The sequence below is a fragment of the Barbus barbus genome, assembly GCF_936440315.1.
Source record: "Barbus barbus genome assembly, chromosome: 47".
Taxonomy (NCBI): Eukaryota; Metazoa; Chordata; class Actinopteri; order Cypriniformes; family Cyprinidae; genus Barbus; species Barbus barbus.
In genome coordinates, this window is record NC_136725.1 from 20865423 (window position 1) to 21153780 (window position 288358).

General features: G+C 36.2%; 13 protein-coding genes and 1 pseudogene across 26 annotated transcripts in view; 8 read left to right on the forward strand and 6 right to left on the reverse strand.

Annotated features, from left to right (window-relative positions):
- Window positions 1–607, forward strand: part of LOC306866254 (interleukin-1 beta-like) — a gene marked incomplete at its 3' end in the record, with an annotated part of 1868 nt that extends 1261 nt beyond the window's left edge. Inside the window, exons 2-4 of the mRNA XM_079411349.1 lie at window positions 1–56; window positions 149–285; window positions 374–607. The exon at window positions 1–56 is cut by the window's left edge and continues 118 nt beyond it. Of these exons, the coding sequence (XP_079267475.1) occupies window positions 1–56; window positions 149–285; window positions 374–607 (427 nt within the window). The remainder of the gene's footprint in view (window positions 57–148; window positions 286–373) is intronic.
- Window positions 608–20700: 20093 nt separating this feature from the next.
- On the forward strand, window positions 20701–22635 carry LOC306866255 (interleukin-1 beta-like; the record flags this gene model as incomplete). The annotated part of the gene is made up of 4 exons (XM_079411350.1): window positions 20701–20866; window positions 21910–22083; window positions 22176–22312; window positions 22402–22635. 4 exons carry the CDS (start codon window positions 20701–20703, stop codon window positions 22633–22635), a joined length of 711 nt encoding a protein of 236 aa, XP_079267476.1.
- A 6266-nt stretch (window positions 22636–28901) lies between these two features.
- LOC306866200 (transcriptional regulator protein Pur-beta) lies at window positions 28902–33153 on the reverse strand. Its single transcript, XM_079411291.1, has 2 exons — window positions 30685–33153; window positions 28902–30501 (listed from the first exon to the last, which is right to left on the reverse strand). The coding sequence occupies exon 1, from the start codon at window positions 33006–33008 to the stop codon at window positions 32124–32126; it is 885 nt and encodes a 294-aa protein (XP_079267417.1). The 5' UTR covers window positions 33009–33153; the 3' UTR covers window positions 28902–30501; window positions 30685–32123.
- Window positions 33154–35242: 2089 nt separating this feature from the next.
- LOC306866201 (histone H2A.Z) lies at window positions 35243–37194 on the forward strand. The gene is made up of 5 exons (XM_079411292.1): window positions 35243–35459; window positions 36017–36094; window positions 36191–36304; window positions 36421–36550; window positions 36628–37194. The coding sequence occupies exons 1-5, from the start codon at window positions 35457–35459 to the stop codon at window positions 36687–36689; spliced, it is 387 nt and encodes a 128-aa protein (XP_079267418.1). The 5' UTR covers window positions 35243–35456; the 3' UTR covers window positions 36690–37194.
- A 945-nt stretch (window positions 37195–38139) lies between these two features.
- LOC306865367 (uncharacterized protein) lies at window positions 38140–41276 on the reverse strand. Its single transcript, XM_079409927.1, has 3 exons — window positions 40854–41276; window positions 39674–39930; window positions 38140–38898 (listed from the first exon to the last, which is right to left on the reverse strand). The coding sequence occupies exons 1-3, from the start codon at window positions 41131–41133 to the stop codon at window positions 38551–38553; spliced, it is 885 nt and encodes a 294-aa protein (XP_079266053.1). The 5' UTR covers window positions 41134–41276; the 3' UTR covers window positions 38140–38550.
- A 7781-nt stretch (window positions 41277–49057) lies between these two features.
- Window positions 49058–55136, reverse strand: LOC306865922 (DNA-directed DNA/RNA polymerase mu-like). Of its 4 annotated transcripts, none has more exons than XM_079410778.1 (11): window positions 54361–55136; window positions 54089–54266; window positions 53919–54017; window positions 53674–53844; window positions 53524–53595; window positions 53275–53395; window positions 52141–52273; window positions 51545–51647; window positions 51119–51424; window positions 49610–49693; window positions 49058–49423 (listed from the first exon to the last, which is right to left on the reverse strand). In XM_079410778.1, exons 1-11 carry the CDS (start codon window positions 54531–54533, stop codon window positions 49337–49339), a joined length of 1527 nt encoding a protein of 508 aa, XP_079266904.1. In that variant the 5' UTR covers window positions 54534–55136; the 3' UTR covers window positions 49058–49336. The 4 variants fall into 4 exon arrangements, with proteins under 4 accessions (XP_079266904.1, XP_079266902.1, XP_079266903.1 ...); XM_079410776.1 differs by having other exon boundaries at window positions 49610–49783; XM_079410777.1 differs by having other exon boundaries at window positions 49068–49423; window positions 51500–51647.
- Window positions 55137–55245: 109 nt separating this feature from the next.
- On the forward strand, window positions 55246–65388 carry LOC306865665 (N-acetylglucosamine-6-sulfatase-like). Of its 2 annotated transcripts, XM_079410408.1 has the most exons (14): window positions 55246–55457; window positions 56233–56392; window positions 57609–57668; window positions 57754–57957; window positions 58932–58997; window positions 59301–59399; window positions 60765–60932; window positions 61876–61958; window positions 62036–62154; window positions 62229–62332; window positions 62417–62518; window positions 63587–63697; window positions 63955–64062; window positions 64136–65388. In XM_079410408.1, exons 2-14 carry the CDS (start codon window positions 56261–56263, stop codon window positions 64283–64285), a joined length of 1506 nt encoding a protein of 501 aa, XP_079266534.1. In that variant the 5' UTR covers window positions 55246–55457; window positions 56233–56260; the 3' UTR covers window positions 64286–65388. The 2 variants fall into 2 exon arrangements, with proteins under 2 accessions (XP_079266534.1, XP_079266533.1); XM_079410407.1 differs by lacking the exon at window positions 55246–55457 and having other exon boundaries at window positions 56172–56392.
- A 2808-nt stretch (window positions 65389–68196) lies between these two features.
- LOC306865573 (small ribosomal subunit protein uS3m-like) lies at window positions 68197–69951 on the reverse strand. The gene is made up of 4 exons (XM_079410270.1): window positions 69692–69951; window positions 69423–69491; window positions 68670–68781; window positions 68197–68533 (listed from the first exon to the last, which is right to left on the reverse strand). The coding sequence occupies exons 1-4, from the start codon at window positions 69728–69730 to the stop codon at window positions 68250–68252; spliced, it is 504 nt and encodes a 167-aa protein (XP_079266396.1). The 5' UTR covers window positions 69731–69951; the 3' UTR covers window positions 68197–68249.
- Window positions 69932–77535, forward strand: LOC306865572 (nudC domain-containing protein 3-like). Its single transcript, XM_079410269.1, has 6 exons — window positions 69932–70296; window positions 72320–72618; window positions 73177–73309; window positions 73461–73604; window positions 75786–75974; window positions 76912–77535. Exons 1-6 carry the CDS (start codon window positions 70099–70101, stop codon window positions 77020–77022), a joined length of 1074 nt encoding a protein of 357 aa, XP_079266395.1. The 5' UTR covers window positions 69932–70098; the 3' UTR covers window positions 77023–77535.
- Window positions 77536–79969: 2434 nt separating this feature from the next.
- Window positions 79970–152965, forward strand: LOC306865757 (calcium/calmodulin-dependent protein kinase type II subunit beta-like). Of its 4 annotated transcripts, XM_079410531.1 has the most exons (20): window positions 79970–80250; window positions 84832–84926; window positions 91812–91871; window positions 92105–92159; window positions 93442–93507; window positions 109761–109833; window positions 113305–113407; window positions 113577–113660; window positions 115142–115236; window positions 115320–115442; window positions 117440–117523; window positions 117635–117677; window positions 128430–128467; window positions 132798–132830; window positions 134759–134827; window positions 138667–138715; window positions 147469–147544; window positions 147779–147873; window positions 147989–148223; window positions 149375–152965. In XM_079410531.1, exons 1-19 carry the CDS (start codon window positions 80189–80191, stop codon window positions 148219–148221), a joined length of 1536 nt encoding a protein of 511 aa, XP_079266657.1. In that variant the 5' UTR covers window positions 79970–80188; the 3' UTR covers window positions 148222–148223; window positions 149375–152965. The 4 variants fall into 4 exon arrangements, with proteins under 4 accessions (XP_079266657.1, XP_079266659.1, XP_079266658.1 ...); XM_079410533.1 differs by lacking the exon at window positions 134759–134827; XM_079410532.1 differs by lacking the exon at window positions 132798–132830.
- Window positions 142562–146278, forward strand: LOC306865792 (annotated as a pseudogene). Its single transcript has 4 exons — window positions 142562–142730; window positions 142995–143114; window positions 144355–144496; window positions 146124–146278. The product of its transcript is annotated as an uncharacterized misc_RNA (transcript).
- A 1354-nt stretch (window positions 152966–154319) lies between the features above and the next one.
- Window positions 154320–181774, forward strand: LOC306865805 (2-oxoglutarate dehydrogenase complex component E1-like). 6 transcript variants are annotated; one of them, XR_013783899.1, is made up of 24 exons: window positions 154325–154475; window positions 155347–155733; window positions 157577–157765; window positions 159238–159340; window positions 162694–162809; window positions 162903–163057; window positions 163306–163452; window positions 164144–164234; window positions 167147–167326; window positions 168561–168689; window positions 170368–170547; window positions 170641–170793; window positions 171259–171396; window positions 172617–172719; window positions 172851–172979; window positions 173270–173420; window positions 173502–173629; window positions 173750–173928; window positions 174016–174087; window positions 174177–174302; window positions 174661–174733; window positions 174826–174989; window positions 175188–175342; window positions 180833–181774. XR_013783899.1 is itself a non-coding variant. In XM_079410611.1 (24 exons), the coding sequence occupies exons 4-24, from the start codon at window positions 158973–158975 to the stop codon at window positions 180951–180953; spliced, it is 2688 nt and encodes an 895-aa protein (XP_079266737.1). In that variant the 5' UTR covers window positions 154360–154475; window positions 155347–155733; window positions 157577–157765; window positions 158912–158972; the 3' UTR covers window positions 180954–181774. The 6 variants fall into 6 exon arrangements, 5 of the variants coding, with proteins under 5 accessions (XP_079266735.1, XP_079266734.1, XP_079266736.1 ...); XM_079410611.1 differs by lacking the exon at window positions 171259–171396 and adding an exon at window positions 158912–159005 and having other exon boundaries at window positions 154360–154475; XM_079410609.1 differs by lacking the exons at window positions 159238–159340; window positions 171259–171396 and adding an exon at window positions 158912–159005 and having other exon boundaries at window positions 154320–154475.
- On the reverse strand, window positions 181593–188651 carry LOC306865806 (poly(ADP-ribose) glycohydrolase-like). The gene is made up of 16 exons (XM_079410613.1): window positions 188399–188651; window positions 187322–187831; window positions 187128–187214; window positions 186933–187043; window positions 186786–186857; window positions 186616–186702; window positions 185916–186076; window positions 185708–185820; window positions 184849–184918; window positions 184698–184773; window positions 184475–184622; window positions 184022–184100; window positions 183445–183553; window positions 183260–183350; window positions 183016–183144; window positions 181593–182272 (listed from the first exon to the last, which is right to left on the reverse strand). The coding sequence occupies exons 1-16, from the start codon at window positions 188567–188569 to the stop codon at window positions 182154–182156; spliced, it is 2133 nt and encodes a 710-aa protein (XP_079266739.1). The 5' UTR covers window positions 188570–188651; the 3' UTR covers window positions 181593–182153.
- Window positions 188652–191557: 2906 nt separating this feature from the next.
- LOC306865807 (poly(ADP-ribose) glycohydrolase-like) lies at window positions 191558–198393 on the reverse strand. Its single transcript, XM_079410614.1, has 15 exons — window positions 198200–198393; window positions 198009–198095; window positions 197802–197912; window positions 197645–197716; window positions 197470–197556; window positions 196556–196716; window positions 194889–195001; window positions 194743–194812; window positions 194592–194667; window positions 194376–194523; window positions 194057–194135; window positions 193865–193973; window positions 193698–193788; window positions 193158–193286; window positions 191558–192648 (listed from the first exon to the last, which is right to left on the reverse strand). The coding sequence occupies exons 1-15, from the start codon at window positions 198263–198265 to the stop codon at window positions 192539–192541; spliced, it is 1509 nt and encodes a 502-aa protein (XP_079266740.1). The 5' UTR covers window positions 198266–198393; the 3' UTR covers window positions 191558–192538.
- Between the last annotated feature and the right edge of the window lie 89965 nt (window positions 198394–288358).

Genomic DNA, 288358 nt, shown 5'->3' on the forward strand with positions numbered 1-288358 from the left:
TGAGGATCTTCATTTGAAGGCTGTGACTCTGAGTGCAGGAACCATTCAATACAAAGGTAAATCTTCAACACAAGCTTTCACATGCAAATGCATGACTTCAGAAATGTCCTTTTGACGTTACCCCCTACACATTTTCTGTTTCTTTCAGTTCGATTCAGTATGTCAACGTACGTAACGAGTGTCCCACAAAATAACGGCCAGCCTGTGTGCCTGGGAATTTCCAACAGCAACCTCTACATTGCTTGCTCTCAGTCTGGTGGTCCTTCCCCCGTCCTGCTCTTGAAGGTTCGTGCACCACAAACACATTAAATTTCCCAAAAAATGTTTTCCACATTATAAAACGAGGATTCAAAGCCCTTTTTAATTGTTTTAGGAGGTCAATGGCCCCCTGGACACCATTAGAGCCAATGACCCGAACGAGTACGACAGCCTCCTCTTCTTCAGAAAAGAGACTGGCACGGCTTACAGCACTTTTGAATCTGTTAAATTTCCTGGATGGTTCATTACCACAGCTTTTGATGACTGGAAGAGGGTGGAAATGAACCAGGTGCCAACGGACCAAACCACAAACTTCACACTTGAGGATCAACAAGTAATCCTGAGCTAAGAATCAGATTTGATCCATAAACACATTTCCAGAGAGTATGTACCATGTACAGTTTATAATCTGGATTTATTCAAACATGTTACAAACCTGAATGAGTTTATGTATATGTCTGTTTTTTTTTTTTTTGTCTCGAATATATGTGTAAGGTTTGTGTTGGGAATGGTAAATTCATGTTGAATTCCTTAAGTATGAACATTATGTGCTTTTAATTTAATTTTTTAATTAAGTTTAATATTTATTTTAAATTATTTTTTAAATCAAAATTATTTTACACTGTACTTCTTTTGTATCTTATATTAAAATAAACCAAAGATATGGATTTAACTTGGTGTTGTGTTGTTGATTAACTACAGGATGATTATTATTATAAGATTATCATATAAAGTGACAACCGAGTACCAAAGTGCACTAACAAATAAGTCACCGCACAAAAAGAACAAGCATAAAAGAACTGCATTAACACAACTTAAGGCACTAAATGGAGACACCAAAATAACACTAACGAATTGATACAGGTAATAATCGTTTACATTCATCTTACCCATAAATGCAGTTAACTTATGCTGTAAGCATTGATGTTGCTTTTTTTTTTTTTTTTTTTTTTGTGTAGTCACTTTTTTTTGTGCACTTTGATGTTATGTTGCCACTTTATTGATAAATCAATACATTTTTAAATCATGTTTTATTAGCTGAATCTATGCACCCCAAATATACTTATGTATAAATTGGCACAGAACTTTAAATAATTTGACAATGAGACATTTTCAACATAAAATTACATTGTATGGGTCAAAATTATCCATTTTTCTTTTATGCCACAAATCATTAGGATATTAAGTAAAGATCATGTTCCATGAAGATATTTTGTAAATGTCCTACTGTAAATATATTAAAACTTCATTTTTGATTAGTAATATGCATTGCTAAGAACTTCATTTGGACAACTTTAAAGGCGATTTTCTCAATATTTAGATTTTTTGTGCACCCTCAGATTCCAGATTTTCAAATAGTTGTATCTCAGCCAAATATTACCAAACCATACATCAATGGAAAGCTTATTTATTCAGCTTTCAGATGATGTATAAATCTCAATTTGAAATATTGACACTTATGACTAGTTTTGTGGTCCAGGGTCACATATTGTCTTCAAATAGTAAATATGCATATGAGCTGTTTTATGTGTTCTCCTGACAAAAAGTGGCAGTGCAGCCGCGGTTAACATTTTATACCAGCATTTTGCAGAAGCTAAATGTGGAAGTTTCATAAACACAGAAATTCTGGACATTCTAGCCCCAATATTTGTTGAAGCGAGTGAATGGGGATTGCCTAACTAGACAAAACACCAAAAAACCTCTCTGTTGAGGAATTTACTTTCATAACCCAATTGTGGACATTCTTCCTTAAACTGGAGTAGGTCATTAATTCATCCAGAACTTTTTATGCATGACCTCAGTACAAATTTAAGTTAATAAGATTAAGTCTGAAACAGTGAAGTAATTAAGCACTTAAGCTACAATAATATCTCTTCTTCATGGTTTCATTTAAACAGGCAGTTATTTAGGCAGTGCTTAAATAAATAAAAAAGCTGTTTTGTATTTTTGTGACTTTACAAAATATCATTTTAAAGGTGCTGTATGTTCCCTTCCAGGAACTTCGAGCTGCATCGAAACGCATATGGGAACGCCTTCAGCGTGACCAGGCTCTGAATATGATGTGTAATCAGTCAAACAAGGGCGAGGCGTCACGGGCGGGGTGACGTCACGACCAGGAAGCATATAAGCACGTGCGGCGGAGCCGGCTTCAGCTTTTTGTCATTCAGCGAAGCGCTCTGTGTGTGTCAGTCTTATTTACTGTTGTTTGTCCTAGTTTTAAGTATCATGCCAAAGCCAAGGGCAAGCTCAGGGGTGAAGCTTTCAGACCACGTTTTGAGTCGTGTGTGCATCCTTGCCCTCGCTATATCACGAGCGAGAACACACACGATTTGTGCGTGGTCTGCCTGGGTGCGGAGCACGCAGAATCGGTCTCCGCACCCGGAGGGCTCTCTTCGAGAAGGGAGCCTTCGCGAGCTTCCTACGCGGTGCCGGTCCCGCTGCTGCCGAGGCAGAGCGGCGGCTGCACTCGTGGGGCTCGCAGGCTGATCTGGCTGGCGAGTGTGAGACGGGCATGTCCTTATCTCCTCCCGTATCCGCCAGATCTGGCGCCCCGTCTCTCGGTGTGGAAGCTGTCTCTTCCCCCGAGACGAGGGCTCAATGCTTCGTCTCTCTTCCTCTGAGGAGGTTGATGTGACGAGCGTTCACGAGGTTTCGCCGCCTCTGTCACCCCAATATGATATAACTATGAGCTTTGTAAGCTGCAGTGTTTGCACAAGCATAAAATGAATAAAGGCGGTCCCGCTTCTGCCTTTAAATCAGAGAGAAAAAAAAGGCAGAGCGGCGTCTGCGCTCGCGGGGCTTGCAGAGAGAAAAAAAAATAAAAGAAAAAGGCTGATCTGGCTGGCGAGAGTCAGACGGGCATGTCCCTATCTCCTCCCGCGCCTGATCTGGCGCCCCGTCTCTCGGTTCGGAAGCTGTCTCTTCCCCCGAGACGAGGGCTCAATGCTTCGTCTCTCTTCCTCCGAGGAGGTTGATGTGACGAGCGTTGACGAGGTTTCGCCGCCTCTCTCGCCCCAGAGAGCTACTTCTACACAGGAGCCTTCCGTTTTCCCCGATCTCCTCACCGAGGTGTCGAGATCGCGGGTGAAATCTTTTCGTCCCGGCCATTCGTTCCCGCGGGAACTGAATGAGCGCGGGTATGCGGCGATGCCGCGGGTTGAACAGACGCTTGCGAGCTATCTGTCTCCCTCTACTGCAGGGGTGTCAAACTCAAATTCACAGTGGGCCAAAATTAAAAATTAGGACAAGGTCGCGGGCCAAACTCAATATTTATTGAAAAATTGCAATGCAATTCTGCATGTTTTGTTTTCTTTTGAGATATGTAATGTTAAACTTACTTTACTTACTTACTTACTTTTTAATTTTGTCATTTAGCAGACGCTTTTGTCCAAAGCGACTTACAAATAAGAAAAAGTAACTAAAACTAAAAGTTACTAGAGTGTAAAGTTTTTAGAGTGTAAAGACCATCGATTCTACCGTGCGACTCCACCGGGCAGGGACACCGGCAAGGGATAGTAGTATCGCTTTTTATTTAAAATTTTCATTTATATGTTTATTATTGAAATGTTGTTATATGCATGTCAATTTTATTTAATTTCTTTATTTTCTTAAATATGTAGGTATATAGTATTTATAGAGTTGTAACTTTTAGTTTTAGTTACTTTTTCTTATTTGTAAGTCGCTTTGGACAAAAGCGTCTGCTAAATGACAAAAGTAAGTAAGTAAAAATAAAGAAATTAAAAAAAATTGACATGCATATAACAACATAAAACAACAATATAAAAACCTTTTCATATGAAAATAGATTTTAGTTTTGCTCAAACATTGAATCCAGAACAAGCATAAACAAATAGAAATAGCATTTAAAATAAATAATACTGTCTCTATAGATTTCAAGCTCCTTTGTTACAATCCAACAGCCAAAAGCAACAATTTCTTTCAATGAAAATCCAATATTTTAACTTTGAGTCATTAAGAAAACATTCATCCAAGCTCAGTTTTTGCTATACTGTGATTTAGCCTACTCTGCTCCACATGGGTCCAAGCCCGATACTTGGCATCTCTTCTTAGAGGCAAGTTCATCAAAGTCTGAGGTCAAGCTCTGAGCTGAGGAAATTCTCAGGACTGAATGAAGGTGTTCGTCAGTGAGACGACTCCTGTGTGGTGTTTTGCTCATCTTCATCAAAGAGAAGAGTTGTTCACATAAATATGTGCTGCCGAACATAGAGAGCATTTGACCATCTTGGGCTCGGAGTTGGGGCAGAGTGTCGGGGAGGAAGCGTGGGAACTGCGCAGCACCGACGGAGTCGTACTTTGACTTGAGCGCGTCACTACACTGGAGCTCAATCAGCTCCATTTGGAGATTGCGGTGCGCTCTTCACGTCAACCGCAAACGGTTAAATAAATTTGAGTGAGGTGACTCGTAGCTTTGCTAATGCGTTGTAACACAGAGGAGGAGGTGTGCGGTCTAGAGACTGACGGGCCGGCGGCAACGCGTTAGCAAAGCATTCTGGGATTCGTAGTCTAAAGGCCCTTTCACACGGGACGGGACACGGCAAGCGGTGGAATCGCCCCGTGGCTGCCGCTTAGCGGTGCATGCGCTATATACTGGCGCGGCGGGCCAGCTCTAATACATTATTGGATATGATCTCGCGGGCCAAATAAAATTAGATTGCCTGAAATTGGGCCTGAGTTTGACATGTATGCTCTACGGCATCGCCTTTGAAGGCTCCTGCTCTTACAACATCTTTGGTGGGCAGAGGGTATGCGCGCTCTCTAAACTCAGGTGGCTGCTGGGCGGGCGCAGCCTCCTCCGCATACCAGCTCCTCGCGCAAAAGGTCCTGACGGGCGAGCCCCAGGACCGCGGAGGGCGACCCCTACTGGGGTGAAGTGGCTTGCACCGCGGCACTCGGTGACCACTTCACCTCGGTGCCCTCCAGGGACTTGTCTGCTGAGCCTGCCGCTGTTCCAGGGCACAGCCGGTCCCAGCGAGTATATTTCTCAGGTTTGTCCGCCCGGCAGCGCGGAGCCAAGAAACTCGCCTCAGCTGCCAGATTACGCGTCTCATTCCGGTGCGCCGCATCGAGACAGCGGTCTGGCCGCTTCTCTGAACCCAGAGGTCAGTCTCGAGAGACTGATTCCCTTAGAAGATCATTGGGCAGCGAGCTGCCGAATGTGTCTCTTTGGGTCCTGCCTTGCAGGGTCTGGTTCGTTCAGAGGTCCTGACAGGTGAGCCCCAGGACTACGGAGGACGACCCCTACTGGGGTGGAGCGGCTTACACCGCTGCACACGGTGACCGTCTCCCCTCGGTGCCCTCCGGGGATTTGTCTGTCAACCCTGCAGTTCCAGGGCACAGCAGGTCCCAGCGAGTATTACTCTCAGGTTCTTCCGCCTGTGATTTCAGCGGGCCTGAGAAACTCGCCTTGGCCGCCAGATTACGCGTCTCCTGCCGGTGCGCCGCAGCGAGGCAGCGGTCTGGCCGCTTCTCTAACACCAGAGGTCAGTCTCGAGAGACTGATTCCCTTAGTAGATCGTTTGGCAGCCTGGCAGCGACTGCCAAATGTGTCTCTTTGCGTCCTGCGGACGGTAGAGGCTGGCTATTCCATCCAGTTCGATGGGCCACCTCCGCTGTTCAAAGGGGTCTGTGTGACTACGGTCCGCCCCGAGCAGGCTCTGGTCTTGGAACAGGAAGTCGATACTTTGCTGAGGAAGGAAGCCATCGAGTTGGTTCCTCCTCACGAAGTCCACGCCGGCTGCTACAGCCTGTACTTCATTGTTCCAAAGAAGGATGTGGGGCTGAGGCCCATACTGGATTTGAGTCTTCTGAACCGCTCAGCCAGAAAGCTGAAGTTCAAGATGTTCACTGTCAGGCAGATCGTGTCTCAAATCAGGTCCGAGGAATGATTTGTCACGACAGACCTCAAAGATGTCTATTTCCATGTACCCATCCTTCCCTCTCACAGGGAGTTCCTGAGGTTCGCTTTCGGGGGCAAAGCGTATCAGTATCGGTTTCTTCCCCTCGGCCTAGCACTCTCACCCCGCACTTTCACCAAGTGTGTGGATGCGGCACTGGTCCCGTTGCGACTGCAGGGCATCCGCATACTCAATTATATCGACGATTGGTCGATCCTCGCTCAATTAGAGCGGGCGGCGATTCGGCATCGAGGTGTCGTTCTCGCCCACATGAAAGATTTGGGGGGTTAAGACTAAACGCCAAGGAAAGTGTGCTTTCTCCAGCTCAGAGAACCACTTATCCAGGTGTAGTGTGGGATTCGACCACGATGCAGGCTCGTTTGACCCCTGCTCGGATCGAGTCGATCCTCACGGCAGTCGAGAGAGTGTGAGAAGGCCAGCCATTCACTGTCAAGCAGTTTCAGAGACTGCTTGGGCTCATGGCAGCTGCGTCCAGCGTGATTCCTTCTGGCCTGCTGTACATGAGGCCCCTACAGTGGTGGCTCAAGACCAAGGGGGTCTCCCTGAGGGGAGACTCGCTCCGCGCTGTCAAAGTGTCACGCCGCTGTCCGTGCCTTAGACATGTGGAGGAATCCTTGGTTCTTGTCCCGGGGCCCGGTGCTGGGAGCTCCTTGTCGCCGCGTCTCGCTAGCGACGGACGCTTCCCTCACCGGTTGGGGTGCGGTCATGAGTGGCCACCCTGCCCGCGGTCTGTGGAGTAGTCGCCACCTGACGTGGCATATCAACCAGCTAGAGATCATAGCTGTGTTCCGTGCGCTCAAGCACTAAGAGATCACCACGTGCTGGTGCGCACCGACAGCACGGCAGTGGTCTCTTACATCAACCACCAAGGAGGTCTGCGGTCGCGCCCCTTGTATAAGCTGGCACACCAGATCCTTGTGTGGTCCCAGGGCAAGCTCCTATCACTGAGAGCTGTGCACATTCCTGGGCATCTTTATGTGGGAGCAGGCGTCCTGTCGAGACAGGGGCCGAGGCCCGGGGTATGGATGCTTCACCCCGAGGGGTGAAGCAGATGTGGAAGGTTTTGGCCAGGCACAGGTGGACCTCTTCGCCACTCGAGAGTCAGCGCAATGTCCCCTCTGGTTCCTCCAGCTCCTCCGGGACTGGACGCTATGGTATAGACGTGGCCGAGGCTCCGTCTGTACGCCTTCCCCCCGATCGCTCTGCTCCCTGGAGTTCTGGCGAGAGTGCGCCGGGACGAGGTCAGTCTACTGTTAGTAGCACCGTTCTGGCCGGGCAGAGTATGGTTCTCGGACCTGATATCTCTCCTCTCACAGGAGGAGACCTGATATCAGGAGGGACCTCCTCTCACAGGTCGGGGGCACCGAGGTGCACCCTCGCCCGGAGTTATGGAAGCTGTGGGTGTGGCCCCTGAGGGGGCACAGCTCATAGCTTCCGGTCTGTCAACCGAGGTTGTCGAGACCATTCTCCAATCCAGAGCTCCCTCTACGAGGAAACTGTACGCCTTGAAGTGGAGGCTCTTCACTTCTTGGTGCGGGGACCGCCAGCTCGACCCAGTCAACTGCCCCGTTGGTGCAGTACTGGAGTTCCTGCAGGCCCGTTTCTCCGCAGGGGTAACCCATTCCACTGTTAAGGTCTACGTGGCAGCTATTTCGTCATACCACGCCCTTATTGGTGGCCAGTCAGTGGGTAGACACCCCCTAGTTACACGTTTCCTCCGCGGTGCGCTGAGGCTGAGGCCTCCGGTACGATCTCGTCCCTACGTGGGATCTGGCTATGGTTCTGGAGGCTCTGTGCAATGCACCTTTCGAGCCCATTCAGGAGATAACTGAGAGACTCCTTACTATCAAGACCGTCTTCCTATTGGCTATCACCTCTCTGAGGAGGGTGGGTGACCTTCAGGCCCTGACAACGGCCTCTATTCACTTTGCGCCCGGTTCGGCAAAAGTATTCCTCTACCCCTGCGTGGGGTATGTTCCGAAGGTCCCATCGGTCGTTCCACAGCCGGTCGTACTGCAGGGCTTCTGTCCTCCTCCCTTCGGGGAGCCAGACCAGGAGAAGCACAACCGTATGTGTCCAGTGCGAGCACTGGACGCATACATCCACAGGTCCTCCCTGTGGAGAAAGTCGGACCAGCTGCCCGTGTGCTATGGTCCGCCTAGGAGGGGTCTTCCTGCTACGAAGCCCTCTCTTAGTAGGTGGATTGTGGGTGCCATGGCTTTGGCATACGAGGCCTCTGAGTTCCCCCCGCCGGTGGGAGTCAGAGCGCACTCAACCCGAGGTGTGGCGGCCTCCAAGGCCTTCTGGGCAGGTGTTCCATGCAGGACATCTGCAACGCAGCTGGGTGGTCCACGCCCCTGACTTTCGTTAGGTTCTATGACCTCGACATCCGAGCCACTCCCGGCTCCTCTGTCCTTTTGTCCTGACACCAGGCAGGGACTTGTCAGTCTGGCGGCGTTGGTATCTCGTTCCCATATGCGTTTCGACGCAGCTCGAAGTTCCTGGAAGGGAACGTCTCAGGTTACGTATGTAACCATGGTTCCCTGAAGGGAACGAGACGCTGCGTCGCGTTACCACACTTCCGGCATCCCTGCCAGCGCTTGCTTCATGGCTTGAAGCTGAAGCCGGCTCCGCCGCACGTGCTTATATGCTTCCTGGTCGTGACGTCACCCCGCCCGTGACGCCTCGCCCTTGTTTGACTGATTACACATCATATTCAGAGCCTGGTCATGCTGAAGGCGTTCCCATATGCGTTTCGACGCAGCGTCTCGTTCCCTTCAGGACTCAGAGACTATGCTGCAGGCGGCGCTTGATGACGTCGACTGGGACATGTTCCGGGCGAGTTCTTCTGACGTCAGCGAGTTCACGGATGTAGCATTAAGCTTCGTAAACACGCTAACCGAGCAAGCTACAGAAACAATAACGATAAGGACATTCTCCAATCAGAAACCGTGGGTGGACAGAACAATCCGTGCCGCGGTTAACACACGCACCGCCGCTTACAATGAGGCTCTTCTGTCTGGGAATACGAGCGAGTACAAAGCATCGTGCTATGCTCTCCGACGCGCAGTAAGAGCCGCCAAACACAGATACAGAGAGAGAATTGAGTCTCATTTCCAGCTCAACGACTCTCGACGGATGTGGCAGGGACTGAGGACCATCTGTGACTTCGGAAACAAATCCTCCGCGGAGGTGAGAGCAGATCCGTTGCTGGCCGACGAGTTAAACATCTTCTACGGCCGCTTCGATGGCAACGGCGGTGGCGCGTTTCTGCCGACCAGCGCGTCTGGAAGCAGCAGGCAGAGCAGCGATGATCCTGTAATCACCGTGTCGGAGGATGAGGTTCGGAGGGCGCTAAAGAGAGTGAACGTCAGGTAAGCAGCCGGACCTGATGGGATAACCGGCCGTGTTCTGAGGTCCTGCGTCGATCAGCTCGCTGGTTTGTTCACTTCTATCTTTAATGAGTCCCTTGCTACCGCCGTGGTTCCCACCTCATTCAAAAAATCCATCATTATCCCTGTGCCAAAGAACAATAAACCCTCTTGCCTGAATGACTATCGCCCAGTTGCCCTCACATCTATAGTCATGAAGGTTTTTGAGAGACTTGTAAAGAGCCACATTTGCTCCTCCATCCCTGATACTCTGGACCCTCTTCAGTTTGCCTATCGCCCAAACAGATCCACGGACGATGCCATTTCTCACGTTCTCCACTCTTCCCTCACACACTTGGATAGCAACAATGGAAATTATGTAAGGCTGCTATTCATTGACTATAGCTCAGCTTTCAACACTATAGTCCCCATAAAACTGGCATCTAAACTCACAGACCTCAGCCTAAACTCCTCACTCTGTGACTGGATTCAAGACTTCCTCACCGGCAGACCTCAAGTGGTGAAAGTTGGCCAGTTCACCTCAAACTCCATCACTCTGAACATAGGAGCCCCACAGGGCTGTGTCCTGAGTCCCCTGCTCTACTCTCTCTACACGCATGACTGCGTGTCCTCTCACAGCTCCACATCTATTATCAAATTCGCTGATGATACTGTGGTTCTGGGCCTCATCTCCAACAACGATGAGACCGCATACTTGGACGAGGTAGAGAGACTCACATCATGGTGCCAGGACAACTGTCTCTCTCTGAATGTGAGCAAAACTAAAGAGCTGATCATGGACTTCAGGAAGAGACAGCAGCAGCCCTACACACCTCTTATGATCAGTGGGACCCCTGTGGAGAGGGTGAGTAGCTTCAAGTACCTCGGTGTAAACATCTCCGAGAACCTGACTTGGACTACACACATCCAATCACAGGTAAAGAAAGCCAGGCAAAGACTGTACCATCTGCGACAGCTGAGGAAATTCAGGGTCTCACCAGCAATCCTGAAAACTTTCTATTCAGGGACCATAGAAAGTGTATTGACTCAGTGCATCTCAGTGTGGTATGGAAACAGCTCCAATCAGGACTGCAAAGCACTACAGAGAGTTGTGCGCTTAGCTGAGCGCATCTCAGGGTCTGCTCTCCCCTCGTAATACCTAGATCTAACTTATAAAAAGTGAGGCAAGTGGCTGCATTGGATGTTTTAAGTTGAGTCAACTTGCAGCCTTTTTTAAGTATCATAAACACTGCAATATTACTTAATACAAACGCAACAAAATCAAGTTGAGTTAACTAATAGTACTAGTATTACTCAGTTAGATAAACCTACTTTTCTTGGTACAGGTAACTTATTTATGGGTTGCTACAAGTAACCTATACTCATTTTAATTAGGTTTTATGAACTTTATGTTCTTAGTAAAATTAACCTAATCATATGAATAAACATTTTAATTGAGTCCTGGCTATAACCTCAGAAAAGAAATCTAAATATATATATATTCTAAGCACTACAGTAATTAACTTTACATAAACACTTTGTCAATAACAATTACAAATTCCTTTGAAGAAGAAAAAGATGGGAAGATAGATTGAAGACAATAACATTTATTCAATGTCAACCAGCGTCACTTTTAACAGTGACAACGAAACATGTACACAATAATATAAAACAAACACTGTATAAGTGTATTTTCAACCTGTTCAGAACAGTAAAGTGAAATATTTAAACTGTCCAATCTGCAATGTTTAGATAAAGGTAAATGTGAGCCATAATATCACATTGTATCACAGTGGAACTGCAATGTCAAAAATTATTGTTTCCAAATTTTGAACAACTGTTATTTTTAAGAACTCCCAAATTGTGCACACAACACTGTTGAGTATATACCTCATGAGGTAAGGATCGGCACAGAACACAGTCCAAAGTCCACATTAATTAAGGCACTGAACAATGAACACAAAAGGAAAATGCCATGGAAATTATATTACCTGAGCAACTTGTACCTGTCTTAAGGTCCAAAAAAAAAAAATAAATAAATAAAAATAAATAAAAAATCTGTAAGACCAATTATTTTAAATCAAAATACTGGTAAAATTCCGAGACAAATATTTATATCACCCTGAAGATTGTCAAATTATCTGATTATGTTACAGTATGTTTAAGTTTGTATTTGGTAAACTCGCCTACCAAAGATTGCATTTTTTCAAATGATGGCAAACAATGCCAGATGCCATTGAGAAATCATCTAAGACAACTTGGTGAGGAGATTTGCATACTTGGATGATGGTTTAGGACACATGGGGTCCAATCCCACAAAGAGCCTCTGATATATCTCAAAAGTATACACCAGTTTGGAGGGATACTTGAGGTCGAGGGCATAGGTAAGTCCAAACAGGAGGCAGCATGCTTTCGACAGGTTTGGGAGACCTCTGACCACGGGCTGTCCTTCTATGATAATCCCAATCGTGTTGGGCTGATGGCACATGTAAATTTTCAGTGGGCAACTGCCAAGCTCAGCGTGCACCTCTGTTTCACGACTCTATTGGTGGAGACAAAAAAGAAAAAAGTGTCCTTGCCTGTACCTGATTGGTCATCACATTATTGTTTATTAAGCTACAGTGTTTAAATATTTTTCAAGAGCAAATGTAATTATCCCATATCATCACAATATTAATACATACAGACAGAAAAATAGACAAGTAGCTTTAAGCCCAATACATACGTGGTGGACACTGATGAGGTCTTCCTGTCTCTCCCCCATGTACTCAATTAGGCATCTCAGGACCACTTCTCTCCTTTTGTCCACAGAGGCAGATGGATCCTGTCAAAAAGTAAAATCTGATCAAAATTCACAGCCTGATGACAGTAGCACAAACCACAGAACCTCTTTATTTCAACCATTCAATTGCTGTAAAAGGTCCTACTATACATACACCACTGTACTACAAGATCTCATAATATCACCAGCATCCCAGCATGTTGTTTACACAAAAAAGTTAAGGGGGACAGTTCACAAAATTGAGATTTAACTGTCCAAGTAGGCTGTGTTCATCAGTATGAATCAAGCTTCTATTAGTACACTGTCTATTTCTCACCTCAAATACTTTCTTACACATGTTTTAGTGGACCTTTTATGTGTAAAGAGACTGCTTAAGAGCAAGGCACACTCTTGGAAAACGGTGATGAGGGAATTGCATCACTTATACACTTACATACATATGCAGCCAACATTTCTATTAACAAAAAGAACAGTCTTGGAGTACACAGAAGAAGTGTAACTTCACTGAATGTTCGGGCATACATTTTCACACTAGATCATAAAAATAGCAATGTCATGTTAACGCACTGTCGCTAACTTTGGGGCTAACTATCCCTTTAAACTACGCTACTCTTAGAACAGTGCCTTACATGTAGTTTTCCTTTAAAGAATGAGGGTGGTGGGGGGTTCTGACAATGTAGGGTGTTATGATCAGTCTCTGGGTAGTATGAATGTGCTCACTATGTGTCATAACAACTGGCTCAGTAGATTTCAACATATGCTGCAGATACACCATCCTTCCCATTAGGAACACGGTGAAATATTGATATGATCGTATTGATATCAGAACATTATAGAGAATACATTTTGGATGGAAAATGCTTTACATAAGACCATTTTTTCCTCTTACCTGGATGAGTATCATCATTTGGGACTTGATTCTTTGACCGACGGCTCCTCCTTTTGCGTTGAAAAGTGACAACAGCTTTGGAGTGTGCCTGTCCAACCGAGACATAAATGTCGACTCAAGTGATATGCCACTGATTCTCAGGAACTCTTCACAGATCTGTAAAGAGAAGTATACCATCTTAGTTACATACCAGAAGTGATATGTTTGTTTTTTCTGTGAATTAAACCACATGAGAGTTTTGGATACAAATTAGTTTTCAATCAAATGAAAATCATGGACAGTGTCAATGATTTTGTGAATTATAATTTGAAAAAGACACTGTTGACAGTACTGTTGCATACTGCACTGTATTTTTTAGCCATACCAGTAGATGACAAAGAATTGGATTTTAGCTAGTCAACTTTGCTGAGTTTACCTTACCTGTGATGGTTCAAAGAGGGCAGGCCATCTCTCTAGAAGATCTGCAACACTTGGGGCTTGACCTACTATCTCCTGTCTTCTCAAACTGAAGGTTCTTGACATCATCTCATTTATAACTCTGCCATTATTCTTTTTCTTTGTCTCAAAAATTAACTCCAGCCTGTTACTCTCAAGCGAATCTTCTGTTTCCCCGGCTGGATGAGGGGGCAGGTAGTTAACCTCAGCTTTCCGTGGTTTTTTTATATTCTTTGCTGGTTGCTTGTCTTCAGAAGATTTGCGTTTTAAAGAGTTCACCAAGACTTCTGGAATCCCATGCATCCGAAGTTTGCTTCGGTAGTTTCCTACTTTATACTTCAGGCTCTGCTGCCATCCATAGAGACCATTGAAGGAGCCTGGCTCCTTCAAACATGGGTTCTTTTTTATGAGAGCCTCTGCGACCGCACATCGATGTGCATCACTTGGGTAGGGAGTGTAAGAAAAGATGAGCTCAGCTAAACACTCCAGAATGTTGGACTTAACACCAGGGTAAAACTTCTCTTTGCACAAAAGGGAACCATCTCTGAGGTAGTTTTCATTGCCTTTTTGAAGCAGTAGTTCAGTGTTATATGAAAACTTTGGAATAGGAAACTCAGTTGGCCATGGCTTGTGCATTCCAGGGCTACGGGGACTGAGTATTATAGTGTCATCAGATTTCGCAGAGATGGAACCACTTGATGTTGATGGTTGAGACACAGAGTAATTTTCTGACACTGATCCGGAGACAGAGCAATCTTCTGTTGGGAGCTCAGGAATGTCAACATTTGTAAATAAAATGACAGGTGGAACATACACTACCTTCAGTGTGTCCCTATCGTTCAGGTCATCAATTGAACTTAAAGTAACAAAGTCATCAAAATCCTGGTCTTTGCGCTGAAGGCTTATGTCCATTGAGATACCAAATGTTTGTTTTATTGTTGTTTCCAACTCTTTAACTGTATGTGGCATTCCAGGAAGACAAAGTTTCTTTATGTCATGGTCAAGGATGACTCTAAATTTTACAGCTGCCTCCATTTTGATGATGTAGCCTTAAAAAGATGACAAAACAACATATTATTTTTACAAGATTATTACCCCACAGAAATAATTTAAAGCAATATGTGACTTTTTGTATTAAACGTATATTTAACTAGATTAAGGATTTTAGTCATCACAGGTCAGGATCTTAAATTATCACAGAAAAAGTTGAATAAATGTTAGTGGCAACTGACAGCTTTCCAAACTGCCTCAGAGAAAGACTGACTGATAATAAGTAACTGCTCTAATTGGTTGATTATTACTGTTTGTTGTGGGGAGGAGACAGAAAGGTGATCATATCTGCCGTCTATTGGTGGTTGGTACATAAAAACATCTTCAGAAATGTAATTGTATGGAGCCCACGCTATTGTTTGCAATTTTACCTATGTTTTACTTACCTGGGAATAGTTATAGCTGTAATTGTATCTATTCTGAAGTTTTTTCTTACCTGGATGTGAAGCTTAAGACCCCGGGAAACAAAAGCGCTTGGGTATCTAAAGATCAGGAAAATGCATGTTAGAATAAGGTTAAAAATCAATGGTAAATGTAACTTATTTAAGTAATAGGTTAGAAATAGTTTTAGGGTTTTTTCAACCCAAAATCTGTCATCAATTGACTATGCAGTATTAAAAAACTATAAAATTTCTAAAATCAGACAGACTACTAAGCATACATCTCTACATTCAAATATGTGCATCTGCTTTAGTAATGCTAAAGTATACTAATTATTATTTATTTTTTATCTGTTAGGTGTGCAGATACCTTAACACTGTGCAGCCAACTTAGCTTGCCATGTGTGCAGGATAGCTAGCTATACAGTACAATTTGCAAACCTAACCTCAGCTCCTTAGTGGAGTAAGCGATTTCGCGTGACTTTACATCACCAATAATTCGGCTAAATTTGCTCAACTTACCGTGTTAATCAGTCACTGAAATTCAGATCCGCTGGAACGAACAAACAGTTGAAGTGCCGAGGAAGATGCTGCATCTGCCCGGGAAAGTCCCCACCAGTGAAAAAGGGATAATGCCAACTTAAATATTTTAAAATATTTACGTTTGATGAACACACCTGCCACATCTACAGCTACTCTAATAAATTGTGTATGTGTCAACTCACTTTTATAACATTTCTTGGACACAACATCCACATACAAATAAACTACCCAAATAAATTGCAATAGTTTTATTTAAAATATATTGTTATATAAAAACTGACATATTTTAAGTAAAGAGGAAGTATATTGATACTTTTTAGTATAAAACAAATAAAATAGACTAGATTACAACTATTTAAAGTATATAAAACCTACTCTGTGGCTGTAGCACTTTTTACAGTGCAGGACATCTACCTCAAACGCTGCAAAAATAGAGCTGTCAAAATAATCAAGGACTCAAATCACCCTGGTAACCAGCTATTCACTTTGCTTCCTTCTGGTAAGCGCTTCCGTAGCCTGATGGCAAAAACTGAGAGACTTAGGAGGAGCTTCTTCCCCCAGGCCATCAGGCTCCTAAACTCTAACTCTGTGTCATAACATCACTTGACTCCATGTAAATATCACCATATCAATAAGCTATTCATAATTTTTCTCTACCTCATATTGCTGCTATTATATACCCTGTACAACTTTTTTGCACATTATTTTGCACATTCCTCTTAGTACTATTTAAGTCAACAACATACTGACCTGCACATTTATATTTATATTTTTTATCTATCTTTTTATTTTATTCTTTTTATTTTATTTTATTTTTTTCTACTTTTCTTTTTCTTAATATTTGTATACTTTATAATTGCACTGTCCTTGGAGCGGACCTGACCTACATTTCACTGCTGGTTATACTCTGTATAATTGTGTATGTGACGAATAAAACTCTTGAATCTTGAATCTCTTGAATCTACATACGTAACCTGAGATGTTATATTTTTAAAGCATAAAATATGTTTGCAGATATTTAGGAAACATGCTAAGCTCACATATACAAAGTTTCTGAAAAACGATGCTACAGCCTACAGCTATTTAAACCTAAAAATAAATAAATCGCTGTAGGATTTAGAAAATTTGTAAATAAAGACTATTTTCTCATTTTTAGTGACATCAGATATTTATAACATTGGCCATGTGGCCGAGAGAGCTCAACACGCTGCAAATTAAGAAAACAACTTCATCAATTTAACAACACGCGCTACAAATGCTCACAAAACAATCAAACAAAGAAACGCGCTGCAAATAAAATTCTTTATTTGTTTGTGTTGCACCTCTGTCAAATTGATGACAATGTTTTCTTGATTTGCTGGTGCTTTTCCTGTTTGCATGTGTTTTCTGAAGTTGCAGCGTGTTGAGCTCTCTCGGCCACCGTATACATGTATAAAGAGACAGATTTTTGTGTAAATGTAAACTTTTCACCCGAATTGTTACGCAAATGATATAATTTGCAATTGTATTGAATTTGAAGCATGCACAGTTTTGTACCCCAAACACAATTCCAGACTCATTTCTTTAATAACTGTCATATTTCTCTGTCTCATGTGGACACTTCTTGCAGTCCCTGCGGTTTTACCTCTCTGACCCCTGAATGTAATAGGGTGGGCTGTTATCTGGTTCTTGCAGTGGGGCTGGAGTGAGTCACTGCCTTTACAGGGATCATGTCTCAAGATCAGTCTGCAGTGAGTGGCCCTTTTAGCATACGCAGACGACTGCTCCTCACAGCACAAACAGTATTTAGAAACTGCACGAGGAGATATTGGAAAGGTATGAACAGTGATTTAGAGCAAGTTATGAGAAGTGGAAGTCTCTTATTAATGTTGGCTGAATTCTCCTCTAATGATTTCTTACAAGATGTTATGACGAGTATCCTGCTGATTCTCCCTCCAGAGGTCTTAGAACAATTGGTAGCGTCCAGCTGGCTCACAGGACCAAACTTCTTGTGGCAGAAGGATGGGAGGAAGTTAAGGTGGGAGATGTAACCATGAGCAATGATCCAGAGCCTCGTAAGGGTCAAGTTCTTAGTACCTACACAAGAGAAGGAAAATCATTGTTGAAACGACTTCTTAAGTTCTCTGATTGGACCAAAATGGTGAAGGCCATTGCCAGACTTAAACGGTGTGTGAAAGAAGCCAAAGGTCTTGAATCCAGATCTTCTGAAACTACGTCTAGAGGAAAGGAGAGAGGCAGAACTCTTTATTATTCGACTGGTTCAAGAAGCAGCCTTTTACAATGAAATACTGGGTCTCAAGAAACAGAAAGCATCCAGTACTCAAACTGCATGGAGACTTAACAACGCTGTAAGTAAGAAATTGTCTTAAACTTCTTTCAAGTACAAGTAAATCTCAAAGATGAGTGTATAAGCTGTGTGTATACATTTAGCCACAGATTGGTGCCAGTGGAGAATGGGGCTAGTTGTCACATGGGTTATATTTTCGTAAAATTAATGTTTCAGTTTCAAAAACATCTTAGTCTCACATGTAGTTCAAAAGTGTTGCAAATTCGGATACTTTTTGTGAATTCCTTCCTACAAACTAAAACTTAAGTTGCATCATAGTATTGCAAAAGCAGACGGAAACCACAAAAATGACCACAAAAAAACCAACTACGTAGCTACACAACAATTGGTTTATATTTTAGCTTTGTTGTTTTGATTGTTTTGTAATGCATTTCCGGAAAACCTGTAATAAGCTGTTTATTTAATAATTTTGACAAAACTATTGTTATGTTACTGGATGCCTCATGCAAAAATACTAATACAAATAAGTAATAAGTATATACTAATTATTACTATTATATACTAATAGAATATATAGGCCTATATTCTATTAGTTATAAAAAAAGCTTTTTATGGTTTTCTTGTAGCTTGCACAAACAAATGCCTTTTTTTAACTTACAAAAAACTAATGCTTCTCTGCTTTTTTTTTCTTTTTTTAAGAATTAATAATAAAATACAATGCCAAACTTCTCATGCCAATATTTTTTCAAGCATTTTAACATTTAATGACTTTTTTCCTTTTGTGATACTTTAGGACAGCCAAAACATTTCAACCTGATTTGTAATTAAGTGAATGCCGAGTCATCATCATCATCATCAGAGCTGTGTTTCACAGACTTACACAAATTATAGGATACTGTGATTTTAAACCAGTAGTGCAGGCTATTGAAACTTTTAGTAGTTTTGAATGAAGGAGTTTATTTTTTATTAGTTTGCTTCGTTTTGGAAATAGAAGTCTACTAATTACAATTTAGTTTGTTCTTTATGACAAAATGGGTTTTATTGTCTTGTTTTTTGTTTGTTTTTTCATAACAGTCTTATAGTTATAGTTAATCAAATATTATTTTTCGTTCTCACTCTCTGTGCTATAGTATAAAAGTTATAGGCCTACTAAAATATGCAGATATCTTTTTTTATATCGTATAAAATCAAGTCAATCCTATGTCCTACAAATAAATACACACGCGGTCAGAGACAAGGTAACAAGGATTACAATTTCTATTATTTGTGTGTTATTCATATGCAATTTAAACCCCTGGAGACAGATCTAATGGCTAAAGACACCATCCATTACTAGAGCTCTCTCTCTCTCTCTGTGTGTTTTTGAGTGTTTTGTATCAGACCATGTGTGAAAAGCAACTAATAAAACATGTATGTTACCTGACTGAGGAGTTATTAGCGAGGTAATATCTTGTTATAAATTTAATGGGTTTTAAAAAAAAATATTATTAGCCTATTGAAAATGTTTGTAATAGCTATATAAACAAAATGGATCGGCATTAATTTAATATCCCCTATGAGATTTAAATAAACATGACGGGTACAATCAAAAAGGCATTTAAGATAATTAAATGTCTTTATAATTAGCTATTATTTACAGTGCAACATCTGCATATGACGAGTTCATTATTATGTTTTTAACAATCCTCAGAAATAATTTTTTTCATTGTGCATTCCAGTTAATCTCAATCAAACTGCAGTTGGGTTATTTTGACTAGGAAAACAGCTAATTAACACAATAAAAACATAATAACAAAATTTGAGGTATCATGTTACAGGATACAGCAGTTTCCTTTCAGTTCTGTTTTGCCCTTATTTGGTAGTTCCTGTCCTTGTTTAGTTAATGATTCATGCTAATTATCTCGTTTACTCCTTTGTTCCTGTTTTTGGGTTTTGTTCTAGCCTCACACTAAAGTTATGTTAATGCTGATAGACATTAAAGTTTTAACATTGTAATGTAGCTCAAAAACCCTTAATTGCTACATGTACTGCGTTAGACTTCACTTAGACTAAGTCGCTTCGGATAAAAGCTTCTTCAAAATGATTAAATGTAAATATAAATATGAATTTATTCGAGACCTATACAGCGCATGCGCATAAAACATCCACTACGTATTGGATCTGAGCTATTACGTCATGGTGCTACAGGCTGCAGCAAGAACCTCTTTTGGGAAAATCCCCGCTGTAGATGTACAAAAGCCACTGGCTACTTGTCCACAAACACATTCAACAGAGGACTCTCAGAAGAGAAACAACGGTTTAACCAACCCAGTAACTACTATCTACTTTCACCTGAGCCGTGATTGAAAGTCATTTTCTCACCGTTTAGTTTTATGCTTTATTTTAGTACGATGGCATGTCAAGGACACCGTTTTTTTCCTTCAAAGTAAGTATGGCTTGTTTTTTTTTAATATATATATTACATTAATCAATGCATTATCAAATAGCCTAGCTCTCGTCTAGATGATGCATTTAACATAAAGTCTGTAATGATGCTATGTCCTTAATTAGCTTTGGATTAGTTTGCCTAAAACTCCTTTAATGATACATTTTGTTCATTTCTTAAACAGTGCGCTCAAGACAGACATGATGTATCCTGACATTTCTGGCTTTGATGAACGGGACTGCCCAGATCTAGCCATGGTGAGCTGCTGTTAAATATGCTCGTGCATATGTTCTGATTACTATGAAGTCTTCTAAAACATAGTTTATTTTCTCCAGATTTGCGACATGAATCAAGACATCAAGCTGGAGCTGTCTCCGCATCCTCACAGCATGAGGCGGGTGGTGAACATCATCATTGCTGTGGAAAGGTTGAAGCACATCAAAGAAATGTCTTCTGGCAAGTTTTGTGAAGATGCGCTGCTCAACTTCTTCTTGGAGAACGTGATCGAAGGTACCTTTAGCAAACTTTTAAGCAGCTAAAAGCTGGTTTGATAGTTGGTCAAGATGGTTAGAGCAGGAAGCACCAGCAATGAACCATACTGACCACCTTAACCATTATATTATGCTGGTCAGCTTGACCCAGATTCTTGAGTTGGCGGAAATACTGGTTAACCTAGATTTTTCTTCATATTATATTTTAATATATAAATATGTGTCCCTGGACCACAAAACCAATCACAAGGGTCAAATTTTCAAAATTGAGATTTATACATCATCTGAAAGCTGAATAAATAAGCTTTCCATTGATTTGTTAGAATAGGACAATATTTGTCTGAGATACAACTATTTGAAAATCTGGAATCTGAGGGTGCAAAAAAATGCCTTTAAAGTTGTTCAAATGAAGTTCTTAGCAATGCATATTACTAATCAAAAATGAAGTGTTTATATATTTACAGTAGTAAATAAAATATCTTCATGGAACATGATGTTTACTTAATATCCTAATGATTTTTGGCATAGAAGAAAAACCTATAATTTTGACTCATATAATGTATTTTTGGTTATTGCTACAAATATACCCCAGCGACTTCAGACTGCTTTTGTGCTCCAGGGTCATATATATATATATATATTTTGATGCATCTTCAAAGAAGGGTGTTTAGTTACATTTATCATATCTACAGAAATTGAAAGAAAACAAACTTTTGAATCCAAGATTTTGATAATAATATAGCATGAGCAGGTTGGTATTTTTTGATGGGGAACATCAAATTAGGTCAAGGATTCTCTGCACAGCACAAGGGTTTAAATGTACTAATATTACCTGATTTGTGATGTGTTCTAATTGGGTCAATCTAATTTGGGTCAATTTGACACAAGATTTTAAACATAATACAAAGGTGTCTAGCTGGTTTGTCAAATCGCTATAATATTAACATGAATCTGCAATATTAAACCAAGTATATTAATTGACTTAAAAGGAAATTTGACTGCCACAATGTTTAGACGTTTGTTCTCTTTTGATTGATGTTCACTGTCTTTTTATTTCCACAGAGCGTCTAGTGAAGCCGCTTAATGTGACACCGATTTACTGTAAGACCAGCCGGACCCTGCAGTGCACCGTTTATGATAAGTACAAAAAGACTCTGGTGCAGAGCAACAAACTAACCAATGAGGATCTTCATTTGAAGGCTGTGACTCTGAGTGCAGGAACCATTCAATACAAAGGTAAATCTTCAACACAAGCTTTCACATGCAAATGCATGACTTCAGAAATGTCCTTTTGACGTTACCCCCTACACGTTTTCTGTTTCTTTCAGTTCGATTCAGTATGTCAACGTACGTAACGAGTGTCCCACAAAATAACGGCCAGCCTGTGTGCCTGGGAATTTCCAACAGCAACCTCTACATTGCTTGCTCTCAGTCTGGTGGTCCTTCCCCCGTCCTGCTCTTGAAGGTTCGTGCACCACAAACACATTAAATTTCCCCAAAAAATGTTTTCCACATTATAAAACGAGGATTCAAAGCCCTTTTTAATTGTTTTAGGAGGTCAATGGCCCCCTGGACACCATTAGAGCCAATGACCCGAACGAGTACGACAGCCTCCTCTTCTTCAGAAAAGAGACTGGCACGGCTTACAGCACTTTTGAATCTGTTAAATTTCCTGGATGGTTCATTACCACAGCTTTTGATGACTGGAAGAGGGTGGAAATGAACCAGGTGCCAACGGACCAAACCACAAACTTCACACTTGAGGATCAACAAGTAATCCTGAGCTAAGAATCAGATTTGATCCATAAACACATTTCCAGAGAGTATGTACCATGTACAGTTTATAATCTGGATCTATTCAAACATGTTACAAACCTGAATGAGTTTATGTATATGTCTTTTTTTTTTTTTTTCCTCGAATATATGTGTAAGGTTTGTGTTGGGAATGGTAAATTCATGTTGAATTCCTTAAGTATGAACATTATGTGCTTTTAATTTAATTTTTTAATTAAGTTTAATATTTATTTTAAATTATTTTTTAAATCAAAATTATTTTACACTGTACTTCTTTTGTATCTTATATTAAAATAAACCAAAGATATGGATTTAACTTGGTGTTGTGTTGTTGATTAACTACAGGATGATTATTATTATAAGATTATCATATAAAGTGACAACCGAGTACCAAAGTGCACTAACAAATAAGTCACCGCACAAAAAGAACAAGCATAAAAGAACTGCATTAACACAACTTAAGGCACTAAATGGAGACACCAAAATAACACTAATGAATTGATACAGGTAATAATCGTGTACATTCATCTCAATGCAGTTAACTTATGCTGTAAGCATTGATGTTGCTTTTTTTTGTGCACTTTGATGTTATGTGATAAATCAATAAATTTTTAAATCATGTTTTATTAGCTGAATCCATGCACCCCAAATATACTTATGTATAAATTGGCACAGAACTTTAAATCATTTGACAATGAGACATTTTGAACATTAAACAAGATAAAATCAACTTTGACAATTTACTCTGAAACATGGAGGGGAAAAAAACTTTTCAAAAAATAAATAAGCTATGTGATAATTTTTGCAGGTTTTAGCAGGTCACAGCTCCCTCTGCTGTACTTTCTCTGGTCTTGATCAAAATAAGACATGAGCGTCTCCATGTGGTAGAACATTTCACTGCATACAGATAGTTGATTGTATTACATCAGAAACATAAGCGTCCTCAATGTTGGATATTTATGTCGTCTCTTTCAGTTTTCCTCTTGGTTCATAATGTGACCAAAATCTCAATGATCTTTAAACTCTTGACATCAGATAAATTAAAGCAAACCATGATGTGACCGGTTTAAAAGTATTACCATATTGTTGGGGGTGATTTTAGACTGTACTATGATATACCATCTTGGAGGAAAACCTTGGAGTGGATGTAAATGAATACAAATATGGAGCACAATATTACATGAACACATACAATCCCTGTACTATATATCAGCTACTGCTCTTTGTATGGGGAGCCACCAGATGGCATTTGCTGGGTTCTTTCTTTGCAGCAGTGGTTTTTCCCAGTTGTTTGTGCATGTCCCTGAATAGATACATGATTGTATGATTTAAAATCAAAGCTATGAATGACAGATACGAGTGCTACAGATTTTTCACGTGGGCTGTTTTATATGTGAGATTCATTACATTTTGATTAAAAGGAATAGTTCACCCAAAAATGAAAATTAGCTGAAAATCTCCTTCAGGTCACCCATGTAGATGAGTTTGTTTCTTCATCTTAACAGATTTGGAGAATGTAGCATTATATCATTTGCTCACCAAAGGATGCTCTGCAGTGAATGGGTGCCGTCAGATAATGAGAGTCCAAACAGCTGATAAAAACATCACAATAATCCACACCACTCCAGTCCATCGGTTATCTTGTGAAAAGCGAAAAGCTTTTAAGCATTATTAATTTTAAAACATTGCTTTTGGCCAAAAAAACAACTATAATCCAAATGAATGCTTCCTTCAGTGAAAAGTCCATCATGTGTTGTCCTCTCACATCAAAATCCACCCTTATATTTGTTTAGAACTGTTTTGGACTTTTTTCACTTGTAAACAGTGTTTGATCTGTGCATATTTCTCTCCTGAATCAGACAACATTTTCACTGCAGAAAGCAATATTATACATAGAGAACTCTTATTTTAGCTGGAACAACATTTCAAGTTAAAATGCATTAATGATGGATTTGTTTCTTACAAAAGCACAGCTTTTTACTCCCCAAAACATTAACTGATGGACTGGAGTGGTGTGGATTATTATGATGTTTTTATCAGCTGTTTGATTTCTCATTCTGACGGCACCCATTCACTGCAGAGCATCCATTGCTGAGCAAATGATATAATGCTACATTTCTCTAAACCTGTTCTGATGGAGAAACAAACTCATCTACATCTTGGATGGCTTAAGTAAATTTTCAGCAAATGCTCATTTTTGGGTGCCTTTCCTTTAAAGACAATCGAATTACAAATTAAAAATGTCAACTAGTCAACTGGTTTTTACAGCTCAGATGACAGCATCTGTGGTTTCATGAGCAAAGATTTAAATCACATGCCAATCGGGGTGTTTATCCTAAATGTAAAAGGATTCCTCCCACAAACCGCCCCCCATTGTAAGTATCTGGAGAAATACTGCATCTCTCTATTACAGGTCCCACTGCAGCAACCCAATTCCTATTTCACACAGAAGCTGCATTGAATTGCACGAAGCCGAACACATGCATACAAAAGACAGAGTGTCATAAAAGATGTTTCGTGCTCCCTGAGCTGCATAAATAAGAGTGCATACATGCATTTTTTTTGTTTGTTTTTGCATTATTATTTTCAAAGGATTGACATACATAATATCTCTCCTTCCATCTCAGAGGCGTTTATTTAACATTATGTGAGAAGTGTGTAATATTTGTGCACGCGCCCTCCTCCTCCCCCAGGCCGTTTGCACGCTCACATGCGCACGCTGCAGAATGTATGTGTCACATTCTGGGCACATGGCAACACCAGCTAAATATAGCCTGCCAGCCCAGCAGTACGCTGGGATCAGGGTATCTTCCTGTGAACGCAGAATCCCCATCACGTAACGCCCCCTCCCTCCTCCTCTTTACGCTGTCCTCTCATCTGCTCGTGCGTTCACTTCTCACCTGGGAACTCGAGCTGGTTGCCAAAGGCAGCAGTTTATTTACGGAGTCAAGCGATGTGTGCTGCTCTCCGAGGACTTCACCTCACAACAATGTCAAAAGCACTGTGTGCAGCAGGTTTACTGTCATTACTGTCAACTAAAAGAAAAAAAAAATCATTACTTAATAAAATAAATATTAACTGAAATAACATATATAAATATAGATTATTACAGAATATGAATTGAATACATATATGTTTTATATATATGTTTTATATATTCATTCTGTCTTAATGTCGACAGCCAGCTGAAATAATATATATATCTATATATATTAATATATAACTACCAAGTATTTAAAAAATGAATAATTACTTTAACTAAACACTAGCTGAAATTAACATAAACAAAAAAAATATATTATTTTTAGCTAGTTGCCATCAACTAAAACCATAAATTTTCATAACTTGAAATATTGAATAAAATTAAGTACACTAAAAAAATTAATTGAATTTACAAATTATTTTTAAGGTAAGTGGTTGCAATCTGTTTATTTTAGCTACATTTAAATAAACAAATTTAGTTGACTAACCAACAAAATTTGTTTATTTAAATGTAGCTAAAATAAATTGATTGCAATCACTTACCTTAAAAAAATTTAGTAGCATTTTTTCAGTGTATGAACAAAAAACTCGTTTATTTTAGTTGCCATCATTAACTAAAAATAAAAAAATAAACAAATAAAACGAATAATTTCTTTAAATAAACTTTAAATTATTACATTTACTTGAAATAAAATAAACATTTATTGAAATAATTATATTTCAGCTAGTTGCCTAGGCAACATTTCTTACATTTCTAAAGTAACTAAAACGAAAGAATCCAACAACTAAAACTTAATAAAATACTGTATAGACATAAGCTAATAACAGAAGATATCAAATTAAATAAAAAAATGAAAAAATAAATCGTATATCAATGACACTAAAATAACACTTAATAATAAACTCATAATTAATTCACCTAAAGTTTGTTCTGCTTGTTTTCCTGTGAACTGCACCATCAAATTAACTTGGATAAACGTGTCTGTTAAATGAATAACTGCATTTGAATCATAAACGCAATCATAACTCAAAAGCAAAAGCATTATTAATCTTGAACAGGACAAAGTAGTTTAACTTAGAAAAAAATTACGCACCACCATAGTCTTACCAACAAGACATATTTGCATTTTATTCATTCAGAGAAAAACCTAAACCTGAACATTTGAGTATTATGGCTTTTTGCTCTCATGTCGTCATATGACCCCACCCACCCTGACCTAAATCAGGATAATGACGGACCGTCCAGTTGCGTGTCTAAATTTGGTCCAGATTTAATGCTTAGAGACAGGGCCGACTCTTCGTGACCAATGAATGCTCGTGTGATCACAGCAGGAGCTCAAATAATCCGGGCCTGATCTGGCAGAGACCTCAGCGTGGCATTGCGTCCCGGTCTGCAGTGCCACCCTGTCTGTCTAATTCCACGGGTGCGGCGGGGTCACTTTCTAAGTGTCAGCCAGGATCCGGAGCGTATTCGTACCTGGCATCCCCTGTAGTCTTTATAGAGGGTGACTTACATTCCCGTGGGCTCCCGTGAGAATGACTGTCACGCCAGTGTATGGGCCAACAGGCATCTGTGCGGCTGGAGATGCTGCAATGTAGGTAAATTACATATTGTCACACTGCAATTTTTGCGTCACCGTTACAACATGCCTTACCATGCACTGACTCACTTTTTAGGTTACGCAAGTCACACACTAAAGTTTTACTTTTACTTAATGTTCAAAAGTTTGGGGTTAGTAAGATGTTTTTTATATTGGATACTTTTATTCAGCAAGGATATTTAAATTGAGCAAAAGTGAGAATATGACAGTGTTACAGAAGATATCGGTTTCATTTAGATGCTATTCTTTTGAAAAATCCTGAACAAAAATGCATCAGTTTCCGCATAATATGAAGCAGCACAACTGTTTTCAACACTGATAATAATAAGAAATATTTCTCCAGCATCAAATCAGCATATTAGCATGATTTCTAAAGGATCATGTGACACTGAAGACTGGAGTAATGATGCTGAAAATTCAGCTTTGCATCACAGGAATAAATTACATTTTAAAATCTATTAAAATAGAAAGCAATTATTTTAAATGGTAATAATATTCCACAATATTACTGTTTTTGCTGTATTTTTTGAGAAGAGACTTACCAAATGTTTGAATAGTATATTACGCGACATATTAACAATAAAAAAAGATATTTCACTAAAAATAAATAATGTAGAGTGGAATGGCTTTAGTGGCTGAAGGTCTTTCACCTTCAAAACAAGAATGTAACCCAAAATCTACAGTTATTTGCTTTTATTGCAGTAACTAACTTTTATTTTCACATTAGCTGACATTAAATTGCAATGAATTACTGCATTAACTATTGGCAAGATTTTAGACAAACACTTGCTGAAAACAATGACTAAACAGTTATAGTTAATATTAATCTGTTAATATTCACCCAAAGTCTGTGTGGAATCAAGGAATGTTATTTCAGAAGTAAAGCTTTTGTCTTTAATTAAAAAAAAGACATGAATTGCCTATAAGCACAAACTTGTACCAAGAAAGGAAAAAGGTTTGATTTTAGATTAAAGTGTATTTTACTCCCTTATATATAATCCATTTCAGAATTCAACCAGATTTTAACCATCAGCAGCTGAGTGAATCATGAAAAGTGGGCCTCACATACCAGAATGGAGATGATTGGAGCAGAGCAGCTGAAAAATAATAGGGATTCATGAAGTCATCCAAAAAGGACAGTCATTTCAGAGGCGGGACTCCGAAATAAAAGCCATTACATTTTGATTAAAGATTCTCATTAGAAGACAAATGGTTTTATAGTTTACTTTAAGAAAATAAATAGTTTTGATTATTATGTTGACTATAGGGTTATTACTGTTAACCAGATATTCTTGATTTAAATAAAATATAGATATTAGATGTAACACCAAAATGAAACAAAAATGACAAATGTTGCCTGGGCAACACTAAAATAAATAAATAAATAAAAATAAACTTGAGTAATATTTAAAAACAATTACAAAATAAATACAAACTAAAATAAATTAAACCTAAATTGTAATATTTAACAAAAAAAAATAAAAAATTTAATAACAAAATTACTACATATATATATATATATATATATATATATATATATATATATATATATATATATATATATATCAAAATAAAAGCTACTTGAAAATATGAATAAAAACTGTAAATACTACAAAAATAACACTTCAGCTGGTGAACACCATGCACATGAACAAAACAACGCCAGTCCAGTAGTTTGCTTTCCATCACTTATAATTTCCTTTATTCTGTTACAAACATACATAGCATTTTCTAAATATAGACTTGTAAATCTCCGAAAGAAAAAAAGGTTTAGCCATGGGAAAAATGGAAGGCTGCCCGTTCTGATAGAGGCAGTCTAGTGTGGGGGGCGGGGCTTGATGGGATGGGTGGAGATACTTTGAGTATCTAAGACCTGAGCTCTTGACAGTGTCCTGCAGTAGCCATGAACTCGCTCCGTAACCAGTATCAAGTAACAGATAGAAAATGAATCGAGCAAGTATATAAACGGAGAATGCCAAGAACCTGAGTTTAGACCAGACGAGGGCATTCCGATGTTAAAATCTCTGCTGAACACATGAGATATTGGAAAAATAGCTACCTTTCGATAAAGATTGTTCTATGAATTGCTGCTCTTGTGCGTATGATCAGGAAAATGTAGTTGACACGTGGATGCTGTTAAGAGCTCGGGTGAGTCACCTGGAATAACAGAACATTCTTTCAGAAGTTTTCCAATCTTTCGTACAGTGGTACAGAGGTATTGTTCGAAACGTATGCGGACACCCCACACAACTTTGCACAAATCCCAACCTCAGGAAACAGGAAGACAAATCGGCCAACTGTGAGAGTCGGCGAAGAGCCTGACAGGAAATGAACTCATAATCCCATCCCTCTGGATGAGTATTGCTTCCTGTCCCTTTTTTTCTTTTTTTTTGTTTAGTGACAATAAGGCGGAAACAAAACACAAACTTTTACAGCACATATTCTCACATATATATTTATATATAATACATCTGAAATAAAAACAGCCAAGTTCAGTCGAAAGAAAGTCCATTTCTGGTGTTCTGCAAGAGATTTGTGCCCGATATTTTAAACGAATTAAAAAAGTGCTGCGATATTCAACTCACTTTGAAGTTTAGCAGCCTAGAGGGTTTTAATGCAGCAATGTCCCTCAAAGTGAAGAAAAAATGTTTTCAAATGGCTTTTTGTTGAAACAATTAGTCTCAGTTTTTCCACGTGACACATTCACTTCACTATGATGGGTCATACAATTAAAATGAATGCTCAAACGCTGCTGATTTAGACATAGCGTAACCACAAAGTGCTAAAAACATGGCAAATCTCCTTCCTAAAGCGAGCAGCGAGTCGTGTTGTAAAGCCAACTCAGCCCCCCTCGAGTCCCGAATGGTGCCTCCCGTCTACAAATGCTCAGTTTAGCGGAGCAACCCGAACAGCAGCTGAGGAGGGGGGCAGGGGGGGACGCAAGAATGTCCTGCCAACAGCTGCTGTGTCACGCTTTCTATTGCCGTTTAGGCTTGGCTGCCAATCGGGGCCTGTTTTTTAAGGTTACACAGAAAACACTCGATGCAGTATGTTGCGACGTCAAACGACAGGTTTTTCTCCACTATCACGTGCAGCGAATGCAGTCTGCTGATGTAATAACATTTGCAGTGGCGTGCAAACGACTCAACAATCGGGCCCTTGTGCCTTGCCGCACTACAGAGCAAACGGCCGCCAGGGCAGGAATCCTCACCCTGTTCATGCTTCTCGCATTAAAATAGCCGGCCTGCTAAGTCAGCGCGCTGTTGAGGAGAAACAGCTGCTGCAATCGTGGAAGTACAGAGAACGAGGGCAGAGATTGGCATCCGTTAACAATTCTGCGGCCAGCAGATAAGAGTGTGTGAAAATATTTCATAACATGGGATGCAATTCGTCCGTCTTGCGTTTTAGGAAGGATCACAGCAGTACACACGACTTCAACAGCTGCCATTTAACACGAAACAGGTTAAAGGAGGATTTACAAATCAGCACAGAACACTGTTGCTCCCAAACAATAATAATAATAATAAAAAAGGTTGTTCAAATCTTCGCCGTGGATGCAAGCATATCGCATTTTGTGTTTTTGCTAAAGTGCATGGATGAAATGTGTGTAACATCGTTAACAATCTTTCTCCATCATAACCCACTGGTCTACTTGGTTACTTTTATCATATTTTTGGTAAAAGAATCTCGCATTAATATAGCTGCAGATACTATGCAAGAGAAAGCAATAAATTAAATAAAAAGGCAAACGCGGGACGGGCATGCACAGAAATGGACGCACAAGACCACCGGAAAGATGTTTGATATTAATCGCGTAGAAAGAAAACGTTTCGCAGGGCTAATCTAGTCTTCCACAAAACAAATACACTGGACAGTCTTACAATTCCAGCTTATTTCTCTTTTTTACAAAATTAGCTTCTCGAGCTTTAATAATTCTGTAGTTTATTTAGAATTTTTACTTTGTGTATTCAAAAATATGCTGGTTTGTTTTCGTATTCTCTGATAAAGAACAATCTCACATTAAAAAAAAAACGTAGCTCTGTCCTTTATATTAACTAATAGCACGTGTGTATTGACTTTAAGCAATCTGTCCTTAAATATTCAGAGGGGACTTGGACCCAAGTCTGAAAAAGACAAAGCTTTTTTGTATGTTGACCCCAAAACCAAAATGAATCACCGTCAATTTATAGCACCGGTGGAAGGATGTGCACAAAGCAACCATTTTCAGCAATAATGCCTGTAATAAAGTCAGATTATGACTTTAAAATGTCTCGCCACGAACTGACGAGACACACAAACTCAAAACCAGGGGGTCAAAATGCTCCAAATCTGAATTTAAAACATTTCTATGCTCAATCAAATTGGCCAAACCATAAAAGTCATGTTGATGCGAGAACAAAAAAAACTAAAATACTAATTTAGTGAACATCTGTCTATAAAAGGGAAAAAATTATCTGGGAATGAAACTTCTGATATACGTTTAGAAAGTCCCATGCTGCCTTGGTAGGAAACACACCATGAAGACCAGTGACGCTATATATATATACTGTATATACTAAACTTCTCCCCTCTAAAAACATGTTTGCACCCTTATAGCCTGGTTTTATCATACGTGCCGCTTTTGAAATTCAGCAGCCTTAGCGTTTGATGTAACAAAGGTTTAATTGTGAGCTAAGACAATTAAACTTGCTGGTTTCACAGGACAGGGCAGCATCAGGAATAAATCAAACCCCACGAGACATCCTTCGCCCCATGGCTTCAAACTTAGACGACCCCCCCCCCCCCCAAAAAACCCTCACCACACAGAAACTTCACAGATCTTTTTTTCTGTCCGATGAATATTTTAGTAGGCTATTTGAGTTCAGTTCATGCACTTCTTGTTTCACACATCTCCTGGGGTTAGTCGTCGTCCACATCCTCGCCCTCGGACTCCTCTCTCCTCTCGTACATCTTATCCCGGTGTCTCTCCTGGATCTCCTTCATCTCCTCGGCGTAGCGGCAGAAGGCTCCTCCGAACTTCCCCCAGGCCTTGAAGGGGATGGTGATGGAGTTCCTGTAACTGGGCTTGACCTCGCTGACCCTCAGGAACACGCCGTACTTGTTGGAGCCCACGTCGAAGAAGAACCTCTTGGAGTCCACCATGATGGAGGTGCCCTCAGGGAGCTCGCCGTAGCCACCCGCGGCCCCGGGCCCCCCGCTAAGCTCCTCGTCCTCCCCGCCGTAGTCGTCGATGAGCTTGGCGAGCGCGTCTCGGAACTCGATCAAGCCCTGCGCCGGCAGCGCGATGGTTTGGCCGGTCTGCACGCCGCCGCCGGGACCGGCCCCTCCTCCGCCGACACTGAAGCCGGGACCTCGGTTGACGGTCTGGCGGATGCGCAGGAACCTCCCGCGCTGGTTCTCCTTCAGGTCGAGGTAGTATTTGCGGTTCTCGCGTACCAAGAACTCGCTCTTCAGCGCCCGCCGCGGGCCTCCGTCATCGCCGGCGGACGACTGCGCGATCTGCTCCGGGCTGCTCGGCCCCAGCTGGGCGTAATGCTCGATGAAATCCCCGAGGTAGTCGCGGAACTCGGCCGCCACGGACATGGAAAGAGTCAGGCGGCTCTTGGAGCCCCCGGCGCCCACCTCCGCTATCTTAATGAAGCGGCCCTTCGCGTTCTGCTTGACATCCAGGTAGAAGCGCTTGTTCTGGATGTCCAGGCGCTTGGACGCCAGCTCCTGGGTCTCCTGCTCCCGCTGGAAGTGCTGGAGGCCCCCGCGCTCGCTCCCGCTGTCTCCATCCGCCATCTTCAGCACCTCCAGCCAACCTCTCCCTCAGACAAACGCTCCTCTCTGCCCTGCTCCAGCCTGAACGGCTCTCAGCGCCGCAGCATTGGCTTCACATCTGCCAATAACAGGCGAGGCGCTCTCGCAGGGTCACCAATAGGTCTGCGCGCTTGTCATTCGGAGCGCGAGGGAGGTGCGCTCTGGCTTCATTGGTTAGAGACGTTTCCTCCTCCTGTGCAGGCATTTCCTGTCCTTCTGGAGCTCAGCTCAGGCTTTGAAGGAGAACTAAAAAACATTATCATTAAAAAATAAAATAAAAACAGAAGTCAGAAAGAGCTTTATTGCCATGCTTGCGCATAGGAGGAATTTGACAATAACAACACAAGAGACAATAAAAAATAAAATGAGAATACAAATACACGTATGTAAACATAAACAAACAAAAATAGAAAAATAAATAGAAAAATAATCATTTATATATCAAAGTAGGCTACTTGATTGTTTTGTATTGCCAGTGCAATTATGCAATAAAAGTAACAGAAAATAAAACAGATACAAATGCGACGTGCATTTGATGTTAATATCAAAACAATATCAAATATATTGCACATTTATATGCACACATTTATGCGTGTTTTATTTTAGCCTATCTTCCCCAAGCTACATAAAACCTCATGTTCACTGCTTTTGTTTGCACATCTGTGTACCAAAGTCACTGCAAAACTACTCTTGAATCTTAATAAATGCAGTCCAATGGTCTGATAAAACGCTAATATCAAATTACAAATTATATTTTATAAAGTGAAAAGTTTAGGTAGTGAAATATACAGCAGATTTTTATATTTTATCAAAAAAAATTTATCAAAATCCTACAAATTTCTCCACCCTTCTGGGAAATGTCTTTTATGTTTCATACAGACTCAGACAATTTCTAATAAAAAAGAAAAAAGAACAAATCCAAAGAATGCATAGTCTACTTGTTAACTATTTTTGGGAAACCTTAATTTAAACATATAAATTAATATACATAATTAAAAAAAAATCATATAAATAAAAATTGATAGGCATCATAATTCAAACACAAAACAATGCAGAAACTGTTTACTTATGTGTATCTCTGAATTTATGACTGAATCCCTTTATTTCAATGAAATAAGTTTATTAATATACAGCTAGTCTACTGTAAGTGCACCACACTGTGAAATAATAATAAATCAAGACGGAAAACAATAAATGTGGACTATTACGCTCTCCACTGTCAACAAATATAAAGAAAAGAGAGATAGCCCAGATATAAAGACCAGCACAACCAACACTTTATTACTCCAAGATTAACATGTTCATTGCTTTATTTATTATTTTTTTAATTATTATCAACAATTTTTCAAAGGGTAAATAAATAGGTAGTACTTCAGCCCAAAATAAAAAGATAGCCTACTAAATAAGAGAGTATAGCCTCAAATCTAACCTGCCGGCAGCCTAGTAAAATCTCACAGACTGGCCAAAAAACAGAGAAAATAGGAAACATTTGCCAAAATGAGCTACTTTTAACCTGATACAGCTACAGAATTAAGCCAATTAGTTTGGATATTGTTGCTTTTGGGTGGTATATTCATAACAACAGTCATATTTTAATTGAGGAATTATTTAATCATATGGTAATCAGGTTTTAATTCTTTGCACTATTATTATCTTTATTCATTCATTTACAGGTCAATCTTCAGAAGCCAAAAGGGTAATATAGTTAAGGAGTCAAATTATTATTTATAAGGTGGCCAGGTGAAATAAACTCACTTTTGAGCATTTATCAGTTTTTAAGACAAACAAATCCCCAAAATATAAAACACACCATCCTGTGAGGGAAAGATGACTTGATGAAGAAGAGGAGATATACACATTAAATGCAGGAATTAAAAAAAATAAATTAAAATTGTGCATGCTCAGTTTAGTTCAAAATCCTGTTTATGTAGCTGTTTTAAGATAAAGTAATCTCAAATTCATCAACAGAGATAAGCATGCGAAATGAAAGGGACCCACAAAAACACTTTTAGTTTTAAAGGTGTTGAAAAGAGGAAGCTGAACAGAAAGAGACGTGCTCAGTGACACATTTGATTTATGCATTAACATCAGAATACACTATAACATTATTCTATCGATTTTATTGTGATCGAAACATTCCCACTCGCATCACAATAAAAAATAATACTTCATTTTTTTGTAATGAATGATGACTGCGGCACGCATGCGCACAAGACCAGCGCGCTGGTGGTCCGAAAGAAAAAAAAGAGAACTAAAAAAGTCCACGCACATACAGAGAAGCTCTGTGATTGGACGAAACCGACGTTTCAAACCAAGACGCAGCTCGCTCATTGGTTAAAACGCTGGAACGTACCGCGCTAGACGCTGAAGCGGGCATCATTGTGTTTTCCCTCCGTTTCGTGCGAAAAGAGAAGAAGCTCGTCTGAAGATATGGTAAGCAAGTTTTTAATTGTCTAATTTCTCAAATAAAGCCTAGCTCGGATGGCTATGTTTTGTGTAAATTGTAACGGTACCGTGCATTAATTCCGTGCACGTGGTGGCTTTTAATAAGCTCGCGGTGTTTGTGGATTAAAGTGAATTTGGTGCATTATTTAGCAAAACGAATCAAATAGCCTGAAAATGCATGCGTGTATTTAATAGGATTGCTGTGATTATGGCGATAATAGGAATTAAGAGCCAAACTCATCGAAGCAATTTGCTTGTTGTTTGGACACGCTGGAAAATAACAAAAAATAGCTAAATTTAGAATTTACTTTGGTTTGTTTGTACTTTAGTTTAAATACTAAGTCATTTTTGGGCGTTTTTTTTAATTGCGTAATTATTCAATTTTTTACAAAAATAAAAAAACAAAGGTGTAACGTTAATTTAAAAAATAGGACCGATATTTCTTTGAAATTAACTAAGAGTAAACCTTGTTCCACTGCTATTTCCTTTTTTCCCTGCCCTTCAATGAGACTTAAATAATAAGCCTTATTCTTGTGCTTCTGCAGGCTGGAGGAAAAGCTGGAAAGGACAGTGGAAAAGCCAAGACGAAAGCAGTCTCCAGATCACAAAGAGCTGGTCTGCAGGTACATATCCCTCTGGGTCTTCCAGATGAGAAGAAATGACCTGCTGTTGCCTGTAACCCAGTCCTATTGAGTGTTTGATTGGTTTTTATGTTTCAGTTCCCTGTAGGTCGTATCCACAGGCACCTGAAGACCAGAACCACCAGCCATGGTCGTGTCGGAGCTACAGCAGCGGTGTACAGCGCCGCTATCTTGGAGTACCTGACCGCTGAGGTCATGATTTTATTTTGGCACGGTTTGTTAAACAAGCCTGTTGGATGTCACAGTGGCTGGCTGGGATTTGTCTTACCGTGAATCATCTGTAAAGCAAATGCTCCTCTTATTCGCAGGTTTTGGAGTTGGCTGGTAATGCCTCCAAGGATCTGAAGGTGAAGCGTATTACTCCAAGGCATTTACAGTTGGCCATCCGTGGTGATGAGGAGTTGGACTCGCTTATCAAAGCTACTATTGCTGGCGGAGGTGTGTATTGCATTAAATATGCTGCTTTTTAGGGCTGATGTTGTTTTAATGGCATTTCTTTGTGTCTTTCCCTACAGGTGTGATCCCACACATCCACAAGTCACTGATTGGAAAGAAGGGCCAGCAGAAAACTGTATAAGATGCATTGATGTTCGCTTCTGTCTTTGTATAGAAAACGGCAGTCAGCATTGAGAGAGCAGTTGCTTTTATGTTTCCCCATTTGTTTGGTTATAGCGTAGTTTAACATGGCAATGTTTAGAGTTTGATGTACTGTATTCATGGTAATTAATGGGGGAGGGGGGTGTTACGTGTTGGGTAAAGAAATGAAATCATGGTTTTTGTGTTTAGTTGGGTTAAGGAATAGGTTATGTGAGGTTTTGATTTAATTATTGGCTTTTTAAAATCTGTTTTATACATTAAAAGTTTTTTTTTCTAAGTGTTTTTGCCTTTTTGTGACTTTCATTTGCTTTGAAACCCTTCGTATTAACTTTATGCTCTGCTAAATGCTGCAGGAAATCTATTGAAATTAATTCTTGGATCAGCCATAAGACATGTGAATAAAATGTGTATATAAACATTTTCTTAGCTACACTGCCATTGTATATATCTACTGAAATAAACAAGCGTTAAAAGAAATTATACTTGAAGATGTGTCAAGATATTAGTCAAAATATGTAGTTATAAACACTTGGGAGAAAGTATTAAAGCAATTTTTTTTTTCTACATTAGCTTTATCAGCGGCTGATTTTTATAGTTGTTTTACATTTGATTATAGCTAATAATTAACTGAACATTTATCAAAAGAGCTGTGGCCAAATGGGTTTATTTGCCCTTCCATAAATTAAAACGATGCTCAGATTTTTTTTGTCTGTGTGTAGCCTATCTTTAAAACTAAATACATTTACTTTAAATATGAAGTCTTGTTTCCTGAGGAATTAAAAATAATTGAGCTTAATGCTTCTTATCAAAAACTCCCTTCATTTGGATCAGTTTCTTAGAAAACGGGGCTTATGTCGTTTTGCATCAGTTAAGAAACATGTTTGCAATGTGATCAGAAGTTGCAGTAAAATACATTTCTGTATTCAAGTGGCTGCGAGCTGAGGTATTTGAGTCATAAGCTATTTATTTCTGTAATTTGATTAAGTGGAGGATTTAGAGAGCACGTTGTGTTCCCTTCAATTTATTCCTTTCCTTGATCTTAAAAAGCAATTTACCTTCATAAAACCTGCAGAAACCCTGTAACTGAATGTTTCTTTAATAACAACAGATAGTAGCGTGCTGAAAAGGTAAGATTAAAAGTGTTAAGGTAAGTATATTTGTTACAAAATCCCCAAAAATGATACTTAAGTACAGTATTGTTTATCTGTTTTGGCTCCATATACAGTTTGAGGTCAGTAAGACTTTTTAATGTTTTTGAAAATGTAAATAGCTGCATCTATTTGATCAAAAATACCGTAAAATAGTAATAATGTGAAATATTATTGCGGCTATTTGAATATAATTTATTCCTGTAATGCAAAACTTAATTTTAAGCATCATTACTCCAGTCACATGATCCTTCAGAAAGCATTTTAATATGCTGATTTGTTGCTTTAAGAAATATTTATTATTACTATTATCTTCTTATGTTGAAAACGGTTTGATAAATAGACGTTTCAAATAAACAGCAATAATTTAGAAATCTACAGCATCTTTACTGTAATTTTTGATCAATTTAATCCATTATAAAATTATTAATTTTAATTACAGCAGTGATAAAGCACCTAACACTTCGGTGTAATCAAATAGAAAATGATTTATTTATACACTCCTCTTGAACACACAGACATGAACGAAATAGAACTTTCTTAAGATTTACAAACATATTTAAATAATTCATCAAAGCGATAAAAAAGATCACATTTGTTATTGCACTTCACCCTGTATTCACAAAAGCAAAGATGTAAACAAAGCCTAGGCTTAACAGGCAGAAATGAATGTTTTGTTGTCGGTCTCTCCTCTCACTGTGTGTTGTAGTACTGTGAGTGATAGGCCTGGTATGGGCTCATCATGGAAGGGTTGCTGGGATGGACGGGAAGGCTCTGTAGGGTGCTGTACTGATACAGGGTCTCCACAGGCAGGGTCGGCAGGCCTCCGGCTGGAGCAGGACTGTAGTGAAACCCCGGGCCGTAAGGTGCTGGGGTCTCTTGGACCACCGGATAGTAGCTGGGATACGGAGCGGCATGGAAACTGTGCAGATCGGAGTAATGCATCATGTGTGAGACCACCTTGGCCTGGCAGGCGTGAGCCAGACTGTCCTGAACGGTCCGTTTCAGCTTCATGCGTCGGTTCTGGAACCAGTTTCTGATCTAATGGAACGAAACATGGGATAAATTCACATTGAATACAGAAACAAAAGTTAAATCACTATTTTTGGCAACTTTGGAGCCCCCTATGCTTAAAAGAGTGGAATTAGGCCTACAGTAGACAGCTGTCCTCGCACATTTGTTGTGGTTTTCAATTCGAGTCCCCGGGGCCCCGTGCTCTGTACATTGTGCATGTCTCCCTTATTTAACACACCTGACTGAGAGCATCAGATTGTTAGTTCAGTTTATAAGTTTCTCTCCTAACGAGCTGATGATCTCAGTCAGGTGTGTTAAATAAGAGAGACGTGCAAAATGTACAGAGCAGGGGGCCCCGGGGACTGGAATTAAGCATTCTGACCTTTTCACGAAATTTCATCCCTAGCAAAACATACTCCAAGAACAGACGTTTGGGAAAGAAAGATAAGCCATTCGCCTTCTTAGAAGTCAGTGTACTATCTTGAAGCTGATATTTAAAGCGATGGGAGAAACGAACATATTCGAATCTTTGAATCAATTGCTTTGCAAAAAGATTCACTGCTTTGTTAGTGACGCCTGCGGGTCAAAACTGTGCAAATGTGAAAAAACTCGGCTAAAAACATGCGTAAGTACAATATATGAAATGCAATTAACAAATCATTGAATACCATTAAATATGCCGTGTCTGTTTAAATATGTGTATATATATATATTTATATATATATATATATATATATATATGTACATTATTAAACCCATTTAAAATAATAGTAATAATAAATACAATAAATCGACCTCATACCTGTTTATCAGACAGATTCAGTCTTTTGCAGAGCTCAGCTTTGTCCTGGGCTCCGAGATAAGCGTTTCTCTTGAAGGCCCTCTCCAGACTGTTGATCTGCTCAGCGGTGAACGCAGTTCGGGGTCTGCGGCCGGTAGAGGGAGACACTGACGGAGCCGGGTCTTTAGGGGCCCCAGGTGAGAGAGAGGGGCCGCCCTCGCTCTCGTACCCTGACGTCTCCTCCTCCTCCGTGCTGCTGCTGAAGCCTGGCTCTGATGCTATCAGAAAACAAAGACAATTCAATTCAATTATGAAGTCAGGTAACAAAACAACAGCTACATTAGAGAGAAGGAGGAAATATATTGTCAATTTGCATTTAAATGGGTATTGCTCAACTGAAAAATAAACAAATAAATAAAAATAATATGACATAAACGTGAAATAGGATAGATATGCAACTTGTATTAGGCTACTTTTAAAAATATTTGCTGTAAGCATTACTTTTAAAAATAAGATAAAACTACTTGAAATGGATTTATACTTAATAATGAATTAATTTGTTTAATAGCCTACAAATAAGTATTTAAAATTATTTTATTATTTATCAGCATTTTACAAGTACTTTTAACTATTATGTCAAAGAATTTCATTTTTATTAATTGAATCTATTTTTACTATTAATCTATTTATTTTAATCAATAAATATAAAACACCAATAATATTTTAGATGAGTATTTCACATTAAATAATTATTTAAAATTTAAAATAACCCTTCTATTTTAAAAATATTTAAATGTAATTTATTGCTGTGTTGGCAAAACATTTTATGCTTCACTTTTAACCATGTTAATGTTTTTTTATATACTATTTTACTGTTAAACAAATTGAAAAAAAGTATTTTAGACCACTATTTTACATGAAATCATTATTTAAAAAATGCATATATATGCATATATATATATACATAATAATTCTTTACATTTATATAACGCTATTCTAGGCATACAAAGTGCTTTACATAGCAATGGGGGTATCTCTTCATCTATATATATATATATATATATAAGATGTTAAAAAATTTATACTATTTCACTGATAATTAACTTAAGAACAAAATAAAATAACCGTATTTTTAGATCACTGTTTTACTTTAAATCATTCTTCAACAATGTAAACATGGATTATTGGAACAGTTTCTTACCGTGAGTGTGTTGCTGGATGATATTGTTGTCACTGGACTCTGTATCTTGTGTAGATGTACACAACAAACTATTTCCCGGCTGTGCTGGCTCCATATGTTTCTCCTGATCCTCCATGTTTTCCGGTCTCCATCTGCTGTAGAAGCCAGGAAGGCTCTCAGAGGCAGTGCCAGAGGTGCTCGGGACGTCCCGGCCGGGAGAGACCCAGGAGTTTGAGGGAAGCGTGGATGCTGAGGCCTGGCTGCTTTGAGAAAGCCACTCGATGGAAAAATGCCCCTTCATCTCTGAGAACCAGCTGTGTCCAAATCCAGTAAAGAAAGACAGATATCCAGTATAACACCGAGCAGTTGCGCAGATCTTCTTCTTTAGGGTGAGTTTCCAGCTGAAGTCCTGTGTCTGAGTGAGTCACATGTGTGTTTGTGTTCTGATAAGCATGGCTTTGGGTTCACTGATCAACACCTCCAGTATGGGGCTCAAGTATTTATAGGACTAATCCCAGCTCATTTACAATTCACTTCGCCCTGGATCAAAGGAAACATCCTGATCTCCACCCCTTCAGTTTTCACAAGTGTGGTAATGAAGACGTCTCAATCGGCCTTGAGTGAACCCATTAACTCCTGGCACCAGCAAGTCTGGAGATGTAATCCCCTCCCTAAACCATCTCTGATCCTGTCTCCTCTCTGAGGTGTGCATGTGTGCGTGTGTGATTTCATATGTTCACGCTGGAACAGTGTGATGGAAGAAGTTCAAGGTTAAAACAGAGGCTTGGAATTCATAATCGAGAGCAATGTTTGCTAATCCCAAAAGTTCAATAGTTTATTTGACTAAAATGTTGCAAAAGCATCATCGCATAATGTCACAGAGCTAAATCCACTTTAAAACTTTTTGCAGAAAAAATTACTTTTTATAGTCATTTTATCATAAAATATCTTTAGAACAGAAATGCTAATAGAAAACTACCAAACTGAAAAAATACATCCTTCGTTTATTTATTTATTTATTTATTTACACATGCATGCAAAAAAATTAAAGTCTCTTATCAGAAGAACAGAAATGGTCATGTAAACCAGCTATACTTGAAAAAATGATTTGTTTGTTTGTTTGTTCATTCATACATTTAGTGTAAAACGAGAAAAGGATTTACTGATTGATTAATTGATTGATTGATTGATTGATTGTTCCAGCACTACAAAATGAAGCTCAAACATTAGTAAAATGAGAATTTTTTCATCATTTATTTATTTCAGCAGAATAAAATAATAAAAGCCGTTTATTATAATCTCTTTAGAACAGACATGTGAACAACTTGCAAAAGGACATTTAAATAATTAAAAAAAATCTTTTTATTTATCTTTTTACACAACAAAATGAAGCTCAAACATTTCATGGTTTCAAATGAGAAAATCATTTCCTATTTATTTATTGATTTATTCATTCAGAGTTGATTTGACTGATTCCAATACAGAAAATATAACATAAATGTTTCATGGTCTTTTTTCATAGGGTCTTTAGACTAAAAATGATTGTTAAACTATTTTTATTTATGAAAAACCAGTTTGTTTGTTTATTGTTTGTTTGCTAGTCAGTTTCTCTGATTCCAATAGAGCAAAACTGCAGTTGTGTCCTTTGGTGAAAATGTCTCTCTCATAGACACTTAATGTTCCTGTGAGTGGCTCAAACGTGGGTAATTCAGCTCTTGTTTATGCCCTTTTCAGCGGGTATTGGTATCAAAGCAGGCGGCTCTTTTGAAGTGGCAGGTAGAGGTTAATGGGCTGTTTTAGAAACACTACACGAGTATGGAGACAGTAGTCTGCAGAGACCCAACTACTGACGGAGATAACTGCTGGCCCTTGGATCTGTTGGCCCCCCAAACGGGATCATTACACATAGCTGATCTGGTTTATCAGCGGCTTGCTTGAGATTAACTTGATCAGGTCCACTATTGAAGAATACGTGATTTCAAAGCTTGCCAGACACTTTTGATTATCAGATGAGCAAATAAAACAGTCTCAGATTGTCCCATTATTGTTTCTAAAGGATCTGAAGGGTTTGATCCTGTTTGGGTGCATTGAAGAAAAAAAATAATAGAAAGACGGCGCCAAGGAAGGAGATTTCTGCATACAGAGGTTCACTAGAAGATTTATCAACTGTAAACTAGATCCTGGAAAATGTGTTAAAGTCTTTCATTTATGTTCGTTGTTTTGGATAGTTTCATGCTTGCTTGATTTGTTTGGTTCTTGGGTTGTTTGCTTGTTTCTTTTTTGTTTGTTTATACATTTATTTTAAAAAAACATGTTTTTCACTCTTATTTATTTATTCATTTACTCAGTTTGTTTGGTTATTGAGTTGGTTGCTTATTTATTTCTTTGTTTTTATGCACTTATTTTGAAAATGACAATATAAAAAAAATATTCAAATTTTGTTATATACTTGTTTGTATGTTTGTTTTTTAAAAATGGGTACGTATAATGGTAAGCACATTACCATAAAATATGAAAAATATCATGAAAAATGTCAAAATGATGCCTTGTATATATCTATATCTATGTGTGTGTGTGTGTGTGTGTGTGTGTGTGAGTGTGTGTGTTCTTGCTTGAAAATATGAATTTTAGTATTTAGAAGTATTTTATGCTGTAATAGTAACATCACATTATTTGTATTAAAAATATGAATAGTTAAAATTATGGAAGTGGTTCCTTTTCAATAACTTGCAAAGATTTAATAATGTAAAAAAATTGAGGAATGATATAATTTGTTCATTCATCTTCTTAAACGACCAAGTAATGAGAGTAAAATCATTCAGAGAGTTGAGTCTGTATATATTCTTCCCTCTTCGGCCCATTTAAAGGTTCAAAGAGCAGGTAATTTGTTTACACTCTCTCATCATATCTTCATTTCTATCTGTCTCTCTCTTTCAGCGAGAGGCCAAACAAACAGGCTGATCTCATTCCTCTCTTATCTGTCACTGATCTGTCTGTAATTGCATTGTAGGTTTCTATATTCCAGTAAGGCTCAGTGTTAAGGGACTGTCCCCGTCTCGTTTCCGCTGTCCCCGGGCCCTGATATGTGATAAAGCGGGGCCTGACTTTGATATGCGTGTCAGCGGAGAGGACTCAGGCTGCAGTACAGACAGGAGCCTGGTTTTATGGATGACAGACGGGAGGGGTTGGAGACGGCAGGTCCACTTCTCATCTCACTAACACTATCATTAAAGCACAGATTACAGTGAGACTCTTCTGTAATAATGATCCTGAGCTGATATCCTGAGCTGATACACGGACTTATAGACGCTTTGTTTTTTTAGAAAATCATCAATATAACTAGTTATAAAGAACCCAGAATCCAAAACACTCATCTGAGGAACATATAATATAACAGCAGGAGCTATACGGTAGCGGAAGAACCTTTTACAGCCAAAAACAGTTCTTTTACACTTTCTTTTAAGAGTGTATGAGTTGCTTGATGCTTAAGTATTTATTTATTTTTAGGTTATATGTCATATGGTGGCATTTATTTATTTAAAAAATAGCAATATAGATTATTTCAGCAGTCCATCCTCTCTTATTATCATTTCTTTAAATCTAATGCAAAACTAACTAAATTCTTTTTTATTAACAATAATTATTTTTTAGAGGCTTTTAATTATTTAAAAACAGCAACATTTTAGCAGTCTACTCCCCCCATAAACATTTACATTTCTTTAAAACGAATCACATAAAACCATAAATTACTTATTTAACTATAATTTATTAATGTAAACTTTATTTATTTATTTAGAGGGTTTTAATGGTTCAAAAACAGGAATATTGATGATTTCAGAGGTCTATCCTCCCTTAGTAAAATATATATAAAAACAATTATTTAAAACGAATGCAAAACCAGTCATATTTCTTGACTGTAATTTATTTATTTATGAGTTTTTTAATTAATAAAAAATATAAATATAATTTACATTTCTTTAAAACAACTGCAAAAGAAATTAAATATAAATAAAAGTTTTATTGATTTATTTGCATTTTATTTATATTTATCTGATTTATTTTTAATATTTAGCATCGCAGATGATTTCCTCTCATAATAAAACATTTAAATTTCTTTAAACTAATGCAAAACTATCAGATATAAAATAAAGCATTTTATGTATTTATTTGTATCAGTCTGATTTGGGATGCAGATACAGAGTTTATATGTATTGATTAAGAACAGATGCTCAGCTCAAACTTTAAAGTATTTAGTTCTCTTTGTATTTGTGATGACGGCTGCAGTTAAGCAAATCTGTCTCCATTAGTGTGATCGGGGCTCAGTGAGTGGATCCTGAAGCGCCGCTACAGACGGCAGTCTCTCAGAGTAATGGCCCCCAGCGGTGACGGCCTTTGATTGTCCTCATTGAGCCCCTTTCATCTCTAATAGGGCTGTTTGCTGCTCTGTAATGACTGCTCATGTATTGTCTCTCTCTCAGTGCTGCAGGGGCCGGAGGCAGAACACACAGCCAGCATCACACCACCACAAAATCAGCATTTCTAGATGGGTTTAACCTTACATTGAGTCCCTACAACATGCAACATGCTGATATTGAAGTACACATTTATGTATATTTATATTGCTTATATGATGAATATTTTGGATTAGTTTTTGTTTGTATATTTTTACCATTTTTATCTTAATTTTAGTGATTTTGTTGTTTTTAGCATATTTTTTTATTTAGTGGTAGTTATTTTCAAGTTAACTTAAAACAACAAATCTACTTTTTATATTTTATTATAAGTAAATTTTTACTTTATTTCAAACAACTATGAGTTCTGTAAATACACAGTATATATATATATATACACACACACACACAGTGTATATATGTATATATATATATATTTTTTTAATTGTCTTCTTATTATATATCTAAATTCTTATTATATATTCTATAAAATATAACTAATTAAAATGTAACATTAAAATTGTTTTCATTTTAATAGTTTTTTCAGTTTTTTTTATTAATACATCAAGTTACTAAAATAAAATGTTTACGTATTTTTATTTTATTTTTTATTTCAAGCAATGAAAACATTTCTTATGGTTTTAGTTTTACAACGATATGCTGGTATATATCAATATGCTGGCAAAATAAAATGAAATAAATATTCATTTAAACATTCTCCTTTTAAATCAAAATTATTTTATCACCTAAAATACAAAATATTATTATATGTTTAAAAATAAAATAAATCCTTAAATAACATTAAAATTGCATATTTTAGGCCAAAATTACCTGCGACTCATTATATATTATTCAATAAAAATGTGCTAAATTTCATAATTAAAAAATTACAGAAATTCTAATCTGTAAATTTGTTGAGAATATTTGTTAATCGTAAGTACCTTGCTATTGTTTTTGTGCGCACAGATCGTGTTTATTTCTACATTTCTGCAGTACTGTTCTGTAGGTGTCAATTGTCACATCAGCACTTGAATTATGAATGTGCGTGTCAGTTTAATCACTTTAATACGGCCTCTCCTGTCTTTTGTTTGTTATGAAAGTCACTAATCCGGTTAATCCCATCAGTTTGAATGCAGCACATCCAGTAATCCCTCATTGACTCCAATCAGAGGAATCAACCTCAAAGAACGACCCGAGGAACCGGCCTGGACAGAAAAGCCGGTCTGAGATCCCGGCGGGAACTCAGACCCTCCATCAGAGCCCCAAAGCCCCGTCTCCACAGCTGGGGCCAGAGGTGTCCCGGGACGCTTCAGAGCACTTTTGTTTCACACCTGGAACCTGGGAGGGGAAGTGTGAAGGAGGCATTAAGCCCTATTGAGCATAACTGCCAATACCCACCCACCCCGTCTCTTACGACACTCATCATTGAGGAGCCGGGGCCAGATCAGCATGTTTGTGAATGCTCTCAGATCATGGACACTCGACTGAAAGGAGCGTCCTCGCAGAGAAAGACGAGGGAGGAGGGAACGCTGCATTTGGGCCTTTCCTTTTCCTGTTAAGAGTGTAATGTAAAGGCTGACGCGAGGTGTGAACGTAGACGGGCTCTTTGAAGTTAAAATGACATTTAGAGGTCAATTATGTTGTTAGCAGAAGGTGTCTGCCTATTTCAAACTGCCATAAAATACAACTTAAAGGTGGATAAAATGAGACGTGGCGGTTTATGTCCTGTCAAACCTGAAGACCGCCACTTAAAGAGACTGAAACTGGAGATAAAACAATATAATGTTTCACGCCATCCATTAGTGTATTATAGACTTCTGTGACAGAATATCAAAGCAAAATATCATGAAAAGACTATGAGAGGAGACCTTAAATACTGTTTAATACTATCACCACTTACTGTGGATCGTGATGGTTTCAGATAGTAATGCACCTGAATGATTGTCATATTCATGAACCGTAATATTTGCACATACACTCTAGGCTTTTACAAAGAATATATATATTTTAAAACATTTATGTGATTATTAGTGTGGTTTAAAAGAAAATATTTTTAATTCAAACTTTCAGGCTTAATTCATTATGTTTTTATTTTACTGTGACATTACCATAGTACCTCGTCTAAAAAAAAAATTATAATTTAAAAAAAGGTAACGTTTCATATTTTGGGAAAAAAGTGGTAACAGCTGGGAGTTTTCATTTTAGTCAAAGTTTCAGAAATTGTGTTGCGCTTTTGTCATTTCTATTCTGCATCATTGTTATTTTCTATTATCTATAGTTTTTTAATATTTCAGCTTTAGTTTTAGTTATTTTAGTGCATCAAGTTAAACTTATAAAATGATAAATGTTTCTTTGGCAACATGCTAAAATAAGTTATAAGTTAATGTATGTATAACAATTTTTTTATGTTTTAGTTAATAATAAGTGATATTGAAGACCTGTATATACAGTCCACCGAATATAAATGTATTTAATGTTACATATATAAATATATATGCTTGTATAAAATTAAATACATCACACAGAATAAAGGTTTAAGAAAAGGTTTAAAATTTTACCTTTTTGGGTACAACAGCTTGTCGCTGGAGCAGTACCCTTAAAATAATATGTACCTACACCTTGGACAAAAAATGATAGCAGCAGGAAAATTGTGTTGGGAAAGAATAAAATACAGGTCAGAAGGGTCAACTTCAATAGGGTTTCCACACCAGTTGCATTAAAAACAATAAACCATGTAATATGTGGTTATTTGTTGTTTGCAAATGAGCAAATGATTGATTTTTTTTATTCTATAAACTTTTTCTTATTTACCTTTTTTTCTGTACCCATGTGCATTTCTCCATAGTATATAAATGCATGCAATCATGGCACAGCTGCTTCTTTTGTAAAGGCTAAATAAACAGTGCTGCTGTTAACACTGAAAGAAAGGAGACACACAGAGCTGAGATCATACCTGAAAGATCTCCTGCAGAGACAGAGACGTCTGTTTACATACTGGAGACAGGCTCCCAACTATACCGCCATTAGCTGTAAAACAGCTACATTTCCTCTCTCAGTTTCAATCAGTATAGAAATATACAGATACACTGCTGTCCTATAGTTTAGGGATGGTGAGATTTTTAAATGTTTCTAAAAGAGGTCTCCTATATAACTTTTAAACCGTAATAAAACATGTATTTTTTTTTTATATAAACATTTCTACTACGTACTGAGAGAAGGAAGAGATTAATTTTTAAAAGAGGTGTAGTTATTAAGGTTTCACATATATAACTATATGTAATAGTTCTTAACATCATAAAGAAATTCTGTATGTGTTCCTATGTTAAGTAGGCTCTAAGTAGATTGCAATTCTAGATAAAAATGTCCATGTGATTATTTTCTTCAGTTATGTGGTCTTCCTCATGCAGCACTCAAGAAGAAAGCATTTATAATATACAGTGAGCATGTATAGATGTTAGGATGTTGGGAAAAGTGGGTCAAAATGAAACAGGTGCACAAAAAGGACGTTAGAATAATGTCAAGCATCATCTAACCACAAATACATCCTGCATATATGCAATAACGTCTACATATGCATCAAATACGCTCTCGAGCCTCCATAAGAAATAAGGCATCTCTACAAATATCAGTAGAACATTTATCTGTTGAATAACTGAGACAAGCGCTTCAGTGGATAAGATCATTAAATCAAGTCAAAACCAGTACGTGCCATTGCAGTATATCACATAAAAACCACCTATGGTCAATTATCCAAAGACAAAGATGATCAAAAGAGACATTTTTTGAGTTTTAATTAAATAATCTTTAATTACAAAGTATAAAATAAGACAATGTTCAAACAATATCTTATGAACATATACTACACATTATTTACAAAGAACCACATGTTATGCATATGGTGAAAAACACCATATTGATTAAATTATTAGATGTTTGCTAAACATTTGCAGTCATTTTCCATCATAAACCTTCACATATGAAATGTGATCTGATCATAACTGGGAGCTAAAATATAAGGCTCGGCGATGGAAGCACTGGCACATTAGTAGTGATTCAGGCATTTCGCTCAGATGGAGGAATAAACTCCAGACCGAGGTAGGCAAAAATCTCCTCTTCCGTCTTTGCTCTGAGATACAGATTCTGTACAGTTTCACACAGAGAGAGAGAGAGAGATGTAAATGTAGCTATTCTAGCAGGATTTTACAATTAAACGTTTAATAACGACATATAAAACCTATATATTATATTATATATAGGCCAAATGGTGTTTTATAGATCCTATTACACAAATACGGTAAGGTATGATGTATTTTTAGTGCGGTTCACCTGTTTTCTGTCGTAGAGGGCGTGACTGCTCAAGGACATGTGCTTCTCTTGCCCCGCCCACCGTCTCAACTCCCTCTCAAACAGCTGCAGAACAAACAGCACATCACCAGTGAACGGAACTGACCTCAAAACACTGCCGCCGCATGCAGTCAGGTGTGACTTCAGACGATCACACTGATGCAGGAAACAATCAACTCAAATTTGAACAACAACAACACACAGTAAAATTAAAACTACACTTTCAGAAAATATAGTATATGAAAATATAAAAAAAGAAATATATGTATATTAAAATACAAATCATTACAAACATATATAAATAAATCAAAATTTGTTTCATGAAAACATTTTTCTAATTATTGGGGGGGGAAAAAATATTTTTTACTATTTTTGTCCATAAAAATATTTCAATCAAATCAATTACTCACAACTGACTCAAAATCTATTATATCAAAAGATGATAAAAATTGTTATAAATTTATGAAACACACACAAAGTATAAAAAATAAATTTTCATAAAATCTTTAAAAATCATCATTAATAACCAGTGATCTGACTAAAAGTACTTGACAAGAAAATAAATGAAAAAAAAAATATTAAAGAAACAAAAACTAATAAATAAATATATATATATATATATATATATATATATATATATATATATATATATATATATATATATATATATACACACACATATATATATATATATATATATATATATATATATATATATACACACACACACATATATACATGCATACACACACACATATATACACACACACATATGCTGGGCAACAATTAATCTCAATTAATCGCATCCAAAATAAAAGTTTTTGTGTACATAATTGTGTGCGTGTACGGTGCACATTATGTAATATATTTTTTTTTAAATATTAAAATTTAAAAGTATTATGTCATTTATATAAAGAAGACACACACATACAGTATACATTTAGAAAATATTTACATGTATATAATAATATTCATATAATTTATATATAAATATATTTTATATATAAACATATCCTATTTGTCTTAAGCATATACATGCATGTGGGTGTATGTATATATACATAATAAATATACACAGTACACACACATATATTATGTACATAAAAACTTTTTTGGATGCGATTAATCATTGCCCAGCACTATATATATATAGTAAGTTTTTTCATTAAAATATTTCTGAATTTATGAAAACATTTATAATATTTATTAATCAATAGAAAAATATTTATCAAATCAAACACCAATTAAATTAATCAAAGGTTAAGAATCAGACATTAATAAATTATTTACAACAAAATTGGTAGAAAATAAAAATATTTTTTCTCGTTATTTTTCAACCAATTATCTGTGATCTGACTACTACGAAAATGACTGAATGAAGTACTTAAAAATTACTTCTAAAAGTGTTCATTTAAATCAAAACCCCCAAAAAATTAAACTAAAACCAAAAATAGAAATAAAAAGCAGTGCCGTTTGGATGATTTGACACACCTTTGACCCGGTCCATCCGAGAGTGGCGAAGGCAAACTGACAGTATGGACTGACCACCAGATCGACCCGTACAGCTCTCCAGCCTGACGCTTCTGCATGATGCTCACCGGGTCTTTCACTTTCACGTCCTGTACCGACATCCTCAGCAGAAGCAGTGGAATTTGATTTGGAGCTCACAGCAGATTTCTGAAGTTTAAATATGGAAAAGCATCTCTCAAAGCGATCCATGTTACTAGACGCCCGAGCTGGACCGTCCATTTTTTCCAGATAAGAGTTTCTGGTCGTCTTCTGATACAGCAGCAAACCCTGATGAAGAATACATGCCACTTTGTCATTCAACATAAAAACTCACTTTAAAATGTCATCAGCAAACAGCCATACTGGGTGGATTTGATCATGCAAGTATTCACAGAACTTCACGAACACCTGCTCTTCCAGCCAGTTTGTGATTTTAGGCATCAGTCTTTCCTCTTTTCCTTCCTCTGGGTGCGTTATGAGAAAGTCCACATCATGACCGACTTCCTTCCCCCTAAAATATATATAGCAAATAAAGATATTCAAATACATACATATTCAACTTCACTCACATGCATACAATGTATTCAATATATACAGTATAGCAAATCATGAGTGTTTGATTGTTTATACAGTTGCAAAATGTAAATCGTATTATTGTACGGCTCTATTTATAAAGTTGGAAATATATCCAACCTTATTTGCATACATGCAGTATACTAACGATAAGCAATCTAAAGCAATTCTCACATTTTTGATTGTTTATATCAAACACAGAATGTAAACTGTATTATTATCCAGTTCTAAATGCTACAATAAGACATGAAAATATTAAAAAATTTGAAACATCAACATCAGTATTTTCTGTAAAGATGCTGTTAATCAATACGTATAGTGAAAAGCACTATACAAACGAATCTGATTTGACCTAAAATGCACATGAATGCTCAAAACTGCTTTGAAGCTACAGTATTAAAGTAAGAGCCGCGCATCATTAGCACACAGACCTCCTGAAGCCTCCCATGAGCTGGATCTCTGCTCCCGGCAGCACAGCGTGCACAGCTTTCTCAACAATATCACTGATGACATCAGCCTCCACCTTAGTGATGGGTTTCTGGAGGTCATCGTAATACTGGACTCCTGAGGTCAGAGGTCATATATATATACACACACACACATGACCTTGGACCACAAAACCAGTCTTAAGTGTCAGTTTTTCGAAATTGATATTTATACAGCACCCGAAAGCTGAATAAATAATCTTTCCATTGATGTATAGTTTGTTAGGATCGGACAATATTTGGCCGAGATACAACTATTTGAAAATCAGGAATCTGAGGATGCAAAAAAAAATCTAATTTTGAGAAAATTGCCTTTAAAGTTCTTAGCAATGCATATTACTAATCAAAATTGAAGTTTTGATATATTTACGGTAAGAAATTTACAAAATATCTTCATGGATCATGATCTTTACTTAATATACTAATTATTTTTGGCATAAAAGAAAAATCAATAATTTTTTGGGCCATACAATGTATTGTTGGCTATTGCTACAAATATACCCCAGCGACTTCAGACTGCTTTTTTGCTCCAGGGTCACATACATATATATATATATATATATATTACTGCTGTCAAATGATTAATCGCGATTAATCGCATCCAAAAATAAAAGTTTTTGTTTACATAATATATGTATGTGTACTGTGTATATTTATTGTGTGTGTGTGTGTGTGTGTGTATGTATATATATATATATATATATATATATATATATATATAAATAAATAAATAAATACACGCATGCATGTATATATTTCAGAAAAACATTTTATTGTTATATATTAAATATATTTATAATATAAATTATATAAATATAAATATAGACATGTAAACATGTAAATATTTTCTAAATGTATACTGTATGTGTGTATTTATATATACATAATAAATATACACAGAACACACACATATTATTCAAACAAACTTTTATTTTGGATCATGATTAATTGTTTGACAGCACTAAAATATATATATATATATACATATATATCTACATTCAATGATGAATCAAATTTTTTTCATTTATGAATATAATTATAAATAACTAAATAATAATGTTCAACAGTGCAATGCAGTACCTGCTTGCTGTGCACGGTTCAACTGTTGTCCTGTGCGAATCAAATCGTCTGGAGATCGCAAACCCTCTCTAAACCAGCGATCTGCCGTCCGCACACCCACCCCGAAAATACCAGTTAGTGCCTGCAGAAAGCGAAGATATGACTTCATAATTCACACACTAAAGCTGACCAATCAGGCATATCATTTACACTGCATTCACAGTTCTTTCTGCAAAAACAGAATATAGTATGACTACTACCCATCTTTACCTTCATGGCCTGATATTGCTCTGATTGTCTTGTTGACTCTACTTCTCTTGATGATCCATCTTCTAAAATCTCCTAAAAAGGTGAAACAGCCTTATTAACAGATGTATCTAGATAATATGGATTTTTGAGACGATAAGGGAGCTTGATTACTTTTATAACTCTCTGTGAATGGTCACCCAGGCAGGGCAAACACCTCAGATCCTCCATGCTCCTCACACGACAGGGAAGCGCCTTTAGGACTGATGCTGCCCGTCTGAACGCCACGCTCCGTCCTTCATTATCATTATATTCGGCATTCTGAGCCAAGATTTCAAGAGCCTCCTGCAGGACAGAGCGTCAAACTGTTCAGCAAACTCTTCAGACACATTATTAGAAAGAGACAATAAATAACTCACTGTAAGAAATGAATTGTGGTGTTTTAAAGGCGTTCGTCTTTGACAGGCATAACTTTTCATCAGCATTGCTGTGGGGTCTCCGTTGGGTTTCGGGCTGACCTGCAACACATCTGCATACTTAGTTAAATGGCTCTTTTAAAAGTAATGTGTCCATAAATGTGTCCTTATACCTGTAATATGTGTCTGTCCTGAACTATAACAGGATGTCCAGCCTCCATGCTCTCCGTAAACCACCTGATGTCCAACAAATGGCCAGAACTGGAGGTGTCTCGTCCAGTTTGGTTGTCCAGCCAAGCCTGGACTTCATCTCCACTGTTGTTTTCTGACACAACATGTGTGATGGAGGAACTGTAAGAGTAAAACAAACAGGAATAGTCCAAAAGTTGCACCCCTACAAAACAATACTGTGGTAATATCATAGTAAAGTGCTGAGGGTTCGTACCTGTAGCTTTCTTTAATAAGAAAGCCTTTGCTCCGTCCTAGTCGTGTAAGAAATGCTCTTCTAGATGTTCCCATCTTCCTCTCCAAGATGAATATAGAAACATGGGGAAATGTACAGCTGTCATTCTGTTGGTTTACAGCTAGAGAGACTTTCCTGCGTTTTAATGGGATCATAATCTAGAGCAAACACTAAAATCATAACCTTCATCGCCTCATCTAGCACCACAGAGCAGATGAGATCAGACCCTCTGTGTTTATATCTGCTCTTCCACCAGACTGAGCGAAAACACGGAAATAAAACATTAAATAGAACAGAAGTTGTCGTGAAACAAGCGCGCGCATCTAATTGGTCGCAGTGGGTATATAAAATAATTATTCTGTTTCAGCTCTCCGCTGGTTGTTTTTAAATGAAACAGCTATAAAGAAATTAATCTCATGAGTATAATAATTAAATTAAAAGTTGTCCTGATCAAGTAGCGGTGTTATAACGTGTTACTTTTCTCAGCGCTGGTGAAGATAGACCAATCACAGCTGTGTATATATCTAACGGACCAATCACAGCCGTATATATATCTGACGGACCAATCATAGCCGTTTGTGAAAAACAGGAAATGAATTCTAAAATCACTTATAAAATTGTTCTGGAAGATTCGAATTATATAGCAAGGGATCAAGGATATTGATTAATATATTGTAACTATAATAGCGCTGTAATAACACGTAAAGCATCTTCACATTTGAATGTGAATCAAACGCGAGTTTATGGGCCACAGGCGCCACCTCTCGGAAGCCGGACCTCATGTCTCATAGAATTGTATCCAGGGGGATCTATTTTGGGTGATGCACACGTTGAGAAAGTGCACCCATAAAATGTTCCGACTGGGTGCATATGACTTACATCTGTTGCCACAATAACATAACTCACTGTAGTTATATAATAAAAAATAAAATTATACGAAAGGGCAGATTTTCTTGATCTTCAAATGCATTTATATTAACAATAACATATAATCACGTGAAAGGGAGGGGATGTGACCTTGCAGTGAAACGCACGTGGTTTGATAAACCTTTATTTTGTTAATCTGGCAGTAATCTGAGGTGTCTATATTTCTCTTTATTAATTTATGCATACGTGAATAAACGAAAATTATAGAAATATATAATTTTCGTCTGACATGTAACTTAAATTTGCCATTTTTAAATTAAATATAGATGTCGGCCCATTGTGGAAGATTTTTGCTGTCAGTGCGATAAATAATAATTAAAATGTTTTGCTGATTCACTGTGCAATTTAAAAAGAAACAAAAAAGCAGTTAAAACATACCAGATTTTAAATAAGATTATTGATCAGAAAGTAAACAAATAGTTTTTTTTTTATTTGCTATTATTATCTATGTATTTCATTATTTAGATTTTATATATTTGTTATTGTTCTTTATCTTCATTTATTTTATCTTGTTGGTTTATATATCTTATGTTTGTTTGATACTTTCAATCCCTCGCAATAGGTTGCTTGTTAAACACATCGTTAAAATCCAAATATATTTGTACCTTAAAGTATGTTTTCAAACTAAAAATGTTACTTGCAAAATATTAATAAAAATAAAATAATAATTAATGAAACAGTTATTTAAAACATTGAAAAAACGGCCCAGAACATGGTTTAACAGATGCAACCTTTGTGGAGGGAGAAAACAGCATTTATTATGTTGTTGCTTCATTATGAACTGTGCATGCATCAGCTGTTAGATCAGGTTGTAGTCATATGACCCACTGAGTGTCTCACTTCCTCAAACTTTCTCAGTTCATCCCACTGTGTGTGTGCTGCTGTTCGCCACTCATAACCCTCGTCTGCTTCACACCGGTTCTCCAGGTTGCGGGTTTGGTCTGGTTTTGGCCTCATGGCGAGCGCGCGCGTCCTGTTCACTTGTGTGTTTGTCCTCACCTGCACGCTCAGGTGTTCACAATGCGCCAAACTGAGCAACATCATCCTCATTCTCACCGACGACCAGGATGTGGAGATGGGGGGAATGGTAAGTGAACAAAATTAGACTTCAAATGCTTTTTTTAATTGTCGTGCACCATGACAGTATCACTTCTTCACAACTGACTTGCTGGTAACTGTGGTTTTAGATGGTAACACGATGGCACTGAAATTTATGCACCATAATACATAGTACTTCAGTGAACTTACAAAAACACCATGGTACTACCTTGGTAAACATAAAAAAAAAATAAAATAAAAAAAAAAATAGGTGGTTAGTAAGCTGTTTTTCCTTAATGAATTAGTGTCATATTGTTCATGAAAGCAATTTTCAGCTTATTTTGCGCTGATTGTTTCATATATAAATAATTTTAAAACAATATAACTTTTTATTAAGACAATACTCAAATGAACTTGGTACCAGCTTGGTGTATGTACAAAAAACAAACAAACAAAAAACATTAGTACTCTGTATGTGTGTGTGTGTATATATATATATATATATATATATATATATATATATATATATATATATATATATATATATATATATAATATCACCTCAGATGCAAACGGAACAAAATTAAGACATATTTTATTGATGAATATTATAGGATTTTTTTCTTTAAATTGTGACATTTTGTGTACATTTTATTTCCCAATTCTCATTCTGATACTGCAAAAATTTATTAAATTATTTTAGATATATGTTTAGTTAAATGCAACAGTATTTATACATTATAGCATAGGCAATTTTGCATTGATTTTTCTGCATATATATTAGTTAGCACTCTGTTCATAGAAATGTTGTGCAAATATGTAGCATGTGTGTAGACGCCTCATTCACTTCAAACAGAACAAAATTAAGAAATTGTTTTTTTTTTGTTGCTGTTTTAAGATTTTACATTTTAAATTTATTCACAAAAATTAAGCATATAATGCAAAAAATATTAATTTGTTAAATATATTAAAATGCATTATTTTAATTTAAAAGTATTTATAAATCGCAGCATTGATTGTACTAGAGCTGACTGAAATAAAAATGTACTTAAGCATCATGAAAATAATGTTGTGATGATAGGTTAAACCAGTCCCATGTTAAAGTCATATTGAAGCTGCTGTTGTTTTAAGAATCAAATCCAGGAACAAGTCATTCGGCTAAAGTTAGTGTGTGAAATCATACATCCTGTTGACACTTTTGGTGTTACAGGTGATGCATCATATTGACACTATAGCCATCTCATAGAATCTTTTTTTATTCACAGACGCCCATGAAGAAGACCAAAGCACTGATCGGTGATGCTGGTGTGACTTTCTCCAATGCTGTGAGTGCTCAGTCATGATCCAAAGACTTTTTTTTTAATGGATATGATCAAATATCACAAGTTTCTCCTCTCCTGTTGTGTTTAGTTCACTGCCACCCCTCTGTGCTGTCCCAGCCGCAGCAGCATCCTCACTGGTAAATATCCACACAATCATTTGGTCCGAAATAACTCCATCTCTGGCAACTGCAGCAGCACGACGTGGCAGAAGGAGGCCGAGCCCTTCGCCTTTCCGCTTTACCTCAATAAGATGCGCTACCAGACCTTCTACGGCGGGAAATACCTGAATCAGGTCTGCTTTTGACCCGTTTGGTGCTCTATACACTATCACTGGCCTATTTACATGGTGCTCGTTCTTTGAAATTTGCCTGCAATGATATCAGAAGCTCTGCACAACGTGCTTAAATATTTGCAATCTTTTAAATATTAAAAGTGTTCTAAGCCAACAACATTCTTATGGGTTTGAGAAGTTTGAAATACTGCTAATGTTTATGTTCGTTTTCAGTTATTTCCCTGGTTGCCTCAAATTCAAGAAAACTAAATAAAAAAATATATTATTTAAAGTATTTATATTACTTAAATATTTTTAAGGTTGCATATTTGTGTGAATTATACAATATTTTTTTTTATTATAATATTTTTGCATTATAGTAATGACAACAGCTGAAGAAGATGATGTACTTAATTGTAATAAAAAAAATAATGTTGCAATGCACAAAATCTTCAGTTGTACGCTAAAACATGTCCAGGTCATATTTCACCCCAAAAGTGTATTTCAAAAAAACACAAAGAAAACTTTGCCTCTTTTTAGCATTAAGTTTGATTTTTGTAATGTGACTTTATTTTCATGATTATTAAGCTCAAACTCACATTATGATTATTATTAAATAAATAGTAAAATACAATTTATTTCAGTCAGCAGTAGTACAACAAATGCTATCACATGTAGATACTTTGCAATTAAAAAATAAAATAAATCTGTTTGTGTATATATATATATATATATATATATATATATATATAATATAATTAACATATTAAATATAATTTTTGCATTATTGTTGGAATTAAATGTACTTCATTTTCATTTAAACATTTCACAATGCACCCCCCCCCCCCATAAAATAGCCTTCATTTCGTCATTTTTTTTTAATTTTCTAAACTCTAAAAAATATCTATATTATTAGAGATGAAATATGACTCTTGTTCTTGACTGGTTTCATGAGATTCTTCCAGTTCTACATGAATCCCTCTCTGTGTCCTCAGTATGGAAGTAAGGATGCAGGCGGTGTGGGTCATGTGCCTCCTGGCTGGGACCAATGGCACGCACTGGTAAGTCATGAACGGACGGATCATTCCAAGACTACTTCCCTTTAGCATTCAGATCAGCGGGGAAAATGCTGTGTGTGCTGCAATATGTTCTATACTTCCCCTATCCGACAGTGTCAGTCACCTATAGACAAGCATTCATGCACAATGCATGGTTTAATATGGTCATGTGATGCGATCTCATTACAGCTTGCACTGCAAAAGCAGATCTGGTTTTTAACCATTTAATTTCCCTTTTACTGATAGTTTTAAAGCAAATATTTCATTTTGTTGTATGATCTTTTGGTTTTATTTGTGTCTCCACAGGTGGGAAACTCTAAATATTACAATTACACACTGTCTGTGAATGGAAAAGAGGAAAAACATGGAGACAGCTATGAGAAGGACTATCTCACAGACCTGGTTGTAAGTGTTTAATGCTTTTAAGTGTAGAGTCAACATTAAAACAGGATTTTGAATAAGTTTCCCTGATAAATAGTTCACAATAAGACTAGGAATGTGTATTAGAAACATAAATAGAGTCATTTGACTTCCAGTTGGAGCATGTCATGTCATATTAAATCAAATATTAATTTTTAGAGGCGTAAACAGTCGCTATTTACTTCCTGCTAAATGTGACAGCCTATGAATTGCTTCATCACTTGCTAAACTTGTTTGACATTGAAAATGTGTCAGTTAACACAAAGTAGTTACCAAGTAATACTGCCATTGTCTGTTTTAGAACAAGACACAAGCTGTTTGCCTCATGACTGACTCAGAAGCCACATAGTTTCATTCTGTGTGACTCTGAATGCGCCTGTCTACGCTGCAGTGAGTCATGTGACTTCTGTGAGACGCATGACTGGACTGCTTGATACGGCCTGCAACATTGTTTTATTGCTTATCTGACACTAAAACCTGGGCTGGAATCTTGCCGTCACTGACCGTTGCTCTGTTCTTATTTAACTAAGGGCAGGTGTCCCAGAAACAGATGAACTCTAGTCCTAAATTAAACTCCTCTCACAACAGTGGTTTTCCACAGTCTGGGCCGTGTGTAGCACTGTTATTTTAGTATCATTGAGATACTATTATAGATTTTTATTTATTTATTTATTTATTTTTTGGACCATTTTAATTTTTTTAGATAATTCATTTTTAGTTTTTAATTTTTTTAAAATTAATTTACTTTATATTTTTATTTATTGCATTTTATATTAGTTTAGTATAAATTAGTATATTAATTTAATAAAAAAATTAAATATTAAGTTTTGTGATTGTATTGCATGTTTTTGTCATTTATTCGTTTTTTAATATGTTAAAAAAATTATATTATGTAGACTATATGTATGTATAGTTTTTATTAATTTTATTTCAATTTTGTTGTTTTAGTATATCAAGTTACACTAGATGAAAATTAATTTTAAAAGACATTCTTGTTTGGCAACTAATTGAAATAAAAAAGTTCAAGATTTTTAGTTTTTATGTTTACTCTAAGAAAAGGGTCGCTGAAACAGTGCATCTGGAGCATGCAAATATTTATATTTTTTACTGAAAAATATGAATGTCATTGCATTAAATAAAATTTAAACCAAGTGGCATCTTACGGCCAGCAAAAGAAAAATCTATTTATTTGAGCCATGTTTTTCAATTCTTACAGTCTATATGGTATTAAAATGTGATCCTGCATGACACACCAGACAATCCAGTTTGTTTGCGTGAAGTTTTTAAAAATATACCTTGCATGAAAAACTGGTGGTTAAAATCTGAAATCAAATATTTGTTGATTTCTAGTTGAACCGCTCGCTACATTTCCTGGAGGAGCGGAGCCCCAGTCACCCGTTCTTCATGATGTTGTGTCCGCCATCTCCTCATTCGCCATGGACGGCTGCCCCTCAGTATCAGCAGTCCTTCAGCGACATCAAAGCACCACGAAACGGCAGCTTCAACGTGCCTGGAAAGGTTCAGCTTTCAGTTTCATCCGTAATGACATCTGACACATTGAGGAAGTACTGCAGCTGTAACCGATGAATTTGGTTGGATTTAACAAGATTGGCTTTACTCAACATTTTACACTTCAAGAAACCAAATCTAATGTAATGTCCAAAAAAAGTATATAAAATAATTTTTGAATAATATTTATGGAAATGTTATTAATAATTTTTATATAATTTAATATAGATCTGTGCAATGTTATATAAGCATCAGTTAGCATCTATCAGCAGACTTTTTTCTCACAATATCTCAGAACAGATAAAGACCTTTAATTTAAAATTTTGTATCTTAAAATATCATTGATGGTGATTGTTGTATCTTATTTTATTTGTAAAATAGATCAAAAAGCATGTTTTTTTTAACTCATGTTTTGTAAAAATATGTTCTTAGATTTACCAGTCAGTGAGTGTTAAGGAATTGCAAAAAAAAAAAAAAATATATATATATATATATATATATATATATATATATATATATATATATATATATATATATACACTCTCACACACACACACACACACATATATATATATATATATACATACTATATATATATATATGTGTGTATATATATATATATATGTGTGTATATGTGTGCATTTGTTGCTCTATATCTGTTCTTAAATTTTGCCAAAATACCAGCCATTGAGTGTTAATAAATGTAAACGATGAACACCATATTAATAATTAAAATTATTATTTTAAATTTTAGTTTCATAATATTATGCATTAATAATATATTTAAAAATGTATAATATTATGCATTAAATACAATTTGATAATGAATGTTATTTTCACCAAAATGTTTAATTTTTTGTCTGCATGTTCATATTGCTAAATTATATTTTGATGCAATTAAAGTATTTTCTGAACTCAGCATGACCATAATATGCTGTTTCTCTGATTTTAGGACAAACATTGGTTACTCCGGCAGCCTGCGAATCCAATGCCAAACAGCTCCATTGAGTACCTCGACAAGGCTTACCGCAGCAGGTACGCAAATATAGATTCATACAACATTCTATCAACTATATCACTCTATTGAGATGTGTATGTAATATCTCTGATAGGTGGCAGACGCTTCTGTCAGTGGACGATATGGTGGAGCAGCTGATTAAGAAACTGGATTCAATAAAGGAGTTGAGCAACACATACATCTTCTACACGTCTGATCACGGCTATCACACCGGTGCGTCCTCAGTCTCCACAGTTTTATTGACCTGTTGTCCTCTTGACTTTGACATATTTTTAAATCAATTTCAGGCCAGTTCTCATTGCCCATTGACAAGAGACAGCTGTACGAGTTTGATATTCGCATCCCTCTCTTAGTTCGGGGTCCAGGAATCAAACCTAAACAAACACTTCAGGTTAGATAAAAGAATTACAGATTTATTGAACAGTGTCTATAAATATATTATTATATGTAAAAATTCTGTTTAACTGTCCGCTAGTCTCCAGTGCTGAATATAGATCTGTCTATGACTATCCTGGACATCGCAGGAGTAAATCTCTCCACCGTCAACATGGACGGACAGTCTTTCCTGCCACAGATGGTGAGTGTTTCACTTCCTGTTTCAGTACACGTGTATTTATATTCTTATTTGTTTATATTTTTCTACTGTCAATTTATATGCCATTTCAACTGTTTTTATGCATTTTTCACTAAAATATGCATCTCAATGTAGCATTATATCATACACACTTTTGAAAATTATCTAAAAAAATGTATTTTTTTTTTTTGGTGAAAGAAATTAATACTTTTATTAATCAAGGATGCATTAAATTGATCAAAAGTCAAAGTAAAGACATGTATAATGTAAACAGAAGATCTCCGTTTCAAATAAATGCTGTTCTTTCTGCTCATTGAAAAATGTATTGTTGTTTCCACAAAAATATTAGGCATCTCATGTGTTTTTAACACTGATAAGAATAATCAGAAATGTTTCTTGAGCAGCACATCAGTATATTAGAAGGATTTCTGAAGGATCATGTGACACTGAAGACTGGAGTAATGATGCTGAAAATTCAGCTTTACATCACAGAAATCAATTATATTTTATGATATATTACAATAGAAACCAGTTATATTAAATTGTAATAATATTTCACAATATTACTGTTTTTACGGTATTTCTGATTAAATAAATGCAGCCTTGGTGCTCACCTCCAGAGCATAAGAGAAAAAACATTAAAAAAAATCTGACCAACCCCTTAAACAGTAGTGTATGTTTCTCACAAAACCTGTCAGAAGCATGTCCACGTCATATTTCCAGGCCAAATCAACAGAGCAAAAAGATATTTTCTAAAAAGGAAAAAAATAAAGCATGTTTAGGACCATTAAGCTTTTTATGCATTGCGAAAATTAAGCACTTTACAATATATGCAACTATACATACTATAATAATATAGAGTAATATTTTCTGCGTCTAGTTTTTATGCTAATTTGTTTTTCAAGAAAAATTGTATCCGAGCAATACCATTTTCATAGGTTTTTTTGCATTACATTAATGAGAATAATTAAAGTTCCATGAACGAATATTCTCACAATGATGATTGTCTAATAATGTCATAATGAAAGAGAGTCTTCTCAGTGTTTTATCTCTTCGACTGTTCTCATGTAGGCACCATCGTTGCGTAACGGCACCGAACGGCCCTTCTTCTTGGTTGAGTACACCGGTGAGGGACATGACTCTGAAGATCCCAGCTGCCCTAAACTCGGCCCTGGACTAGCTGTAAGTGCTTCAGGAATCACGTACTACACTCCTCAAAACAAAGCTGCTTTATTGCCATTATTCCATGAACAACCTTTAAAATCAACAGAACTTTTCCATTGCATAGTGGAAAAATGTTCTTCACACTAAAAACTAATTGTTCTTTTAAGAAAGGTTCCTTGTAGAAGCAAAAATGCTTATTCTATGGCATGATGCATTTTCCCATCAACCTCTCCTGATTTCTTGTAATACCAAGTGACGTTTTCTCTTACTTCTAGGAATGCTTCCCAGACTGTGTATGTGAAGACGCCTTCAACAACACGTACGCCTGCGTCAGAACTCTGAAGGATGCAAACCTGCAGTACTGCGAGTTCGCAGACAACGAGGTGAGCATGTCAGTCAGGTGGGCCGTTGTGGTTAAGCTGAACCTCAGTGAATTTCCCCTGTTATCTCCTGCAGTCGTTCGTAGAGGTGTACAACCTGACGTCAGATCCCCATCAGCTGGAGAACATCGTGAAGAAGGTCGATCCTTCGCTTCTGCAGATCATGAACCAACGGCTGATCAAGCTGCAGTCCTGCACGGGTGACAGCTGTCGAAACATCAAATAAAACTGTGCCCGTGGGCGGGCCGGACCCCAGCCCTGCTCTAGCAGCGAACGCCAAGTTGGGTAATGTGAAGTCGTATCAGGGCGTTCACCTGCACAGATCTCTCCTGAAATTCTTTAAGAGACAGTTCATGTCCTGGCAGTATTTACTCAACCCTTACTTTCTTCTTTTTACCGTACAATGAAAGTGGATGGATTTGCATTTTGGTGCAAGAGAGAAAGTCCTACAGGTTTGGATGAGTAAGTATTTACAGAAATGTAATATTTGGCATGACGTCTCCCTTTAATTCTGATCTGGGAAGTCACATGCACTTCCCTCCTTTAAATGTGAATGTATCTACAGCGTGATTCTAGTTCAAATGCTGTCATACAGCTACATGAACACCGTTTCTAAGGGCTTGAACCAGTTCACCTGGAGGATTACTCGTCGTCAGGCTTGCCTTACTTTCCTACAGCAAAGATTTCTTCAGCACTTTTAGGATAAATGAATGTTTAAACCAAATCTTGTCTTGTTTGGCTAAATATACTACCATCAAAACATTCATCTTTTGCATTTTAAGAGGTTTTTTTTTTTCTGTTTGACCTTTATGCATGGGTGTTTTATTTTGATTTATTGATACTGTGAATTAAACCTTATCTATATACCTGTATCCATAATTGAAAATGCTCATGTGCCACCGTGGAAATCCTGTTCTGATGTTATTTTAACACGATAAAGGGAAAGGTCTGATATTTAAGGGAATTTTGCCAACTTTGATTTTAACCTAAAATATGATTGTGCCTTTTTGCAATAAAGCAGTGTTTGTGCCTTTTGTATGATACAAATTTTGAATAATCAATAAATTTATGAAAGAATTAAACTTACTTTGCAGCATCCACTTGATACAAATAGTTTTCTTTCTAAATGTTTTTAATATTTATTTTAATGAATGATTCTGATTGAAAGTCATCTAGAAACTGAGCATGATGAACTTTATGGAATATGCATAATATTCTTAATATAAAGTAATATTTACTGGTGACTAAATTAAAGAATCAAAGTGATTTTAATCCTTGTCAAGTCAATTTATAAAATACACAAGTTGAAAATAAAAATGCTAAATACATAATTCGCTGCTTCTTGAGTGATGAAAAAAAAAAAACTGCAGGTCATTCATTTATTTTTCCATTAAGGAGCAATATTTTCCCCCTGGGATTTATTTCCAGGGCATTTTTTTAACTTTTTGTAAATGGAATTATATGTATTTGTGTTTGTCGCTTATGTTAAATACTTAATTGAATCAATCAGGCATTTTCTTCGTTACTGGTAACTACAGGTACATCTCCAAAAATTCGAATATCGTGAAAAAATTTCATATTTTACATAACGTAAGACATTTCAAAAGTTTTTTTGTTTTAATTTTGATGATTAGAGCTTACAGCTGATGGAAGTCAAAATTCAGTATCTCAATATATTCTAATATTTATATTTGAGTTTCATTAAATGACCATCCCTACAGTATAAATTCCAGGTATCTCTTATTCTTTGAAACCACAATAATGGGGAAGACTGCTGACTTTGCAATGGTCCAGAAGACGAACACTGACGCCCTCCACAAAGAGGGTAAGTCACAGAGGGTCATTACTGAAAGGGGTGGCTGTTCACAGAGTGCTGTATCAAAGCATATTAAATGCAAAGTTGACTGGAAGGAAGAAAGTGGGTAGGAAAAGGTGCACAAGCAACAGGGATGACCGCAAGCTTGAGAATACTGTCAAGCAAAGCTGATTCAAACACTTGGGAGAGCTTCACAAGGAGTGGACTGAAGCTGGAGTCAGTGCATCAAGAGTCACCACGTCTTCAGGAAAAGGGCTCCCAAGCCACTTCTGACCCAGAGACAACGTCAGAACCTGGGCTAAGTAGAAAAAGAACTGGACTGTTGCTCGGTGGTCCAAAGTCCTCTTTTCAAATTTTGCTTTTCATTTGGAAATCAAGGTCTGGAGTCTGGAGGAAGACATTTATCTATGGCAAGTTACTCCAGGCGATGACTGGTGCTGTTTGCAATGCTAAATCTAAATGGGAAAAAGACCTGGAGTATTTATTTACTGATGATGAGTGGGAAATGATATAGGCGAAAGCTCAGACTTTGTCTTTTAATAGCTGTCATAAACTAATTAAATTTAATGTAATACAGAGTTTATACACCAATCAGATTAAATACCTTTAAAAGTACATGCTCTGAGCTTTGTCCTAGATGTGAAGTGGACAGAGGGACTCTCTTACATGCTGTGGTCTTGCCCTGATCTAGAGGACTACTGGAAAGGGCTCTTGGAGATCATTGCTATAGTTGTTGGTACTAATGTACCCAGGGAACCCAGACTTATCTTACTTGGGGACACTTCACTACTTGAAGAACAAAAGGGGGTTAATCTGAAGTTTGTAAGAATAGCTCTTCTAGCAGCCATAAAATGTATAATGTTGAGGTGGAAGGATTTGGAAACTCCTTTGACTTCTGTGCGGATTAAGGAAATATCATCTTATGTGCCTCTTGAAAAAATAACATTTCGCTTGAAGAAACATCAATATCTGTTTGTAAAACACAGGGGCAGCTTCCTCTCTTATTTGGGTATAACAACAGGAAAGAATACAGTGGGGAAAAATTTATTTGATCCCCTGCCAATTTTGTACGTTTGCCCACTGACAAAGAAATGATCAGTCTATAATTTTAATGGTAGGTTTATTTGAACAGTGAGAGACAGAATAACAACAAAAAAATCCAGAAAAATTTATTTGCATTTTAATGAGTGAAATAAGCATTTGACCCCTTCGCAAAACATGACTTAGTACTTGGTGGCAAAACCCTTGTTGGCAATCACAGAGGTCAGATGTTTCTTGTAGTTGGCCACCAGGTTTGCACACATCTCAGGAGGGATTTTGTCCCACTCCTCTTTGCAGATCCTCTCCAAGTCATTAAGGTACTTATTAAGGTAAGTCATCTTGCACTTATTTGAACAATGACTGAGACTTGGTGTTACGAGCACTTCCTCTGTCTGATTGCCTCTTCAAGATGAATCGCTTTTTGTATTCCCCAATTGTAAATCGCTTTGGATAAAAGCGTCTGCCAAATGACTAAATGTAAATGTAAGGTTTCGAGGCTGACGTTTGGCAACTCGAGCCTTCAGCTCCCTCCACAGATTTTCTATGGGATTAATGTCTGGAGACTGGCTAGACCACTCCAGGACCTTAATGTGCTTCTTCTTCAGCCACTCCTTTGTTGCCTTGGCCGTGTGTTTTGGGTCATTGTCATGCTGGAATACCCATCCACGACTCATTTTCAATGCCCTGGCCCTGACGGTACATGGCCCTGTCCATCGTCCCTTTGATGCGGTGCAGTTGTCCTGTCCCCTTAGCAGAAAAACACCCCCAAAGCATAATGTTTCCACCTCCATGTTTGACGGTGAGGATGGTGTTCTTGGGGTCATAGGCAGCATTCCTCCTCCTCCAAACATAGCGAGTTGAGTTGATGCCAAAGAGCTGGATTTTGGTTTCATCTGACCACAACACTTTCACCCAGTTCTCCTCTGAATCATTGGCAGACTTCAGACGGGCTGTACATGTGCTTTCTTGAGCAGGGGTATTTAGGGTTATGGGGGAAGATGCATTTTGTACTGTATATTTTATTGTAAAAACTGACTGTTCAAACCATTTTAAAATGTGGAGTTTTAGTTAGTATAACTATGCAGTTTTTGTGGAATTTTTTTGCTAATTTTGTGGCCATTTTTGCACGAAAGCTTTATTAATTTCCAACCCTGGCATGAAATAATAAAGAAATATTTCGATCTTTACAAATAACCATAGTGTAAGACGTTACTACTATCATGAGAATATTTTTACTAATGATTTTCCAAATAAATAACAGTGTAAAACATACAGAGAAATTTCTTAAGCTTTTTCTTTTAATAACAATTTTCTAAACCAACAACACATGGCCTTAGAGATATTTGTAGACTACTTTTTCTTCTACTGTCTGCATCTCGATTTTAACTGGGCATTTGTAGAAATGGGAGAGCAGTTCCTCTGTGTAACCGATGAGAAAGTAGAATTTCGATGGTAAGAGTTTCTGTATCATCACAGCACAGATGACCAGGAGGTTTCCTCTGCGTTTGATCACCACCTCATCCGCTAAACAGCCGTGAAACGTGCCGTACATGAAGCGTCTGATGAAGACGTCCTCCACAACACGCTCCGCCGCTCCATCTTCACCCTGAAGATTACCTGCGGGATGTAGAAAAGAGTCTTATTTATGATACTACAGCTAAACGAGCCAACAAGGTCTTTATTACCATCCCACATAGCTTCAGTAATGCTGGGAATCCAGCATTACTGGTTAAAGAGTGGGGATGTGACTTACTGGTGTGTTGTGAGAGCCAGCCCTTTCTGTGGCCGATGTGATGAGGATGATACGCCTGCTCATACGTCACAGACTTGTCTCCTTTACCCACTCGAATACGAGCTGCACGGTTCTGTTCGAGAGAAGACAGATCCTCTGGGTTAAAAATACTGATTCTAGTCTCTGTCCTTCCCTCGTTTAATATTCAGTGTGTCCAGGCTTTGATTTTGTCTACTACTATGACATTTTTAAACGACTGTTAATGGTCCAATGTGGAATAAAACTTGACAGCTACTTTATAAATACTAAATCACAAATAAAATTTCTCGTAAACTCTTCAAACACATACATTTTACTGTTGCAATCTTATAGATTTCACTAATATCAATGTAGATATTTATTGTACATTTTGTGCTTTATATGTAGAAATGTTCTTTCACTTATTCTGGAGTTTTAAAATTGTTTTATGCATTTTTTCGCTTATGACATGCCTTATAAGGAAAATTATTGAATTAGTCTGCTACTTCTATTTGCTAATTTTAGTATATATAAATGTAAATATGGGACAAATAAGGCTTTGTTTAATTTTAAAGGCAGAAGTTCAATAGTACAAAAATAGTAAGTAAATAAATAATTAAATATGTTAATATTTTCGTACTTTTTAAAATTGTTTAACCATATGTTTCCCACTTAACTATATTTAGAACAAAATAGAAGATATTAAATGTGCTTAGATACACAAACTGACTGAAACACTGGAGTTTGATCACATACCTTCAAACAAGCTGCAGTACAGTGAATGTTCCTGAAACATGCCGCAGAATTGAACTGGCTGGTCACAATCTACGAAAACACAATATTTGAGAAATTATATTTAATACTTATTCAGTCGAAATCGTGCTTTCCTTCCCACACTACATTCAGTGCCAGTATCTAACAGTTATATATCTATCAGACCGCCTCTACGTCAGTTATATAAGATATGGAAGATGCTCCTAACGTGTTATTAGTTAGAATATCAAAAAAGTCTAATTAAATCTTACCGAGAACAATTTTGTCTGTCTGCCCAAGGACGCCGCCATGTTTTTTCTTGCACTCAAGAGCGCATTACTGCCACCTGCCGCACTGGAATTACATTTTATGCCGTGTAATATGTGTCAAATATTTTCATATAAATTATTATAATATAAATAATATAATATAAATGTAACTGTGTATATGTAATCAACGTAATAAACTAAAAAAATGTTCAAGTGATGTATTTTTGTCCAGACTTTTATTTTGTACTGAGTGAACAGGAAGTGCCGTAGCAGCTGCTCAGTCTCGAAAGATCTGTTGTTGTTGCAGTGCTGTTGCCCGAGTTTTCTGTTGCTTTGCGTTTGTTTTCCATCAATAAGTATCTAAATTAAACAGCTTTCGGTCAGATTTGACCCCGCTGAGCTGCTCAGCCATGTCTTCTCCAGTGGAAATGACTGAGCTGTACGATAACGCGCTGTTAGGGATCCTGCAGCACGTTGGAAACGTTCAGAATTTTCTGCAGGTTTATTTTGGGTTCCTCTACAGAAAGACGGACTTCTACCGCCTCCTCAGCGGCCCGCAGGACCGCATGGGCTTCCCACCCGGAGTAGCTGAAAACATGGTGTTCAAGGTACTGACTGACTTTTGTTTTGATCCATAAACTGACCGGATAATGTAGAAATAAATATAAATGTGTCAGTACCATGATGGCATCAGCTGAGAATACCATGGTACTGAATGATTATTATTATTATTATTAGGGTTGTCAGTTTAACCCGTTAACTTAATTAGTTATGAAAAATAACATTTTAACGCAGTTAATAACTCACTGGACCCGCCCCCGAACCTTACATTTCATACAGTTGACAAATATGATGCATTAAATATGATCCATAAATGCAGTTATGCCCTAAAATTCTGGATATTGGGCCAAATAATGCCCCTTTTTGAGTTTTTGTCTCATATTTATATCCCTGATAGCACACGTACATCTTGGAGACATCTATTTGACGTCTGCATTTACATCTGCAAGACATATTTTTTAGGGTGTTTGCTCATCTGCAAGACGTCTATAGGACGTTTCCTTTTAGATGTCAAATAGATGTCTATTAGATGTCTTTAAGATGTTTATGATTTAGACTGTATGTAAAACTGACATCTGAAAGACGTTTGTAGACAGCAGATGCTTTCCAGATCAAGAGATCTTTAACAGATATCTTGCAGACGTATGTGTGCTATCTGGGGCTGCATCCGAAAACTGAAAAATGCTGCCTGCAAAGTCATTGCCTCATAAGGCAGCAAGTCAGCTGCCCAAGATTTCAGATGCAGCCTTAAAGAGAGCCACTTACTTCATTCCTGGATGAACCATCACTTTAAACCATTGAATGAATGAATGAATGACTCAAAGGCCGTTTTAGTTTCTTCTGTAGAGCATCACAAAAACATTAAATGGATAGTTCACCAAAATAAAAGGATTCTGTCATCATTTACTCACCCTCATGTCGTTTCAAACATGAATGACTTGCTTTCATAAAATAAGGTATTTTGAAGAGTGATGGCAGCAAAGCTGTTTTGATTACTAGTGAAAACATTACTGAGATCTTCTGTAGTTTATGTTAGGCCATTGTAGTCTAAACGTTTAGGTGTAATAAATTTTATGTTGAAACAAACAAAATATTTCTTTATAAAGCTACTAATTGTAATGTCTACTTGATACTTTATCATTTAACACAATACTAGCTTTAATAATCTTTTGTGGGTATTTTCACAGCCAAATTTAGTTTGTAATCAATTGGATTAATTAATCACTGCACCATGTAATTAATTAGTTTAAACACTTACAATCGACTTAATCGAATACTTAATCGACTTACAGCCCTAATTATTATATTCATGTACTATGATATTTCCATATTTCAAATAGTACCACGGTACTTCTGTCTTGGTACTAGTTCAAAAACGTGGTATTGGCTAGTTTTGCTTTTAATGTGTGTCACCTAACAATGTCAGTGTTTTAGACAGTTGTAAAATGTATTAATAATATTATTAAAATAATTCAATTAATCAAAATGAATAATAATCAATTAAATAAAACTAAAAAGAAATTAAATTGTAATATTTACAGCGTGCAACTGTTAGTATAACATTGTCTTTAATTTAATTATTCAAAATAAATCATTTATTAAGTTATAATTTTATATATGATTTTATTATTTTAAATAAGTAATATTTTTAATTATATACCATTTCGTTATTGCGGTGACAGTGTCTTATTAATTATTAAAAAAATTATTTCATGAATTAAAATAAAAATATTTTATTAAAACATTTAAATTGTGAATGTATTTTATTTATATTATGCCACTTTATAATTGCTGTAAGGGTCTTTAAAATAATTTAATTTATTAAATTAAACATTAATTTATTAAATTAAAATGGATTATAATTTATAATAATTAAGTTGTTTATATATTATAATTTTTAAATGTATAATATATTAATTTATATTATTATATATATTATTTTATTATGCCAATTTGTAGTTATTAACACATAATAACATATTAACACAGCATTAACACATGTTAGACTGCACCCCATAAGAGTCTATTGAATTTGCTGTAAGTGTATTTTCTGTCATTTCTTTCCATCAGACGTTTAAGTTATTTGAGAATATCGCGGAGCAGGACAGAGAGAGGGCAGCGAGGCTGGCAGAGGGTAATAAAGCCGCTCCTCCTGCAGTACAGGAGCTGGAGGTTCAATCAGAACAGGAGGCTGAAGCGCCTGTGAAGGAGAAGAGGAGCACAGAAGAGCCCACACCTGTCCCAGCACCATCAGCACAGAGCACAGAGACACACGGAGAGACTCGGAGCAGCACCGCTGAGCCATCAGGAGACGCACAGACGGCAGGAGCCGCAGCGCCATCAGACTCCAATTCTAACACAGCCAAAGTGTATGCTAGACTTTTAAATCATTTGCTCAAAAATATGAATACTAAAAGACACTACTGTTCAAAACTTTAGGGTCAGTGAGTTTTTTTTATTTTACATTTTTTTAAGAAACTAGTACTTTACACATTAAATTAAACAAGAGTGACATTAAAGACATTTATAATATTTCAAAGATCTCTTTCAAGTAGATGCTGTTTTTTAAACTTTCTCTTTATCAAAGAATCCTGAAAATGTACAGTTTCCACAAAAATATTAAACAGCACAACTGTATTGATTAAAAAAAATGTCATATCAGAATGATTTCTGAAGGATCATGTGACACTGAAAACTGGAGTAATGATGCTGAAAATTCAGCTTTGCTTCACACGAATAAATTACATTTTAAAATGTATTTAAATAGAAAACAGTTATTTTAAATTGTTATAATTTTTCACAATATTTCTATTTTTATTGCATTTTTAATTAAATAAATGCAGCCTTAGTGGGCACGAGAGACTCAAAAACATAAAAAAATCTTACTGCATTGTTTTGACCTATTAAGCTCTATTTCACATTTCCAGTGGACAAGAACGTTTTCAGTCGAATGCAGACAGTTACAACGGGGCCGTTAGAGAGAAGTACACCTGGTCGCAGGATTACACTGATGTGGAAGTTCGAGTGCATGTTCAGCCTAACATCGTTAAAGGCCGACAGGTGTGTGTAACCTGCTGCCACCTGATTTTATCAGTGTTACTTTCTCACAGTCTGGCAGAATCCTCATTTCCATCTTTTTTATCTTGCTGTCTTTTATTACCACGAAGCTAGTTTGATAAGCGTCTGCTTTCTGTTCCATCTTTGCACGCAGGTGTCTGTGGATCTGCAGCCGGGGAGGATCCGCGTGGCCATGAACGAGGGAGGATCACAGAGAGTCCTGATGGAGGGCGAATTCACACACAAAATTAACACTGAAAGTTCCCTTTGGAGCCTGGAGCCCGGCCAATGCGTTCTGGTACACATTATTTTTGGATGGTTTATCTGAAATGGTGATAGACTGATGCATCAGCCAATTTTTTGCCATTTTGAGACTGTATACATTTCATTGTCAGTTTCAGAAATCACTGTCAGTTGATAACAAGTACATTGCTTAAATTTTTTATTTTTATTTTAAAGGCAAGGTAAGCAATTTCTGGATGCCAATGTTGATATTTGAAATCACCAAAACAAACACGCCCCTATCCCAAAAGGGTCTCACCCCTATTTTGATAGATCCGCCCCCAGACATAAGTAGCCTATGCAACCCAGGCAATGATTAGGTCTGTGAAACATAAGCCGCTTTTCCACCGAAATTACCTGGAACAATATGTCCCAGGAACTTTTTTTCCCCCAGACCTGTTGCTGTCTGCATTTCCATCGCGGTCTAAACTACCGAGAAGATTAGGCAAATAGTCTGGTGACTTAACATTAGGTCTGCGAGTGTTTCTCAATACCAAGTACACAAATTTTGGACTTCCTCCAATCTTCCTTACTGTATTTACAGACGAAATATATCAAACACCACTGCCTCTTTTTGTTTTCATTTAAACGTATTAATAGCCGCAGAAATGTTGTTCAGGGAACGTATATACATTACAATGAAACAAATTATTATATAAAACATTTTTTAATTTTAACATATATAATAGAACAATTGAATAAAGACCAAAGATTTACCTGTTAGATTTACACACAATTAATTATATCTTATGTTTAACCACTACAGAGACATCAGAGCCAGCGGCAAATGTCAGAAGGACTAGCCGAGGTTATGCTCCTCTCAGTGGGATACATGAGCACTGAGTGCCCGGTGATCGCCTGGAGCTCACGTCTCCGAAATCGGTGTAGCACATTTTCAAATAGGCGCTGTTTTTATAAATAAACCGCAGATTTGAGTTTTAAACAACTACATTCTCACCTGAAATACATGTGTCCAGTGTAGGCAGACTTTAGCTGTTGCGGTGTGGTGCGTCCGGTGTAGACACGGTGTTACTCGCCTGTCGGGAAGAAACAAAGCAACCTCGGCGTCCGATCTCAGGCCTTCCGCTCCTTGAGTTCTCTCCAGCGCTGGAAAGCTGATCCGATATTTACACGGGTCCTATTTATTGCCTTATCGTTCTGCAGATGTTTTCCTCTTTTGTTTTTTATCCGCCATCTCTATCTTTCTGTCACTCGGCTTGGCTGTTCACTGAACGCTCTCTTTCCTCCATATCATGAGTAGACACGCCCCTTACTGCTGATTGGCTACAAGTTTGTTTTGGTACTCAACCCCGACTCAGTTTTCTAAAACATTTTTGAAAAATCGCTTACCCTGCCTTTAAATGCAATTTTGTGTTAAGTGTTTAGTATTATTTATATACTATTATAGTTTTGAATTCATATTTTCTATTTAATATTATTTAAATAGTTTTTATTTATTTTAATTCCAGTTAGTAATTTTAATGCTGCAACTAAACAAAAATAAACGAGTAAACAAAAATTACTGGAAATAAGGTGAAGTTTTTCTTCTAATATTTATATTTTATTTTATTTCTGCTTTTTCAATAAAAAAAATGACTTTGGTTTTAGTTACAGGTGCAAAGTCAAAATATGAAGTCTTGTTTTCTGAGAAATTGAACTAAATGAAGTGAGTTGAAACAAGAACAAACATCTGTCATTGTGTATAATTATTTTCTTAGTTTTATTTTTCTTACCCCACTTGCAAACAATTGTTTTAATCATAAACTTGCTTTCTAATCAATTTCTCAGAAAACAATACTTTTCATCTCATAATTTTGCATCTCAAGGAAATGTATATTGATTTATTAATCTTTAGACATTTGCACTGGAAGGCAAGAAATGACTTTGGAGTGGAGGTGGAGTAAAAGTTATTTCCATGCTTTTTACTGAGTCTTAAAATATTTTAAAACATCTTAAATTTGCCCTCATAAAACCTGCAGAAACCTTGTAGTTCCCAATAAGAGCCCTGTTTTGTGTACGTTTCATTTGCTATCATTAAATTGTATTCTATATACACTGTATTATATCTCTAGATATTCTATGGAATTTAAATTATTATTATATGAATTATTTGAGGCAATGTAAGCTGGAGACAGATCTGATGGATTTGGTTAGTAGCTGTAGATAGTCGTGATGATCATTTGGACTTTTCCTCCAGCTGTCCCTCAGTAAAACCGGGGAGGTTTGGTGGAGCGCCGTGTTGAAGGGTGAGGCCGAGATCGATGTGAACCAGATCAACCGGGAACGCTCTATGGCAACTGTAGATGAAGAGGAGCATGCTGTACTGGACCGCCTGTCGTTCGATTACCAACAAAAACTCCAGGGGAAACCACAGAGCCATGAGATTGTGAGCATGCAATTGAAATTATTTTCTATATTGCTTCATAACTGCTCTGGAACATAAAAAAGTTCAGTCCAAGGACAATTAGAATAATATACCCAGAAACTGCTGAAAATGTGCTCACCCTCAGGCCAGCCAAGATGTAGTTTGGTTCTTCATCAGAACAGATTTGGAGAAATTTAGCATTACATCACTTGTTGTTGGATCCTCTGCAGTGAATGGGTGCCGTCAGAATGAGTCCAAACAGCTGATAAAAACATCACAGTAAACCACAAGTAACCCATTCCAGCAATTAATGTCTTGTGAAGCAAAAAGCTGCAGTTTTGTTTGAAATAAATCCATCAAGATGTTTTTAATTTCGTACTGTTGCATCTAAAATATGAATCCTCTATCCATAATATTGCTTTCTCCAGTGAAAAAAATCTAATCAGAGAGAAATATGCACAGATCAAGCACTCTTTTCAAGCAAAAACAGTTCAAATATGTTGGTAGATTTTGATGTGAGAGGACAACAGTTTTCACTGGAGGAAGTATTAATATGAATATGGACTGGTATTTTATCCAGAAGCAATGGTTTAAAGTTAAAACCATCTTGATAGATTTGTTTCTTACAAACATGCAGCCTTTTGCTTCACAAAACATTAACTGATGGACTGGAGTGGTGTGGGTTACTGTGATGTTTTTATCAGCTGTTTGGACTCTCATTCTGACGGCACCCATTCACTGCAGAGCATCCAACAACAAGTGATGTAATGCTAAATTTCTCCAAATCTGTTCAGATGAAGAATCCAACTCATCTACATCCTTGATGGCCTAAGGATGAGCACATTTTCAGCATATTTTCATTTTTGAGTGAACTGTTCCTTTAAGAGCTTTGGCACTTGTTTGCATGCAAAACTATCTGGATATATTGCATTGAAAGATGTTTTACTTTGTATTTCAGAAAGTCCATGAGATGCTGAAGAAGGGCTGGAATGCTGAAGGATCTCCATTTAAAGGCCAAGACTTTGACCCCTCCCTGTTCAACATCCCACCAGGTGCTGTCCAGTTTTGAGGTCACATGACAGTGCCAGATGTAAAGTCAGCACTTGCTGTAACACACACACACACACACTGAAGTACAGTGACGGTGCCGGTTTCTTGCAGTGCTATAAAATGAACATCAACAGTGTCTGCGCTGCACATCTCATGCCAATATAACTGATTCACCGGCACTGATAATTGTCTCATATTTAGTTACTGTTGGCATGGAAAATGGGCCGTTGATCATTTATAATTTTTTTGTATTTTATTAAATCAGTTGATTGAGGTTTTCTTTGGCCACGTGTGTCTGTGATCTTACATTTGCCCAGTTATTTGGGCTTATTGATTGTTAGTTTTCATACTATTTCAGTGATCTACAATAGCGACAGTGAACCAGAGTTTCATCAGATATGCTAAAGGTTTGCGCTGTTTCTTTAAGCAGATTGCTGCAGTTCACACAAGAAAGAAATTCTTTCCTTCACTGGTTTCCATCATTTGCATCAGACTTTTGTGCCTGAATCTAATAAAACATTTTGCAAACATTAAATTTGTCTTATTGTTTGATTGTTGTCACACTGCATTAGATAACTGAGTATTGGCACAAACACATTTTTCAAGCTAAAAATTTCATTAAAATAAGTTATTAAAATGATAAAACTCCAAAATGTTGGTGGACTCTACTCTTTAGTTCACTCCACACATTTCCTGTAGGGTTCAGAGGACTGGGACGGCCATGGCAGAACTTTAATTTTGTGCTCATTGACCCATTTTTGTGTTGATTTTGATGTTTGTTTTGGAAGATCCAGCCATGGCCCATTATAAGATTCCTAGCACAGGCAGTCAGGTTTTGAGATTTTTTTTTTTTTCATGTGCTGGTATATTGGTATTTGCTAGAATCTATGATGCCATGTATATCTGAGCAAGATGTTCAGGACCTCTGGCTGAAAAAAATAGGCCCACAACATTATATTTAACCGTGGGCATGGGGTACTTTTTATCCCTGTGTGCACTCAACCTAACTCTTGTGTGCCAAAAAGCTATTTTTAGCTTCACTTGACCACAGAACCCGGTCCCTTTTGATGTACTAGTAGTATCTGGCAACTGAATATGCTGGAGTTTGGTTTTGGATGAGAGCAGAGGATTTTTCTGGAAATTCCCAAATGACTTGTGGTGATGTAGGTGCTGTTTGATATTTTTTTAGGCTTTCTGACCACAAGACTGAACTAATTTCTACAATTCTTTAGCTGTGAACCTTGGAGAGTCACCTCCTCCTTGTCTTGCATTACGACAATATAGACAGGCAGATTTGTAACATTTCTAGTAGATTAAAACATCTTAGTTATTGATACTGATGGTGGAAATGGAAGTTTTCAACAATTTAACTAATTTCTTACATCTTTCTATTTTGTGAAGCTTAACAATCTTTTGCCGCACATCAGAACTAATTTCTTTGGTTTTATGCCTTGTGATGGATGATTAAGGGAATTTGGCCTTTGTGTTACCTCATATTTACACCTTCATGTGTAACAGGAAGTCCTGGCTGGTCAGTTTCATGTTTCTAGTCACATTGGAGTGCTAAAATATGGTAAATATGAATGGGGATATAATGATATTCTAGGGAATTGTGTGCTTCTGATTTTATAGCAACAGTTTGGACAGAATCCTTTTCTATTCTAACCTGACAGTGCCTCTGTGTATAAGACACGGTTCAAAAAGACATGATTAATTGAGTCAGTGTGGAAGAACTTGACTGGTCTGCAGAAAGCCAAGTCCTGATCCCAGCTGAACTCCTCTGGTGTGACTTTATATGCAGACCTTGAGTCAAAAACTCATCACTAAACACCAATGACTTGTATAGACACTATAAGGACAAAAGTGTTGGGACACCCCCTTCTTTAGAACAGAAAAAGGCACAAACAAAACTGGCAACAATGATGGAAACATAATTCATGTTTTTAAAAATTGTATTTCCGTCTCTGTTGCAACAGTTTTGGACGTGTCTAAATTGACAGCACCCTTGTGTACAAGTCATTGGTGTTTGGTGATGAGTTTTTGATTCAAGGTCTGCATTTAAAGTCACACCAGAGGAGTTCAGCTGGGATCAGGACTTGGCTTTCTGCAGACCAGTCAAGTTCTTCCACACTGACTCAATCAATCATGTCTTTTTGAACCGTGTCTTATACACAGAGACACTGTCAGGTTAGAATAGAAAAGGGTCCTGTCCAAACTGTTGCTATAAAATTAGAAGCACACAATTCCCTAGAATATCATTATATGCTTAAACATTAAGATTTGTACTCATAGCAATTACTAAAGTAGTCAAACATGTTCATTAGAAGGGGGTGACCCAATACTTTTGGCAATATAGTGTATTTTGAAATATTTACATGTATATACATTTAAATATTTATATTTGTTATTATATATAAATGTATTTAATATATAAACATAACATATTTTTCTTAAATATATACATGCATGTGTGTGTATTTATATATAAATAATAAATATACACAGTACACACATTATGTAAACAAAAACTTTTATTTAGGATGCGATTAATCGTTTGACAGACCTAATTTAATTTATATATTTATCTATTTAGTTTAACATGCATGAAAACAGTGCTAACTACTGTAGCTATTAAAATTACAGATGAAAATTTAAAAAAGTGTAAATTCGCGAATTGCATCAGATTGCTTTTCACGCGTTTTTTTCCAGTGTTGAGCTTTATAACCAATCACATAGATTTCTGTTTAGCTTATGGCCAATCAGGGGCTTTCAGGTCAGTCATTGCTGAAAACAACACGAGTGAGCAAATTATTGTGTGTGTTTCGTGGTGTGTTGTATATAGATTTGGTCAGTTAAATCGAACATTATTCATTTCTAAATGCGTTATTAGTTTCATAATGAGAGCACCTACTAAAAAAGGTGAAAAACGGAGAGATGTTGCAGGTGTGAGCTCCGCCGCGCCCTCCAGCGGTGACAGCGCGCGCCTCTCGCAGCGGAAAACAAGTGCACTGCAGCTGAACGGCGCATTCGGTGAGAGGTCGGTAAAGCAGTCGAGCGTGCTCGTCGGCGAACCTCTCCACGGTGAAGTTTTATCCTCAAAATCCCGCAAGTCGAAGGCACAGGAGAATAATCGTAGTGCTGGACACACAGCTCGGATATTGTAGCGAACGCTGAGGGCTTGAGAAATGGCAACGACAACTTGCACGCGCTTCACCGACGAGTTCCAGCTGTATGAAGAACTTGGAAAGTAAGATTTGCTTTCTCTGCTGGTGTTTGTGCGTAACCCGAGTGTCTTGTATTGATATCACACGTTTTCTGAATGTAAATTCAAATGCAAAAGCCCAAAGGAGTTGTCAGGAAACATTAGAAGGAGTTGCGTGTAAATGCTCTTTCGAATCTGTGATGATAAACTGCGATCTGGTGATCATTTTGAGAATGTTTGATGCTTTTTGGTACCTGAAATGCATTTAGGATCTGCCGGGAATCCTAAAGGCGTGTTGCAGTTAAATACCCTGTTATCATGTATGTTAAAGTGAATGTTTACATTTTTACTATATGCGCATGCATATGTTTTTTGCACGTTTGAACTCGATGTATCTCGTGCAGGATGCACAAAAGAGCTCTCAGGAAACATCAGAGGGAGTTGCATTCAAATACTCCCATTACTGTGTTTATTTTAACTGTCTGTGCTCATAAATATAAGCCGTCAGGGGTTAATTTTGAGGATATTGCATGTTTTGTGGCTCCTCTGGTGCATTTCATGCAGAAAGCTCAGAGGAGCTGTCAGGAAATATTAGAGGGGAGTTGCATTTAAATACACCCACCACTGTGCATATTACAGTGAATATTTATGTGCATACAGTCTCTGATTATAAAAATGAGCGTGCAGGTGTTAAATCTGAGGATGTTGCATGCTTTTTATATGCTGTTTGGAAATAATGAGGAGTTGCATGCTTTTATATGCTGTCTGGAAAAATAATAATGGGGAGTTGCATTGAAATATATTAACTAAAGAGCTAAATAGTGAGTGTATTGAATCAAAGATAAAACATGATCAATCAAGGGTTAATTTAAAGGATATTGCATATTAATGTAGAGATATTGTGTATCTAGAATGCACAAGGGAGTTGCATTAATATGCATGGGAGTGTTTAACATAATCCTGAGAATATTTCATGGTGCATTTCATGCAGAAAACTCAGAGGAGCTGTTAGGAAACATTACAGAGACTTACAGTGAGTTTATATGTCTGATTATAATTATCAGCTGTCAGGGGGTTATTTGGAGGTTATGTTCAGTGTGATACATTTAAGAGTATAATCAGGCCAAAAGGTCACTAAAAAAGATACATCGCTGGGGCGGGTACATTATTTACCCCTAAATACTTCATATTAGTAGTGCACATTATTACTTTATAAGTACATAGTAGTATCTAAAATGTACATATTCATACATTTTGACAGTTTTGTTCCCTTTTTCTGAGAGTGTACATGAAGGGTGGATACAGTGTATCAAGAGTTCTATAATGAATGTTACAGTGTATCATAAACTCTGGGCAGCAGTGAAGGGTCGCTACATTGTGTCGTTTTGTCCTGTGACATTTGGAGCTGTGAGAGCTGCCCGGGCGGCTGTTTGCTGTCTATAATCTGACTGTGTGTGTGCGTGTGTGTGTGCATGTGTGTGAGACATGCCAGCGGCCTGACGTTAGGAAATTATTTTACTCTCTCAGCCCCCCTACTTCTCCTCCAGTCAGTCAGTATTACATTTCTTTTGCACCGTTTTTCTTCTGAATTATTAAACAGGCCCCATGTGTATCACCCACAATCATAAAAACACACAGATAGTAGTAGATAGACTTCTCACTGAAGCGGTTTCATAGTCTCATAACTTTTTAAACTTCTTGTTTTTATAAATACTCTGTGGGTTTCATTTTCACTTCTTCTCAACGTAGCGTATATTCCTGCTCACTGAGGAGAAATATAATTTTTTTTTTTTTACTTTTTAAACGTTTGTATTTGTGATGTTTCAGCAGATCTTCACCATACTGAACTGAATATTTGACCACATCCTCAGTTTGTGGTGAAGACATGCATTTTAGCCTTCTCTTAACAGCTTTTTTTAGATAACTGTACACATCATGCATAGTGTAAGTAAATAGATATAAAAATATAAATATATATTCATTTATAATGTTATATAGAAATATTTTATAAATATAAATTATAAATATTTTATATAATATATTTATATTTTGTGTGTGTGTGTGTGTACATATATAGGGTTATATATAGGGTTATGACTTGTCAGAGCAAAGTTGTTGTGGTGGTGGTGTTGTTTTTTTGGGTTTGTGAGCATGTTTTCTGCTGCTGTTTGCCAGTTTACCCTAAACTCCTCAGCATCCGGCAGCTCGGCGGTTCGGTTTTCCTGACAGGTCGATGGCAGTAAATCAGCTCAATGTGTCCGCTGAGACGCTCAGGCTGTTTCCAGCGCTAATGAAACGACAGGTTTGCTAACAGAGCGCACGAGCTGCAGACAGAGATTTCTCCAGCCTCCACCAGGTCAAGGGTGAACGACTCATGACCTTCTGCTTTATTAGTCGAGAAGTTTTTTCTTCATTCTTGAATGTGTTGTTTCCCTCCCACTGGCAAGCAATAATTTATTTCATTAATTATAAAACATGATATTAGTGGTTGACTGAGTTTATTAGCTGATAGGCCTATTTAGCATTTTAATTATCGGCATTGGCTGAAAAGTTTTTCTTTTTTGATCGATAAATGTCACAAGTGGGACTTTTATTTTAACAGCTCTGTGATGTTTTACTTTAATAAAACATCACGTCGTGGGGAAGTCGTGGCCTAATGGTTAGAGAGTCGGACTCGTAATCCAAAGGTTGCGGGTTCGAGTCTCGGGCCGGCAGGAATTGTAGGTGGGGGGAGTGAATGTCCAGTGCTCTCTCCACCCTCAATACCACGACTGAGGTGCCCTTGAGCAAGGCACCGAACCCCCAACTGCTCCCCGGGCGCCGCAGCATAAATGCCCACTGCTCCGGGTGTGTGTCCACTGCTGTGTGTGTGTGTGTCCACTGCTGTGTGTGTGTGTGTCCACTGCTGTGTGTGTGTGTGTCCACTGCTGTGTGTGTGTGTGTCCACTGCTGTGTGTGTGTGTGTCCACTGCTGTGTGTGTGTGTCCACTGCTGTGTGTGTGTGTGTCCACTGCTGTGTGTGTGTGTGTCCACTGCTGTGTGTGTGTGTGTCCACTGCTGTGTGTGTGTGTGTCCACTGCTGTGTGTGTGTGTCCACTGCTGTGTGTGTGCACGTTGGATGGGTTAAATGCAGAGCACGAATTCTGAGTATGGGTCACCATACTTGGCAGTATGTCACTTCACTAATAAATACCAAAAGGATTATTTGTTGTAAATATTATGCAAAATCAATTTAGTCGCACCAGTTGTTATGCTTGTGTTATTTAAGATCTTTAAATTAAATAGTGCAATTTCATATATATTGGCTTCATATCAGCCATCATAAAACATATATTGTTACCCACTACATTATACATGTTAACGTGTTAATATGCTGGCCTTACTGCAATGGCAGCCTTACACTTGCGTTTTGGATACTATTATAGATTGTATTAATATTTTGAATCAGTTTTATTATTTCTGTTTTCATTTAAATTTTAATTAAAGTTTTAGTAATTTTGTTGCGTGTTTTGATCATTTTGTGTTTTTTTTACCAATGTGTGTCTGTAGTTTCTGTTCATTTTTTTGAGTTTACACTTGACAGTTTTACACTCTATATAGTTTCTATTCATTTTTATTTCAGTTTCAGTTATTTTAGTACATCAAGTTATAATGAGTACTAAATTTGAAACTAAACTAAAATTTAGGACTAAATTAAAATGAGAAATGTTGCCTTGGCAACTGGCTGAAATAATTTTTATATATATATATATATATATATATATATATATATATATATATATATATATATATATATATATATATATATATATATATATATATATATATATATTTATTTATTTATTTATTTATTTATTTATTTATTCTTTTTTTTTTTTCAAGTTCCAGATATTTTTTTTTATTATTGTTTTAATGTTAATATTAGTTTTTGTTAACTGTATTGACCCATGTTATCGGTCAGAGCATTAAATGATTACCTATAGGCTTATTGGCATTAGAATTTGAGCAAAAGGTCACTTTTTGAAAGTGTATGATTGGCCTTTTACACCTCTTGCGTGATGTTTTGAATGATGATCCGCAACTAATGATGCTCAAGATCTTCCAGGCTTCGTTTCTTCTAGTCCGCTAGCCAAGCGAATCGTGCGCAGGTGATTTGCCTGAGGTCACGGCGGGGCATATGGTCTGTTTTTATCACATGGGTGTTTCCAAGGGCATTTGAGCCTGTCGTGAGGGCCCGTAGAGTCACGGATCCGGAGCGCCTGCTTGAGACATGCCGAGTGTATTGTGTAACTGTAACTAGGTGTGCTAAATTTAGCCGGTAAGGAATGACATCAGACCATTATCATGACTGTCTCAAGTGATTTTCATAATGCAGGTCTTTCAGAAAATAGACTCAGTGAGGCTTTTGAAAGACAGAGTGTGTTCCACATTTTGTTCCCATGTGAATATCATGAATATTTGGGCATCAAACAAACACCTGCGTGGTGTTTTCATTTCTGATTTGAAGAGGTAGTTGCATAACTGCACAAATGTCCCTTTAAGCCGTTTTTGAAGGGTTTAGAACTGACTTTTTTGGGTTCCACATCAAGTTCAATGGTGTATTTTGTTCTCTGTCTGTTTCTTCAGGGGGGCCTTCTCAGTCGTGCGGCGTTGTGTCAAGCTGTGCACGGGCCAAGAGCATGCTGCCAAAATCATCAACACCAAAAAGCTCTCGGCAAGAGGTAAATCATGACTGCTGGAAAATGTTTTTGGGCATGGAAAAGGGGGTTGATTTGCACTTTGAGATGGATGATATGGCAAAAAAAAAACCTGTGGATATTTTCAGGTGTTTTAAGGATATTTGACACGTACCTTAATATATACAATGTATAGTGCTCTGAAATGGCTTGGAATAATGGGTTTGTTTTAAGCAAGCAGCTTGAAATTAATTCAATGATACATTTTTAATATTCTTATATTTAAAGTATATTACCTTTCAGAATTTTGGGGTTGGTGAGATTTTTACATGTTTGAAAGATTGTCACCAAGGCTGAATTTATTTGATCAAAAATACAGTAAACAAAAACAGTAATGTTGTGAAATATTATTACAATAATAACATAACTTTTCTGGTTGAAAAGTCTTCAGTGTCACATGATCCTTCAGAAATCATTCTAATATGCTGATTCGCTGCTCAAGAAACACATCTGATTATTATCAATCTTGAAAACAGTTGTGCTGCTTCATATTTTAGTGCAAACCATGATACTTTTTCAATGAATGGCGTTTGTTTGAAATAGAAATCTTTTGGAAAATAATAAATGCCACTTTTGAACAATTCAATGCATCCTTGCTGAATAAAAATATTAATTTCTTTCGAAAACATCTTTCATAGCCCAAACTTTTGAAAGATGCTGCATTCTAAAAAAGTATAAATATAAAAATTACGGCAGTAAACCTTGCTTTTGCCAATAATTCTGATTTAATTGATCAACTGACAACAATCTTGACCAGTAAATTCAAAATAATAATAATAGTGATTATCAGTTTAACCATTATGACTAAAACTAGACTACAATTCACATACTTTTAGTCAACTAACTTGGACAAGACAGGTTGATTAAATAAATATGATAAAAACTAAAAATTATATTTCGCACAAGGGTTGGACTTAAAAAAAAAAAACTGCTGACTAAATTAAAGGAATGGTTCCCCCAGAATGAAAATTCTGTCGTTATTTACTCGCCCTCAAGTTAATCCAAACCTGTAGGAGTTTCTTTCTTCTGCTGAACACAGTTTGTTTTTAAGAATATTAGTAGCCATTGACTTCCATAGTATTTTTTTACATACTATGGAAGTCAATGGGGGCCGTCAATTGTTTGGTTACGGACATTCTTTAAAATTTCATCTTTTGTGTCTAACCACATGTTCTAGCGGACCCCAAAAATGAAATTCTGAATTTGTAAATGGCCACTTTAAATGATTAGGTGAATATGAAGATGTCAGCTCTTAGCCTAGTAGACATGTTTGTTGTGGTGCTCTGTGATATTGTGGGTGAATGTGTCTCTGTGTGTGTGTGTTTTGGGAAGCGTTGGCCACACATGGGAGAATCATACGGTCTGCAGGTCATCGCAGGCAGCCTGACCATTTGGCACGCCGCTGACAGCGTGTCTGTGCGGCCAACATGCCAAGAGCCCGGGACTCGTGTACGCACTCGAACACACACCCACGCTGCTGCGGCGCTGCTTCAAGTACTCCAACACCAGGGGCTTTTGTTTACCGCTGCGCTTCTGAAACAAAGCCATGCCACACTTCAAGTGGAAAAAGTTCAGATTGTCGCTTCGTCATCGCTGCTGTTGTTTTGACTCAGCTCGGGACCACATCTGACACCTCACTGTCCCCTGACGCCCATGCAACGATTCGCTTTCACTCAGACATCAAGGTGCATTCATATTATCGCGGTTTTGCTACAGAAACAGGGTTTGGGTGTCATGTGACGGCAGTGTCAGCGCTGAAAGAGTTAATGTGGCTAGTGGAAACTGGAGGAAATGTGAGGGGGCGGGGCCTGTGTGGAGTGATTGACACTGAGTGCAGCCAATGAGGATGCAGCCCCTTCCTCAACAAGGATTGTATTATTACACAACAAGAGTTGTTTTGGGGAAGTTGTGATTTGCTGTGAATATTTTATGTGCATAATCGCAGCACCTGCAATGCAGTATGGAGTTGACCTGGATTTACCCGAAGTGTCTCTCTCACACACACACACACACACACACACACACACGCAGCACTAGGTTGATCGTGGCAAATAAATAGGTTGATAAAAGCAATTGTTGGAGCTGTAATTGTATCTGACAGGCCTATTATCCTGCCATGCAAACGTGAGCACAGTTGCATTTGATTGCATACAGTTGGTCTCAAATAAGTGGCTTCCTCTGTGTGAAACACAGTTATCTGTAGTTTACATAATGGCAAATTAGTTTGCATCAAAATTGCCCGTGTTTAGTTATTTTGAGCATTTTGTTGGAATATTTTATTCATGCATGATGAATTAATTGTTACTTTGGATAAAAGCTTCTGCTAAATGTACAATGAATCAATTCCTTAATAGATAAACTTAAATCCTGGCCTATATTTTTTCTGGTTGAATATCCCAATTTAGGACAGCACTATTAATCAAAGTAAATTTTGGCTGCACAATATGGGCAAAGATTTCTGTGATTAAATATCAATGACTATCTTTTATGCAGCATGGAAGCCTTTTATTAATTATTTTAATAAGAAAGCAATAATTGAACCCTAATGCAAGCAACCCCCCCTTTCTTTCTTTCTTTTTCTTTCTTTTCCATATATCATTACGATGATAAAATCCATTGTTAAAATATGATTTGTGTATATATATAAAAATTTGTATTGGAATTTTTTGTGCGAATGTAGAAAACTTAACTTAATAAAGAGAATGTTCAAAAAAATATCAGTGACTATCAAATAATGTTAATAATAATAAACAGTCATAATATCGTTTTCAAGTGCCATTTTACACCCTCTATATGACGTTTAGAAGTTGATTGGGTTTGGGAGTTATTTTTGCAGCTGAGAAATAGTTGTTTTCTGACAAAATAAAAGCTTGATATTTGAAATTAGAAGAAATTTAGACAGCCATAAAAGATAGTTTTGTAATTTTTGTTTTAGTTTTGAAAAACATTTTTTCATAAGCATTTGGTTTTTATTTTACAGTGAAGTATTACAATACTAATAATTTTAGTTTTTCTGCAGAAATAAAAGCTTGAAGAGAACAATAAATGTTAGTATTTTAATTTTACACTTTTGCTGCAAAATAAAATATTTTTTCATAAACCGTTGATTCTATAGTAAAATATTACAAAAAGTAATATTTCTTATTTTTCTGACAAAATAAAATGGTATAATGTTTGAAAATTAATAAACTAAGACTGCGTTGAAATTTTAGTACTGTAAGTTTACAGTTTTACTGTAAAATGTGCCTTTTATTTTATTTTACAGTATTTTTTTTAATTTAACATTAATAATTATTATTGTTATAATTATTATTTTATAGTTAAAGTGATATATATATATAATCTCCTTTTCTGACAAAATTGTAAAAAAAAATATTTGGGGGAAAAAATGCAATTCGATTTTCCCCCAAATTGTGCAACCCTTATGAAATGTAAGTTGATATACATAGTTAATATACATATTAATGGGATTCAGGAGGTAATTTACAAATGTATTAGAGGTACAGTTTAATTTTAAAAAATGTTAGACAGTTGTGAGTGTTTTTGACTAATTCTCATTAAACTTCAGAGAAATATGTAAATGCTCGGTAGTTGTAGAATATGACTGTAATGTGAGTGATGTGCTTGATTACTGTAGTCTGGTGATGAAGTAGTCAGTCTCGGCAGGGTCCGATGCTCTTTGCTGCAGAGGCGTTTTGTGGGGTTTGGGTGTCAGCATTCTCACAGCTTCACACCAGTCGCACTGCTCGATGTGACAACTTCACGAGCTGTTGTGTGTGTGTGTGTGTGAGTGTGTTTGGGAGAGTTGCAGTGAGGCCAGGCCGCAGTGATGTTCTGTAAACTGACTGTACCTTCAGTAGCGATTTAAATGATATCATGCATTTTTCATGTCATTTTATTTATTCCCTGAGGTCGACTTATATACTAGCATTCAAAAGTCTTGGTACAGTGTATTTTTAAAAGAAATGAATACTTAATTTAATTTATAATGTTATAAAAGATTTTAGATAAATGCTTAAATGCATTAAAGAATCCTGAAAAACAATAATTATCAAAGTTTCCACAAAAATATGAAGAAGCACAACATTGGTAATAATAAATGTAAATAGTAAATCAGCATATTAGAATGATTCTGAAGGATCATGTGACACTGAAGACTGGAGTAATGATGATGCTGTATATGATGATGTAATGATGATGCTGATAATTCAGCTTTGATCACAGAAATAAATTACATTTTGAAATATAAATAGAAAATTATTTTAAACTGAAATAATATTTCACAATAGCAGTGTTAATTTTTATTAATATTTAGATGTTTTTTTTTTTTTTTTTTAGTCAAAGGTTTAGTAATTTAGTTGTGTTTTGGTAATTTTTAAAAAATATTCTTTTTATTTATTGTAAATTATTCAAATTTTAATATTAGATATTTTAGTACTTCAATTTAACTTAAAAGAAAATGTAATTATTCTTTCACAACTAGTTGAATTTATTTATTTTTAAGTTATTATTTCATTTCATTTAAATGTTATTTTGTTTCATGTAACGGTTATTTGTTTCGTAAATGTTTTTTTAGGTTAATTAAGGGAATGATAATAACCTTGCACAATATTCCTATTTTACTGTATTTTTGATCATATAAATGCAGCTTCAGTTAAAAAATGATTAAAAAATCTTCCCAACCTTTTACACCCTCTGTCATAGAATTGGGTTTTGATGCAATTCTGTTTGCAGCTCAGACGTAATGTGTGTGTTTCTAGTACATCAAAAGAAAATGTGACCAACCACGATAGCTGAGTCCTTTTGGGAACACTTAATGATGCTGGGATGATGGACAGGCAGCCGTGTGTGTTTTTATCAGGACTCTGAATCGTGAAGCGCTGAAGACGATCTGTGGCGTCTCTCCCAGCTGTCCTCTTTCCCGTATGACTCATGCATGGCAGACAGCAGGCTTCCTCCGTGGGGTGTGCCGGAGCGGTCCAGGCCTCTCGGCTGCGCACGTCTGTCTCTCTGTATCATGCAGATTCGCTCCACACTCAAGCTAGTAGAGGTTGCGTGATCTCCAGCCGCCGGTTGGCCGCGTGGTTTACAGTAGATGGTGTGGTCTGCTTGATGCTGAGGCTGACCTTTGCAGCTGTGTTTGAAGTGATGTGCAAACCGCTTTAAATGCACTTTTAACTAGATCTGATGTGAGATCAGTGTGAATTGAGCAGGAACTGTTTGACTGGAGGGAAAAGCACAAAGCTTTTATGTTTTGTTCAAAAGATGTGAAATGAATTATGAAGGTTTTTCTGTTTTTAAACACAAACATTATACATCCCATCCTGTGATGACAACTTAAATACAAGCTGTTTTCAAGATACACTGTTAAAAAAAAAAAGTTGAGCCAAATTAAAATTAAGGCAACCAGCTTCAGCAGATTTTTGAGTTCTCTCAACTTATTTTTGTTGGAGATTTATGTTATATTTATAGAACTTTGTTGTATAAACTTAAAACAAGAAGTTGAGAACTCAAAAATCTGCTGAAGCTGGTTGCCTTAAAATGTTAAGTTGGCTCAACTTTTTTTTTTTTTACAGTGTAGTGGTGTCATTTTTGAACAATCATCTACGACAAAAAGGCATAAAAGCAAGATTTATGTATTCGTTTTTTTTTTTTAAGAAATAAATCCTTAAGTTCAGCAGGGGTGTAATAAATTGTTCAAATGTGACATAAAGGTATTTATAATGTTATAAAAATCTATTCTAAATACTACAGTTTCCACAAAAAATGTGAAGCAGCACAACCATGTTTATAATAATCAGAAATGTTTCTTGAGCATCAAATCATTATATTATCATGATTTCTGAAGGATCATGTGACACTGAAGACTGGAGTAACGATGCTGAAAATACAGCTTTGCATCACAGAAATAAATTACATTTTAACATATATTTAAATAGAAAACAGTTATTACAAATTTTAATAATATTTCATAATTTTACTATTAACTACTGTAGGTAGTAATGTAGCTTTGGTGAGACTTCTTTCAAATACACACTTTTAATGTCACTTTTTACAATGTCTTGACCCTGTCTTTATATATATTCATGGACTTATTGTGCACGATTCATTCTTTTTTTATAATCTTTTTTCATACTGAAATGGCTTTTTCCACCTCTGAAATGACTTTTCTGCTGATGGAAGAAGGAAGTATGGGTGGGATAAAATAATGACCATAATCACTTGTCACGATGGGACCAAACCCCTGTGCATAAAACAGTGCCAACTTTCATGTTTTCCTCTCAGACATTTCAGTGTGGTATATTTGCATCAGCGTCTGAATCTACTGCAGTGTTATTTTAGTGTTATTCATATACTGTTGTAGTTTTTGGTAATGTATCAGATTAGATTTTATTTTTATATTTTCAGTTTGATTTTTTAATTTTGTTGTTTTTTCTTTTTTTTTTCAAGTTTTTAATGGTCTGTATAGTTTTTATTAATTAGTTTTGGTTTTAGCTATAGTATTTAGTTTGAGTAATTTTACTACTTCGTTAAACTAAATGAAAATAAGACATGTTGCCGAAATAGTTTTTTAATATTTTATTGTATTTTAGTTCATCTTTATTAGATTTTGTATGGTTTTGGTTTTAGTTAATGGGAATATCTCTGAAATAATCTGGCATATGCTGGTTTCTTAGCTTGCGGTTAACTAAAGTTCATGTGAAACTGAAAGGGCTAACATGGTTTCATAGTGACTAAACTTCCTTAAAGTTCATGAAACCCCACAAAAGATTTGTGCAAACTATTAATTGGCTAAAAAAAAGCTTTAATTGCTCTCTGTGCAATTTCTCCATTACATGACGCTTAACACGGACCCAAATCTTTTCCCAGATCACCAGAAGCTGGAACGGGAAGCCCGTATCTGCCGTCTGCTCAAGCATCCCAATATCGGTGAGTCCATTAAAGTCAGCTTCAAAAATAAACCTGAACTTCTCCATTCATGATGAAATCAGTGTGAAATCCATCATTGAGGACGCAGGTGGTTTGAATGAGCTGAAAGCATCTCGGGGGGCATTAATATAGAAAACATGCCTGTTGATTTCAGCCCATGAAACGCTCTTTGAATTGTGCTGTTTGAGTGAATGGCAAATGAAAGTATGTTACTCTCTTTTTCTTTAATGCAGTGCGGCTCCATGACAGTATATCAGAGGAAGGCTTCCATTACCTCTTATTTGACCTGTAAGTGCTTCCATATAATATGGCGCATACTATCTCTCTCTCTGCTTTGTTATTGCTCGGTGCGCTTCAACAGACGCCCACCCACTCTACCTTCCCCTCGCATCTCTCTTCATCTCTCTCTCTCTTGCTCGCTCTAGAGCCAGTTTCCATAGCAACAGAGCCAAAGAGAAATCCTGCAGCAGGGGTTTCCCCCCCGAAGCCCCAGCGTTCTCTCTTCTAGAGGATTCCCCCATCCATACTGCTCTTGCTCGCTTGCTTTCTCTCTTGCTTATTTTTCCTGTCATGCACAGCCACGCTGTCTTTAGTTTATATTCCTTAATTGTGCTTGTTTAATAAATGCTGCTTTATTTATTTATTCTTTGTTTGATATATTATTTGATACTTTTGATACGTTTGCACTTTAGTTTGCTTGCAAAGTGAAGTATGTGATCTCTGCAGTATAAGTAAGGACTGCACCATTGGTTGAGCCAGTGTTGCTGTGTCAATCTGTTCTCATGCTGGTTTCACTTCAGGGGAGTCAACCAAACGAGACCTAACCTAGCACTGGATAAAGTACTTTTCTTATGTTAGTAATTGTAAAATAAAGTACCAAGTAACACAAATCACCTTTAATTTATTCCTGTTGGTTAAATAGTTACTTCCTTGATTTTTATTTTATTTCATTTTATTTTATCAAAAATTTATTAAGATTTATTTGATTATTCATTTATTTTAGTTTCTTATTTTTATTATATTATTAGTTTTATTAATAGTTATGTTTTACATTTATTATTATTTTTTATTTAATAATAGTTTATTTTTATATATAATATTTGAGTTTTTATTATAAATAGCTTTTTATTGTTAGTTTTATTCTCTTTTTTTTTTTAGTTTAAAATATTTAATTATATTTTTCATTCATTTCATTACTAATTAATTATTTTGTTATAATTAATGTTTTATTTAATATTACTTTATTTTATTAATTTTATCAGTAGTACATTTGTCAATATTTTTTGTTACTATATTTTATTTTATTAATATTTAATTTAATATTTAATAATTTACAATTAATTTATTTATTTTTTGGTTTTGTTTGCGTTCTTATTTTACCTTTTATTTGACGTTTTACTTTTCTTTAATTTGCTCCATTTCATTCTACCCATTGTTCCCAGCCATGCTGCAAATGCTTTTGCAATATAATGCAGTGTAAAGCTCTGCCAGTGTAAGCACACCAAACTGAAGTTAAATAATCACAGAATAAATGTGAATATGGTACCGATATCTTCTCTCTGTCCTGTAGAGTGACGGGCGGAGAGCTGTTTGAAGACATCGTAGCCAGAGAATATTACAGTGAAGCTGATGCCAGGTAAAACAGCATCTCCATTGTCTCCTGTCCAGACCCTCCCCATGACATTTCCCCTCCATCCTCCCATCCACACTTCTTTCTTCTTCTCTTTCACATGCATTTTAACCAGATAAACGTGTGTGTTTTGCACAGATTCTAGTATAACATGTGAGTAATAGTTTTGTCCACATCATACGAGGGTTGAGTTTTGTTTCAGAAGCTTGTTAAACGTTTGAGGCAGTGTCTCGCTGAGGCGGCAGGCGTGGGCGGCAGCGCTCTCTGTGTGTCTACTTCTGCGGGTCCCTTTCCTCTGGTTTTCCCATCGGCTTCTTTTTTTTCCATTCCATCTATTCCTGTTTTCCTCTCTGCATCAGATCCTCTCACAGACACACACACACACACACACACACTGCAGTCGCCCTCAGGAGAAAAGCTTTAACAATTTGACTGTGTGGGTACGCATGTGGGAGTGAGAGATACGGCGAGAAACAGAACGAGAGATATATACCGAGGGAGGAAACACAAGAGCTGGCGAGCGCTGAGACTACTGGAATCCATGAGCTCATCAGCCATATTCGTGGGTAGAAAGGTGTCACGAAGCCGTCAGGACGGTGAAATGTATCCGTTCCCGAGGGCCGCAGACCCTCCACCTGCCTCCACTAGAGTGATGGCTGAAAGTAGGCCTCTAATTAACACGCATAATTACGGTGTCAACTCATATTCAGCGCCGCACGTGCTGCAAACTCGCATACTCGCTTTATTTGAGCTCGATCTGTTTCCATAGCACTAGAAACTAGATGTTCACACTTTCTGAAGAAAATTACTGTTTTCTTCACATTACTATGCTGTTGCTATGGTGGTTGCTAGGTGATTGCCTAAGTTAAAAAAAAAATGTCTCTGCCATTTAATTGTTTACAAGTCTGATCAATCACTTTAGAGAACATGATTCAGGGCTCAACAATGAAATTAAAAAATATACATCAATGTTTAAGTATAGCTAAGTTTATTTAAATAAATTTAGATAAATATACACTGCTGTTAAAAAGTTTGAAGTAAGAATGATTAAAATCTCTTATGCTCACCATGGCTGATTCATTTGATTAAAAATACAGTAAAAATAGAAAAATTGTGAAATATTTTTACAATTGAAAAGAGCCGTTTTCTATTTGAATATATTTAAAAATGTAATTGAATTTATTTAAATTTATTAAATGTGTATATATATATATATATATAATCAAAAATGAAAAACGTTTTGTAATACTATAAAGTCTTTATTGTGTGTGCCTTCCCTGTCAATTTTGATCAATTTAATTAATCCTTGCTGATTTAATTTTTTTATTATTAATCACTTACCTCAAATGTATTATATTGTATTTTTTCTTTTTTAATATTAAATATAAAATATATATTGATGTCAAATAATGAATACATTTTATATAAAACATTTCAAAATGATTATTATTTTCAATATGTATTTGTTTTATTATTTTATTTGAATTTAAAAAAAAAAATAAAAACTTGCAACAAGCTGGAAATATTCAGCTGTAATGTAACTAATAAATTTGTAAATTCATGAACACATGACTGATAGGTTTGTAATTATCAAAACTTTCTTACTAATTCTTTTTTTATAATAATTTTTGCTATTTTTAAACCTCTTTGAAACTTGAATTGGCAACAAAACTGGAGATTTCATGACAGAAAACCAAACATTTACATGATACATCAACAAATGTAAGATTTTCGGTTGCTCTGGCTGGTTTTGTTTTGTAGCAGTGGCTGACAGTAGCACTAAATGTGCTGTACAAGTGACTTTTGTCCCAGCTGGCCCTAAATGCTCTCACGCTGTTTCCGGGTCAGACTCAGCAGGCCATCTTTACTGTTGAGCCCGTTTTAGATATCCGCCGTACTCTCTCTCAAACACCCATATACACACACACACATACATGGATCATTTCCATATCTTCATCTCTACTTGATACAGGATTCATCCACCCTTCGCTCCATTTCTCCATCCCACGTATGATCGGCAGCGCCCTCACAGGAAATGATGCGTCCCGCCCGGCTGTGCTGCTATTGTTCTGCGTGGTGTAACATCAGGGCTTTCACCATTATCACTCGTCTCATTTCATCACCCACTTATCAAACAGTCTCTTATCTGGGTTGTTCCTTTCCCGCGCTCGTCTCGCCGTGACTAACTCACCTCCTCCGTCACGCCTCTCTCATCCTTCCTTTCTTTTTCTCTCCCTTCTGTCCTCTCCTCTCTCGCTTGTCTTTGCAGTCATTGTATCCATCAGATTCTAGAGAGTGTCAATCACATTCACCATCATGACATAGTGCACAGGGACCTGAAGGTCAGTATGGGAAGTGCACTGGCCCACTGCATGTGTCATGTGACTCTTGCCTGTTTCGAGCCGCCCATGTGTCTGTCTTGAACTGTAAGTCTGGGATTTTGCATTCGATGGCTGTTTTCACACTCAGTTTGATTGTTTGGTCTGAACCCAAGTTTGATTCCCTGCAGGATTCTTTTCACATTACGTTATTTGGCTACAATTTGCAGAGGATTTGCATACGTAACCCTATAAAGCCTACTGTATCATATTTGAGACAAATTTCTAATTATTAACAGGATTTAAACTAAGTATTTAAATATCATCTTACTAAGAGATATTATTGGGAGATATAGAGTGACATTTATTTATATGCATGATATTTATATGCATTTTATGCAAGTATCTGCTATACTGTTACAAAGATCTCATTGGTTTGCATTACAAGCTATCAGAATTTCATCAGGACATATAAATATCAGCAACTGCACCATGTTTCATATTTTTGCTCAGTTGGGGCCTCTGACTAGAACTGAAGCTTTTTTCCAACGTTTTTTCACTATATCAAACTATTTGTGCTATAAAAGATTTATGTATAAAATATGATACTCAATAAAAAAACACATAAGTGACCCTGGACCATAAATGGGTATATTTGTTGCCGTTGCCAAAAATACATTGTATGGGTCAAAATGATCCATTTTTCTTTTATGCCAAAAACATTAGGATATTAAGTAAAGATCATGTTCCATCAAGATATATTGTAAATATATAAAAGCTTAATTTCTGTTTAGTAATATGCATTGCTAAGAACTTCATTCAGACAACTTTAAAGGTGATTTTTCTCAATATTTCGTTTTTTTTTTTTTTTTTTGTTGCACCCTCAGATTCCAGATTTTCAAATAGTTATCTCGGTCAAATATTGTCCGATCCTAACAAACCATACATCAATGGAAAGCTTATTTATTCTGCTTTCATATGATGTAGAAATCTCAATTTCAGAAAACTGACCCTTGTGACTGGTTTTGTGGTCCAGTGTCACATTTGCTGACTTTTTATATTTTGTTTAATTGTTTAAAAAATAAATAATAATAAAAAACAAACAAAAAAAAAAAATGGAGAAGGAGAAGGTCCTTAGGAGAAGACCTAAAATTGAAAACATGTTTTTTGTTGCTTTAGTTTTACCACTAAATCTTAAAGTGGACAAGGCATTGTGGATGAATTGCGAGAGATGAGAAGCATGTGAGTAGTTTGGTCTGAATTCCTCCACAGGTCAGTTTATGTGTTATTTGGCTTTGATTCACAGTGTTTCGTCTTAACAAAGATGTGTACAGAAAAGCGCCTGTGAAGGAAATGTTGAACTAGTGGCAAAAAAGAAAGACATTTTATTACTATGCCTCAAATTAGGCTTTATTGCTTTCACCTAAAGTAGTAATTTGCAACTTCAAAAGAATAGTTCAACCAAAAATAATGGTGTCTGTCTTTATTTACCCACCATCATGGGTTTCCAAACCCGCATGACACTTTTTGAAAAATGTGCCTTTTTATTATTTTTTTTATTATATTATGTTCATATTTTATATATATATATATATTATGTAAGTCAGTGGGATCTGTTGTTGTTTTGGCCAAACCAGAGATATTTTAGTGTTATTTATATACAAAGTATAGTATTTATAATATTTTAAATTAGCTTTAATTTTTGTTTGTTCAGTTTTCATTTTAGCATTTTTTGGGGGTTTTGTAACTTTTTTTTAAAATTATTTTTAATTATATGTTTAATTATTCTTGTTCTAATTATTATAATATAGCTTCAAATTCCGTTTTTTTTATTTTGCTTCAACTTCAAGACCATTTCTAATTTCATTTAAGTTTCATATAATATTCATAATTAATTTCAGCCTGCTGAATATTTTATTTCATTCAGCTTTCGACTTGCTGACAGAGGAAAAATAGCCAGTGGTTGCTCTTTTGACTTTGCTCAGGAGACTTCTCATTTATTTTATTTAACGATCAACTTTGCCTCAGGCTGTTCTCTTAAAATACCAGCAAGAGTGTGGAGCTATAAAATTAGCATAGAGCATAAATCAGATCATTTGGTCATGCCAGAATTTTGTGTTGGAGTTCATATTGAGACTAAAAGCTTAAAATCAGTTTGCTCTCAATTTAATTATTTTATTTCAGCTTTATTTCAAGAACTGAAAATGATTTTAGTCTTAGTTACGAAGTCAGGTTTAGAATGACAGAAGTGAAATTTTTGGGTGAACTGTCCCTTTAAGGTACTATTAGGCAAACTTTTGGGATAGATAAAGTATATTTAAAGGTGACATATCATGAAAATCTGACTTTTCCAGGTTTTAAGTGCTTTAATCAAGTCTCCAGTGCATCTACCAACCAAGGAAACGTGAAAAAGATTAACCCAGTAACTTTGTTTTAGTAAGCCTTTTTCTGCAAGCTTCTGATAAAACGAGCGCGTCTGCATTATAATATTACCGCCCCTGTATCTGTAAGTTTCCACCCACAGCGCCATCATTTTGATTTCGCAAGCCACAGCTCTATTCTGGAAAGGGGGCGGGAGCAGCAGCTCATTTGGATTTAAAGACACCGGGACGAAAATCTGAGTGTTTCTGCTTCTACTAAAAATAAGCATTTTCAAAATCATATAATAAATGACCTGTGGGGTATTTTGAGCTGAAACTTCACAGACACATTCTGGGGACACCAGAGACTTATATTACATATTGTAAAAAGGGGCATAATATGTCTCCTTTAAGGGTTGTGCCCCATTGACCAAACCAGCCAAATTGTGTGGTCAGATGAACTCGGGTCGGCACCAGACCTCTCTACTGAGAAAATAGCCGAACTGCTCCTGATGCACTGAGAGTATCTCCTTACCCTCTCTGTATTCTGCTCTCTCGGTTTCTTGTCTCGCTGTCTTTCTTCCTCTCTGTTGTTTCAAAACAGTGTCATTTATCTTTGCAACTGGGTAATTCTCGGGTGCGTGTAATGCATTGTTTCAGTCAAGCCTCACATTGAGGATGACAGAGTGCTGCTGTTTTGTTTAATAGTCACTTGAGTGAAGGGCTCTTTCAGAGTCTCGCAGCTCATTGCGGTCTTGATTTAAAAGCTCAAATAAAGCTGCTGACTGTTTCTGTTCTGTTTGGCCACACATCAACCAGACCACGCTCTTTGAATCATGATAAAATGGGAGGTTGCTCAGGCCGTATGACCTACTGGTGATGGATTTGATAGGTCTGGCTTCTTGATTTAATGGCGGAGATAAAGTAGTCAGTTGCACTTTTATTGGCTGCGTACACACTGTTAAGGTTCAGGAGTGACACCACATTTAAATAAGGGAGTGAATCTCCTAAATTACAGATGATTGACACCATGGTGACTATAGAAACATTTTTCTGCCTCACGCTATCTGCTATTTTTAACCAAAGTAGGAGAAGGTAATAATTTGGAAGGTTACATTGCAGAGCACACTCTTGAAGGGTTGCCATGTCCACTTATCATAAGCGACTCTTATTAAGCATCTTTTGGTTTGTTGTTTGGACTCCGCTCATAAAGCGATCCATTTTATGAAGTTAATAAAGGAGGCAGGTGCAGGTTGTGATATTTTGGTATGTGGCTTATTTCCACAATAACATGTTTGGAAGTTGCTTATGTGGCTTGTTCTTATTTGCTGTTTTTTATAGCAAGATCTGGCAACACTGAGTCAAGAAGTACCTCATCCCTGTGGGTTATTCCCATATTTAGGGCCCAAGCCAGTAAGGCGCAGGGCCCTATTGTTCTTCTAAGGATTATTATTTTTTTTTTTTTTTTTATTATTTTTTATTTCGACTATCCGGGTACTTTTGGGGGCCTTAACGTGCCCGAAAACTCTTGAAAATTGGCACACACATTGGAACCTGCGGCCATTAGGACGCCGCTGAGGCTGGGACCCGGGCGTGGCACAGGGGCTCTACGGCGCCCCCTGCAAAATTGTCAGAAAGCTTGATGTATAGCTCACACATACTTGCACGTATTCATATGAAACTCGGTACACATATAGAACTCATTGAGCTGAACAACTTTCACGCTGCATGTTTTAGGCTCCGCCCAACAGGAAGTCGGCTATTCAGGGCTGTTTAAAAAGCGCATGCTCTGGAATTTGATATACTCCTCTGAGGATTTCCATACGATTGCCACCAAACTCGGTGAACATGATCTCAAGACATTGGGGACGCTAAATTGCGAAGATATTTTTGATATGTCGAACGGTTTGCCCGTGGCGAGGCGATGAAGTTATGGCGAAAAATGAGACACAGGAAATGCCTAATAACGTCCACATACATTGTATGATGTAGATCAAACTTCATTGATTTGTTCGTTGTGTGATGCCGATCGGATAGATGTGACTATTATGACTGAAAGTTATAGCGCCACCAACTGGCTGCAGGAAGTGTGTCGTTTTCAAAATGCTTTGAATTCAGCATCTTATTTTTACTCGATTTGCTTCAAACTTCACCAGAATAATGTCAAAACACGGCCGATGTAAAACTGTGAAGGAAATATTGATATCTAAAATTATGTTACCATGGCAACGTGTCAAAGTTGAAAATTCGTTTCTGGTGATTTTGAGGCAGATAACATGTTTAGAATGTCATGAAACTCAACACACATATCAGTATTAATGATAGTTAGACACTGGAAAAAGCTCATAAACGGGCGTGGAAGAGGCACTCTATAGCGCCACCTTTTGTCAAAAATGGGGGGGTTAGTTTTAGCTACAGACACCAAACTCGGTACATAAATTGTTCTTATTAATCCGGACAACTTTCTAATTTACAGTCATTAGCTACGACCAACAGGAAGTCGGCTATATTTATTTTAATGTGGGTTTTTTTTTAAAAGGGGCTGTAAACAAATTAATACTCCTCCAAGCAGAAACACGGAAATCACACGAAACATTTTTTATCATGATGCCAAAATACTGACGATGCTAAATTGCGGACGGATTTAGGATATCTTGAACGATGATTTAATGGCAATTTATTAAAGTTACAGTAAAAAAGATAATTTTTATTTTTTTTTATCTTTTAAGAGCAGCTTCCAAACACTTCATAAAAAATTACATACACAGAACAATACAGTCTGAGGATATGTGAATAATTTCATGAATTTACAATACACTATGCTTAGGAGAAAATTTAAAAACTATCAGAGAGTTGATATAATGCTTCTGAGTGAGAGGTCCTGTCAGCCTGCAGCTGAGTGAGGGGTGGGGGTGGGGTGGGGTGTGAGTGACTGTGTGAGTGACTGTGTGGATTGAGGCAGTGGGTGAGAGAGAGAAAGAGAGAGAGAGGGTCTGTTTTTTTAAAATCTTTAAAAAATGCTTATAAATCATTAAAGATTTTGATAACACTTTATAATAAGGTCTCAATTCTTAACATTAGGAAATGCATTAATTAACGTGAACTAACAATGAAAAATATATTTTTACAGCATGTTAATTCTTCCAGGATAGTGTGAACTAACAAAGAACTTTTTTTTAAAGCATTTATTAATCTTTTTAATGTTAGAAAAATAATCATGTTCAAAAGATTAACTTTAAAATGTAATAATATATAAACACATTTTGGAATTAATATTGATCAACATTAAATGGTATATAATTATTAATGATTATATATATATAATGATAGCTACAGACACCAAACTCGGTACATAAATTGTTCTTATTAATCCGGACAACTTTCTAATTTACAGTCATTAGCTACGACCAACAGGAAATCGGCTATTTTTTTTTTTTTATGTGTTTTTTTTTTTTTTTTAAACGGGCTGTAAACAAATTCATACTCCTCCCAAGCAGAAACCAACAATTCACACCAAACATTTTTTCACATGCTTCCAAGATACTGAAGATACTACATTGCGGACGGATTTAGGATATCTTGAACGGTGATTTAATGGCAATTTATTAAAGTCACAGTAAAAAATAACACTTTTCTTTTTTTTTATCTTTTAAGAGCAGCTTCAAAACACTTCATAAAAAATTACATACACAGAACAATACAGTCTGAGGATATGTTATTAATTCCATGAATTTACAATACACTATGGAGAGGAGAAAATTTAAAAACTATCAGAGATCTCCTGTCACTGCTTCTAATGTGTGCGGTGGGTGACTGGGTGGGTGACTGGACTGACTGTGTGAGTTCAGTGAGTGTGGAGGGGGAGAGAGAGAGAGAGAGAGAGAGAGAGAGAGAGAGAGGGTCTGTTTAAACTTCTCAATAAAATCCTTAAAAAATGCTTATAAAGCATTAAAGGTTTTCATAACACTTTATAATTAAGTCTCATTTGTTAACAGTAGGGAATGCATTAATTAACATGAACTAACAATGAAAAATATATTTTTTACAGCATGTTAATTCTTCATTGATAGTATGAACTTACAATGAACTAGCAATGAACAAAATATTTGTAATATTAGAAAAATAGTCATGTTCAAAAGATAAAACATTAAAATGTAATAATATATTAACACATTTTGGAATTGATTTTGATCAACATTAAATGGTATATATTTATTAATGATGTAAATTAACAACAGTTAAATGATGTTGTTTTTTAACATTGGTTAATTCACAAATAACATTAAATATTAACAATATATTTTTTACTTTATTAATTTGTGTTAGAAAAAAATTATTCATGGTAGTTAATGGAAAAATAAATCATTAAAAAATGCTTATAAATCATTAAAACCTTTGGTAACTATAATAATTTCTCATTTGTTAGCATTAGTAAATGCATTAACTAACATCAACTACCAATGAAAAATATATTTTCACAGAATTTAAAGTTTTTTATGTTGTTCTGTGTGTGTGTGTTTCACAGAGTTGATGGTTTGGATTAACCCTTTAATTGCCGTATCCCTTAAAACCAAACTGCCAGAGGGTTACTGTGATGCGTGTGCTCGCTGGGCACCGTTTTATCGATGCCACCGGGGTGGCGTATGCTGACGGCTTGGGCCCGTCATCGCTGCTCGCAGCTATATTTTTTTTTTTTTTTTTTTTTTTTTTTTTTTTTTATTATTTTTTATTTCGACTATCCGGGTACTTTTGGGGGCCTTAACGTGCCCGAAAACTCTTGAAAATTGGCACACACATTGGAACCTGCGGCCATTAGGACGCCGCTGAGGCTGGGACCCGGGCGTGGCACAGGGGCTCTACGGCGCCCCCTGCAAAATTGTCAGAAAGCTTGATGTATAGCTCACACATACTTGCACGTATTCATATGAAACTCGGTACACATATAGAACTCATTGAGCTGAACAACTTTCATGCTGCATGTTTTAGGCTCCGCCCAACAGGAAGTCGGCTATTCAGGGCTGTTTAAAAAGCGCATGCTCTGGAATTTGATATACTCCTCTGAGGATTTCCATACGATTGCCACCAAACTCGGTGAACATGATCTCAAGACATTGGGGACGCTAAATTGCGAAGATATTTTTGATATGTCGAACGGTTTGCCCATGGCGAGGCGATGAAGTTATGGCGAAAAATGAGACCCAGGAAATGCGTAATAACGTCCACATACATTGTATGATGCAGATCAAACTTCAGTGATTTGTTCGTTGTATGATGCCGATCGGATAGATGTGACTATTATGACTGAAAGTTATAGCGCCACCAACTGGCTGCAGGAAGTGTGTCGTTTTCAAAATGCTTTGAATTCAGCATCTTATTTTTACTCGATTTGCTTCAAACTTCACCAGAATAATGTCAAAACACGGCCGATGTAAAACTGTGGAGGGAATATTGATATCTAAACTTATGTTGCCATGGCAACGTGTCAAAGTTGAAAATTCGTTTCTGGTGATTTTGAGGCAGATAACATGTTTAGAATGTCATGAAACTCAACACACATATCAGTATTAATGATAGTTAGACACTGGAAAAAGCTCATAAACGGGCGTGGAAGAGGCACTCTATAGCGCCACCTTTTGTCAAAAATGGGGGGGTTAGTTTTAGCTACAGACACCAAACTTGGTACATAAATTGTTCTTATTAATCCGGACAACTTTCTAATTTACAGTCATTAGCTACGACCAACAGGAAGTCGGCTATATTTATTTTAATGTGGGTTTTTTTTAAAAACGGGCTGTAAACAAATTAATACTCCTCCAAGCAGAAACACGGAAATCACACGAAACATTTTTTATCATGATGCCAAAATACTGAAGATGCTAAATTGCGGACGGATTTAGGATATCTTGAACGATGATTTAATGGCAATTTATTAAAGTTACAGTAAAAAAGATAATTTTTATTTTTTTTTATCTTTTAAGAGCAGCTTCCAAACACTTCATAAAAAATTACATACACAGAACAATACAGTCTGAGGATATGTGATTAATTTCATGAATTTACAATACACTATGCTTAGGAGAAAATTTAAAAACTATCAGAGAGTTGATATAATGCTTCTGAGTGAGAGGTCCTGTCAGCCTGCAGCTGAGTGAGGGGTGGGGTGGGGTGTGAGTGACTGTGTGAGTGACTGTGTGGATTGAGGCAGTGGGTGAGAGAGAGAAAGAGAGAGAGAGGGTCTGTTTTTTTTAAATCTTTAAAAAATGCTTATAAATCATTAAAGATTTTGATAACACTTTATAATAAGGTCTCAATTCTTAACATTAGGAAATGCATTAATTAACGTGAACTAACAATGAAAAATATATTTTTACAGCATGTTAATTCTTCCATGATAGTATGAACTAACAAATAACTTTTTTTTTAAAGCATTTATTAATCTTTTTAATGTTAGAAAAATAATCATGTTCAAAAGATTAACTTTAAAATGTAATAATATATAAACACATTTTGGAATTAATATTCATCAACATTAAATGGTATATAATTATTAATGATTATATATATATATAATGATAGCTACAGACACCAAACTCGGTACATAAATTGTTCTTATTAATCCGGACAACTTTCTAATTTACAGTCATTAGCTACGACCAACAGGAAATCGGCTATATTTATTTTAATGTGGGGTTTTTTTTTAAACGGGCTGTAAACAAATTAATACTCCTCCAAGCAGAAACACGGAAATCACACCAAACATTTTTTCTCATGATGCCAAAATACTGAAGATGCTAAATTGCGGACGGATTTAGGATATCTTGAACGATGATTTAATGGAAATTTATTAAAGTTACAGTAAAAAAGATATATATATTTTTTTTTTTATCTTTTAAGAGCAGCTTCCAAACACTTCATAAAAAATTACATACACAGAACAATACAGTCTGAGGATATGTGATTAATTTCATGAATTTACAATACACTATGCTTAGGAGAAAATTTAAAAACTATCAGCCTGCTTCTGAGTGAGAGCTCCTGCCACTGCTTCTGAGTGAGGGGTGGGGGTGGGGTGTTGTGGGGTGTGAGTGACTGTGTGAGTGACTGTGTGGATTGAGGCAGTGGGTGAGAGAGAGAGAAAAAGAGAGAGAGGGTCTGTTTTTTAAAATCTTTAAAAAATGCTTATAAATCATTAAAGATTTTGATAACACTTTATAATAAGGTCTCATTTCTTAACATTAGGAAATGCATTAACATGAACTAACAATGAAAAATATATTTTTACAGGATGTTAATTCTTCCATGATAGTATGAACTAACAAAGAAAAAATTTTTTTAAAGCATTTATTAATCTTTTTAATGTTAGAAAAATAGTCATGTTCAAAAGATAAACTTTAAAATTTAATAATATATTAACACATTTTGGAATTAATATTGATCAACATTAAATGGTATATAATTATTAATGATTATATATATATAATGATCGCTACAGACACCAAACTCGGTACATAAATTGTTCTTATTAATCCGGACAACTTTCTAATTTACAGTCATTAGCTACGACCAACAGGAAGTCGGCTATATTTATTTTAATGTGGGTTTTTTTTTAAAACGAGCTGTAAGCAAATTCATACTCCTCCAAACAGAAACACAGAAATCACACCAAAACATTTTTTCTAGTGATGCCAAAATACTGAAGATGCTAAATTGCGGACGGATTTAGGATATCTTGAACGATGATTTAATGGCAATTTATTAAAGTTACAGTAAAAAAGAGAATTCTTTTTTTTTTTTTTTTTTTTTTTAAGAGCAGCTTCCAAACACTTCATAAAAAATTACATACACAGAACAATACAGTCTGAGAATATGTGATTAATTTCATGAATTTACAATACACTATGCAGAGGAGAAAATTAAAAAACTATCAGAGCTGCTGCTGAGTGAGAGCTCCCTGTCACTGCTTCTGAGTGAGGGGTGGGGTGTGAGTGACTGTGTGAGTTCAGTGAGTGTGGAGGGGGAGAGAGAGAGAAAGAAAGAGAGAGAGAGAGAGAGAGAGAGAGAGAGGGTCTGTTTAAACTTCTCAATAAAATCCTTAAAAAATGCTTATAAAGCATTAAAGGTTTTGATAACACTTTATAATTAAGTCTCAATTGTTAACAGTAGGGAATGCATTAATTAATATGAACTAACAATGAAAAATATATTTTTTACAGCATGTTAATTCTTCATTGATAGTATGAACTTACAACGAACTAACAATGAACATAATATTTTTAATATTAGAAAAATAGTCATGCTCAAAAGATAAAACTTTAAAATGTAATAATATATTAACTCATTTTGGAATTAATATTGATCACCATTAAATGGTATATAATTATTGTTGATGTTAACTAACAACAGTTAAATAATGTTGTTTTTTAACATTGGTTAATTCACAAATAACATTAAATATTAACAATATATTTTTTACTTTATTTGTGTTAGTAAAAATTATTCATGTTAGTTAATGGAAAAATAAATCATAAAAAAAATGCTTATAAATCATTAAAAGCTTTGGTAACTATAATAATTTCTCATTTGTTAGCATTAGTAAATGCATTAACTAACATCAACTACCAATGAAAAATATATTTTCACAGAATTTAAAGTTTTATATGTTGTTCTGTGTGTTGTGTTTCACAGAGTTGATGGTTTGGATTAACCCTTTAATTGCCGTATCCCTTAAAACCAAACTGCCAGAGGGTTACTGTATTGTGTGTGCTCGCTGGGCACCGTTTTATCGATGCCACCGGGGTGGCATATGCACTGGCGGCTTGGGCCCGTCATCGCTGCTCGCAGCTATATTTCTGAATTGTGGTTGTTACTACTTGAATTTTTCGGGAGTTAATTTGGTTGTTGAATGCGGTTGTCACTTCTGTAAATGACTGAACAGGATTAAGCACTAAAAGGTGAACGGAGTTTAGCTGCAGTGTGTACGTGGCCATTGTTTAGGAGGCTTAATTGAGTTAGAAGGAAGAATCATTTGATATTTGAATTCATACCGAAACTCAAAATTTGCAGTCTATTAAATCTCATTGCTGTCTAGGAGAAACAACTGGGGTCATATGCTCTGAAAACCATTATAATACAACATTGTATGTTTAAGATTGAGTTTTTGGATGTGTAAAATAGGTGATCATATGTTAAGGATTTGTTAGGATCTCAGAGTGAGCCATTTCTGCAGCTTGGCTTTAAGAAATTCTAAAAGTTTTGAGCTCTGGAAGTTACTCTGTTTTCATAGTTCAACTCTTCTATCTCAAAAGATGACGAAAAATCAGATTCTCTATGCTATAACTACTTTAAAGAGATCCCATTTGTGATTTGTCTTTCTCACAGAATCTTTTTACGTTATATTAGTGAACCAAACAGTGTTAGTCTAGGGGCTCTTCAGCCGGCCGCCTGTGGGCCAAATCAGCCATCAGTCATTTTTATTGCCCTCTGATTGATATTGATGAAATTGCTGTGCGACCAGAGACGAGTTTAGTGCTCTGGTCGTATTTGGAGCAGAGCTGGAGGTTAAGTCTATGGTTCAGACAGGAGCATCATTTTTGATTGCGCCCATTACAGGAAATGTGACATATTGGGTAAAGAGACACGGAAAATGAAAAGCTGCGATTTTCTAGGCTGATATGGCTAGGAACTATACTCTCATTCCAGCGTAATAATCAAGTAACTTTGCTGCCGTACCATGGGTGCAGCAGCTCCTGAAGAAAAATCACAGCTTTTCATTTTCCGTCGGTCTTAGTACACGATGTAACTACAGAAGAGTCAAGCTTTAAATAGGAAAATGATCGAAACTCTTTGGTCATTTTTGATGACCCAATGCTAATGGTCTAATCTGACTCAATGATCTATGCTAAACTCAAGACCCGGAGATCGGCTGAATGGATTCAAAAACGGTAAAACTCAACTGTTTAACTCTAGGGGGGTTGTAAAAAAGTGGAGTGTTCCTTTAAGGAAAACAAGGTTAGATTTTTAAATCCGACTATTTAAAAAAAAAAAAAAGTAAACGCATTATTAAGGGTGTTTAGTTTTAGTTTTTAATGACGTCTAGATCTAGTAATGACTCTGAAAAGTGTTTGTCCACCTTCATTTTGGCCCCCTACACAAGGTAGTTGAAAAGTCCTAGAGTGGAAGAACTAGAAAACAGCTTTGTATGTTCCAGTTTTACAACATGTACACACACACACATGCGCGCTCACTCTCAGTAAATCAGCAGCACACGCCTACACAGGCTGACTCACGCCGTCCACCTCCCTCTTCTCACACACCGGTACATTTCCTCCAGACTATCTCACCACACAACTGCCAAAAAACACACTCCAGTCCGCTGCAGCGCCGCAGCCTTTCCAGGGCCGCCTGCCAGTCTTACCTCTCTTCTTTCACGTCTCTGGCTCAGTCTTTCTCTTTCTCCTTCTCTGTCTCTCCTGATGCTCGCTCTCGTCGTGGGTGGTGAGATCATCTCACCCTTGAGAGCAGTTTTTAAGTGTGTAGTGTTAGCTAGAGCTTCCTGTGTCAGTAAAACAGGGTTTCGGTACGTAGGAAAAGCCTCATGTCTGCTGTTTCAAAAGACGTCGATGCACGTGAACACTTCTGCGGACTGAAAATAGTTTATAGCATCAAGGAGCCTTTATTTCATCCATTAGTGTGTCTCTCTTTACTCTGTTTTGGGTGATGGTGATGGTGACGGTTGTCTTTCTCAAGTCCCAAGTTACTTTTATCTTATTTTTGAATGTGTTTGAATGCTAACCCTTTAGTTTTCTTTGCAGATAAAATAAATCCAAGGGTGAATCTCATGAAATATGTCTACGTCATATTTTAGTCTCGAATCAAAAGAAAGGATTAATTAGTCAAATTTTGACCACTTGATTACGACAGATAAAATTTGGGAATAAAATATGCTTTATTATCATGAAAATATTGTCACAATTTTTTTTTTTTAATTATTAAAATTAAATATTCAGAAAATATATATATATTTCCTTTTTGATTTGGGGGTTAAATTTGACCATTTTGGAGATATGTATTTTTATCATGAAAATAATGTTAATGTAATTTATTAAATAAATTTACTTATTTATTTCTTTTAATTTGGGGGTAAAATTTGGTCTAAAATGATGTAGGAAGATTCATCCTATATATAAAACTCTATGCCAAATAAGACAATTCAGGAGGTAAAATGTTGTCATGAATGAAAATCTTAATTTTTTTTTAAACTAATTTATTTATTTTTACTTTTATTTTACTTTCTTTTGAATTTGGGTTGAAATTTGATGTGGACATGATGTAGGGAGATTAATTCTGAAGATAAAACTCTTTGCCACACTTTTATGAAAATTTACAAGACCATTTTTTGGAAGAGCGAGTCACTTAAAATATTTTGTTATGCTTGGCATCAATCTTTGACATTAATTCAGTAGGAAGATTATGGTTATATTTTTAGTAGCTCCATGTAATCGCCTGCATTTCCTGCCTGTGCCTGTGCACGAGAGAATGGCATTGCTCAGACTAACATACGCCCCCTGGTGTTTGCATGCAGTCACTGCATCCAGCAGATCCTGGAGGCGGTGCTTCATTGCCATCAAATAGGTGTGGTGCACCGAGATCTCAAGGTGAGTGACGGGTGATTCGTTCATCTGTGCGTGTGTCGTGCATGCTTTTGTGAACAAATATGCTATGTGTGATGTGCGATTATGATGAGATTCGGATGATGAGATGGTTAATATTCTGTAGGGGGCGTGGCTTAAAGAGAGAGGCCACACAAAACTGAAAATTGTGTCACTTACTCACCCTCATGTCATTCAGAACCTGAATGGATTTCTTGCTGAACACAGGTAGAGATGTTGGGAAGATGTGGGTTTGTGGTACCTGTTGACGCGCACAGTATTTGTTCATACTATGGAAGTCAATAGGGAGTAGCAACTGTTTGGTTATTTGCATTCTTCAAAATTTAATCTTTTCTTAAGTAACTCATACCGGTTGTACAACATGAGGGTGAACAAATGATGTCAGAATTTTAATTTTTGGGTGAACTGTCTCTTTAATGCTCACGATCTGATTTGGCATGATGTGTGCATGGATGTCTATGTCTGGCATAAAACCTTCAGATTAAGTTTTTTATTGTTGATTTCATGTCTATTTATATGTGATTTGTTTAAAGACACACAGGTTGATTCTGAACTAGAATCACTTTCACCAGTATAATTCAATATGATCAGGAACGTCTAGAAATACAGTAAATAAGGGTCAGTTTTGATTTCATGTTGCTTCTTTTTCCAATCCTGCTTCAGATTAGAAGTCGCTTCTTATATTTGAAAGAATCAGGTTATGCAAATCTTGAGTCTGGATGCATTTCCAGCGTCGTTTTCCCCGGATGCGGCTCAAGGTCGTTGAGCATTTCGCACCATCCTACGGATTCTCAATCAGAACGCTTTTCAAACCATGAGCCCGAAACGTCAAGATGCCATCTGAGCTCCGCGAATAGCTCCAGCAGATGGCAACGGCGGCTGAGCGTCAGAACACAGACACCGTTCGTCCCTTTTCAGAGCGGCATCTGTAGCGCGATGAGGACGACAGGAAGAAGGAGATCAGAGATTGAGACTGAATAAGTTTCCCATGATTCTTTGCTCCTCTGGACCCAATTTCCCACCTGGCTCAACTTCCACCAGAGCAGAGGGAAGATAACCTGCTTAATAACAGCACACTCACGCTCACGCTGAACATTACGTGGAGGTGTGAATGTGTGTGTTAAGTGATGTATTATTAACCCATATGTCAAAATGAGTGACAGTAGGTTATGTGAAAAAATGAAATCAAAATTGACTCTGTGTGATTTCTTGATACCTTTGGTTAAATATTCCGTTTAATTTTTTATGCAGGCAAAAGTTTGGGGTCTATAAGATTTTTATTTTAAATTTTTTGTAAGAAGTCTCTTCTGCTCACCAAGGATGCATTTATTTAATCCAAAAATACAGTAAAAACTGTAATATTGTGAAATATTAATTAATTTAAAATGAATGTTTTCTATGTGAATATAATTTAATTTTCAGCATCATTACTGCAGTCTTCAGTGTCACATGATCCTTCAGAAATCATGATAATATGCTGATTTACCGCTCAAGAAACATTTGTTATTATTAATAATGTGTTGAAAATGTTGTGCTGCTTCATAGAAAGTGATTCGTTTTTTCCAGGATTCTTTGATGAATAAAAAATATTTGAAATATTTTGTGACATAAAGGTCTTTTCTGTCAATTCTGATCAATGCATTCTTGCTTCATAAAAGAGCTTTCATTTATTTTAAAAAATCTTAATGACCCCAACTTTTTAATGTCCGTGTTTCTTTTTTTTTATGATCAACATGAAATCAAAATCAACCCTAGTGTCTGTCTTGATATCTTTGGTTGAATGTTGTCAGTGTTGTGTGTAAATGTCTGTGGCGGTAAATTGTTGTGTGAATGCCGTTTCATGTTGACATGAAAGAGAAAACGAAGCTAATTTCCCAGAATTCTTTATCAGACATCAGTGGGATCACTGAGAGCCCGTCCTGTCAATCAAATTGACTGTGTTCAGCTAAAGATGATCCAGTCCGGTCTCAGAGGAAGGTGCTGTAGGGAACACTGGGATTGAATGACAGTAAAAAAACAACTCTTCAAGATGAATAACACTCTTCTGCAAAATGCTACTATATCCTGTATTAATTAACTTTAGGTCGATAGCAAGCTAATGTAAGTTAACATTACCTAGAGCTATAACAAATATTTGCACACACAGGTGTGTAAAATCAGTGGGTCTCAACCTTTTTGACTCCAAGGCTTCCCATTGTCCAAAAAATATTCAGTTTATAGGTGAAGATATTTATGGTACTTCTGCTATAATGACAAAGTTACTTGTTTCGAAAATGTATTTATTTTTGCATAGTGTTATTTTAATAAAATTGGGAACTAAATAATTAATTTAAATAATAAAATTCCATAATCTTTTAAGTTTCAAGAGCTGAGTGCTGTTCACTCTTAATGAGAGATGAATTTATATGACCCTTCCAGTCATTTGTGATTACAAGATTTGAATGTAATTTCTCATCAATTTTACTTGATAAATTATATTAGGTCTTGACATAACTATATTTAATAAATATTTATATTTCCATGATTTTGTACATTTCCAAATTTTTTCCAAGTCTAGAAATGGCATTTTTAAAACAACCCTCATATATCAAGGATTTTAAAGACCATGGGAGCCCTGGTTCTTTAAAAATACAATTAAAATGCTAGTTGTTGGGAACAAACTAAATTAAGAATATATATATATATATATATATATATATATATATATATATATATATATATATATATATATATATATATATATATATATATTTAATTATTGTAAAGTGTGTTGAGGCCTCCTAGCAGGTCATAACCAGTGTTATCATTAACTAAACTAAAAATAAAACTATAACATTTTTGTTAATTAAAAGAAAACTGAAATATAATAAAATATAAATATTACATATAACATTTTCTCATTTTCATTTTGTTAAAGCACAAAAAATGACTAACTGTGAATAAATAACAACCAAAACTGAACTAGAACTAAAACTAATGGCTGAAATAAAAAACGTAATAATCGTATAAAAAAATGTCAAAAGCACATAACAATGACCAAATTTAACCAAAATTATAATGAAAAAAAGAATAAATAAATAATACTAAAATAACAATGGTCCCAGCTACCTGATTGAGAGCCTTGGCATCATTTGTCTTCTGTGTTTTAGTTGTTAGAAGTTTTTCTTGACAATTGAACACCTGTAATGCTAACCGTAGCCATTTTATTTCCGAGACTCAACCATTGGTCCATTTGGATGATCAAAAGTCGTAGATATCAAGCTCACATATAGGAAATGCACTTCTAGCGAGCTCTACCGCGGCCCAGCACAGCTTATATTTTGGGAGTTGATTCTGTTTGTATGCTGTATCTGTTGTGCAGCTGTGGTTGTATGTTATGTGTTCGGTGTTAAAAGGTGACATGTATCAGATTTTGGTTCAGCAGTAATATGAGTGCGTCCCTGATCTCCCCCCCAGCCGGAGAACCTGCTCTTGGCCAGTAAATGCAAGAATGCCGCCGTCAAGTTGGCCGACTTTGGCCTGGCCATTGAAGTGCAAGGGGACCAGCAGGCCTGGTTTGGTACGTGTCCGGTTTGAACTCTCCCAAAGCAAAAATCCTTTTGCCTTATTTGTTTAATTTTGCTTCTTCCAAGCACATAATCTGGCACCAAAATGGTTTTATCCAACATGCAAAGTCAGAAAGAGCCTGGATGTTGCATTTTGACGTGTATTTTTGCTTTCGCATGCAGGGTTCGCTGGAACGCCAGGTTACCTTTCCCCAGAAGTGCTACGAAAGGAGGCTTATGGGAAACCTGTGGACATTTGGGCATGTGGTGAGTCACACGCTCCCTCCCGATAGAGTTCTTTGTATCTATTTCTATCTTCTTTCTCTCTGCCCCACACATATTCAGACACATCAGCTCTCAGATGTGGAGAGCTCTTCTCCGGCAGGTGTTGTCAAGAGGCTGTTGCCAAGCACCGCTTTCACCGTTGTGTTTCACATTCACTTTCTCTAGAGCATCGATAGTTGAGCGGTTTAATTACTTTGCAGATCAGTAGGTGGTTTTTTGGTCTGGGGTTGGGAATTCTGATTCATTTCGGCGAAGTGGTTTATTAGGATTGTTTGTGTATCAGTGAACTAGTTCATGGATTCATAGGAGTCATTCTCAAAATGCAATGTTGTCACAAATGTAGTTAATTTAAACTGTTTATCACCAGACCACATGATGTTTAGCAACTATTTTGAACCCACCTGGCAGTTTTAGTCTCCAAACTAATTTCTGCCTTACAGTCAAATGATTCACAAATGCTGAGTTATTACAAAGAACCAGTGCTAAAAAAATAATTAATTCAATTCTTGTTTCTGAATGAATCATTAATTTGAACCGGTTCATTATTTCTCAATAGAATTAAACGATTACATTTTTAAATATATTTATAGTATTTTATTTATTTTTTATTATTTTCTGTATTTTATATTTTAATTTATTTAATATAATTTCCATATATATAATACACTGCCGTTCAAAAGTTTGGTATCAGTAAGATTTTTATTGTGTTTTGTTGTTTCTTATGCTCATCGAGGCTGCATTTATTTGATCAAAAATACAGAAAAATCTGTAATATTGCAAAATATTATTACAATTTAATAAATGGTTTTCTATTTTAATATACTTTAAAACGTAATTTATTTCTGTACATCAAAGCATTATTATTGATTACTGCAGTCTTCAGTGTCACATGATCCTTCAGAGATCTTTCAGAGAGAAGAATAAAAAAAAACAAATCTATATATACTGACCTGAAACTTTTGAACGGTTGTGTGTTTTGTGTATAAGTTATTACAAAGAACCAGTTCAAAACAATGATTTATTCGCAAATTAGACTTTAATACAAGTGCTTTAGATGATTTCATTTAAACATTTTTTTTGTTTATATTTATTATGTTTCTCTAATTAAACAATACAATTTACATTGTTAATGTATTTCTCTAATTTATATTATTTATTATAATATATTATTTTATGAATTTTAAATTGTGGAAATTAGATCTGTTATATAAAGGAATAAACTTAGACGTCATTAACAAAGTAACCGTTTTGAAAATGTTTGGTGTTTATATTTTTTATATAATATAATTTTGTGTTTGTTTAAATATGTATATGTTTCTTTATGGAATTTATGTGTATTTATTACTACATTTAGGGTTGTTTTAGGTGTGCCTAAATGTCTGCGTTAGTACTTGAAGAATTGTGAGTACACAAAGAATGGCACAGAATCCGTTAGAAGTGAAATATCAATAATGTGATTGCAGGAGTCATCCTGTATATTCTGCTGGTGGGATATCCTCCTTTTTGGGATGAAGACCAGCACAAACTCTACCAACAGATCAAAGCCGGGGCTTATGACGTGAGACCCCTTGTGATTTCACTCATACAGTTGAGTCAGTGGTTGAGTCAGTATATACCCATGAGTTCCTATGTTTCCTCTAGTTCCCCTCGCCAGAGTGGGACACGGTCACCCCTGAAGCCAAAAACCTCATCAATCAGATGTTGACCATCAATCCAGCCAAGAGAATCACGGCTCAGGAGGCTCTGAAACACCCGTGGGTCTGCGTGAGTATTAACAGCCACCGACCGATACATACACTTATAGTTGAAATTAAAGGACGCTTGGGATCAATAGTACTCCTGAGATGATGTATTTCATGATAAAGCAAAATTTTTACAATATAAAATGGTTAGAGAGTCGGACTCGTAATCGAAAGGTTGCGGGTTCGAGTCCCCGGCCGGCAGGAATTGTAGGTGGGGGGAGTGAATGTCCAGCGCTCTCTCCACCCTCAATACCACGACTGAGGTGCCCTTGAGCAAGGCACCGAACCCCCAACTGCTCCCCGGGCGCTGCAGCATGGCTGCCCACTGCTCCGGGTGTGTGTTCACGGTGTGTGTGTGTGCATTTGTTCACTACTCACTGCTGTGTGTGTGCACTTGGATGGGTTAAACGCAGAGCACCAATTTCGAGTATGGGTCACCATACTTGACAATACGTCACAACTTTTTTTTTTTTTATTATTTCCTTCTTCCCTTCTAATAAGAACAACCATTAACAATAATGACGCTTTTCCACTGCGTGGTACGACTCGGCTCGAGACGGCTCAGTTCGGCTCGTTTTGTGTTTCCACTGCAGTTTAGTACCGCTTTAGAGTGGGCGGGATTATTCACGTGTCGTTATAGTTGTGCCGCATCTACTGCCGTGACTTTAATTCTGCGTCGCTCCATCGCACTCTCACTGGATCCGCTCCTCGTCTATCAAAGAGAGGAACATCTGTACTTCCTCAACAGACAACGAAACAGCCATTTTTTGGTTGTTTAAAAAAGATGCGCTCATTCAAAACAGTTGCATTCGATCCTTTGCTGGCTGTGCTGATTTAAATCTAGCGGTTCTGTTGTGTCTCGTGCTGAAAGTTCAATGATGCAGGCAGTGATTTTCTCCGGCCAATCAGTGATCAGCAGAGTTTACACGTCATGTTTTGGTTAAAGTACGGCTCGCTTGGAACCTCGGCCGAGGTGGTACTAAAAAAAGTACCAGGTACTGTTCCCAGTGGAAAACCCACCAAAAGTGAGCTGTACTGAAACGTGCCGTGCCGTACTATGCAGTGGAAAAGCGCCACAAGTAAAAAAAAGTATAGGGATCAATTTTACTTTCATATTGACTTTAAGACTCAAGACTACACTGAAAAAAACAAGAAGTTAAATTTACTTAATTTTTATTTTGCAAGTTTTTGCATGCATATTTTTAAAGTAAAAATACAGTTTTTTTTAAGCTGTTAAATACGGAATTAAGTCAAATCTACTTAACTAAGTTATGTAAAATTAGTAAAGGAAATGAGTCAATTTAACGTGGCCATTTCTACTTAATTATTTGAAGTTTACCCTGCAATACTCAAGCACATTTCACTCAGTCATGGTTTGTAAACTTTACTCAAACAACATAGCACTGAAAAAAATAGCCTATAAAGCATGTGGTTAAGGTATTATCACGTATGTAAGCAAGTAGACAGCTCGTTATTCTTTTTAAAGTAATATGTTGACTCAGTGTAGTTATTAACTGAATGACCACAGAGACCTGAGTACTTGACACATGATACACAATGACAGTGACAATCAGTGACTAGTGTTTGAGTATAAAATGAACTCCAGATGTCACAAAACAGCAACTTACTTCACCTAACAACAAAAGCAACCATAAAACAGTGGAAATACATCTCGAAAACAGCAAAAAAATTACCTTATTAATTATTCATGCCATTCAAGTGCATGATGGGAACAACGGGATCATGATGTTGATGTTTACCTAAACGATCTTTTTAAAAATAACAAACAATTCCAAGTAAAATATACTTATAAGGTCAAACTTTAAATTCTACAAGCTTAAATTGAGTACTAATATTGAATTTACACTTTTTTTTTTTTAATTCTTGCCTGAACTAAATTATTTAATGTGGAAATGACATTTGTTTTTCTGTAATATTTACTTCACCACTAAATCGTTTTTATCAGTGTATGTGCAAAACGGTATCAATAATAATATGTATTTTCTCTATTTCCCGCAGCAACGTTCTACTGTGGCGTCCATGATGCACAGACAGGAAACAGTCGAGTGCCTGAAGAAGTTCAACGCAAGAAGAAAACTCAAGGTCTGCTGATGTCTCTTTTAAAAGCCATTAGCTGGAAGCATTTCATCTGTATACGTCTGAAACTCACCGCTTGACGCTCTGTTCACGTTATGATCTCTTTCTCACGTATAGGGAGCGATATTGACCACCATGCTGGTGTCGCGCAATTTCTCTGGTAAGTTCACATCAAGCCTGATGCGTACACATTGTGTCCTGAAAGACGAATTGAAGACATGTACAATCACTCGACCAAAACAGATTGCGTTAACTGAACTATTTGACTTCTTGAGTAGAGGAATCAAAACAAGAATCATTACATGAATCAGACTTCTATTCTAAAACCATTTTAGTATTCATATTTTGAATTAGCATTTATTTTTTCAGTTTTAATTTTGTTTATTTTAAATTTTTTGGTATTTTTAATTAGCTTTAAATTATTTATATTTAAGTTGTCGTTTTAGAAATTGTTAGTTTTAAACTTTTTCAAAGCTTTTTTTAAATGTAGTTATTTGCCAAGGCATTTATAATTTTCATTTGAAGTTTAAATTTTTTTTTGTCTAATATTTTTTTTTCTTTTTTACTTTGTTTTTTTTAATAGTTTTAGTTAACAGCACTGACTCAAAGTTCACCCAAAAATGAAAATTTTGATCATTTGCTCATCATCATATCCTACCAAACCAGTATGGTTATTTTAGTCCATACAACTTTTAAAGCCAACCGATAGCTTTGTTTGAGTGTAAAAGCTTTTTTCCTAACACAAGCTGTCATATGGATTCAAAAGACTTGGAATATAATGCACGTCAGTAATAATGCAAGTCAAATGAACTGCTGTTATGGTGCTTTTATTGTATTGTTATTGGACAGATGGTCACCATTCACTTTTGTAAAAAAGAACAGCGTCAACATTCTGCTTGAAATCTTTTGTGTTCGATGTTGGGAAAGAAAATCATACGGTTTGGAACAACATGAGACTGAGTAAATGATGACGGGTTGTTGTTTTTGGGTGAACTATCCCTTTAAATGATCTCAAAGATAAATATTCATGCATTAATAAATCCTGCTCTATGCTTTGAAGCATCAGACGAGAAATCTCACAGCTAAGGGAACCATACACTGTTTCTTGTCCAACTGTTCGATTTGGAGAGCAGCTGGACGTTCAGAGTCGGGCCATGTCCTGACAGATTGGTTCAGAGACGAGCGGTTCTGTAGGAAGTGCGTACAGCTGCGTACGGCCAAAGAGAATTCTGGATGTTTGCGGCTGTGCCGAACGGCAGGTGTGAGAACTGGCGTTTATAACAACATGTGATTTATTTGTGCTGTAATGAAGCATCTGCTCTCTCACATCCCGACACACACACTCTCACTCGCTCGCACTTCAACAGCAGGCTGGTGGGCGGAAGCAACAGTGTTCCTGTTTGAGGAGCGTTTTAGATGCTCGCTCTCTCTTTTTCTTGCTCTCTTCATCCGTGGCTCGTCAGCCGTCCTCTCTCTGCTCTCATTACTGTAATTACCTCATCCCGCGAGGTGACTCAGTGGTAGAGGAGGCGTGGGAGTGTCCGAGCGTCACTCCACGCACTCGCCCTCGCCCTCGTATGTCAGTCCCTTATTCTTTATTCAGCCTCTGTTTTTTAAAAGGGATGTATAATTTTTTCCGTTTGAAGTTCTATGATAATTGAATTAAGATTTCTTGCATCTTAAATGGTAATTAAATTTTTCATGACTATTTAATACCCTCTTCAGCAATGGCCCATCCAAGTTAAAGAATAGACATTGACACATAAACATAATTTCTTAATATAAAAATGTATTGATATTATTTATATGTACTTATTTAGTTAATTGCCCTTTATGGGGTGTTTGGATAGAGAAAAAAAATAATTATCCAAAAAAGGACACACTTCAGCTATTTGTCCTGGCTATTTTATGATTCGATATTTAGTAGAGAAATTGATTGATTAAAAACATATATGTGGAATGCCTTTTTAAAATAAAATATTTTTTAGATATTTGTTTATATCCTTTTATATTTTTATATTTATTTTCTTTTGTTTTTATATTTTTATATATATATATATATATATATATATATATATATATATATATATATATATATATATATATATCTATCTATATATATATATATATATATATATATATCAAATATATTATGTACTTAAAATATATTATGTAATTAAAATATAAACAGTTATTCTATTATTATTTTTGTTCTACTATGAAATTGCAAAAGTCCTATTATTAAGGCAGTTATAGTCAACAAATATTCTTTTGTACCCTTTTTTTTGTTACATTAAAATGCCGTTTTGTTAACATGTATCTTTAGATACTCCGGTGTTATTTTAGTATCCTCTCTGATGAATACAACTCGTTAGACTGATAAAAACTCAGAGTCTTCTTGACTTGAATCATTAAAAAAAACAGTTAATAAGAGTAATTTGTTTATGAATCGGAGTATATTGTATGTTGAATAAAGTAAATATGGGTGAATGTTATTGCAGATTGACTTTTTTTTTCAGAAGAACAAGTAAATTCATGTTTTCTAGCCCCTTTAATGTCTGATGAGAGCTTTTTTTCTGTTTATGTCTTCTCTGTCATTCTATCACTTATTCCCTCTGTATTTCTACTGCCTTCTCACAACACCAAAACTCCAACCCCCAAATAAATGCTTTGCTCTGTTTTGTCGAAGCATAGATTGGCGCTGGTGAAAGCGACACTTCATTTTCCCCACTGATAGGAGAAAGCGAGAAGTGCTTGACAAGAAAATGAGCCGTTTCCAGAGTGACAGGGGAAACCTTATTATATGATTACACCACCTACTGTAATGGACTCTCAAAATCTCTCTCTGGTTGCAGACAACGGCTTGTGTTTCCAGCTAACTCTCTCCACGCTAACAGACTGTTCTATCCTTTGGTTTCTCTCTCAGTGTCTACAGCAGTGGTTCTCAACTGGTGGGCCGTTACCTAAAATTGAATCTAATGCAAAAGGGCGTATGTCTGCGGCATTTCGGTGTAAATTCATCAGTCACCTGGTAGAAGTTAAGATTAGACAGGTTGACAAATTAGTCAACATGGACAGGTTGCGTATCACCTACTCTGTTTCAGAGTACTACGTTTAGAGTTGACAAAAACAACCAAATCCAACCTGGTTTAGTTTATGATTATGATTAAAGAGCTTGTGCACCTGTAAGTGTGACATCAGTGGCAAACAGCCAATCACAAAATGTAGAGAGAAAATGGATTCAATCCTCATGAGGAGAGGTTAAGAGACCATTGAAAAATATAATACATTTAAACACATTTATAAGGCAGGATAAAACATCACAGCTGTCTGAGTTTGAGAAGGCAGCTGAAAGAAAATATCTATATTAATGCAAGTGAATTCCAAAGTGAATCAATTGAATTTAATTAATCGTTTATATAATTTCACAAAGAGCATAAAAGAAAACACATGTTGTAGCTGTTTTAAAATTGTATATATTCTAAAACCTCTATTTATATTTAAATTAAAAGTTGATATAATTGCTAATGTGTAATGCATGAAGGATATAATTCATATCAATTAAATATAACAAATATTTGGGTAGACAGTGAATCAGTTCATACTGTAATTCATAGGTTTTGAATTGATTCAGGAAAGATTTTTGCCAAACGATGAAAACCACAATGAGATCTTAGTTTTATTCAATTTAAATTAATTGAAATTTGAGATTTGATACTTTTTTTTCTTCCGTCTTTAGAACCAAATTCAAGGTTGACCAAAATCGTATTTATATATATTACTTTATAGTTATTTTTTCTAGAAATAAACTTATGGTAAGATTTTAAGTTTGGAATCCAATTCTTGATATCAATTTTGCCTAATTTAATTAAAAAGTTTCTAATCTTTTTAAAGTTATTGAAGTAACCAGTCATAAAATATGAACAAATGACAAGCAACAGGACACATTATTTTGGTTAATATTATATAATATTTTTTTTTGCATTTTTAAACTAGCACTTTCTAAAAAGAAAATTCATGACTCAAAAATCCATGTTTCAAGACTGATAAGTGTGCGTCAGCTGGATTTGTTATAAAGGTCATACTGAATGATATTCAAAATCACCTTAGATGCTATTAATAATAAATAAAGTACATAATCAGTATCTGAGATTATCATTGTAAAAAGTTCGTATGCTGTTGTTCCAGTGGCTGGTTAGGACAAAAACTGATTAAACTCGGATTAACATGGAAAAGTTGCCTTTTGTCATATCATATCTGGTTAGGTCATAGATGCGTTTAGGACATTATTGTTTATTTTTGTGGACTCTAAACAGTGTTGGTACTGTGCTGGCAAAACCAGTTGAGAACCAGTACTCTATGGCATGATGGGCATATGTGTGTGTCTGTGTGTGTCTGGCAGTGGGCAGGCAGACCACGGCACCCGCCAGCATCTCTGCAGCCGCTGCTGCGGCTGGTACCACCGCCGGTCTGGTGGAACAAGGTAGCCCTCGTCCCCTCACGTCTCACCCCATCCTCCATCCATCTTCTCTGCTTCATGTTCTCCTTCTCATGATTCATATTCAGCATGGAGCTTGGAGCATGACACGGTTACAGCGGTCTCGTGTTCAGCACTGCAGACGCCGCTTGCTGACTTCGGGAATGGCCGTTAGATCTCTTTTTCTTTAGTCCTTCAGTTCTACATTATCTCTCTTTTTCCTCTATATCTCTCTCCCTCTCTTGCAGTTTTCATAAAGCCCTGTTCACACTGACTGTGATATCCATCGATGCAGGTCAAGTTGTTCATATTGCCCTGAGCTGTGTAACCAGCCATAGTTAATATGTGACCATAAATGGACCCGATTGGTTTTCTTGCAGCTGAAAATTTGAATTCTGGAGAAGAAAGTGTTGTAATTGCAGCGGTGCATAATGCATTAAATCATCAACAAGATTCATGCATAAAAATGATTTAAAATGCACAGTTTGTATTAGATCAACTGTGCATGGGTTCAATTTCTAAGGAATGCGTCATTTAATAAAATATATACCTTTGATATACTCTACCATATTTAAAAAAATATATATATATTTTTTTAAATAGGTTTATTCAACTTGGACACATTAAATTGATCAAAAGTGACAGTAAATAAATGTATAATGTTGCAAAAGATTTCTATTTCAAATAAATACTGTTCTTTTGAACTTTATATTCATGAAAGAATCCTGTAAAAGAAATGTATCAGTTTCCTGAAAAATATTTTCCATTTCATTTATTTTATTTAATCAGGGGCAAAGCACATTAATAGTACATACAATATGTAAAAACACTGGCTAATTTTCCAAAAGGGACCGTTTGAACTTTTTTAAACATTGATGATGATAAGAAATGTTTCTTGAGCAGCAAATCAGCATATACTGTACATGTATGAAGGATCATGTGACACTGAAGACTGGAGTACTGAAGCTGAAAACTTGGCTTTGCATAACGGGAATAAATTACATTTTAAAGTGTATTCAAATAGAAACCAGTTATTCAAATTTGTAATATTATTTCACAATATTACTATTTTTACATTTTTTTTTATTAAATAAACACATCCATGTATGTAGTGTGTTCCTTGAAAAGCATAATCTAAATGCATTTGAAGCGTACGAAACAGTAAAATCGCTCACTTCTATTGGTAGTTGCTGCTCTATTTGCATAAAGTAAAAAAAAGTAAAAAAAACATTTATGCTTTGTTGCATCGCTAAATTGACATTGTAATGAAAATAATTGACTTCATGTCATTTTGTTGCAAATCGCAGTCAGTGTGAACACCTCATCTCTGTTTTTCTCTCCCCTGCTGGAAAAACCAGGTCATCTCAGTTTAAGGCGGTCAAGTTGGAGGTTTTTTTAATGTGGTCACTGGTTTGTTGTCTAAAGCGGTTACCAATACTTACCAGCTTGACCATAATCGCTTACCAGATTAAAACCAGGTCCCACAGCGAATGTCATTAAATGTCAAGGTTAGACCAGTATAGTCTCTCTTGATTATCTGCAGAAGGTCTAGTGTTGTAGAAGCTGAATTTTCATTGTTTCTGGTCTCACATGCATATGAATAGAAGTGAATGGAGCATGAAGTCTAGTGTGACTGCAGATTTAGACCATCTGACTGGCATTTAAAGTGACCAAGCACAATTCATTTTGTTTTAATGTGATGATTATGTCCAGGTAAATCTAAAATCAATGTATCCTGAATATAAATAGCGCAGCAGGCGGCCAGTCAGATTTAAAGTGCTGATATCGGCAGTTGCTTTTAGCTGGATTTTCCATCAGGGTCCCTTTATTCTCTCTCTCTTCCTCTCTCTCCTTCTATCTCTTCTGATTTCTATTTGCACTCATTCTCTCTCCTCTACGTCTCTGCTGGCTCCATCCATCCATTTGCAGATTTGTCATTCTTCCTTCCTTGGGTTTCTTTTTTTTGTCTGATCTCTTAATTGTAGGTTTCTCTCTCTCTTTCTCTTGCCTGCCTGCTGATGAGTGAACGTTGCACGAGAGCACACGCATGTCTCCTGATGCAGGAGAAGCCTGATATGATCTGATCTGATCCGAGTGCATGTGTCTTAAACCTGTGTGTTCAGGAAAGGGGGTTCAATGTCCTTTCAGCTGTAAATTCTAGGATTGTTTGCAGTGATCTGGCACTTTTACTCTTGGCTGGTTGCAGCATCCATGCAGCAGGTTTTCAGTGAATATTATTCACTGAAAGGCTATGTTAACACTAGTGTGTTTTCATTTTAAAACGCTTTGCTACGGTTATGCCTGTAATTTACACTACTCCGAGACATTTGAAAATGCTGCAGACCCCATTTTCGTTTGAAAACTTGGGTTGCGTTTCAGTGTAAACGCAGCAAAATGGAAACTTTTGAAAACGATGATAAGTTTTGGGAGAACTATACGTTTAAATTTTTTACCCCAAAATATATTTCTGTAACCATGATTTGTAACCATTTATTCAGAATGAGGGTAACCTGTACTCGTAGTAAAATCAACCGCATGCTTCAAATACAATTCATGGACATTAAAATAAATAAAGTCTGCAGTCTTCCTTAAGTGAGGCACTTTCATTTCAGTCCAAGACTAGTCTAGGCAGTTTATACTTCTGTGAAGTTTAGTTTGATAATCATTCTAACACAGTTGCACGTTTTGAATTAAGTTTGGTTGGAGAGCAATGCATCTGTAACACTTGTGACCTGGTTTGTGACCATAGTGCACTGCTTGACAATTTTAAAATAATTCCTAGCGGTCTGAATATTTAGTTTTGATCTGTTTTGTAGAATTGTTTTTTTTTCCCCCACAGATGTCCATCTCTGCATTTGTCCTCCACGTCTTTGCAGTGTTTTGAGTGTGTGTGTCTTTTAGATGAATCGGGTTTGTTGTCACCTCTAGGTGTCACTACAAGTGTGTCATAGAGAAAAAGGCTTGAAAATAACGATTAGAAAATAAAACCAAAGAATGGAACATTTTTTATACGTTAGTTAAGAAACACACATTTGAACCCCCTGCCCTCGTCCAGATAAACACAGTCCAGATGAACCCGTGCTGATCTCTCTCTCTCTCTTAATCTATTCTTTCTTAATCTCTCGTTCCTCTCTGCCTCTAACATTTGTGTCAAGGTAAGATTCTCTCTCTTTTTCTGTCTTTCTCAACCCTCCCTCCCTCCACACACAACACCTTCCTCTTATTTGCACGGATTAATGAAGTCAGGGGTCTTAAGAATAATTCTTTCTGTGTTGCCATGGCAGTGAAGATTTAAAGTTAATATAGGATTTGCCAGCTCCATTTCATTTGATTTCATTTTAGTGATGAGAAGTTGGCTTAGACTGTTTTTATTCACTTGGAAAAACTTTCATTTGTGGCAAGAAAATGCAGCATTTTGCCGTTTTTTGCCCCCCTCCCCCCCATGAACTAAATATTTGAACGTATCATGTTTTGTCTGCAGTGTGCGTGAGTTTGTGGGTTTATTTAGCTGTACTGTGGGATAGAAGTGAACTAAATCTGACAAAACCTGCCTTTGGGTTGGGAGGTTACAAAAACGATTTATAAATGAAGTGAATAATATACACTACTGTTTAAAATGTTAGGGGTCAGTTATTAGTTTTTTTTTTTTTTTATTAATACTTTCAGCAAGGATGCAATAAATTGAGCAAAAGAAGCAGAAAAGCCATTTGATCTGATCGTGAACAGCAAATTAGCATATTATCATGATTTCTGAAGGATCATGTGACACTAAAGAATGATGCTGAAAATTCAGTTTTGATCACAAGAATAAATTACATTTTTTAAATAGAATACAGTTATTACAAAGTTATTTTAAATTGTAATATTTCACAATTTTTGTGTTTCACTGTAATTTTATCAAATACAGTTGTGGTCAGAATTATTGAAACCCTTGGTAAATATGATCAAAGAAGACTGTGAAAATTAACCTGCTTTGTTAATCCTTTTGATCTTTTATTTAAAAAATTCACAAAAAGCTAACCTTTCATTGGATAATAAGAATTTAAAATGGGGGGAAATATCATTATGAAATAAATGTTTTTCTCTGATACACATTGGTCACAATTAACGACACCTTTTTATTCAATACTTTTTGAAACCTCCATTTGCCAGTTTAACAGCTCTAAATCTTCTCCTATAATGCCTGATGAGGTTAGAGAACACCTGACAAGAGATCAGAGACCATTCCTTCATCCAGAATCACTCCAGATCCTTTAGATTCACAGCTCCATGATGGTGCTTCTTCTTTTCAGTTCACCTCACTCATTTTCTACAGGGTTCAGGTCAGAGGACTGGAATGGCCAGCAGAAGCTTGGTTGTGTGCTCAGTGACCCATTTTTGTGTTGTTTTTGAGGTTTGTGTTTGGATTATTGTACGGTTGGAAGATCCAAACATGGCCCATTATAAGATTTCTAATAGAATCAGTCACTTATTGATTTTTTATCTGTTGGTATTTGATAGAATCCATGATGCCATGTGTCTGAACAAGATGTCCAGGACCTCCAGCAGAAATATAGGCCCACAACATCACAAATACAGCAGTATATTTCATTGTACACATGGGGTACTTTTTATCCCTGTGTTCACCAAACCCATCTTGAGTGTTTGCGGCTAAAAAGCTAATTTTTTAGTTTCATCTGACCATAGAAGCCAGTCCCATTTGAAGTGCCAATCCTGTCTGATAACTGAATATGCTGGAGTTTGTTTTTGGATGAGCTAGGAGAATTTTTCTTGAAACCCTCCCAAACAACATGTGGTGATGTAGGGGCTGTTTGACAATTTTTTTAAAGGTTTTCTGACCCCGAGACTCAACTATTTTCTGCAATTCTCCAGCTGTGATCCTTGAAGAGTCTTTAGCCACTCAAACGCTCCTTCTCACCGTGCATTAGGACGATATAGACACACGTCCTCTTCCAGGCAGTTTCATTACATTTTCTATTGATTGGAAATTCTTAATTATTGCCCTGATGGTGGAAATGGGGATTTTCACTGCTCTAGCTCTTTTCTTAAAGCCACTTCACTAATTTGTGAAGCTCAATTATCTTTTGCTGCACATCAGAAATATATTCTTTGTTTTTTCTCATTGTGATGGATGATTAAGGGAATTTGGGCTTTGTTTTCCCTCCTATTTATATTTCTGTGAAACAGGAAGCCATGGCTGGATAATTTCATGTTCATAATCACCCTAGAGTGCTCAAAATTGTGAATATGAATGGGAGTATACTTCAGAGATATTTTACTCTTAAGAATTTCTAGGGGTGCAATAATTGTGTCCAACGTGTATTTGAGAAAAACATTTATTTCATAATGAGATTTCCCCCCATTTTAAATTCTTATTATCCAATGAAAGGTTAGCTTTTTGTGAATTTTTTAAATAAAAGATCAAAAGGATTAACAAAGCAGGTTAATTTTCACAGTCTTCTTTGATCATATTTACCAAGGGTTTCAATAATTCTGACCACAACTGTAAATGCAGCCTTGGTGAGCATAAGAGATCTTTCAAAAACATAAAAAACTATCTTTTAGACCCCAAACTTTTGAACAGTAGCGGAAATGTCTTTTGTTTTTTCCCCATTTTCCCCAAAAGGTTTATTTTATGGGCAGAATTAGGATTAAGTTTAGTTTTATACTACTAAAATGCAAAAAAATGGTAAATTAGGTATAATGTAAAATAATAATTTATAATAAGTAAATAAGTTAAAAAAATATTTCAAAATATATTTTCAAATAAAAGGTGGTTATTTTAAACTGCAATATCTACAACTGAAAACCCCAAAACATTCTTAATGCGTATACATGAGTACCTGTTTCCATATATATTTATTTTATATTTTCATCTTGTTTCAAGCATAAAGCACAGCTAATTTAGTTTGATTTATGCTTAAAACAAAACAAAGAGAAATCTAAAATATCTTATCTAATGCAATTTGGCTCTTCAAGTAAATTGACCTTGTTCTATGGATATTTATGAGCTATTCATTTGCATGCTATAAAAACAACAGAAGTCAATGCTATATCTTAGGTATCTATAGCTAGGTAACCGTGTGTGTGATTGCACTCTTCTGCATGTGCACCAGCGCATCCCCTGCGTGTGCATGGCAGTCACTAACCCCTCACTGCTGGACGGGATGTTTCATTCACATTTGGTGATTAATTCTAGCAGGTTTGACCGCGGGCCGCACCGTGCACTCTTGTGATGCGTGTGCGGACGTGCGCTCCACACATAGTGTGTTAGATGGCTGTAATCCTCTGGATGTGGGGCGGGAGGGATTTCCCCGGCTGGCTCGGACGGTTATGTGACATGTTTGGCCGAGCACCTTTAGCGCTCCGGTAATGTTGACTGTTGCTCCCATCCCAGCGTGCTGATGTTTGCGCTTCCTCTCTCCCCGTCTACAGCAGCCAAGAGCCTGCTCAACAAGAAGGCCGATGTCAAGGTAAGACCCACTTTCATTTCTTTCTCTTCTTTCCCTTCTTTTTCATAGCTTTTTCTCTTTCTGTTCACATCCGCCAAGCACAGTTTCCATAGAGGAGGGATTCCTGACCGTTTCTTGTTTTTTCATTGGTGGAAGTTTTGGCGTCCACTGTGTGTCTGATCTGAAGCAGATCTGTGTGTTTGCGTTTGCAGTGTTTGTCTTCATGTACTGTCCTTTCTAGCAGTGTGTGTTTGTGTCTATTCTGCAAGATTCGCTGGTTCTTCTCTAAGTAAGCTGGACAATGAGCTGGTGGTGGGCGGTATAGTAATTTTATTTCATAATATGAATAATATTATATTAAGTGTATATCACAATATAGACATTTTCCCGCAATTCAATCCAAAAATGTTTTATCTATTACATAACCACATACTAATACCTGTTTTTGGATTATTCAGTGATTATGAAACAAGTTAAATCAGTAATGCATATAAATCTGATGGCTGGATGAGCCATACTTGGTGTAAAATAACCTTTATAGGAACAACTGTGACTATTTGTGATGTTGCAACCAGTGTTATTTTAGTATTATTTATAGGCTAGCATTGCATTTATAAATGTTTTAAATTTATTTTCATTTATAGTCTATCATAGTATTTATTAATATGTTGAATTTGATTTTAATATTTCATTAGTTTTATTTAAAATATTAGTTTTATGTGCTTTTTTTCATTCTTATGTTTTTCTAAATGTTTATATTTAGCTTTTTTATTTTAGTTTTAGAAATTTTAGTACTTTAACTTAAACTTTAATGCTGCCCAAGGCAGCATTTCACATTTTGATTTATTATAATTTTTTTTTTTTTTATATTTCTGTTTAGATTTAGTTTTTTATTTCCGTTTTAGTTTGTAATTTTTAGAAATCTTCAATTTCAGCTTATAGTTGCCAAGGCATTTCTTCGTTTTTTCCTTTTTCAAATGTCTCATCACATATTTATATCTTATTTTAGCTTTATTTCAATAAACAGAAATTCTTTTTAATAACTTTAGTTAACAACAACTCTGGTTGTACCCTTAAACAACCTACACTGTCAGACTTTTTTCAGTTGCACCACAGATATACTGCTATAGAAACAGTTTAGCAAAATCTTTACCGTTTGACCCATTCTTGCCATCACTGCGTTATACTGCCCAGCCCTAGTATAAGCTCATCCTTAATCATTCTTTAATTTCTGATCTCCATCTTATCTCATTATTATCTCTGTATAGTTTACCCATAGTGCTTCGGTCATTGCTGGATTTGCCCTGATCGATCTCCATCAGGTCCATTCAGAGCATTCCGGCGCTCGTTCCCGGCCGGTGTGCGTCACACGGCATCAGGTGAACGCGCACAGATGTTGACCTCTGACCCGTAATGAGCTGTTAGAGAGAGTGCACTTGCAGGTTCATTTGTTCTGATAACATATAATCCTCTCAGACAGAGTAAAAAGGTCGGCTTTCACCTCTATTGCACCGTAGAATTAGAAATGAAACTGTGACTGCTCTCTATTAGGGATTGGATGTGGAGTCTAATCTAGAGAATAATCCCCTCCGCACTGAGCATTAATCACACGTTATGTAATCTTTTAGCGTAAATTTTTATGAGGTCGACGCTAAAATGCACTCCAAGGAAAATCCTGTGGCTCTGTCCCGTGCTGATGCCGCGTTTCTGTAACATTTAGTCCTGAATAAATGAGGATGTTGCAGCTGAACCTCAAAGATGACGCTTTAAATTTGTACAGTAGAGTGATTTTGCTTAAACTTGAGCTTCACAGCCTCCTTCTAGCTGTCAGTTTTATTTTTAGGTGCACTGTCCCTTTAAATTGATATCTGGAATAAACACGATATATGTGAAGTATAAGTTTTAGTATTTTTGTACTGACAAAGAAAGATTTTAAAAATCCTAATATAATATGTTTCCATTATTGAATTGCACTAAATAAAACACCAATATTGGCATATACGCTATCCTTCAAACGTTTCGGGGCAGCAAGATGTTTAATGTTTTTGAAAGAAGTATATTATGCTCACCAAAGCTGCATTTATTTAATCAAAAATTGTTGATTTCATTATAATTGATAACATCTTATAGTTTATACTTATATTTTGTATTTATTTTAATTTTAGTTTCTAATTTCAGTACAATCAATTTAAACTCACTTAAAATTAGAAATGTTGCCTTGGCAACTAGCTGAATTTTTTTTGTATTTCATATTAATTCTGTTATGGTTTATTTTGATTCAAATGTTAATTTTGGTTTCAGTTTTAGTTATACTGAACTCTAATAAACCTGGTAAAAACTGTAATATTGTGAAATATTCTTACAATTTAAAATGGCTTTTTAACTATATTTTAAAATGTAATTTATTCCTGTGATCAGTGTCACATGATCCCTCAGAAATCATTCTAATCTGCTGATTTTCTGCTCAAGAAACATTTCTTCTTATTATCAATGTTGAAAACAGCTGTGCTGCTTCATATTTTGTGGATTATTCAGGATTATTTGATGAATAAAAAGTTCAGAAGAACAGCATATGTTTGACATAAAAATCTTTTGTAACTTTATGAATGTCACATTTGATTATTTGTAAGTATGTGTGCTGAGTAGAAGTATGTATTTCTTTAAAAACAAATCTTGCTGACCCAGACTTTTGAACAGTAGTGTAGTAACCGATATGCATTGATACAGTATTTTGACTTCCTCTCCGTATCTGACTGCGGTTGAGTCTGAATCGGCACAGCTCGCCACCCACATCATCATTACAGTCAGACTGTGTTCTCATCCTCAGCTGAGTTCACTTCCTGTTAGCCACCGAGTGGATCTCCTCCACGAGTTCACTCAAAACTGCACCTGCGGTGGGAATCGTTCATTTTCCTATGGCTCTCATTATCTGCTGGGGCAGGTGTGATCTTTCATCGGCCCTGTGACTGTCAGCCGCGCTAATGAAGCACTTTCCATCTCTCGCTGCCAATCATTCCATGATTCCTCCTCCCTCGCCTCGCTCCGGATCCCATATATCATCCCGATCCAGAGTGAGAGCAGCGGCGGGTGGGAATGTAGCTCTCGCTCCAGGAATAGCTGGCGGTTTGAACCCAGGGAGCTGGGAGACAGAAATAGATGCTTCCTTCCACTGCGCCTCACTCATTGCTTAGCAACTGACTCGCCACACTCCTCCATTCTGACATTTCCCTCCTTTTTCTGCGCTCTGGTTTTCTCGCTGTCTTGTCTTTGGTGCTGCAGTGCGATGAAGAGCATCACGGCTGGAGGAACTGTGAGAAGTTAACTCTTACAGACCCACACAAACACAAGCTCAGGCCGAAAGAAACTACAGCTGAATAAAGAGACAGGAAGTAGAATCAGAATGACAGGAAGAGGAGTTTACTGAAATGTAATTTAAAGAAATTAAAGTAATCTATATCTATCTATTGTTCTCTTTCAGATATTCATGTTTTCTATCTTTCTGTCCTTCTATAGTACTATCTATCATTCAGTCGTCTCAGTATTTTGTTCTATCATTTTATCTTTATATCATTCTGTTGTTCTATCTATCGTTCTCTTTGTGTCATTCTGTCTATATATCTATCATTCTATCTATTCATTCTATATCATTCTCTCTATATTTTGTTCTATCTATCTATTGTTCCATCGCTCTATCGTTTGTTCTATTTATCATTCAGTCGTTCTCTCTATATTTTGTTCTATCTTTCTATCAATCCATCATTCTCTCTGTCTAAATATCTATCTATCATTCTATATTTCTATCATTCAATCATAACCTGTTCTTAATTGACTTGCCTGGTTAAATAAAGGTTAAATTAAATATTGTTTTATCTATTATTCTATCTATCTATATTTTATCTATTATTCTATCTAGTTATCATTCAGTCATTCTATCTATTCTATCTATCTACAGCTTGATTAGACAATAGACAAAAGCTTAAACTTTTTTCTTTCTCTGAAAATAATTTCATAACTGTAGAGATACAGGAACAGTCCTGTCAACACCTGCACTGACTCAATCCCATCAGCAGCTGTGTGTGTGTGTGTGTGTGTGTGTGTGTTCACAATTATGTATTAAGATCTCTGAGAAGAGAAGGCTTTAAGGACTGTTCTGTACATTAAACCACATCAAAACTCTGTTATCCACCAGACAAACTCACTTTCTTGGGAAAACCTACACGTGCACCTTCTCTCATCTTCCTGCCTCTCATACGTCTGTCCGATTCTGTGTGATTAATGTTGATCTCAGCCTTCATCATGACATGTATTTAACTCTCTCATTCCATCCCTCCATCACCCCCTTTCCACCCAGAAACGGAAATCCAGCTCCACCGTTCAGTACATGGTGAGAATGATATTTAATCCTAATCTCTTTATCCCTCCATCCCTTTCTCATCTCACTCTTGTTTATCCATTCATTCATTTGCTCATCCTGTGATGTCATTTAATGCACAGTGTCGAATAAATCTACTCTTCCTCTGTAATGATCTATATTGATTCTTCTCTTGCTCAAATGTCAAGCGGTTGATTTAAAGGGTCAGATGGCTTTAAATCACTCCTCAGACGCAGGTGAGGGTCGTAGTGGTTTTGGGTTGATGTTATTGTAGGGTCGATGTGTTTGTTTTAGACTGTTGTGCAGAATGTCTTGTGTGTTGCTTCCTTGTGTCTGTGTCTCTGTTTGCTGTTGTCTATGATTGTACTTCCTGTGGATCCATAAGGACTCTCCTCTAGTTCTGCTTTCCTACTGCGACTTTCTCTAAGAAAACTATGGACCAAGCATAGGTTTTCTGAACTGTTTGCATAATTCTGTTTGGTTTTTTATTTTTTTTCTCATTTTGATTCCTTTTATTCAGCCTGCTGGGGAAAAACATAGCATCTCAAGCTGGAAAAGCAGTTTTTTTGCTGGTCTAGGGTGAACTAGCTCAACACAACCTACCAAGTCAACTTTATACTTACCATCTGGACCAGCAAATGACCAGCATGGACCACATTGAAACCATGTAAAACCAGCTATCAGAAACTGGGTTTAACTGGATTTTCCAGCAGTGCTATGTGATGCATTAAAATTATTACTAAAAATGTTACATGTTAAAAGAGCGAATCTCAAAAAATAAAGAACTTGCCCAGGTCACAGTTCTTGTCAAAATAAAAAAAAAATAAGTTGTTTTAATGTTTAAAGAAATTAAGACATGTCAAATGAACACAACCAACAATATATTATTGTATTGTAAAAATGTTTTCATGGCACTTTTTCCTGACATTATTTTTCAGCTATGTTAATGCAAAAAAAAAAACAACAACAACTAAGCAATACTATAATGCAATAGAATATAAATTAAGTATTTATACACCATGGTAATTAATTATTATATTTTACAGCATACATATAATTTGTAATTTTTTTAATGAGAATCAAATAATCACCATTTAAAAAATGACAAAACAAATGTCTTAAAATAAATAATAAATGCATCTGCTACTTAATTAACAATATTATTAAATTAATAATTAATACATAAATTAAATTATTAAACATTATTAATATCTATCATTGCATCTGTCTTTCCATATATTTGTTCTGTCTATCTGTTGTTCAATTATTCAAATGAATAATTAATGAATCAGTTACTTAACAATATTAATTATTAAATTAATAAATAAATGATGAAAAAGTAGTTTTTATCTGTCTGTTGTTTCATCTATCTGTTGGTCTGTTTTATCTGTTGTAAAATGCATAATTAATGAATCAGTTACTTAACAATATTAATTATTACATAAATGAAAAATATATATTTTTATCTGTCTATCTATTGTTTTATCTGTTGTAAAATGAATAATTAATGAATCAGTTACTTAATAATATTAATCATTAAATTAATAAATAAATTATTTAAAAACGGAAAAAATCCAGATACATGGGATATGTGCTAAATTGTCATAAAATAATTGTCCAAAAAGCAAATAATTTGAATGGTCCCCCAAAAAGCTTAATTTTCTCAATTTGTTGTTTTTCTTCTTAATTCTGTGGTGAAATGTGATGTTGACATGGAAATGTACTTCACAGGTTCATGAGATTCACCCAAATGGATTTGAACAAATGATGTCACTCGGTGAATCTCCAAGACCATCAGTCTTGTGTTTTTAAACCAGTGTTGAGCTCCAACATAAAACACAATCCTCACATTATCACCCTGCTCTGTCTCTGTATTTCTCTCTTTTCTCGCCTGTAAACACCCACTGACACCCTTTAACACTGTTTTGTGTTCTGCACAGCCACAGTCAAACAGTGCCAAAAACAGCATAGTCACCAGTCCCAAAGGAAACGTCCCTTCTCCTGCTCTGGTATTTACCTCCTTGTTCCTCTCTGTTCTCTCTCGTCCGACTCGTCTGTCGCTTTGGCTTCCTTCTCCTGTCTCACACATGTCTGTCTGTGTCAGCGTCTGGTGCGTGTCAGGCCACCTGTCGTAGATGCTGTGTGTCTGTCACAGACTTCAATCCAAGCGCATCTTCATCTTTGTCCTCGAAACAATGTTAATGTTGTGATCGATGAATTTTGATGCTTCGAGCATCAGTTAGCTTTATGTTTTGTGCATGTCCGTTGTGTTTTTCATTGTTTGGATCAATGGCAGAACGACCAAACTAAGATGTTGGGTCTTTGTGTTTCAATTATTTTTGACTCTCATTATGACCGTTATTATGTTTCATTAAATATATGTGTCGGTGTGTATGTCTCTGTGCATTTTTGCTTCTTTTTACATAACCTAATGCTGTAAAGTCTGATGTATAGACATTTAGTTTCATTATTTCTCTTATTTTATAAATCCAGTGTGATGTAATCAGTACAATATCATCGAATAAAATACAGATATCTTATTGTTAGTTACATATTATTATTATTATTAATATTCAGAGCCTCACAATTGCATTGTTTTTTGACAGATACAGTGACCTAAAAAGCCTTTGGCAACTCAAGTCACATTTAAAAACGACTGCAAAATATATAAAAAAAGTGGCATCTGGAAACATTATCATTTCAAACTTAACAGTTTGTGGGGTTTTTTTGCTTAAAGTGTGCTCTTTAAAAAAATATTATGTTATTTTTTATTTTATTTAATGCAGTGCAATGCAGGGATTCCCAAACTATTTGCCAATTGATCTAAAATATTTGCTTTATCTACCTTGACATTTAAAGATATTTCAATAACTCAATAAATAACTCGATAAACGTTCAATAAAAAAACTAAAAAGGCAATAAATAGTCAGGTAAACAAATTATTATGCTATATTATATTGAAATATTATGTTATATTATAGCTTTTTTGGATTGTTTTTATTTTTCGAATTGTTTTAATTGAACATTTTTGTGATTCAATCGATTAGCTTTTCATCCGCTCACAAAGTTCCCTCATGTTTGGGAAACCCTGATCTAATGCAGTGACGTATTTTTAAGTGTGACTTGAGTGTCCAGTTGCATTTTTGGACCATTATAGATGTTTCAGCTGCAGGTTTTCAACATTTGATATTGTTTAATGAGCAAAACTTCTCCTGAAAAGCTTAAAAAGTATCATTGTTGGGATAAAAGGCAACGATTTTTTTGATATTCTGATAGAGATGATCACATTTTGTTAAGCACATTTCAGTCCTTCAAGCTTATTTTACCCTGAAGCAATAGCTTTGTGATTTCTGTGCATTTTGTTTTTAAATGAAAGTTTTTTTCTGGGATTAGATGCGTTCGTGTCTCTGGACTGGCTTCAGATGTTGGGCTTTGACCTTCAGCTGTCTTCTGCCTTTAACCAGAGCGACTAATAACCTCCATCCTCTTCCTCTCTCTCTCTCTCTCCCTCCCGCTCTGAGACTGCTCTCTCTCCATCTTTGTCGTCTTTTTTTGCTAACACTTTTATTCTTGCCATCTCTCACCTCCATCTCATTTTGCTCCTCTTTTTTTCCTCTCTCTCGCTGTCGTCTCCTCTTCCTCTTCTCTCTCTCTTTCTCTTTAGGAGCCTCAGACCACTGTTATCCATAACCCAGTGGATGGGATCAAGGTACATCTCCCTCCCCATCCTCTTCTCTTTCATCCTCCACCTTCCTCTCCTCCTCTCTCTGCTTCTGTCGTCTGTTGCCAGTTTCTTTATTCTGTGGTGCGAGCGAGGGTGTTGTTTTGGGCTTGTGAGTGAGCGTGCAGTCGCATTAGGATGGGAAAGTGTTCGGGTAAGAGTGTGGTGTTTAGTACGGTGTTCAGTGTTAATTGTTTCAGGCAAAACAATGAAACAGTGTTCATTTGACTCTTGTTAGTCAATACACACTTGGTTTTAAGCAGAAATGAGTTCACCTTCAACAGGGGGAACATTACTTTTCAAAGGTTTGAGGTTGGTAAGGTTTGCTTGTTTTTTAAAAATCGTTTATGCTTATCAAAGCTACTTTTAATTATGCAAAGAATATACAGTAAAAAGAGTCAAATTATGAAATATTATTACAATTTAAAACAACTGTTTTCTATTTGAATATATTGCAATTTATTCCTGTGATCAAAGCTGAATTTTCAGCATCAATACTCCAGTCTTCAGTCACATGATCCTTCAGAAATCATTCTAATATGCAGATTTGCTTAATATTATCAATGCTGAAAACAGTTGCAATGCTTAACATTTTTGTGCAAAATGTTTTTTCTTTGATTAACAAAGTATTTATTTGAAATATAAATATTTTGTAACATTATAATACTGTCGCTTTTGATCATTTAATGCATCCTTGCTTTCTTTATATAAAAAAGGCTTCCTGACCCCAAACTTTTGAACAGTAATGTAAACTGGTGAGTTGTGAAATACTCTTAAAGTGGTCGAAATTGATTGAATGTTGTTCTAATGTGGTTTTAATGACTTTTTTACATTGCAAAGCATTTTATCTGCTGCTTTCTTTTAAAGAAATTGTTGAATTATGTCATAAAACAACAAAATTTTTGTATAATTTTCATTCATTTGTGTGAGGAAAAATAAAATGGTAAAAAATGTGTACCCTAAATGCAATGTAATTTGCTTTGCATAAAAGCATCTGATCATGAAGTCTGACAAAAAGGAAAGTTGTTTTAATGCCATCAAATAGTTAGATTTTTTTAATTAGTTTTACATGTTGACTTCAAGGGTGTGATAAAGAGTCATTATTAATTAAAACTTATTATTTTGCTATTGTCATTGCTAAATCAAATGATTATGTTTAACAAAAGGTTATTATAATTAAAACAAATTGAAACTAAAAACACAAACATTTTAGTTACATGAAATAAAATAAAATATAAAAAACAATTTCAGCTAGTTATCAAGGCAGCGTTTGTATTTTTAATTTACTGTACCTAAATAACAAACTAAAACTGAAATAAAAATCAATAAAAAACTATTTAGACATATATATATTTTAAAAAGCCTACTAAAAATGACAGAAACAAAAATGTAACTGAAATTAAAGTAAAAACAGAAAATATAAAAATCAAAACTGATTCAAAATAGTAAGAAAAACTTTAGTAGTGTCTAATGATACTAAAATAAGATGGCTGTTAACCCGTAGCCCAGACTCATCCAATCACACATTCTCATTTTTACCAAAAAATGTCCTCTCTTTTTTCTCCTCTCCCTCTCTGGTCGCCCGTCCCATATGTATGGCCACAGCTGGCTGAAGTCTGACAGTCCGTTTTCCTGCGGCTCAGACCCTCAAGGTGCTTGCGGTGGGCCGAAAACTCAGAAATACGAGCAGACGGGGGCTCGGTCATTTGCATTTGTAATACGTCAGAAGCTAAATGCAAGCTATTAAATATGTTTGTGTGTGTGTGTGTGGGTAGTCACATGCATATGCAGAGGGGAGGGTGCAGGTGGCTGCAGCTGCGTTCTCAATGCTGCCATCTGGGAAAGAGACGTGCAGATGCACAACACAAGAGCTGGGTTTCATTGAATGCCTGTGTTACAGCCTCACCAGGTGGCTGGGCCTGAGATTAAACTGTCTACACTGCTGCTGGAGTCATTCACTACAAGTGTAATGTGTATGACTGTAATTGTGGTGTAATTGTGGTCTCAGTGGTAATACTGGTTGTGCTTTATTGGAGTTAGTTGCTGTTTGTTGAGTAAATGTTTTGGTGGTGTGTGTGTGAGTGAAGGTGTGAGGACGGACACTGATTGATTTGGTCTGTCCTGCAGGAATCTTCAGACAGCAGCAACACCACCATTGAGGATGAAGACGTCAAAGGTGAGAGGCATCTGTTTTTGTTGCATTTCATTAAAACAATATGATTTTACCAAGAACTTTCCATTTCTGAAAACATCACCTAGCTCTATAAAGACACTTTTCACAGTCCAGTCAGTTCCTGATGGATACAGTTAAGTCAAATAGCTTTTTTTTCTTCTTCAACCTCCTGTTTCACTCAGAAATACAGTATTGTTCAAATGATTGAGGTCAGTAAGATGTTTTTAAAATAAATGAATGCTTTTATTCAGCGAGGATGCATTAAATTGATCAAAAGTGACTGAAAAATGATTTATAATATTGCAAAGGATTATTTATTTTGAACTTTCTATTCATCACAGAATTGATCAGTTTCCACAAAAAATGTTAAGCTGTTTTCAGCATTGATAATAATCAGAAATGTTTTTGAGCAGTAGATCAGTGAACACTGAAGACTGGAGTAATGATGCTGAAAATTCAGCTTTACATCACTGGAATAAAGTATCAAATATATTCAAATAGGAAACTGCTATTTTAAATTGTAATAATATTCCACAATATAAGAGCATAAGAGACTTCTTTAAAAGCATTAAAAATCTTACCAACCCCAAACTTTTGAACAGTAGTGAATATATGGCATGATGGAAGTTACTATTATTTACTATGAAAATAATAGTAATATTTAAAAAAAAAAAACTCACTAATTTAAAATAAGTAAAATATTTTATTATACATTTTTATTTATTATTAAATAAATATTTATATTATTTTCAATTGTTATTTATATAAAGTTAAATTTATTTAAAGTTACATGTAACTTTTTTTTTTTTTTTTTTTTTTTTTACAACTGCGTTTTATTCCTTGGAACTGTAGCACAAAACAAAAAGCAACTGTTTAAATTTAAAACCCAACCCATCCCACCCCTTGGTAGACTTAGAAAATAAATAAATAAATAGCATAAAATAAATAATAATAATAAACACATTAATTAATATTAATAGCTAAACAAATAACAATAAAATAATTTTTACAAAGATTTTAGAAAAGAAGACACAACATTAAAAGCTGAAAGCCATGAATTTACAGTTTTCACGTTAGATCCATGTATACGAGAAGTAGAGAGTTCCATCGATATAATGTCCAACAAATACACCGTCCGGGTTCATCTGTCCATTGTGTGAGGAGGATTCCAGCGGTTGACCAGCTATTTCTTTGCTGCTGTGAGAGCAGCTAACAGTAAAGATCTTTGTTGGACGGACAAGGTGAAGTCCCAAAAGTCATTCATGAAAAAATGGCGCGGAGTCAAACATATCTCAGTACCCAACAAATATGATAGGTCCAGTGAGAGCGGAGTCTAAAAAGGTGAGAGAGAGGGGCACTCCCAAAAATGCAAAATGCAAAAACGTGCCTAAAACTCCTTGGGAACAGAGATTACACTCAGGAGAAGATGACAGATTCATATAAAAACGTTTCATTGGAGTCAAGTAAACCCTATGCAGCAATTTCCAATGATTCATTTGGTGATTAGGGTTTTTAGAAGACAATTTAAACATACCCCATACCTGATCGGAAAATAAAACATGCACATCCTCATTAAGATTGTATGAATGCTCAAGAAGAAAGAGATAGATGACTGAAGCAGAGGAGGGAGATTCCTCAGAAGGAAGGGTTAGTTAGTTTGTGTAAAGAGTGAACAGGCAGCTGAGAGTTTTTGTATGAGTGAACCCCATACATCTGTAGGGCCGATCTACTGCGCAAATACATAAAAAAAAGGAAGTGCCTGGCAGATTATATTGAGTTTTAAGATTCTGGAAGGATTTTAAGGCACTATCATCATAGATATCTCCCAGAGTGTTTACTTTACTATGAGTCCATTGCGAACAATGAAATGGAGTACTGCCTGACAAAAGGTTATTATTGTGGAAAATAGGCGAATGCCTATGTCATTGTAACTAGTTGTGAACGTCTTTCAACATCCCTCCATGTGGAGAGGAGGTGGGTTACAATGGGACCAAACCAAGATTTACACGGCCTAAGCAGAACTCCCGAAAAAACAAGATGCTTCAATTTATTCGGATAAACAATAGATTCCTCAATTGCTCTCCAAGACACAGAAGCGTCAGGATCAAACCAAACTGCTAAAGGGAGCGGAGGGAAAAGGCTTGAGCATACAGTCTAAAATTAGGGAAAGAAAGACCTCCATCTAATCTACATCGTTGTAAGGTAGTCAGTTTAATACGAGGACGTTTCCCATCCCATATATACCATGAAACACATGCATCTAGTTTATTCCAGCAGCCAACCGGTGGAGCGAGAAGAATCATGGAAGAAAATAAATTGATACGTGGGAGAACATTCATTTTAATCACCGATATACAGGCCTGAAAAGAAGTAGGAAGACGAGACCAATTTCCCAAATCTGAGGATACTTTGGCTAGAATACCATTATAGTTTTTGAGGCGATTTCCTGCAGGGAAGGAGAAACATCTATCCCCAGTTTTGAACCAATGGAATATATATAGAAAGGGACATGGAATCAATTTTAGAATTGAGGGGAAGTAAACATGACTTACTCCAATTAATTTTAAACCCAGAGAGAGATCCAAAATGGTCAAATAAATTCAACACATGAGGAATAGAATGTGACGGCTTCTCCAAAAACAATAAGATATCATCAGCAAACAAAGAAATATGATGATGAGTATTCCGTATAATTATGGGAGAAATAGTTTCAGATTGCCGGACCTCTTGAGCTAAGGGTTCCCAGGATGGAACAACGCTGATTATCTCTAGTCAGATTCTGGAGCTGTGATTCCAGTTCAACTATCTTTTTGTGTCGGTTTTTCTGAAGGAAAGAGGCGTATGAGATTGAGTTATTCCTTATAAATCCTTTAACTGCATTCCAAAGTGTTCGAGGATCATCCACTGAACCTTGGTTCATTTCAATAAACTCAGTACATTTATTTCTGAATTGACTGCAAAAATTTCCATCCTGTAACAATTTAGGGTTAAATCGCCATCTAGTGGCACGAGATGGCCGAGGGATCAAAGATAATCTGCACAAATTTCCATCATGATCCGACAAAGATAAGGAACAGATATCGGCATCACAAGCAGCTGAAGATAAAGACGTAGAAATGAAAATATAGTCAATTCGCGAATAGGATTTATGAGTAGCAGAAAAGAAAGTGAAAGACTTAGCAGAAGGGTTTAATAAACGCCAACTATCCACCAATGAAGATGAGGTTACACATTGCCGAAGTTTGTCAGAACACAAAGCTTGAGAGTGTGATTCCTCTGGTCCAGATCTATCTAGGATATGCAACATTTCAGAATTCGTATCTGCACCCAATACAGTTTCAAAATCTGAAAACTTCAAGAGATAGGTTGACAAAAACATGTAACTTTTAAAGTACTCTATTTCCTGCACTCACAGGTTTGCACACATTGCCTCGTCTTTGATAAATAATTTTTTGAAGCCATTTTTTGAAAAAACTATCCATAAATGAAAAATCTGAAGCTTTTAATTGTACCGAAATGTATTTTGCGTCTGCTACTGTTGTGACATTGTTGTGGCCTTTTGACTTTCTCTGAGTTTGTAAGTTTCGTAAGAATTGTTGACTTCTGCTCTCTGTCATCCTGCTCTTCTGGGACGGGTGTTTCAGGACACCTTCGGTGTATTTTTATCTGTGGGAATGCTGGAAATGTAAGAGATGTGGGCTAAGGCTTTGCGTATGTGTGTTTCATTCACACGGGTAAATGTAGGTTCGCCTTGCACTATTTTTCGTTGTGTGTAAATGTCGTGTTCAGAAGTGGGCGGGACGATTTGTCACCTTCCATGTAAATGGCTCAGCCTCAATAGTAGGTTAAATGGTGTGCCGTGTTCCATCTTTGCACATCCTCTTTTCTCAGTCTCATCTTTCCAATCTCTTCCCACCTTTTCCTTCCCGTTCAATAGGGAAAAGCCTAGATAGCAGTTCAGTTAAAGCCCCCTCTGAAGTCAGCCAATCACCTCCGGGCTCCGCCCCCGCCATCTTCTGTAAGTTTGGTCCGCATCCGTTTGGTTTGGCCTGGCTGGTTTGCACAGCATCTAACTAAAGCAAATCCCTCAAAAATAACCAGCTTCTTATGAGTTTTGCTCTTCTTGAGGCGAATTGTATAAAAAAGCTAGAAAGCTAACAAGCTAATGGAAAAAGAATGGCATGCACACACATACACCCCTTAGAGACGCATGAGTTTGGATGAGTTTCTGTCATCTTGCACCCACCTTCCATCGGTCATCATTACCCTCATGTGTAAACAGCCACCAAGCTGACCGACATCCTGGGCTGCGCCCGTAGGGGCTCGGGACCCTCAGCCGTGCCTGATAGTGAAGCAGCTGCCCACTCCATACAATCCCCTCCACAGACCCCCATCATGCAGAGTGAGTATAGCGCCCCCTGCAGACCTAAGCACAGACGCTCATGCACAGGCTCCAGGAATGTTTTTGGCTATAGCGCATTATGTAGTTTTATTGTTTTAGTCATTCAAGTAATCCATTTCTTAATAACAAATTAATAATTATTAGTTAACTTAGTTATTTATTAATAATTGTAATAATAGTTATCCATTTTAAATAATTAGAGTATTTTAATAATTAATAACAATCTTTTAAAATAATTATTAATTTAATCTTAAATTAATTCAATTAAGTATTAAAGTAATTTAATAAAGTAATTTGCTAAAATGTTTTTTCATTAGTTTGTAATTGTTAATTTTAATATAATAATAATAATAACGATCTGTTTTAATTCATTTTAAATTGAATAATATATTTTATAGAATATTTTTTTATTAATTTAAGTTACATTAATGCTTTAAAGTATAAGTAATAAGTTATTAATGTATTTTAATCGACTTGATTATTAATTTCATAATTAAATTCATAATTGAGTTTTATATTTAAGTTTTAACTAAAATAATTTAATGTCTTGAATTATGGTTTGTCATTAAAGTAATTACTTTGTAATAATTAGTTATTAATTTTAATGTTTTAATTAATAATCTAGAATTTAAATGTATTCATTAATTAAATAATTTTGCGTGATAATCATAATTTTAATTATTCATTTAAAAAGTAATATTAAATAGTAAATATAATCAAATATATTAAATAATAATGAAATAATATTCCACTGATTAAGTACTAAATAAAATAATTTATTAATAAAGACATTTTTAAGCTGTTGGTTTCCAGTAACAGGGTTATTAAGTTAGTTGTTAAGATAAAGTGAATTATTAAGATTTATTAAGATAATGTGAATAGTATTCAGGTAGTCATAATATGATATTAATATATCAAGCCCCATGAGTCGACCCCCTCCATGTCTATTAAAACTGTTAAAATTATAATGTGAATGTACATGATGTACAGTATTACTCATTTCCTTAAGTGTTTAACAGAGAAAGCATGCACTTTTAATGTTGGACCCTGTTCGTGTACCGTCTGTTGGCCCAAGTGTTGACCGTTGCCCCTTGTTATTGATGCATTTTCTGTTCAGTCAGAAATGACTGCCCCATATGTCTTGTTATTTGTCTGATGTTACTGCCTTTTCATCTCTTCACATGTTGTCTCTGTCTTTCATGGTGGGTCAATGCATTCCTCCCTTGCCCAACCCACTCAGCCCGGTTCACAGATCTGGTGAGCAGTGTGGGCCGTGCACCTGTCCCGCAACCTCAGACGGAGTCGCCTTCCTCTCGAACCTCAGTCCCCCCTCCCCAAACCTCTACCCCCCCCGCCCCCGTCCCCCTCTGTGTCTGCACAGAGTGAGTATGTAGTGTGTGTGCTTATAGCGTAAGGTCCACATTGCACTTTAAAGGCCCTGATATACTTCAAACAAAATTAAAAAATGAACTGGTGTAGCATCATTTCAAGCAGTTTGTATGGAGTTGTCTGGAAGTTCAAAACATCTTGCTCTGGCTGGTAAACAGTTTCCAACCAGCACTGATCCATGGCTATTATGTAATATGTTAGTGTGGCTTTGTGGCTCTGCCTTCTGTGACGTGGAAATCTTCTCTGGTTCATTTCTTCTGTTCAGTCCGTTGAGGTCATATGAAATTAAAAACTTGAAAATTGTTGAGCTGCTTCATAGTAGAAATTGTAATTGTGCAGTGCTAATTTAAAGTGACACTGACACTGTTTTTTTTCATGTTTAATTCGGTAAAGCTGCTTATGCATATAAATGCATATGCCGATATCTTAGGGTGGCCGATATGAAACCGTAATAAATTATATCACTATTTAATTTAAAGATTGTAAAAGCACATGCATAATTGCAGAAATCAAATTTATATTTATTTTACATTTTTTGGAACGGAGTAGGAACTGACAGGCGCTGACGTTCTTAGTGCTGTCAAAATAAAAGTCCTATGCACTGTAAAAATTAAAGAACTTCTAAAACGAAATTGTTTTATTTTACATAATTTGAAAATTATTAAATATGAAAATTTATAAAAGAAAATACATCTCTAAAATAAATTTCTGTTTAGATGACTACTGCTATTAATACTAACAATAGAAAAAGAAACGCTACAATTCTTTATGGAAAGAATGGCTGATCTAGCCTGAAAGCTTTTAAGTTTTTTTTTAACGCTATGTAACAAAATAAACAACATTTATGATACAGTTGTCAGAATTCATTGGTGATTTCAAATATAAAATTTAATCGTTAGCTTGGTGAACAGTTTTGTACAATTTGATGTTCCCCATTCAAAGAGATGGGAGCTGCACTTGCATGGCTGAGCGGCGTTTCAAAGATGGCCACTGCGTAACATGACTTGCCTTAAAGGGACTTTGGCTAAGATCCTGACATAATGCTGTCAAAATAAAAATCCTGTCAGTGTTAAAATAAAAGTACGCTTTGGACACATCTCCAAACAGAAAACTTTTTGGCCCATGCCGATAATTAGAAATTCCAAATATGGACCGATATATCAGCTGACCACTCGTATAAAGGGCCGTATAAATAAACGTGATGTAACTAGACTGGCAAATTGCAGATCTGGAACAAACATATCCACATCGCTATGATCAAATGCTTGTCATTTTTGTTGTTTATTTTGTTATTGAGAGGAGAGTGCGCAGCATATTCGTATTCATTTAAATGCCATTCCCAGTAGTGTGTGGCTTTGGACAGTATACCGCTGCTCTGTTATATCAAACATCTTTTTACCGCTAAGCGAGGGATGGAAAATAACTTCTTCATGAGTATATCAGGCCCTTAACAGTCTGCAGCTGAATTCCCATCAACCCTGTAACCAACATATGACATTCGGAAGCAGCAGGAGGCAGTTTTCACCGATAAAAACGCAGCATTTAAGCATCTGAAGTGACATTTATGGAGTCTGGTTTGTGACAGAACTGTGATGCACTTCCATACATATCCGCTTGAAGGAAGTGGGGCATTTATCAAAGCTGAAGCCACAGTCAGAGACTTTAGATCAGGCCTGCGCTGCCAGATTGACAAGGAGAAACTGAAGGACGTGTCGGGGCCACTAAGCTCTAAAGTGGAGCAGGAAGCCGTGAAGGGAGGGATTGAGAGAGGGTGAGGAAATGAGAAGTAAGCCGTATCTAAGGATCCAGGAATAGCTCAACTAGCTCCGTGCAGTTAACAAGGAAAAGACAGAAGAAGACGAGGAGGAGGAAAGTGGTGGAGATGTTGATTAGATGAAGACGGAGTGTTTTTGTGAGTCTGTACATGTGTGAGCGTACAAACTTCATCAGGAGAGAGAGCTTAGTCAGAGTATTGAGGAGGAAAGGATGAAGGTGTAGACTGAAGATCATGACTGAGAAACTAGGTAAGTCCACAGCAGATCTGGTGTGTGTTAGATCTCTCTCAACCTCTCAGGTCTGGAGTCAGGTGGGTGTGACCTTTCTGACCTCTGCCTGTGTTTCAGAGCGTTAACTCTTGGTTAAGGTTAACATCTGTCTGTTCATGTCATGTACAGCAAAGAGGAACAGTTAGCCTAGCTTTGGCTCTGTCAGTCTATAGTTTTAAAGAATCCATGAATGCACAGTTTTCTTTCCTGTGCTGATGTATTTCCTGTTGAGACAGGAAGTTGGGGCGGAACATGCACTACTGCTAAAAACTGCTGTTTTTATTCAGCAAGGATGCATTAAATGTATTGAACTTTGTCTATCAAAGAATCCTGAAAAAAAGATGTATCATGATTACACAAAAAATATGAAGCAGCACAACTTGATAATATTAAGAAATGTTTCTTGAGCAGCAAATCAGCATATTAGAATGATTTCTGAAGGATCATGTGTCACTGAAGACTGGAGTAATGAGGCTGGAAATTCAGCTTTGATCACAGGAATAAAATTGGAAATGCTTTAAAATAGAAAAGAGTTATTTTAAATTGTAATAATATTTCACAACATTACCATTTTACTGTATTTTTGATCAAATAAATGCAGCATACAAGATTTATTTAAAAAACATTAAAATAAAAAATGAACAGATTAATAAAGGCTGTGATATATTGTCCATTTTTATTTTATTCATATATTTATTGATTTTTTTGGTCCATTTTAAGCAGTTTGAATTTATTGGGTCTTTAATTCACGTCTTTTAATGTAAAGATTTAAATATTCCAAAAACTGAAGTATAAAGTATTTACTTTATTTTTTTAAATAATCATAATTTTGAGTCAAAATAAAATGATGAAACTAAGGTGGGACTACTTGGCATGAACCGTATGTGTGTATTCACCTGTGTCCATGTTTTCTCCTCCAGCACGCAAACAGGAAATCATCAAGATCACGGAGCAGCTGATCGAAGCCATCAATAATGGGGACTTTGATGCTTATGCGTATGTTACATGTTATAATGTTATGTTATCCTTTCTTTCAGACACAAACCACTTTGGCACAACACATACTATATTGTACAAATATAAGAGCACTATAGGGGCCATTAGTGTCTTCTTCCAGTCAGTTCTGCTCACATAATGGAGCAACAGTTTAATTAAGAGTAAGATGAATGTAACTATCCATGTTTATAGCAGCTCCCTGAATAATAATACACAATGCCATCGTTGTAACAGGAAAATCTGTGACCCTGGATTGACATCCTTTGAACCCGAGGCTTTGGGGAACCTGGTTGAGGGAATGGACTTCCATAGATTCTACTTTGAGAACTGTAAGTGTATTCAAGCAAAAAAGACTAAATAATTTATGTGTCTTATAAATCACGGGAAATGCCAGCAGCACCATGCACATGATCTTTCTCCGTGTGTGTGTGTGTTTCTCCGCAGTGCTTTCTAAGAACAGCAAGCCCATCCACACCACCATCCTGAACCCTCACGTGCACCTGATCGGAGAAGACGCCGCCTGCATCGCCTACATCCGCCTCACTCAGTTTGTGGATGGACAGGGCCGGCCGCACAGCAGCCAGTCGGAGGAGACTCGCGTGTGGCACCGCCGGGACTCCAAATGGCAGAACGTTCATTTCCACTGCTCCGGTGCGCCGGCTGCCCCTCTCCAGTGAAGGTGACTTGGATTTGTACATTTTTACTTTTGTTTTCACACTGAAGCTTTTGGTGTGGATTCAAATCTGTTTTAGAGTAAAGTTTGATTGTTGAAATGGATTCTGGACAGATTTAGACACCAGAATATAGACAAACTTAAGGGTGGGCTCTTTTGACATTGGCATTGTGAATGAGAGTACTGATGCACATTTTCTTCAGAAAGTGTAAATCTCTATATCAAGATTGCACAAAGTTAAATACATAAATTAAAAACAAACGTAAAATATACATTATAATCATTAAGATTTAATCGAGAGAAATTGTTTTTTTGTTTTTTTTTATTCAGCAAAGACACATTAGACATTTATTAAATAATGTTACAATTCACCTTTGCCATACAGGAATAAATTATATTTAAAATATAATCAAGTAGAAAACATTTCTTTAAATTTGTAATAATATTTCATAATATTACTGTTTTTGCTGTATATTTATGAAACAGATGTGACCTTGGTAAGCATAAGCAGGGTTATTATAGTTAACTGAAACGGAAACCATAAAAAAAAAAAATTGTTACCTGAAATAAAATAGACATTAACTGAAATAAAATAAAATATAAAAAACATAAACTGATTTTATCTCATCTTATTGTCAAGGAAACATTTCTCCTTTTCATTTAGTTTAACTTGATGAAAACTGAAATAAAAATATATAAAAATATTTAAAAAACTAAATTGACAAAAAACAACAAAATTACTAAAATTTTAACTAAAATAAAAATGAAATCAAAATATTAATAAAAACAAAAAAATAATATTTCAGTTATACTAAAATAACTCATAAGAGCATAAGAAACTTTCAAAAAGAAATTCTTGCAAAAACATAAAAAAATAATACTGTCCTCAAACTTTTGAACAGTATTATAATTTTATACAAAAAATCCTTGTATAAGGTAATTTATATTAATTAAAATAAATTATTTAAATAAATTCGTATTAATTGTATAAAAATCATTTATATAATTAATAAACATTCATAAAAACAAAAAATAATGTTTAAATAGTTATTTTAGTTTTTTTTATATTTTTAAATATATGTATATTTTATTTTATATATATTAAACATCCAGTCAGAGCTGATTAAAAACAGCGTTTCTGTGTTTTTGTATTTCAGAGCGGCCCTTCAACCGATACATTAGATGCGAGTGCCCTTCACGGAGGTGAAGGACAGGGAGGACTGATAGGACGGCAGCAGAGGTCCAGCGTCGGAACGCTCCAAACCCTCCAGCCTTCCAACGCTGGACACAGCCGTCCTCCCCTGCATGCAAACCGACAGTTCTCTCTCTACCTGCTGGGCTGCTCTCAACACAGCGTCCAGAACCACCCTCACCTCCGACTCCACCCAGCACGCTCCCGACCGAACGTCTTTATGCCAAGTCTCACCACCGACGCAAGAGCAGCACCGCATATATTAATCATCGAGAGCGATCATAGACTCCAGGTTCCCTTCTAGATTTCTAATAACCCGCACGATTGCCTTCTTAACCACGGTCCTTTGTGCTCGTCTTCACTGGCCTTATGCCCCCTGTGCCCAGGTACTCCCAAATACAGTAGATCACGTTTTAATCAAAATATCATCATTATTATTATTATTATTATTATTGTATTGTTGTTATTGTTACTACTATTGATTATATATGATTATTACATCCGTCAGGATTCTAAGTATTGCTGTTGTTCTTGAGATTGTATATTTGATGGTCAAATTACTGATGTTTTGTTTTAAAACACTTATTTTTTCTCTTTTTTTAAGCATGGATTTAAAGTTTGTTCAAGTCATTTGAAGTCTATTTCGGCAGCGCTGTATATGTTCAAGTTCACAGCTCGCTGTTAAAAATGAAAAAGCAGCAGCACACACATGATTTTAAGATTCAAAACTCATAGTCAATGTTCTCACAAATATGGTGGCGAGCAGATGTTCTGTCACCGTGATCAGTGTTCGTATTATCAGGTCACCAATCAGATCTCTTGGAGGCAGCTGACATCATCACATCATTGAGATTCGCCTCGTATGTATCTGCAGGTTGCCAAGTTGAATTTCCTTCAAAAAGAGCTGTTTGTCTCTAAATCGAAGAATAATCTCATGTATTGGCCCTTGATGACCAGCAGCTGATGTGTCCTTATTGACAATCAATGCTGATCTGGTTTTATGTGAGTTTTGGTGGTCTGTGAGACTAGGAATGTCTGTTTAAGCTTGTCTTCTTTTTCTCAAGGGATTTTGTAGGATGTTTGGAGAGAGTACAGCATGTTGTTTTTAAGGGCCTTTATTGTAAAGCAGCAGCTAATTTACTGCTGTTTGCTGGCAAAGTGTGTTTGAGATTCAAATAGCTATTCTGGATCCCACGGTGATCAGAAACCTGTGAATTTTAACATGTTTCTACCTTCATCACAGGAACATTGTGATCACCTCGACTCAGGCACCTACAGCTATCATTCTTTGTTTTCTTTTTGTTCTGTACACGCAGGAACTTTTTCTATATAATTTATGTGGTGTAATTAAGGCAGTTTTGTTCTTTCGTGTTTTTTTAAGCGTGTGAGTGTGTGTGTGTACGTGTGTGTGGTTTTACAATACAATGGCACTGATATCCTGAATGTGAAAGCATCGTCACTATATTAAAGTGTTGAAAGCCATAACGCACAGAGCGAGAATTTCCGGCGGGTTTGTAAGGATGTTTTTCTAAGCGTTGTCTTTCTGTCTAGCAGAACTGGAAGACAGTCTTATTTGGATTGATTAGGGAGCTTCCTGACAACTGGTACTGTTCGTTTTTGACGTCCTGTCAAAAGATTTCTGTCCTACTGAATGTGGGCCGCTACCTGAAGTCACATGACCTTTGTTGAAGCTGCTCAGTGTGTTTTATGTTGATTTTAAAGGAATAGTTCACCCAAAAATAAAGCTTTGCTGAAAATGTACTCCCCCTCAGGCCATCCAAGATGTAGATGAGTTGGTTTCTTCATCAGAACAGAGTTGAAGAATTTAGCATCACAACTCTTGCTCACCAATGGATCCTCTGCAGTGAATGGGTGCCGTCAGAATGAGAGTCCAAACAGCTGATAAAAACATCACAACAATCCACAAGTAATCCATCGTTCCAGTCTATTTTAGCCAGAAGCAATAGATTAAAGTAAAAAAATGAATTAAAATGTCTTGAAGGATTTGTTTCTTACAAATGCATAGCTTTTTGTTTCACAAGACATTAACTGATGGACTGGAGTGGTGTGGATTACTGTGATATTATTTATCAGCTGTTTGGACTCATTCTGACGGCACCCATTCACTGCAGAGGATCCATTGATGAGCATGATATATGACCAGAGGGAGAGACCATTTTCAACAAAATTTCATTTTTTGGTGAACTGTTCCTTGAGTTTTACTCTGAAATGTGACTTTTATGCTCACTTTAATGAGAGTTTCAAACTCTATGTAAATGGTGACAAATACAGCAGTCCGCATGTCGACGAACCGGTGTTGTTATTTCTTTCTCATGTGTGTGTTTAGTATTGCAGACAATAATTTAAAATAATACCGCTCAACAAATAGATATCTTGTAAAAACTACTGCTGCATAGTGTTAACTTATCTTATAAGTGGAAACTATTTGCATGAACTTCACAATACATTTTGGTGACTTTTTTAGTTTCATTCTGTTTATTTTATACTGAATGCTGGTGATTCTATCTATTTTCTGAGCTTTGTAAGTGCATATAACTATTTTTGTCTAAAAATGATGATAATGACGATGACTATCATGGTAAAACAACTATTCTGATTGTACGGCATGCTTTTTTAAAGGCATTTGATGTTGTTTGAGCAGTGTTGGTTGCACCCATAGAAAATGTGAAATAATGAGTTTATTAGCTTGGGTCAGTCGCAGCGTTTGCCGCTGTCATACTAGGTCATGTAATGCATGTGTTTTAATTACGGAATGGATCATGCTTTGGCTGCCAGTCTACAAAAGGGACCTGGAATCATGTCTGTTCAATGTGATTTAATTAACGCCCTTCTTTGTGCTTCAATCAAATGCTGTCTAATCCTTTAGGAGGCGCTCTTTTCCACAGTGTTCTAGTTCGAAAAAAATACGTAACGTTACAAGATCTCCAAGAATTCACTTACTTTTAATGCACTAACAAATTGTGTTAATGAAACCTAAATGTATATACACTGAATAACCACCAAATAAGTGTTTAATCTGTTATCAACTGAGTTCTTCTCCAAACACAATGGCCTGTAGGTTGAAACAGTTGAGGTGATCGAATCGAATCAGGCCACTAATGGGAAGCTGGTGTGTCTCTGAGTGTGTTACACATACAGTATGTGAAAGAGGGAATCAGTGTTGTGTTTCTCTAGTGGTGACGCATTGCTGCTCTTACAACATCATACCAATTGCTATTTGTAGTATTCACATTTTCTCCCAATGTCTTTTGTAATCTTTTGCTTAAGTCTAATGGCTTCACATTTCTCTGAGGATCATTCTTCCAACTTTGCAGAGGTTGTGGTTTTATTTTATTTTGTATATAATCTCAAATCTTGCAATGGGATGATGTGAATTTTATTCAGAAATTAGATCATTATGAAATCTTTGTTTCTCCTGATTCTTGTCATTAATATTTATATCTGTTCTTCCAATGTGCTCTCCCTATTTTTCTCTCTATGTGTGCTATAGGAAATGTATTAAGATGTTATCAGTATTATCAATAAAAAGACTGTCAAAAACCCATGTGGTGGTTTTTATATCAACTGTATACTGAACTAAATGCTTTTCTGCTGACAGAGTAATCTCGCTAATAAACACACAAGGCTTTATCTGAATGACCAGCTGTCTCTGGAAGCTGATAAGATATGAGAAAACAGCATGTGAATTTATTTCACAACTGTGTGTACTTTTGAGTGCTGAGTCACTAAAAACGGTTTGTGTTCAGCAGAAACTGTGGTGTAAATGCATGGTATAGACAGTTGTTTGCACAGGTTGTCCAGTACTCTGGCCAGATGAATCAACAATGGCTGTTTACATGCTCATCATTAAGGAAAAGTTATGGTTATACTTAAAGCATGCAGTTTTGTGCATACAAAATGTCTTAATAAACAGGTTTTTGATTGCATATGTTGTTATATTAGTTTACAAACTTATATAAAGGCAAATGAAATACTATATATAAGGACAAAATAGATCTTTCCAAGAGTTTAAAGGTCAAAAACTCTGTCATCATCCATGGTTCTTCCTGAAGTCTTCCAGAAACTGAAATATTGAACTTTAATTTATCTATATTTTTGTTTCTTTCAGGAACAAAATTGCAGTGTAAGATGCACAAAAACCTTTTGTACAGTACAGTACTTATGCAAAATAGTATTACCTTGGTTCTTAATATGTAGCCAGCCTACTATGGTAATGAATGATCAAGTTATATATAAAATATAATTTGGTTTGCTCATGCCTGGACCACAAAACCAGTCTCAAGTAGCACGGATAGCCTATTTGTAGCAATATTTCTAGTGATTATCGTCAGTTTGATTTCACAGATACTATTTAAACTAAACTGAGCTAGACAATGACATCTCTGAATTCAATAATGAAATGCCTTTAACTGAAGATTGAGTGTTTAATCTTATTATTATACATTACTGACACTCTATCCTCCAATTTGATACTGTTAAGTACTTTTATGCCAAAAATCATTGGGATATTAAGTAAAGATCATGTCCCATAAAGATATTTTGTACATTTCCTACCGTAAATATATTAAAACTTATTTTTTGATTAGTAAAATGCATTGCTAAGAACGTATTTGGACAGTTTTAAAGGCGATTTTCTTTAAATATGTTGATTCATTTGCACCCTCAGATTCCAGATTTTCAAATATTTATCTCTGCTAAATATTGTCTGATCCTAATAAATCACACATCAATGGAAAGCTTATTTATTCAGATTTCAGAAGATGTACAAATCTCAATTTTGAAAAATTGACACTTTTGACTGCTTTTCTGGTCCAGGGTCACAAATGGCATTTTCCTAATATTTGCGTAATGTATTGATCTTTACACAAATTGTGCAGAAAAAACCTCGTGCCGTGCTGCTGACGTCATGCGAGCTCGTGACGCGGAGCTGGTGCTCGCGCTGCCTAGAAACGAGCGACTCGTCTATCCTGATACCTCATTCTTTCCCTTTTATTTTTGTGTTGTATGACATTAACCTGCACTATACAAGATCTCCTGCTCTGAGAGTAAGTATCTGAATCGCTTTTATCTATGTTTTCGCAGCTCTTTTGATTTGAATGGTTCTGTCAGTGAGGCATTAGCGTGTCATTTCTGCATCTGTCATCAACCTTACCGGTAACGTTACTGAGGAGAAAACTCTGTAATTAGACACAGCTAATGCTGTATTTATTGTTAAAGCGGTATAATATGCTATTGTATTATCTTTCCCTGAGGCATGGGCAGTTTAAACGCACGTTTGACGGTTTAATAGAGAGTTTTGGTATTAGCTCGTGTTAGCTGAAGCTAGCCGGTGCTGTCCGTTACTCATGAGACCTTCACTGCTGCCAAGATTTTAAACTCTTATTTTAACTTATTAGCGACTCTTTTGCTCTGTTTATTTATTTTTTTAACCTCTTAAAAATCTTATTCGTTAAGAAAAGCCTTTTTCTATCCACGTATAGTCATGAAAAGTTCACCTCGGCGATTCATTAATATAAGAAATGTGTATGTAATTATTTCTGGAAAGTTTAATGTATCATGCTCGACAATGTTTTGGTATTCAGTGATTTACTGTACACACATAACAGGTTCAGCAACCCTGATGCAAGCTGAGTACAAGTGAACTTCTTATTGCAGAAATGCCGGCTGTTTTGAGATATGGATGTCATTTAGAGTATTTAAGCGTTTAAAATACATATAATCAATCTTTATCATAAAATTAAAGGACAGCTCACACGTGCAACTGTCTCAGGCTTGGGAACAATTATTTGCATGACTTCTATCAAAACAGAACTGTAGGACAGGCTCAAAAACATGCTATTCATTCCTAAATAGTTAATCTCGCCACAATTTAATTCATATTATTTATTGACATGCTTCATCTGGTGTTTCTTTCAGTTTCCTGGGACTTTAATCGAATAGACCTTGGTCGGAGGAGTAGGAGGACAAGCACCTTTATTAAAGGAACACATCCAGGATCTGTTGGATTCAGTGGAGCTTTAGTTCTCGTGGCTGGTTTGGAGAGGTGGTAGAGCTGGTTTAAAGACTGCGATGCATCACTTAAGGACTTGCGCTGCACGGCTACGGCCGCTCACAGCTTCTCAGAACGCTTCAAGTTTCTCACAACAGAGGACAGCGGTGACCCCCGGGGCCCTAAGGACGTTTCAGCCCTTTAGGTGCTATGCAGCCCCTGTCGCCGCTGAGCCTTTTCTCAATGGGACGAGCTCCAACTATGTGGAAGAGATGTACTACGCATGGCTGGAGAACCCAAAGAGTGTGCACAAGGTAAGATGCCGGCTCCCAGCATAGAGGATTTTGTGACGAAATCCTGGCTTTATTGCTGCTATACCAAAGTTATGATGCATACAATCCATGTGAAATCAAAATTCACCCTGTTTACTTTCACAATACACATTCCTGTTCATATTGTGAAAGATTAATCTGTGCAGGTTACACTACACACACAAAAACAATTTCTTCATAATCTTTCTTTACAACTTAATAACTTACTCCACCTCTCAAAGGACTCTCCTTTTTGGTCTTCAGGTTAATTTTAAAAAGGTGAATTAGTAATTGTTTCGTGTTGAAAGAGCAGTTCACCCAAAAAAGAAAACTCTGTCATCATTTACTTACTTCCAATTTAATATAAACCTATATTTCTTTTACGGTGCACAAAAATTGATTCTTTGAGGACTCAATTCAAGCACCCATATGGTGTTTTCTAAAATCTTGACATCTGCCATATATTCTTCTTGACATGTTCATGTAAGAGTTACCAATGTCTTAATTTTTCTAAATGAAATGTCAGCTTTTGAGTCAGATCATTTGATTCAGTCCACAAGCCAGTTAGAATTATAATTTTTTGAACTGGACTGATTTGGTTGTCTAGTAAACTGCAAATAACCTCTCCAAGGTTATGCTTGAGGACATCTATGTTTCATAATGTGACTTTGTTTCCCCTCTCAGACAGTAAGCTTAGCTTTGCAGGGCTGTTATGTAAGACTTTTCTTTTCCATTTCACATGCCCTTGTGTGGTTTCCAGGATGTTTTCAAACTGGAACTAAATGTCTCGTGAGAAACTGATGAATATATCATACTGAAACATGCTAAGTTAAGTGCAGTGGTCAAACTTGCTGTGTTCACCTTTCATTTAGTTTTGTATCTTTTTTTTATTTCTTTGAACAACACACTTAAGCATACCTTTAGATGAACAGCCAGTACTGTCTGTATATAGATTTATATATTACTATACATATTTATACCCATTTATATAACTTTTTTTTTTTTTAAATAGCTTTAACTATTTTGACTGTGGAGTATTTCACTCGTCATGACTTGAGCCACAGAAAAAGTACATAAGTGAATCTTCAAATGGGCAGCGAGGGATGAAAGTACAAAATACAGACTATTGTGGGCAGAAAGTACATAACTCCTAAATAAATAAATACATTTTTGTGGAAAGTTATGAAGGAAGCGTGTAATACAGTTTCACTACAGTTGAGACTTCCCTCCTGTGCCCTGCTGCAAGATGATACGGCATCAGCTCTCTCAATTTAACACACTGAGCTCTTTAGCTCCTCAAAGCCAATTAGACATTTATCAGGTTAGTATGAGGTCCTGTGTGATGTGTCATTGAATCACAGTGACCCGATATGTAGGTAAGTAAGCCCTCATGAGCAGAACAAGGTCAGACGTGGTCTAGGGTTCAAATTGCTGTTCTTTTCTGTCCCTGCATGAACCTAAAGCTTTGCAGATGATTGCATCAAAAGACTTTGGTTATGCAACCGAACATTCAGCTTATCCAGTGAGGTTTTGCTGCTCGGAAAAGCAGTACTGAAGTTTGACCCCTTCCCACAGTTTACACAGATGTGACCACAGTTCCCATCTGTATTGGAGACTTTGGAAGATGAAGCAAAGTAGATGATTCAGATTCCTGTGTGATGATGCAAGATATCAATACTGCTAGTCGACAGCCGTTTTATCTTTATGAACCAGAATAACTTGTGTACATCATTGGATGTATTTTAACAAATTAAAAGGAAGATTTTTTTCAGATGTATTCTGTGCACAGCACTTGAAGTATTGTTATTATTCTCCTACTGTGATTTCTTTGCTCCTTTCTCATCAGTCTTGGGACATCTTCTTCCGTAATGCCAACGCGGGTGCTCCCCCTGGCTCTGCCTACCAAAGCCCACCTCCAGTGGGGATGAGTCTCTCAGGACTTTCTCAGGCCCAGGCACTGGTTGGAGCTCAGCCTAATATGGAAAAACTAGTGGAAGACCACCTTGCCGTGCAGTCCCTCATCCGTGCCTACCAGGTATGAAGGCTAAAATGTTAATTTCACCAAGGATGGAGGAGAGGACTCTGCTGCTGCTGTTTTCCCATCATCTTATTGTTGTACTAATAATAAATCCAGTATTTATAGTTCCATTCAAAAGTTTGGGGTCAATAAGATTTTTTTTTATGAATGTGAAATTTAATCCAGCTAGGATGCATTAAATTGATTGGTAGTGTCAAAGACATTTTAATGTTACAAAAGATTTCTATTTTAAATAAATGCTTTTCTTTTAAACTTTATTGTTACTATAACTCCATTTATTAAAAATCCTGAAAAAAAAAACATAACGGTTTCCACAAAAACAATTAACATCAAAACTGTTTTCAACATTGTTAATAACGGGAAATGTTTCTTGCACAACAAATCAGCATATTATAATAATTTCTGAAACTGAAGACTGGAATAATGATGCTGAAAATTCCGTTTTGCATCTTTAATAAATTTTGTTTTAAAATAAATTCAAATGGAAAACATATATTTCAAATTTTAATAATATTTCACAGTATTTACTGTTTTTTTAATTCAAATAAATATAGCCTTGGTGAGCATGCTAGACTTCTTTCTTTAGAAAAAGAATAGAGCAAGCTAGTGTTAGAGGCCTTTTTGTTTTTGTTGATTGTATATTAAATAAAATAAACAGATAGAATACAAAAAGATAAGAAAAGCTAGTATTAGTTGTTTTTGTTTTTTTAAAGCGAACAAGCAGTAAATGAATAGAGTGCAAGTCTAAAATGATGTTATTTCATTGTTTTGATGACTTCACTACCGTTCCTTTTTGCTGGTAGTATACTGCCTAAATATAGTGCCCTTCCTTCCAAACTTTCCAAGTTTCAGTCATATATTGCTGTTATTATACATTGGATAAAGTAGATGAGGACCTTATATTATCCTCATTCCTCATACAGGAGGATATTTTTGACACATAATCATTATCTGCAAATCTCCACAGAATTGATTTAAAGATATCCTTACCCCTGGCATTTTTTTTTATTGATTATCTTGGCTAATTTGATTAATTAAAATGCAAGAACCATTTGAATATAAAATATAAGTGCATTAATAAAGAAAGATACTCTGTGATTGCACTCATCTGTTAGCTTGTAAGTGCTGTTGCCTTGTTCACAGGTCAGAGGTCATCATATAGCCAAACTCGACCCTTTGGGCATCAGTTGTGTAAATTTTGACAATGCCCCGCTTACTATCGGGTCCCATCAGTCCGGTGAGAACTGCTTGTGGTGTTCAGTGTGATTGGGAGCATGCTCATTCAGTGTGTTAACATTGCTCTGTGTCCTTCTGTCCCTTTTCCTCTGTCATCTCTCTGGTGGTTTTCACACTCGCTCTGTCCCAATCTTACCTCCTTAACTGTCCATACTGTTCTTTGGAGTTACTATCCTCCCTTCTCCTCTTTTTCTTTTTCTATCTGTATGTCTTTTTTCTGGAACTCCCTGCAGATTCGGGGGCACCATGTTTCACAGCTGGATCCTCTGGGAATTATGGATGCAGATCTTGATTCGTGCATCCCGGCAGATATAATCACATCCTCTGATAAACTTGGTGAGGTTTTGATCAGGCATTGGAGAATGATTGAATCTTTTAATGTGGCATGGCTTATTTTTGTGCTGTCCTCCCTTACCTGGAGCATGCATGTAGTCCAGACCTGTTTGGATATTTGCAATGGGTAAAATTCAAACACACCCAGCAATGAGTGTTGTTTGTGTGCAGGTTCAACGTAATATAAACATTGCTTGGGAAATGGGTATTATTGGAGACGATGGCCTTGTTCCAAGCCTAGCTGCCACTGGTCAGTTGATTGCAATATGGCAGTAGAGAGCTCAAAACTCTAATAAGTCCTAATATACATATAGCACACACAAACATTAAGTTAAATTGCATATATATATATATATATATATAGACTCAAAAGTTTGGGGTCGGTAAGATTTTTTTTTTTAAATAAGAGTCTTCCATAAAAAGTCTCTTCTGCTCACCAAGACTGCATTAATTTGATCAAAAATACAGTAAAAGCAGTAATATTGTGTACTGTTTTTACAATTAAAATAACTATTTTCTATTTAAATATATACTAAAGTGTAATTTATTTATGTGATATAATTTTCAGCATCATTACTTCAGTCTTCAGTGTCACATGATTGCTCAGAAATAATCCAAATATGCTGATTTGCTGCTCAAGAAACAAAACTGTGTTGTTTAATATTTTTTGTGGAAACCATGATAGTCTTCAGTATTCTTTGATAAATAGAAAGGAAAAAAACTGCATTTATTTAAAATAATAATGTTTTTAGAACATTAAAAATGTCACTTTTGATCAATTTAATGCGTCCTTCCTGGAAAAATTAAGCCAAAAAAATGGTGCCAAATTAAGTTTTGGATCAGAGCCTATCGGTTTGTACATTATCCAGTCCCCTGGCTTTGCCCATTGTAAATGATGTATCCTAATGTCTTTGTACCCATCACTCTTTTCCTTGTCAGTGTAGAAATACTTCTCTCATCTAGTGTCATGTGGTAATTCCTCTTTCTCTCTGTAGATTGGCATTTTCATATCCTCTCGCAGTGGCTCTATTATTGCACTGGTATGCCTAGGCAATGCTGAATGCTGTGAATAGCAGTTGCTTTATTTCTCTTTGTGCACATACCGTTTGTAGAGATTTATCTGCACACACATTCAGCATGGATGATTAGAAACCTTTAGCAAGAGAAAAGCCACATCCACACATTCAACATGCTCAACAACTTGGGAAATGTGAACCATCAGAATGCTCCATACAGAATAGCTCATCAAATGTTTTGATTCCTGATCTTCAGGTTCCTTTTGTCATGAATAGGCTAGTTTTCATTGGTAGTTCCTATGCCAGATGTTATTAGGCCAAAAAACTAGAGCAAGAAAAGAAACAAAGAAAGATTCATTACACAACCTGCAAAGAAACATTTCTTAGTCAGTATTTCTGTTTGTTTTTTACAGTATAAATATCTAAGCACCCATAAAAAGAGATGCATTTACGGAATTGTTTATAGAATATATATCTTGAATTAAATTACTAGAAAATGTTCACGTTTTAAGCATAATCCTTAGTATCATCCAGATTCTCATTTTCAGCATACCAAATGGCTTTGCTCTATCTGATCAGTTCCTCCTAATGGCTTTCTTATCAATGGCAGGCTAATTGTCATTGAGCATCCAATACTAGTGAGCTGTCAGTCTGTAGTATATTGACAGTCGGGTTTCAAAGTGCACTACAGTATATGGGGTGAGCGAGTTTTCCAGCCCTGCATTGTTCTGTGTTTCATTCAGTGGAAATGCTTTGCTCAGTATTTTTTCTCAGAACACCTTACAGGTTCAGTTCTTTTCAGGTCATGAAGTGGTACAACCGTTAAAACAAAAAATAGGTTTGTAACACTGGTCATGTCCACACATGGGGCATTAACTTTTTAATGTAATTCTTTTTGACTCCTTAGATGCAGCTGTTTCTAAAGCCCTGTTTCTGTTTCTATTGCTTTGGTAACTTAAAATCAGTTTGACTTGAAGTACTAAAATTTAAAGCTAAAAAATGAAGTGAAATAGAAATATTTTTAAAATAATAATAAAAAATGACAAAAGCACATAAAATTATTAAAAGCTAAAACTAAAAGCTAATTTAAAATATTAATAAATACTATAATAAAATATAAATAAATCTAAAATAACAAATTGAAACGTAATTGAAAATGTCCTCAACCCTTTGCAGAAATACATTTATATAACTCCACGTGGCACTGCGTCGTTCTCCTCCTCGCAGGAGACCCAGCTGGCATATGTGGCAATTTCTCTCATTAACCTTGCCTAGGGTCTGTTTCTTACATAATGTCCTCATCCTCACGGAATGTCAGATTTGGCATCAGAACTCCGGATTGAGGCTGTGACATGCTGTTAGACTCTCCCAAAGTTACCCTTGATGGATTCCAGTGCATAATGGTAATTTATAGTGGTGCTGTTTTAATATAAATATCACTGTTGTGAAAGAATTGAACTTCAGTGTCCCATTTGTGCTACAGACATGAACGATAAAGTGTAAATTATGCGACTCTTGATTTTTAAGCCATCAGATTTATGATTTGGGTTTTTTTTCTACATTAAAGGATGTGGTCTAGAGACCGGAAAATCACTTTTGACTTGACAAGACTTGTTATTTGTGCTTACATTCTCAGTTTGGTCTTTCTCCTTTCACTTTTGTGATCATGTTTTGTTTAATTTAGAATTATCTTGTTTTACTGGTGTTGCAGGAATGTTATCATGTTTACTTGCCTGCAGGGTTGAGGTACATTTGTTCATGTATGTTGTGTAGATAAGTAAACAGGAACAACTCATGATGCACATTGTGAAGGAACGCCATGTTTCAGCACACCTTGAGATCATAGGTCAAATCAAACTGGTATGCGAGATTTTAGTCTACATTTCTGCTTTGTGGAATACACTCACATGTTGCTTATTAATCAATGAGAAAAGAGTTCATCTGTACACTGAAACACATTTTTAGGTAAAATGTGTTTGTTTAAACATGCGTGTTATGACTAACAAGTTGCCATCTGTAACTTCTTATGCATGCATTCCCTGTGGCACTGGTGGACTGGGCTGGAATAGATCTGTTTTCACCCTCATCTTTCCTTTTTCCTCTGCTTATACTGTACTGTTGGCTTAGCTTTTTCTTTGCATGTACTTATGTGCTTGAATGTGCTCTTATTTGCACTCTAAAAATATAAATAAATTACACATAATAAATTGTTCCACATCCCTACTTGTTCTAACGCAGTTCCATTTTTCCTCTGTGTTTATGTGTCGGTCGGATCCACTGTGGTGTTTTGTTTCGTTTGCCCTTCCTGCCCTTTCCCCATCCATGTGTTTGCATGTCCAGGCTTCTATGGACTAGAAGAAGCGGATCTGGATAAAGTGTTCCGGCTTCCTACCACAACCTTTATTGGGGGAAGTGAAAGTGCCCTTACTCTCAGGGAAATCATCCGGCGTTTAGAGGTACATAACCACCAACAAGATAAGTTTTCTTTCTGCTGTTGAACTATACCAATTGGTTGATTTGCATGACTTCTGTCTTGCTGCACTATGCAGATGGCCTACTGTCAGCACATCGGTGTGGAGTTCATGTTCATCAATGACCTGCAGCAGTGTCAGTGGATCAGACAGAAGTTTGAGAAGCCGGGAGTGATGCAGTTTACTCTGGACGAGAAAAGGACGCTACTGGCCCGTATGGTCCGCTCAACCAGGTCTGTCCATGCCATAGTTTTCTGTAGACCTGAATGCATTATTTGCCATTCAAATAATTTAAGCAAAACCCTTCACAAAACAGAAATGAATTCATACATCCACTAATATTGACACCAAGGAAAGGGAATCAGTTTTGTCAAACAAATCACTTACATCGTTTGTTTGCAGATGACACTTGCTTTGATATCTTGTTATTTAATGCAATAACATTCCTTTTATTGTGTGAATGTTTTCGTAATGCTGCCAGGTTTGAGGAGTTCTTGCAGAGGAAGTGGTCATCAGAGAAACGTTTTGGCCTAGAGGGATGCGAGTCTCTCATTCCTGCACTCAAAACCATCATCGACAGATCTAGTGAGAACGGAGTGGAGAGCGTTATCATGGGAATGCCACACAGGTAGAGGAACAACCAACTGTACAACAGGGCTGCCCCCTAATAGTCGACTAACCGTCAGTCGTCAAGAAGAGGCTTGGTCAACCAACATTTCATTAATGACTTAGTCGCAGAAAAAAAAATAAAACAATCCACAGTAAGTGGGGAAATCACGTAGTCCGTGACGGACAGATCGTTAACGGCAGGTCTGTGTGGTAATACAGCACTCAGGCAGGACATCTAAATGATCGCCTATCAGTCATCGACCTCAAATATGGCTTATCATCTGAATAAATGTGCCCTATTCAAGTGTCTGGAAGCTGAATAGTAGCGCTCACTGCAGGACAGATGGAGGCGCTGGTGCAGTCACTTGCTCTTAAAATACTCTGTCATTTTTGGTCATAAAGATAAGAGTAATACATCTTTTGAATCTGCAAAGACTCTGTTTATTTATGTGAACTCACAATAACACATTCGTAATCATTACTTCTGCGGTTTGCTGTGGCAAGCTTTATGTGTGTGCTTGAGCGCTTATTAGGCTATGTAGGCAATTAAAGGCTCATTATTATGATTTGAATGGTATATTAATAAACGTGTGATTATTCGACTAATGCTTAAAATGAACAATGATTGTGATACTGTACAATGTATGCTGGTTAATGAAGTATATATGTAGGGCCATTTAAACATGTCTGAATTATCTGCTCTCTATCAGAGGCCGTCTGAATGTGCTTGCGAATGTGATCCGTAAGGAGCTGGAGCAGATCTTCTGCCAGTTTGATTCAAAGCTGGAAGCTGCAGATGAGGTGAGCAGCTCTTTCAAGCCACCTTCAATTCCTTCAGCACTAGTTTTTCAGTTTACACACGAATGAAAAGACAGATCTACTATTTTTGAGGCCCAAGGACACATCTCAGCAATTCTTCCACAAAAATGACCTTGATAGCTTGGTTTTGAAGTCATGATTCAAATACTGGTGTGACCTTCTAACATTTGCAGATAAGAATGTAACCATGAGATATAAATGATGTGGTGAGGAAAACATGTCTTAAACTGTATGCTTCTCAGAATCCAGTTTACATCACACAATTCAGACTTTTTTTCTAATTTTTATGAGTTTACATCTCACATTTTTTTTTCCTGCTAAGGAATAAAAAAGTAATACCTTTTATCTCACAATTTTCTTTCATTTTATTTATAAATTTATTCATTTTTAAGTTTATGTCTCACAATTCCGCCACAAGATGTAAAAAAGGTAACTGTGAGTTTATAGCTCACATTTTCTCTAAATTGCAAATTGTTAGAAATTGTGAGATAAAAAGTTGCAGTTACCTTTTTTTTATCCTGTGGCAGAAACAAGCATCAATAATTATGATATAACCAAAAAAATAAAAAAAATGTGCATGTTTGTATTATTCACAATAACATGCATTTAGAAAATAGTTTGAATTTTGATTTCATTACATTTCATTTGATGTGATTTGAAGTTTTCCTTTCTCTTTGGAGTGTTACACGCTGTTTGTGCATAGATAAGATCCCTGAAGTTGCAAACACTAAAGTCTCAAAACCAAAGAGATATTCTTATTAAAAGTTAAGACTCGACCACGGCCTCCTAAAAGGGCTCATTCAAACACGCCCCCACATGTCTACGTCACGGTGTGGAAAGATTTGCAAAACACTGCCCAAACGTATACGCAATGAAAGAAGGCGGAACCATTATTCTCACTGTAGTATTGTTGCTGCCACCGTGCCATGTCCTGGAGACGCTGTCGTGAAAAAAAAAAAAAAAAAGCATCGTGAAATTGAAAGTACTTTGTTTGGGCTTCCAAAAGAGGACACATCTAGATATCACTGGTTAAAGTCCGTGTAAAGTGATATTAAAATATGTGTTCTGAGTTTGTCACACAACAGAAAAATGTGTTATTAACCACCCAGCCAAATTTGAATGATAAAAAACCCCCGCCAAGTGACTAAAATAAGTGATCAAAATCTTTGAAAAATAAGCAGGACTCTGTGCTCTCAAACGTTGGGGGAGTGTCCGCTGTCGGCACTTAAACCAGCGGCAGTCTCTCTCAACTGTCAAATACGCTACAACCTGAATGGATGCTACTGATACTACCTCTAGTAGCTTAATTGGATTTATACAACCATACATGTTTGAGCGTGCAAGTTCGTTATTTAATTGTAGATGCGTGACAAGCGTGCTCAACGCGCGTCAGCGCTACAGTGAGTTGAAAACCTCCTCGTCATCAAGGCCATAGATACACGGTCAAGGCGAGCGCGGCTCATGGTTGCTTAGCATCGGCAAACACCACAAGAGCGCAAGCTCCGTTGCGCTTTAAAAGAAGAGAAAGCGGTAAAGCTAGTCATTCTAGATGCGAATTTTGAACGCTCCATGTTTTTAAATTGTATGTATTCTGCCACATATTGATATCTCTGGGCTAAGAACCAGGTATCCATTCACCCTAGAACTGTCCCTGCCTAGAACCTGTATATCTAACATCACAGACATTCAAAAAGACAAACTAAGAACTTGACCTCTCAACAGTTATTATAGTGTTAGGGGCGGGGCCACGCTCGGTGGCTCCATTGCGTCATCGAGCCGCCGTTTTAGCTCCGCCCAAAAAAATCCTGAACACAGAATTGGTGAAAAACTGTTTAACGGTTTAACTCCACAATTCAGTACTACATAGTTCAGAGTCTTTGTAATGTGTTTAAGCAATACATTTCTAACATTTGTAATGTGTTTAGAAACAATTATCAAAATTCTCTTTACACGGACTTTAAGTTGTATTTACAACACTGTTCCAGAACAGTTCAACCCAAATATTAGAGTGTGTGCAGCGCGTTTTATGAAGGACTATTTCCTGAATCTGGAAGAATAGCCTACAATGCTGGCTTGCGCAAAGGCTGTTTCTATAAAGTGGGGCAATTCCAACTTTGCAAGGACAGTCTGACGCTTCTGACTCACAGCCTGTAAGTACGTTTTCTTATTTAAATTATTTGCCGAAAAAGAGTTTTGAGCAGTAGTGCTTGTTGTTTGTAGTTTCTCCGATCACATATGCAAACATGGTAATGTTTACGCAACGCGTAAAAAGACACTATAAGTCATTATAATCAGTAATTATGTCCCCACTGGATGCAACAAATGCCTCGTTTATAATGGGGTTTATTGTTTTTGTGTCGTCGCACCAGGACACGGCATCACAATATGGTAAGGGGCGTAACATTTCCGTCTCACGCTTGAGGCCAATCACAACGCATTGGATCGCTTCTCAGAACGATGAGCTTTGTAAAAATCTACGCATTTTAGAAAGGTGGAGCATAGAGGAGCAACAATAATGTACAGTATGTGAAAAATAATGTGTTTTTTTAGCCTTAAACCACATAAATACAATGCATTACACCAAATACACAAAATAATGTTCTTTTTAGCAATGTCATATGACCCCTTTAAAATTAAAGTGATAATGTTTAACAAATATTGCAAACTGGTGCAGTGATACATAAAAATTTCAGTACTGTAATTGTGGTTTACTTAATTAGCTCTGCACACAATCCATGGTGACATGCTTTTTGTGAAAACAGGTGTGCTCTCCCACATGCCTTGGACAATGATATAAACTATGTAATTTATCTAATGTTCCTTTCATTCAAACAAAGAGTCTTGACATTCCAGTCCTGTTCATGATTCAGTTTCTCTTTGTGACTTTTCTTTAGGGCTCAGGTGATGTGAAGTATCATCTGGGTATGTACCACAGACGCATCAACCGGGTCACTGATCGCCACATCACTCTGTCTCTGATGGCCAATCCTTCACACCTGGAGGCAGTGGACCCTGTAGTGCAGGGCAAGACCAAGGCAGAGCAGTTCTACTGTGGTGACTCTGACGGCAAGAGGGTGTGTGAACTGCCCTCATGGTTCTAGCATTTGTGCTTATGTTATTAAACTTGAGTGTTTCTTTTAAAGACCCCATGAAACCCCATTATTGCATTAGCAGGATTAGCAGGTCATCAGTGCATCAGGAAAACAAAACTATTTTTACTGTAGATTTCTAGTGCAGGCATCAGCTTGAAGTTTACTTTGTCAAGTAGTACGCTAGTACAGGGGTTCCCAAACTTTTCCATTCCACGACCCACCTAGACAAGTATAATCTATTTCAAGACCCACCAAAATATTTGAGATAAAAAACAATTACTATTATCTTAAAAGCATAATATGGCAGAAATTAAGTATTTAAGAAAAGTAACTATTTTATTTTATAGGCTAGTACCACTGTAAACTTTCACTACTAATATTTACGTTTTAATTTCTTCATTCACAGAAGTTAATGAGTCTTATCAAATATGTCCATAAAACCTCGAAACGCGCTCACTCCGGTGCGGCTATGAACTGTAATCTGCACTGCGAGTGTTTTTACCGTTAAACCGTCTTTTTACAGACGGTTTATGGATTAAATGCATATGAAGGAACGAAAACAACAAACTCTTTGCATCTCTCGGAGAGATATAGCGCCGAGTTCAAACAAACGATAGCAATGAATGAACATACCTGAAACAGTTTTCGCAACTTTTGAATTTTCCGGTGTATGCAATCTCATGAAGAACACAGCGCAGTGAAGTGAGCGAGTTTCTTTTCATTAATAATGCGGACCGAGCATTTTAATAATGAATCGTCGCTCTGAGACCCTCACTGTTATTACAACTTGTGCGAGCCCGTGCTTCAAAACACGCAATGCATGTTTTAAATCCTGGCCTTTGCGATTCAAAAATCTCACTGAGCAATATCGCAATTCGTAATTAACCTTTGTATATCGTCCAGCCCTAGGAACTGTGTGTGTGTGTCATTTAGCTGCCGCCAAGTGGCTTTGTGCGACCCACCTTGTCCCACTCGCGACCCACAGTTTGAAAACCCCTGCGCTAGTATATAGTTGACCTCAAAGTTACAGACATGGATTGTAACTTTGTAAAGTGAAGTACAAATCAAGGGGCCTATATCCAGAGATTAAACAGTTTGCTCAAAGACAAATGTGTGATCGGTTGTATTATGTAAACAGTCTTAAATCATCTTTTGTGATCAGACAACAAGACATGATTGACATGGTGTCACTAAGACTGTGTCCTTGTGTCTAAAGGTGATGTCCATCTTATTGCATGGAGACGCAGCCTTCGCAGGTCAGGGTATCGTCTATGAGACCTTCCACCTGAGTGACCTGCCGTCCTACACCACACATGGCACTATCCACGTGGTCGTAAACAACCAGGTCTGTTTCTTGCACACTCTCACCAGCAGGGAACTTCTTCTTTAAATTGGTACAGTTCAAAAGTTTTTCTTTAAGATTTTTTTTTCATGTTTTTGAAGTCTGTTATGCTTACCAGGCTGGATTTCTTTGATCAAAAATACAGTAAAAACACTAATATTGTGTTATTACAATTTAATATCTCTTTTCTGTTTATCATGTGTTAAAATGAAATTTATTCCTGTGATGTCAGTGGTGAATTTTTCAGTCTTCAGTCACATGATCCTTCAGAAATCATTCTAATTTGCTGATTTGCTGTTCAAGGAAGTGGAACATTTCATATTATTATTAATGTTTGCTCGATTCAATGCATCTTTGCTAAATAAAAGCACTGATTTCTTAAAACAATATCTGGCCAACAGTAGTATTGTATAATTTATAATTTTGTATAAATATATTATATATGTGCTTGTTTTGGAATAGCACACACATAATTTCATGATCACTTGAAAAGATAGTTAATGTTTCTTGGCTTTTGAGGAGAAAATGTGTGGTTAAAATTGTTCATAAATTTATAAAAATGGTTGAAACTGCCATATAAGTTTGACTTTTTTTGAGGCAAATATTTACATTTACACTGAACAAAATTATAAACACAACTGTTGTTTTTGCTCCCATTTTTCATGAGCTGAACTCAAAGATCTAAGACTTTTTCTATGTACACACAAGGCCTATTTCTCTCAAATATTGTTCACAAATCATCTGGTGTGACCACCATTTTCCTCACGCAGTGCAACACTGAGTTGATCAGGTTGTCCACTCATCTTCAATGGCAGCATGATTATTGCACAGGTGTGCCTTAGGCTGGCCACAATAAAAGGCCACTCTAAAATGTGCAGTTTTATCACACAGCACAATGCCACAGATGTTGCAAGTTTTGAGGGAGCGTGCAGTTGGCCATCTCCAAAGGCGTTTCAGAGAATTTGGCAGTACATCCAACCGGCCTCACAACTGCAGACCACGTGTAACCACACCAGCCCAGGACCTCCACATCTAGCATCTTCACCTCCAAGATCGTCTGAGACCAGCCACCCTGATACCTGTTGCATCAATCATTCATAAAATAGTTTTTTCAATATTCTGCGTCATATTTTTGAAAATCACTAGCATGCTACAGGTACTGTCCATGTGCATTAAATCAGGGGTTTTCAAACTGTGGGTCGCAGAGTGGGACAATGTGGGTCGCACAAAGGCGAAGGCTGCGTCTCCATGCAATAAGATGGACATCACCTTTAGACAGAAGGACACAGTCTTAGTGACACCATGTCAATCGTGTCATGTTGTCTGATCACAAAAGATGATTTAAGACTGTTTACATAATACAACCGATCACACATTTGTCTTTGAGCATTTGTCTTGTGGCCAGCCTAAGGCACACCTGTGCAATAATCATGCTGTCTAATCAGCATCTTGATATGCCACACCTGTGAGGTGGATGGATTATCTCAGCAAAGGAGAAGTGCTCACTAACACAGATTTAGACAGATTTGTGAACAATATTTGAGAGAAATAGGCCTTTTGTGTACATAGAAAAAATCTTAGATCTTTGAGTTCAGCTCATGAAAAATGGGGGCAAAAATAAAAGTGTTGCGTTTATAATTTTGTTCAGTGTATTTAAATATTTTTGTTCCTCTCTCTTTAGATTGGCTTCACTACTGACCCTCGGATGGCGCGCTCCTCGCCATATCCCACGGACGTAGCCAGAGTGGTCAATGCTCCCATCTTTCATGTTAATGCAGACGATCCTGAGGCTGTGATGTATGTGTGTAATGTAGCTGCTGAATGGAGAGCAACCTTTCATAAAGATGTGGTGGTTGATCTGGTAGGGAAGCACATTTTTTTAAGTGGGAATGTTTCCAACTGTGTGTCAAACGTGATTTAGGTGTTGACTCTGGTGTTCTCCGTTGTACTGTAGGTGAGCTACAGACGGAATGGCCACAACGAGATGGACGAGCCGATGTTTACGCAACCACTGATGTACAAACAGATAAAGAAACAGAAACCTGTTCTGCAGAAATATGCTGAAAAGCTCATTGCAGAAGGAGCTGTAAGCAGACAGGAATATGAGGTCAGATGAACCAAATAGTACTCCTAAAATGAATATGTACACTGACATTCAAAGGTTTGGGGTCAGAAAGATATTGCTTTAAAAGAAATTAATAATTTTATTCACCAAGAATAGATCAAAGTGATCAGAAGTGACAGAAATCTTGTGTAACATTATAAATGTTTTTACCATTTTTAATAAATATTATTTGTAGTATTTCACAATATTACCATTTTTACTGTATTTTGGCCAAAACATAACAGACATTAACATAAAAAAATATGACAGACCCCAAACTTTTGATCGGTATTTGTAGTTACAATAATAAGAAACACTGACAATATTTGTCAAATACTTTCTTACTTAAAGGAGTCATCGGATGCAAAATTCACTTTTCAAGTTGTTTGAACATAAATGTGTGTTGGAAGTGTGTGTACGCATCCATCCTGTAATGATAAAGATTAAAAATCCCCTTTCTCAAATCAGGCTGTTCTGAGATTCCTGTCAGAATGATGTAGTTCTGCACTGTCCGCTCCCACCATAGTTGATTGACAAGGCCGTCTTACCTTAGAACCGCCCTGAGTGAGATGAGAGTCGTCCGCCGGTGCAGGGGAAGACAAGAATGTAAGCGATTTAAGCGACTGAGGTGTTCTGTTGTTGGATGTAATAATGAATTAGGGTTGGGCGATGAATATGATACAGTGAAACATCGTGATGGACGATGACATCGGGGGGCAGGGTTAGGGTGTGCCCGAAGCGTGAATCCGTATGCAGAAACACACGGAAAACAAATAACGCATTCTATGGAGCCACTAAAGGGACATGGTTAGCCGCTTGCTACAGTAGCAGTCTGTTACATTACAGTACATGAAAGTTCACTTACCACATACACAGAGTAAGGAGAGATGACTGATAGGACAATGGCGAATGATTTGCAGATACTGAGCACCACTGACAAACATCTAATCTTGTAAAATGTATGGTACTGCTGCTCCGTGTTATCACGAATCTCAAAAGTGAAAGTAAAATAAGAGTGCGCATTCGAAAGCGGTTTCAGTGCCCTGCCTGCATATTTGTAGCGGTTCCCTGATGCCCGCAATTCAATTATAATTAGTCAATGATATAATTGTGATTAGAAAGTTTTTTTTTTTTTTAATTATCCTCCCATTTCGTAGGCTATTTATTCACCTTAGGGTTTCCGTAGTATACTTAATTTCCATTCCAAACATGGAATTGGGATGCAACGGATTGCGGAAGAGTGGCCGGCGGGTTGGAATCACAATGCCGGCTCAACATCGTGATGTCTGTCAGCCATCGACGATGGTATCGTCTATCAGCCCAACTCTATAATGAATATAGCAGTCGTCATTTACTCCCGGTATCTGAGCCGCTGAAGATGCAGAGGATTAAGTTTACTTTAGTTTTGAAAGGAATGCGCCAATCCCCAATCTGCCTAAATGCGTCTATGTTCGTGCGAATCATTCGTGAATTTATCTTAGCAAATCGCCTTTCCTAATAATGTGCTAGTTAGCCAGTTTCACGGCAGTAGTTTAAAGTCTGCTCGTTACTCCACGGAAGAGAGGGGCGGGGTCAGCAGAGTCATTAGCATTTAAAGCAACATGGACTAAAAACCACTTGCTGAAAACAGCTGATTTTGATGGGAAAAAAAGGTGTTTTTTACACTACCATTGAGAAATTTTAACCAAAGTATGTTATAGACTTTACCATTTTACCATTAGACCCTAAAGAATCATATCAACTTGTGGAAAATGGGCATCCGATGACCACTAAATGACTTGTGTGAATATTTACATTAATATAATTTTATGTGTCTGTCCTTGTAGGAGGAAATTGCCAAGTATGACAAAATCTGTGAGGAGGCGTACAATCGTTCTAAAGATGAAAAGATCTTGCACATCAAGCACTGGCTTGACTCACCTTGGCCAGGTGGGTGGGTGTGTGTGTGTGTGTGTGTTTGTTTGTGTTGATGTACAATGTCTCCAAACTGAGACGTGTGTATTACATGTGTGTATTTCCTCTGAAATCTACTTGACTTGACATTTGTGCTTTAATTACAGGTTTCTTCACTCTGGACGGTCAACCCAAGAGTATGAGCTGTCCATCCACTGGTCTTAATGAAGAAGTGCTTAGTCACATTGGTCAGGTAGCTTCCTCTGTGCCTGTGGAGGATTTCACTATCCATGGAGGTAATTTTTCACTCTCATCTCTGCATACACCTGCACACAATTATGAAAAGGCAAATGGCCTGTACCCAAAGTCATTTTTGAAACATGTTGGGAACCAGCTATATCTACAGTTACTATCTACTTGAATGCAGAAATACAGAAATCTTCAAAATAAGCTTGGGTTTCAAAAACTTAGAAATCACCAATAAATCTGCCAAAAATGCTATCATTTGTTTAGCTCGAACACATCTTAAAAATATTTTTTTGGCTTGAGCCAGCATCTGTACTCATTCTATCCGTCTTCTTCTAAGGTCTCACCCGTATCCTAAAGGGTAGGGCTACTATGGTGCAGAACCGCTCAGTGGACTGGGCTCTGGGAGAATACATGGCCTTTGGTTCTCTTCTAAAGGAAGGCATTCATGTGCGTCTCAGTGGTCAGGATGTGGAGAGAGGGACCTTCAGGTAAGAACAGCTGCATCTCATGCTCCTGAATGAACTTCATTTGTAAGCAACTCCATAGTCTACCTTTTTGTCCCCATACAGTCATCGGCACCATGTGCTACACGATCAGAACGTTGACAAACGGACTTGCATTCCCATGAACTACATCGACTCGAACCAGGCTCCATATACCGTGTGCAACAGCTCCCTGTCAGAATACGGGGTTCTTGGTGGGTATAAACCAAATGAACTGTGGCTGGTTGCTGTCGGTCAAACAAACCCAGAAGAAGCTGCTAATTATATGCCCACTGAACAAGCATATCCTCAGGTCTGTGTCTCGTTGTGTGCAGGTTTTGAGCTTGGCTTTGCCATGGCAAGTCCTAATTCTCTAGTGCTCTGGGAGGCTCAGTTTGGAGACTTTCATAACACAGCTCAGTGCATCATTGACCAGTTCATCTCCCCTGGCCAGGCCAAATGGGTCCGACAGAATGGCATCGTGCTGCTGCTGCCTCATGGCATGGAGGGCATGGTGAGGTCTTTTCATCTTAAATCCACCTCTGAGCTTTCATCTTCTCATCTGCTCCCTTTTTCATTATTTTCTTGGTGATCTTTTCAGGGACCAGAGCACTCCTCCGCCCGTCCAGAGAGATTCCTGCAGATGTGCAATGATGACCCTGACATTTTCCCGGTAAATCTCTGGCTTTTAAGCATTAAAATTTTAACTGAACACAATATTTACTATGAATATTGGTCTTAATACTCATTTGTTTGACACAGAAAATCACAGAGGACTTTGCCGTCCGGCAGCTTTATGAATGTAACTGGATTGTGGTGAACTGCTCCACTCCTGGAAATTACTTCCATGTTCTTCGGAGGCAGATCCTTCTACCCTTCAGAAAGCCTGTAAGCGTCATTTCACTCTGTTCATCATCTATACAGGTTTCCCTCACCACAAAAAACATGTAAATATCAGAGAATTTTAAAATTGCTTTCCAGTTCTTGAAATCATGGATTATTCGTGGAAAATCATATGTTTGCTATGGAAATTTGCTCAAATATTTAATTTAATAGCTATTGTACTTGCAATGTCCAATTTGTGACTAAATCTTTCTTTTTAAGTAGCTTTGTTTTGAATGGATTCATTAGCAATAAATATTTGAAAAAATCCTGGACATAAAAAATTTATTGGTCAGATATTGTGGGACTCTGTAGCTAACTTGTGGTTTCATTTAGTTTTAATCTTTCTTTCTATTTGCTCTAGCTCATTATCTTCACGCCTAAATCACTGCTACGGCACCCAGAGGCCAAATCAAGTTTTGACGACATGTTACCAGGTTTGTCCACTTGAAATCTTGGCAATCCTTTGTCATACAATGTCCCGCTATAGCATTTTTAGTAATGTTCAGGTGTGTTCTGGTTTGATAAGGCACACACTTCAGACGTCTCATTCCTGAAGAGGGAAGTGCATTACAGAATTCAGCTGGAGTGAAGCGTCTCATCTTCTGCACAGGAAAAGTTTATTATGACCTCATCAAAGAAAGAAAATCCAGAGGCCTAGAGGACACAGTGGCTATCAGCCGCATTGAGCAGGTACCTGCATACACTTTTATTCTTAAAATTATTAAATGGGCTGTTTTCTGTATTTACTTCTCCATGATAAGAATGCTCATTTTACTAGTCCAGCTTTCTTTCCTGACTATTTATACACCACGTTATAATTTTCGCTTCATGCCTGCACTCTAGTAGTTAAAAGATGTGTTTGATGACTTTAAATGCATTATTCTCCAGCTTTCTCCATTCCCGTTTGACCTGGTGAAAGGCGAGGCAGAGAAGTATCCACACGCTCAGCTGCTGTGGTGCCAGGAAGAGCATAAGAATCAAGGCTACTACGATTATGTCAAGCCACGCATCAGCAGAACCTTCAACAACACCCGTCCCGTTTGGTAACTCATGTCTTTAAATTCACCTTTAGAAGAATCTCACAAAATCTCTCAAGAACTAGATTACATTTTCCTCCAAAATTAAAATAATTATATTTGGCTTAAAGACAATAGTATCTGTAGTATCTAGTAAGCCACAAAAAGACTATTTAAATATGAATCCTGCACGTTCTGTGTGTCTCTGTATGAATCAATGGCGTAGACACATGGTTTCGTTTACTACACACATACTGAAGTGCGTGACACTCGCAGGGGTTTCAGCGTCTGCTGCCTCAATATGAGAGTGCATAAATACATGAACGACATCACCAAAACTGCTCCGAGAGTCACTTTATGAGCATTTTAGCCTTTGATGTGAGTAAAACTAGCATCATATCACAGAACACAGAAATTGAAAGGTATTCACGGCAACCCATCAAAATAAAAGTTCGGTTTAACCTGAAGACATTGTGCCAGAAATATATTACTATTGCTCAGTAGAATGTACGGAATACTACTACTACAAACTTTATTTTTGAGGAATAATCACACAACATTTCCTCTGTTTTAATGTTAATTGTAAATCCCATTTGCCAAAAATAAAAAGTTATTTAATGTTTAATATAAATATTTTTATTTATATTATATTTGTCAGTCCTCTGTCGTGTGTGCCATGTGTTCCCGCCTCATGTTTCCTTATTTGGCTTGTTTCCTGTCCTTGTTTAATGTGATTATTAGTTAATTCTTGTCCAGCTGTGTTTGTCTCATTATCTATGATTATCCTGTGTATTTATAATCCTGTCTGTTCAGTTTGACTTCGTCTGGTCTACTCGTTACTGTCTGTGTCAGCCTTGTCTTCTCTTGCCCTGCCTTGTTTGGAGTTATTAAAGACTGTTATTTTGAGTTTATCCACATCTGCGTGTTCCTGTATCCTTGCTGTGTGCACCGTGAGAGAAGACCAGACCTATACTGTAAGCGGCGCCCCTTCACCTAGTTTTGCTTTGTTCGTTTTTTGAAAAGTTTTTATTTGTTCCTGTTTGTTCGTTCGTCAAGTTCTCGGGTTGCTGCTCCCTTGATCACGCCGCCGTCCGCAGCTCACCCAGGCCCGCCGTTCGTGGGAGATCGACGATGCCGTCTGCGGCTCTCCCAAGCCCGCCATTCGCCGCCGTCCGCGGGTCACCCAAGCCCACCTGCAGTTAATGTGGCAAGCCCGCCGCTAACTCAAGCCCGTCGGCCACTACCATGGATCCAGTTCCCTAATCTCGGCCTGGAGTGCCGTTCCCAGGTCCCGTGGATCCAGTTCCCTAATTTCGGCCAGGAATGCCATTCCCAGGTCCCGTGGATCCAGTCCACATGTCACGGCCAGGAGTGCTGTTTTTAAGTCTTGCTGTGCCCACAGGAACATTTTAAACCTTGTTATGTCGGTCGGTCTTGTCCACGGAGACTCTTCGGGAGCAGACGGGACCTCTTGAGGTGGCTACGGAGGCCATTCCCAGCTGCCTGTCTTTCCTGTCGCAGAAGTGGAGGCGGTTGCTGAGGGACCCTGTGAAGGCTCCTGACTCCTTGTCATGCCCAGAAGAAGTCTCAGCTTCCAAGCTAGCACAGGAGGGCTTCCTGTTCCTGTGGGCTGTCCTGTCCAGTCCTGTTCCTCTTTGTCTAGGCCCGGAGGGCTGTCCTGTCCTATTTGTTTAGCCCCGGAGGGCTCCTGATACCCCCTAGCTGCCCCATGGAAAAAAAAAATTTGGGGAGGGGGGGGTAGAAGGGATCCGGCTGGAGTGGCCATCCATCGGCCCGGCCACTCCCTGCACCGCCATGGCCTCCAGAGCTGGCAGCTCCGCCATGGTCTCCGGTCTGTCTGTTCCGCTCTGGAGGTCCCCATCCTGTTTTTTCCGGTCCGTGTGTGTCCTGAGAGGCCTCCAGAGCGCCTTTGATATAAAAAGTTTGTTTAATTTTCAGTAATTTAAGCAGATCAGAATTTGGGAAAAAATTTTAATGGACTTCATGCAAAAGCCTCTAAGTGCCGTCTGAAATTTTCTTCTAAAATTATCTTTCTTTTTTTTTTTTTTATCAGGATCCTATATGTAGGTTCAGTAATTTCACATTAATGGCAATGAATAGGTTCTTTTCATTGCTATTAAACTGAAATAACTGAACATAAACATAGGAGCCTGATTTAAAAAAAAAAAAAAGATAATTTTAGAAGAATTTCAGACGGCACGTAGAGGCTTTTGCATCTGAAATCTTCATATATAAATTATTAAAAATTTGAATTAAAGCTTAAGGTCTGCACTTAAATTTCAATTGAAATTTAATTGAAGTGGCCCTATATATACTTATTTATAAGTATATAGACTTTAATTCAAGTAAAATCTAAAGCTTAGGAATTACAACCATTTTTATTCACAGTCCCCCCATTTTCAGGGGCTCAAATATAATTGGACAAATAATTATAATCATAAATAAAATGTTCATTTTTAATATTTTGTTGAGATTTCTTTGCAGGCAATGACTACCTTAAGTCTGGAACTCATGGACACCACCTTTGTGATGCTTTGCCAGGCCTTTACTGCAGCTAACTTCAGTTATTGTTTGTTTGTGGGTCTTTCTGCCTTTAGTTTTGTCTTCAGTGAGTGAAATGCAGCTCAATCGGGTTGAGATCAGGAGATTGACTTGGCCACTCCTGGTTTGCTTTTGCTGTATGTTTTGGGTCATCGTCCATTTGTATTATGAAGCGCAGTCCAATCAACTTTGCTGCATTTGGCTGAATCTGGGCAGAGAGTATATCCCTATATCCGGCTGCTTCTGTCTTCTGTCTCATCATCAGTAAACACCAGTAACCCAGTGCTACTGGAAGCCATGCTCATGCTTCACACCGCTCCATGTTTCACAGATGATGATGTGTGCTTTGGATCATGAGCTGCTCCAAGCCATCTCCATACTTTTTTCTTCCTGTAATTCTGGTACAGGTTGATCTTAATTTCAGCCATCCAAAGAATGCTTTTCCAGAAGTGGTCTGGCTTTTTTAGATGTTTTTGGCAAAGCCTAATCTGGTCTTGTTTGCACCTTGTGGTGAACCCTCTGTATTTGCTCTGGTGAAGTCTTCTCTTGATTATAGACTTTGACAGAGACACGTCTGCCTCCTGGAGAGTGTTCTTCACTTGGCTGGATGTTGTGAAAGGGTTTGTCTTTATCATGGAGAGGATTCTCCGATCATCACCACTGTTGTCCTTCGTGTATGTCTAGGCCTTTTTATGTTGCTGAGCTCACCAGGGCGTTATTTAAATTTTTTTCAGAATGTACCAAACTGTTGATCTGGCCGCTCTCTGATGGATTTGTTTTGTTTTTGAAGCCTAACAATTGTCTGTTTCACTTGTATGGAGAGATCCTTTGACATGATGTGGGTTCACAGTAACAGCTGCCAAATGCAACTGGCACACTTAGAATCAACTCCAGAGCTTTTACCTGATTAACTGATGTAGAAATAACGAAGGAATAGCCCATATCTGGCTTTTGATGAAATGGCTTTTGAATCAGCTGTCCAATTACTTATGGTCCCTTCAAAAGGGGGGACGATGCATATTAAAGAGCTGTTATTCCTTAACCTTAACCTCCAATTGTGATTAGAATACCCTCAAATCAAATTAAAGATCAGAGTATGCGTTTTAAGATCGTATTCATTATATAACTAACTTGAATATGTTTTGGTTAACAGCTAAAGTAATAAAATTGTGCCTGTCTCCAAATATATATGGACCTAACTGTGTATATATATATGTGCTATCAATCGATTAAAAAAATGAACATCTCATTTTTTCTGAAATTAATTGTGATTAATCCTACCTAACATTAATGTTTTTACATATAATGTTATATTGCAATAATTTCACATTCAATCTTCAAATTAATGTACATTTGTTTAATGTACATTATTTTTTTTATGACTGAAGGCATGTATCACTGATACTACTGATGTCTCTAGGAAATAGTTTTCCCCCTAATATTTAACCTTTCATTCAACATTGCAATATAATTAAGAGCTATCAATTTTAGCATTTATTAGACTTAACTTCTAATTTGTGAACTTAAAACAATCTTCACATAAACCCATTATAATAAATGCCATATTTACCTGTGCCCTTCAGCAAGTTAGAAATATACAGAAATTGAATGTTATCAATAGGGCTGTATACCTTGGAGAACCTGGCGATACGATACATACCTCGATACACAGGTCACGATTCGATACGTACCTCGATACAGAGCTGTCTCGATACGATTTGATACAATGTGACACGATTCGATACGATTCAATAAAAATACATGGGCCAGAGCCAATTAGTTAATGCTGAACACATTTACTCAACAAACAGAACTCTGCATTTTTCTTCAATTTATTGAAGACAAAAGTGCATTATAACAAAGTGCATTTTGCTTAAATATTTGCAACTTTAAGTGCTCTGATTAATTGTACACAAATTGTATTAATCTGGAAATTACCACAAGTCAACATTTAACTTTCCAAGGGTACAGTCTGAGCTCACACAAGCACAAAATCTTCTTCTTATTATTCTTAACTTCTTATTAAATCTTCTTATAATTCTTTTTTGTGACACCATGTACTGCCATAACATATTTCACTATGAAATCACTTAAATGCTACATCTTGCTTTAACATTTTCCATGAGTTTTTTTGAAACTCGCGGGCGCCGCTGCGCCCCCTAATGGCTGGGCGGAGTATCGATACTAAGGGCTAGAATATCGATACTGTATCTTTTTTTATTATATCGGTATGTATCTAAGAATCGATATTTTGAGCACACCCCTAGTTATCAAACACTAATTTCTCAATTAAATATTGATGAATTCTTAAAGTTATCAAATTTATTGATTTTTCCCCTTTTTTCATTTGTTGTTTGATTAACAGACATCACAGCAGCTGGGTTATTGTGTTTTTTGGCTGCTATTAATTTAATAGCTGATTAATTTAATTGCTGAACGTAACGCAGATCTGACACGCATTCTTAAAAGTGACTCATATATAACAAATACTTGCATACAGTTATAAGGCAGCTTTAATCACCTTTTTGGTGACTTCAACTTAACTGATGACATAACTATGACATTGCATGCTTCATATTCGTGCTTTGTTTTTCTTTATTCCTATTTAAAAATTGTACTGTAAAAATGAATGAATGTAAAAACTATTTGAATGAATTTAATGGTTTTTAATGGCTAAATACTATATGATAAATACTACATTCAATACAGTATAATAATAATAATAAATTATAGTTTTTAAACATTTATCAAATTTAAATGTTTTTGTTTGTTTGTTTACTTTGGGGTGACCTTAAGTAGTTTTCATGCTATGCATTCATGCAATAGTATTTGTACCCAATTAACACTTGTGTTGCTAATGCATGTAAGCCATGTAATAATGCATGTAAGACCTCATTTGTAAGTCACTTTGGATAAATGAAAATGCGCATTTACATTTACATGTATTCTTCTCAGGTACACCGGCCGAGAGCCTGCAGCTGCCCCCGCCACAGGCAATAAGAAGGCTCATCTTGTGGAGCTGGAGCGGTTCTTGGACACAGCCTTCAACCCACATGCCTTCCAGGACCAGTCCTAAGCACCTCGCCCCATTCACTCCCTTCATTCCCATCCCTCCGTCCCTCATTTTTCAGGAAACTCACATCCCACTGTTAGCGTTAGAAGGCAGGCTGGCAGCTAGGAATCTCCAGACCAAAACACAGGTTTGCTTTGCACTGTACATTAGGTATGAGAGGGCTATCTATGCAGGTTTACTGAAAGGATGCAAGCTTTTAGCAACTACATGGTATCAATTTATATGCACGTGTCTCTAAGGCATGTCGATGATGGTTTTATTAGAGCCTTAAAGTGACATGCAGCTTAAACTAGAGGTTTCCCCTCAAAAATACAAATAAAATTTAATTTTGAATACGCACAAAATAGTGGACAACAGCGCAAGAAAATGTTTGCACCGTCCATTACTTAAGTTGGCATGGACGTCTCTCAGAAATGAGACCTGTTGAAAAGTCATGATAGCATGAGGGCTTTAAAGGGCATGCATTGAACCCTATGCATTTTTAAATTATTGTGAACAAGGAACTAGTTAGCCTGTCTGGGTTTAGCAGTTTTATAATATAGCAGGAAAAAAGACACCCTATCGTTCATCCTCTTCTTCATCACTCCCATTCACCCTCTAAGCACTCAGTGCCAAATTATAATGAACTTCAGTAGCAGAATTCAAGGACTGATAGCTGAAACAATTTTATTTTGTAATTTAAAAAAACAATAAGATGAGATTAAGCTGCAAGCAGAAACACTCTCTTCAGGACATAAAATAAAAGGACTTATTTATTTTCTTAGGTTTATGTTTATTCCAGACTACTGTTATAATGCTTCATTCAATAAAAGCATCTCAGTTTGTTCTGTTTGCTTGTTTGTACTAATAATTGATGCAAGACAAATTTAACATGAACACAGATTACACTTTATCCAATGATATGTGATCATGTGCACTTTATCAAATGATACTAAGGCCTTTGATTAATATGAGTCTTGACTAAGTCTGACTATAAAGTACTTAAATTAAGGTAAACAATTAAGTTTATATGACACCTGTGGTCCAAAAACAAATATTACATACAGCAGTTGTTTTTTTTTTTTTGTATTGTTACTTCAATACTCTGCTCCTTCAGAAATCTGATACATTCAAAGCAGCTTTACATGTTTAATACCACTGAACTGTTTTTGACTTCTGTTTTTTTAAGTGGGCTTGTATGGATCTTACAGTAGCCAGACAGATTTACAGTAAGCTAGCCATATAGCCGATCTTCTCTTTGATGAATCCATAAAGATCTGCTGCCGAATGATGTTCACGAGCGTAGTGTCCACAGAACTCCTTCAGCCATTTGTCCAGTTTATCTGTTGAGAAAAAAAGTCAGGTTACTCAAAACCAGAACCTGAAAAGAACCTAGTTTAAAAATAGTATTGTATTACTTAACGTATGTAGAGCAACATGTGGAGCCCTTGGTTCATCAATTTGGCTGTTAAATTGAAATACATAAATTCTAACTACATAACACTGAAGCATACACTACCATTTCACAGTTTAAGGTCAGTACGATTTGTAATGATTTTGAGTCTTTCACCAAGGTCTTTATTTGGTCAAAAGACACAATTTGCAATATTGTGATATATTAAGAATTTAAAATAACCATTTTCTATTGTAATAAATTGTAAAAAAATTTAATCTTTTTCTTTGATGCAAAGCTGAATTTTCAGCATCAAAAGAACATATGTTTTTCACTCTTATGACACTTGAGCCTTTCACTGGCATGAGCCTACATTCAGTACTGTTAAAATCAGATACTTTAAGACTCAAGTCATATTGGAACTGTTGACTTGTAACTTATAAAGGGGTCATTTTTACTCTTAAGGTATCTACTTTTACAAGGTACTCTTTACACCTCTGATGGTATGTCTGCCTAGACAAACATTATCAGTAGAATTGTTTTTCTGTAGAATAAAATTAATTCAATTTATATTTATAGAACCCTATTATTTTCTGTTATTTATAGAACCCTATTATGCTCTGTTATTAACTACCGACATTTAAGGTAAAACGCTTCTTGCTATTGTGTTTTGATAGCACTGAATGCACATACCCACGGTCACGTTGTGTTTGGTCAGTATCTCATGCATTTCCTGTACTTCGTTTGCAAGTTCTTTATTGCAAAAGGTGAAGTAAGCCATGTCTCGTTCAGCCACTGCAGCAGCCATCAACTGAATGAGAGCTTTTGAAGACAAACACATTCTGTTCTGTGAATTTAAATGATTATCGTAATCCATCTGTAGTGTTTGAAATTTCCCCAGAAAAAACGTGTGTGTGTGTGTTTTGCCTTCATTTACCTTTGAGTTTAGGATCCCCCTTGAAGGCACCGCAGCCCCAGTTGCCCGTTGCAATGGCTGTTTTCGGGTTTCCTTGGAATCCCACATATGCCTTTGAGAGTCACACAGTACAAGTCTGAATAGCCTCACGATATCAAATTCTTGTGCCAGCAAATGTCAATATTGTAATGTTTCAGAACTACAACCTTGTTGAGTTCTCGTGTTATGTTCTCCTTGGTGTACTGGTCCTTCGGGTTCTTGAACTCCAGAGCATCAATGGCAACGATCTGCCGATAACGTCTCTTCCACGTATCCCTATGAATGAATGACACAATTTTACACCCATTTAATGCTTCTAGAGAATGCAAAGAAGGACTGCTTCATTCGGGACATAATTTAGGCAAGTCATCTTTATTTTAATGAATCTAGAGAGTGTGAAAAATAGACGGATCGATTCTCATAAAAACTAGTAGTATATTTTTTTCAACAGTCATTTTTACTTCTATGGGAAACTGTGAGTTACAAAATGCTGTAAAACCTTAACATGTTGGAATTCAGTCATCTATATGACATCCATTAAAGCAACATTATAGACTATATAGACTGAAATTGTGTAATGGTTTAAGGCCTTTCCACAATTTAATGACTTGAAACAAAACATTTTTTGTTTGTTTTGTCCTTGGCTGATCACAAGTCTGAATATTACTTTTATTACTGTTTTTATAGACTTCTTTCAAAAGTGTTTTTTGAAAGAAATTCTAAATTTTGTATATAAGTACTTGCCGCTTTGTGCAGTCATCGAATGGACCCTTCCAAGAAAAGCTTCTGCTATAGCCAGAGTACAAGCTGTACATCTGAGGACCTGATAACACATTACAGATCGACTGAAGATGAAGAAAAAGCCACGTAACCCTCAACACCATCAATATGAGATGGTGAAGATCATGAGTAGTTCACACAGAAGTGTTTTTTTTTTCATGTTGCTTAAAATGTTTATATGTGTATTATATGTGCATAACCATTCTATATTACGTGCATCGGTTTCAGTTCAGGCCTGAAATATACTGAAGCTGTATATCTATGATTTCTGTGATCGCTGGACAGAGTGACAACATTTCTTTTACATTTATTAATTTGGCAGATGCTGTCACTGCATTGCATTTAAAGTATACATTTTTACATGAATTATCCCTGTAACTGTTTTAGTTTTCAGATTTTTTAAGATCACAGCAGTACCTGTGATCTTAAGGCACTCGTTATCAGCCAGTTTCTCCGTGAAGAGTCTGGCCACGATGAGCTCTGGACTCATGAGGAAGAGGATCTCCTCCTGAACCAGTCCTGACTTCAGCACTCCTCCACCAATATATTTGCTGGCAAAGTCCACCTGTCCAGAACAACATGATGTAGATGAAACTCATCTGAAGAACAGGTACAAAACTGATGTTTAGATGACACTGACCTGCAGCATGCCTGTACCCTCACGCTCAATGGATCCTTCTGAAGAGATGTGAAGGTTCCTCAGGGGCATCTTCTTTCTAAAGTCCAACACGATCAGTACGAGGAATATTAACTCACTTTAGTCTATTTACTGTATTACTAGTGCAACTTACTTATTCCATTCAGGGAGCTGTGATGGTGGGATGCTAATCCTTTCGAAACTAACCAATCCATCTGGTTTTGCTGTTAAAGTAGTTAAAGGACATTAAATTGTTATGCTGAAATGAAAATAAATTCCTTGCTCATCCCTTGAAATACTTGCATGCGTCACTGACATATACACTCCTGTTCAAAAGTTGCAAGGACGCATTAAATTGATCAGAAGTGGCAGTAAAAACATTCATGATGTTACAAAATATTTCTATTTCAAATAAATGCTGTTTTTTTACTTTATGGCCCGGTTTCACAAACGGGTCTTAGCTTAAGCCAGGACTAGGCCTTAGTTAAATTAAGATATTTAAAAAATGCCTTGGAAAAAAACATTACAGGTGTGCATTTTGACACAGAACAATGAAACTGACATATTTTAAGATACAAGTAATAAGATATTTTCATTTGAGAGAGCTCAAACATGGATTTTAGTCTGGGACTAGCTTAAGTCTTGTCTGTGAAACTGGGGGTATATTTATCAAATAAACCTGGAAACAAGTATCCCAGTTTTTACAAACATATTAAGCAGCTCAACTCTTCAACACTAAAAATTATAAGAGATGCTTCTTGAGCTGCAAATCAGCATATTACAATGACTTCTGAAGGATCATGTGACACAGGAGACTGGAGTAATGATGCTGAAAATTCATTTAATTGTAAAAATTGTAATAATATTACTGTTTTTACTCAATTTTTAAACAAAAATAAATGCCGTTTTAGATGAGCATTAGAGACTTCTTTCAAAAACATTTAAAAATCTCACCGTCCCCCAAACTTTTGAACGGTAGTGTAGAGTATTTGTGTTAAGCGTGTTCTCAGTACCTGCATCTTGATCATGACTTTTTTTTGTCACTGTGTTGAAGTAATGGAATATGGCCCTCAGTTTCTCTGCTTTCTGGTTTAATCTATCTGTGTCTTTCTCATCAGCAAATAGGCTACAGCAAAAAATATATGTGTATTATAAAATGATACAACACCGGTATTTTCAGATCAGAATGAAACATTCAGTGTAATGTGATCAGAGCAGCACCTGCTGAAGTTAATGGTGGGGAAGTTGGCGTATTCTGAACCAGGTTTAGTGTCGTTCCTGTGAGGGAAGGTGCAGAAGAAGGCGTTTGCTAACAGACTGGAAATCTGCTGCTGAGACATTGTTATGGCCTGGTTCTGTTGCTGTCGCAGGAGAGGGATGGGCTGGAGACAGAGTACAAACAGTACATCTTTTTTTTCCGTATGGTTGTTGCTTGTCAGATTGTACAATATGAACCCGATGAGATTGTGCGTAAAAGCCAAGACAGACTCTTAAGACTCAATGTAAACAACAACTGATCAAATGAGAATGCAATGCAAGTCAATTTGGATAAAAGCATCTGCCAGATACATAATGTACATGTAATATGGTCACAATTTACAATGTTTACTGGACCTTTGCATTAGTGACATTTACACTTTTTTTCACACTTAAAAAGCCCAAACAGTCAGAAACTAGGGCAAAGGGGGGATTTGTGCTACATTACATTTAATGTGATATATATTGAATATTACAGAAACATTTAACTATAACTTGTAACTAAAATGTTTGATGATTTGTTTTCATACAAAAAAGCATTTCACAAACTTGATCATAACCAAAATCATGCTGTGTGGACCAGAAACTATTTTACAAGTCTATTTGCAACACAAGTAATATTAGTATTACAGGATTCTTAATTAACACAATGTATGTACCATACCTGTTTAATGAGATCAGGTAACTCAAGAGCTAGTTCGGCCATCTTTGGGATCAGCGAATGGAGATTATTGTCCATAGCGTGTAAGCGCTGTAGAGCAACGGCACAAATCAATCGGTGTTTTTTCACATTAATATTTACCTGTTCACTGATATGGAGTTTGATTCACTAACCTGACCATAACAATAAAGTGCATCAAATGTCCATTTGTCCTTGTTGCTGGAATTGTAAGACATTATTGCGCTCTATAAAAGACAGAAAACTGGTCACATTATGATATGCCTGAGCTTGTATAAAATCAATCGTCATAGTTACATTACCTCAACATCCCCAATAGAGTTACTGCCTTTGGTGAGCTTGCGCAGAGCATGACAGGTGGCTTCCCAGCGAGTGGGTGGTGCATGGGACTTGTGGTGGGACGGAGGCCGCGTCTAATGGGAATAATCATTATACTGAATATAATGATCTTTAGAGAGAGAGATTTGTTCAATAGCATTCTGGATGTTCATACTTACATAGAGATGTGGTAACTTCACATGGTTGGAATCCCAAACATGACTCCTTTGAAAAGGGACCATCACATCTCTTTGGAAACATGTCATCTGGTCAAACAAGCCAGTAACATGAATTATGACCAAATCCATATTCATAACACACTTTATAAAGTAAGATTATAATATAAGAACTGAGAATGAAGTTTGATTCTTACATCTATCATTATTCTATGTCCTATGAGTTTCTTGTCAAACTCTGTGGAGTAGTTTTGCATTGTTTTGAGGTTCTGAATGGGATATGTGGGACCCAGCTTTATCCCAGGCTTTGGTCTTGTTCCTGAGCTGGAAGGATCTGAGGAAACATCTGAAGTGTACATGTGTGCACCTCGAGAGGGCCGGTTTGAGCTGCTTTCTCCAGATGCACTGTGGGTTGGCTTGGGGTTTTGGGCCTCGTCAGGTTTGGCTTTTTTGGTCATTTTCACTGGGTTCTCACTAGATAGGGGCATTTGATTTGGTGCCTCATCCCTTCCATTCTGAATAGATGTTTTTTTATACTCATTGCCTGTAGTCTTAGTAGATGTGGGCTGGCTTGTGGCCCCTTTGCCTGCAGAATCAGTGGATGAGTGCTGGTTTTTGTCTTCTCCTCTTGACTGATCACCAGTGTTTCCTTTGTTATCTGTCTGCATGAAGCATCTCTTCACTTGACTGCTGTCTTGCTGTGACATCTAAGGCCAAAATAAAGCAAAAGCATCGGAATATCCAAAACAAGACAAATCACCTTTTTAGCCTACATATCTTGATATATGAGGATCTCCATTTTTCTATTTTTGACCTGTTTTGGATCTACCTGAAGGCAAGGGTGTGTTTAGGGCCCAACTGCGTGGTTTGCCTGGTGCCTAACTTACTGCCTGAAGGCGTTTACAGTGAGAACACTTTCTTACTCAAACTTTCTGAGTAACCAAGAACTCACTGGAGTACGAAAAAGACAGGAAACACGTATTTATAAAGCTAGTAAGTGGTAAAAACATTAGTATGTAGTAAGTGTACTCAAAGTTACATATACATTGAGGAAAGAGGAAAATGGCCCATCTCCTCTATTTAATTTTAATGTAATACTTGTAGTGATTTAATATTTGTTCTGTAGTGTTCAGAGCTCTTTCACTTTCTATTTTACGAACTGTGTTTACAATCAAATGCGATGTTTTTATACGAACCACATGTAACTTGTAACAAATTTTACAAATGGTGTGTAAAGCAAAACATGCAGTAGCTGGTAAATGCTATTTACTCACTTGTTCGGCTGTAATAGTCCGTGCTGTCTGTAAAAGCTTGTGATTGCTTGTGTGACCGAAACGAAAGTGAAGATGAAACCTTGAGCTGTGGCATATCCTGAGAACTGCAGGATATGAGCGATGATAACGGGATACAGAAACACCACAAGCATTTATTTCTAAAACTGACATTTAATAAATTCTCTCATACTGTTTCCTGGTCAAAACCGCTTTTATTAACCTCTCATCTTTCGTCACGTGACTGTTGTAGTTCGTCTTTTTAAACACCAGGTGGCGCCACACTCCAATATGCTTCAGCTGTGGGCGGTGTTTGCTAAAGCAAGGATTGTTCTGTATTTCTCATACTTAAGGTTAGTGATATGAACAAACCACTAATACTAGTAAACACTTGTGATACGCACATAAATTGATGCATTTTGATTGCTTAATTCTCTGTTTTCACATACAGACAGCGACAGTGTTTTGTGGTGGTGTGTAACAGTAGACCTCTATGCCATGGATTAGAATGAAAATGTACATTTTTATTTTTTGTCATTTATAAAAACAAGCAAGCAAAAAGCCCGTTCAGTACAATTATTTATTTATTTTCTTAGACTAATGTTTATTCCAGACTAAAATCGTCTCAGTTTCATACGGCTCTGCTTGTTTGTACTATAAACCTTGAAGCAAAAAAACCTAGAAATTTAAGAAAGTTCATTTTGTTTTAACATGACACGTGTCCTTTATCAGATTATACTACTGAGCCATTTTATATAAATCTTGTAAAGCCATTGAGCATTTTAATTAGGTCAAAAAAATAATATGACACCTGTGGTCCAAAAAGAAATACATTTAAACAGCAGTTTTCTATTAGTTACTTCATTATTCTTATTCTTCAGCTTTACATTTTTAAGACTGCCAAACTATTTTTGACTAATTTCCTCCTAAATGATCTTGTGGATCCCACAGTAGCCAGTCAGAGTAACCATACGAGACAGATTTACAGAAAGCTAGCCATATAGCTGATCTTCTCTTTGATGAATCCATACAGATCTGTTGAAAGAAGAAACAATCAAATAATGCTTCATATTCTTATTACCACTGTAGTTCATCTACGGATTGACTGTTATTCTAAATTAAAAAAGAAAATATTTTTCCCTTCTATATAACATAGGATCTCAGGAGGCTGCAAACTCTCAATTAGAAACATGGAGGAAGGACCTCAATGAGGAAATTTCATTGAATGATTGGAGAGAAGTCTGTAGAGATGCTCAGACACAAACTGTTAAAACAAGATTGAAAATACTAATATAACCGGCTAATGGGAGTTTATATAACTCCAGTATTACTAAATGTAATTTGTGTAAAGGTACTTTCTTTGATTGTGTATGGGAGCGTGAAGAGATCCTGAAATTCTGGAAAGGAATACAGAGCATGATAGATATAATAATCAATGTCACTATCCCTCTTGAACCAAACATTTTTATATTACATCTATATTCTAGTAATCCGAAATTGGAAAGAAGAGAATATATATTTATTGATATGTGCATTTTACAAACTAAATGACTTAATAGCGCTTCATTGGAAAACGTTGGAGGCACCATATAGAGAGGTCCGCTTAAGGAAATGGCAACGAATACGTCACTGGAGAAAATAACATATTATTAAAGGCAGATGTAAGGTTTTTGTGGTGTTTTTAGAAAAAGAATACAATAAGGATACATTTGAAGAGATAATAGAAGATATGTAAGAGAAAAATGTTGGAAATGTTTTGTAATAGGAGGCCTTTATTTATTTAATTTTATTGTATAGTTTGATTATTTTCATTTATGTGTTTATATGGGTACTTGTAGGTATATATTGTTTTCTTTTGTAACCTGTGAATGTATAAGAGCATTTATGTTGAAAGTTTGTGTTTTTGTTACTTTTTGTTATGTAGAGTTAAAAGCAATAGATATTAAAAAAAAATAAAAAAATTTAAAATATTACTGTAAACATTTGCAACACTTGAACAGCCAATTTTTAGTAGCATCTAAAAAATTGTTTCTAAAAATCTACAAGAGAAAATGAATAGGATTTTTATTTGTGGAACCCTACCATTGTGTTCTATTATTAACTACTGCTATATAAGCTAAACCACTTCTGTTTTGGTTTGATAGCACTGAATGAACATACCCACGGTCACGTTGTGTTTGGTCAGTATCTCATGCATTTCCTGGACTTCGTTTGCAAGTTCTTTATTGCAAAAGGTGAAGTAAGCCAGGTCTCGTTCAGCCACTGCAGCAGCCATCAACTGAATGAGAGCTTTTGAAGACAAACACATTCTGTTCTGTGAATTTAAATGATTATCATAATCCATCTGTAGTGTTTGAAATTTCCCCAGAAAAAAAATGTGTGTGTGTGTTTTGCCTTCATTTACCTTTGAGTTTAGGATCCCCCTTGAAGGCACCATACACATATTTTACTGCGTCAAAACTATTGCCTTACTGTAAAGCAACTATTTCACAAAAAAGCTTTACTGGCCTGGATGCTGATGTTGAAGCCGGTTCGGTGATTAGTAGTACCTGCTTTCAGATGGAGCAGCATTTACTACACAAAGCCGTAGTTCACTGACAAGTTACACAAAAAAATAATAATAAATCGCGATTATGAAATCGAAGAAATTGTTTGCGATAATGACAGCTGTTTGCGTAGCTTCTTAACCATCGTATACATTTTAAGATTTTGCTAATTACCTATAAGGCCCTGAATGGTTTGGCACCTCATTATTTGAGTGAGGTCTTATCGCACTATAGCTGCGATCTCAAAACTCTGGCCATTTGATAATACCTAGAATATCAAAATCAACTGCAGGTGGGAGACCGTTTTCCTATTTAGTGCCCAAACTCTGGAACAATCTCCCTAACACTGTTCGAGAAGCAGACACACTGTCAGTTTAAATCTAAATTAAAGACCCATCTCTTTAACCTGCCTTAAACTATCGCATTTCTATCATTCAAATTCGTTAAAGTATTGTTAGACTGCATTAATTAGGTCAACCAGAACCCTTTGGGAACACTTCCCAAAACACCCCATCTTTAGAAGAATGGCATCTATGCTAATATTAGTCTGTTTCTTTCTTATTCCGAGGTCACGGTAGCCACCCAGATCAAGTCCGCATCCAGATCAGATGGTGGATCAGCACCTAGAGATGACCTCTACAGCCCTGAACGCCAGCGGAGACCAGGACACCTAGATGAGCCCCAGAGACAGATCCCCAGTGAAGACCCTGTCTGCTAGACGGCCATCGGGACAAGACCACAGGAACCAGATGAGTCCTTTGCACAATCTGACTCTGCTGCAGCCTAGAATTAAACAGCTGATTTTGTCTGGCCAGAGGAGAATGAAACTATTTCGACACACTATTTCCCCGTCTAAATACTGATATAAAGCCACCCAGCTTTGCAGTGCAGTTAACTCGAACAAGCCCAGGAAAAGCATGCAAGATGTGAGAAATCAATAAGATTCTTAAAAATGAGAAATCCCCAAACAGTACTTTCTTAGCCAAGTTCATCTTTGAAAGTCTGATGATGACCGACAAAATATAGCAGTTGACAAATGAACGCGATGTTGTTGCGAGGAAACAATATTTTTATCTCAGAAAAGAAAGAGTGATAGAAACAGAATATGCAGAAAATGGTAAAGTTACTCACTTGTTCGGCTGCAGTAGTTCAGTGTCTGTGGATGCCTGTGGTTGCTTGTGTGACCAAAACGAAAGTGAACGCACAAGAATGAGCTGGTGGAGGTTGCTGTGTAATGTCTTGTGTGCGTTTATGAGGTACAGAAAACTTTGACACGGTTAAAGTGCAACAGATGGTATATTAGGCTATTAAACCATGGATGATGGGAATTAAAAACTGTTGGTTTCATTTTATTTTATTGTAATTTTTAAAAACCATAAACAGATTAAGCAGCAGAATTATCATATTGAATCAAAGCATTAAGGTTTTATTCTGGTGATGTTTGTGCTATACTTGATGCAAGACAGTATGTCTTTAGTATGATTAGTATGGTTGTATCATCATTCAGATCCTTCAGAGTTGAGCTTTACATATTTCAAACTGCTGAACTGTTTTTGACGACTTTTCTCTGAAGTGAGCTTGTACGGATGTCACAGATTTACAATAAATTATTCTTATGCCCGATCTTCTCTCTAATGAATTTGTACAGGTCTATTGGCGATTGATGGTCACGAGCACAGTACTTCTTCAGCCATTTATACAGCTTGTCTGTTGAGAGAAGAAACGATCAAATAATGCTTCATATTCATGTTACCATTTTGGTTTTGTGGTTCATCTTTGGACTGAATGTTGATCTAAAACAAATTACTGTATATTTGCAGAGCAGTACTGAACAGACCATTTTTAATAGCATCAGTTCCAGAAGTAATTTCACCTTACTATTTCTTATTTCAGAATTTTCTTAATTATTTACTTAAAAAAATTCCTGATCCAAAGTGGTGTATCTCGCTTCAGGTGGGAATTTGACCATTAAATTTAATATTTGTTTTAATTAAACAAATATAACGCTGCACTTAAAATCAAAACTCATGGTGTATCTTTCCTCAAAGGTTTAAACATTGTTGCTGAAGATCTCGATTAGAAGAATCTATTTCTAAAAGTCTATTGGGAAAAATGAACATAATATTGTTTATGTAACGGTGTGCTCTATTATTAATACCAGCATATAAGCCTATAACAGCTCCTGTTTGTCTTTCGACTGCAGTGAATGTATTTACCCACGGTCACGTTGTTTTGAGTCAGTATCTCATGTATTTCCTGTATTTCGTTTGCAAGTTTATTATTGCCAGCGGTGAAGTAAGCCATGTCTCGTTCAGCCACTGCAGCAGCCATCAACTGAATGAGAGCTTTTGAAGACAAACACATTCTGTTCTGTGCATTCATCATAATACATCTATAGTTTGCTGTGTTTCCAGATCAAACAGGGTGTGTGTGTGTGTGTGTGCGTTTTTGTGACAAATGAGGACATAAATTTGTATAATGACACAGGTATGACACAGGTATTACAAGGTGAAGGTGACTTTTCAGGACATTGACCCATGTCCCCACTTTTCAAAACGCTTATAAATCATACAGAGAGAAGTTTTTTGGGGGAAAGTTGAAATGCACAGTCTCCTGTGAGGGCTAAGTTTAGGTGTAGGGCAATAGCACATACAGTTTGTACAGTATAAAAACCATTACGCCTATGGGATGTCCCCACTTTTCACAAAAACAAACAAGTGTGTGTATGTGTGTGTGTGTGTTTCGTCTTCATTTACCTTTGAGTTTAGGATCCCCATTGAAGGCATCACAGCCCCAGTTGCCCGTTGCAATGGCTGTTTTCAGGTTTCCGTGGAATCCCACGAATGCCTTTGAGTCACACAGTAAAAGCCTGAATAAACTTTACAGTAAGGCATTGCATATTTTAATGTGTCAAAACTAGTACCTTGTTGAGTTCTCGTTTTATGTTTTCTTTGGTGTACTGATCCGTTACTTTCATGAACTCCAGAGCATCAATGGCAACAACCTGCCGATAACGTCTCTTCCAGTTATCCCTATGAATTTAGTTGTGGCTGTAAAACCAAAGTTTTTTGAAAAATTAACTTTTACATTTTGTACATTTGTCATTGGTGCTTACCGCTTCATGCGATCAATGTATGGACCGACCCAAGAAAAGGTTCTGCTGTAGCCAGAAGTAAAGCTGTACATCTGAGGATCTGATGACAAATTAGCGATAAAAGAAAACATAGCCATCAACACCATCGGTCTGTCATGTTACTATGTGTGTTGTAGGCACGTAGTGTGTAACCATTCTATAATGAATATGTTTGTTATGTTGCAGGCCTGAAATTTGCTGCCATAAAGGTTTTCTGTGACAGAATGACAGAATCTTTGCATGAATTATCCCTATATCTGACTGAAAGCTGTTCTACTGCTAAATGCCCCAACAGCAGTACCTGTGATCTTAAGGCACTCATTATCAGCCAGTTTCTCCGTGAAGAGTCTGGCCACGATTAGCTCTGGACTCATGAAGAAGAGGAACTCCTCCTGAATCAGTCCTGACCCCAGCACTTCTCCACCAATATATTTGCTGGCAAAGTCCACCTGTCCAGAACAACGTGATAAGCGAAACTGAAGAACAGGTACAAAACTGATGTTTAGATGACACTGACCTGCAGCATGCCTGTACCCTCATGCTCAATGGATCCTTCTGAAGAGATGTGAAGGTTCCTCAGGGACATCTTCTTTCTAAAGTCCAACACGATCAGTACGAGGCATGTTAACTTTCTTTAGTGAGTTAAGCTTCAAACTAATGTAACTTACTTTTTCCATTTAGGGAGCTTTGATTTTTGAATGCTAATCCTTTCAAAAGTAACCAGTCCATCTGGGTTTGCTGTTAAACAATTAAAGGCCATTAAATTTTGTTATACTGAATCCAAAATCTTATGTGATATGCATGTTCTCAGTACCTGGATCTTGATCATGACTTTCATCTGTCACTGTGTTGAAGTAATGGAGTATGGCCCTCAGTTTCTGTGCTTTCTGGGCTAATTGTGCTGGGTCTTTCTCATCAGCGAATAAACTACAAAAAAATTATATATATATATAAAGAACAGCACTTTTAGAGTTCATCCCACTCATTGATGTGAGCATAAGTATTGGGACAGTTGAACATAAGGCAGATATAAAAGATTAAAAACTATTATTTAGTTGCAGATCCCTTGCACACAATCACAGCAGTGAGTCTGTGACCCATAGACATCACCAGACTCTTGCTCTCATCCTTTGAAATACTTTTCCCAGCCTTTAATGCAGCCAATTCCAGTTGTTGCTTGTTTTGGGGAGTTTCTGCCTTTACTCTCCTCTTCAGCTGGTGAAATTCATGTTCAATCAGATTTAAATCTGGAGATTGACTTGGACAATCTAATACTTTCCATTTCTTTGCCCTTATAAACTCCTTGACTGAACTGGCAGGGTGTTTTGGGTTATTGTCCTGATGCAATATGAAGCACTTCCCAATGAATCTGGTGGCATTTTCTTGAATATTGGTAGGCAAGATGGTTTTGTCCCCTTCCAAATTAGTTCTGCTACTGTCATCATACATTAAGTCATCAGTAAAGTTGAGAGGGCCTGTTCCAGAGACAGCCATGCATGCCCATGCCATGACACCACCTCCACCATGCTTTACAGATGAGGCTGTATGCTTGGAATCATTTGCATTCCCTTTTTTCTCCACATTTTTTCTTTCCCATCATTTAGATAAAGGTTCATCTTTGTCTCATCGGTCCATAAACACAGTTCCAAAACTCTTCTGGCTCACCTTTGTGCTTTTTAGCAAACTCTAATCTTGCCTTTCTATGTTTGGTGCTGGTCAGAGGTTTGCATCTTGCTGTGTAGCATCTGTAATTCTGTGTCAAAGTCTCCTGAGGACAGTAGATTGTCAGAGCATCACCCCAGCTTTCTGGAAGTTGTTGGTGATTTTACAGACACGTCTTTTAGGATTCATTTTCACAGCTTTTATGATTTGTCTGTCATCAACTACTGTTGTTTTCTCAGCCGATCAGGTCGTTGTTGGTTGCTGGTGGTTTCCAAACTCTTGATTTCTCCATGACCTTTGTTTTTGCTAGAGCTCTAACTGACTTCCTCTTTTCTATTATCATCCAAATTGCTTGCTTTTCTCTCAAAGTCAGCTCCCTCATCTTCATCCTGGTTTGTGTGTGTCATCATCGAGTGCAAGATTCAGAATGCAGAAGTAATGGATATAACTGATACGACACATTCCCTGCTTTTAATATCTGAAGAATTAGACCTGTGAGGCAACTGTTCCAATACTTATGCTCTCATCAGATAGAGGGATGAAACTCTATGCTGAACTTCTTAGCTGGTAAAACATGTATGTGTTGAATCATCCAATAATAAAATGTGACATTCTGTAGTTTTGTCTCATATTCATCTTTTAATCATATTTGTAAATGTCTTGACTCCACAGCCAACAGAGCAATTTTGACTTTACTGTTCCAATACTTTTGGAGGGCACTGTATATATATATATATATATATATATATACAAACAGATACAACACCAGTGTTTTCAGATCAGAATGAAACATTCAGTGTAATGTGATCAGAGCAGCACCTGCTGAAGTTAATGGTGGGGAAGTTGGCGTATTCTGAACCAGGTTTAGTGTCGTTCCTGTGAGGGAAGGTGCAGAAGAAGGCGTTTGCTAACAGACTGGAAATCTGCTGCTGAGACATTGTTATGGCCTGGTTCTGTTGCTGTCGCAGGAGAGGGATGGGCTGGAGACAGAGAGCACAGACTCTAAAACACTTACAGCAGATGTGCATTACAAAAAAACAAAGTGTGTATAACCAATACAGTTAATTAAGCCTAAGAATATTTATTTTATTTCGTCGAGTGGGACATTCTTTTGGCCGGACAAACAGTGCACACTGTGTGATATCAATATTAATATTGTAAATTTAGTTTTTGTCTTGCATGATTGTTGCTTGTCAGATTGTACAAGATGAACCTGAGGAGATCTTGTGTAAAAGCCAAGACAGACTCTAAGTCTGTGTTACACGGCTCGTTCAGTGAATCGCCGTAACAGTGATATCTTACATCAGTCCCAGAGAAAATAAAATGTGCATGCAATGTAAGTCACTTTGGGCAAAACCATCTGCCAATGCATAAATGTAAATGTAGCATAGACATTACAGTGTTTACCGAACATTTGCACTAATTTTGACAAATTTGTTCACACTTCAAATTTAAAAGCTACTGAAAAACCTGTCACCAATGTTTTACCACAGAAATGATGGAATTTGTGCTTATTATTTAGATGGCAGAGGTAATTTTCATAAAATATTAATGTGAAAAGAATGTTAAATAATGAGATTTAGGTTGCACATCATAAAACATTTTTAAAGAAACTTCTCAAAGGCTGATGATTTTTCCCTGACAGCATGGCCAAAATGAGTGTAGACCAGATTTGAGTTAAATTACTTTTAATAAATGTATGAATTAACACAATGTAGGAACCTGCAACATACCTGTTTAATGAGATCAGGTAAATCAAGAGCTAGTTTGGCCGTCTTTGGGATCAGCGAATGGAGATTATTGTCCTTTGCGTGTAAGCGCTGAAGAGCAATTACACAAATCTGTAATCAGTACGTATTTCCACTTTAACATTTACCTGTCCTCTGATATAGAGAGCGATTCACTAACCTGACCGTAATAATAAAGTGCATCAAATGTCCATTTGTCCTTGTTGGTGGAATTATATGCCATTATTGCAGTCTATAAATACAGAAAAGACAGAAAACTAGTCACAATGTAATAAACACCTGAGCTTGTATAAAAGTAATTGTCATTGTTACAGTACCTGAACATCCCCAATAGAGTTATTTCCTTTGGTGAGCTTGTGCAAGGCACATCGAGTGACGTCCCAGTGAGAGGAAGGCGCACAGATGTTGTTGGGGGATTCAGGCGGTGGCTGTGGGGAATAATCATTGCTAAATATGAATGAATAATTTATATAGAAATGATGATTTTTAGAGAGAGAGATTTGTTTCTGGCTGCTTCTACTTACATTCAGATGTGGTAACTTCACATGGTTGGAATCCCAAACTTGAGTCCCATCATAAGAGGCAATTACACCACTTTGGAAACATGTCATCTGCTCAAACAAGCCAGTAACATGAATTATGACTAATTCATTATTCACATGTTATAAAGTAAAATTAGAATACAAGAATATGGATAAAGTTGCATGGTTCTTACGTCTATGAATACTGTATGTCCTTTCGTGAGAAGTGACTGGTTAAGCTCCTTGGTGAAGTCTTGCATTGAGGTTCTTGATGGGATATGTGGATCCCTGCTTTGGGTTTGTCCCAGCTGAAGTCTTCATAGCTGCACTTTTAAATTTCCTTTTTAAAAATCGTTACTGTGTGGAGCACAAGGTTATTTTCGTAAACGAAAACTGAAACTAAGACTAAAACTATTGGTCAAAAAACATTTTCGTAAACTGAAATAAAATTAAAATTTCTAAATAAATGACAGACTAAAACTAAACGAAACTAACAACAGTAACTGAAAAAACTAACTAAAATAAAATAAATATAGCTGCGAGCAGCGATGACGGGCCCAAGCCGTCAGCATACGCCACCCCGGTGGCATCGATAAAACGGTGCCCAGCGAGCACAAGCATTACAGTAACCCTCTGGCAGTTTGGTTTTAAGGGATACGGCAATTAAAGGGTTAATCCAAACCATCAACTCTGTGAAACACACACACACACAGAACAACATATAAAACTTTAAATTCTGTGAAAATATATTTTTCATTGGTAGTTGATGTTAGTTAATGCATTTACTAATGCTAACAAATGAGAAATTATTATAGTTACCAAAGGTTTTAATGATTTATTTTTCCATTAACTAACATGAATATTTTTTTCTAACACAAATGAATAAAGTAAAAAATATATTGTTAATATTTAATGTTATTTGTGAATTAACCAATGTTAAAAAACAACATTATTTAACTGTTGTTAATTTACATCATTAATAAATATATACCATTTAATGTTGATCAAAATCAATTCCAAAATGTGTTAATATATTATTACATTTTAAAGTTTTATCTTTTGAACATGACTATTTTTCTAATATTAAAAATATTTTGTTCATTGTTAGTTCGTTGTAAGTTCATACTATCAATGAAGAATTAACATGCTGTAAAATATATATTTTTCATTGTTAGTTCATGTTAATTAATGCATTCCCTACTGTTAACAAATGAGACTTAATTATAAAGTGTTATCAAAACCTTTAATGCTTTATAAGCATTTTTTAAGGATTTTATTGAGAAGTTTAAACAGACCCTCTCTCTCTCTCTCTCTCCCCCTCCACACTCACTGAACTCACACAGTCAGTCACTCACCCAGTCACCCACCGCACACATTAGAAGCAGTGACAGGAGAACTCTGATAAGTTTTAAATTTTCTCCTCTCCATAGTGTATTGTAAATTCATGAAATTAATCACATATCCTCAGACTGTATTGTTCTGTGTATGTAATTTTTTATGAAGTGTTTGGAAGCTGCTCTTAAAAGATAAAAAAAAAAAAGTTCTCTTTTTTCTGTAACTTTAATAAATTGCCATTAAATCATCGTTCAAGATATCCTAAATCCGTCCACAATTTAGCATCTTCAGTATTTTGGCATCATGAGAAAAAATGTTTGGTGTGATTTCTGTGTTTCTGCTTGAAGGAGTATGAATTTGTTTACAGCCTGTTTAAAAAAAACCCACATTAAAATAAATATAGCCGACTTCCTGTTGGTCGTAGCTAATGACTGTAAATTAGAAAGTTGTCCGGATTAATAAGAACAATTTATGTACCGAGTTTGGTGTCTGTAGCTATCATTATATATATATATATATATAAACATTAATAATTATATACCATTTAATGTTGTTCAATATTAATTCCAAAATGTGTTAATATATTATTAAATTTTAAAGTTTATCTTTTGAACATGACTATTTTTCTAACATTAAAAAGATTAATAAATGCTTTAAAAAAAAATTGTTCTTTGTTAGTTCATACTATCCTGGAAGAATTAACATGCTGTAAAAATATATTTTTCATTGTTAGTTCACGTTAATTAATGCATTTCCTAATGTTAAGAATTGAGACCTTATTTAATGATTTATAAGCATTTTTTAAAGATTTTAAAAAACAGACCCTCTCTCTCTTTCTCTCTCTCACCCAGCTCCTCAATCCACACAGTCACTCACACAGTCACTCACACCCCACCCCACCCCACCCCTCACTCAGCTGCAGGCTGACAGGGATCTCTCACTCAGAAGCAGTCTAAGAGCTCTCTGATAGTTTTTAAATTTTCTCCTAAGCATAGTGTATTGTAAATTCATGAAATTAATCACATATCCTCAGACTGTATTGTTCTGTGTATGTAATTTTTTATGAAGTGTTTGGAAGCTGCTCTTAAAAGATAAAAAAAAAAAAAATTATCTTTTTTACTGTAACTTTAATAAATTGCCATTAAATCATCGTTCAAGATATCCTAAATCCGTCCGCAATTTAGCATCTTCAGTATTTTGGCATCATGAGAAAAAATGTTTGGTGTGATTTCCGTGTTTCTGCTTGGAGGAGTATTAATTTGTTTACAGCCCGTTTTTAAAAAAAACCCACATTAAAATAAATATAGCCGACTTCCTGTTGGTCGTAGCTAATGACTGTAAATTAGAAAATTGTCCGGATTAATAAGAACAATTTATGTACCGAGTTTGGTGTCTGTAGCTAAAACTAACCCCCTCATTTTTGACAAAAGGTGGCGCTATAGAGTGTCTCTTCCACGCCCGTTTATGAGCTTTTTCCAGTGTCTAACTATCATTAATACTGATATGTGTGTTGAGTTTCATGACATTCTAAACATGTTATCTGCCTCAAAATCACCAGAAACGAATTTTCAACTTTGACACGTTGCCATGGCAACATAATTTTAGATATCAATATTCCCTTCACAGTTTTACATCGGCCGTGTTTTGACATTATTCTGGTGAAGTTTGAAGCAAATCGAGGTAAAAGAAGATGCTGAATTCAAAGCATTTTGAAAACGACACACTTCCTGCAGCCAGTTGGTGGCGCTATAACTTTCAGTCATAATAGTCACATCTATCCGATCGGCATCATACAACGAACAAATCACTGAAGTTTGATATACATCATACAATGTATGTGGACGTTATTAGGCATTTCCTGGGTCTCATTTTTCGCCATAACTTCATCGCCTCGCCACGGGCAAACCGTTCGACATATCAAAAATATCTTCGCAATTTAGCGTCCCCAATGTCTTGAGATCATGTTCACCTAGTTTGGTGGCAATCGTATGGAAATCCTCAGAGGAGTATATCAAATTCCAGAGCATGCGCTTTTTAAACAGCCCTGAATAGCCGACTTCCTGTTGGGCGGAGCCTATGACATGCTGCGCGGAAGTTGTTCGGCTCAATGAGTTCTATATGTGTACCGAGTTTCATATGAATACGTGCAAGTATGTGTGAGCTATACATCAAGCTTTCTGACAATTTTCCAGGGGGCGCCGTAGAGCCCCTGTGCCACGCCCGGGTCCCAGCCTCAGCGGCGTCCTAATGGCCGCAGGTTCCAACGTGCGTGCCAATTTTCGAGAGTTTTCGGGCACGTTAAGGCCCCCAAAAGTGCCCGGATGATTGAAATAAAAAAAAAAAAAAAAAAAAAAAAAAAAAAAATAATAATAAATATAGCTGCAAGCAGCGATGACGGGCCCAAGCCGTCAGCATACGCCACCCCGGTGGCATCGATAAAACGGTGCCCAGCGAGCACACGCATCACAGTAACCCTCTGGCAGTTTGGTTTTAAGGGATACGGCAATTAAAGGGTTAATCCAAACCATCAACTCTGTGAAACACACACACACAGAATAACATATAAAACTTTAAATTCTGTGAAAATATATTTTTCATTGGTAGTTCATGTTAATGCATTTACTAATGCTAACAAATGAGAAATTATTATAGTTACCAAAGGTTTTAATGATTTATAAGCATTTTTTAATGATTTCTTTTTCCATTAACTAACATGAATAATTTTTTCTAACACAAATGAATAAAGTAAAAAATATATTGTTAATATTTAATGTTATTTGTGAATTAACCAATGTTAAAAAACAACATTATTTAACTGTTGTTAATTTACATCATTAATAAATATATACCATTTAATGTTTATCAAAATCAATTCCAAAATGTGTTAATATATTATTACATTTTAAAGTTTTATCTTTTGAACATGACTATTTTTCTAATATTAAAAATATTTTGTTCATTGTTAGTTCATTGTAAGTTCATACTATCAATGAAGAATTAACATGCTGTAAAAAATATATTTTTCATTGTTAGTTCATGTTAATTAATGCATTCCCTACTGTTAACAAATGAGACTTAATTATAAAGTGTTATCAAAACCTTTAATGCTTTATAAGCATTTTTTAAGGATTTTATTGAGATGTTTAAACAGACCCTCTCTCTCTCTCCCTCTCTCTCTCCCCCTCCACACTCACTGAACTCACACAGTCAGTCACCCACCCAGTCACCCACCGCACACATTAGAAGCACAGAGACAGGAGAACTCTGATAGTTTTTAAATTTTCTCCTCCGCATAGTGTATTGTAAATTCATGAAATTAATCACATATCCTCAGACTGTATTGTTCTGTGTATGTAATTTTTTATGAAGTGTTTGGAAGCTGCTCTTAAAAGAAAAAAAAAAAAAGAAAAGTTTTCTCTTTTTTACTGTAACTTTAATAAATTGCCATTAAATCATCGTTCAAGATATCCTAAATCCGTCCGCAATTTAGCATCTTCAGTATTTTGGCATCATAAGAAAAAATGTTTGGTGTGATTTACGTGTTTCTGTTTGGAGGAGCATGAATTTGTTTACAGCCTGTTTAAAAACAAAACCCACATTAAAATAAATATAGCCGACTTCCTGTTGGTCGTAGCTAATGACTGTAAATTAGAAAGTTGTCCGGATTAATAAGAACAATTTATGTACCGAGTTTGGTGTCTGTAGCTATCATTATATATATATAAACATTAATAATTATATACCATTTAATGTTGATCAATATTAATTCCAAAATGTGTTAATATATTATTACATTTTAAAGTTTATCTTTTGAACATGACTATTTTTCTAACATTAAAAAGATTAATAAATGCTTTAAAAAAATTGTTCTTTGTTAGTTCATACTATCATGGAAGAATTAACATGCTGTAAAAATATATTTTTCATTGTTAGTTCACGTTAATTAATGCATTTCCTAATGTTAAGAATTGAGACCTTATTTAATGATTTATAAGCATTTTTTAAAGATTTTAAAAAACAGACCCTCTCTCTCTTTCTCTCTCTCACCCAGCTCCTCAATCCACACAGTCACTCACACAGTCACTCACACCCCACCCCACCCCCACCCCTCACTCAGCTGCAGGCTGGCAGGGAGCTCTCACTCAGCAGTCTAAGAGCTCTCTGATAGTTTTTAAATTTTCTCCTAAGCATAGTGTATTGTAAATTCATGAAATTAATCACATATCCTCAGACTGTATTGTTCTGTGTATGTAATTTTTTATGAAGTGTTTGGAAGCTGCTCTTAAAAGATAAAAAAAAAAAAAAATTATCTTTTTTACTGTAACTTTAATAAATTGCCATTAAATCATCGTTCAAGATATCCTAAATCCGTCCGCAATTTAGCATCTTCAGTATTTTGGCATCATGATAAAAAATGTTTGGTGTGATTTCCGTGTTTCTGCTTGGAGGAGTATTAATTTGTTTACAGCCCGTTTTTAAAAAAAACCCACATTAAAATAAATATAGCCGACTTCCTGTTGGTCGTAGCTAATGACTGTAAATTAGAAAGTTGTCCGGATTAATTAGAACAATTTATATACCGAGTTTGGTGTCTGTAGCTAAAACTAACCCCCTCATTTTTGACAAAAGGTGGCGCTATAGAGTGTCTCTTCCACGCCCGTTTATGAGCTTTTTCCAGTGTCTAACTATCATTAATACTGATATGTGTGTTGAGTTTCATGACATTCTAAACATGTTATCTGCCTCAAAATCACCAGAAACGAATTTTCAACTTTGACACGTTGCCATGGCAACATAATTTTAGATATCAATATTCCCTTCACAGTTTTACATCGGCCGTGTTTTGACATTATTCTGGTGAAGTTTGAAGCAAATCGAGGTAAAAGAAGATGCTGAATTCAAAGCATTTTGAAAACGACACACTTCCTGCAGCCAGTTGGTGGCGCTATAACTTTCAGTCATAATAGTCACATCTATCCGATCGGCATCATACAACGAACAAATCACTGAAGTTTGATCTACATCATACAATGTATGTGGACGTTATTAGGCATTTCCTGGGTCTCATTTTTCGCCATAACTTCATCGCCTCGCCACGGGCAAACCGTTCGACATATCAAAAATATCTTCGCAATTTAGCGTCCCCAATGTCTTGAGATCATGTTCACCTAGTTTGGTGGCAATCGTATGGAAATCCTCAGAGGAGTATATCAAATTCCAGAGCATGCGCTTTTTAAACAGCCCTGAATAGCCGACTTCCTGTTGGGCGGAGCCTAAGACATGCAGCGTGAAAGTTGTTCAGCTCAATGAGTTCTATATGTGTACCGAGTTTCATATGAATACGTGCAAGTATGTGTGAGCTATACATCAAGTTTTCTGACAATTTTCCAGGGGGCGCCGTAGAGCCCCTGTGCCACGCCCGGGTCCCAGCCTCAGCGGCGTCCTAATGGCCGCAGGTTCCAATGTGCGTGCCAATTTTCGAGAGTTTTCGGGCACGTTAAGGCCCCCAAAAGTACCCGGATAGTCGAAATAAAAAATAATAAAAAAAAAAAAAAAAAAAAAAAAAAAAAAAAAAAAAAAAAATAAATATAGCTGCGAGCAGCGATGACGGGCCCAAGCCGTCAGCATACGCCACCCCGGTGGCATCGATAAAACGGTGCCCAGCGAGCACAAGCATCACAGTAACCCTCTGGCAGTTTGGTTTTAAGGGATACGGCAATTAAAGGGTTAATCCAAACCATCAACTCTGTGAAACACACACACACACAGAACATATAAAACTTTAAATTCTGTGAAAATTTATTTTTCATTGGTAGTTGATGTTAGTTAATGCATTTACTAATGCTAACAAATGAGAAATTATTATAGTTACCAAAGCTTTTAATGATTTATAAGCATTTTTTAATTATTTATTTTTCCATTAACTAACATGAATAATTTTTTCTAACACAAATTAATAAAGTAAAAAATATATTGTTAATATTTAATGTTATTTGTGAATTAACCAATGTTTAAAAACAACATTATTTAACTGTTGTTAATTTACATCATTAATAAATATATACCATTTAATGTTGATCAAAATCAATTCCAAAATGTGTTAATATATTATTAAATTTTAAAGTTTTATCTTTTGAACATGACTATTTTTCTAATATAAAAAATATTTTGTTCATTGTTAGTTCATTGTAAGTTCATACTATCAATGAAGAATTAACATACTGTAAAATATATATTTCATTGTTAGTTCATGTTAATTAATGCATTCCCTACTGTTAACAAATGAGACTTAATTATAAAGTGTTATCAAAACCTTTAATGCTTTATAAGCATTTTTTAAGGATTTTATTGAGATGTTTAAACAGACCCTGTCTCTCTCTCTCTCCCCCTCCACACTCACTGAACTCACACAGTCAGTCACTCACCCAGTCACCTACCGCAAACATTAGAAGCACAGAGACAGGAGAACTCTGATAGTTTTTAAATTTTCTCCTAAGCATAGTGTATTGTAAATTCATGAAATTAATCACATATCCTCAGACTGTATTGTTCTGTGTATGTAATTTTTTATGAAGTGTTTGGAAGCTGCTCTTAAAAGAAAAAAAGAAAAGAAAAGTTTTCTCTTTTTTACTGTAACTTTAATAAATTGCCATTAAATCATCGTTCAAGATATCCTAAATCCGTCCGCAATTTAGCATCTTCAGTATTTTGGCATCATAAGAAAAAATGTTTGGTGTGATTTACGTGTTTCTGTTTGGAGGAGTATGAATTTGTTTACAGCCTGTTTAAAAACAAAACCCACATTAAAATAAATATAGCCGACTTCCTGTTGGTCGTAGCTAATGACTGTAAATTAGAAAGTTGTCCGGATTAATAAGAACAATTTATGTACCGAGTTTGGTGTCTGTAGCTATCATTATATATATATAAACATTAATAATTATATACCATTTAATGTTGATCAATATTAATTCCAAAATGTGTTAATATATTATTACATTTTAAAGTTTATCTTTTGAACATGACTATTTTTCTAACATTAAAAAGATTAATAAATGCTTTAAAAAAATTGTTCTTTGTTAGTTCATACTATCATGGAAGAATTAACATGCTGTAAAAATATATTTTTCATTGTTAGTTCACGTTAATTAATGCATTTCCTAATGTTAAGAATTGAGACCTTATTTAATGATTTATAAGCATTTTTTAAAGATTTTAAAAAACAGACCCTCTCTCTCTTTCTCTCTCTCACCCAGCTCCTCAATCCACACAGTCACTCACACAGTCACTCACACCCCACCCCACCCCCACCCCTCACTCAGCTGCAGGCTGGCAGGGAGCTCTCACTCAGCAGTCTAAGAGCTCTCTGATAGTTTTTAAATTTTCTCCTAAGCATAGTGTATTGTAAATTCATGAAATTAATCACATATCCTCAGACTGTATTGTTCTGTGTATGTAATTTTTTATGAAGTGTTTGGAAGCTGCTCTTAAAAGATAAAAAAAAAAAAAAATTATCTTTTTTACTGTAACTTTAATAAATTGCCATTAAATCATCGTTCAAGATATCCTAAATCCGTCCGCAATTTAGCATCTTCAGTATTTTGGCATCATGATAAAAAATGTTTGGTGTGATTTCCGTGTTTCTGCTTGGAGGAGTATTAATTTGTTTACAGCCCGTTTTTAAAAAAAACCCACATTAAAATAAATATAGCCGACTTCCTGTTGGTCGTAGCTAATGACTGTAAATTAGAAAGTTGTCCGGATTAATTAGAACAATTTATATACCGAGTTTGGTGTCTGTAGCTAAAACTAACCCCCTCATTTTTGACAAAAGGTGGCGCTATAGAGTGTCTCTTCCACGCCCGTTTATGAGCTTTTTCCAGTGTCTAACTATCATTAATACTGATATGTGTGTTGAGTTTCATGACATTCTAAACATGTTATCTGCCTCAAAATCACCAGAAACGAATTTTCAACTTTGACACGTTGCCATGGCAACATAATTTTAGATATCAATATTCCCTTCACAGTTTTACATCGGCCGTGTTTTGACATTATTCTGGTGAAGTTTGAAGCAAATCGAGGTAAAAGAAGATGCTGAATTCAAAGCATTTTGAAAACGACACACTTCCTGCAGCCAGTTGGTGGCGCTATAACTTTCAGTCATAATAGTCACATCTATCCGATCGGCATCATACAACGAACAAATCACTGAAGTTTGATCTACATCATACAATGTATGTGGACGTTATTAGGCATTTCCTGGGTCTCATTTTTCGCCATAACTTCATCGCCTCGCCACGGGCAAACCGTTCGACATATCAAAAATATCTTCGCAATTTAGCGTCCCCAATGTCTTGAGATCATGTTCACCTAGTTTGGTGGCAATCGTATGGAAATCCTCAGAGGAGTATATCAAATTCCAGAGCATGCGCTTTTTAAACAGCCCTGAATAGCCGACTTCCTGTTGGGCGGAGCCTAAGACATGCAGCGTGAAAGTTGTTCAGCTCAATGAGTTCTATATGTGTACCGAGTTTCATATGAATACGTGCAAGTATGTGTGAGCTATACATCAAGTTTTCTGACAATTTTCCAGGGGGCGCCGTAGAGCCCCTGTGCCACGCCCGGGTCCCAGCCTCAGCGGCCTCCTAATGGCCGCAGGTTCCAATGTGCGTGCCAATTTTCGAGAGTTTTCGGGCACGTTAAGGCCCCCAAAAGTACCCGGATAGTCGAAATAAAAAATAATAAAAAAAAAAAAAAAAAAAAAAAAAAAAAAAATAATAATAATCCTTAGGGGAACAATAGGGCCCTGCGCCTTACTGGCTTGGGCCCTAATAATCCTTAGGGGAACAATAGGGCCCTGCGCCTTACTGGCTTGGGCCCTAAATATAGCTGCGAGCAGCGATGACGGGCCCAAGCCGTCAGCATACGCCACCCCGGTGGCATCGATAAAACGGTGCCCAGCGAGCACAAGCATTACAGTAACCCTCTGGCAGTTTGGTTTTAAGGGATACGGCAATTAAAGGGTTAATCCAAACCATCAACTCTGTGAAACACACACACACAGAACAACATATAAAACTTTAAATTCTGTGAAAATATATTTTTCATTGGTAGTTGATGTTAGTTAATGCATTTACTAATGCTAACAAATGAGAAATTATTATAGTTACCAAAGGTTTTAATGATAAGCATTTTTTAATGATTTATTTTTCCATTAACTAACATGAATAATTTTTACTAACACAAATAAAGTAAAAAATATATTGTTAATATTTAATGTTATTTGTGAATTAACCAATGTTAAAAAACAACATTATTTAACTGTTGTTAATTTACATCATTAATAAATATATACCATTTAATGTTGAAATCAATGTTTTAATGTTTAAAATCAATTCCAAAATGTGTTAATATATTAAATTTTAAAGTTTTATCTTTTGAACATGACTATTTTTCTAACATTAAAAATATTTTGTTCATTGTTAGTTCATTGTAAGTTCATACTATCAATGAAGAATTAACATGCTGTAAAAAATTATATTTTTCATTGTTAGTTCATGTTAATTAATGCATTCCCTACTGTTAACAAATGAGACTCAATTATAAAGTGTTATCAAAACCTTTAATGCTTTAAGCATTTTTTAAGGATTTTATTGAGAAGTTTAAACAGACTCTCTCTCTCTCTCTCTGTCTCCCTCTCTCTCCCTCTCTGTCTCCCTCTCCCCCCCCCTCCACACTCACTGAACTCACAGTCAGTCACTCACCCAGTCACCTACCGCACACATTAGAAGCACAGTGACAGGATATCTCTGATAAGTTTTAAAATTTTCTTCTCGCCATAGTGTACTGTAAATTCATGGAATTAATCACATATCCTCAGACTGTCTTGTTCTGTGTTTGGTGTGAATTTGTGGTTTCTGCTTGGAGGTGTATGAATTTGTTTACAGCCCGTTTTGAAAAAAAAAACACATTAAAAAAAAAAAAGCCGACTTCCTGTTGGTCGTAGCTAATGTCTGTAAATTAGAAAGTTGTCCGGCTTAATGTGAACAATTTATGTACCAAGTTTGGTGTCTGTAGCTATCATTATATATATATAATCATTAATAATTATATTCCATTTAATGTTGATCAATATTAATTCCAAAATGTGTTAATATATTATTAAATTTTAAAGTTTCTCTTTTGAACATGACTATTTTTCTAACATTAAAAATATTTTGTTCATTGTTAGTTCATTGTAAGTTCATACTATCAATGAAGAATTAACATGCTGTAAAAAATTATATTTTTCATTGTTAGTTCATGTTAATTAATGCATTCCCTACTGTTAACAAATGAGACTTAATTATAAAGTGTTATGAAAACCTTTAATGCTTTATAAGCATTTTTTAAAGATTTAAAAAAAACAGACCCTCTCTCTCTTTCTCTCTCTCACCCAGCTCCTCAATCCACACAGTCACTCACAGCCCACCCCACCCCACCCCTCACTCAGCTGCAGGCTGACAGGGAACTCTCACTCATAGAAGCATTATATCAACTCTCTGATAGTTTTTAAATTTTCTCCTCTGCATAGTGTATTGTAAATTCATGAAATTAATCACATATCCTCAGACTGTATTGTTCTGTGTATGTAATTTTTTATGAAGTGTTTGGAAGCTGCTCTTAAAAGATAAAAAAAAAACAAAATCTATTTTTTTACTGTAACTTTAATAAATTGCCATTAAATCATCGTTCAAGATATCCTAAATCCGTCTGCAATTTAGCATCTTCAGTATTTTGGCATCATGAGAAAAAATGTTTGGTGTGATTTACGTGTTTCTGCTTTGAGGAGTATGAATTTGTTTACAGCCCGTTTAAAAAAAAAACCACATTAAAATAAATATAGCCGACGTCCTGTTGGTCGTAGCTAATGACTGTAAATGAGAAAGTTGTCCGGATTAATAAGAACAATTTATGTACCGAGTTTGGTGTCTGTAGCTAAAACTAACCCCCCCATTTTTGACAAAAGGTGGCGCTATAGAGTGCCTCTTCCACGCCCGTTTATGAGCTTTTTCCAGTGTCTAACTATCATTAATACTCATATGTGTGTTGAGTTTCATGACATTCTAAACATGTTATCTGCCTCAAAATCACCAGAAACGAATTTTCAACTTTGACACTTTGCCATGGCAACATAATTTTAGATATCAATATTCCCTTCACAGTTTTACATCGGCCGTGTTTTGACATTATTCTGGTGAAGTTTGAAGCAAATCGAGTAAAAATAAGATGCTGAATTCAAAGCATTTTGAAAACGACACACTTCCTGCAGCCAGTTGGTGGCGCTATAACTTTCAGTCATAATAGTCACATCTATCCGATCGGCATCATACAACGAACAAATCTCTGAAGTTTGATCTACATCATACAATGTATGTGGACGTTATTAGGCATTTCCTGGGTCTCATTTTTCACCATAACTTCATCGCCTCGCCACGGGCAAACCGTTCGACATATCAAAAATATCTTCGCAATTTAGCGTCCCCAATGTCTTGAGATCATGTTCACCTAGTTTGGTGGCAATCGTATGGAAATCCTCAGAGGAGTATATCAAATTCCAGAGCATGTGCTTTTTAAACAGCCCTGAATAGCCGACTTCCTGTTGGGCGGAGCCTATGACATGCTGCATGGAAGTTGTTCAGCTCAATGAGTTCTATATGTGTACCGAGTTTCATATGAATACGTGCAAGTATGTGTGAGCTTTACATCAAGTTTTCTGACAATTTTCCAGGGGGCGCCGTAGAGCCCCTGTGCCACGCCCGGGTCCCAGCCTCAGCGGCGTCCTAATGGCCGCAGGTTCCAATGTGCGTGCCAATTTTCAAGAGTTTTCGGGCACGTTAAGGGCCCCGAAACCCTCCGGATAGTTGAAATAAAAAAAAAATTCTTAGGGGAACAATGATTCAATATAGCTGCGAGCAGCGATGACGGGCCCAAGCCGTCAGCATACGCCACCCCGGTGGCATCGATAAAACGGTGCCCAGCGAGCACACGCATCACAGTAACCCTCTGGCAGTTTGGTTTTAAGGGATACGGCAATTAAAGGGTTAATCCAAACCATCAACTCTGTGAAACACACACACACACAGAACATATAAAACTTTAAATTCTGTGAAAATATATTTTTCATTGGTAGTTGATGTTAGTTAATGCATTTACTAATGCTAACAAATGAGAAAGTATTATAGTTACCAAAGGTTTTAATGATTTATAAGCATTTTTTAATGATTTATTTTTCCATTAACTAAAATGAATAATTTTTTCTAACACAAATGAATAAAGTAAAAAATATATTGTTAATATTTAATGTTATTTGTGAATTAACCAGTTAAAAACAACATTATTTAACTGTTGTTAATTTACATCATTAATAAATATATACCATTTAATGTTGAAATCAATGTTTTAATGTTTAAAATCAATTCCAAAATGTGTTAATATATAAAATTTTAAAGTTTTATCTTTTGAACATGACTATTTTTCTAATATTAAAAATATTTTGTTCATTGTTAGTTCATTGTAAGTTCATACTATCAATGAAGAATTAACATGCTTTAAAAAATATATTTTTCATTGTTAGTTCATGTTAATTAATGCATTCCCTACTGTTAACAAATGAGACTCAATTATAAAGTGTTATCAAAACCTTTAATGCTTTATAAGCATTTTTTAAGGATTTTATTGAGAAGTTTAAACAGACTCTCTCTCTCTCTCTCTCTCTCTCTCTCCACCCCCCTCCCCCCCTCCCCCTCCACACTCACTGAACTCACAGTCAGTCACTCACCCAGTCACCCACCGCACACATTAGAAGCACAGAGACAGGAGAACTCTAAGTTTTAAAATTTTCTTCTCGCCATAGTGTACTGTAAATTCATGGAATTAATCACATATCCTCAGACTGTCTTGTTCTGTGTTTGGTGTGAATTTGTGGTTTCTGCTTGGAGGTGTATGAATTTGTTTACAGCCCGTTTTGAAAAAAAAAAACACATAAAAAAAAAAAGCCGACTTCCTGTTGGTCGTAGCTAATGTCTGTAAATTAGAAAGTTGTCCGGCTTAATGTGAACAATTTATGTACCAAGTTTGGTGTCTGTAGCTATCATTATATATATATAATCATTCATAATTATATTCCATTTAATGTTGATCAATATTAATTCCAAAATGTGTTAATATATTATTAAATTTTAAAGTTTCTCTTTTGAACATGACTATTTTTCTAACATTAAAAATATTTTGTTCATTGTTAGTTCATTGTAAGTTCATACTATCAATGAAGAATTAACATGCTGTAAAAAATTATATTTTTCATTGTTAGTTCATGTTAATTAATGCATTCCCTACTGTTAACAAATGAGACTTAATTATAAAGTGTTATGAAAACCTTTAATGCTTTATAAGCATTTTTTAAAGATTTAAAAAAAACAGACCCTCTCTCTCTTTCTCTCTCTCACCCAGCTCCTCAATCCACACAGTCACTCACACCCCACCCCACCCCCACCCCCTCACTCAGCTGCAGGCTGACAGGGAACTCTCACTCATAGAAGCATTGTAACAACTGTCTGATAGTTTTTAAATTTTCTCCTCTGCATAGTGTATTGTAAATTCATGAAATTAATCACATATCCTCAGACTGTATTGTTCTGTGTACGTAATTTTTTATGAAGTGTTTGGAAGCTGCTCTTAAAAGATAAAAAAAAAAAAAAAATCTCTTTTTTACTGTAACTTTAATAAATTGCCATTAAATCATCGTTCAAGATATCCTAAATCCGTCCGCAATTTAGCATCTTCAGTATTTTGGCATCATGAGAAAAAATGTTTGGTGTGATTTCCTTGTTTCTGTTTGGAGGAGTATGAATTTGTTTACAGCCCGTTTAAAAAAAAAACCCACATTAAAATAAATATAGCCGACGTCCTGTTGGTCGTAGCTAATGACTGTAAATTAGAAAGTTGTCCGGCTTAATAAGAACAATTTATGTACCGAGTTTGGTGTCTGTAGCTAAAACTAACCCTCCCATTTTTGACAAAAGGTGGCGCTATAGAGTGTCTCTTCCACGCCCGTTTATGAGCTTTTTCCAGTGTCTAACTATCATTAATACTGATATGTGTGTTGAGTTTCATGACATTCTAAACATGTTATCTGCCTCAAAATCACCAGAAACGAATTTTCAACTTTGACACGTTGCCATGGTAACATAATTTTAGATATCAATATTCCCTTCACAGTTTTACATCGGCCGTGTTTTGACATTATTCTGGTGAAGTTTGAAGCAAATCGAGTAAAAAGAAGATGCTGAATTCAAAGCATTTTGAAAACGACACACTTCCTGCAGCCAGTTGGTGGCGCTATAACTTTCAGTCATAATAGTCACATCTATCCGATCGGCATCACACAACGAACAAATCAATGAAGTTTGATCTACATCATACAATGTATGTGGACGTTATTAGGCATTTCCTGTGTCTCATTTTTCGCCATAACTTCATCGCCTCGCCACGGGCAAACCGTTCGACATATCAAAAATATCTTCGCAATTTAGCGTCCCCAATGTCTTGAGATCATGTTCACCGAGTTTGGTGGCAATCGTATGGAAATCCTCAGAGGAGTATATCAAATTCCAGAGCATGCGCTTTTTAAACAGCCCTGAATAGCCGACTTCCTGTTGGGCGGAGCCTAAAACATGCAGCGTGAAAGTTGTTCAGCTCAATGAGTTCTATATGTGTACCGAGTTTCATATGAATACGTGCAAGTATGTGTGAGCTATACATCAAGCTTTCTGACAATTTTGCAGAGGGCGCCGTAGAGCCCCTGTGCCACGCCCGGGTCCCAGCCTCAGCGGCGTCCTAATGGCCGCAGGTTCCAATGTGTGTGCCAATTTTCAAGAGTTTTCGGGCACGTTAAGGCCCCCAAAAGTACCCGGATAGTCGAAATAAAAAATAATAAAAAAAAAAAAAAAAAAAAAAAAAAAAAAAAATAATAATCCTTAGGGGAACAATAGGGCCCTGCGCCTTACTGGCTTGGGCCCTAAATATAGCTGCGAGCAGCGATGACGGGCCCAAGCCGCCAGTGCATATGCCACCCCGGTGGCATCGATAAAACGGTGCCCAGCGAGCACACACAATACAGTAACCCTCTGGCAGTTTGGTTTTAAGGGATACGGCAATTAAAGGGTTAATCCAAACCATCAACTCTGTGAAACACAACACACAGAACAACATATAAAACTTTAAATTCTGTGAAAATATATTTTTCATTGGTAGTTGATGTTAGTTAATGCATTTACTAATGCTAACAAATGAGAAATTATTATAGTTACCAAAGCTTTTAATGATTTATAAGCATTTTTTTTATGATTTATTTTTCCATTAACTAACATGAATAATTTTTACTAACACAAATAAAGTAAAAAATATATTGTTAATATTTAATGTTATTTGTGAATTAACCAATGTTAAAAAACAACATTATTTAACTGTTGTTAGTTAACATCAACAATAATTATATACCATTTAATGGTGATCAATATTAATTCCAAAATGAGTTAATATATTATTACATTTTAAAGTTTTATCTTTTGAGCATGACTATTTTTCTAATATTAAAAATATTATGTTCATTGTTAGCTCATTGTAAGTTCATACTATCAATGAAGAATTAACATGCTGTAAAAAATATATTTTTCATTGTTAGTTCATATTAATTAATGCATTCCCTACTGTTAACAATTGAGACTTAATTATAAAGTGTTATCAAAACCTTTAATGCTTTATAAGCATTTTTTAAGGATTTTATTGAGAAGTTTAAACAGACCCTCTCTCTCTCTCTCTCTCTCTTTCTTTCTCTCTCTCTCCCCCTCCACACTCACTGAACTCACACAGTCACTCACACCCCACCCCTCACTCAGAAGCAGTGACAGGGAGCTCTCACTCAGCAGCAGCTCTGATAGTTTTTTAATTTTCTCCTCTGCATAGTGTATTGTAAATTCATGAAATTAATCACATATCCTCAGACTGTATTGTTCTGTGTATGTAATTTTTTATGAAGTGTTTGGAAGCTGCTCTTAAAAAAAAAAAAAAAAAAAAAAAGAATTCTCTTTTTTACTGTAACTTTAATAAATTGCCATTAAATCATCGTTCAAGATATCCTAAATCCGTCCGCAATTTAGCATCTTCAGTATTTTGGCATCACTAGAAAAAATGTTTTGGTGTGATTTCTGTGTTTCTGTTTGGAGGAGTATGAATTTGTTTACAGCTCGTTTTAAAAAAAAACCCACATTAAAATAAATATAGCCGACTTCCTGTTGGTCGTAGCTAATGACTGTAAATTAGAAAGTTGTCCGGATTAATAAGAACAATTTATGTACCGAGTTTGGTGTCTGTAGCGATCATTATATATATATAATCATTAATAATTATATACCATTTAATGTTGATCAATATTAATTCCAAAATGTGTTAATATATTATTAAATTTTAAAGTTTATCTTTTGAACATGACTATTTTTCTAACATTAAAAAGATTAATAAATGCTTTAAAAAAATTTTTTCTTTGTTAGTTCATACTATCATGGAAGAATTAACATCCTGTAAAAATATATTTTTCATTGTTAGTTCATGTTAATGCATTTCCTAATGTTAAGAAATGAGACCTTATTATAAAGTGTTATCAAAATCTTTAATGATTTATAAGCATTTTTTAAAGATTTTAAAAAACAGACCCTCTCTCTCTTTTTCTCTCTCACCCACTGCCTCAATCCACACAGTCACTCACACAGTCACTCACACCCCACAACACCCCACCCCCACCCCTCACTCAGAAGCAGTGGCAGGAGCTCTCACTCAGAAGCAGGCTGATAGTTTTTAAATTTTCTCCTAAGCATAGTGTATTGTAAATTCATGAAATTAATCACATATCCTCAGACTGTATTGTTCTGTGTATGTAATTTTTTATGAAGTGTTTGGAAGCTGCTCTTAAAAGATAAAAAAAAAAAAAAATTATCTTTTTTACTGTAACTTTAATAAATTGCCATTAAATCATCGTTCAAGATATCCTAAATCCGTCCGCAATTTAGCATCTTCAGTATTTTGGCATCATGATAAAAAATGTTTCGTGTGATTTCCGTGTTTCTGCTTGGAGGAGTATTAATTTGTTTACAGCCCGTTTTTAAAAAAAACCCACATTAAAATAAATATAGCCGACTTCCTGTTGGTCGTAGCTAATGACTGTAAATTAGAAAGTTGTCCGGATTAATAAGAACAATTTATGTACCAAGTTTGGTGTCTGTAGCTAAAACTAACCCCCCCATTTTTGACAAAAGGTGGCGCTATAGAGTGCCTCTTCCACGCCCGTTTATGAGCTTTTTCCAGTGTCTAACTATCATTAATACTGATATGTGTGTTGAGTTTCATGACATTCTAAACATGTTATCTGCCTCAAAATCACCAGAAACGAATTTTCAACTTTGACACGTTGCCATGGCAACATAAGTTTAGATATCAATATTCCCTCCACAGTTTTACATCGGCCGTGTTTTGACATTATTCTGGTGAAGTTTGAAGCAAATCGAGTAAAAATAAGATGCTGAATTCAAAGCATTTTGAAAACGACACACTTCCTGCAGCCAGTTGGTGGCGCTATAACTTTCAGTCATAATAGTCACATCTATCCGATCGGCATCATACAACGAACAAATCACTGAAGTTTGATCTGCATCATACAATGTATGTGGACGTTATTACGCATTTCCTGGGTCTCATTTTTCGCCATAACTTCATCGCCTCGCCACGGGCAAACCGTTCGACATATCAAAAATATCTTCGCAATTTAGCGTCCCCAATGTCTTGAGATCATGTTCACCTAGTTTGGTGGCAATCGTATGGAAATCCTCAGAGGAGTATATCAAATTCCAGAGCATGCGCTTTTTAAACAGCCCTGAATAGCCGACTTCCTGTTGGGCGGAGCCTAAAACATGCAGCATGAAAGTTGTTCAGCTCAATGAGTTCTATATGTGTACCGAGTTTCATATGAATACGTGCAAGTATGTGTGAGCTATACATCAAGCTTTCTGACAATTTTGCAGGGGGCGCCGTAGAGCCCCTGTGCCACGCCCGGGTCCCAGCCTCAGCGGCGTCCTAATGGCCGCAGGTTCCAATGTGCGTGCCAATTTTCAAGAGTTTTCGGGCACGTTAAGGCCCCCAAAAGTACCCGGATAGTCGAAATAAAAAATAATAAAAAAAAAAAAAAAAAAAAAAATAATAATCCTTAGGGGAACAATAGGGCCCTGCGCCTTACTGGCTTGGGCCCTAAATATAGCTGCGAGCAGCGATGACGGGCCCAAGCCGTCAGCATACGCCACCCCGGTGGCATCGATAAAACGGTGCCCAGCGAGCACGCGCATCACAGTAACCCTCTGGCAGTTTGGTTTTAAGGGATACGGCAATTAAAGGGTTAATCCAAACCATCAACTCTGTGAAACACACACACACAGAACAACATATAAAACTTTAAATTCTGTGAAAATATATTTTTCATTGGTAGTTGATGTTAGTTAATGCATTTACTAATGCTAACAAATGAGAAATTATTATAGTTACCAAAGGTTTTAATGATTTATTTTTCCATTAACTAACATGAATAATTTTTTCTAACACAAATGAATAAAGTAAAAAATATATTGTTAATATTTAATGTTATTTGTGCATTCACCAATGTTAAAAAACAACATTATTTAACTGTTGTTAGTTAACATCATTAATAAATATATACCATTTAATGTTGATCAAAATCAATTCCAAAATGTGTTAATATATTATTACATTTTAAAGTTTTATCTTTTGAACATGACTATTTTTCTAATATTAAAAATATTTTGTTCATTGTTAGTTCATTGTAAGTTCATACTATCAATGAAGAATTAACATGCTGTAAAAAATATATTTTTCATTGTTAGTTCATGTTAATTAATGCATTCCCTACTGTTAACAAATGAGACTTAATTATAAAGTGTTATCAAAACCTTTAATGCTTTATAAGCATTTTTTAAGGATTTTATTGAGAAGTTTAAACAGACCCTCTCTCTCTCTCTCCCCCTCCACACTCACTGAACTCACACAGTCAGTCACCCACCGCACACATTAGGAGCGCAGTGACAGCAGATCTCTGATAGTTTTAATTTTCTGCTCTCCATAGTGTATTGTAAATTCATGAAATTAATCACATATCCTCAGACGGTCTTGTTCTGTGTATGTAATTTTTTATGAAGTGTTTGGAAGCTGCTCTTTAAAGATAAAAAAAAAAAAAGTGTTCTTTTTTACTGTAACTTTAATAAATTGCCATTAAATCACCGTTCAAGATATCCTAAATCGGTCCGCAATGAAGCATCTTCAGTATCTTGGAAGCATGTGAAAAAATGTTTGGTGTGAATTTTTGGTTTCTGCTTGAAGGAGTATGAATTTGTTTACAGCCCGTTTAAAAAAAAAAAAAACACATTAAAAAAAAATTGCCGATTTCCTGTTGGTCGTAGCTAATGACTGTAAATCAGAAAGTTGTCCGGATTAATAAGAACAATTTATGTACCGAGTTTGGTGTCTGTAGCTATCATTATATATATATATAATCATTAATAATTATATACCATTTAATGTTGATCAATATTAATCCAAAATGTGTTTATATATTATTAAATTTTAAAGTTTATCTTTTGAACATGACTATTTTTCTAACATTAAAAAGATTAATAAATGCTTTAAAAAAATTGTTCTTTGTTAGTTCATACTATCATGGAAGAATTAACATGCTGTAAAAATATATTTTTCATTGTTAGTTCACGTTAATTAATGCATTTCCTAATGTTAAGAATTGAGACCTTATTATAAAGTGTTATCAAAATCTTTAATGATTTATAAGCATTTTTTAAAGATTTTAAAAAACAGACCCTCTCTCTCTTTCTCTCTCTCACCCACTGCCTCAATCCACACAGTCACTCACACAGTCACTCACACCCCACCCCCACCCCCACCCCTCACTCAGCTGCAGGCTGACAGGGAGCTCTAACTCAAAAGCAGCTCTGATAGTTTTTTAATTTTCTCCTCTGCATAGTGTATTGTAAATTCATGAAATTAATCACATATCCTCAGACTGTATTGTTCTGTGTATGTAATTTTTTATGAAGTGTTTGGAAGCTGCTCTTAAAAGATTAAAAAAAAATATATATATATTTTTTACTGTAACTTTAATAAATTGCCATTAAATCATCGTCCAAGATATCCTAAATCCGTCCGCAATTTAGCATCTTCAGTATTTTGGCATCATGATAAAAAATGTTTGGTGTGATTTCCGTGTTTCTGCTTGGAGGAGTATTAATTTGTTTACAGCCCGTTTTTAAAAAAAACCCACATTAAAATAAATATAGCCGACTTCCTGTTGGTCGTAGCTAATGACTGTAAATTAGAAAGTTGTCCGGATTAATTAGAACAATTTATGTACCGAGTTTGGGGTCTGTAGCTAAAACTAACCCCCTCATTTTGACAAAAGGTGGCGCTATAGAGTGCCTCTTCCACGCCAGTTTATGAGCTTTTTCCAGTGTCTAACTATCATTAATACTCATATGTGTGTTGAGTTTCATGACATTCTAAACATGTTATCTGCCTCAAAATCACCAGAAACGAATTTTCAACTTTGACACGTTGCCATGGCAACATAATTTTAGATATCAATATTCCCTTCACAGTTTTACATCGGCCGTGTTTTGACATTATTCTGGTGAAGTTTGAAGCAAATCGAGTAAAAATAAGATGCTGAATTCAAAGCATTTTGAAAACGACACACTTCCTGCAGCCAGTTGGTGGCGCTATAACTTTCAGTCATAATAGTCACATCTATCCGATCGGCATCATACAACGAACAAACCACTGGAGTTTGATCTACATCATACAATGTATGTGGACGTTATTAGGCATTTCCTGGGTCTCATTTTTCGCCATAACTTCATCGCCTCGCCACGGGCAAACCGTTCGACATATCAAAAATATCTTCGCAATTTAGCGTCCCCAATGTCTTGAGATCATGTTCACCTAGTTTGGTGGCAATCGTATGGAAATCCTCAGAGGAGTATATCAAATTCCAGAGCATGCGCTTTTTAAACAGCCCTGAATAGCCGACTTCCTGTTGGGCGGAGCCTAAGACATGCAGCGTGAAAGTTGTTCAGCTCAATGAGTTCTATATGTGTACCGAGTTTCATATGAATACGTGCAAGTATGTGTGAGCTATACATCAAGTTTTCTGACAATTTTCCAGGGGGCGCCGTAGAGCCCCTGTGCCACGCCCGGGTCCCAGCCTCAGCGGCGTCCTAATGGCCGCAGGTTCCAATGTGCGTGCCGATTTTCGAGAGTTTTCGGGCACGTTAAGGCCCCCAAAAGTGCCCGGATGATTGAAATAAATAAAAAAAAAAAAAAAAAAAAAATAATAATCCTTAGAAGAACAATAGGGCCCTGCGCCTTACTGGCTTGGGCCCTAAATATAGCTGCGAGCAGCGATGACGGGCCCAAGCCGTCAGCATACGCCACCCCGGTGGCATCGATAAAACGGTGCCCAGCGAGCACAAGCATCACAGTAACCCTCTGGCAGTTTGGTTTTAAGGGATACGGCAATTAAAGGGTTAATCCAAACCATCAACTCTGTGAAACACACACACACAGAACAACATATAAAACTTTAAATTCTATGAAAATATATTTTTCATTGGTAGTTGATGTTAGTTAATGCATTTACTAATGCTAACAAATGAGAAATTATTATAGTTACCAAAGGTTTTAATGATTTATAAGCATTTTTTAATGATTTATTTTTCCATTAACTAAAATGAATAATTTTTTCTAACACAAATGAATAAAGTAAAAAATATATTGTTAATATTTAATGTTATTTGTGAATTAACCAATGTTAAAAAACAACATTATTTAACTGTTGTTAATTTACATCATTAATAAATATATACCATTTAATGTTGAAATCAATGTTTTAATGTTTAAAATCAATTCCAAAATGTGTTAATATATTAAATTTTAAAGTTTTATCTTTTGAACATGACTATTTTTCTAATATTAAAAATATTATGTTCATTGTTAGCTCATTGTAAGTTCATACTATCAATGAAGAATTAACATGCTTTAAAAAATATATTTTTCATTGTTAGTTCATGTTAATTAATGCATTCCCTACTGTTAACAAATGAGACTCAATTATAAAGTGTTATCAAAACCTTTAATGCTTTAAGCATTTTTTAAGGATTTTATTGAGAAGTTTAAACAGACTCTCTCTCTCTCTCTCTCTCTTTCTCTCTCTCTCTCTCTCTCTCTCCCCCTCCACACTCACTGAACTCACACAGTCAGTCACTCACCCAGTCACCTACCGCACACATTAGAAGCACAGAGACAGGATATCTCTGATAAGTTTTAAAATTTTCTTCTCGCCATAGTGTACTGTAAATTCATGGAATTAATCACATATCCTCAGACTGTCTTGTTCTGTGTTTGGTGTGAATTTGTGGTTTCTGCTTGGAGGTGTATGAATTTGTTTACAGCCCGTTTTGAAAAAAAAAAACACATAAAAAAAAAAAAGCCGACTTCCTGTTGGTCGTAGCTAATGTCTGTAAATTAGAAAGTTGTCCGGCTTAATGTGAACAATTTATGTACCAAGTTTGGTGTCTGTAGCTATCATTATATATATATAATCATTAATAATTATATTCCATTTAATGTTGATCAATATTAATTCCAAAATGTGTTAATATATTATTAAATTTTAAAGTTTCTCTTTTGAACATGACTATTTTTCTAACATTAAAAATATTTTGTTCATTGTTAGTTCATTGTAAGTTCATACTATCAATGAAGAATTAACATGCTGTAAAAAATTATATTTTTCATTGTTAGTTCATGTTAATTAATGCATTCCCTACTGTTACCAATTGAGACTTAATTATAAAGTGTTATGAAAACCTTTAATGCTTTATAAGCATTTTTTAAAGATTTAAAAAAAACAGACCCTCTCTCTCTTTCTCTCTCTCACCCAGCTCCTCAATCCACACAGTCACTCACACAGTCACTCACACCCCACCCCCACCCCCTCACTCAGCTGCAGGCTGACAGGGAACTCTCACTCATAGAAGCATTGTAACAACTGTCTGATAGTTTTTAAATTTTCTCCTCTGCATAGTGTATTGTAAATTCATGAAATTAATCACATATCCTCAGACTGTATTGTTCTGTGTATGTAATTTTTTATGAAGTGTTTGGAAGCTGCTCTTAAAAGATAAAAAAAAAAAAAAAATCTCTTTTTTACTGTAACTTTAATAAATTGCCATTAAATCATCGTTCAAGATATCCTAAATCCGTCCGCAATTTAGCATCTTCAGTATTTTGGCATCATGAGAAAAAATGTTTGGTGTGATTTACGTGTTTCTGCTTTGAGGAGTATGAATTTGTTTACAGCCCGTTTTAAAAAAAAACCCACATTAAAATAAATATAGCCGACGTCCTGTTGGTCGTAGCTAATGACTGTAAATTAGAAAGTTGTCCGGATTAATAAGAACAATTTATGTACCGAGTTTGGTGTCTGTAGCTAAAACTAACCCCCCCATTTTTGACAAAAGGTGGCGCTATAGAGTGCCTCTTCCACGCCCGTTTATGAGGTTTTTCCAGTGTCTAACTATCATTAAAATGGATATGTGTGTTGAGTTTCATGACATTCTAAACATGTTATCTGCCTCAAAATCACCAGAAACGAATTTTCAACTTTGACACGTTGCCATGGCAACATAATTTTAGATATCAATATTCCCTTCACAGTTTTACATCGGCCGTGTTTTGACATTATTCTGGTGAAGTTTGAAGCAAATCGAGTAAAAATAAGATGCTGAATTCAAATAATTTTGAAAACGACACACTTCCTGCAGCCAGTTGGTGGCGCTATAACTTTCAGTCATAATAGTCACATCTATCCGATCGGCATCATACAACGAACAAACCACTGGAGTTTGATCAACATCATACAATGTATGTGGACGTTATTAGGCATTTCCTGGGTCTCATTTTTCGCCATAACTTCATCGCCTCGCCACGGGCAAACCGTTCGACATATCAAAAATATCTTCGCAATTTAGCGTCCCCAATGTCTTGAGATCATGTTCACCGAGTTTGGTGGCAATCGTATGGAAATCCTCAGAGGAGTATATCAAATTCCAGAGCATGCGCTTTTTAAACAGCCCTGAATAGCCGACTTCCTGTTGGGCGGAGCCTATGACATGCTGCGCGAAAGTTGTTCGGCTCAATGAGTTCTATATGTGTACCGAGTTTCATATGAATACGTGCAAGTATGTGTGAGCTATACATCAAGCTTTCTGACAATTTTCCAGGGGGCGCCGTAGAGCCCCTGTGCCACGCCCGGGTCCCAGCCTCAGCGGCGTCCTAATGGCCGCAGGTTCCAACGTGCGTGCCAATTTTCGAGAGTTTTCGGGCACGTTAAGGCCCCCAAAAGTGCCCGGATGATTGAAATAAAAAAAAAAAAAAAAAAAAAAAAAAAAAATAAATATAGCTGCAAGCAGCGATGACGGGCCCAAGCCGTCAGCATACGCCACCCCGGTGACATCGATAAAACGGTGCCCAGCGAGCACACGCATCACAGTAACCCTCTGGCAGTTTGGTTTTAAGGGATACGGCAATTAAAGGGTTAATCCAAACCATCAACTCTGTGAAACACACACACACACAGAACAACATATAAAACTTTAAATTCTGTGAAAATATATTTTTCATTGGTAGTTCATGTTAGTTAATGCATTTACTAATGCTAACAAATGAGAAATTATTATAGTTACCAAAGGTTTTAATGATTTATAAGCATTTTTTAATGATTTATTTTTCCATTAACTAACATTAATAATTTTTTCTAACACAAATGAATAAAGTAAAAAATATATTGTTAATATTTAATGTTATTTGTGAATTAACCAATGTTAAAAAACAACATTATTTAACTGTTGTTAATTTACATCATTAATAAATATATACCATTTAATGTTTATCAAAATCAATTCCAAAATGTGTTAATATATTATTACATTTTAATGTTTTATCTTTTGAACATGACTATTTTTCTAATATTACAAATATTTTGTTCATTGTTAGTTCATTGTAAGTTCATACTATCAATGAAGAATTAACATGCTGTAAAAAATATATTTTTCATTGTTAGTTCACGTTAATTAATGCATTCCCTACTGTTAACAAATGAGACTTAATTATAAAGTGTTATCAAAACCTTTAATGCTTTATAAGCATTTTTTAAGGATTTTATTGAGAAGTTTAAACAGACCCTCTCTCTCTCTCTCTCTCTCTCTCTCTCTCTCTTTCTCTCTCTCTCTCCCCCTCCACACTCACTGAACTCACACAGTCAGTCACCCACCGCACACATTAGAAGCAGTGACAGGAGATCTCTGATAGTTTTTAAATTTTCTCCTCTCCATAGTGTATTGTAAATTCATGAAATTAATCACATATCTCAGACTGTCTTGTTCTGTGTATGTAATTTTTTATGAAGTGTTTGGAAGCTGCTCTTAAAAGATAAAAAAAAAAAAGTTTTCTCTTTTTTACTGTAACTTTAATAAGTTGCCATTAAAACACCGTTCAAGATATCCCAAATCCGTCCGCAATTTAGCATCTTCAGTATTTTGGCATCATGAGAAAAAATGTTTGGTGTGATTTCTGTGTTTCTGCTTGAAGGAGTATTAATTTGTTTACAGCCTGTTTAAAAAAAAAACCCACATTAAAATAAATATAGCCGACTTCCTGTTGGTCGTAGCTAATGACTGTAAATTAGAAAGTTGTCCGGCTTAATAAGAACAATTTATGTACCGAGTTTGGTGTCTGTAGCTATCATTATATATATATATATATATATATATATATATATATATATATATATATATAAACATTAATAATTATATACCATTTAATGTTGATCAATATTAATTCCAAAATGTGTTTATATATTATTACATTTTAAAGTTTATCTTTTGAACATGACTATTTTTCTAACATTAAAAAGATTAATAAATGCTTTAAAAAAAATTGTTCTTTGTTAGTTCATACTATCATGGAAGAATTAACATGCTGTAAAAATATATTTTTCATTGTTAGTTCACGTTAATTAATGCATTTCCTACTGTTAAGAATTGAGACCTTATTATAAAGTGTTATCAAAATCTTTAATGATTTATAAGCATTTTTTAAAGATTTTAAAAAACAGACCCTCTCTCTCTTTCTCTCTCTCACCCACTGCCTCAATCCACACAGTCACTCACACAGTCACTCACAGCCCACCCCACCCCCACCCCTCACTCAGATGCAGGCTGGCAGGGATCTCTCACTCAGAAGCAGTCTAACAACTCTCTGATAGTTTTTAAATTTTCTCCTCTGCATAGTGCATTGTAAATTCATGAAATTAATCACATATCCTCAGACTGTATTGTTCTGTGTATGTAATTTTTTATGAAGTGTTTGGAAGCTGCTCTTAAAAGAAAAAAAAAAAAAAAAGTTTTCTCTTTTTTACTGTAACTTTAATAAATTGCCATTAAATCATCGTTCAAGATATCCTAAATCCGTCCGCAATTTAGCATCTTCAGTATTTTGGCATCATGAGAAAAAATGTTTGGTGTGATTTACGTGTTTCTGCTTTGAGGAGTATGAATTTGTTTACAGCCTGTTTAAAAAAAAAAAAACACAAAAAAAAAAAATAGCCGATTTCCTGTTGGTCGTAGCTAATGACTGTAAATTAGAAAGTTGTCCGGCTTAATATGAACAATTTATGTACCGAGTTTGGTGTCTGTAGCTATCATTATATATATAATCATTAATAATTATATACCATTTAATGTTGATCAATATTAATTCCAAAATGTGTTTATATATTATTACATTTTAAAGTTTATCTTTTGAACATGACTATTTTTCTAACATTAAAAGGATTAATAAATGCTTTAAAAAAAATTGTTATTTGTTAGTTCATACTATCATGGAAGAATTAACATGCTGTAAAAATATATTTTTCATTGTTAGTTCACGTTAATTAATGCATTTCCTACTGTTAAGAATTGAGACCTTATTATAAAGTGTTATCAAAATCTTTAATGATTTATAAGCATTTTTTAAAGATTTTAAAAAACAGACCCTCTCTCTCTCTTTCTCTCTCTCACCCACTGCCTCAATCCACACAGTCACTCACACAGTCACTCACAGCCCACCCCACCCCTCACTCAGATGCAGGCTGGCAGGGATCTCTCACTCAGAAGCAGTATATCAACTCTCTGATAGTTTTAAAATTTTCTCCTAAGCATAGTGTATTGTAAATTCATGAAATTAATCACATATCCTCAGACTGTATTGTTCTGTGTATGTAATTTTTTATGAAGTGTTTGGAAGCTGCTCTTAAAAGAAAAAAAAAAAAAAAAAAAATCTCTTTTTTACTGTAACTTTAATAAATTGCCATTAAATCATCGTTCAAGATATCCTAAATCCGTCCGCAATTTAGCATCTTCAGTATTTTGGCATCATGATAAAAAATGTTTGGTGTGATTTCCGTGTTTCTGTTTGGAGGAGTATTAATTTGTTTACAGCCCGTTTTTTAAAAAAACCCACATTAAAATAAATATAGCCGACTTCCTGTTGGTCGTAGCTAATGACTGTAAATTAGAAAGTTGTCCGGATTAATAAGAACAATTTATGTACCGAGTTTGGTGTCTGTAGCTAAAACTAACCCCCCCATTTTTGACAAAAGGTGGCGCTATAGAGTGCCTCTTCCACGCCCGTTTATGAGCTTTTTCCAGTGTCTAACTATCATTAATACTGATATGTGTGTTGAGTTTCATGACATTCTAAACATGTTATCTGCCTCAAAATCACCAGAAACGAATTTTCAACTTTGACACGTTGCCATGGTAACATAATTTTAGATATCAATATTCCCTTCACAGTTTTACATCGGCCGTGTTTTGACATTATTCTGGTGAAGTTTGAAGCAAATCGAGTAAAAATAAGATGCTGAATTCAAAGCATTTTGAAAACGACACACTTCCTGCAGCCAGTTGGTGGCGCTATAACTTTCAGTCATAATAGTCACATCTATCCGATCGGCATCACACAACGAACAAATCAATGAAGGTTGATCTACATCATACAATGTATGTGGACGTTATTAGGCATTTCCTGTGTCTCATTTTTCGCCATAACTTCATCGCCTCGCCACGGGCAAACCGTTCGACATATCAAAATTATCTTCGCAATTTAGCGTCCCCAATGTCTTGAGATCATGTTCACCGAGTTTGGTGGCAATCGTATGGAAATCCTCAGAGGAGTATATCAAATTCCAGAGCATGTGCTTTTTAAACAGCCCTGAATAGCCGACTTCCTGTTGGGCGGAGCCTATGACATGCTGCGCGGAAGTTGTTCGGCTCAATGAGTTCTATATGTGTACCGAGTTTCATATGAATACGTGCAAGTATGTGTGAGCTATACATCAAGCTTTCTGACAATTTTCCAGGGGGCGCCGTAGAGCCCCTGTGCCACGCCCGGGTCCCAGCCTCAGCGGCGTTCTAATGGCCGCAGGTTCCAACGTGCGTGCCAATTTTCAAGAGTTTTCGGGCACGTTAAGGCCCCCAAAACCCCCCGGATAGTTGAAATAAAAAAAAAATTCTTAGGGGAACAATGATTCAATATAGCTGCAAGCAGCGATGACGGGCCCAAGCCGCCAGTGCATACGCCACCCCGGTGGCATCGAAAAACGGTGCCCAGCGAGCACACACAATACAGTAACCCTCTGGCAGTTTGGTTTTAAGGGATACGGCAATTAAAGGGTTAATCCAAACCATCAACTCTGTGAAACACACACACACAGAACAACATATAAAACTTTAAATTCTGTCAAAATATATTTTTCATTGGTAGTTGATGTTAGTTAATGCATTTACTAATGTTAACAAATGAGAAATTATTAGTTACCAAAGCTTTTAATGATTTATAAGCATTTTTTAATGATTTATTTTTCCATTAACTAACATGAATAATTTTTACTAACACAAATAAATAAAGTAAAAAATATATTGTTAATATTTAATGTTATTTGTGAATTAACCAATGTTAAAAAACAACATTATTTAACTGTTGTTAATTTACATCATTAATAATTATATACCATTTAATGGTGATCAATATTAAAAAAATTTAAAGTTTTATCTTTTGAGCATGACTATTTTTCTAATATTAAAAATATTTTGTTCATTGTTAGTTCATTGTAAGTTCATACTTTCAATGAAGAATTAACATGCTGTAAAAAATATATTTTTCATTGTTAGTTCATGTTAATTAATGCATTCCCTACTGTTAACAAATGAGACTTAATTATAAAGTGTTATCAAAACCTGTAATGCTTTATAAGCATTTTTTAAGGATTTTATTGAGAAGTTTAAACAGACTCACTCTCTCTCTCTCTCTCTCTCTCTCTCTCTCTCTCTCTCTCTCTCTATCTATCTATCTCTCTCTCTCTCCCCCTCCACACTCACTGAACTCACACAGTCAGTCACTCACCCAGTCACCTACCGCACACATTAGGAGCACAGTGACAGGAGATCTCTAAGTTTTAAATTTTTCTCCTAAGCATAGTGTATTGTAAATTCATGAAATTAAGCACATATCCTTACACTGTATTGTTCTGTGTATGTAATTTTTTATGAAGTGTTTGGAAGCTGCTCTTAAAAGATAAAAAAAAAAAAGTTTTCTCTTTTTTCTGTAACTTTAATAAATTGCCATTAAAACACCGTTAAAGATATCCTAAATCCTAAATCACAGTAACCCTCTGGCAGTTTGGTTTTAAGGGATACGGCAATTAAAGGGTTAATCCAAACCATCAACTCTGTGAAACACACACACACAGAACAACATATAAAACTTTAAATTCTATGAAAATATATTTTTTCTCTCTCTCCCCCTCCACACTCACTGAACTCACACAGTCAGTCACCCACCCAGTCACCTACCGCACACATTAGAAGCACAGTGACAGGATATCTCTGATAAGTTTTAAAATTTTCTTCTCGCCATAGTGTACTGTAAATTCATGGAATTAATCACATATCCTCAGACTGTCTTGTTCTGTGTTTGGTGTGAATTTGTGGTTTCTGCTTGGAGGTGTATGAATTTGTTTACAGCCCGTTTTGAAAAAAAAAAACACATAAAAAAAAAAAAGCCGACTTCCTGTTGGTCGTAGCTAATGTCTGTAAATTAGAAAGTTGTCCGGCTTAATGTGAACAATTTATGTACCAAGTTTGGTGTCTGTAGCTATCATTATATATATATAATCATTAATAATTATATTCCATTTAATGTTGATCAATATTAATTCCAAAATGTGTTAATATATTATTAAATTTTAAAGTTTCTCTTTTGAACATGACTATTTTTCTAACATTAAAAATATTTTGTTCATTGTTAGTTCATTGTAAGTTCATACTATCAATGAAGAATTAACATGCTGTAAAAAATTATATTTTTCATTGTTAGTTCATGTTAATTAATGCATTCCCTACTGTTAACAAATGAGACTTAATTATAAAGTGTTATGAAAACCTTTAATGCTTTATAAGCATATTTTAAAGATTTAAAAAAAAACAGACCCTCTCTCTCTTTCTCTCTCTCACCCAGCTCCTCAATCCACACAGTCACTCACACCCCACCCCACCCCCACCCCCTCACTCAGCTGCAGGCTGACAGGGAACTCTCACTCATAGAAGCATTGTAACAACTGTCTGATAGTTTTTAAATTTTCTCCTCTGCATAGTGTATTGTAAATTCATGAAATTAATCACATATCGTCAGACTGTATTGTTCTGTGTATGTAATTTTTTATGAAGTGTTTGGAAGCTGCTCTTAAAAGATAAAAAAAAAAAAAAATCAATTTTTTACTGTAACTTTAATAAATTGCCATTAAATCATCGTTCAAGATATCCTAAATCCGTCCGCAATTTAGCATCTTCAGTATTTTGGCATCATGAGAAAAAATGTTTGGTGTGATTTACGTGTTTCTGCTTTGAGGAGTATGAATTTGTTTACAGCCCGTTTTAAAAAAAACCCCACATTAAAATAAATATAGCCGACGTCCTGTTGGTCGTAGCTAATGACTGTAAATTAGAAAGTTGTCCGGATTAATAAGAACAATTTATGTACCGAGTTTGGTGTCTGTAGCTAAAACTAACCCCCCCATTTTTGACAAAAGGTGGCGCTATAGAGTGCCTCTTCCACGCCCGTTTATGAGGTTTTTCCAGTGTCTAACTATCATTAATACTCATATGTGTGTTGAGTTTCATGACATTCTAAACATGTTATCTGCCTCAAAATCACCAGAAACGAATTTTCAACTTTGACACGTTGCCATGGCAACATAATTTTAGATATCAATATTCCCTTCACAGTTTTACATCGGCCGTGTTTTGACATTATTCTGGTGAAGTTTGAAGCAAATCGAGCAAAAATAAGATGCTGAATTCAAATCATTTTGAAAACGACACACTTCCTGCAGCCAGTTGGTGGCGCTATAACTTTCAGTCATAATAGTCACATCTATCCGATCGGCATCATACAACGAACAAACCACTGGAGTTTGATCTACATCATACAATGTATGTGGACGTTATTAGGCATTTCCTGGGTCTCATTTTTCGCCATAACTTCATCGCCTCGCCACGGGCAAACCGTTCGACATATCAAAAATATCTTCGCAATTTAGCGTCCCCAATGTCTTGAGATCATGTTCACCGAGTTTGGTGGCAATCGTATGGAAATCCTCAGAGGAGTATATCAAATTCCAGAGCATGCGCTTTTTAAACAGCCCTGAATAGCCGACTTCCTGTTGGGCGGAGCCTAAGACATGCTGCGCGGAAGTTGTTCAGCTCAATGAGTTCTATATGTGTACCGAGTTTCATATGAATACGTGCAAGTATGTGTGAGCTATACATCAAGCTTTCTGACAATTTTCCAGGGGGCGCCGTAGAGCCCCTGTGCCACGCCCGGGTCCCAGCCTCAGCGGCGTCCTAATGGCCGCAGGTTCCAATGTGCGTGCCAATTTTCAAGAGTTTTCGGGCACGTTAAGGCCCCCAAAAGTGCCCGGATGATTGAAATAAAAAATAAAAAAAAAAAAAAAAAAAAAAAAAATAATAATCCTTAGAAGAACAATAGGGCCCTGCGCCTTACTGGCTTGGGCCCTAAATATAGCTGCGAGCAGCGATGACGGGCCCAAGCCGTCAGCATACGCCACCCCGGTGGCATCGATAAAACGGTGCCCAGCGAGCACAAGCATCACAGTAACCCTCTGGCAGTTTGGTTTTAAGGGATACGGCAATTAAAGGGTTAATCCAAACCATCAACTCAGTGAAACACACACACACACAGAACAACATATAAAACTTTAAATTCTGTGAAAATATATTTTTCATTGGTAGTTGATGTTAGTTAATGCATTTACTAATGCTAACAAATGAGAAATTATTATAGTTACCAAAGGTTTTAATGATTTATAAGCTTTTTTTAATGATTTATTTTTCCATTAACTAACATGAATAATTTTTTCTAACACAAATTAATAAAGTAAAAAATATATTGTTAATATTTAATGTTATTTGTGAATTAACCAATGTTAAAAAACAACATTATTTAACTGTTGTTAATTTACATCATTAATAAATATATACCATTTAATGTTTATCAAAATCAATTCCAAAATGTGTTAATATATTAAATTTTAAAGTTTTATCTTTTGAACATGACTATTTTTCTAATATTAAAAATATTTTGTTCATTGTTAGTTCATTGTAAGTTCATACTATCAATGAAGAATTAACATGCTTTAAAAAATATATTTTTCATTGTTAGTTCATGTTAATTAATGCATTCCCTACTGTTAACAAATGAGACTCAATTATAAAGTGTTATCAAAACCTTTAATGCTTTAAGCATTTTTTAAGGATTTTATTGAGAAGTTTAAACAGACTCTCTCTCTCTCTCTCTCTCTCTCTCTCTCTCTCTCTCTCTCTCTCTCCCCCTCCACACTCACTGAACTCACACAGTCAGTCACTCACCCAGTCACCTACCGCACACATTAGAAGCACAGTGACAGGATATCTCTGATAAGTTTTAAAATTTTCTTCTCGCCATAGTGTACTGTAAATTCATGGAATTAATCACATATCCTCAGACTGTCTTGTTCTGTGTTTGGTGTGAATTTGTGGTTTCTGCTTGGAGGTGTATGAATTTGTTTACAGCCCGTTTTGAAAAAAAAAAACATAAAAAAAAAAAGCCGACTTCCTGTTGGTCGTAGCTAATGTCTGTAAATTAGAAAGTTGTCCGGCTTAATGTGAACAATTTATGTACCAAGTTTGGTGTCTGTAGCTATCATTATATATATATATATATAATCATTAATAATTATATTCCATTTAATGTTGATCAATATTAATTCCAAAATGTGTTAATATATTATTAAATTTTAAAGTTTCTCTTTTGAACATGACTATTTTTCTAACATTAAAAATATTTTGTTCATTGTTAGTTCATTGTAAGTTCATACTATCAATGAAGAATTAACATGCTGTAAAAAATTATATTTTTCATTGTTAGTTCATGTTAATTAATGCATTCCCTACTGTTAACAAATGAGACTTAATTATAAAGTGTTATCAAAACCTTTAATGCTTTATAAGCATTTTTTAAAGATTTAAAAAAAACAGACCCTCTCTCTCTTTCTCTCTCTCACCCAGCTCCTCAATCCACACAGTCACTCACACCCCACCCCACCCCCACCCCCTCACTCAGCTGCAGGCTGGCAGGGAACTCTCACTCATAGAAGCATTGTAACAACTGTCTGATAGTTTTTAAATTTTCTCCTAAGCATAGTGTATTGTAAATTCATGAAATTAATCACATATCGTCAGACTGTATTGTTCTGTGTATGTAATTTTTTATGAAGTGTTTGGAAGCTGCTCTTAAAAGATAAAAAAAAAAAAAATAATCTCTTTTTTACTGTAACTTTAATAAATTGCCATTAAATCATCGTTCAAGATATCCTAAATCCGTCCGCAATTTAGCATCTTCAGTATTTTGGCATCATGAGAAAAAATGTTTGGTGTGATTTACGTGTTTCTGCTTTGAGGAGTATGAATTTGTTTACAGCCCGTTTTTAAAAAAAACCCACATTAAAATAAATATAGCCGACGTCCTGTTGGTCGTAGCTAATGACTGTAAATTAGAAAGTTGTCCGGATTAATAAGAACAATTTATGTACCGAGTTTGGTGTCTGTAGCTAAAACTAACCCCCCCATTTTTGACAAAAGGTGGCGCTATAGAGTGTCTCTTCCACGCCCGTTTATGAGCTTTTTCCAGTGTCTAACTATCATTAAAATGGATATGTGTGTTGAGTTTCATGACATTCTAAACATGTTATCTGCCTCAAAATCACCAGAAACGAATTTTCAACTTTGACACGTTGCCATGGCAACATAATTTTAGATATCAATATTCCCTTCACAGTTTTACATCGGCCGTGTTTTGACATTATTCTGGTGAAGTTTGAAGCAAATCGAGTAAAAATAAGATGCTGAATTCAAAGCATTTTGAAAACGACACACTTCCTGCAGCCAGTTGGTGGCGCTATAACTTTCAGTCATAATAGTCACATCTATCCGATCGGCATCACACAACGAACAAACCACTGGAGTTTGATCTACATCATACAATGTATGTGGACGTTATTAGGCATTTCCTGGGTCTCATTTTTCGCCATAACTTCATCGCCTCGCCACGGGCAAACCGTTCGACATATCAAAAATATCTTCGCAATTTAGCGTCCCCAATGTCTTGAGATCATGTTCACCGAGTTTGGTGGCAATCGTATGGAAATCCTCAGAGGAGTATATCAAATTCCAGAGCATGCGCTTTTTAAACAGCCCTGAATAGCCGACTTCCTGTTGGGCGGAGCCTAAGACATGCAGCGTGAAAGTTGTTCGGCTCAATGAGTTCTATATGTGTACCGAGTTTCATATGAATACGTGCAAGTATGTGTGAGCTATACATCAAGCTTTCTGACAATTTTCCAGGGGGCGCCGTAGAGCCCCTGTGCCACGCCCGGGTCCCAGCCTCAGCGGCGTCCTAATGGCCGCAGGTTCCAATGTGCGTGCCAATTTTCGAGAGTTTTCGGGCACGTTAAGGCCCCCAAAAGTGCCCGGATGATTGAAATAAAAAAAAAAAAAAAAAAAAAAAAAAAAAATAAATATAGCTGCGAGCAGCGATGACGGGCCCAAGCCGTCAGCATACGCCACCCCGGTGGCATCGATAAAACGGTGCCCAGCGAGCACACACAATACAGTAACCCTCTGGCAGTTTGGTTTTAAGGGATACGGCAATTAAAGGGTTAATCCAAACCATCAACTCTGTGAAACACACACACACAGAACAACATATAAAACTTTAAATTCTATGAAAATATATTTTTCATTGGTAGTTGATGTTAGTTAATGCATTTACTAATGCTAACAAATGAGAAATTATTATAGTTACCAAAGGTTTTAATGATTTATTTTTCCATTAACTAAAATGAATAATTTTTTCTAACACAAATGAATAAAGTAAAAAATATATTGTTAATATTTAATGTTATTTGTGAATTAACCAATGTTAAAAAACAACATTATTTAACTGTTGTTAATTTACATCATTAATAAATATATACCATTTAATGTTGAAATCAATGTTTTAATGTTTAAAATCAATTCCAAAATGTGTTAATATATTAAATATTAAATTTTAAAGTTTTATCTTTTGAACATGACTATTTTTCTAATATTAAAAATATTTTGTTCATTGTTAGTTCATGTTAATTAATGCATTCCCTACTGTTAACAAATGAGACTCAATTATAAAGTGTTATCAAAACCTTTAATGCTTTATAAGCATTTTTTAAGGATTTTATTGAGAAGTTTAAACAGTCTCTCTCTCTCTCTTTCTCTCTCTCTCTCTCTCTCTCTCTCTCTCTCTCTCTCTCTCTCCCTCTCTCTCTCCCCCTCCACACTCACTGAACTCACACAGTCAGTCACTCACCCAGTCACCTACCGCACACATTAGAAGCACAGTGACAGGATATCTCTGATAAGTTTTAAAATTTTCTTCTCGCCATAGTGTACTGTAAATTCATGGAATTAATCACATATCCTCAGACTGTCTTGTTCTGTGTTTGGTGTGAATTTGTGGTTTCTGCTTGGAGGTGTATGAATTTGTTTACAGCCCGTTTTGAAAAAAAAAAACACATAAAAAAAAAAAGCCGACTTCCTGTTGGTCGTAGCTAATGTCTGTAAATTAGAAAGTTGTCCGGCTTAATGTGAACAATTTATGTACCAAGTTTGGTGTCTGTAGCTATCATTATATATATATATATAATCATTAATAATTATATTCCATTTAATGTTGATCAATATTAATTCCAAAATGTGTTAATATATTATTAAATTTTAAAGTTTCTCTTTTGAACATGACTATTTTTCTAACATTAAAAATATTTTGTTCATTGTTAGTTCATTGTAAGTTCATACTATCAATGAAGAATTAACATGCTGTAAAAAATTATATTTTTCATTGTTAGTTCATGTTAATTAATGCATTCCCTACTGTTAACAAATGAGACTTAATTATAAAGTGTTATGAAAACCTTTAATGCTTTATAAGCATTTTTTAAAGATTTAAAAAAAACAGACCCTCTCTCTCTTTCTCTCTCTCACCCAGCTCCTCAATCCACACAGTCACTCACACCCCACCCCACCCCCACCCCCTCACTCAGCTGCAGGCTGACAGGGAACTCTCACTCATTGAAGCATTGTAACAACTGTCTGATAGTTTTAAAATTTTCTCCTCTGCATAGTGTATTGTAAATTCATGAAATTAATCACATATCGTCAGACTGTATTGTTCTGTGTATGTAATTTTTTATGAAGTGTTTGGAAGCTGCTCTTAAAAGATAAAAAAAAAAAAAAAAATCTCTTTTTTACTGTAACTTTAATAAATTGCCATTAAATCATCGTTCAAGATATCCTAAATCCGTCCGCAATTTAGCATCTTCAGTATTTTGGCATCATGAGAAAAAATGTTTGGTGTGATTTACGTGTTTCTGCTTTGAGGAGTATGAATTTGTTTACAGCCCGTTTTAAAAAAAAACCCACATTAAAATAAATATAGCCGACGTCCTGTTGGTCGTAGCTAATGACTGTAAATTAGAAAGTTGTCCGGATTAATAAGAACAATTTATGTACCGAGTTTGGTGTCTGTAGCTAAAACTAACCCCCCCATTTTTGACAAAAGGTGGCGCTATAGAGTGCCTCTTCCACGCCCGTTTATGAGCTTTTTCCAGTGTCTAACTATCATTAATACTCATATGTGTGTTGAGTTTCATGACATTCTAAACATGTTATCTGCCTCAAAATCACCAGAAACGAATTTTCAACTTTGACACGTTGCCATGGCAACATAATTTTAGATATCAATATTCCCTTCACAGTTTTACATCGGCCGTGTTTTGACATTATTCTGGTGAAGTTTGAAGCAAATCGAGTAAAAATAAGATGCTGAATTCAAATCATTTTGAAAACGACACACTTCCTGCAGCCAGTTGGTGGCGCTATAACTTTCAGTCATAATAGTCACATCTATCCGATCGGCATCATACAACGAACAAACCACTGGAGTTTGATCTACATCATACAATGTATGTGGACGTTATTAGGCATTTCCTGGGTCTCATTTTTCGCCATAACTTCATCGCCTCGCCACGGGCAAACCGTTCGACATATCAAAAATATCCTCGCAATTTAGCGTCCCCAATGTCTTGAGATCATGTTCACCGAGTTTGGTGGTAATCGTATGGAAATCCTCAGAGGAGTATATCAAATTCCAGAGCATGCGCTTTTTAAACAGCCCTGAATAGCCGACTTCCTGTTGGGCGGACCCTAAGACATGCTGCGCGGAAGTTGTTCGGCTCAATGAGTTCTATATGTGTACCGAGTTTCATATGAATACGTGCAAGTATGTGTGAGCTATACATCAAGCTTTCTAACAATTTTCCAGGGGGCGCCGTAGAGCCCCTGTGCCACGCCCGGGTCCCAGCCTCAGCGGCGTCCTAATGGCCGCAGGTTCCAACGTGCGTGCCAATTTTCGAGAGTTTTCGGGCACGTTAAGGCCCCCAAAAGTGCCCGGATGATTGAAATAAAAAAAAAAAAAAAAAAAATAAAAAAAAAAAATAATAATCCTTAGAAGAACAATAGGGCCCTGCGCCTTACTGGCTTGGGCCCTAATAATCCTTAGAAGAACAATAGGGCCCTGCGCCTTACTGGCTTGGGCCCTAAATATAGCTGCGAGCAGCGATGACGGGCCCAAGCCGTCAGCATACGCCATCCCGGTGGCATCGATAAAACGGTGCCCAGCGAGCACACACATTACAGTAACCCTCTGGCAGTTTGGTTTTAAGGGATACGGCAATTAAAGGGTTATTCCAAACCATCAACTCTGTGAAACACACACACACAGAACAACATATAAAACTTTAAATTCTGTGAAAATATATTTTTCATTGGTAGTTGATGTTAGTTAATGCATTTACTAATGCTAACAAATGAGAAATTATTATAGTTACCAAAGGTTTTAATGATTTATAAGCATTTTTTAATGATTTATTTTTCCATTAACTAACATGAATAATTTATTCTAACACAAATGAATAAAGTAAAACATATATTGTTAATATTTAATGTTATTTGTGAATTAACCAATGTTAAAAACAACATTATTTAACTGTTGTTAATTTACATCATTAATAAATATATACCATTTAATGTTGATCAAAATCAATTCCAAAATGTGTTAATATATTATTACATTTTAAAGTTTTATCTTTTGAACATGACTATTTTTCTAATATTAAAAATATTTTGTTCATTGTAAGTTCATACTATCAATGAAGAATTAACATGCTGTAAAAAATATATTTTTCATTGTTAGTTCATGTTAATTAATGCATTCCCTACTGTTAACAAAAGAGACTTAATTATAAAGTGTTATCAAAACCTTTAATGCTTTATAAGCATTTTTTAAGGATTTTATTGAGAAGTTTAAACAGACCCTCTCTCTCTCTCTCTCTCTCTCTCCCCCTCCACACTCACTGAACTCACACAGTCAGTCACCCGCCCAGTCACCCACCGCACACATTAGAAGCACAGAGACAGGAGAACTCTGATAGTTTTAATTTTCTGCTCTCCATAGTGTATTGTAAATTCATGAAATTAATCACATATCTCAGACTGTCTTGTTCTGTGTATGTAATTTTTTATGAAGTGTTTGGAAGCTGCTCTTTAAAGATAAAAAAAAAAAGTGTTCTTTTTTACTGTAACTTTAATAAATTGCCATTAAATCACCGTTCAAGATATCCTAAATCAGTCCGCAATGTAGCATCTTCAGTATCTTGGAAGCATGTGAAAAAATGTTTGGTGTGAATTTTTGGTTTCTGCTTGAAGGAGTATGAATTTGTTTACAGCCCGTTTAAAAAAAAAAAAAACACATAAAAAAAAAAAATAGCCGATTTCCTGTTGGTCGTAGCTAATGACTGTAAATTAGAAAGTTGTCCGGATTAATAAGAACAATTTATGTACCGAGTTTGGTGTCTGTAGCTATCATTATATATATATATATATATATATATATATATAATCATTAATAATTATATACCATTTAATGTTGATCAATATTAATTCCAAAATGTGTTTATATATTATTACATTTTAAAGTTTATCTTTTGAACATGACTAATTTTCTAACATTAAAAAGATTAATAAATGCTTTAAAAAAATTGTTCTTTGTTAGTTCATACTATCATGGAAGAATTAACATGCTGTAAAAATATATTTTTCATTGTTAGTTCACGTTAATTAATGCATTTCCTAATGTTAAGAATTGAGACCTTATTATAAAGTGTTATCAAAATCTTTAATGATTTATAAGCATTTTTTAAAGATTTAAAAAAACAGACCCTCTCTCTCTCTTTCTCTCTCTCACCCACTGGCTCAATCCACACAGTCACTCACACAGTCACTCACACCCCACCCCACCCCCACCCCTCACTCAGCTGCAGGCTGACAGGGATCTCTCACTCAGAAGCAGTCTAAGTCTAACTCTCTGATAGTTTTCAAATTTTCTCCTCTGCATAGTGTATTGTAAATTCATAAAATTAATCACATATCCTCAGACTGTATTGTTCTGTGTATGTAATTTTTTATGAAGTGTTTGGAAGCTGCTCTTAAAAGATAAAAAAAAAAAAGAAATGATCTTTTTTACTGTAACTTTAATAAATTGCCATTAAATCATCGTTCAAGATATCCTAAATCCGTCCGCAATTTAGCATCTTCAGTATTTTGGCATCATGATAAAAAATGTTTGGTGTGATTTCCGTGTTTCTGCTTGGAGGAGTATTAATTTGTTTACAGCCCGTTTTTAAAAAAAACCCACATTAAAATAAATATAGCCGACTTCCTGTTGGTCGTAGCTAATGACTGTAAATTAGAAAGTTGTCCGGATTAATTAGAACAATTTATGTACCGAGTTTGGGGTCTGTAGCTAAAACTAACCCCCTCATTTTTGACAAAAGGTGGCGCTATAGAGTGCCTCTTCCACGCCCGTATATGAGCTTTTTCCAGTGTCTAACTATCATTAATACTCATATGTGTGTTGAGTTTCATGACATTCTAAACATGTTATCTGCCTCAAAATCACCAGAAACGAATTTTCAACTTTGACACGTTGCCATGGCAACATAATTTTAGATATCAATCTTCCCTTCACAGTTTTACATCGGCCGTGTTTTGACATTATTCTGGTGAAGTTTGAAGCAAATCGAGTAAAAATAAGATGCTGAATTCAAAGCATTTTGAAAACGACACACTTCCTGCAGCCAGTTGGTGGCGCTATAACTTTCAGTCATAATAGTCACATCTATCCGATCGGCATCATACAAAGAACAAATCACTGAAGTTTGATCTACATCATACAATGTATGTGGACGTTATTAGGCATTTCCTGGGTCTCATTTTTCGCCATAACTTCATCGCCTCGCCACGGGCAAACCGTTCGACATATCAAAAATATCTTCGCAATTTAGCGTCCCCAATGTCCTGAGATCATGTTCACCGAGTTTGGTGGCAATCGTATGGAAATCCTCAGAGGAGTATATCAAATTCCAGAGCATGCGCTTTTTAAACAGCCCTGAATAGCCGACTTCCTGTTGGGCGGAGCCTAAGACATGCTGCGTGAAAGTTGTTCAGCTCAATGAGTTCTATATGTGTACCGAGTTTCATATGAATACGTGCAAGTATGTGTGAGCTATACATCAAGTTTTCTGACAATTTTCCAGGGGGCGCCGTAGAGCCCCTGTGCCACGCCCGGGTCCCAGCCTCAGCGGCGTCCTAATGGCCGCAGGTTCCAATGTGCGTGCCAATTTTCGAGAGTTTTCGGGCACGTTAAGGCCCCCAAAAGTGCCCGGATGATTGAAATAAAAAAAAAAAAAAAAAAAAAAAAAAAAAAAAAAAAAAAATAAATATAGCTGCGAGCAGCGATGACGGGCCCAAGCCGCCAGTGCATACGCCACCCCGGTGGCATCGAAAAACGGTGCCCAGCGAGCACACACAATACAGTAACCCTCTGGCAGTTTGGTTTTAAGGGATACGGCAATTAAAGGGTTAATCCAAACCATCAACTCTGTGAAACACACACACACAGAACAACATATAAAACTTTAAATTCTGTCAAAATATATTTTTCATTGGTAGTTGATGTTAGTTAATGCATTTACTAATGTTAACAAATGAGAAATTATTAGTTACCAAAGCTTTTAATGATTTATAAGCATTTTTTAATGATTTATTTTTCCATTAACAAACATGAATAATTTTTACTAACACAAATAAATAAAGTAAAAAATATATTGTTAATATTTAATGTTATTTGTGAATTAACCAATGTTAAAAAACAACATTATTTAACTGTTGTTAATTTACATCATTAATAATTATATACCATTTAATGGTGATCAATATTAAAAAAAATTAAAGTTTTGTCTTTTGAGCATGACTATTTTTCTAATATTAAAAATATTTTGTTCATTGTTAGTTCATTGTAAGTTCATACTATCAATGAAGAATTAACATGCTGTAAAAAATATATTTTTCATTGTTAGTTCATGTTAATTAATGCATTCCCTACTGTTAACAAATGAGACTTCATTATAAAGTGTTATCAAAACCTGTAATGCTTTATAAGCATTTTTTAAGGATTTTATTGAGAAGTTTAAACAGACTCACTCTCTCTCTCTCTCTCTCTATCTATCTCTCTCTCTCTCTCTCCCCCCCTCCACACTCACTGAACTCACACAGTCAGTCACCCACCCAGTCACCTACCGCACACATTAGAAGTACAGTGACAGGAGATCTCTAAGTTTTAAATTTTTCTCCTAAGCATAGTGTATTGTAAATTCATGAAATTAAGCACATATCCTTACACTGTATTGTTCTGTGTATGTAATTTTTTATGAAGTGTTTGGAAGCTGCTCTTAAAAGATAAAAAAAAAAAGTTTTCTCTTTTTTCTGTAACTTTAATAAATTGCCATTAAAACACCGTTAAAGATATCCTAAATCCGTCCGCAATTTAGCATCTTCAGTATTTTGGCATCATGAGAAAAAATGTTTGGTGTGATTTCCGTGTTTCTGTTTGGAGGAGTATGAATTTGTTTACAGCCTGTTTTTTAAAAAAACCCACATTAAAATAAATATAGCCGACTTCCTGTTGGTCGTAGCTAATGACTGTAAATTAGAAAGTTGTCCGGATTAATAAGAACAATTTATGTACCGAGTTTGGTGTCTGTAGCTAAAACTAACCCCCCCATTTTTGACAAAAGGTGGCGCTATAGAGTGCCTCTTCCACGCCCGTTTATGAGCTTTTTCCAGTGTCTAACTATCATTAATACTCATATGTGTGTTGAGTTTCATGACATTCTAAACATGTTATCTGCCTCAAAATCCCCAGAAACGAATTTTCAACTTTGACACGTTGCCATGGCAACATAATTTTAGATATCAATATTCCCTTCACAGTTTTACATCGGCCGTGTTTTGACATTATTCTGGTGAAGTTTGAAGCAAATCGAGTAAAAATAAGATGCTGAATTCAAAGCATTTTGAAAACGACACACTTCCTGCAGCCAGTTGGTGGCGCTATAACTTTCAGTCATAATAGTCACATCTATCCGATCGGCATCATACAACGAACAAATCACTGAAGTTTGATCTACATCATACAATGTATGTGGACGTTATTAGGCATTTCCTGGGTCTCATTTTTCGCCATAACTTCATCGCCTCGCCACGGGCAAACCGTTCGACATATCAAAAATATCTTCGCAATTTAGCGTCCCCAATGTCTTGAGATCATGTTCACCGAGTTTGGTGGCAATCGTATGGAAATCCTCAGAGGAGTATATCAAATTCCAGAGCATGTGCTTTTTAAACAGCCCAGAATAGCTGACTTCCTGTTGGGCGGAGCCTATGACATGCTGCGCGGAAGTTGTTCGGCTCAATGAGTTCTATATGTGTACCGAGTTTCATATGAATACGTGCAAGTATGTGTGAGCTATACATCAAGCTTTCTGACAATTTTCCAGGGGGCGCCGTAGAGCCCCTGTGCCACGCCCGGGTCCCAGCCTCAGCGGCGTCCTAATGGCCGCAGGTTCCAACGTGCGTGCCAATTTTCAAGAGTTTTCGGGCACGTTAAGGCCCCCAAAACCCCCCGGATAGTTGAAATAAAAAAAAAATTCTTAGGGGAACAATGATTCAATATAGCTGCGAGCAGCGATGACGGGCCCAAGCCGCCAATGCATACGCCACCCCGGTGGCATCGATAAAACGGTGCCCAGCGAGCACAAGCATCACAGTAACCCTCTGGCAGTTTGGTTTTAAGGGATACGGCAATTAAAGGGTTAATCCAAACCATCAACTCTGTGAAACACACACACAGAACAACATATAAAACTTTAAATTCTGTGAAAATATATTTTTCATTGGTAGTTGATGTTAGTTAATGCATTTACTAATGCTAACAAATGAGAAATTATTATAGTTACCAAAGGTTTTAATGATTTATAAGCATTTTTTAATGATTTATTTTTCCATTAACTAAAATGAATAATTTTTTCTAACACAAATGAATAAAGTAAAAAATATATTGTTAATATTTAATGTTATTTGTGAATTAACCAGTTAAAAACAACATTATTTAACTGTTGTTAATTTACATCATTAATAAATATATACCATTTAATGTTGAAATCAATGTTTTAATGTTTAAAATCAATTCCAAAATGTGTTAATATATAAAATTTTAAAGTTTTATCTTTTGAACATGACTATTTTTCTAATATTAAAAATATTTTGTTCATTGTTAGTTCATTGTAAGTTCATACTATCAATGAAGAATTAACATGCTTTAAAAAATATATTTTTCATTGTTAGTTCATGTTAATTAATGCATTCCCTACTGTTAACAAATGAGACTCAATTATAAAGTGTTATCAAAACCTTTAATGCTTTATAAGCATTTTTTAAGGATTTTATTGAGAAGTTTAAACAGACTCTCTCTCTCTCTCTCTCTCTCTCTCCACCCCCCTCCCCCCCTCCCCCTCCACACTCACTGAACTCACAGTCAGTCACCCACCCAGTCACCCACCGCACACATTAGAAGCACAGTGACAGGAGATCTCTGATAAGTTTTAAAATTTTCTTCTCGCCATAGTGTACTGTAAATTCATGGAATTAATCACATATCCTCAGACTGTCTTGTTCTGTGTTTGGTGTGAATTTGTGGTTTCTGCTTGGAGGTGTATGAATTTGTTTACAGCCCGTTTTGAAAAAAAAAACACATAAAAAAAAAAAGCCGACTTCCTGTTGGTCGTAGCTAATGTCTGTAAATTAGAAAGTTGTCCGGCTTAATGTGAACAATTTATGTACCAAGTTTGGTGTCTGTAGCTATCATTATATATATATAATCATTCATAATTATATTCCATTTAATGTTGATCAATATTAATTCCAAAATGTGTTAATATATTATTAAATTTTAAAGTTTCTCTTTTGAACATGACTATTTTTCTAACATTAAAAATATTTTGTTCATTGTTAGTTCATTGTAAGTTCATACTATCAATGAAGAATTAACATGCTGTAAAAAATTATATTTTTCATTGTTAGTTCATGTTAATTAATGCATTCCCTACTGTTAACAAATGAGACTTAATTATAAAGTGTTATGAAAACCTTTAATGCTTTATAAGCATTTTTTAAAGATTTAAAAAAAACAGACCCTCTCTCTCTTTCTCTCTCTCACCCAGCTCCTCAATCCACACAGTCACTCACACCCCACCCCACCCCCACCCCTCACTCAGCTGCAGGCTGACAGGGAACTCTCACTCATAGAAGCATTGTAACAACTGTCTGATAGTTTTTAAATTTTCTCCTCTGCATAGTGTATTGTAAATTCATGAAATTAATCACATATCCTCAGACTGTATTGTTCTGTGTATGTAATTTTTTATGAAGTGTTTGGAAGCTGCTCTTAAAAGAAAAAAAAAAGAAAAAAAATCTCTTTTTTACTGTAACTTTAATAAATTGCCATTAAATCATCGTTCAAGATATCCTAAATCCGTCCGCAATTTAGCATCTTCAGTATTTTGGCATCATGAGAAAAAATGTTTGGTGTGATTTCCTTGTTTCTGTTTGGAGGAGTATGAATTTGTTTACAGCGTGTTTAAAAAAAAAACCCACATTAAAATAAATATAGCCGACGTCCTGTTGGTCGTAGCTAATGACTGTAAATTAGAAAGTTGTCCGGCTTAATAAGAACAATTTATGTACCGAGTTTGGTGTCTGTAGCTAAAACTAACCCCCCCATTTTTGACAAAAGGTGGCGCTATAGAGTGTCTCTTCCACGCCCGTTTATGAGCTTTTTCCAGTGTCTAACTATCATTAATACTGATATGTGTGTTGAGTTTCATGACATTCTAAACATGTTATCTGCCTCAAAATCACCAGAAACGAATTTTCAACTTTGACACGTTGCCATGGTAACATAATTTTAGATATCAATATTCCCTTCACAGTTTTACATCGGCCGTGTTTTGACATTATTCTGGTGAAGTTTGAAGCAAATCGAGTAAAAATAAGATGCTGAATTCAAAGCATTTTGAAAACGACACACTTCCTGCAGCCAGTTGGTGGCGCTATAACTTTCAGTCATAATAGTCACATCTATCCGATCGGCATCACACAACGAACAAATCAATGAAGTTTGATCTACATCATACAATGTATGTGGACGTTATTAGGCATTTCCTGTGTCTCATTTTTCGCCATAACTTCATCGCCTCGCCACGGGCAAACCGTTCGACATATCAAAAATATCTTCGCAATTTAGCGTCCCCAATGTCTTGAGATCATGTTCACCGAGTTTGGTGGCAATCGTATGGAAATCCTCAGAGGAGTATATCAAATTCCAGAGCATGCGCTTTTTAAACAGCCCTGAATAGCCGACTTCCTGTTGGGCGGAGCCTAAAACATGCTGCGTGAAAGTTGTTCAGCTCAATGAGTTCTATATGTGTACCGAGTTTCATATGAATACGTGCAAGTATGTGTGAGCTATACATCAAGCTTTCTGACAATTTTGCAGGGGGCGCCGTAGAGCCCCTGTGCCACGCCCGGGTCCCAGCCTCAGCGGCGTCCTAATGGCCGCAGGTTCCAATGTGTGTGCCAATTTTCAAGAGTTTTCGGGCACGTTAAGGCCCCCAAAAGTACCCGGATAGTCGAAATAAAAAATAATAAAAAAAAAAAAAAAAAAAAAAAAAAAAAAAAATAATAATCCTTAGGGGAACAATAGGGCCCTGCGCCTTACTGGCTTGGGCCCTAAATATAGCTGCGAGCAGCGATGACGGGCCCAAGCCGTCAGCATACGCCACCCCGGTGGCATCGATAAAACGGTGCCCAGCGAGCACAAGCATCACAGTAACCCTCTGGCAGTTTGGTTTTAAGGGATACGGCAATTAAAGGGTTAATCCAAACCATCAACTCTGTGAAACACACACACACAGAACAACATATAAAACTTTAAATTCTATGAAAATATATTTTTCATTGGTAGTTGATGTTAGTTAATGCATTTACTAATGCTAACAAATGAGAAATTATTATAGTTACCAAAGGTTTTAATGATTTATAAGCATTTTTTAATGATTTATTTTTCCATTAACTAAAATGAATAATTTTTTCTAACACAAATGAATAAAGTAAAAAATATATTGTTAATATTTAATGTTATTTGTGAATTAACCAATGTTAAAAAACAACATTATTTAACTGTTGTTAATTTACATCATTAATAAATATATACCATTTAATGTTGAAATCAATGTTTTAATGTTTAAAATCAATTCCAAAATGTGTTAATATATTAAATTTTAAAGTTTTATCTTTTGAACATGACTATTTTTCTAATATTAAAAATATTATGTTCATTGTTAGCTCATTGTAAGTTCATACTATCAATGAAGAATTAACATGCTTTAAAAAATATATTTTTCATTGTTAGTTCATGTTAATTAATGCATTCCCTACTGTTAACAAATGAGACTCAATTATAAAGTGTTATCAAAACCTTTAATGCTTTAAGCATTTTTTAAGGATTTTATTGAGAAGTTTAAACAGACTCTCTCTCTCTCTCTCTGTCTCCCTCTCTCTCCCTCTCTGTCTCCCTCTCCCCCCCCCTCCACACTCACTGAACTCACAGTCAGTCACTCACCCAGTCACCTACCGCACACATTAGAAGCACAGTGACAGGATATCTCTGATAAGTTTTAAAATTTTCTTCTCGCCATAGTGTACTGTAAATTCATGGAATTAATCACATATCCTCAGACTGTCTTGTTCTGTGTTTGGTGTGAATTTGTGGTTTCTGCTTGGAGGTGTATGAATTTGTTTACAGCCCGTTTTGAAAAAAAAAAACACATAAAAAAAAAAAAGCCGACTTCCTGTTGGTCGTAGCTAATGTCTGTAAATTAGAAAGTTGTCCGGCTTAATGTGAACAATTTATGTACCAAGTTTGGTGTCTGTAGCTATCATTATATATATATAATCATTAATAATTATATTCCATTTAATGTTGATCAATATTAATTCCAAAATGTGTTAATATATTATTAAATTTTAAAGTTTCTCTTTTGAACATGACTATTTTTCTAACATTAAAAATATTTTGTTCATTGTTAGTTCATTGTAAGTTCATACTATCAATGAAGAATTAACATGCTGTAAAAAATTATATTTTTCATTGTTAGTTCATGTTAATTAATGCATTCCCTACTGTTAACAATTGAGACTTAATTATAAAGTGTTATGAAAACCTTTAATGCTTTATAAGCATTTTTTAAAGATTTAAAAAAAACAGACCCTCTCTCTCTTTCTCTCTCTCACCCAGCTCCTCAATCCACACAGTCACTCACACAGTCACTCACACCCCACCCCCACCCCCTCACTCAGCTGCAGGCTGACAGGGAACTCTCACTCATAGAAGCATTGTAACAACTGTCTGATAGTTTTTAAATTTTCTCCTCTGCATAGTGTATTGTAAATTCATGAAATTAATCACATATCCTCAGACTGTATTGTTCTGTGTATGTAATTTTTTATGAAGTGTTTGGAAGCTGCTCTTAAAAGATAAAAAAAAAAAAAAAATCTCTTTTTTACTGTAACTTTAATAAATTGCCATTAAATCATCGTTCAAGATATCCTAAATCCGTCCGCAATTTAGCATCTTCAGTATTTTGGCATCATGAGAAAAAATGTTTGGTGTGATTTACGTGTTTCTGCTTTGAGGAGTATGAATTTGTTTACAGCCCGTTTTAAAAAAAAACCCACATTAAAATAAATATAGCCGACGTCCTGTTGGTCGTAGCTAATGACTGTAAATTAGAAAGTTGTCCGGATTAATAAGAACAATTTATGTACCGAGTTTGGTGTCTGTAGCTAAAACTAACCCCCCCATTTTTGACAAAAGGTGGCGCTATAGAGTGCCTCTTCCACGCCCGTTTATGAGGTTTTTCCAGTGTCTAACTATCATTAAAATGGATATGTGTGTTGAGTTTCATGACATTCTAAACATGTTATCTGCCTCAAAATCACCAGAAACGAATTTTCAACTTTGACACGTTGCCATGGCAACATAATTTTAGATATCAATATTCCCTTCACAGTTTTACATCGGCCGTGTTTTGACATTATTCTGGTGAAGTTTGAAGCAAATCGAGTAAAAATAAGATGCTGAATTCAAATAATTTTGAAAACGACACACTTCCTGCAGCCAGTTGGTGGCGCTATAACTTTCAGTCATAATAGTCACATCTATCCGATCGGCATCATACAACGAACAAACCACTGGAGTTTGATCAACATCATACAATGTATGTGGACGTTATTAGGCATTTCCTGGGTCTCATTTTTCGCCATAACTTCATCGCCTCGCCACGGGCAAACCGTTCGACATATCAAAAATATCTTCGCAATTTAGCGTCCCCAATGTCTTGAGATCATGTTCACCGAGTTTGGTGGCAATCGTATGGAAATCCTCAGAGGAGTATATCAAATTCCAGAGCATGCGCTTTTTAAACAGCCCTGAATAGCCGACTTCCTGTTGGGCGGAGCCTATGACATGCTGCGCGGAAGTTGTTCGGCTCAATGAGTTCTATATGTGTACCGAGTTTCATATGAATACGTGCAAGTATGTGTGAGCTATACATCAAGCTTTCTGACAATTTTCCAGGGGGCGCCGTAGAGCCCCTGTGCCACGCCCGGGTCCCAGCCTCAGCGGCGTCCTAATGGCCGCAGGTTCCAACGTGCGTGCCAATTTTCGAGAGTTTTCGGGCACGTTAAGGCCCCCAAAAGTGCCCGGATGATTGAAATAAAAAAAAAAAAAAAAAAAAAAAAAAATAAAAAAAAAAAAAATATAGCTGCGAGCAGCGATGACGGGCCCAAGCCGTCAGCATACGCCATCCCGGTGGCATCGATAAAACGGTGCCCAGCGAGCACACACATTACAGTAACCCTCTGGCAGTTTGGTTTTAAGGGATACGGCAATTAAAGGGTTATTCCAAACCATCAACTCTGTGAAACACACACACACAGAATAACATATAAAACTTTAAATTCTGTGAAAATATATTTTTCATTGGTAGTTGATGTTAGTTAATGCATTTACTAATGCTAACAAATGAGAAATTATTATAGTTACCAAAGGTTTTAATGATTTATAAGCATTTTTTAATGATTTATTTTTCCATTAACTAACATGAATAATTTATTCTAACACAAATGAATAAAGTAAAACATATATTGTTAATATTTAATGTTATTTGTGAATTAACCAATGTTAAAAACAACATTATTTAACTGTTGTTAATTTACATCATTAATAAATATATACCATTTAATGTTTATCAAAATCAATTCCAAAATGTGTTAATATATTATTACATTTTAAAGTTTTATCTTTTGAACATGACTATTTTTCTAATATTAAAAATATTTTGTTCATTGTAAGTTCATACTATCAATGAAGAATTAACATGCTGTAAAAAATATATTTTTCATTGTTAGTTCATGTTAATTAATGCATTCCCTACTGTTAACAAAAGAGACTTAATTATAAAGTGTTATCAAAACCTTTAATGCTTTATAAGCATTTTTTAAGGATTTTATTGAGAAGTTTAAACAGACCCTCTCTCTCTCTCTCTCTCTCCCCCTCCACACTCACTGAACTCACACAGTCAGTCACCCACCCAGTCACCTACCGCACACATTAGAAGCACAGAGACAGGAGAACTCTGATAGTTTTAATTTTCTGCTCTCCATAGTGTATTGTAAATTCATGAAATTAATCACATATCTCAGACTGTCTTGTTCTGTGTATGTAATTTTTTATGAAGTGTTTGGAAGCTGCTCTTTAAAGATAAAAAAAAAAAGTGTTCTTTTTTACTGTAACTTTAATAAATTGCCATTAAATCACCGTTCAAGATATCCTAAATCCGTCCGCAATTTAGCATCTTCAGTATCTTGGAAGCATGTGAAAAAATGTTTGGTGTGAATTTTTGGTTTCTGCTTGAAGGAGTATGAATTTGTTTACAGCCCGTTTAAAAAAAAAAAAAACACATAAAAAAAAAAAATAGCCGATTTCCTGTTGGTCGTAGCTAATGACTGTAAATTAGAAAGTTGTCCGGATTAATAAGAACAATTTATATACCGAGTTTGGTGTCTGTAGCTATCATTATATATATATATATATATATATATATATATATATATATATATATAATCATTAATAATTATATACCATTTAATGTTGATCAATATTAATTCCAAAATGTGTTTATATATTATTACATTTTAAAGTTTATCTTTTGAACATGACTAATTTTCTAACATTAAAAAGATTAATAAATGCTTTAAAAAAATTGTTCTTTGTTAGTTCATACTATCATGGAAGAATTAACATGCTGTAAAAATATATTTTTCATTGTTAGTTCACGTTAATTAATGCATTTCCTAATGTTAAGAATTGAGACCTTATTATAAAGTGTTATCAAAATCTTTAATGATTTATAAGCATTTTTTAAAGATTTAAAAAAACAGACCCTCTCTCTCTCTTTCTCTCTCTCACCCACTGGCTCAATCCACACAGTCACTCACACAGTCACTCACACCCCACCCCACCCCCACCCCTCACTCAGCTGCAGGCTGACAGGGATCTCTCACTCAGAAGCAGTCTAAGTCTAACTCTCTGATAGTTTTCAAATTTTCTCCTCTGCATAGTGTATTGTAAATTCATAAAATTAATCACATATCCTCAGACTGTATTGTTCTGTGTATGTAATTTTTTATGAAGTGTTTGGAAGCTGCTCTTAAAAGATAAAAAAAAAAAAGAAATGATCTTTTTTACTGTAACTTTAATAAATTGCCATTAAATCATCGTTCAAGATATCCTAAATCCGTCCGCAATTTAGCATCTTCAGTATTTTGGCATCATGATAAAAAATGTTTGGTGTGATTTCCGTGTTTCTGCTTGGAGGAGTATTAATTTGTTTACAGCCCGTTTTTAAAAAAAACCCACATTAAAATAAATATAGCCGACTTCCTGTTGGTCGTAGCTAATGACTGTAAATTAGAAAGTTGTCCGGATTAATTAGAACAATTTATGTACCGAGTTTGGGGTCTGTAGCTAAAACTAACCCCCTCATTTTTGACAAAAGGTGGCGCTATAGAGTGCCTCTTCCACGCCCGTATATGAGCTTTTTCCAGTGTCTAACTATCATTAATACTCATATGTGTGTTGAGTTTCATGACATTCTAAACATGTTATCTGCCTCAAAATCACCAGAAACGAATTTTCAACTTTGACACGTTGCCATGGCAACACAATTTTAGATATCAATCTTCCCTTCACAGTTTTACATCGGCCGTGTTTTGACATTATTCTGGTGAAGTTTGAAGCAAATCGAGTAAAAATAAGATGCTGAATTCAAAGCATTTTGAAAACGACACACTTCCTGCAGCCAGTTGGTGGCGCTATAACTTTCAGTCATAATAGTCACATCTATCCGATCGGCATCATACAACGAACAAATCACTGAAGTTTGATCTACATCATACAATGTATGTGGACGTTATTAGGCATTTCCTGGGTCTCATTTTTCGCCATAACTTCATCGCCTCGCCACGGGCAAACCGTTCGACATATCAAAAATATCTTCGCAATTTAGCGTCCCCAATGTCCTGAGATCATGTTCACTGAGTTTGGTGGCAATCGTATGGAAATCCTCAGAGGAGTATATCAAATTCCAGAGCATGCGCTTTTTAAACAGCCCTGAATAGCCGACTTCCTGTTGGGCGGAGCCTAAGACATGCTGCGTGAAAGTTGTTCAGCTCAATGAGTTCTATATGTGTACCGAGTTTCATATGAATACGTGCAAGTATGTGTGAGCTATACATCAAGTTTTCTGACAATTTTCCAGGGGGCGCCGTAGAGCCCCTGTGCCACGCCCGGGTCCCAGCCTCAGCGGCGTCCTAATGGCCGCAGGTTCCAATGTGCGTGCCAATTTTCGAGAGTTTTCGGGCACGTTAAGGCCCCCAAAAGTGCCCGGATGATTGAAATAAAAAAAAAAAAAAAAAAAAATAAAAATAAAAAAAATAAAAAAAAATATAGCTGCGAGCAGCGATGACGGGCCCAAGCCGTCAGTGCATACGCCACCCCGGTGGCATCGATAAAACGGTGCCCAGCGAGCACACACATTACAGTAACCCTCTGGCAGTTTGGTTTTAAGGGATACGGCAATTAAAGGGTTAATCCAAACCATCAACTCTGTGAAACACACACACACAGAACAACATATAAAACTTTAAATTCTGTGAAAATATATTTTTCATTGGTAGTTGATGTTAGTTAATGCATTTACTAATGCTAACAAATGAGAAATTATTATAGTTACCAAAGGTTTTAATGATTCATAAGCATTTTTTTAATGATTTATTTTTCCATTAACTAACATGAATAATTTACTAACACAAATTAATAAAGTAAAAAATATATTGTTAATATTTAATGTTATTTGTGAATTAACCAATGTTAAAAAACAACATTATTTAACTGTTGTTAGTTAACATCATTAATAATTACATACCATTTAATGTTGATCAATATTAATTCCAAAATGTGCTAATATATTATTAAATTTTAAAGTTTATCTTTTGAACATGACTATTTTTCAAACATTAAAAAGATTAATAAATGCTTTAAAAAAATTGGTCTTTGTTAGTTCATACTATCATGGAAGAATTAACATGCTGTAAAAATATATTTTTCATTATTAGTTCACGTTAATTAATGCATTTCCTAATGTTAAGAAATGAGACCTTATTATAAAGTGTTATCAAAATCTTTAATGATTTATAAGCATTTTTTTAAGATTTAAAAAAAACAGACCCCCTCTCTCTCTTTCTCTCTCTCACCCAGCTCCTCAATCCACACAGTCACTCACACCCCACCCCCACCCCTCACTCAGCTGCAGGCTGACAGGACCTCTCACTCAGAAGCATTATATCAACTCTCTGATAGTTTTTAAATTTTCTCCTAAGCATAGTGTATTGTAAATTCATGAAATTAATCACATATCCTCAGACTGTCTTGTTCTGTGTATGTAATTTTTTATGAAGTGTTTGGAAGCTGCTCTTAAAAGATAAAAAAAAAAGTTTTCTCTTTTTTACTGTAACTTTAATAAATTGCCATTAAATCATCGTTCAAGATATCCTAAATCCGTCCGCAATTTAGCATCTTCAGTATTTTGGCGTCATGAGAAAAAATGTTTGGTGTGATTTACGTGTTTCTGTTTGGAGGAGTATGAATTTGTTTACAGCCTGTTTTTAAAAAAAACCCACATTAAAATAAATATAGCCGACGTCCTGTTGGTCGTAGCTAATGACTGTAAATTAGAAAGTTGTCCGGATTAATAAGAACAATTTATGCACTGAGTTTGGTGTCTGTAGCTAAAACTAACCCCCCCATTTTTGACAAAAGGTGGCGCTATAGAGTGCCTCTTCCATGCCCATTTATGAGCTTTTTACAGTGTCTAACTATCATTAAAATGGATATGTGTGTTGAGTTTCATGACATTCTAAACATGTTATCTGCCTCAAAATCACCAGAAACGAATTTTCAACTTTGACACGTTGCCATGGCAACATACTTTTAGATATCAATCTTCCCTTCACAGTTTTACATCGGCCGTGTTTTGACATTATTCTGGTGAAGTTTGAAGCAAATCGAGTAAAAATAAGATGCTGAATTCAAAGCATTTTGAAAACGACACACTTCCTGCAGCCAGTTGGTGGCGCTATAACTTTCAGTCATTATAGTCACATCTATCCGATCGGCATCATACAACGAACAAACCACTGAAGTTTTATCTACATCATACAATGTATGTGGACGTTATTAGGCATTTCCTGGGTCTCATTTTTCGCCATAACTTCATCGCCTCGCCATGGGCAAACCGTTCGACATATCAAAAATATCTTCGCAATTTAGCGTCCCCAATGTCTTGAGATCATGTTCACCAAGTTTGGTGGCAATCGTATGGAAATCCTCAGAGGAGTATATCAAATTCCAGAGCATGCACTTTTTAAACAGCCCTGAATAGCCGACTTCCTGTTGGGCGGAGCCCAAGACATGCTGCGTGAAAGTTGTTCAGCTCAATGAGTTCTATATGTGTACCGAGTTTCATATGAATACGTGCAAGTATGTGTGAGCTATACATCAAGCTTTCTGACAATTTTCCAGGGGGCGCCGTAGAGCCCCTGTGCCACGCCCGGGTCCCAGCCTCAGCGGCGTCCTAATGGCCGCAGGTTCCAACGTGCGTGCCAATTTTCAAGAGTTTTCGGGCACGTTAAGGCCCCCAAAAGTGCCCGGATAGTCGAAATAAAAAATAAAAAAAATAATAATAAATATAGCTGCGAGCAGCGATGACGGGCCCAAGCCGTCAGCATACGCCACCCCGGTGGCATCGATAAAACGGTGCCCAGCGAGCACAAGCATCACAGTAACCCTCTGGCAGTTTGGTTTTAAGGGATACGGCAATTAAAGGGTTAATCCAAACCATCAACTCTGTGAAACACACACACACAGAACAACATATAAAACTTTAAATTCTGTGAAAATATATTTTTCATTGGTAGTTCATGTTAGTTAATGCATTTACTAATGCTAAAAAATGAGAAATTATTATAGTTACCAAAAGCTTTTAATGATTTATAAGCATTTTTTAATGATTTATTTTTCCATTAACTAACATGAATAATTTTTTCTAACAAATTAATAAAGTAAAAAAAATATTGTTAATATTTAATGTTATTTGTGAATTAACCAATCTTAAAAACCTATATTATTTAACTGTTGTTAGTTAACATCAACAATAATTATATTCCATTTAATGTTTATCAAAATTAATTCCAAAATGTGTTAATATATTATTCAAATTTAAAGTTTTATTTTTTGAACATGACTATTTTTCTAACATTAAAAACATTTTGTTCATTGTTAGTTCATTGTAAGTTCATACTATCAATGAAGAATTAACATGCTGTGAAAAATAAATTTTTCATTGTTAGTTCATGTTAATTAATGCATTTCCCAATGTTAACAATTGAGACCTTATTATAAAGTGTTATCAAAATCTTTAATGCTTTATAAGCATTTTTTAAGGATTTTATTGAGAAGTTTAAACAGACCCTCTCGCTCTCTCTCTCTCTCTCTCTCTCTCTCCCCCTCCACACTCACTGAACTCACACAGTCAGTCACTCACCCAGTCACCCACCGCACACATTAGGAGCACAGAGACAGGAGAACTCTGATAGTTTTAATTTTCTGCTCTCCATAGTGTATTGTAAATTCATGAAATTAAGCACATATCCTCACACTGTATTGTTCTGTGTATGTAATTTTTTATGAAGTGTTTGGAAGCTGCTCTTAAAAGATAAAAAAAAAGTGTTCTCTTTTTTCTGTAACTTTAATAAATTGCCATTAAAACACCGTTCAAGATATTCTAAATCCGTCCGCAATTTAGCATCTTCAGTATTTTGGCATCATGAGAAAAAATGTTTGGTGTGATTTCCGTGTTTCTGCTTGGAGGAGTATGAATTTGTTTACAGCCCGTTTAAAAAAAAAAAAAAACACATAAAAAAAAAATAGCCGATTTCCTGTTGGTCGTAGCTAATGACTGTAAATTAGAAAGTTGTCCGGCTTAACATGAACAATTTATGTACCGAGTTTGGTGTCTGTAGCTATCATTATATATATATAATCATTAATAATTATATACCATTTAATGTTGATCAATATTAATTCCAAAATGTGTTTATATATTATTACATTTTAAAGTTTATCTTTTGAACATGACTATTTTTCTAACATTAAAAAGATTAATAAATGCTTTAAAAAAAATTGTTCTTTGTTAGTTCATACTATCATGGAAGAATTAACATGCTGTAAAAATATATTTTTCATTGTTAGTTCACGTTAATTAATGCATTTCCTACTGTTAAGAATTGAGACCTTATTATAAAGTGTTATCAAAATCTTTAATGATTTATAAGCATTTTTTAAAGATTTTAAAAAACAGACCCTCTCTCTCTCTTTCTCTCTCTCACCCAGCTCCTCAATCCACACAGTCACTCACACAGTCACTCACAGCCCACCCCACCCCCACCCCACACTCAGCTGCAGGCTGGCAGGGATCTCTCACTCAGAAGCAGTATATCAACTCTCTGATAGTTTTAAAATTTTCTCCTAAGCATAGTGTATTGTAAATTCATGAAATTAATCACATATCCTCAGACTGTATTGTTCTGTGTATGTAATTTTTTATGAAGTGTTTGGAAGCTGCTTTAAAAAGAAGAAAAAAAAATAAAAAATCTATTTTTTACTGTAACTTGAATAAATTGCCATTAAATCATCGTTCAAGATATCCTAAATCCGTCCGCAATTTAGCATCTTCAGTATTTTGGCATCATGATAAAAAATGTTTGGTGTGATTTCCGTGTTTTTGCTTGGAGGAGTATTAATTTGTTTACAGCCTGTTTTAAAAAAAAACCCACATTAAAATAAATATAGCCGACTTCCTGTTGGTCGTAGCTAATGACTGTAAATTAGAAAGTTGTCCGGATTAATAAGAACAATTTATGTACCGAGTTTGGGGTCTGTAGCTAAAACTAACCCCCCCATTTTTGACAAAAGGTGGCGCTATAGAGTGCCTCTTCCACGCCCGTTTATGAGCTTTTTCCAGTGTCTAACTATCATTAATACTCATATGTGTGTTGAGTTTCATGACATTCTAAACATGTTATCTGCCTCAAAATCACCAGAAACGAATTTTCAACTTTGACACGTTGCCATGGTAACATAATTTTAGATATCAATCTTCCCTTCACAGTTTTACATCGGCCGTGTTTTGACATTATTCTGGTGAAGTTTGAAGCAAATCGAGTAAAAATAAGATGCTGAATTCAAAGCATTTTGAAAACGACACACTTCCTGCAGCCAGTTGGTGGCGCTATAACTTTCAGTCATAATAGTCACATCTATCCGATCGGCATCACACAACGAACAAATCAATGAAGTTTGATCTACATCATACAATGTATGTGGACGTTATTAGGCATTTCCTGTGTCTCATTTTTCGCCATAACTTCATCGCCTCGCCACGGGCAAACCGTTCGACATATCAAAAATATCTTCGCAATTTAGCGTCCCCAATGTCTTGAGATCATGTTCACCGAGTTTGGTGGCAATCGTATGGAAATCCTCAGAGGAGTATATCAAATTCCAGAGCATGCGCTTTTTAAACAGCCCTGAATAGCAGACTTCCTGTTGGGCGGAGCCTAAGACATGCAGCGTGAAAGTTGTTCAGCTCAATGAGTTCTATATGTGTACCGAGTTTCATATGAATACGTGCAAGTATGTGTGAGCTATACATCAAGTTTTCTGACAATTTTCCAGGGGGCGCCGTAGAGCCCCTGTGCCACGCCCGGGTCCCAGCCTCAGCGGCGTCCTAATGGCCGCAGGTTCCAATGTGCGTGCCAATTTTCAAGAGTTTTCGGGCACGTTAAGGCCCCCAAAAGTACCCGGATAGTCGAAATAAAAAATAATAAAAAAAAAAATAATAATCCTTAGAAGAACAATAGGGCCCTGCGCCTTACTGGCTTGGGCCCTAATAATAATCCTTAGAAGAACAATAGGGCCCTGCGCCTTACTGGCTTGGGCCCTAAATATAGCTGCGAGCAGCGATGACGGGCCCAAGCCGTCAGCATACGCCACCCCGGTGGCATCGATAAAACGGTGCCCAGCGAGCACAAGCATCACAGTAACCCTCTGGCAGTTTGGTTTTAAGGGATACGGCAATTAAAGGGTTAATCCAAACCATCAACTCTGTGAAACACACACACACAGAACAACATATAAAACTTTAAATTCTGTGAAAATATATTTTTCATTGGTAGTTGATGTTAGTTAATGCATTTACTAATGCTAACAAATGAGAAATTATTATAGTTACCAAAGGTTTTAATGATTTATAAGCATTTTTTAATGATTTATTTTTCCATTAACTAAAATGAATAATTTTTTCTAACACAAATGAATAAAGTAAAAAATATATTGTTAATATTTAATGTTATTTGTGAATTAACCAATGTTAAAAAACAACATTATTTAACTGTTGTTAATTTACATCATTAATAAATATATACCATTTAATGTTGAAATCAATGTTTTAATGTTTAAAATCAATTCCAAAATGTGTTAATATATTAAATTTTAAAGTTTTATCTTTTGAACATGACTATTTTTCTAATATTAAAAATATTTTGTTCATTGTTAGTTCATTGTAAGTTCATACTATCAATGAAGAATTAACATGCTTTAAAAAATATATTTTTCATTGTTAGTTCATGTTAATTAATGCATTCCCTACTGTTAACAAATGAGACTCAATTATAAAGTGTTATCAAAACCTTTAATGCTTTAAGCATTTTTTAAGGATTTTATTGAGAAGTTTAAACAGACCCTCTCTCTCTCTCTCTCTCTCTCTCTCCCTCCACACTCACTGAACTCACACAGTCAGTCACTCACCCAGTCACCTACCGCACACATTAGAAGCACAGTGACAGGATATCTCTGATAAGTTTTAAAATTTTCTTCTCGCCATAGTGTACTGTAAATTCATGGAATTAATCACATATCCTCAGACTGTCTTGTTCTGTGTTTGGTGTGAATTTGTGGTTTCTGCTTGGAGGTGTATGAATTTGTTTACAGCCCGTTTTGAAAAAAAAAAACACATAAAAAAAAAAAAAGCCGACTTCCTGTTGGTCGTAGCTAATGTCTGTAAATTAGAAAGTTGTCCGGCTTAATGTGAACAATTTATGTACCAAGTTTGGTGTCTGTAGCTATCATTATATATATATAATCATTAATAATTATATTCCATTTAATGTTGATCAATATTAATTCCAAAATGTGTTAATATATTATTAAATTTTAAAGTTTCTCTTTTGAACATGACTATTTTTCTAACATTAAAAATATTTTGTTCATTGTTAGTTCATTGTAAGTTCATACTATCAATGAAGAATTAACATGCTGTAAAAAATTATATTTTTCATTGTTAGTTCATGTTAATTAATGCATTCCCTACTGTTAACAAATGAGACTTAATTATAAAGTGTTATGAAAACCTTTAATGCTTTATAAGCATTTTTTAAAGATTTAAAAAAAACAGACCCTCTCTCTCTTTCTCTCTCTCACCCAGCTCCTCAATCCACACAGTCACTCACACCCCACCCCACCCCCACCCCCTCACTCAGCTGCAGGCTGACAGGGAACTCTCACTCATAGAAGCATTGTAACAACTGTCTGATAGTTTTTAAATTTTCTCCTCTGCATAGTGTATTGTAAATTCATGAAATTAATCACATATCGTCAGACTGTATTGTTCTGTGTATGTAATTTTTTATGAAGTGTTTGGAAGCTGCTCTTAAAAGATAAAAAAAAAAAAAAAATCTCTTTTTTACTGTAACTTTAATAAATTGCCATTAAATCATCGTTCAAGATATCCTAAATCCGTCCGCAATTTAGCATCTTCAGTATTTTGGCATCATGAGAAAAAATGTTTGGTGTGATTTACGTGTTTCTGCTTTGAGGAGTATGAATTTGTTTACAGCCCGTTTTAAAAAAAAACCCACATTAAAATAAATATAGCCGACGTCCTGTTGGTCGTAGCTAATGACTGTAAATTAGAAAGTTGTCCGGATTAATAAGAACAATTTATGTACCGAGTTTGGTGTCTGTAGCTAAAACTAACCCCCCCATTTTTGACAAAAGGTGGCGCTATAGAGTGCCTCTTCCACGCCCGTTTATGAGCTTTTTCCAGTGTCTAACTATCATTAATACTGATATGTGTGTTGAGTCTCATGACATTCTAAACATGTTATCTGCCTCAAAATCACCAGAAACGAATTTTCAACTTTGACACGTTGCCATGGCAACATAATTTTAGATATCAATATTCCCTTCACAGTTTTACATCGGCCGTGTTTTGACATTATTCTGGTGAAGTTTGAAGCAAATCGAGTAAAAATAAGATGCTGAATTCAAATCATTTTGAAAACGACACACTTCCTGCAGCCAGTTGGTGGCGCTATAACTTTCAGTCATAATAGTCACATCTATCCGATCGGCATCATACAACGAACAAACCACTGGAGTTTGATCTACATCATACAATGTATGTGGACGTTATTAGGCATTTCCTGGGTCTCATTTTTCGCCATAACTTCATCGCCTCGCCACGGGCAAACCGTTCGACATATCAAAAATATCTTCGCAATTTAGCGTCCCCAATGTCTTGAGATCATGTTCACCGAGTTTGGTGGCAATCGTATGGAAATCCTCAGAGGAGTATATCAAATTCCAGAGCATGCGCTTTTTAAACAGCCCTGAATAGCCGACTTCCTGTTGGGCGGACCCTAAGACATGCAGCGTGAAAGTTGTTCAGCTCAATGAGTTCTATATGTGTACCGAGTTTCATATGAATACGTGCAAGTATGTGTGAGCTATACATCAAGCTTTCTGACAATTTTCCAGGGGGCGCCGTAGAGCCCCTGTGCCACGCCCGGGTCCCAGCCTCAGCGGCGTCCTAATGGCCGCAGGTTCCAATGTGCGTGCCAATTTTCGAGAGTTTTCGGGCACGTTAAGGCCCCCAAAAGTGCCCGGATGATTGAAATAAAAAAAAAATAAAAAAAAAAAAAAATAAATAATAATCCTTAGAAGAACAATAGGGCCCTGCGCCTTACTGGCTTGGGCCCTAATAATAATCCTTAGAAGAACAATAGGGCCCTGCGCCTTACTGGCTTGGGCCCTAATAATTAGCAAAAATGAATAATCGTGTTCGTGATTTAATAAGCGCTCATTCTGTGCCAGAAAATCTGACCTGAGGTTGTTTAGGGAAATAGAGGCTTCGTGCACGTGAGCTGCGCCCTAAGCGCTATTCACAGAGAATGCATTTTTGCATTTAAAAATTAAAAAAAAGACACGGGCTATGAAATGGGAAATAACTATAAAATATGACATGGGAAATAATAATAATGCACACCTTACAGCGCACGAACGTTTAAAAGCGTGCTTGACGTGCGAGAGCAACATGAGAGTGAGTTAACAAACAGACACAGAATAACATTTTTGGATGAGCTGACTTTAGTGAATAGTCATTTTGTCACGCTTTGTGATTATTACGCCTTGACTGTATAAAACTCAGTGATTTCCTCCCACCACATCCAGGGGGTGGAGATGGTAGGTTTAGGTATATGTAAGGTGGGAGGAGTTGGATCTAGAGCCCCCTGGATCTTGTGTTCTGCAGTGAGGACCATCTCCAAATGAATGCATTGAAAACACAGATGGACAAAAATAAAGTTTACAGAGTTTTAATGACGATTGCCAAGAACATGCCTGCGTCCCAAAGTGCACACTATCCATGCTAAATTCTATGTGATATTAGTCATTTTTAATACTATTTAGGGCAGATAGGGTGGATAGTATGCACATTGGGACGCAGGGCATGTTTCCTCAAATCCAGCACTGGCCATTGTCCTGCAGAATTTAGCTCCAACCCTGATAAAAACTCAACTGCCTGATGCTGTCTAGCAACTCTGAAAACCCTGATTAGCTTGTTGTTTGTAAACTATTGGCATATTAAACAAGATTACAATATGAATGAATATGAACATGAATATGAATTAATAAATTGTATATAAGTTGCATATTTTTGTTGTAAAGAATTATTTTATTTTTATTATTAAGAGGTTTTCACAAGAGTTAACTGTAAACTGTGCAAATGTTCAACTTTGCTCAAATTAAATGTCTTGGTTGGAAGTTTTCCATTAACTCTGTTAAACTATAATTACTAAAACTAAAATATATAAAAACTAAATATAAATGTGTTCACAAAATAAAAACTAACAAAACCATTAATGAAACTAACTAAAACTAAACTGAAATTATAGGAAATTTAAAAACTATATTAAAATAAAAATTCAAAACTATAATATCCTGCACATTATACATGCATGAATGAATGAATGAAAGAATGATTTTTTTTATGAAATGCACTATGTAGAAGACACCAGGACTATAAAATAAATACTATATTAAAACATTTTTAATTCAAATTCTACCAGTCAATTTTTAGGTTCCAGACTACTTTTTGATTTATGTATTTATTTTTGTAACGTCCTCTGTAAAACAGATATGAGAATCATTCAGCTCTAGCAAACTTCCACCTGAACCAAACTTTGTGCAAAGTTTCTCAGCTATGGTATGAAAGATTTATGATTTGATACACTATTTTACATTACTTGTTAATGAAAAAATATCCTCAAATTTCCATAAGAATGCTGAATTTATTCATTCATGTCAGTCATATAGACCTAAGAAGGGAGTTGTCATGGTTAAACTTCCAAACATCTCTAAAAAGCACCGAATGTACTCTTTAGGCCAACTTAGAGAAATAAAACTGAGACTTATATGGTCTCACAGAAATAAGTATAATGTCAGGACATTGCCCCTTATGGCTGAGTCTCAGGAGGATAAAGAACACAAATCATATAGATTAGAACAGCTGTTATCAGATGATACGAGGATCAAATATGAGATTGCGTTTCAAGAGATGAACTTTGAACAGTGCGAAATTACCTTAGCATTAAATCATTTAGCAGACATTAATACAATTATTTCGCTCATTGGCTAAAATGATACTGAAAGCGATTTTTATTTTGGCAGAAACTATGATTACCATGATTAAATCTTAGGGTAATTAAACTAAATGCAATTGGAGTAGGAGAAAGAAAGATATAGACAGTAGGCTATGTAGTAAAAAAAAAAAAAGTATGTAGGCTAGTGTAAAACTGTAACTTATATGCTATTATTTATATGCACTATGTAGTGCTTTAATGTATACTGTAGTTTATGGAGCTCTTTCACTTTTGATTTTGTGAATTGTGTTTAGTCTTTAAAATCATTATTGTTTTTAAAAGTAGCTACTATAACTGAAGCAGAATTGGGAGGGAAAAAAGGTAAATAATATCTACTCACTTATTCGTCTTTAATAGTCCTAGATGTTGACGTTCAGTCTCTGTGTATGCTTGTGTTGATCATGAGAGCTTATATATACATTTATTAGTCAAAACCTGTTCGTCATGTTAACCACAAGATGGCGCCACACTCCAATTATTATAACCATTCATTAGTTTTTTTTATAAACTTATCTTATTCATGTAGAAATTAATTTCGCTTTATGTGAATGTCACGTTGAAATTGAACTTAATTTGAATTAGAAATATTAAAACGTGTTATTTCTAGCTACGCTCTCAGGAAGAAAAAAAGGTACAAAGGCTGTCTTTTGAAATGGTACACTGTTGTGCCTTATTAACTCCTAAAGGAAGCATATTAGAATCTTAAAGGTACATATTGGTACCTTAAGTGTACATATTAGTTCCTAAATGGTACATATAAGTAGTACCTTTTGACAGGGTACCGCCCCAGTGACATCTTTTGTACCTTTTTTCCTGAAACTGTACTATTTTTCTTTAGGGTTGTTCTTAAAATGAGGTGTTTTCACAAAACTGCAGCTACTAACCACTGTCCATTGTGTCTCAGGTTTGCATAATGTCTGTTGGACAAACCTGTGCTCACTTGTGCCTGAACCCCTCAGCGGGACGCCATGGACAGAGATTCACCTCAGGCTAGAGGAACAACAGCTCTCTTTAAATGTGAAAAGCTCTCCCTGTTTGAGTCAGATGGTTGGTCCTTTCCTGAGGGGTTTTTTTTCTCCAGCACCCTCTGATGTCTGACCCATCACACGATTGGCCTGCTGCCCTGAGCTGCTATCTCATTATCTCTGCTACTTCCACTGGCCCTACAACCCCAAACTCAACAGCAAAATACTGAATACATTGACTTAGTGTTGAATCAGGTTTATTCTATTACAGTCATTATTTTTTAACAATGGCAAACCTAAAATATAATCAATATGCAAGCATAAATCACAGATACCTCTTTTTGAGAGCTCATATATCTTGGATGACACACTTTCTTCCAGCTTTCTCTGTTTTCATCCTAATTAGGAGGGCTGTGGCATGATTGAGACAGACAGAATGTCCTCTTCAATCGCTGCCTCTGCTTCTGATGTGGCTGTTAATGTCTGTCTGAGTTATGGAACTGCATATGATCCAGCAGCTTTATACAACACACGGCGCCTTAGGTGACTCTACATTTCTAATATGACAACTGTAGTTTGATGACTGGCCTCGTAACAACAAATAGTGTGTGAGGAGGTTCGACAACCTCGAGTCTTTCAAAGAACGTCCGTTTTCTCGTTTTAGTCGGTATTTTTGTTATAAAAATAGAAAAAAGAACAAGGCAGAAAAGAAAGAAATAATCATTTATAATAGAAAAATCTATAATAAATATAATAGAAAAATAACAAATATAGATAATATATAATATAGATACCTATCTATGTAAAATCGTACTGAAAGGATGAGTAAAATTGATAAAAAATGTATCATGCTTTTCTAAAAAGTCCTACCAACTTCAGACTTTTTAACCTGTAATGTATAAATAAAATTCTTAAAATTTAAAGTATTAAATTAATTAAAAAATACACTATATTGCCAAAAGTATTGGGTTACCCCCTTCTAATGAACATGTTTGACTACTTTAGTAATTTCTATGAGTACAAATCTTAATGTTTAAGCATATAATGATATTCTAGGGAATTGTGTGCTTCTGATTTTATAGCAACAGTTTGGACAGAATCCTTTTCTATTCTAACCTGACAGTGCCTCTGTGTATAAGGCACGGTTCAAAAAGACATGATTGATTGAGTCAGTGTGGAAGAACTTGACTGGTCTGCAGAAAGCCAAGTCCTGATCCCAGCTGAACTCCTCTGGTGTGACTTTATATGCAGACCTTGAGTCAAAAACTCATCACTAAACACCAATGACTTGTATAGACACTATAAGGACAAAAGTGTTGGGACACCCCCTTCTTTAGAACAGAAAAAGGCACAAACAAAACTGTGGCAACAAAGATGGAAACATAATTCATGTTTTTAAAAATTGTATTTCCATCTCTGTTGCAACAGTTTTGGACGTGTCTAAATTGACAGCACCCTTATGTACAAGTCATTGGTGTTTGGTGATGAGTTTTTGGCTCAAGGTCTACATTGACATTTATGCATTTGGCAGACGATTTTATCCAGATCGACTAATATTGCATACATTTGATCAGTTCTTGCCTGCTCCTCCTTTTGAAAGTCGATATACGCCTGTTTGTTTTAATTATGCACGACTGTACGGTTAGTTGCAGTTTATGATTTGCATTCTTTTATGCGACCTGAACAGACTCGGTGAGCTGCAAGCAGCGCTGTTCCAGATGATGCAAATGCAGCAGATGATGTAAAGCTGCTTCTTGTTGGTGGTATTTGAGAGAACAAGGCTGGAAAGAACAGCTCTTTTAAACCGCTCCTGCCCCCTTTTTGCTGCCGACTGTTATTGTCGGTCAGCCACTTCCCAGGAATGTTCCTCTTCAGGCCAGGCAGAAGTCACTGCAATGGAATGCAGCGCACAACAATGTTGACTTAAAAAGGTCAGAAAACGAAATCGATCTGGATCTGGATGCGCGCGCATCACATTTGAACGCTTTCTTTAGAGCGCAAATAGAACCTCGACAAATCAGTGTTTAATCATCTCGCTTTAAACACAGCTGCATCCCAAACGCGCGTTTGAACGCTGCGTATGATCGCACCAGGTTGTGGATTTGTTAGCCGCGCTGCGTCTGAGTGAGCGGGAGGGGGACGTCTTTTTCAGCAGTCAGATTACTCTTCTTTGTCTGTCCTTTTTTGCTCACCCAATGGGAGCAGAAAGACGGGCAGAGCCGACAGAGCGGCATTCTAGCTCGCAATCTGCCGTGCACTGAGATTATTAGCCGGGGTCAGATTGACGACGCGGCGCGTCAAAACGCGCGGTTTGACAGCGCTCATGAGGATCAATAGCCGAGTGCTGTTTGACCCTCATACAGTGGGCGATGTGGTGCGCGGATCGAGGGGGGTTGGTTGGTTGTTCTCGCCTGTGACATTGTTAAATGACTGCAGTAGATGGGGAGAGGGAGGGGGGATGCAGCAGGTCGTGGGGGAAGGGAGCCTGTGGGAGGTGGCATTGACATCGATAGCGAGGAGAAAGATGAAAAAAGGCAAAATAATCTCAGCACCTGTTTCCAGGGCAACAGGGAGCTGCTGAGCACAAGTCTGACCCCCCCTCACTGCACTGACCGCATGCAGTGATGCAGGCACTTCAGACTGAAGCGCGCACACAAACTAATAAAGACTAATAAAGGGGTTTGAACATCGAAATGGTATGGAAACCTGGATAATTAAAGGCTAAAAATTAATATTCGGCATTAGAATCACAATGCCTGTGTCGTTCCAAACCCTAGCATTTTTTCATGGAACATTACGCAGACTTTTTGAAGAACATTTATGCAACTTTCCTACATACCGCAGCCATGACCACGTCTGTTAGTCTCACAGCTGTGTGACAGAAGAACCATCTAGTTCTTCTAAATTCCTAAAATAATGATTTTTTTCTGCATGTAAAGAACTTTTTACTAAACTAAAGATGGTTTTTCCAGTATAAAGAACCTTTTGTGCAATGGAAAGGTTCCATGAATTTTAAAGGTTCTTCAAGGAACCCTAGGAGCCAATAAAGAACCTTTATTTTTAAGATTACGAAAATGTTCTTTACACTAAAGGTTCACATGAGCAAAACTTTGCAGGCAAAAAAAGGTCCATTGTATATTGTCTTTAAAGTGTTGCAATGTATCAAGAAGTCACTTTCAAACCAAGCTGCTTTCTGCATGACCACCTGAACCCATTATGAAACCTGCATGGGGAAATCTCATCCAGATCGCATGATTTCCTATTAAAATTACTGGATTTTGCAAGGGAAAATTTGCTGAACAACATTAAATGTAACTGCATCTTTGAAAAAAAAAAATTCTCAAAAGAATTGTTCCTTAAAAGGTTCTTTTGCGAACATAAAAATATTCTTTCCCTTTTGCAGCCTGGCTATAGTGTGTCATAAAGAGATGGAAAATGAGATTTGGAGACATGGAATCCTTCCATTGAACAAAAGGTTCTTTATAGTGGGGAAAAAAAAGATTATATAACATATTCTTTGCACTATAATGGTTCTTTTAAGAACTGTTAATTGAAAGGTTTTTGGAGAAACAAAACGGATCTTCTATGGCATCACTGCAAAAAACAACAACTTATTTTAAGCATACTAACATCAGAATGATTAGAAATAATGTGTTTTGCACAGTATTGGTGTCCGTCTCCTTGTTACCTGCTCAGCTGACTGTCTTTGTCCTTTCTACCTCTGGCAAAGAATATTCTGTACTGTTTCCCTACAGCTCTTCGTCTGGCCCCAAACCTCCAGACTAACGTTCAGTCATGCTCATCAAGACTGCAGATCTATTGCTCTTTCCTCAGCAGCTCCAGTCTAGCCCTGGCGCTCTTGCTCTCCCCCGCCCTCCCTTCATTCTCTCTGCTGGATAATTCCCATGATATGTTCTTGCCATTGGCGTGGGGCGTACCATTCTCAAAGAGGGGTGAGTAGAAACCAAACAGGAGCTCTTTACACCTCCACACTGATTTCTCTACCAACCTTTGCATTTTAACTCCATGTAGGGCCTCTGTTCACAGAAGTGTTGGTGAGGCATGGTGATAATATTAAGAGAGTTTGATATGTGTAGACATAACGTGTAACTACCACCCCTCTGTTGCACAAACATCGCACGACCCGATCCCCTCACGGCGTAGTAAAGTGCCTGTTTTATTGACTCAATGTATGAAGGATAGTGCACTGTGAGATCTTAACAGGACAGGAATGAGAGAGGAACAACAATTATGTCACTGCATGAAAGCAAACGCTTGATAAACTAACAAAATGGACGACGTGAGTGCTGCCTCTTTCCACGATAGCATCGCAGAGGCAAAAGAGCATCAGAACAAATCACAAACATACAAATGCAGGGGCGAGAGAAAGCCAGGAAAGCAGATGAAAGATCAGGGTGATGAACACCGTCTGTCTCTGTCACCTCATGCCCAGAAGCTGAATTCAAACCTTAACATGACACCGTCTCTGCCAAACGCAGCCAGATTGCCATACATCTGTTTCACAGCTAAACTACTGCTGTTCCTTTATGTTGGATCTGAAGCAGCTCTCAATCACCAAAATTTACTGTTTTAATTCACGGTCCTGGTTGTGAACGATTCACCGTGCATGTTATTGCAGAGAAAATAATGTAATGAGATCAATAATGAAATAAATTGAGAGAGTGCAGCTGATATCTAAGCATACGAAGGGTTGAGAGAAGTTGAGTTCGCCCTTCTCTGACCTCTCTATTGTGAGGTTTGCAGCAGTCTGAACCAGTCCTTTCACTGCCTGCTGCTTTTTAGAGGACAGCGCACACCACTCCTCTTCTAATTCATGATTTAAAAACACTTTGGCTACTTGCCCGTGTGAAAAACATGTCCCTGAACACTTCGAACCTCATTCATGAAGCACAAATGGAAGGAATTTATGTGTAAACTGTTTAGACATCTAATACAAGAAATCACTTGTATATTTTTTCATGATTGATTTTACATTCATTCTGCTTGTGTTTCATGAATGAGGCCAACTTTGATTGAATAATTGGGCTAAATAATTAATCTGTGATTCAGGAGAAATCATTTGATAATAATTTGACATAATTCAATTTGAGGTTCTTTGAAGTGTTTTATTTTTAATCACGGCTTCATTTATTTGATTAAAAATACAGTAAAAACAGTGATATTGTAAAATATTATTACAGTTTAAAAGAGCTGTTTTCTATTTGAATATATTTAAAAATGTAATTAATTTCTGTGATGCAAAACTGAATTTTCAGCTTAAGTCTTCAGTGTCACATGATCCCTCAGAAATCATTCTAATATATGCTGATTTGCTGCTCAAGAAATATTTCATATTATTATCATCAGTGTTGAAAACTGTTGTGCCACTTCATATTTGTGTGGAAACTGTGATGCATTTTTTCAGGATTCTGATAAATAAAAGTTAAAAACTTACTGAACTCAAACTTTTGATCACTAATGTTAATTACACAATTATCTGCTTATACAGGGTAATCATTTTTAATCATGTCAAAAAACACAAGAAAAGAAAAAAAAAAATCCCCAAATTTTCTGAATCCACCGGGTGTAAAATGGCAGTGGCTTATCAGTTAAGTAACATCATTAACACAGGTTGCCGGCCAAATGCTCCATGACTGAACATTTATATAATGCAGCAACAGTGCGCCATTTTGGCTCAAGCCTCTCCCACCATGATCCCACAGAGCCACAATGGCGGCCATGTCTCATGTCATAAGCACAGAGTTGATAACATTTATAAAAATTTCTTTTTAAATCACTACACAAATTTTATTCTTAATTTTTTTTAACACTATTCTGTGTGTGTGCCATTTTGGTGCTTCTTTATTATTGCTCTAAGTAATACATTGTGTAAGATTTTCTTGACATTAATAAAAAAATAATGCCCCAAAAGAAGAAAAATAGAATCAGCGTTGTTGTTAAATAAAACTAAAAACAGTAGAATTAATTGAAATAAATCTGAAATAAAATAAAATGTAAATATTAGATTAAATAACTTTAAAAGTTTAAAATTAAGCAATAAAATTAAATCCATAACTGAAAAAATAAATACATTAAAGTTAAAGAGAAATACTTTAAAAACTAAAGAAATTACCTAAGAAATGTACTAAAACTTAGGCTAAAATTGCAAAAGAATCTATTAAGAAATACTATAATAGTGTATTTATGCAATAATACTAAAATAACTTCTAGAATGGTAAAAAAAATAATAGCTTTTTACGTTTCATTTGTTCTCTTTTTCCAATTTCTCAAAGTGAAAGATTACATTTGCTACATTGTTAGTGTAGATTAAATGCCCTTCATTGAAGAATCCCCCATATATTTAATTCATCATCGAGCGCAGCACAATCGTCACCCGGCCCAACCCAGCCTCGCTCGATCGTTCGATCTCTCGACGCTCCATTAATCGAGTCTCGCATTCGAGGGGAAGTCAGTCAGCTGGGGAGGGGGTGAGTGACACACACACAAAAAGAAAGAAAGAGAGAGAGAGAGAGAAAGAAAGAAAGGAAGCAAGCAAGCAAGAAAGAGAAAAACTGCCTCTCTTTCTTCCGACGGAGCACCTCCATCCCCATGATCTCATGAATAAATTATAGCGACTCATTGTGCAATAGAGGGAGGAATGCAGTCGAGCAGACTCGCGCGCGCACACATACACACACGCACGCGCGCGCAGGAGCAGCAGCGCGAGAGCAGCCGCGACTCTTTGGATTTACACAAAAACATTTCATTAAAACACACAAATGCTGGGAGACGGAACGCTTAGGGTGTCTTATTCCACAACATATGGATCATATAAATAGAAATCCGACACTTTCACGAATAATATGATCCAGTTTTAACGGTTTTAACGTACTCGCACGGCTTCCGATTTCTGAGGTAAGTTAACCGTAGATATTCAAGAAAAGACAGAAACGGCTGCGTTTTTATCCGTTTTAACCCCAGCGAGGATCGAAATAGGTCCTCATCTTTTGTTTTTGAACATTTCGAGGGGATTTTCTCACAAGCAAAGCTGAACACGGAATCAAATCCAGCCAACAGATCAACCTCGGGCAGCCGAAGTGGAAGGTGAGGACGGATCATTAGAGCTCTCTTTGTGATCTATTTAATCTTATTACGTTTTCCTACGCGATTTAGATTATTTTTTTGTATGTGCACATGTGTGTAGCGATATTCAGTGTGATCCAAGACTCAAAGGGCTTAGTTTTCAATCGTGCTCGGTGATTTGAATGGCCCTGTGCAGTCGTTTCCTGCTTTTCTTTGCTTTTAACTTATTTATTCCAGCTATCAAATGAGCAATAATCTGACAAAATGTGTGTTTCCTTCAAATGATTAAGTAAAGGAAGGTTGAAGCTATGCAGACGAGCTTACAGTTGAAATGCCTCCTGCTAGAGAATGAATTGGATGATCAGTCAGGGTTGGATGTCTTTAAAAATGTGTGTGAAAAGACAGAAATGCCATTATAAATCGACCCAGACAGGGTTTTTGAATTGCTTTTGACTTCTGCATGCTTTTACACCCATGCTATGTGGTTATTGTCTGAAATATGTGTGAAGTAAACAGCTAGTCAGTGAATCTCAGTTTGAGCTGGTGCACTCTCAATGCAAACATGGCTTTAAATGTAGTCAGGTTTGATCTGGGGAGTGCAAAGTGTGGCATTATAATAGTACAGCTGTTATTAGATCAAGCTGAATGCTGTTAAGTGAATTTCACAGATAAATGCATTTAAGACTTCAGTGTTGCTTGTCACAGTGATCACTTCATTGTGGCTCTTTGGTTTGTAAAGTTATTTGTTGTGAATGCCAAACTCTGAATTTTGTCATCAGAGATCACAGGATCTGCTTCAGGAGATGTTAGTATCAGGGTGTGTGTGAAATGCATGCTGCTTGTCTTTTTAGGGATCTAAGCTGAAACCGAGTTGCTCCACATACACCAGGCAGCATGGGAGGGGGGTTTTGCCTGTCGCATCACAATACCTTTTGCATTAGCATCATGATAGAGCGCTCCACCCAGATGCTTTACATATTAGCAGCACACCTACAGACAGGTTGGTGTAGCAGGAGGCGTTTTAGGCCGGTAACGACACACAGCAGGTGAGATGGACAGATGGTGAAGGTGGTGCACAGAACCTCAGCTCTACAGGCTGTGTGTTTGCAGGTCACAGACCAGGTAGGTGACAAATGCTGTACCACCCATCCCTAGGGGTCAAATGATGGCCACAGACATCCCTCTGCTGATTTTCTATTTTTTTAGGCCCTAATTTGCATGAGTCGTGTCATTCTAAAACACTATCTGTGATAGATCACTTAATTATGTTAAGAACCCAAGCCATCTGCTGTTCTGGACAAACCGCATCGGGCGTTCTTTTGGTTTTAAAAAGAAATGACGACATTACTTATCGTCATGAATATTTAATTCAGAACATTGCATTGTCTTCATATGTGCTCTGTGTCGAGGAAATGTTTACTAAAAGCACTACATTCTGTTAGAATGCATTAATAGTGTATAATATATACTGTAACAGCTGCAGTTCTTCATGCCATTTAAACAGAGTTTAACACATGTTCCTGTCATATTTCTAAGTTGACATTCACGACTCATATCAGTCTTTTCATATGACTTTAATTGACTTGTTAATGATTAGTAGCTTCCATGCACGTGTCTCAGCTGTAACAGTAATCCACTCCAATAGCATGCCATGTCTTTGAGGACAGGAACTGGGTTTTAAAATAGAGTCATTGCACCGGGAAACCTATCGCTTTATTTTTTAACCTTGGTTTGTGCAAACACTGTGCTTGACCTTGGCTCAGAGTGGGAGTGTGAAGACAGCAGTTTTGTAGGGGATGTGTCAACAGAGGCCCTTCTGTACGAACAAAAGGATGAGCAGCTAATTTAATCCAGACCTCACACAATGATGAATAAAAGACTGTCCAGGAAGAGTGATTCCTCCACATTCAAATCTCTTCATATTTTAGCATATTTATTTTGAGTTTTAAGTCGAATTATGTTCACAGTGACTTAATAACATACTATTTTTGCAGTATGCATATTTCTTTATGTGCCATATTACATGAATCAACTAATATATATGCTTAAATGTGGTGTATACATGTAGAGCACACTGCATGAGACTGCATCCCACAATGCCCAACCTGACTTTGAACGAGTCAGATGTGGGACTGCACGATTAATCAAAACAAAACAGAAATTGTGTTATGGCTTAGTGCGATTATCAAATAGCGAACACTGCGATTTAATTAAATTAATACATACACCACGTGTCCAGAGTGACACTTTTGCTTTTGGGACGCAACATTCATCTTCCCATACTTGTAATGAGAAGCGCTTATAAACCCACTATTGTCAACAAACAAAATAAAGAAGATTTAAGGGCCACAATGAAATATTGATGATTTAACAAAGAAAATAAGATAAAATAAATTTATATTAGTGTTGTAAATTTACCATTATGCTGTAAAACATTATATTATTTTTCTTAATTACTTTATTTTTCAAACAATAAACAATAGTTTTTGATATATATATATATATATATCATTAACTATTGATTATATATAATCAAAATTGGGTTAAAAAAAGCAAAATTTACTTTTTTTCTTGTTTAACTTGATGCCACTTGCTGAGTTGAACGTACTATGTAGTGAACCGCACTACATAGTACGTTCAACTCAGCAAGTGGCACATACATACATTATACATTGCACAGTATGCTGGTACATGTCAATTATAGCCTTAGAAATTCAGTCAGATCTTCAAACTAGACGTATGGTGTTAACGTTTGTCCTGGAGGTGTTTGGTAGGGTTGAACGTAGTTCTTGCGAAGTGAGAGTAATGCTCCAGATCGCAGAAATAAAAGCGCACACAGACAGATTCACGGCCATGCCCTCTCATTTCTGTCTGCCTTACTGTATCAGTACTGTGGGGGAGTTTCTTTTTATATCCGCGGAGTGAGCAACGCACACAGTGTTGAAATCAACGTCCCTGCTGCACGTATGGATCTAGCCAGGCTATATTTGGTATGCTGAAGCATGGCTTCAAAAAGCTCTTCCATTACGTCAATTTCCTCTCTTGAGTTCTGTTCTGCGGTCATCAATTGCGGCGGATTAAATGTCTGAGCGGTCCGAGAGCCCCTATAAAGCGTGGACCCCCACAGTCCACCTGGGGAGAGATGTGGTTAAAGGGTTTAATGGGATCACATGACAGCGGAGTAAAGGGGGCTGCTTTGTGATTAAACATTAAGATGTTTAGGTACAGATCAATGCAATCGATGTTCGAGCCACTCCGTGGCCTTTTTCCCTCCCTTGTGATGTCAATGGCTAACCGCTACAAGACGCAGATTAATAAAAGCTCTCTGTTGTTGAAATGGAGAAAAACACATCATGTGCACTAAATAAAACTCAAATGAGTTTTCATATAGCTAACACGTGGAATGTGGTGGAGACGTGCGTCAGGAAGGAGATCTTGCATTAATGCCACTCAGACGTTGCTCGAGCGGCGTGTTAACAGGCGGGTGGCAGCATTACAGAACAGCCTGAAGATCATCGGATAGGCCTGGCTGTAATCCGCCTGCGTCCTGCCTGCTGTTTTGCCCCTGCAGCCAGTGCATTAGAGGACAGGCGCAGAGAGACGAGTAACCTCTTATTGACTAGCTATGTGCATGCGAGCACAGCTTTATTACCCACACACACCTCTGCTGGATCAAAGCCAGAGGGCAGAGGTCATAAACCTGGATAAATCTGCTTTCGTTTTTTTGCTTCCCCCCCCCTTTCCACCGCACACATTCTCCCGACAGACAAATTAGACGTTTTGCCTCGTTGAGGAACGCTCTGGAAATTGCTGAAGTCAGATTGCAGGCTGCCGGACTGGGTTTGCCAAAAGTGTTGAGACTTGTGGCCATCCTTGGATGATTAGCATTCCCAAACGGCCATCTGATAACGTCGGCACTGAGATCCAGACCGCATCACCGCTGCCTTTGTTTGGGTCCTATAAACATTTTTCTAAATTCTGTTTTGTTTTTATTTTTTCCAAATTTCTGGATTAATTTTTTCTGTTTGAATTTTTCTGGACTCTGTTTAAATATTCAAATTAAATTTTAGTAGTCAAAAAACCCTATGAAATCTGGTTTATTTTTATCTGGTATTTATTTTTACCAAAATTCTGTTTTCCATTTATTTTTTTTCTGAATTCCATTTTATTGGTTTATTGAAATTGTGATCATTTCTAATTTTAAAAAGTTTATTATGTGTAATCCGTTAAATACATAACTTCAACAATTTAATATTTACATTTTTAAAAAAACATTAAAAAAAATACATGAATAATGTTTAATTAGTTAATTAATTCAATTCAGAATTCCTGGGTTTTCTATTCATTTTTCTGGATTTACAATTTAATAAAAAATATATATATTTTAAAAACTGTGATATCAGATGAAACCATAAAACATGTAACACTTCCTTTTTTTGGCAAGCAAAGTGCTGCACAATCGAGGTTTACTGTTAAAACATGGAAGAAAAATATGAAAATGTTATTACTTTGAGAACTACATTCTACTGTATAGTAGTAATATATTTCTGTCACAACTGCTTCATGTTAAACTCAGAGTTAAATTCTGTGACATTCTGCATTATATAGTAAATTCATTACTGGATTCCATGCATTTTTTGCGTCACAGAAATGATAGGGCCCTGCTTCGTACCTCACTAATGGCGAAAGGTGGCGAGCTCTTCACCCACAAGCAAAGCACATCTAACAGGATTAAAGGAGGAAAGATGATTCCACAGCCCGTCATTTCAAAGACTCGGGTGCGAGTAGTACATTCCACTTCCAGAGGTGTATAGGGGGTTGTAATAGATGGACGAGTGCACCGGCAGAGGGGGGTGGATGTGGAGCGCTCTGGGATGGGGGCAGGTAGCTCTTTCCCTTTCAGAGCAGCTGCCGTTTGCTCTGCAAATTGATGTTCTTCACTCCCCCCGTATGTTTGGATACGCAGGAGTAGCTTTGATCTCTTTTGGATGGCGGGGCACTTTTTTCTTTTTTGACCACTCACGCAAATTGCTCCTGTAGGGATTGTGGCCCGAGGACTGTTTATTCGGCTGTAACCGCAGAGAAAGGTAAAGACACTTTGTCTCGGATATCAGTGTGCAAGGGTCGCGGGGGTCACCCCGGAGTACCTTTCCACCAGCTGCTAGGAATCCTGGGAATGTCAGTTAAAGGGGTGCTCATGTAGACAACAAGCAGCTAATGGTTTTCGTTCTCGGTTTTTTGGCCAACCATGTGATTCAAGTACAATTAGGTGTCTGTGGTCATCCACTTGTCCATATCCTATACCCCGCTAGATTGTGCGAAGACGTCTGTGAAAAGTGATAAAAGAGTTCCTTTATGTGTGCATTTTTTGTGAAATATGAAACACTTCTGGTTTAATACAAGTTGAGCTCAAATTTGGCATAATGCTGATTACCCTCCAAAGATTTGGACTCTTCCAAACTTGTTCAAAACACACACACACACAAGTTTTTAATCTAATATTTATATTTAATTTTATTTCATTTTATTTCACCTTTATTGCAATTAACAAGAAGATTTTTAAGAGTTTTAGTTAGAAGTTATGGCATTGCATTTGCTTTCAAAGTTGTAAAATTTGTGTAACTTGGTAAGCTTTAGTAATTCATGTTAAGATGCATAATGTTTGCATTTTGTGTCTTTATTATAGTGATATGAAGTATTATAACATTTATGGATTGGCCTCATTTACTTCCATTAAGTGCCTCATTGTAACCCTTTTTTTTGTAAAGAATAGGAGGGACAAGTGGAATTTACTTTTGTGTTAATCAACTTTATGCCACAAATACTGTACACTGAACTGAACCTAACTTACATTGAACACTTTAATTTACTCCAGTCAACTAGTTTCTGAGAAGGTGTGAGGCGTCGATTTCCTCTTATTTTTAGTTGACTGTGGTGACAGCTGGTACAGATAAGGAGGATTAGATGCTGTGTTCGATGTCTTGTAATACACACTCTTAAATACACTACTGTATTGGCGTTTGGCCACCTGAGAAAAGGCTTAGACACACTATGGCAGTTCAAACACCAGGCAGCAAAGTGTCTCTCTCTCTAAAATCTTTTATCCTTCCTTCAGACACCGACGACCCTCACAAAAAGAAACATATTTGTATTGACGGCTCTGAATGTTTCTAATCTCGTGCTTGTCTGCCAGAGGGACACCGAGTGAGCATCCGCCTTTTGATAAGTGTCTCCATCAAGGGAGTTTTCTAAACTCTCAGTGCAATCTGAATGGCTTTCTCAGATTTTTTTTGTTCACTCTTAATGAAGAACAAGCAAGCAAACCAATCACCTGAAAGTGAAAATTTGTTGTCAAACTCATGTATTCTCATGCATAGCACAAAAAAAAGATTATTTTTTTTGTCCACACAGTGTAAGTTAATGTGGTCCAATTTTGTTTTTGAACACTGGCTTTTATTATATGGACAAAAACAGTTAAATACAGGGCTCCAGACTAACTATTTTTACTAGGAGCACTGTAGCCCCTGGAAAATTTAGGGTCACACCTGAAATCAGCCTGCAATGCAATCAATCACATATTTTCCCCATTTTAACTGCATTACTGACACATGCGTTGATAATAAATAGACTTAATTCATAGAAATTACAATGTGCTGTATTCTTTTAATTTCAGAGGGATATGAAAAAATTTCCTCTAGGATTTTTTTCCAGCTGTGGTGGCAGGACAATTTCCCATGGACCACACCCCCCCCACCCAAGAATCACGTGCACTCAGAATTGAATTTATTAAAAAAGACAAGTACATAGTAAATAATAAAATAAGAACAAATAAATGAATGACAATCAATAGCACAAACTAAAACAATACGATGCAAAATAAATTAACAGTACTTTAATTTTTTTTCAGTTAGGTCTAACTATAATATGTAGGTACTGATTTACAACAGAAACTGAATAATGTATTCAACTGTGAAATAACAATGGATAATCTTCACTGTATGAATAGACAGTAATAACAGACAGCAGCAGGTTTATTTAGGCTGCTGTCTCTTTAAGACATCATGCACGGATCTAATATACTGTTACACAGCACTCTAAACATACTTTTTTTTAGGAGTGCTTGTCCTCCTAATTTAAAAAAATTAGGAGCACCTTCTGGTCAATGATCAAAAATTAGTCTTCCTATTACGAGATGATATTTGACTCCTTAAAGTTATTTACAGCGGCATTTTCTTTTATCTTTGTAATGGCATTTTTTTCTAATTTTATTAAAAGTAGGCTGTGTCATCTTTTATGTTAAATTCAAAAAATATATTTAAGCTTTTTAAAATTAATTAACACAATATAAGTAGAATAAGACAAATAAATTACCAATCATATGAAATGAATTAATTTGTACTGCAGAGGTGGCAGTGGCCCAGAAGAACACACAAGTGGCTTGTAGGTACATTTTCAGATGCTTAATTGGGCTCAGAGGCGGCATGAGTGTAGTTGAATTAATAAATTCATGTTGAGATTAATATTTTTTAATTGTAACATTTTGAATATAGAAATGTTAATTGATTTAAATAACTGAAATTATAAATTAAAATGAAACCGAAACCGCCAGCAGGCGGCAAGTCACTGATTTTATCACTGAATCATTCAATTGATTCGTTTGAACAGCTGATTCATTCAGAAATGAAGCAAGCGACTCCCTTTATGAATGGGTAATCATGACTCATGATGGTACATTTTAATAGGAGTATATTGTACTCTTATTGAATGTACCATTATTCTTCTATAGTCTTATATGGAACTGACCAACAACTTCAGTGATTGAGTGATTTAGTCGCAAATTGAAGAAAAGTTTGCTTTTCAAAGCAGTTTGTGATTTTTCTTACAAAAAAAAACAAAACTGTCAAAATCTGATTTCTTGATGATTTGATATTTTATAATAGCCTAATGATTTTATAATTGTTATTTTATAATTTAAAAATATAAAGAAAAAAGTATAAATGAATGTCTAATAAGCCAATAAGCGCTCCTTTGTTGCCATCTGAAGGTTATAATGGGGATTTGATATATTGTTTTCTTAATTTTACACAAGTGTTTGTTCACCACAGTATATTTTGGTCATCGCATTGAAAATAAAATTCAAATTGGATCATTTTGGAGGTTTAAAGTGCTGGCAACAGTTGTGTGAAATGTTTGTAAGTCATTGAAAATTGCTTGAATTTCTCTCTTATAAGATTGTTCAAACCCTGAAATGAATAAAGTAATAACATTTGACTATTTCTACCACAACATCATGGTTACAGTTAGCATTACTGCTTGTTTTCTACATCAGCGCTGTTTGATCTGTTTATAACAGAGAATTCTGTGCAGAATATGAATGCTTCTCAGTAGATTTCGCAGCAATCTTTATTCATTCTGCTGTGCTGTAAGTGTCGCAAAATCAACTTTGGTTCCCGCGTAAAGCTGTTCTGAGCCTGGACAAGTTTGTTTGCATCGTGGCCCGCACTGCGCATCTCAAATGAGTAGCGACATTTTGTTATGCTTTTGTTTCGTTTGCCGTATGATGTTTCTCATATGCAACAGAAATAGCAACGTGAGTTGAACAACGCGGTGGTCGCGCCAGTGCGACTGCTCACAAAATTTACTCGCACCGGCAAAAAAAATGGTCACATTCTGGAGCCCTGAAATATGGTGAACTTGGGGTGAACTGTCCCTTTAGATCTTTTGGGCAACACTGGTGCTGTGTCTTAATGGTTAGTGTATGCATTCAAATGCATTGAGCTGTGATGTTACAATACATCCATCATGTATTATTTCATTTACCATCTTTTTTTGTACTAGCTTAAAACTAGCAAGAAGACTGAAAATAATAATAAAATTAAATCTGTGGATCAATAAAATAACACACGGAGAACACGAGCTGTCGTTCTTAAAACGAGCCGCCTGAAACTGATAACAGCAGAATCAGATCAGAATGACGACAAGGGTATGTGTCGCTCAGGCTCATGCAGGAAAACCGGACGTGTTGTCAAAATGAATCTTTCCTGCGGTCTCATCTGCAATGTCAGCCGCTGTCTAATCTTCCCATCAGCCCGCGCCGGGCTCTGACGCAGGTCCTCCGCAGCTCTGCCCTGCCACAAGGCAACTCCCCAAACAGGCTTGTTTCCATCTAATCTGGCCACCAGAGAGAAGCACTCTATGTCATCATTCACACCCTCCATATGGCGCAGCTCCCCTTGTGAGGACGGCAAGGCGCAATTCATCATTATAAGGACAAAAAGAGGGCAAGGGGGGTTGGTGAGGACCCTGGCAAAAGAAATACGCAAAATTGTTGGCTGTACAACACGAGATTATTCATGGGCACTCTCTGAGTTGTAAAATAGGCATGCCATGCAGTGTGAGAAGATAATATATAACAATATAAGAGATAATATACTATAATACAATTATAAATTATGAAATGTATATTAATTTATTCATATAAAAATATTAGTGCTGTCAAATGATTAATCGCATCCAAAATAAAAGTTTTTGTTTACATAATATATGTATCTTAACTGTGTATATTTATGTATATATAAATACTAGTGCTGTCAATCGATTAAAAAAATTAATTGCGTTAATCATAGTCCTGGACTGTGATTAATCACAAATTTAAAATACTAGGATTTACCTGTAAATGTGTTGAAATAAAGGAATGCATGACAAACTCGTTTAAGGAAACAGAACCTTTCACATCTCCCCCAGGTTTGAGACATAATCCTTATTATTCTTTTGTTTTAATTCAGCCATTTTCAGCCTTTATACTGGAAATAAAATGTTTACCAAGACACATCTCTTCAATCCCAGTACACATTTACCCAACTATTATCAAAAGTATTTCTAAATAAATACAACAAAACATTTTCTTGCGACCTTACATGAAGTATTATGACAAAATGCATTATGAAGAAGAACTGGACCTGTTCTGCAGGTGCATTAGAGCTAACATTAGCATCATGCTACATAAGACAATTTATGAGATTAATAGAACACTTTTACTCAGAACTAACTTTAAACCACCTTCGAGTGTTTGTAATAACTTCCTTTTGCGATCACGTGTATACTTTGGGGGACCGCGGTACATTATAAAAGTAGCCCAAAAAACCGCAACCCACGGCTCTGTAATTATTCTCGCAACGGTATTTTCAAAATAGCCCAATTGTGTGTGAAAGCTGTGACCCTAGCAACACTGGTTCACTGTACCCTTATCACATATGAGTATACATATCTCTCTCTCTTTCTCTCTCTCTCTCTCTCAGACACACTCGCTCTCTCTCTCTGCGTTCGCTTCACTTTTGTCGACCCTGGCGCCTCATAATCACACAATCCCTGCGTCCCAATGTGCATATATCCACCCTATCTGCCCTAAATAGTATTGAAAGTTACTAATATCTATAGAATTTAGGATGGATGGTGCGCACATTGGGACGCAGGCAATGATTACCTTCCACGCTGCGATGACGCCAAGAAGTTGGGGTCAAACCTAATCAAACAATTAATTTGCGTTAAAATTTAAAAAAAAAAAATTAAAGCAATGCATTAAAATTTTTTGATTAATCGCATGTTAACGCATTAACGTTGACAGCCCTAATAAATACTCACGCATGTATACATTTAAGAAAAATGTTTATACATTTAAAATATTTTTATATAATATCAATTATATGACTAAATATATGCATGGAAATATTTTCAAAATATACACTGTATGTGTGTGTAGTTATACATAATAAATATGCACAGTATACACACATTATGTAAACAAAAACGTTTATTTTGGATACGATCGTTTGACAGCACTAAAAATATTAAATATTATTATCATATATTTTAGAATGTTATGAATAATGAAAATCTAGTTAAAAAAATAAAATTATATATATATATATATATATATATATATATACTTGTCAAATAAAATGTTAATATCTACAACGGGGTTTAAAAGCTAGTAATTGTAATAATTGTGGCGTTGTGTGGTGTACAAATCTATTTTGACACCATGGCTTCTTATGTGGTTCAGTTGATCATTTGCTTAGTAGTGTGCCGCAGCTTTTGAGTCTGATTTGAATTACAGGCAAATCGATCTGCGACAACATGAAATTGTGCTTTTGGCTGAACTGTGAGCGCACATCATTCCTCGCATCCCTTCCCTACCAAGGCCTGTTTTCTGCAGTAATGAGCTGTTCCTCCACAGGCTGTGATGGCGGCAGTGGTGTTGTCTGGTTAGTGTGGAGTGGACACAACCAAGCAAGGTCACTAGGGTTAATGGATTCTCTGTTCTCAGTGATAGGGACACCGTGGGCTCTGATAGATGCCTCATTAGCCCCGCGTCTCTATCCTGTCTCTCTGCTAGCCTTCTGTGAGCGAACAAAGCCGATGGTGAAGTAAAAAAGTGTGATTGTTGAGACGAGAAAATTGTTGTGCAACAGACTGGCGACTCGTTTACAGCAACAGACTGTGTCTTCATGCTTTCGCTTAATAATTTACTGATTGGCATCGGCTGAAATGACATGTTTGTTCTTGCTTCTTGTTAGTGAAGGTTATCGTTTCCCCATGCACCCTTGCCAAGACTTTGTTATATCCATAATTAATATGCAGCCCAAGTCATGGGTTCTTCGTAGAGTTTCCTCGAGCCACTTTTTCTTAGAAAGCACCTCTAAAAGGAGCCGAAATGGTCATTAAAAACAGTTTTTAACTTTCTCACCTGGATGAACAAGCAAGTTGTGAATCTCTTCAGCAGCACCACCCAGAAATGGGACCTGTCTTAACTTGATTTTTCAAGTGCTTTCTTAAATATCCCTAGCTAGATTTGTCACACTAATGCTTTTAACACACTGTATTTTCTGGGTGAGAACAAAGGTGACCGGCGTTCAGGACCTATGTTGCCCTTAGTCCCGGTTGGCAGGATGGCAAGGTGAGAGCAGGCGCAGAGACTCCCGCTGGTTGTTGGACCAGAACGGCTAAGCCAGCATCACCTCTCCGTCTGCTTGTCACAGACAAAGCAAACAAGGTGTCGGGTTTGGCTGACCCTTAATCCCCCTGTCTTCAGCACAAGCTGACTACTGACTGTACGCTCGGGTCAGCACTGTCATATCTTAAACTCTTGACAGTCTGCTGGCTCGCGAGTGTGCCGGAGCCGGTCACAGATCTGGGCCAAATGAAATCTGCTGCATACAAGCTAAAATCTGCTTGAACCTGCTAGTCTTGAACCAGGTAAAAGTACAGTCAGAGGTCAGGATCAGGAGAATCGCGTGCTGTGAAAAGTTTTTTTTTTTTTTTTTTCCCTCTCCCTTATGATTGCTCTCATTGCCAGTGTTTTTTTTTTTGTTTTAAAGAGAGAAAAAAGGTTTAGGCAATGTTTTGTCATTATATTCATTCATTTTACACAATCTGAAATTTATTAACATTTTGTTTGACATTTTATATATAAATATATATTTAGTTTTTTTAGTGTGTTTGCATATTACATTTACATTACATTTAGTTATGTAGCAGATGCTTTTATCCAAAGCGACTTACAAATGAGGACAATGGAAGCAATCAAAATCAACAAAAGAGCAATAAAATGCAAGTTCTATAACAAGTCTCGGTTAGCCTAACACAGTATACGTAGCAAGGATTTTTTTTTTTATTATATAATAAATAAAAAGAAAACCGATAGAATAGAAAATGAATAGAGCCAGCTAGTGTTAGAGGTCTTTTTTGCTTTTGTTAATTGTATAATAAATAAAAAGAAAACAAATAGATATAATACAAAGAGATCTATATATATATATATATATATATATATATATATATATATATATATATATATATATATATAAATACACATGTATGTGGGTCAATGACATGACGCCTAAATTTTCTGTCCGATTGCATTTTCTCAGTTAAAAATTGGTTTAAATGCATAAAAATGATGTCATGTATGTGAAGGGCCTCTCCCATGTATGAACTCACTTTAACCTTTCAAAAAACATTAGTTATTTGTAATTTTTTTGTTATTTGTTATTCAAAGTGTCAAAATATCATGTGGTGCGATTGTCCGGCCATAACCTTTTTTTTTTTGTAAACATCTTTGAAATTACCCTAAATTTATTCTGAATAATTTTCTGCATAATTTACAAAGTGTTTTGTAATATTGTATAAAATTGCAAAGCATTTGTATTTATATTTCCCTCATGATATACAAATAAACTTTGTCCGAGGATTTTCATTTTATAAAATATCATGTTGTGCGACCATCAAGAAACTACCATTTTGGGACTTTTATGTTGAAATCCATTCAGAGATAAGACTTTGCATCATATACCAATTTGCCAAGGACCCATGGAAGCATTGGGCAGGTTTGTAAATCTCTTTCAAATTTGGAAAAAATAATCATTTTAACAGCTTGTATGCAGTTACCACATTTTGGATATCATGTGGTATGACCTCAAAAAAAACAATGAATAATAAGTTATTTCTGCAATTATTTATTTTCTTAATAAATTTCATAGTGACCTTTTGTGGGAAGCTAGCTTGTTTTGTTTAGGTGACCAATTCTGTGCTTGTAAATTTTGATTGAATTTGAAAATATCATGTGGTGTGACCAAATATCATGCGATGTGACCATTGCAGAGTGTTTTCCATTATAGATATATGTCCCAGATTCACAGTTTTTTGCTTTTATATTACATAGAATACTTTATTTTAGTATAATTTGGAATATATTTTTATGCAGTTTGGTTCATTTCAGACTGTTTATATTTAATCCTTGTACAATATGAGAAAAATAATAATTCAGAGCATGTAATTTTAGATTGGTAATTATGCATTTCTTAGTAATTTATGATTTATTTATTAATAACTATTTTAATCTATTCTACCAGATTATACTGCCGAGCAAAGTTAAATAAACGCTCACCATAGGCAGCATGTTAATTCTGATCCTGCAGTCTAGCAGAAACTCCAAAAGTCATTTTCTACAATAAGAAAGATGTTCATGTTGTTATCTCAGAACCTGAGCCAGCAATCTCTAACCCCTACTCTAAATTGACCTTTTGCAAAGACCCACCCCCCGTAGTTACTGTTGCTACGTCCGACAAACCATGGCACTTTTATGCCAAACATCATGTTCTCACGCATTGAAAAATACATCACGGAGCAAAGAGGACACTGACAGGCAAGACAGAGCTGGTAACTTTTAGTATGAAACAAAGCTTCAGTGTTCAAATTTTGTTTTTGTTTTTTTTTTTAAGAAATTCAAACAACAAATGTTGTTTTGTGGCTCTTTAACATGTAGTGACAGATCGATGTAGCGCCTCGGTTCAAGTGGCACATGAACCGATCATCTCTTCATCTTTACTGGTCATAGCACGAAATAAACATGAATGAACATCAGAAGGTATCTTGTTTCAACCGTGAAAAGATGTCAATACACACCATTTTCAAGTTCAAGTCCACCGACGTTAATTTACTCTCCTGTCTGGTTTGTTTTTCGGCATTATAATATGTCAGACTGCCTGTTAATCAAACTCCCGGTGAAAGGGTCAATTGAGCAGCCAATATTGGGCAAAGTACAGAAATAACTGGGGCTAAAGAAGTGCCTGCAGTCAATGCCACGTGCTGCACTTTTCACATGTCTCTTTAAATAGATTTTTAATGATGCAAAGTATTTTTGTCATTTGGAGCGACCACTCATCGTGTGGTGCGACCAATAATAGCAGTAACCGTATTAAAATAAAATCTAATTTCTATGGTTGAAATATGAATCACTGCTACAGTATGCTTAAGTGAATGGTATTTTAAAAATATTTTTCAGTTTTATGCAATTTGCAGGAAAAATAATCTGTTAACTACTTTTAAGAAGGTAACTATGAAATTATAGAACAAAAATAAGAGATCATTATTTACAAAAACTCAAATGCAAATACTTTGTTTCTAAACACTTTAATTACTGATAACATTTTTTAAAATGTTAAGGAAATTATTTAATTTTAATATAAATCATGTTCGCACCATATGACATTTTTTAAGGCTACGGCCAATTAATCTATGAAAAAAACACTAAAATCACTTCATTTTAAATTTTAATATGATTTTATGTGTGCACAACATTCTTAATGTTTGAACAATTACAGTAAATATTATTATTTTTGTATTTTAAAATTGGCCTGTCAAATCCTTATACGTCCATGACCCATGTGTGTGTATATATGTATGTGTGTATATAATTATTTATTTATATATATGTGTGTATATAATTATTTATTTATATTTATGTATTATATATATATATATATATATATATATATATATATATATATATATATATATATATATATATATATATATATATATATAGTTTTTTATTAAAATACATATTTAAATTGTGTATATATATATATATTTAGATATAATATATTTTATAACTGAATAAATGTTTATATATTTATAAGAGATATAATTTAGAAATTATTTTTATAAAATGTTTTGTAATTTTTAATTACTTCATTATTATTTAGTTACATTATTATAACTTTTATTATTATTTTTGATTTGGCATTTTTCTTGTCAAATAAGATGTTTAAACATTTTATCAACATTTAAAACTTTATGAAAACCGAAAAACAATTCATTGTTTTACACATTCTGACTAGTGCATAACTTGGTTAAAGTTTATCAGTGCATTCATGTCATTTTGTGCAGACTCATGCTGTGTATATATCTGATTAATCTCTAGTGTATAAGATGCATTTGGGTGTTAATTAACCTGCTAGCAAAGCACTTCAGTTTACCTATATTTATTGATTATGACTGGATTATTTTGAAACAATTATATTATTACTAAATATAATTATTAGTGGATTAATATCTTGCGGTGTTAGGCTGCGTTTACACTTGGCATTAACATTAAGTCTTCAGAGAATGGCCCCTGTACAAAGTTGACCTGGAGTGCTGGGTGTTCTTTTGAAAAGCATTTTCAGTCTCAGGACATTTTACAAATCAAAATAAGTGTACGAGTCTCACTAGCGCTCCACAGCTTGGTGTTCTTCATCTCTCTACTGACAGCTCAGGAGTAGGGCTGGGTATTGAGTTCGATACTTTTTAGGCACCGACCAAATTGCCTCTATACCATCGAGTATCGAAAACTTGTCTTTTCATTCGGTACCAAACTTCAATACCTAAGGTGTTAATCTCGTCAACGTCAGTGACCCAATAAGCCTGCAGCACTAGGAGTGTTCGACTAGAAGCAGCGCTGTGCAGATCGAACAGTGTTTGACATCTGCGAGAGTGATTCGAAAGCGTATAGAGCAGTCTCTGCTCTCGATAGCTCTCTTGGTCCTGAGCAGCGCCGCGTCAAATTGAACACCCCTATTAGTTTACACCAGAGTTTACACGCAGAGATGTGGCTCACACATGAGGCTGAAGCATGAAAGCGCCCCGACTCCCTTATATATAAGGCTACGTTTACACTGGTGCGTTTTTGTTTAAAAATGAAAACGATCCTCGTCCATACTGGGGTTTCAGAAAAGATCTCCCATCCATACGACATGACCGAAAGTGCGCCTTACGTGACCATTCACGCACACTGTAGCATCAATAATCAATAGTATGTGGACAAGATCCAGATACAGGTCGCATGTTAATGCCAAGTGTAAACACAGCCTTATTTTTCTTCTAGTAATTTTTCATTTGATAGTTACTTGGGATGTAATGGTACACAAACACGACGGATCGGTACATACCTTGGTTTTGACGTCACAGTTCGGTATGATTACGGTACAGCAGGAGGTAA

Coding starts and splice junctions, on each gene's coding strand:
- LOC306866200 (XM_079411291.1), bottom strand. CDS start 33,008: ATGGCGGATGGAGACAGCGGGAGCGAGCGCGGGGGCCTCCAGCACTTC.
- LOC306866201 (XM_079411292.1), top strand. Junction 36,305..36,420: donor TGGAGTACCTGACCGCTGAG/GTCATGATTTTA, acceptor TCTTATTCGCAG/GTTTTGGAGTTGGCTGGTAA. Junction 36,551..36,627: donor AGCTACTATTGCTGGCGGAG/GTGTGTATTGCA, acceptor CTTTCCCTACAG/GTGTGATCCCACACATCCAC.
- LOC306865367 (XM_079409927.1), bottom strand. CDS start 41,133: ATGAAGGGGCATTTTTCCATCGAGTGGCTTTCTCAAAGCAGCCAGGCC. Junction 39,931..40,853: donor CATCCAGCAACACACTCACG/GTAAGAAACTGT, acceptor GTTTTCTGATAG/CATCAGAGCCAGGCTTCAGC. Junction 38,899..39,673: donor TGAATCTGTCTGATAAACAG/GTATGAGGTCGA, acceptor TCGTTCCATTAG/ATCAGAAACTGGTTCCAGAA.
- LOC306865922 (XM_079410775.1), bottom strand. CDS start 54,533: ATGATCCCATTAAAACGCAGGAAAGTCTCTCTAGCTGTAAACCAACAG. Junction 54,018..54,088: donor AGGACAGACACATATTACAG/GTATAAGGACAC, acceptor GATGTGTTGCAG/GTCAGCCCGAAACCCAACGG. Junction 51,648..52,140: donor CTCATGGGAGGCTTCAGGAG/GTCTGTGTGCTA, acceptor TATATATTTTAG/GGGGAAGGAAGTCGGTCATG.
- LOC306865665 (XM_079410408.1), top strand. CDS start 56,261: ATGGCGAGCGCGCGCGTCCTGTTCACTTGTGTGTTTGTCCTCACCTGC. Junction 59,400..60,764: donor ACTATCTCACAGACCTGGTT/GTAAGTGTTTAA, acceptor GTTGATTTCTAG/TTGAACCGCTCGCTACATTT. Junction 62,519..63,586: donor AGTCTTTCCTGCCACAGATG/GTGAGTGTTTCA, acceptor GTTCTCATGTAG/GCACCATCGTTGCGTAACGG.
- LOC306865573 (XM_079410270.1), bottom strand. CDS start 69,730: ATGGCGGCGTCCTTGGGCAGACAGACAAAATTGTTCTCG. Junction 69,492..69,691: donor GACAGACAAAATTGTTCTCG/GTAAGATTTAAT, acceptor GTGTTTTCGTAG/ATTGTGACCAGCCAGTTCAA. Junction 68,534..68,669: donor CTGGCTCTCACAACACACCA/GTAAGTCACATC, acceptor TACATCCCGCAG/GTAATCTTCAGGGTGAAGAT.
- LOC306865572 (XM_079410269.1), top strand. CDS start 70,099: ATGTCTTCTCCAGTGGAAATGACTGAGCTGTACGATAACGCGCTGTTA. Junction 73,310..73,460: donor ACATCGTTAAAGGCCGACAG/GTGTGTGTAACC, acceptor CTTTGCACGCAG/GTGTCTGTGGATCTGCAGCC. Junction 75,975..76,911: donor AACCACAGAGCCATGAGATT/GTGAGCATGCAA, acceptor TTTGTATTTCAG/AAAGTCCATGAGATGCTGAA.
- LOC306865757 (XM_079410531.1), top strand. CDS start 80,189: ATGGCAACGACAACTTGCACGCGCTTCACCGACGAGTTCCAGCTGTAT. Junction 84,927..91,811: donor CAAAAAGCTCTCGGCAAGAG/GTAAATCATGAC, acceptor ATCTTTTCCCAG/ATCACCAGAAGCTGGAACGG. Junction 109,834..113,304: donor TGGTGCACCGAGATCTCAAG/GTGAGTGACGGG, acceptor TCTCCCCCCCAG/CCGGAGAACCTGCTCTTGGC.
- LOC306865805 (XM_079410608.1), top strand. CDS start 155,500: ATGCATCACTTAAGGACTTGCGCTGCACGGCTACGGCCGCTCACAGCT. Junction 172,980..173,269: donor GGATTTCACTATCCATGGAG/GTAATTTTTCAC, acceptor TCTTCTTCTAAG/GTCTCACCCGTATCCTAAAG. Junction 174,303..174,660: donor TTCTACCCTTCAGAAAGCCT/GTAAGCGTCATT, acceptor TATTTGCTCTAG/CTCATTATCTTCACGCCTAA.
- LOC306865806 (XM_079410613.1), bottom strand. CDS start 188,569: ATGTCAGTTTTAGAAATAAATGCTTGTGGTGTTTCTGTATCCCGTTAT. Junction 184,774..184,848: donor CAGCTCCCTGAATGGAATAA/GTAAGTTGCACT, acceptor GTTGGACTTTAG/AAAGAAGATGCCCCTGAGGA. Junction 183,554..184,021: donor TTCGATGACTGCACAAAGCG/GCAAGTACTTAT, acceptor ATTCATTCATAG/GGATACGTGGAAGAGACGTT.
- LOC306865807 (XM_079410614.1), bottom strand. CDS start 198,265: ATGCAAGACTTCACCAAGGAGCTTAACCAGTCACTTCTCACGAAAGGA. Junction 197,913..198,008: donor TGAAGTTACCACATCTGAAT/GTAAGTAGAAGC, acceptor TATTCCCCACAG/CCACCGCCTGAATCCCCCAA. Junction 194,813..194,888: donor AAGTCATGATCAAGATCCAG/GTACTGAGAACA, acceptor ATTGTTTAACAG/CAAACCCAGATGGACTGGTT.